The 218,867-nt window shown below is 32.9% G+C and overlaps 8 protein-coding genes and 1 pseudogene across 18 annotated transcripts; 1 reads left to right on the forward strand and 8 right to left on the reverse strand.

Annotated features, from left to right (window-relative positions):
- Positions 1-2,218: 2,218 nt before the first annotated feature.
- LOC128156444 (glycine receptor subunit alpha-2-like) lies at positions 2,219-15,918 on the reverse strand. Of its 2 annotated transcripts, XM_052818600.1 has the most exons (9): positions 14,869-15,918; positions 11,221-11,345; positions 10,847-10,917; positions 9,784-9,851; positions 8,867-9,093; positions 6,647-6,729; positions 5,215-5,373; positions 4,279-4,622; positions 2,219-4,004 (listed from the first exon to the last, which is right to left on the reverse strand). In XM_052818600.1, exons 1-9 carry the CDS (start codon positions 15,085-15,087, stop codon positions 3,807-3,809), a joined length of 1,494 nt encoding a protein of 497 aa, XP_052674560.1. In that variant the 5' UTR covers positions 15,088-15,918; the 3' UTR covers positions 2,219-3,806. The 2 variants fall into 2 exon arrangements, with proteins under 2 accessions (XP_052674560.1, XP_052674559.1); XM_052818599.1 differs by lacking the exon at positions 11,221-11,345 and having other exon boundaries at positions 14,869-15,892.
- A 7,862-nt stretch (positions 15,919-23,780) lies between these two features.
- Positions 23,781-25,400, forward strand: LOC128191439 (uncharacterized). The gene has a single exon (XM_052863496.1). The coding sequence runs from the start codon at positions 23,842-23,844 to the stop codon at positions 25,168-25,170; it is 1,329 nt and encodes a 442-aa protein (XP_052719456.1). The 5' UTR covers positions 23,781-23,841; the 3' UTR covers positions 25,171-25,400.
- Positions 25,401-27,093: 1,693 nt separating this feature from the next.
- On the reverse strand, positions 27,094-34,571 carry LOC128191437 (uncharacterized). The gene is made up of 5 exons (XM_052863495.1): positions 34,386-34,571; positions 30,865-31,991; positions 29,377-29,509; positions 28,366-28,505; positions 27,094-27,325 (listed from the first exon to the last, which is right to left on the reverse strand). The coding sequence occupies exons 1-5, from the start codon at positions 34,453-34,455 to the stop codon at positions 27,227-27,229; spliced, it is 1,569 nt and encodes a 522-aa protein (XP_052719455.1). The 5' UTR covers positions 34,456-34,571; the 3' UTR covers positions 27,094-27,226.
- Positions 34,572-52,749: 18,178 nt separating this feature from the next.
- Positions 52,750-60,509, reverse strand: LOC128156588 (glycine receptor subunit alpha-2-like). Its single transcript, XM_052818775.1, has 8 exons — positions 60,453-60,509; positions 59,648-59,718; positions 59,438-59,505; positions 58,634-58,860; positions 56,888-56,970; positions 55,214-55,363; positions 53,700-54,037; positions 52,750-53,283 (listed from the first exon to the last, which is right to left on the reverse strand). The coding sequence occupies exons 1-8, from the start codon at positions 60,461-60,463 to the stop codon at positions 53,122-53,124; spliced, it is 1,110 nt and encodes a 369-aa protein (XP_052674735.1). The 5' UTR covers positions 60,464-60,509; the 3' UTR covers positions 52,750-53,121.
- Positions 60,510-68,560: 8,051 nt separating this feature from the next.
- LOC128192811 (glycine receptor subunit alpha-2-like) lies at positions 68,561-82,593 on the reverse strand. 2 transcript variants are annotated; one of them, XM_052865795.1, is made up of 8 exons: positions 82,419-82,593; positions 78,995-79,065; positions 78,787-78,854; positions 77,666-77,862; positions 75,700-75,782; positions 73,610-73,759; positions 71,403-71,740; positions 68,561-71,037 (listed from the first exon to the last, which is right to left on the reverse strand). In XM_052865795.1, the coding sequence occupies exons 1-8, from the start codon at positions 82,490-82,492 to the stop codon at positions 70,876-70,878; spliced, it is 1,143 nt and encodes a 380-aa protein (XP_052721755.1). In that variant the 5' UTR covers positions 82,493-82,593; the 3' UTR covers positions 68,561-70,875. The 2 variants fall into 2 exon arrangements, with proteins under 2 accessions (XP_052721755.1, XP_052721754.1); XM_052865794.1 differs by having other exon boundaries at positions 77,666-77,892; positions 82,419-82,592.
- A 16,142-nt stretch (positions 82,594-98,735) lies between these two features.
- Positions 98,736-133,133, reverse strand: LOC128192810 (uncharacterized). Of its 2 annotated transcripts, XM_052865792.1 has the most exons (13): positions 132,769-133,132; positions 126,803-126,862; positions 126,583-126,651; positions 126,096-126,179; positions 125,681-125,764; positions 125,451-125,582; positions 125,242-125,325; positions 117,880-117,930; positions 117,544-117,705; positions 109,076-109,280; positions 100,396-100,491; positions 100,215-100,310; positions 98,737-100,122 (listed from the first exon to the last, which is right to left on the reverse strand). In XM_052865792.1, exons 1-13 carry the CDS (start codon positions 132,804-132,806, stop codon positions 99,523-99,525), a joined length of 1,761 nt encoding a protein of 586 aa, XP_052721752.1. In that variant the 5' UTR covers positions 132,807-133,132; the 3' UTR covers positions 98,737-99,522. The 2 variants fall into 2 exon arrangements, with proteins under 2 accessions (XP_052721753.1, XP_052721752.1); XM_052865793.1 differs by lacking the exon at positions 126,803-126,862 and having other exon boundaries at positions 98,736-100,122; positions 132,769-133,133.
- A 17,060-nt stretch (positions 133,134-150,193) lies between these two features.
- Positions 150,194-189,422, reverse strand: LOC128192812 (uncharacterized; annotated as a pseudogene).
- A 3,475-nt stretch (positions 189,423-192,897) lies between these two features.
- On the reverse strand, positions 192,898-208,563 carry LOC128157230 (uncharacterized). 8 transcript variants are annotated; one of them, XM_052819684.1, is made up of 15 exons: positions 208,546-208,563; positions 208,018-208,267; positions 207,591-207,634; positions 207,307-207,384; positions 206,065-206,142; positions 205,800-205,946; positions 204,250-204,419; positions 203,958-204,072; positions 202,290-202,373; positions 202,065-202,115; positions 198,853-199,023; positions 196,611-196,815; positions 196,242-196,337; positions 196,075-196,170; positions 192,898-195,980 (listed from the first exon to the last, which is right to left on the reverse strand). In XM_052819684.1, exons 3-15 carry the CDS (start codon positions 207,599-207,601, stop codon positions 195,357-195,359), a joined length of 1,926 nt encoding a protein of 641 aa, XP_052675644.1. In that variant the 5' UTR covers positions 207,602-207,634; positions 208,018-208,267; positions 208,546-208,563; the 3' UTR covers positions 192,898-195,356. The 8 variants fall into 8 exon arrangements, with proteins under 8 accessions (XP_052675644.1, XP_052675643.1, XP_052675642.1 ...); XM_052819683.1 differs by having other exon boundaries at positions 208,175-208,267; positions 208,546-208,560; XM_052819682.1 differs by having other exon boundaries at positions 207,591-208,267.
- A 1,169-nt stretch (positions 208,564-209,732) lies between these two features.
- Positions 209,733-217,226, reverse strand: LOC128155420 (uncharacterized). The gene is made up of 11 exons (XM_052817119.1): positions 217,156-217,226; positions 216,553-216,627; positions 216,163-216,240; positions 215,905-216,036; positions 214,726-214,809; positions 214,116-214,166; positions 213,782-213,943; positions 212,569-212,773; positions 211,480-211,575; positions 211,291-211,392; positions 209,733-211,204 (listed from the first exon to the last, which is right to left on the reverse strand). Exons 4-11 carry the CDS (start codon positions 215,994-215,996, stop codon positions 210,614-210,616), a joined length of 1,383 nt encoding a protein of 460 aa, XP_052673079.1. The 5' UTR covers positions 215,997-216,036; positions 216,163-216,240; positions 216,553-216,627; positions 217,156-217,226; the 3' UTR covers positions 209,733-210,613.
- Positions 217,227-218,867: the final 1,641 nt, after the last annotated feature.

Below are 218,867 nucleotides of genomic sequence, written 5' to 3' on the forward strand. Positions count from 1 at the left end.
ACAAATGAATATACCCGAATCACTTTAAAATTAGCGAATTATTAGGGCCAAATTTGACTAATATCATATATAGTTCTTTGAAATGTTGAATTGATATTAAACTTGTTAAAACTGATCATTTCACTAACTTTATGATCGATGCAACGACATTGTTTTCAAACGCAGTCTTTCCTTAGGGACGTGTTTTTATAAACACGTTCAGCCATAACGTAAAGAGATTAACTGACAACGGGTTTCTCCTCCCAATCATTACAATGAATACACTCCAGACAGGAAATACTTTTTTCCCAAACAATGTCCTCGAAGACCTCGAAGACCCAGGTGCGAGCTTACTTGGTACTGATTTAATTTGTTTACATGAATCATATTTACGTTGATTCAACTCTCATCATTATTTTCAGTCATCACGTGCTTGCTTCTCGTGTTGATAAGAAATATGATTTCTTTCGTTTGAGGGACGAATTAGACAGAAATCAATTTCTACTTGGTATAATAATGAATTAATTATCCGGATATATAAGAATTTCATTCGAATACCTGTTTGTGTCACCTGGTTCTTAAGAACCGGTTTATTAGCAAGGCTATATAAAGAATTGCCCAAGTGTTAAATACCAGTTTAGGACGACACGTACAGCGGAAAGTTTAAATTTTCAGAATTGTTTCATTAAATAGATAAATCATGTGATCCAACTTTATGCCATAATTATGTGTGTGTACATTTAATATGCCAACTATTAAATAGCTGCAGCGTGTCGTTGCTAATTCCACACAATGTGTTGTTATTTACTAGTATCATAGTTTTCAGCTTTCATTTGGAAAGTAATGAATGGATTTAAAGGAGAATGTGTTGGCGGCATTGCTGTTCCGCTCCTGATAGTTAGTTTTAAACTCCAAATTGTTTAAGAGTAAGAAGCAGTGGGGAAAATAGCAGTGTCTTGTAATTTTTGAATTCATCGGGTGGCAGTTAATACAAAATTTAAACATAACAGTTTCAACAAAGAAATCAACGCAAAAAAACATATATATATATGATATTAGTCAACTTTGGCCCACATAGTTTGCCTTTTTAAAAAAGTGTTTCAGGTACATCAATTTGTTGTGTTATATCTTGGAAGAGTTGACGAAAAATATGTTTTTACACCTATTTATTTTGATTTAATGAACTTACTGGCAGTATATGACGTAATAAGTGACACTATTTTTATAATTAAATCAAAATTTGAGTTGACAAAAATATGTTCTTCAATTTAATTTAATTAATTTATATGCACTTACTGGTAGTATATGACGTAATAAGTGACACTAGTTTACTTATCAAATAAAAATCAATCAAAAATTAATATTTTTTTTTTATCTTTTTGGGAAATATCGAGCGACTCTTTGAGCAAGGAAGGATTTTTTTTTTCACTTATAAGTACTCGATAGAATCATTTTGTTCAAACATTCGCTCAATGTTTACTTAAAGAAAATCTCTTTGAAAACAAGCCGTTTTATGCTAAAAATGCGAAAATTGCGGGTAAGGGTAAACTTAATTTATGTCATATTTTTAAATTGTGGGCACTCAAATCGAAATGAAAATTATGAAAAAATCTTCAAACGTACATCTGTACATATAAAACAAAGAATTACAATAAAATGATGTTGTTCATTTAATGGGGCCGTTTTAGGCCCAAACCATATATAGAAATAATTGCCGAAAAAATATTCATAGATACACTAACATTATTAACTAAGTTAATCAGGTGAATAAATTAACACACGTTGATTAAAAACGTTACCCAACATTAATATGTAACAAAGATTATAGCTGCTTGGGCCAATTTTATATCAAATTTTATGAAAGCATTTAAACGATAGTTATGCTAAGTATGTGGATAATAAAAAAATATTTCAGTATTTTTTTCAGATTTTTAAATCTTCAAAATAAGTCTGTTGCTGCGCAGTTCGACAGTCTGTTTTAAGTGATTGCATTGTCCTGTTATTATATGCATACTTTTCAAACAAAATGACATGTAGGACTTCGTATTTATTCCTTTTGTATCTTTTGGCAACAGTTTTGGCCGGTTTCGGGCAGAAACAAGCCAGTTCAAAAAATGTTTACATTCTTATCCTCAAAAATACGATATGGCCGCACATTCCCTTTAAATGAATTTCGAAATGCTGTTCTTGCATCCATCGAGGAGGTCTAGTGTAAAAGATGGTCTCAAGCCGACAAAAATATAATTAAAGTTATTTTATTTTCAATGCATTCAATAAATGTTGTACAATTAGAAAATCGTATAAATCTGAAAAATCTAAATACATAAACATATATATATATACATGTTATGTGAAAAGATCATTATGGCGGTAAAGAAGATGATAATGATTTTTATAACATACACATAAAGATAAGTACTTTTGAAGCAAATCAGTGAATTTTAATACCCTTTTCTATATCACATGTATCAGCCCTAGACTCCAATATCAGCCCGAGGGCCAAAGGATGATATTGGTCGAGGGCTGATACAGGCTGTGATATGGAAAAAGGAAAGGGCATCTATTATCATACTTACTTACATACTTAGTAAATAAATTAAAAAAAACCCCATCAACTTGAACAAATTGATTTTAAAAGTTAACTGCTCCAAAACATTTGATAGCATTTAGAGTTTTCAACTGAACTTAAAAATGTCAACTGTAACAGATGTTTATTTTTTGTCTGTAAACATGCACAAATGCCAACACGAAAAAAGAAGTCAGACGACTTCTGCAAGGGGTGTGATAGAGATCCGAGTTGCGTGTTGTTATCTGTCTTACATATGCCTAAAACTTGTATTTATTACTAAGTATGCAATAAAATACCCAACGCATGGTTGTACAAATGATGATATGAGGTGCACGTTTTCATTTATGAAGTTGGATTACTTCTCTTGTTATAACGACAAAGGAATGATTTGAGTATACCATAACGCATTCAATATGGAAGAAATACAGACATTCAACAATTGTACCAACCTGACCATTTAGAACTTCCTTCTGAAATGCCACCAACATTATATTAAATCAACTGTTTGTCATACTTGAAAAATCAAACACTTCCACACTTCAACATTACAATGGATCCGGACCTTTTTGATCCTGGATTTTGTATTATTGATGCAGCATTCTCATATATTTCGGAAAGGTTAACCTTACAGTAAATTAAACTTAACAATACCTATGCATAATTTGTTTGCAAAACAATGAATAGAAACAATCAGGAGGAAAACCGTTTGCATTATTAATACTAGCATGCGTTTTCCAACAAGCGATCAAGAGAACAATAAACGGTGAGCTGTGACGGATAAAATCTATAACTATAATGTAAGAATGAAGCAAAGAAGTGACTTTTGTCAATATCAAGAGTGAGACGGGGGGGGGGGGGGTGAAGTAGATTAGTGTAAGAATGCAATACGTTCTAGAATGCTGGCTTTACACAGAATCAACACAAAGTAATCATGGGAATCCAGTACATCATCCTTGACCTAAATTTTACATCTTTGTTTGATCGGCAAGCTTACACTATCCAAAATATTATATATTTTTTCTATTTCGCTTTATATTATTGTCTATAAATGGACATAGCGACATGTGTAAATGAACTAGATGCTAGTACTATACAAGATGTAAAAAAATTCAAAATACAATATATCCAGGTACATACAATAAATGTATATTAAGAATTCAGAAAATGGAAAAAGAGAGTTTAAATACATACTCTGGTATTTGGAAACTGTTTTGAAAGATCTGTGAGTTGACAACAAGTTTGTTTAAACAAATAAAAATTAATCCTTGCCTACTACATATCGCTGTACCAAGTAATATGTCCAGAAAACAACGTTGAATAACAGAAAACTGACCGGGAACCCGACACGAGCCACCTTGTCCACCTGCCGAGCTCTCTGTAGGAAGTCGATTTCTCTCCTGTCAGGTACCCCATTAGAGGGTAACATAGGACCCTTTTCTCGCATTGATGGTTGATTCTAGACAAAGATTGAAAATGTGTCTAATAAGGAAAAATAAATCTGAGGATTTCACAACTGAAAAAAAATCCTTTAATTACAACTTTTGAAATAAATATTATTCAAAAAGTAATAACGTATTATTCAAGGCAATGTTATTAAAATGTAAATGAAAGAGTATCACTAGTCTTGTATACCAGAACTGAATAAGCTAATCTACAAACATAAATGTTTGGAAATATTGGGTTGCAGGAGAGTGTGACATGATAGAGATTATTTGTTCAAAACAAAGTACCTTCATAGAGGTATATTTGACGTGTCTTCGTGTCTGCACGTTGATGTAAGCATATTCTAGTAAGGCAGCAAACACAAACACTAATCCCATTGACATCCACACATCTATAGCTTTGATGTATGAAACACGTGGTAGGGAATTTCTAATACCGGAACTCTGTGTTGTCATGGTGAGTACACACAAAACTCCTAACGAGATTCTCGCGGGAACTGCATCCACATGAATCCAAAAGGATATCCAAGAGAGTATGACTATGAGTATGCTTGGTACAAAAATCTGGGCCAAATAGTACCCTAAATTTCGTCGGAAGAAGAGTTTGGCTTGAAGACATGCAAATTCGTTGTCTGAAATACAATGTATAAATATGTTATGGAATAATAGAGATAAATGTATTAAATCTCTACCCTTATTCAATGGTTACAATTCCATATTTTGTATTTAAAAAGAATATTTCTCTGAAAATATTCATGAATTTGATCAATCATTTTTTTTCATCAGATGGAATCTTTTATTTCATATCGATATTTTCTGTGCATAGATGATACCGCTCAAAAACGGACAGGGAAAAAGAACAATAGACAGAAACAATTATTGAGTCAAAGAAACAACATCCTAGGGATGTAAACTAGAATAAAGAAACTACCCAGAATTTCACAACCATATCTAAAAATAGGGATATGTTAATACAGTTAGGAGTACTTTATGGACAAAGACTTAAGTCGGTAAAATGAAGGCAAAATATCTAGACTATCACCAGAGAACTTAAGATTATTATATTTCTTTTTTTTAATTTCATAACCAAAAGAGCCGCTGAATCAGAGCTTGATATCTAGAATTCTTTATGGTGATTTCCAAGACAAGGATGAAATAGCTACCACGTATCGATCCTGCTCTGGCAATATACCCAGCTGTTTGTGGCTGTAAAAAATAACTTACTTGGTCCAAACGAGGTGGTCTTTTCACAGGAACCCGTATGTATTTGTTTATAGAAGTAGAACTGAGGGGTCTCCTGTTCGTCGTTTTTGTCAGCGTTCATCAAAATCACCGGATCTCTCTTGTGCCAATGAAAGACCACATTCTCTATGCTGTACGCATCTGCAAAAATATTTCGTTGTGAGCATACGCCAAAAACTTAATCCTTTAAGTAGTGAAAGGAAAATAATGAAATTTTGTAGAGAGCTTCTTGGTTTTCAAATCAACAAGGGACCTTTTTCATGACCAATAAATTAATGCAAAAGGGCTTTTATTTTTATGAATCCTGCGGTTTATTATGAACTTGACAATCACGCCTTCTCATTGGGTTTCAGCACTTATGACCTGCCAACCCCAAAACCAATTACAGAGGGAAAGAATAGTATGTGGAAACCAAAATACTGCAAACAACTAGGCCACTTCTAGTACTAGTTCTCATTAAGAAATGTGGTAAAATCCCAGCAGAAACACCCAAACAATGCTGAGACGAATCCATTAGATGTACAATTCCAATGAAATTCGTATATACGGTTTGTAGGGCAAACTGTCTCTTTGTACACTTTGTTTGGCGCTTTGTAATAAAATAGAGCTGCCCTCAGGGACTAAACTGACTGCTAAAAATATCAATCAAAGTTGTCATTCTGTCGAAACCTTTTGCCTTTCGCCCTCATTGACAGTGATCAAGTTTACTTGCGCTTCCATGTAATGTTTAAACAGTGAAAGCTAATTTTCGTCGAAGCAATTATTCAGGATAAAAAAACCCACCAAAAATATGCCTGAAGAATTAATCTTTAATCTGAACAATTACAAAGTTGAATGTGTGATTTGCTTTGAGACCTAAATTATCATTGGTGCATACTTTCATTTACAACACAAAAAGTTGAATGGAAGGAGCTACTTTCTCCAATTAGCTTTGTTTTCGTTATGTATGTAAAGTGTTATTCTTTATTCGAAATTGCAGACCGATTCAAATATAACTGACATTTTTCAAATTGATATGCCCTGGGGAGATAACTCTTTTATTAAAACATGACTAATCTTTCGAATGCATATAATTTTAAAGATTTGGAATTAAAATCTTTTAATTTACATTAAGTCCTCCATTTCACGAGTGGTATTAATGAAATCAATTAACGAACAGATTTTACACACATTTCATTGTTTTGAGTCATAGTGCAGTTCAAAGTATTGTTACAACGTTTACAAGGCCCTTCCGAACAACAGGGAGATATAAATTATTTTTACTGTTCAAATCCTACCAAGAATCAATATCGAAAGGAATGACCATTTATCTAGGGAAACTGTCTTTGCTTCTTCTTTGGTGACTACTTAATGGTGGGATATAACACCTCTAAGGGGGTTTTCTCTTACGAATTTGTCGGCGATCAATACTCACAGCTCTCCAAGAAAATGGTGCACTCCTGGTCATCCAGCGGAAAGTTGTGAAGTTTCATCGTACATGTCAGAGTCATCGACAGCCTGGCCGAGAATATAGGAGAAGAGAAACGGGTTTAAAATTAAGTTACAGAGTTCACGTCAAGGGTTTATTCGTTCCTAATTAATGACAACTTGGTATAAATCTAATTTCTGCAGAGATTTACAGAGAATATATCCACTGTTCCCATGTAATGATCATTTTTCATTTCATTGGTGTTCTTTACTAAATTACCACTCAGTCTCTAGAAGATCAACATCATTTTTTATATTCAAGAGACAACTCTCGATCAATGGTTTGCATGAAGCCGAGTTTTCTTTTACAAATCATCATTATTTTAGTTTGAAACAATTTTCGTACTAGGTAATGTAAATCGATTCTCAGATTATCTAAAGGCACAATTATGTTGAAAAAAAACCTATCAAAATGTATGTATAAATATTTGATTTAAATTGTGTTTTAATGTGAAAATGTTACGAATTTCATCGAAATAAGGTGATGGAATTATGAAAATGCAAAAAATCATCACATTATAAACAAAGGTGGTAATTTAAAACTTTCCAAATTCCAATTATCTTGAGCATAAAAGCATGTTTGGTTTTTTTTTTTACCAAGACGGTTGTTAAGTAATGCAATATATGCATTGTACATTTTGTAAAATGCAGTTAGCTTTTGAATTGCAAATAACAAACTTGCAAAGGTGTTCTAAAAACCGAATGTCTAAAATATATGAAAAGGCCAGTTACGCTTAAAATGTAGTTAAAGAATATTTTAATTGATGCTGAGGGTATTTATTGCAAGAATCATTTTAATACCCTATGTGATTTGTTTAGCATTTTCAGTACCTGATGGCTTAATGTGAATTATCTAAAAATGCCTTTGCTAGAATATTGCATTTGAAATTTTTTGAATATGTAGACGTGCAGAAACCAACAATTATCGAATTAAATATCCTTTTATAAAGAGGTTGATATGTAAGTCATTACTGTTTTTTGACTTTTAACAAACAAATTGTTTCAAGAATGGATATTGTGTTGTTTTTATCCAACAATTGTGGATTGATAACCTTATTTTACCAGGCAATTTGTCTGTAATTACATCACTAAAGGATATAATGTCTCAATTTGAGAAAATGCACTTTTAAGAAACTGCACTTTCGAAAAATTGCTTTTAACTGTTTTGAAATTTGTCTAAATTTTTGAAACATTTTATTGAGTACCTCAAAACTGTATCAACTTTTTGGGCGAAATATATACAAGAAATATATATCTTAAAATATCTAATATCTTAAAATATATTTGTTTAAAATATGGAAATAAAAATAGCCATTATATTAGATTGCTCCTTCAATTTGCTTAAGATATGGTATGATTACAAGATAAGTAATATTATATACAGTTTGAATGTAAATAATATTTAACTATTTTGATGAAGAAATGTTTTATTACAACTACAACAAATATTAAAATATGTAGAAAGGAAATATTTTGGGAATAATAATTATTAAACTTGCGATAATTTTCACTATGAATATAAGGTTGTGTCTTCAGAACTATTAACAAAATATATAAATAGTATGTAAAAAAGTAACCTTATTGATGACCAAATTATTTAAATTTGATTTTTTTCTTTACGATTTCTTAGCTTCAAAATCGCATCTTGCTAACTTCATGAACCTTTAATAATATACTTTCAATTTCAGGTCATGATTGTGCTACGTAAAAAAGAGCTTCAAAACTCGATCCCTGCTTATCACTCACTGCAGTCTACAGCGAGGGGTTTTCACTTTATCAGTACCTGTGCTCATGAATTATTAATTATCTTTGTTCTTTAGCAAAACACTATTTGACTGGTCTATATCGACTTAATACTGTAGTGGAGTGCACTTGAACCCAATCAGCAAGAATCTGGATCCAGTGTCCCCAGAGAAAACAAACTTCAATTCATTTGCAAAAAAGTCTGATATTGATCGCCAACATGCAATGGATTTTATTTACATACGTTTAAAAGGGTTGATACTCGAGATAATATATTCAAATAAAGACAAATAAGATATATTCTACAACAGCTTTAGTATAAATACACACGTTGATAACACATCAATATAGACCTGTAGGGAGCCGCCTGGTTCTAGTACATGTGGATCAACACCTGTCTACACCTGATGACGTAACCACTCACCTTATACTGTAAAAGACGGTCCCGTTCTGGTAAATGTGGAGCAGTTTGTTGTTTACAGTGACTGTGTGGAAGGTCGCCTGCTTCTCGTTGGGGAAGTAAGTGTCTGGGACCCAGACGTTCTCTATCATCTTCTGGTCCAGCTCCAAGTTTGGAAAGTCGCTGTATTTCGTGTAATTCAGACGCGGATCCACCCATTGTTGGTAAAGAAAAAGATTCAGGGAAAAGTCCTTGGAAAAAATACAGTATATGTATTGTCTTTTTTATTTCACATACAATTTTTTAAAGGGGCATGGTCACGATTTTGGTCCAACTCATTTTTCTTTTTTATTGTTAAAAATTCTTTAGAAATGCATTTTTAATGATCAACCAAAATGTAAGTGTCCGTCGTAGAGTATTAAGCAAGATACAGAACTCACAATTATTCGTCGCGTAAACAAGACTTGTGTCCTGTATTTGTTTACAGTGATTCAATATACAGGTAAACGTTCCATATACTCTGATTTCTTTCGTTTCTAATTCGCTTCAAGCATAGACAAATACCTCCTACAGTTTATCACAATCAATTTAGGTCTAAAATTGAAATTTTCACTTTCACATTCAAAACATAAACAAAAATATGACAAACATAAAAATTTGATACATGAACTGAAATTCTAATTGAATATCAAATATTCATGAAGTATTCTAGACAATAAAAACTGGAAAAAATTGATCTAAATCGTGACATGCCCGTTTAAAACCTAGTAGAACAATGTTGTTCTAACAAGAAAACACTTCTAGAAACTATTCTAAAAATATATTCGATACAAATGGAATATGTCTTTGGCTAAGTGAATTTATTTGAATAAGTTATTTTTATATATATGGCCCTATCGCAAGGTCTTTATGGAAAAAAAGATTTGTATGTAAAGTTTTACCATTGAGATTTCATTGATGGAGTCGATACTTATAATTGATAAGTTAATGGTTACGTTGGTGGCTCTGTCTGTAAATGAATATAAAAGTCAGATATTAGTTTCAAGGAATGATATCACATCACTGATAACATATAACATAACAAAGCACAGCTGTAATTTTTTAAACACGAAATAATGTTGCAATGTTGACTACATCAAAATATTGTGACGATGTTATTGATCTTTTATAAATGTAGATATTTTCTCGAAAACATTTCATCGTGTAGCTAAAGTATGCTAATTGTATGAGTGTTTCATGATTGAGAGATGCCTTTTTAATTTGGCCTTTTTAGTAGTGTGACAATAAACTTGATTTAATACTTAGCCTAAATATTGCTAATGTAAGTCACATTTACTATTTTGCAACCCCTTGTAAATCCAACATAAAAGGTTTGATACAGATTTTTAATCTTGCATTTCGATTCAATCGTAACAGTTCTCATTCATTATTCTTCTCATGACATATATCTGAAATTAACGGTTCGATCGGAATAACCTAGCCGTGCGCGACTGAGACTCTCTTGTTTAGCGAGTTCCGTGTTGTGTGAAATGTATTCATCAATCACATAAGTTCTTATAGAAAAGCCAGATACCTTCTCGAAGCAGATTTCAATACTCTAGAGGGAATCATAAAGCACCACTAAAATACCATCTTACAATATCAATCCATTCTATTTTATTTCGCTGGTTGTTTACTACGATAAGCGCAAAATCAATGTCTGGGTTGTGCAATAAGGTTAAGACAGGTCCATGCGTCTTAAGATCATCAAATAAACTTATGCCTTCATTCTAATTAAAGATTTCAACATACAAATAAGGTTTATACCTAAAATTTCCAGTTTTAAGCCAGGAATTAATACGTAAATTGTATCATAAGAATACACAAAGTAAAATGTCAATGCACAAAGTACGCTTTATCCTTGCATGCGTATGTTTCGTAACTCAAACGACCTACGGTAGCATCCTATTGAAGTTTATATACACATCTTATGTCTTAATGTTGTTTGTCCCAAGGAACACCTACCTTCTTCATAATTAGGAGCTATTCGGTTGTCGTAGGAGTTGTTGTTTAGAAGAGTCTGCAAGACATCTCTTCTGCAATACAAACATAATTTCTTTTAGTGACTATTGTATCGACAAGAAACAACAGTTATATCGGTTTATAATCTAGAGGGTGTTTTTTGAAGACAATAGTACATTACAATAACATGCACGTGTGGGAGATTAAGTAATTAACCAGTACAGTAATGGCACCTGCGTACAGTTGCCTAATTGTCTTACAATACTGGCCCACATATGTGTCACATCAATTATACAAACAGATGTATTGGAGGGGAGCTGCATTTCATAAGCGTGGAAGTCCTGAATCTCCCGGGTAAAGGAATCACGCACAGTCACAAAGAATTAGGGAGTATCACAGTTAAAGTAGGAACTCGCCCCAAAGGTCCCGTGAGTTTACGCTGTACGGAGCTGTCTGGGTCGCGAGCGATGTAGATATAATTAAGATTACGTACAACAGGTCTCTGCAGAGAAAGTAAATGTCTAATTATAAGGCATGCAAAACATGTTTTGAAAATTTTTTGTTCAATTACCCGTACAAGTGCTTATTCAGATTAAATGCCAATGCTGAAATTTGAGAAACATTTTTGATCAACTGACTTGAATCTTCAAATGACTGTATAAATAAAATATGGCTACAAAATAAAAAAGAGTTATCATCAAAGATATACAGTATTAAAGAAACGTATCATTACACTATCATTGCAGGTACATGTATATATGCAGGATAAAAGTGCCATTTTTATTAAGGTGGCTCACTACACCGTAAAATATCATCTCAAATCAACAGATAATTACTTGATTATGATTGATATCATAATGGATAAGAAGTATTTAAGTCTAATAGGCCAAAAAATATGCAATTTTGAATGAAAAAATACATTTTTAAAAATTTAATTCAGTTAACATTTACAAACAGACGGATTAGAACTCATGATCTGCGGTGCAGAAGCCCAATATTTTAACAACTGAGTTCAACGATATACAACTAAATTGAACGTTATAAACAGTTTAAAAAAACATTTAAATCGCCGTCTTGTGACGTAGTGTCTTAAAAAGTATAAGTGTAGGTGGAGTAAGGTACCTTAAACCAATGAAATAAACTATTGACGAAAAATGCATGCCTTTCATGGAAAAAAATATTATCTATCATATCAAAGTTCAGCAACTGTCTGAGTACCAAAAATCAAAGTTCAGCAACTGTCTGAGTACCAATTAGTGTATTTTTACCCTTGTGCTATAGTGATACAAATTGATGATGACTGTTCCAATCGTTTTTGTTTGATTGGTTGAGCAGTATCTATAACGTTCAATGTTTAGTGAAGTACGTAGGATTTATGTATACAGAATTGTAATTGTTTGATAATTATTTGATTATGATAATTATTAGTGCTGTCGTTTACTTATTAACAATTTTTTGATTATCATGGACTAATTAAAATATGTGAATTAGTAATACTGATTTAATTTTAAGAACAAAGTTTCAAAATTTTAGTATGAAGTTTATCAGACCACTTTCAACGAACTTCAGAATATCAATATAAAAATTATTTCCCAAAATGAAATAACCTGAAAAGTGTTTTAGCGAAAATCAAGAATAAAATGTTATATTTGGTCATTATGGTTATATAATTTCATAAATGATCAGCCATTTTTGCAAACATCAGGCAAAGACCCGATACAATGCTAGCAGTGTGTCCACGAAACATTTATGTGTTATGCTGTGATGTTGTCGATGTTCTCCAAGTTGTGTTTGTTGACAAAATTGTCGATTTTGAATTGGCCATGTTTGCAAATGAAGGTATTATATCCAAGTAATACACCAAAAGATCAAAAACAAGGAAAATACCAACATCTTAGCTCCGAGTGCAAACAGATGCGAAATGATGCTTCGCTTACAATGTTTATAGTGTTTAATTGAATAGTATAATCAAAATGCATAAGGCATAAAAGAATATGATGATTGGTAGGCTACTGTCGATGAATACTAATGAATAATTTATCATCTGCATATATATTTGTTTGCAAATGGAAAATTTTGTGAAACTTGAATAATTCATTAAACATACTTTAAGTCAGATCTATCAGTAACATTTTATATTCTCTTTAACGTACTAAAATCATATTTTTACACTTAAAACTTAGCTTTTTAAATGTTCTAACTTGCAATGTTATAATAACCATCGCAGTTTAAAACACCCAAAAGGATAAATAACAAGTATCTTGGTTATTTGATTAGCAAGGAAAACGTATTTTAAGTCATTTTGACTAATTATATTCATTAATTTTTAAAGCCGATTGTACTTGTTTGATTGCGTTATAATAAATTAAACATTAGAATTGATTGTTAAGTTTATTCACGATATCAAACAAAACAAAACGCTACAAACAACGGCATCCGGTCACACCTGTCTGGATTTCAGATGGTCGTCCACCGGCAGAAAAAAAGTAATAGAACACAATCCAATCGTTTCCACTGACGAAAGTCTTTGTCGTATAAGAGTTGTCGCAGTCACTGTTTAGAAGCCGTAAAGCAAAGGCCGCTTAACGATATTGGGGGACACAAAACGGATAACAACTGTAAAATAAAAGTTATGGCAAATCAACGGTTTTAGAAGTCACATTTGTCCGGGGAAGCACGCTTAGAACGTCCTTATAATAGAACGGATTTCTCGAACCTCCCTAGACGTGACACGAAAAGGAGAAGAAAAACACAAAAGGAGAGGAACTGAGTGGAAACTCTGGAGTCTTTGTGGCGTCCATTAGCGTTATCCGATGAGATGTAACTAAGACCATAAAATGGCCGACTCTTGTATCAATCCTCACACGTCATTAAAAAAGTAACTTACTTGCTGAAACAACCGAAAAAACCTTCATTGCCCAACTTTAGTAGTGAGGCACATGTATAGAATCATTTCATTTGCAAACAGTAAACACTCTCACAACATTACCCTTTCTATGTAAACTTATCGCCAGTTTCCTCTTGGCCTTATGGATAAAAAATTTCTGTATTATAATGTCCTTACAAGGCTGTTCAGGACGCATTGATTTGCAAAAGCAATAATTGCGACTAACAGTGTGCCTCAAGTCGTGGTGTTTTGACTTTAAACAAAAGAATTTGGGTCTAAGACTGCTGAAGGATTTTGGTTTTATCACGTATTACTTTAGGTCAGTGTATAGAACATGTTTTAGTATCCCAAGATCCAGTTAAAGATTTTATTTAAAAAAAACTTGTTACGACTAAGTGATGTTTTTTTAATTCAATAGTCTATGATTTATCTTGCTGAATGCTGGTCTCGTGAGAAACGCTTAGAGATAAATGAAAGGGGGATATGGTGGGGTAAAATATTTTGAAAAACTGGTAACCAATAAGCGATGTTTTTTCGAATAGTCAGAATTTTGCTCCAATATTACTATCAAGAAATCGCTGAACCTAAAAGATGAACTCGCACCCGTTTCCAACTTATGTCTCATTGTTTATTGATCCTAAGATTTAATGTAATGATCGATATTTACTGGGTGCATCACAGGTAAACAGGAAACTCCTTACCACCCATAAATCCCAAGGGTACAACCCTGTAAAAATCCAAAGAGAGTCCATATTGTTCGTCCCCTACAACTCTCTATGTAGGAAATGTAATGTTTAAGCCCAATGGGATTGGAACGCTACTGTTAGTGGCATAATCTATTATCAACATGCATACTGTCAAAAAAGATAATTCAAAGTTTAGCTACTTATTCTACTTATTTTATCACATTGATAAACATATACAGACAACTTTGTGTTATCAATATTATTGATGCTGCTATAACTTTGGCACACATATTAACTATCCAAAACAAATAGAATATTTTTTTAAAAGCGATTTTAACACCTCACATCGATTTGATATTTCTATATATATATGCATCAATGAAAAAAAATAAACTCAGTTGATCTCAGAAATAAAATAATAACGCTTAGGATAAATATAAAAGAACACCTACCTCGCCATTTCGCAATAAACCTCTGGTACAGCGGTCAGACATATTAGGATAGTACAGACACTGGTCGTGCCCTGGGTGTACATTTTCTGGGGTACTGAGTACTACTGGCATCAGCCACAGCAGTAGCTCGCTGCCTGCTTCAATCCACCACTCGAGTATTAATGGAACGATGCCCTGTTGTTTCCGATCGACCGAACTGTCAAGTAGATTGTGTTGCATATATCACCGTGAATCCATTGTATTTCTGTGTAACCTACTGATGGTGCAACAGCGACAGAGGTATGTGTGAGAGCAAGTGGCAGTTAATAGACGGAAAAGTTCATTAAGACGGCTTTAACCTAATTGGATAATCAGTAATATGGGTTGTTTTTTAATTAAAGTCACACATGTAAATTACTTTCAAATTTAATTTAATTTAATGAAGATCCTTCAACGTTTATTTTGATCTGCTGTCTATTTGTTCGTCTGTCTTATGAATGTTAATCAAGTGACAGCGTGTACGGGAATTTGTGTCGATAGTTTGATGTCTATAGTGTGATGATAAACAGCTGATCAAAAATATAAGAGAATATGTAAATATTTGTGCAGTTTTATCTTATACATGATGGATTTTCTCGCACCATAAACTAGTCATTAAGTTCCGTTGAAGACTTAGCCGTTTGGTACGAAAATAAAACCATTACAGAAAACGTCTTCAGCAGCGAAATCGATGGAAATCATTCTCCAAACATCAGTGAAACTGATACCGATTAGAGCCGGTTTGTTGAATTATAATGCAGAGAAAGGAGAAAACGAATTTCATGATTACAGATGGAATTGTGTGCGAATAACAGTATTAAATTGGAACAGTAAGATCTCAAGTCTTCACGGAATACTTTGATGAATAACAATGAAGAATATCGTGCAGAAGTATTTTCTTATGAATGCGTATGCCATAGCAACCCAGCCAGCCAGACAAACACTGAATTTAATGCTAGAATAAGGAACGTCCATTATATAAAGAACATAAACATATGTTTTCGTCTTAATAAAAATATTACAGATACACAAAAGCAGATTTAAATAAAACCAACAAGGCATGTATATTTTACTGTTTATTGTTAAAGAAAGGTATTCTAATTTGAATTCTAAGTAGCATCTAATTTATAATATGTAATGATTTATTAACAATACATTATCATGTAAAAATAAAAAAAAATAAAAAAACCACTCACAGCCAACAGTGTCTACACTATAGATTGAAATGCATTGATAAATAGAGCAGAAATTGTTGTCATGTGGCCCCGTTGTCATGGTAACAGGGGAGAACAATGCACAAAATGACGATTTTAAGTTAAATTTCATAAAAAGGGTTGGAGAGGGAAAACATTTAGATAAAACGAAAAAAAATTGCAGAGGAAAAAAGTTTAATCTTTTAACTGGGGAGAAGAAAGATTATAAATATTTATGTTTTAAAAGCGAAACATCGGTACCCTTGAGGTCATCGTGATTATCGTTTGTTGCCCTTAAATATTTGTACATGGTTATCATAAAAAAAAAATTACCCCGTTGCGATGGTAAGAATATGTAAAACTAGGAAAATCTCTACATTTGGAGATACTTTGGAATGATTTTTATTTCCATTTAAGTACAGGGTCTTAAATTATTTATGAAAAAGTATTTTCAAAACTTTTACAGGTAGAACAAAATTTAATTTTGTCAATTAAAAAAACCCCAACGATATGTCAATTGTGAAAACATTATTAGGAATATAAGGATTGTATTTTTGGAAAAAATAACCTAATTTGACAATAAAAAACAAACTCTCATTTTGAAAATATACGCGGTTTCTATTTTGCTTTCTTTAGTTAACGATTTTCACCTTTCATCAACAAAATTTGAATATGAAAATTTGATTATCTTCTTAGTAAACTATAGATAATTTATTGCTTCGAGAAAATTTTGAAGGATAGAATTTTTCCTCCGAAATTGGAGGATGGATGCTTATCCAGACTGTATTCCTTAAAAAAACACCCAGTGTTTCTTCTTTTCATTTTGATACGGATTAAAGTGCTGATAAGTTGATTGTAATGAAATGAGCATTTATTGATTGTACCATATGGATTCTAAATTTTGATCTTACGTCTAAGTCAATATTTGAAAAGTCTATTACTACTAATTTACCACATGTATAAAAAAAAAGTCGGTATGCTTCAGGAAAAGTGTACCGGCACAAACACAAAATGTCGTTGGAATGTGCAATGAAAAAATTAAAATTTCACTGAGATTAAAAAAACAACTTTTTAGCACGAGCTTACAGTGCCCCAATGTAGCTACGCGACTGATCTAAATAGTATGGTGGCATAGATCTGCCACCACTTGTCAGATAATTATGTCGACTTGTCAGATGATTATGTCGACTTGTCAGATGATTATGTCGACTTGTCAGATATTTATGTCAACTTGTCAGATCTTTATGTTGACATGTCAGAAAATAACCATATTGACTAGAAACTCAATATTTTGATGTTAAAGCTTGTTAGTGCCACTAACTGCCATTTACTTGGCATCATAATATCTGACAGGTCGACATAAAGATCTGACAAGTTAACATAATTATTTGACAATTCGACATAAAGATCTGAAAAGTTAATATAATTACCTGACAGAAAAAATATTATGGACACTAGTTTAAAGAAAATTATCATTCATATTATTAGTCGACTTGTCAGATAATGATGTTGCCTTGTCAGATGTTATGTCGTATTGTCAAATAATTATGTCGACTTGTCAGATAAGTATGTCGAATTGTCAAATAATTATGTCGACTTAAAAGATGCTTATGTCGACTTGTCAGATCGTTATGTCGACTTGTCAGAAAATATTATTTCAACTTGATGGCACAAATTGGGCGTAGTAAGGTTGTAGTGTTAAATTCTTAAACACATGGATAAGTGACAAGTCCACTTAATTATCTGACAAGTCCACATAATTATCTGACAAGTCGACATCAAGATCTGACAAGTCAACATAATTATCTGACAAGTGGTGGCAGATCTATGCCACCATAAAATAGATTAATACAGAACATCCTTTGCTTATTTGTATGGTGGCATATCTCTGCCTCTTGTGTGCAAGTTATTTTTCTATCAAATATTCGACATGCAAGATAAATATGTTGACATGCAAGATAATTATGTCAACATGCAACATAATTATGTTGACATGCAAGAAAATTCCAATCAGATAAGAATTATACAAAATCTCAAAAAAACTCAAATATCACCCACCTGTTACATCGAAGATGCTAGATGCTACCTTTTTTATGTTGAAATGCAAAATATTTATGTTAACATGCAAGATGAATATGCTGACATGCAACTTATTTATGTCAACATGCAACTTATTTATGTCGACATGAAACTTATTTATCTCAACATATAACTTACTTATGTTGACATGCGATATGAATATGTTGGCCTGCAACTTAGTTATGTTTGCATGCGAGATAAATATGTTGACATGCAACTTATAAGTTTTTTAACAACATAAAAAAGTTGCATGTCGACTTAAATATGTTGCATGTCAACATATTTATCTTGCATGTTAACATAACTAAGTTGCATGTCGACATAAAGAAGTTGCATGTTAACATAAATAAGTTGCATGTTGCCATCAATAGGTAACGTATCTGGCATCTTGGATGTCACATGTTGGCGATATTTGAGATTTTTTTATAACTCTTATTTGATTGCAGTTTTCTTGCATGTCAACATAGTTATGTTGCATGTTGACATAACTATCTTGCATGTAGACATATGTATCTTGCATGTCGACATGATTAATAGAAAAATAACTTGCACACAAGGGGCAGAGATATGCCACCATATATTCGGGATAATGTTGAAATATATGAAATATATTATGAAAAGTATGATTTTTGCATTGAAAACTGCAAATGATTATAAGTGGAACACTAAAATATCATTTTAATGCTGTCTCTGAAATATCAAATGTTAGATATTGGTCTGCAGAAAGTTATTATTAGAACCGATTTGGTTGGATTTTTACGATCGCGTCGCGTGCAACTCTATCAGCTACGTCATGTATAAACAATACCCGCACCTTAACCACAAACTTTCTTATTGGTGGATTCTGCTTACCGCTGGTTAGCTGCTTGTTCAGACTAAATTATGCACGGACAGAACAACAACTTATCAGAGAGTGATAAAATAAACCGGGTTACTCGTGACCGTCGAACTGGGGTATTTTCGAAAAATACACTTGTGATAAAAACATACATACACGGTACATATATGAATAGCTGTAGCTCTACGTAGAAATTTTGGGTTAGTAAATATAAAGCTTCAGTGCATACAATACTTACATGTACAAAAAAACTTGCAATTCACGGCGCACAAAATGACGCCATTTTTGTAAAGACTTACATCATATTAATCCACAGTTTGTGCAAATAATTCATTTAAATAATTCTTCATTTAGTTTACTACTGTTCATAATTGTCGCTTTACTTGCCCCAAACGTTCTTCTATTAAACAACCTTTAGGCTTACTCGGAAAGCGAATCAGGAGCTGTCATTTTTGTATGTAAACAAATCAGTGAAACAAGGCGACTTTACATGTACATGTATGGAGCTGGTGATCAGTGGTTCAGAGACAAGTAAAATAAAGAAATCTTCAGTAAATTGTTTGGAGATACTTTAGTTTAATATATATTTACACCGAAAGTGATAGGGTAACAGAAGAGTAATCGAATCGGACATTTGCTTAATTAATGAACACACGCACTTGCACTTTCCACTTCCGTCTCGTTCTTTTTTATTATCGTTCAATTCGTTTATAGATTGTCGATTGCCGATCGAATAGCTGCAGGTCTGTATCTCCCGGTCTGAAAAATTCAGATGGACGACCTGGGAGCTACAGGGCCACCCATTGAAAAAATAGTATATTTATTGCGCAGAAAAACGTGCGCTAGTTTTGGACTAATTTACCTTACTTATACGCAAATTCTGTGAAAACAATTAGTACCATTAAATTCTTCATGCAATTTACTACTGATATCGCCTCTTTATTTGGAAAGGAGTAGAAAATGAGGAATTCATATCAATCACTTCAACTGGTGATATAGTAGGTAATACATGTGTATTATACATTTAAAGCTGAACACCGCTCGTAAATAGGCACCGTCACACAGATACCTGGTATATAAACCCTTCGATTTCGTTACACCCGATTGCACACCTGAACCTCGTGGCCGACATGTAGTATTCCTTTCGTGGTCTTTAGATTTAATGCATTTTTTTCTTATCTTATGTTCATTTTCTGTTCGTAAATAATGCACCGACCAATTTATTTGATGTTAGTATTCTCCTGGCTTCAAAAAGTGCGTAAAATTTGATAATTTCATCGCGACCGGGTAACACGGCGAGGCAAAATGTACGTCCACACAGGTGAGACCTCTACAGCGAAGTACTTTGAACTGTTTAGAGGTATGTCCCTTATATAAGGGTTGTAAGGACAGCAGTGATTAAAGAGAAAGATGGCGGACAGTGCCTATTTACGAGCGGTGTTCAGTTTTAAGGTGTATACATGAAATGAACGCTAAATAATAGCACATGCAACTTTTAAACATTATATTTTGTTTTAAAAGAGAGAGAGAGAGAGAGAGAGAGAGAGAGAGAGAGAGAGAGAGAGAGAGTTAGTTTTGCACAGAATTTAAACATAGGGGATAGTCGACAATGAGGGAAAACGAACTGTTCTGTATCTTCAAAACAGTAAATCGATTAAAAATTATTTGAAACCCAGGTTTGTTTTCTACAGATATACATGTATAGTAACGAATAAAAATTAGCGTACTTTTGTCATTGAAATTTTTTCCCCTTATGAGTTTAATAAAAGGCGTAAACGTTGTACATGTATATCAGTTGACCAATCTTCACAGTTAAAATATTAGAGAAAAGTATCCATCAAACATTAAGTGTGTTAAAGCCATATCATTTTATCCGTTCTGAATGAAGCTATGACCGTTTAGATTGACCATATATCGTTAATTTACTTAAGAGGGCTCGATGGTCGTGTCCATTTTTAGACTGTATTGACTCTCTTTTATAAGAAGAGTTCTACATATATATATACATACATAGAAATAAAATATAGGAAATTGACTAAATTCAAAAAGTAAAAATATGGATTGTTTTTTTACTAGCTAATTTAGTTTATAGCTTAACAAATAATATCTTAAAATTTTAGGTTGATCTAATGGTTGACCACCCAGCCTCATTACGTATTTTATTTAAATAAAATAATTTTTCTGTTAATTAATTGAAATAAAGAAGTACGATGAAGCGGAATGTTATGTCTTTGACTTAAAACATAATGTCAACTATGCAACATATTCAATAAAATCGAACATTTGTAAAGCGGCCAGAAAACACGCAACAGTTGTATATATCAAGAGTGTGAAATATAGAAATATCGATTTTTTCATACTGAAAACAACAATGTCTCAAGCGGTGTAGAGAAGGTTTGCTTTGTCCTACATTTATATTTCGCTATAACGCAAATACGATTCTATTTGGAATAAGCTACAATAGCAATTGTTTTATGGCAATCGTGTGTGTTCATATTTTTTTTTGACTCATTCAATTTACAAAACAGCAGGCGGCACAAAGCAGATCTCACCTGATCTGTCCCCTCTTCCCGTCAATTAAAAAAAATACCCATGTGGCACCAATTACATCTACCATAAATATTACCATAATACACGGGGGGTAAGACTAGATTCTATGGAACGCCTCAACTGCCTCATGTAGGTAATCTTCATAATATGATGATACTTCAACATTACATGATGGTACTTTAACATTACATGCTGATACTTCAACATTACATGCTGATACTTTAACATTACATGATGGTACTTTAACATTACGTGCTGATACTTCAACATTACATGCTGATACTTTAACATTACATGATGGTACTTTAACATTACATGCTGATACTTCAACATTACATGCTGATACTTTAACATTACATGCTGATACTTTAACATTACATGCTGATACTTCAACATTACATGCTGATAATTTAACATTACATGCTGATACTTCATTATATGATGGTACTTCACTATGCGGTAGTTCTAAAAATAGGGTTAGGGAAGCGTCGCCTAGGGAACGAAATACGCTAAAACTCAGAACACGTGGATGCCTGTAAAGTTTTTAACACTGGGATGTTTCTCTGTTTCAGAGATTGATCAGATTAGACTAAGGTCCACTAAAACTTGTTTAGATAGAGATACTCAACAAATGCTACTATTTGATTAAGTGGTGTCTTTTAAATGGGTCATTTTAAATTTTAAAGAATGGCTGCATTGTGAGTTCATTGGGGCTCAGCGCATAAAAATCAGGGGGTACCAAAAGTCGTTCAGGGAATTTTGGTCTAAAAATGTGCATTCAGAACCCAATCTTTTGGCGCTTAGTCAGAGCGAACAGCTATTTTTTTTTAAAAAAAGGCACCTAAACAAATACTTCTGTCATTCGTGTTACATGTAGATTGGACTTATGGGGATTAATGGGTTCTTCCTGGAGATCCACGTGAAAGAGTGGGCAATGAAAGCACTGATTTGTTCAACAGTACAGTTACTGCTAAAATCAGATTCAACAGCAATGCAATGCTTTATCCTTTGCATGATCTTATAAGTTGCATGTGTGGTTGTCGTTTGCCTAAATACATTGCACCAAAACAAATCGTATGTTTCGACAATATATATTTTTATTCAGTAGAGATCCTCTCTCATGAGCTGTAGTGTTTTGTGTACTTCTTCAGTTCCAGCTTTTTTTTTTCTTTTTTTTTTTGTTTACACATAAATCCACATACACACATATTTCAGACATATTTCATACATTTCAAGATTCTACATATTGTAATATCTTATTAATCTAAAGGAAATAGATTATCCGTGTAGTGTGAAAACGTGTTTTCTTGCAAAAAAAATATATAGATAAAAAAAAAAAGCAGTAAATGAAAAGAGAAAAAGGGAGATATAGAAGATAAAAAAAATACAATAGAAAAGGGGGTACATGTATCAAAATATTTGTTCACAAGTCAATATAATAAAAAAAAAGAGAATAGTTTAAGCAATCACATATGTCATAAAACTTGTTATAATTTCTCACAAATTGTTTGCCAGTGGTTTTCATAATTTGAGTATCTACAGTTTTTCAATAACATATATTTTCAAGCAGAATCCTGGGTTTTTTTTTATTATTTGTAGTTCCAGCTTTTTTTCATGATCCAAACTAGTCTCAGTGGACCTTAGTTATGGAACGCCTCAACTGCCTTATGTGAATAAACTTCATTATATGATTATACTTTACCATTACATGATGGTACTTTAACATTACATGATGGTACTTCAACATTACATGATGGTACTTTACCATTACATGATGGTACTTTAACATTACATGATGGTACTTCAACATTCAAGATGGTACTTCAACATTACATGCTGATACTTCAACATTACATGCTGGTACTTCAACATTACATGCTGGTACTTCAACATTACATGCTGGTACTTCAACTATACATGCTGATACTTCAACATTACATGATGGTACTTCAACATTACATGCTGATACTTCAACATTACATGCTGATACTTCAACATTACATGCTGATACTTCAACATTACATGATGATACTTCAACATTACATGCTGATACTTCAACATTACATGCTGATACTTCAACATTACATGATGGTACTTTAACATTACATGCTGATACTTTAACATTACATGCTGATACTTCAACATTACATGCTGATACTTCAACATTACATGATGATATTTCATAATATATTGATACTTTCTCTTAATATGATGGTGATTAACTGTGTTTTTGTCAGTTGATTTTCATTAAACATTTACACTGAAAGATCTTCAAACCTACTCCAGAGGCCTATAATGTTGCAAGTATTGGAAAAACTTGGATTGCAACATGCTTATGAACATTTTGAAAAAGAAAAAATAACGCCGGATATTGTTTGTAAGCTGTCTGTCCAAGAATTCGAAGCCGTTGGCATTTCAAATAGAGCGGAGATGATGAAAATCAGAATTGAGTGTGTAAAGTTTGGACGATTTCCACCGAATAGGATTCAGGGTAATGTAGGACCACCTATGTTTGACATTCCAAAATCAACAATAGAGAATTTGCTTGAAAATAACTTTGAAATTTCTGATATTGCAACACTGTTATTGGTATCCGAGAGGACTATTTATCGCAGAATGGCGCTCTTTGGATTGAGTAAAAGCGATTTTTCAGAAATTAATGAAAACGACCTCGATGAACAAGTTGGTAAAATATTAAACAAATTTCCTCTTTGTGGTGAAAATATGCTGAGACAAATGTTGCTTTCAAAAAATATTCGAATTCAGAGATGGAGACTCAGAGACTGTATTCATCGAATTGATAAAGAAGGAGTTCAATCAAGAAAAATAGGCCGACTTCATAGGCGCATTTATAATGTTCAAGGTCCAAACCACCTATGGCACATAGATTCAAACCATAAACTGGTACGTTGGAGGTTTGTTGTAATCGGTGGTATTGACGGTTTCAGTAGACTGGTTACGTATTTGAAGTGTGTTGACAACAACACATCTAGAACGGTATTAGATTGTTTTTTGCTCGGTGTGGACACTTATGGACTCCCTATGAGGGTCCGGTCAGACAAAGGACTGGAAAATGTATCAGTCGCAGACTACATGCTATTAGAACGGGGTGACGGAAGCATGATAACTGGAAAAAGTACGCATAATCAAAGAATAGAGAGACTTTGGAGGGACGTTTTCGAAGGCGTGTTATGTTTCTTTTATAATTTATTCTATTTTATGGAAGACCAAGGAATTCTAGATGCCTTGAATGTAAAAAATTTAGCTGCACTGCACTACATTTACATGGATGAAATAAACAGAAGACTTCAATTTTGGGCTCGGGCGTGGTCACGTCATAGAATCCGCACAGTGAAAGCTTCCCCAATTCAATTATGGATGAGTGGACAAATTCAAAATCCTGTTGGCATTCCCCTCGACAGGAATGATTTACAAGATTATGGTGTTGAAGGTTACGTTGATCACACTGATGTTGAATACGGTGACAGACCAGTATTTGAACCAGTTTCACAAATGCTTACTGAAGACTGTAGAGTTGCCTTAAATGTAGACTTAAGAAGAAATAACAGAAATTTCGGAATTGACGACTATTTAAAGTGTTTAGAAATTATAAATAGATTCTAGAAATTTCCCATTTTAATCATAATAAACCAAAAGGTGACAATCTACTCCATTTCTTTTTTATTCGAAAATACAGAGCAGGTTATCTTTAAACAATATAAAATGCTTTCTTTTGTGATTCATGCGGGATATGAGGGTGGCGACATTGCAGAAAAAATCATGTATCGCATTAGCAGATTATGTATTATTATATTTTTTTGCAATAATGGATGAAGTAGTTTGTGACCACAGAAATATAAAAGACCAACTCTTTTTTTCATTATACTACATTTCTTTAAAAAACAATAGTACTTGGATGTTGAAAGCACAACACTTTAGATATAAACCAACAGGTACATACCAAGATGCTCCTCTTTATCATAGAAGGAGGTATAAAGAAGTAAAACTGTCAAGACTTGCAACATTTATTATCAAATCATTTTTTTTCTACTAAAACTTGCAATTTTGATGCATGAATTATACAAAAAGAAAACAGTTTTTGATACCAGTAACTACTTAGCAGTTTTCAAAAATATTAAAAATATTACCTTTATTGATTCATACTAATTTTGACTTCTATAATCCTAATTTAAATATTTAATCAATTCTATTTTATACAATCAATCTGATTCAGAAAAAAATTATAATATATTTTAACAAAATTGTCTGAAATGTAAAACACACTGCCTCTGATTCTTTTAATCATGTTTCATATTGGCAAATTTTATCAGGAAATTCAACAAATCAAATTAAACAACATCTGTCCCAGTGAAAATTGTACCCTTGCAAGGCTGTTATATACATGTACTACTCTATAAACATGTTTTGTAAACAATGAATTTGCAATACAAATCACGGGACATTCCTTCTATGTATATTATGAACAATAGAGTTATAGACCCCTAATTGTAAATTTAAAAAAAAGATTTTCCATTACTTTACCTTTCAAAAATGACTCATCATGTAAAAAAACTACAATAAATCGTGAAAGTTGGAGCATCATACATCATAGGTGTGGATAAAAGTTAAAAAGGAGTAATTTACAAGTAATATTATCAAAATAATCTTCACAAAAATTGCAAGCCAAGAGGAGGAAAAACTACTGTACAACATCGTAAACCTGGGCCATAAAGCAGTCTTTTTGACTCTTTTGAATAAAAGATAGTTGAATAGAGTGTGCTGATGATTTTTTTTTCTCAGATCCAAAAAGAAAAGCATAAAAAACCATTTTGCTTTCTTAAAACTGAAAGTTTAAAAAACAAGGTACATGGTATGTCTTCCCCAAAATCTAATATCAACAGACCAACAGGTCCTAACAGTCACCTGAGTACCTCAGCTAATACACAACACCTGGCAGGAATTCTCATATCTCTCTCTCTCTCTCTGTGCAACCAATTAGCTTTATTCTGGAGTAAATATTATCTAAAACATGGTAATACCCCCCCTCTCCCTACCTGAAATCTTGCAAAAATGCCAATGAAGTTTACAATTTACCTTTCTCTTACCCCCCTTGAAAAAAATTGGCCACATAGTTTTCAAGAAGAAGTTAAAAATGTTCAATTCTTAATCCATGACAATGGACGAAAACCAATTGAGTCACTCAGGTGACTTAAAAGACTAAGACCAAAGTGAATCATCATATACAGGTACATGTATCTCTGTTAACTTGTGAGAAACACCAACTAAAAATCTTGCTTAAGAGTGTCCCATAGTGTATCTACCATACATAAAATAATTAAAAAGCAAAACTCAGAATACTGACAAATCCAAGATAATCCTTCTTCTTGACACAACAGGACCATACCTTAAATTTAGTATGGGGGTATACAACAATGTAACCCTTAATAAGTAACCCTTCATATCAACATCAAACTAACCTTTGAAGAAACAGAAACACACATTTACAAGGGAACTCAAATAAGCCCATAAAATGTATTTAAAAAGGCATAATCATACAGAGAAAATAGCTCTTCATCTGCCGGCAATTTGATTTCTAAGGTCCCTCGTGGTAACTTCAGAGAATTGATGCATGTATTTGCTGTTGGTATAAAGCGTGTGTCATCACGAGGTTTTACAAACTCTATGGAGGGAGGGTGGCAAAATCCAAGGATGGGCTCTTCAGATGCTCCTGTAACAAACTGGAGTATGTGCTGAAGTGAAACATCTCCTCTTCTTCCACCTATAAGTTTTAATATTTAAAAAAGATTGAATCAAACCTATAGAGTACAAAAGCTGATTTTAAAACTAGATATATCAATTTAGTACATACATGAACAATTCTAACAGAGCTGTCTTGTCAAATATGAGTTCATGAATTTACTTACTTGCTGCTGATCGCATATATCTTAAGAATGCTGAATATACACTATTTTCATACTTTCTGTCATTTGAACCCTCTTCTGAAAAATGGGGTTTTAGTAGCTGTGTAACAGCTTTCAATGTAAGACAAGTTGTGCTGGGATTAAGAAGGTGTACAAACATTGGTAAAATGCTTCCAACCTATGTGGATGACAAAAAAGAAACTGTTCTGAGTCAGAGTGTGTCTGAAATCAGTACAATGTACTAATAGTCATCAATTACAAATCAGTTTAATATCAAGGGAGGGGAGGGACTAAGGCCTGCTCCCCCTCCCCCGTACTTTTTCTCACAGAAAACATTTTTTTCTTACATCCACAAATAAAGAAGTAAATTGACAAGGAGTTACCCCCACCCGGAAAGGAAGGAAATAAACAGTGAAATTGATGAAATTGATGTTACCTACCCCCCCCCCCCCCCCCCCCCCCCATTTCAAAATTTTTTGGAAGAGTCGTACCCCTCACCTTTTCAAAAACAATGCTAAGTACCCAATTTTCACAATGTATTAACCTGCATAAATAGCAAACAAGAGGCCCATGTGCCACAATGCTCGCCTGAGCAACACTAGACATAAGCTTTATAAAGTCATATCCAAAATATTGTAACAATGCATGAGTAAAAAAGATCCTGTATTAAAAGATTTTCAAAATTTTATATTGATGTTCTTATATAAGCCCCTTTTATAAACTGATGATTTAATAGTTATATCATATATTGAGCTTTGCCATTTGAGCCTTCCTCTCAGGTGAGCTAAAAAAAAAAAACCAAATTTTTTTCTATTGCAATATGCATCTGTCTATGTAATAGTGAATGTTAATAGTAAAATGGTTCCTTCAATGATGTCAGAGCTGCTTTTATTTTTACCTTGACTACTCCCAAAACATCCAATCCAGTCCTTAGATTTTTTATGCACAATGAACTTGAATCTTTCCCAGAAAACAGGTCATTTCGAATATCCTCATTTAAAAAGCTTGGCATTGGTCCATTTTGCAGGATACTTAAAGCTAGAGAAAGAAACGAATTCTCACTTTGTACGTGTACTATTTTTGACAGACTGAGCAATCTTAAGGTAACCTCGTACCTATAATATCATGGGTTCAAAGTTAAAAACTTAACTTTTTTTTAACTTATTGGACTTGAATTTCATCAAAATATAAATAAAATATATATGTATCCGTACTATTTAAGATGTAAGGTAATAAAAACCAAAGGCTGAAATTATCATCTGAAAATCACACTTTTTTTGTTTAAAAATTAAATATAAGTGGATGGATACTTGTTTGTCTATTTAAATTTTATTGCTTACTATGCCAGAAAACTAAAATTAATTTAAAAAAAAGAAAATATTGTTTACATTAGAAAAATCTTAGCATTTAGATATATCACTTAGAGAAAAGTAGAAAAGAGTTATTTCCCTTTGTCATTGTTGAATTATGTCGAATATAAGGATGAAAAACGCTTATTAAATATCTCCAAGTAAACAATGATTTGAGTTTTTGATGTGCACCTATGATAACATAGAAATTACAAATCTACTTGCAAGAATTTTAATGAATTCATGGTTTATGTAAAATGTATGACGTCACAGGAGGGTGGATTTACTTTAAAGACACTTGCTTCATCTCACAAAAAGCCACTTTTGGATACTTTTTCTACTGATTCTGTTTTAAGGTAAAATTGGGATGTAATATGCTATTTGTTTCATAAGGAGAACATTTTTACAGAACAAAATTACAACAGAAAGCACAATCCACATCCCTGAATCTGGTAATCAGCAAACAACATTTAACCCAGCAAACTGTACTACAAGTAGTTAAAAATAAATCAACTCAGTTGCAGTGTAAATTCTACAGTCATAGCAATAGTTAAACTTACCCATAATTTTTCCAACCGTCACATAATCTTTTGCCAGGTGTTCTCGCAAACCTTTGTCAAAATACTTTTCCTTGACAGCACTGAGCACTAGACGAAAAAATTCTTTACGTGGCCCCCCTTGATCTGAAGCACACTGAAATAATTTTAAATCAAAGTACTGAAGAACTGACGGGAGTTGATTTTGTCGATGTTTATTTATTTTAAAATCAATGATATGTTATTTTGCATGACAAGTACATGTATACGTAGTTTCTAATTTGAATTACGCATATTTTTATAATATGAATTTTAGAACTTTTTCGACTAGAATGTCGAGAAACCTCCACATGAATCATGTTAAATAATATTTAAAGATAAAATTAATTCAATCAAACTATGTATCACTGGTAAAAATATTTCTTGAAAATTGTATGGATCCAAGCAATATTGAACTCTAGTCTCGTTCAACCAAACGCTCCGCTGACACCGTAAATCTCCGACAAGGGTTTACGGAGACAGCCGAGCGTCGAGTTGAACGAGACTATATTGAACTCTGGCGTAGGAATACATACGACTACAAAAAATATCTAAATTGTTCGTACCATTTAAAAAATCTATTTTTAAGGTATTTGTAAATAAGTTTCCTTGAAAAACAATGCTTTAACATACATTACATCGAATTCATCAATTATTTTCAAGAACTAAGTCTTGTCAGGAGCAATGATTTGTGCTGAGGTCCAAACACTGTTTCACTTTTGGTTTGTCCGAGTGACTGCATAGGAGAGTTGATTAAAAATCAACTCCCAAAAACCACAAATAAAACACTCAAATTACATATCATGTTGCATGATAACATAATTTCTATAAATTCATATCATATATATACAAGGAATTTATGGTAATCAGTTGAAATTCTGTAACCAGCTAGTGGTAAACTCTATTGACATGCATGTTAGATTATAAACAAGCCTTCTGAGAGTATTGCATAAGAAATACACCGTACAGGTCTCCTATCGGATTGTTTTATTTTATGAAAACTTTCAACCATACAACTATTTAAGAACTAAACGAGATGTTATTATACTGTAATTAGAGATAAAAGAACAAAAGAAATTCAAACTACATATTCTACTCTAGATTGAAAACAAACTAAATTTTACTCTAACTGCATGTAACATATTCTTTTGGATTTTCCACAGCTTAGTTTAATGATAATATTTGACATGTAAGAGATAAAAGAACAGAGGAAATTCAACTAAACACTCAAGATATCAAAATTATTCAAATTAAATATCAAAATTAGTGGGTAAAATAATTAATATTCTTTTTTTTATCTCATGTAAATTTGCCAAGTCCGTTATGTATTCACAGAGGAAAGCTATAGTCCCCACCAGTGAAACCAGTATGGGACTAATAACTGGTAAATAGGTAACATGCATGTACATGAAAGAGCAGACATTATCTTAAATGATTAATCCTTTAAATAAGAAGATAGGCTTTGGAAAATACCTCATTGTAGAAGTTAACTTCCAATGTTTTTCTAAGATCTTTGTCTGTTATGCTTTTAATTTCATCAAATGCTGTCTCCAAAATATTTCCTCGATCCACCATGATGAAAGAGGTGTCTCCTGAATCACAATTTAATAAATCGTCGAGTTCCAAACTTCTTCCAGTCACTATAACTTTTTGCATATGTCTTAGGATTTCCACTGGATCAGTAATGTTCTCAGTAAGGCAGTGATCAATTGCACTAGATATGACACTGTCTATCAAACATACAGTTTCTGCCTTTTGATACATAGTAGGAGAGACTGTAGCATTCTGTGTGGAACTTGTAGTGCTGTCAGAGCTGGAATTTATTTCTTCCCCAGTATGGACATAAACATTACTAGAAGAACTAGATGCATGTTCATTATAATTGCTATTCCCTTCAGTTTGGGATACTTCATCAATCACATCTGTAACTGAAGTTGAAGCATTTATTGGTACTGCATCACCAAGTGGATCTACTGCATCCACTGCTGCAGGCAAAAACTCTATATTTGCATCACTTAAAAAACTCCAAAGGCCATCATGATCATTTAAAGCAGGATCTGGTAGATCATCACTATCACTCTCACATACCTCTATTGTTTTTGGCTTGTCCTTGCAGGTTTTAACATGCTGTCTCAGATTTCTAATAGAAAAGCCCTTGTTGCAAAACTTGCAAATTTCTTCTGTCTTGATTTGAAAATTATTATCAATTGGTGTTGTACTGAGACTTGTTTGGACTGGTCGTATATAAATCTTGGTTTGACTCCCTAAATATGTTTTAAGTTGAGAAACCGACCACTCACAATCAATTAGAGAGAGTTCTCTGCTGTTTTGGGTGCATTTGAGCAGTTCAAACCCACCACAGTTATTAAGCTGAGGAAATCCAATAGTCTGACCATTTTCTGTTGATCTGTCTGAAGTTATAGTCTTTAAAACATCAGCCTCGGTGTCAGATGTTAAAAACTGTATTTTGCGGGTACCTAGGCCTGCTTTAAACAGAATTTCTTTCTCTGCAGATGATGGCACCCTTGAAGACTCTTTATCTGCCAAACAAACAACAGTCATTGTCCAAGTTCTTGTCACTTTACGGCGTTTTGGGATATCTGAAAAGTTAAGATTATCTACAGTATGAAACAATACAATTTATTTTATTTTTAGCACACACACACAAATTACTAAGACCAACATATGCAGAACACATTATTTTTATAACACACCAGTATAAAAGATGAGCGCTTTTTTTTTTTTAAAAGTCACATGAAAAGATAAGTGCTATTAAAGAGGTATAGCATCTTTTCCAATTATTTCTTCAACCCCTACACCCTTCAATGTTTGAACAAAAAGTGCTTGTTAGGGACCAGGCAAAATTTATCACAGTGATGGGACTGGTACAAAAAAAATATTCATTAAAAAGATTTACATGTCCCATGGCTTTCACTAAAAAAAAAATATATGTGTCCCATGCCTTTAGGCTTAACAAAAAGTTACTGTCCCACACTCCCGTGGATATACATCTTCATATTCATGAGATTGTTGCAACAAAAATTACAAAAAGTACAATGTAAACAATTATATATATATATATATATATATATATATATATATATATATATATATATATATATATATATATATATATGCATCAAAAGCAAAAATGTAGAAACACATGTAGAATTTGAATATTTTTTATGAAATTCTTATTCGTTTCCAGGTTTCCTGGTGTGTTTGAAGTTTAAAAAATGCTACAAATCATCCAATTTACCAAAAAAAGAGCAATTCTTAACATCGGTGATGATTATTTCAAATATGTGTGTCAGAGAAATGACTCAAGGAAATTAAAAAAAGTTTCATATGATAATACATGTATTAGGTAAAATATTTCAAACTAATGCTTTTTATGAAAATCAAAAGACAGGAGAAGAGTATACATGTAAGCGTATTTCTAAGTAATGTGATGCTTTTATCATGATATTATCATGTAGATGTATGTATAAGTATTGAATAATGTTCCTTATTAAAGGAGGCTAGACAACAAATGACCTCTTAAAGATTAAGTAAAGATGTTTTACTGAAGGAGAGTCCTATGGATCTGTGTTAAATAGAGAAAAATGGAAATGGTGGGTTCACTTAAATGGCAATACTTTTCTTAAACCTCAATGAAATTGGCAATATGAGGCATACTCTTTCTCAGAATTGCATAAGCTTTCTAATTTTAAGACAAGATATCTTTTCAGAGATGTTAGTAGTTAGAAGTAAGCTAAAGGTAGTAAGGGACAGTTTTGGATAACAAGGGGAATAAAATAAATGTTTCTCTTGAATTGAAAACTGTAACTCATTTTAAAAAAGAGTTTGTCCCATGGGCACTTACACTAAAAAAAGTTTTTGTCCCATCCTTTTTTTATTTTATGAAAAAGTCATTGTTCCATGCTTGTTTGTACCAGTCCCATCATTGTGATAAATTTTGCCTGGTCCCTTACTAAATATAGGTACTGATATTATATATAATGGTGTCTCTAACAACTGATTTGTAATAAATCTTGGAAACCTGCATCAAGATATATGAATATAAAGAACTGTGTGTATATTAAAAGTTAATATTCTGAGCATTGATAACTTCAAACAAAATAGCATGAATATAATTGAAAATAGAGTTCATTGCATAGTGTAATTGAAAATATCTGTTTATATTGGGTGTGCTCATACTCAGAATTAAAAAAGAGATTTTATTTAAAATTCCAGCAGAACACATGTAATTTAAAATCGCTGTTGTTCTCAATCAGCCAAAAGTGAAAAAAACCACTACATACAGTGTACATGTGATGTACTTGATGGAATCGATCCAGCAACAAAAAAATCGAAAAGACCTAATTAAGTGTATAACATTTTAAGCGAAGGTCTCTTCAACATGTTCAATATATGTCACTATAAACATGATAAATATGGTTGTATTAGAAAAGTCCCTAATTGAATAATTTGTCTAATTTTCAGTATAAACACCATGTCAAACCAAAACTAGACACCATTGTCATGGTGACCATTCACTATATCATGTCATTTTGAAAATTCTGAAAGGAGACTTTAGTTTAAAATCTACATGATCTAATAACTATATTCATGTTCTAAATTTATTTATGCTTTGTGATTCACAAAAACTTTTGCAACATATTTCTTTAGCCATGCATCTAAAAATACATGTCATTTTCCATTACCAACGTAAAGTTAAACATTGATAGATAAAGAGAGAGAGAGAGAGAGAGAGAGAGAGAGAGAGAGAGAGAGAGATTAAATTGGGTAGCAAAACCCAGACTGGTTCGTGGTTTTCAAAACTAAAAACCGAGTGTTTGCTGACTTTGTATGTATAAAATGCTAAATTGTTCTACACAAATTTTAATTACATCATATTTTGTATTTGCTGAGATTTTATTGTAGGCCTAAAACAAAACGTTTTTCATCAGTCCGGATTGTGCTACTCATTTGAGAAAACTCAAATTAGATACCTAATTTTTCGGGGTCATGATTTACGGGGAAACTGTGGCGTCTTTTGGACTTCTTGTTTCCAAAAAGCATTTTTCTTTGGTGAGACAAAATAGAGGCGATTGGATTTGAATCTGTTGCCACCAAATCGTCCGCGCTTTCCAGAACGGAACTTCTTGCGTTTCTTTTTACCCTCTCTGTAAGTCGGATTCTATCCCCGATCGTAATTATTCCTAAGTTGATTAATTGTAAATCTGTTACACTTAAAAAGTTATCTACATCGATTCTTTCCTCTTCAAATCGTTTAATTGCATTTCCCATTTTTAATTCTTCCAATATCTGTTACCAAAGTCAAGCTAGCACGCACTAACTTCAACGCACTAACTCCGTTCTAAATATGCTTATCGACTAGTTTTTCGATCCCGACGGGAAAATATCCCTCGGTAAATAGGCGCAGGGCGCCTAAACTAGGACTTGTGACAATTAGGTGACCCCGGATTCCTGAGGGTGGGGGTCCTGCCCGGGGGTGACCGGTCTCAGAACCTTCAATAATTATGCCGTTCTTGGCGCCACGGCCCCCTGAATAATCGTTATAATAACTATATTATCATATTATATAGGGACATAAACAAGGCGCAGGGCGCCTAAACTAGGACTTGTGACAATTAGGTGACCCCGGATTCCTGAGGGTGGGGGTCCTGCCCGGGGGTGACCGGTCTCAGAACCTTCAATAATTATGCCGTTCTTGGCGCCACGGCCCCCTGAATAATCGTTATAATTACTATATTATCATATTATATAGGGACATAAACAAGGCGCAGGGCGCCTAAACTAGGACTTGTGACAATTAGGTGACCCCGGATTCCTGAGGGTGGGGGTCCTGCCCGGGGGTGACCGCTCTCAGAACCTTCAATAATTATGCCGTTCTTGGCGCCACGGCCCCCTGAATAATCGTTATAATAACTATATTATCATATTATATAGGGACATAAACAAGGCGCAGGGCGCCTAAACTAGGACTTGTGACAATTAGGTGACCCCGGATTCCTGAGGGTGGGGGTCCTGCCCGGGGGTGACCGGTCTCAGAACCTTCAATAATTATGCCGTTCTTGGCGCCACGGCCCCCTGAATAATCGTTATAATTACTATATTATCATATTATATAGGGACATAAACAAGGCGCAGGGCGCCTAAACTAGGACTTGTGACAATTAGGTGACCCCGGATTCCTGAGGGTGGGGGTCCTGCCCGGGGGTGACCGGTCTCAGAACCTTCAATAATTATGCCGTTCTTGGCGCCACGGCCCCCTGAATAATCGTTATAATTACTATATTATCATATTATATAGGGACATAAACAAGGCGCAGGACGCCTAAACTAGGACTTGTGACAATTAGGTGACCCCGGATTCCTGAGGGTGGGGGTCCTGCCCGGTGGTGACCGCTCTCAGAACCTTCAATAACCTTCAATAATTATGCCGTTCTTGGCGCCACGGCCCCCTGAATAACATGGCTGACGAAAAATAATCCCAGAGTTATTCCATTTACATCGGGTTATTTGCCGATGGCAGGGACTGAATTTTTTATGAGATAAAACTCAACACGTTAGAAGTCTGAGAGTCTGATACATTCTTAGTTTTTAGAAAAAAAAATCAAGATCACTAGAGGACGGTGTGGGGGAGGGGGTGGTAGTGAAAAGGCCCTGACTTGATTTCAAATTTGAAGGTGTGTGTGTTTCTTGCTACCAATGTTTTATTTATACAATGTAATTTTATTTGATAAACTGTTTACGGGAATATTTCAAAAACTTTGTTTTGATTTTACATGCAAATAAAGTTTTAAATATTTGGTAAAATTTTATATTTCATGCACTACAATATTTAATATTGTAGTGCTACCTCCAATCAAACTGTTTTATCCTTAACACTTATGATGTCTGTATATGAGATCATAACTTAAGTTATTTTTCATCTTTATGACAGAATCGTTTGTTAATTAGATGGTCATTTTATTTTTGGAAAGATTGTAAGCGCATATATATTTTCCTTTTGTGTGGTGTGAAATGGCTCGTTATCAAACACTGGTTGTAGGGTCATTCGAGTAGTCAGAAGGATCAATTCCATTCAATTCTTTATGTCTTTAAGCATTACAGCTTATCAGAGCAATACATGTATATATAAATATATATATATATATATATATATATATATATATATATATATATATATATATATATATATATATATATATATATATATATATATGTCCAAATAAAATAAAGGACATACAGATTTTGTCAATGCATAAACATGATGACCTTTGCTCATCTCATTCCTCTCATTCACTTACACGCACACGTACACCCTCTCATGCATTAAAAATAAATGGTTAAGGTAAGGTTGTATATTAGAAAATAAAGGAAGACACATTAAAGAACATGTAGAACTGAGGGGGGGGGGGGTGTTATTAGTATACTCACAAAACAGACATCTTTGAATTGCATAACTTTTTTGTGGAGCTGTGTTAAAAATGCTTCCTTTTTTTTTACTAATAAAGAGACGTTAAATGTTAATCAATTTCTGGTATATTTAACTTGTTGTAAGAGCTACAAATTCACAGAAGAAAACAAATTGGCTTGTTGTAATGCATTGCTCTTCTACATGTAAGCTTTCAACAAGTTAAATCATACGGCAATCAGTTGCTTAAAATAGAAATATCCCTTTCAAAGTTTATATAAATTATTACGATTGAATCAGAATCCATTCGTTTATACATACAGTTGCAACTCCATACACCTAGGAAAAGTTCCTTTTTTTCCCCCAAATAATTTGCGTATGAAATACATTTATAAAAAACACGTGAAAAAGAGTTCATGGGAAATATAAAGAACATGTATGCACGTACATAAGTTTATACGTAAATCCGGCAATAACATCCGAGTATAAATCTGCAGGCAAAACTCATCAATGGCACTTAGCGGGATTCAAACCAGGGATGCACTCGGTCTGTTCAAAAGTCAAAACATGACCCACTCGGCCATTGAGAGAGATAACTGACGTTGCAAATTTTCGATATTGTTTCCTTTTGATAAAAATATTAACGAACTATAGCTTATGAAATACACGGAAAACCTGTAACACTTAATTTGTATCTTTAAAAAAAATATTTTTTTCTTTTCCAAATAGGCCCAAATAGGCCCCGTGGCACTGAACGTAGATATTCAAATAGGCCCAAATAGGCCCTGTGGCACATAAGTGGTTAAAATAAAAGAAATTAACAACACGATATATAAAACGTAAGCGCTTTCATTACATATACATATATATATATCCAAAATGTGCAGTCCTTGGTATAGGTAAATATAATTTAAATGAAAGTCGATGAAACCACGTTTTCAATCACTCTTTAACCACTTCTGTGCCACAGGGCCGATTTTGGGCCGATCACACAGTTGTCCAGAGTGCCACGGGGCCGATTTTAGGCCGATTTTAACTTTACACTTTTTCCATATGATTTATTAAATATACGTCAATAAATATAAAAGCATCGTATGTTATTATGAACAATAAAGTATCCAATTGTAATTTATTGACATATTAATTTATTATTTTGATTTTTAAAAGAAATTTATAGCGCTAGAATTAACGGATTTCTTGATACATAGCTACACAAACTAAGATCTTTTTATCTGCCATCAAAATTTGCATAATTATTATATCAATTGTGGAAATAAAAGTTAATGTTTTTTTTTTTATTGCTAAACATTACACTAAAACAGCATATGTTCATGTGCATTAATTTTATTAATTCATCGTAATTAACATATTGTTGCATAATTTTGTTCCGATTGTTTGTTTCTCAATAACTTCAAAAATTCAAGCAACAGATAATATTATTGCCCTAAATTATTTTTAAAATGTTTACGCAATGCATGCATGTATATTATTTTCGAAACATATAATTCTTAAAAATAATATCAACATTGAAAAGAATGACATAAATGACTTCCATAACGCGGTATTTTGTTATAACGTCATTTTACGTAAATGACGTCATAATAACACGTGCGTTCTGCCTTGCGCCGTACAAGATGGCTGGAGTGTGGTTCCGTGTATTGCCGCCTGAACCGGTGCAAAATAAGCCATTCACTGGGAACCCAGGGCCAAAGAACATGCCGGCGAGAAATGCATCTCCGTTGGAATATTTTCTTTTATTCTTCAACCTAAACCTAATACGAGAAGCTGTGCGTCAAACTGATAGGTATCGTATCCCATAATTTTTATAAATGATTTGGTATTGCATGATGTAAGACTGTACAGGTCATATACTTCGTGTACAAAATTGTATAGGGCGTATACTTTGTGTGCATAATTTCGTGTATACATTGGACCATATATAACCGATGATACATTGTGTATACTTAGTGTAAACGGTCTATACGCTTTGTACATTGGGTATACGTCGTGCAAACGGCCTGTACAGGGCGTATACTTTGTGTGCACCATTTTGTGTATACATTGGACCATATATAACCGATGATACATTGTGTATACTTGATGTACAAGGCCTGTACGCTTGGTACGTTGGGCATACGCCCTGTATAGGACGTATACTTCGTGCAAAACATTTGGTGTATACATTGGACCATATATAACCGATGATACATTGTGTATACTTGGTGTAAACGGTCTATTCGCTTTGTACATTGTGTATACTTGGTGTAAATGGTCTATACGCTTTGTACATTGTGTACACTTTGTGTAAACGGTCTATACGCTTTGTACATTGGGTATACGTGGTGTAATCGGCCTGTACAGGGCGTATACTTTGTGTGCACAATTTCGTGTATACATTGGACCATATATAACAGATGATACATTGTGTCATTGTGTATACTTGGTGTACACGACCTATACGCTTGGTATTAGGCATACGCCCTGTACAGGACGTATACTTCGTGCACAAAATTTGGTGTATACATTGGACCATATATAACCGATGATACATTGTGTATACTTGGTGTAAACGGTCTATACGCTTTGTACATTGGGTACACGTGGTGTAAACGGCCTGTACAGGTCATATACTTCGTGTACAAAATTGAATAGGGCGTATACTTTGTGTGCACAATTTGGTGTATACATTGGACCATATATAACCGATGATACATTGTGTATACTTAGTGTAAACGGTCTATACGCTTTGTACATTGGGTATACGTCGTGCAAACGGCCTGTACAGGGCGTATACTTTGTGTACAAAATTGTATAGGGCGTATACTTTGTATACCCAATGTACAAAGCGTATAGACCGTTTACACTAAGTATACACAATGTATCATCGGTTATATATGGTCCAATGTATACACCAAATTGTGCACACAAAGTATACGCCCTGTACAGGCCGTTTACACCAATGTACAAAGCGTATAGACCGATTACACCAAGTATACACAATGTATCATCGGTTATATATGGTCCAATGTATACACCAAATTGTGCACACAAAGTATACGCCCTGTACAGGCAGTTTACACCACGTATACCCAATGTACAAAGCGTATAGACCGTTTACACCAAGTGTACACAATGTAAAAAGCGTATAGACCATTTACACCAAGTATACACAATGTGTACATATATAACCGATGATACATTGTGTATACTTGGTGTACACGACCTATACGCTTGGTACATTAGGCATACGCCCTGTACAGGACGTATACTTAATGTAAAAAGCGTATAGACCATTTACACCAAGTATACACAATGTACAAAGCGTATAGACCGTTTACACCAAGTATACACAATGTATCATCGGTTATACATGGTCCAATGTATACACCAAATTGTGCACACAAAGTATACGCCCTGTACAGGCAGTTTACACCACGTATACCCAATGTACAAAGCGTATAGACCATTTACACCAAGTGTACACAATGTACAAAGCGTATAGACCGTTTACACCAAGTATACACAATGTACAAAGCGTATAGACAGTTTACACCAAGTATACACAATGTATCATCGGTTATATATGGTCCAATGTATACACCAAATTTGTGCACGAAGTATACGTCCTATACAGGGCGTATGCCCAACGTACCAAGCGTACAGGCCGTGTACATCAAGTATACACAATGTATCATCGGTTATATATGGTCCAATGTATACACGAAATTGCGCACACAACAAATTAGGTTGGGTTCTTACCGTTCCTTTCTCAGAGGGTTGCCTGCCTGCCGAGTCCTCGGAGGAGGAGGATGCTGCGGGGGGTTCGAGTTCAGGGCTATTGGCCATCTGCAAAAAAACATCTCCATTAGTCGAATGTTCAATAATCAAATATCCAAACACACTACTGATGATACACTGCGTTCTGGGCCGGTAAGGCCAACAAAAATAAATGTTGGTGTTATTAAAGGTTTCATAGCAACAAACAACCAAACAAATTAGGTTGAGTTCTTACCTTTCGTTTCTTCCTGGCCGAGTCCTTGGAGGAGGAGGCTGCGGGGGATTCCTTGGAGGCTGCGGCGGCTGCCTTGGAGGCTGCGGCGGCTGCCTTGGCTGCCTGCAAAAAAACACCTCCATTAGTCGAATGTTCTAACATTACAAGAATTATACATGAACATTACAAAAATTATACATGACCGAAGCTTGAAAAAATAGGACCAAGGGCCCAGCGCTTACCGGCAACCGGGCAAAGAATTTTTTTCCAAAACAGACATTTTAGACATACATTCTAAAACATTTCACCAATATATAGGTTTTGACGTACCCGAAAGGCGGTCTTCTTCCCACTTTTCCAAGACTTTGTTGCTGTACGGGGGAGTTCAGCCACAGTGCCCAGCTGGCACACTATTGTTTCTGATAGTGTCGGAAATAACCCCACCCGTACATGGCCATCAGGCATAATGGCGACGACCTGCAAATGAAATGAAAAATTTAACCAACGTACATCACCGGTGTAGATCTATTCATTTCCACATGTATCAGGGCTGTTTTACAGTATTTGCTCACAAGGTGTCTCACAGAGCCTCGAAAATGAAGTTATTTTTATGTCCATTTTGCATGTTGATATCATTACATCGACTATTACGCATCACAAAATCCGTTTCAATTTGGAAAAAGCCTTCATTTACCTAAAAATGGCACCTATCAAAGCAAGTGATATTGAAAATATATATAAAATATATGTAAAAATGTCAATACCATGAAAACTCTAATAAAAGTTTAATTGTTGGTGTATAATACCACTCAACATGCTCAAATTACTATACCCACGCATATCATAGAAGAAAAAACCTAAAATTCAGCATTATATTTAAAATTATGCAATTTTTTTTTTGTCTTTATACTGACATTTTTTTTTTCTGTTCAGCTGAAACTACATGTCTAAAATACCTAGCTATATAGATAAATGATCAGTTCTTTCAAGTCACAGAACCACATGTATGTCCTGTTTGCCATGCAGACTATTTTGTTCACTATTCATTCTACATAGGGGCTGTTTCAAAAAAAATGACCCCAACATTATTACCATACCCTATTACAAATCATGATGATAAATACTAAGTATTAGATAATTAAAAAATGTATCCCACCTGTGACTATAATCGTACAAATTTTCGTGATGATATCTTTGATAATAAAAAAATGCTGGCAAAAAATAGGGCCAAAAATGTCAGGAGTGTAACACTTTTAGTGTGACATTTTGAAAGAAGCAAGTGCTTCAAAGAGCTGTCTTTAAAAAAAATAATGATGTCTAATATAAAATGATGGGTTTGTTGAAAACCTGTGTATATGCACTAAATTTTCTCATATGAAGTAATACATATTTTGTAATTACAATGGTAAAATAAGGTCTGTCAAATTTCCTAATGAGGGAAAAAAATGAAAAGGAAAAAACTTAATTCTTAATTTTAAATGATGATAATTCAAAGTTCCGAAAGATTTTGGACATTTTAATATTTCTTATACTTTACCACAATATTCTAGATCAAATTAAAAGTATTTGTAGATATCTGTGACATGTTTCTGGTGCACTTGATCTCATAGAACCACACCTGCTGATGTAGGTCAGGAGTGTAACATTTAAGTTTGCAATGTCATATTTTTGAAACACTGTTAGTAATTGTCATAATTATTGTTTTAAATTGACCAGCAGGTGCAGCAGTTACTATGAGATGCAAACATGACTGCCTAAATTTGATTAGTCCTTTTTATGGCCTTGAAATAGGTGTCAGGAGTGTAACACTAAAATTCTGTGAAATGCTAGGTTTTCCACTTTTAGTTTCTGTCAACTTACAGGATAGGATCTGATCATTAGTGTTTATTTGAGGCATTGTAACACAATTCTGATACTTTCACAACAGTTTTATATAGTGTAATTGTTTTAAATGTCCTTTTAGTATTTATCGCACTTATTTTTAATATTCAAACACTGTATCAAAAGCAAATAATATATTCCAATCTTTAAATTTGACCTTATTGAAAATTTTTGAGCAAATTAAGTGTAAAAAATCTCTTCCAGTTAAGTTTAGAATTTTTTTAAACTAAATAAAAACTTTATCATTAAAGAATGGATAAATGTTACACTCCTGACATAATTTTCATTCATTATGCCATCACATGCCATCCTCCGCGTCAAAGTCTGCTATCACTTCAGATAAGGTCAGATTAATGGTTAAAGTTATTTTCATACAGAAAATTTTTATTTTGCCAATTTATCGTAATATATAGGGGGTTCTAATCCCGTATCACGTTAAGTTCTTTTGACAATTCCCATGTTAGGTGTACCAGTTCATGATTTCCCGCTTCCCAAATTTTGGTTCATTTTCTGTACATAAAAATTGCATGAGACATGTAACAATATGCACAAAGTTGATAATCTAAAAAAATACAAGTTTTTGAGACAATAATGATTGTTACATACGAAAGCTTGCTATCAAAATTTTAAGGAAAAAATATTTTTCAATTTCTTGCTTAAGAACATTAATATTTTCCCAAATTCCCAAATCAATTTTGAGTTATTCCCAAATCCTTGTCTAATAAATTTTTGTTTTCTCGACAAACAATTAGCGACATCCCAGATAAAAAAAACCCCACTCAATCCCATGTCCTGCTTAGATCCCATTGAGACCTACTATATATGTAATCACACCCCCCTTTTTCCCTTTTTTTTTAATAAGCAATTTACTCTGAGTGTGGTCATATTTCAATAGCTAATCCTTTATTGGATTGAAAAATAGCTGATACCAATCTTTAGTGAACTTCAAATCAATCCTTAACTCAGGTGATGAAAAGAAGTAGCTGGACATTTAAATCTAAGGGCTATCAGTTTTTTTTACCTATAGACAAATCTCAAGTAAAAAATAAAAGGCTACGCTGAGCGCAGCAGATACGACCGCAGCATGTCGACCACTGAAATTCGAACAAGTGTAATATGAAGTGAATGTGGACACAGTAAAGAGGTTGACACAATAATTAGATGGACACGATAAAGAACTTGACACAGAGGCACACAGAATCTGCTGACTCCCAACTAAAAGCTTGCATCTAGAGGAATACATAAGATGAATGTAAAGATACAAATCATGAATACTACTGAAGCGCAATTATATAAGCAACAAAATAAAAGAAACCCCATTAAAATTCAATAAAAAATAAACATTTGGCAACTATATTTGCGAAAAACACCCAAAGTGGCCCTTTTTGGTATTTTTTTCTGAAATGGGTGAGGCCATAAATTCCTTATTTCTTATACAGCTTCGTTTTATGCCATGGTACATTGTGTGAAAATTTCATGTTGATCCCTCCACTAAAACAAAAGTTATTCCACAAAAACGAATGTGCACGGACGACGACGACTGCGCCATACCATAATTTTTGCGGTCGTATAAAAATCAGTAGTCACCTGTACAGCTGGAGATTTAAATGTCCAAGTACTAATGAAGTTAGAGTTGACAACAGCTTTTATTAGGATAGATTCAGGCAACTTTTAAATTTGATAGTGGAAAAGGTTTTAAATCATAATGACCACAGTAGATCCACCTTAAGGTTCCTCCACACCCCGTGACTTTTCCAATTTCCTTTACAATTTTAACGAAAACCGGAAGTTTCGTTTTGGCTGCGAACTAAATAATATAGGGCTGAAAATATGGTACCAATTTATGCAAAATACAATTATCTATAAATGCATATCAAGGACGACCAAATAGACGTCCTAATTTTTTTGGAAAAAAATATTTATGAAAATGAAAAATAAAGAATTATAACGATTATTCAGGGCGCCGTGGCGCCAAGAACGGCATAATTATTGAAGGTTCTGAGAGCGGTCACCCCCGGGCAGGACCCCCACCCTCAGGAATCCGGGGTCACCTAATTGTCACAAGTCCTAGTTTAGGCGCCCTGCGCCTTGTTTATGTCCCTATATAATATGATAATATAGTAATTATAACGATTATTCAGGGGGCCGTGGCGCCAAGAACGGCATAATTATTGAAGGTTCTGAGAGCGGTCACCCCCGGGCAGGACCCCCACCCTCAGGAATCCGGGGTCACCTAATTGTCACAAGTCCTAGTTTAGGCGCCCTGCGCCTTGTTTATGTCCCTATATAATATGATAATATAGTTATTATAACGATTATTCAGGGGGCCGTGGCGCCAAGAACGGCATAATTATTGAAGGTTCTGAGACCGGTCACCCCCGGGCAGGACCCCCACCCTCAGGAATCCGGGGTCACCTAATTGTCACAAGTCCTAGTTTAGGCGCCCTGCGCCTTGTTTATGTCCCTAAATAATATGATAATATAGTTATTATAACGATTATTCAGGGGGCCGTGGCGCCAAGAACGGCATAATTATTGAAGGTTCTGAGACCGGTCACCCCCGGGCAGGACCCCCACCCTCAGGAATCCGGGGTCACCTAATTGTCACAAGTCCTAGTTTAGGCGCCCTGCGCCTTGTTTATGTCCCTATATAATATGATAATATAGTTATTATAACGATTATTCAGGGGGCCGTGGCGCCAAGAACGGCATAATTATTGAAGGTTCTGAGACCGGTCACCCCCGGGCAGGACCCCCACCCTCAGGAATCCGGGGTCACCTAATTGTCACAAGTCCTAGTTTAGGCGCCCTGCGCCTTGTTTATGTCCCTATATAATATGATAATATAGTAATTATAACGATTATTCAGGGGGCCGTGGCGCCAAGAACGGCATAATTATTGAAGGTTCTGAGAGCGGTCACCCCCGGGCAGGACCCCCACCCTCAGGAATCCGGGGTCACCTAATTGTCACAAGTCCTAGTTTAGGCGCCCTGCGCCTTGTTTATGTCCCTATATAATATGATAATATAGTAATTATAACGATTATTCAGGGGGCCGTGGCGCCAAGAACGGCATAATTATTGAAGGTTCTGAGAGCGGTCACCCCCGGGCAGGACCCCCACCCTCAGGAATCCGGGGTCACCTAATTGTCACAAGTCCTAGTTTAGGCGCCCTGCGCCTTGTTTATGTCCCTATATAATATGATAATATAGTAATTATAACGATTATTCAGGGGGCCGTGGCGCCAAGAACGGCAAAATTATTGAAGGTTCTGAGACCGGTCACCCCCGGGCAGGACCCCCACCCTCAGGAATCCGGGGTCACCTAATTGTCACAAGTCCTAGTTTAGGCGCCCTGCGCCTTGTTTATGTCCCTATATAATATGATAATATAGTTATTATAACGATTATTCAGGGGGCCGTGGCGCCAAGAACGGCATAATTATTGAAGGTTCTGAGACCGGTCACCCCCGGGCAGGACCCCCACCCTCAGGAATCCGGGGTCACCTAATTGTCACAAGTCCTAGTTTAGGCGCCCTGCGCCTTGTTTATGTCCCTAAATAATATGATAATATAGTTATTATAACGATTATTCAGGGGGCCGTGGCGCCAAGAACGGCATAATTATTGAAGGTTCTGAGACCGGTCACCCCCGGGCAGGACCCCCACCCTCAGGAATCCGGGGTCACCTAATTGTCACAAGTCCTAGTTTAGGCGCCCTGCGCCTTGTTTATGTCCCTATATAATATGATAATATAGTAATTATAACGATTATTCAGGGGGCCGTGGCGCCAAGAACGGCATAATTATTGAAGGTTCTGAGAGCGGTCACCCCCGGGCAGGACCCCCACCCTCAGGAATCCGGGGTCACCTAATTGTCACAAGTCCTAGTTTAGGCGCCCTGCGCCTTGTTTATGTCCCTATATAATATGATAATATAGTAATTATAACGATTATTCAGGGGGCCGTGGCGCCAAGAACGGCATAATTATTGAAGGTTCTGAGAGCGGTCACCCCCGGGCAGGACCCCCACCCTCAGGAATCCGGGGTCACCTAATTGTCACAAGTCCTAGTTTAGGCGCCCTGCGCCTTGTTTATGTCCCTATATAATATGATAATATAGTAATTATAACGATTATTCAGGGGGCCGTGGCGCCAAGAACGGCATAATTATTGAAGGTTCTGAGAGCGGTCACCCCCGGGCAGGACCCCCACCCTCAGGAATCCGGGGTCACCAAATTGTCACAAGTCCTAGTTTAGGCGCCCTGCGCCTTGTTTATGTCCCTATATAATATGATAATATAGTTATTATAACGATTATTCAGGGGGCCGTGGCGCCAAGAACGGCATAATTATTGAAGGTTCTGAGAGCGGTCATCCCCGGGCAGGACCCCCACCCTCAGGAATCCGGGGTCACCTAATTGTCACAAGTCCTAGTTTAGGCGCCCTGCGCCTTGTTTTTGTCCCTATATAATATGATAATATAGTAATTATAACGATTATTCAGGGGGCCGTGGCGCCAAGAACGGCAAAATTATTGAAGGTTCTGAGACCGGTCACCCCCGGGCAGGACCCCCACCCTCAGGAATCCGGGGTCACCTAATTGTCACAAGTCCTAGTTTAGGCGCCCTGCGCCTTGTTTATGTCCCTATATAATATGATAATATAGTTATTATAACGATTATTCAGGGGGCCGTGGCGCCAAGAACGGCATAATTATTGAAGGTTCTGAGACCGGTCACCCCCGGGCAGGACCCCCACCCTCAGGAATCCGGGGTCACCTAATTGTCACAAGTCCTAGTTTAGGCGCCCTGCGCCTTGTTTATGTCCCTAAATAATATGATAATATAGTTATTATAACGATTATTCAGGGGGCCGTGGCGCCAAGAACGGCATAATTATTGAAGGTTCTGAGACCGGTCACCCCCGGGCAGGACCCCCACCCTCAGGAATCCGGGGTCACCTAATTGTCACAAGTCCTAGTTTAGGCGCCCTGCGCCTTGTTTATGTCCCTATATAATATGATAATATAGTAATTATAACGATTATTCAGGGGGCCGTGGCGCCAAGAACGGCATAATTATTGAAGGTTCTGAGAGCGGTCACCCCCGGGCAGGACCCCCACCCTCAGGAATCCGGGGTCACCTAATTGTCACAAGTCCTAGTTTAGGCGCCCTGCGCCTTGTTTATGTCCCTATATAATATGATAATATAGTAATTATAACGATTATTCAGGGGGCCGTGGCGCCAAGAACGGCATAATTATTGAAGGTTCTGAGAGCGGTCACCCCCGGGCAGGACCCCCACCCTCAGGAATCCGGGGTCACCAAATTGTCACAAGTCCTAGTTTAGGCGCCCTGCGCCTTGTTTATGTCCCTATATAATATGATAATATAGTTATTATAACGATTATTCAGGGGGCCGTGGCGCCAAGAACGGCATAATTATTGAAGGTTCTGAGAGCGGTCATCCCCGGGCAGGACCCCCACCCTCAGGAATCCGGGGTCACCTAATTGTCACAAGTCCTAGTTTAGGCGCCCTGCGCCTTGTTTTTGTCCCTATATAATATGATAATATAGTAATTATAACGATTATTCAGGGGGCCGTGGCGCCAAGAACGGCAAAATTATTGAAGGTTCTGAGACCGGTCACCCCCGGGCAGGACCCCCACCCTCAGGAATCCGGGGTCACCTAATTGTCACAAGTCCTAGTTTAGGCGCCCTGCGCCTTGTTTATGTCCCTATATAATATGATAATATAGTTATTATAACGATTATTCAGGGGGCCGTGGCGCCAAGAACGGCATAATTATTGAAGGTTCTGAGACCAGTCACCCCCGGGCAGGACCCCCACCCTCAGGAATCCGGGGTCACCTAATTGTCACAAGTCCTAGTTTAGGCGCCTTGCGCCTATTTACCGAGGGATATTTTCCCGTCGGGATCGAAAAACTAGTCGATAAGCATATTTAGAACGGAGTTAGTGCGTTGAAGTTAGTGCGTGCTAGCTTGACTTTGGTATATCTGTTTCATCGACATCGTGGATGTTGGATCTGGGTTTCAGTACATTACGATCCCGATGTAGATCTATTTTTAGAACCACCACATAATGAAGAATCATCATATAATGTTGAAGTATCATCGTGTAATGTTGAAGTATCAGCATGTAATGTTGAAGTACCAGCATGTAATGTTGAAGTATCAGCATGTAATGTTGAAGTACCATCGTGTAATGTTAAAGTACCATCATGTAATGTTGAAGTACCATCATGTAATGTTAAAGTACCATCATGTAATGTTGAAGTACCATCATGTAATGTTAAAGTACCATCATGTAATGGTAAAGTATAATCATATAATGAAGTTTATTCACATAAGGCAGTTGAGGCGTTCCATACTTAGTCCTATATGATCAATCTCTGAAACAGAGAAACAGCCCAATGTTAAAACTTCCCTATTTTCAGAACCACCGCATAGTGTAGTATCATCATATAATGAATTATCAGCATGTAATGTTGAACTATCAGCACGTAATGTCAAAGTACCATCATGTAATGTTAAAGTATCAGCATGTAATGTTAAAGTATCAGCACGTAATGTTAAAGTACCATCACGTAATGTTAAAGTACCATCACGTAATGTTGAAGTATCAGCATGTAATGTTAAAGTACCATCATGTAATGTTGAAGTATCAGCACGTAATGTTAAAGTACCATCATGTAATGTTGAAGTATCATCATATTATGAAGATTACCTACATGAGGCAGTTGAGGCGTTCCATAAGATTCCATTAATCGCCTCATTCCTGTATGCTCGCATTCAATATCAGATCCCTGTTTTAGACGCAAGATAGAACAGTGACCTCAATCAATGGCTTTTTTCCAATTTTAATCTTGTAGTTAGAAACAAAAAATTTTGCGCAATTGTACAGTTTCGTCTTATGTATGATTATTTAGTTCCATTGCAAAACAAAAATCGTGTACGAAAAGTTTCATTTTTTAATGGGACAATTTTTTTCATTTTGATGGAACTTTAATCAAGTATTGAAATTCTGCAATCAATTTGATTGTCAGGACCTCCTTACAGAATTACTTGTGTATCATATTGAGCTCTGATGTACTTGGTTCTCTCTCTCTCTCTCTCTCTCTCTCTCTCTCTCTCTCTCTCTCTCTCTCTCTCTCTCTCCAAACGGTTAATGTTAGACAACTTTATTCAACACTTTCAGGAACAATGAATAAAAGTGAAATCAAATTGAGCCACTTGGTCGTAATAAAAAAATAGATAAATACACTGAGAGGACAAGAGCAAATGAAAAGAGACGATTGAGCTGACACCAGCGCCGAATCTGACAGCTCTGGTATCTTTATTTATACACTTGTATCTTATAAGAATAGACATATATATTATAAAGTCACAGGCATCTGGCGTTATAGATTGTTCCCATAATAAAACTAAATACCCTATATCTAATAATTCACAGGTATATGTACCCATCGCTGTCATCTTGCATTTATTTCACACTGTCACATCAGGTGAAATTTTGAGTTAAAATTCATTGATAATTTTTTTTTGCGATCCTTCGTCTTCTAATCTGTTTTTCAAAACTTTAGCTTACAACTGATTCAACCAAAACGGTGCATTACATCTGTTATTAATCAAAGTACTCAAAGTACTGAAAAGCGCTAAGCCAGCCTCAATGCTACTTTTTTCAAACCATTGTTAATATTTTAAAATCATAACTATACAGAAAGTAAAAGAAAAAACATTTTTATGAAAATGCATCATATGTATGAGATCCTGACCATACCATTTCAGTCATTTTGAAGAGAGGAGTTTGTAATGTATATTAACTGATTAGTCAGCCCACTTACAACTAAGTTGGGATGAAAATTCGATTGCGCTTTTGTACATTGGAATTCTGGGAATGAATGAGACAGTCCTCGTTTATGAAATTCGAAGTTATGAAACTGACTGTCCCTGGGTTCCGGAGTCTGCATATGTACATTTCTCGAATTTGAGAGTATATGTGGTGTAAAATTCAGAGAGCGATCTTTGCAATTTTAAAAGTCTATATAATTATAAATAACTATAAAGTTGGTGTGAAGTCATACATTGTACCGCTGCACGCCTGTCTCCTACCCTACAGTTATGAAAGTAAAGCGTGCAAACTCAATGTACACCCGCAGAATATTATTGTTCTGGTCATTATATATCTTGTATTTTTATAGGTTGTATATTCAATTTTGATCTAAAATTAATATTCCGCTGGCTGACTTTATTTCCTTTTTAAATGCTAACCTTGTTGATATATACAGTGTACGACAAGTTTTGAATACACTTGCTCAGTGAGTGAAAACAAGACTAACCGTACCTTTTCACCAATTGAGACCGTAAAATATGACTAAATGTCATTGAATTTTAAAATCGACAAATTACCCGAAAAAATCACGACATGAATCAAAAGATCAAAGTTACACAACAAATGTTTTTAAAAATATCACGTTGATAAATTTGTCGTCCTTTGAGGGTCTTAAATTTTTTTCTATGTAACTTTTGGTATAGCAACAAGACAAGGAAATATCTCTGATCGCATGCTTTGACACTCCGAGATCCGCACCACTTGCCATCCTTTGTTTACATCGCACAGCGGTCACCCAACATGCATCTAATAATAGCAGCATGGAATGTCGCGTGGCATGTGTAATCGCCAATGCACCCTAGACTTCACTGATATTTTAAAAGTTTGCCATTTGTTCGGATCTCGATTAAGTAAACCCACAACTCGACGTTCTTTTGCAAAACCTGGGATCTTGATAGAAACTTAAGGATACCACGATCTTGCTATTTTTAGAATTCGAGCGTCGCTCAGCATGATCACTAGGTAGCGCTTATAAAAAGATCATGAGATTTGGTGCATCCCTAATAAGTGCTAGCGCATGCGCTTAGCGCTTAATAAAAATCATTCCTCAATCTGCATCTACTGCTTTAGGTACTGTGGTTTCATTAATTTTCGTGGGTATCAATTTTCGTGGATTTTCTAAAAACCACAGTTTCAAGGATACGTAATTTCGTGGCCAATGATCCAATCATCACAAAATGTTAGTTGAAATTGAACTTCAATGAACATTTAATTTCGTGGATCAACTTAACAACGAAATCCACGAAAATTGGTATTCAACGAATATTAATGAAACCACAGTATACGACAAAACGCTAACGAGTGGACGGAAGTTGACGTTATTTCGTCAAACTTGTGGTAATTCCTTCCAAATATAGCACTGATACAAATATTCAAAAGACGTATATTTTAAATTCGAACAACATACAAGTTAAAATAAAGAAAAGGGATACTTCAAACTGTCAATTATAACTTTTATTTCACAAAGTTTACATAAACATATTTAAGAATGAATATATTTTGAAATAATGAAACAAACACCCGTTGCAGGGAAGCCTCATTTACATATAGGTGACAAATTCCGCCTACCCTTGACATGTATCGCAGTAGATACAGATTGAGTCTTCAGATCAACTGAGCTTATGTTATATTATATTTAATGTTATATTTTTATCTGTAATTGTTAATTATGTTCAATTTTATAAATGGAATCAAAACATTTTTAAAAGGGATAAATACATGGTATTTTACTGTAAAGTGCAAAAGCATGTGCAACGTAAACTTAAGTTGGCCACCAAAATTGTAACGTCAGGTAAAATAATGCAAGTTGACGTCGGTCTAATTGTGAAGTAAACAGCTTTTACGTTTCAAAGCATTCAAACAGTACTATCTTTTAAGAATAGATATTTCATTTAATTCACGTAAAATGCAGCTCATAAAAAGACAAGTTGTTACAATATTGATTTTAACTGATTAATAAAAATCCGTGGTGTGTGAGAAAAGAATGTTTTTACATAGCACTGTTATATTTTCTCGATATTTATAAGTATTTGTAATTAGCGTAGCTTCCATTTGACTTTTAAACACACCCAAAGCAAAGGCTTTAAAATGAAAACCTTTCATTGTTATTGAATTCAAAATATTATTCTTTATTACTTCTCAAAATCACATTATTCTTTATTACTTTTCAAAAATCACATAAACACTTGAAAACAAATATATAACACAAACACAGTTGATTTGATGTGAAACATATTAGAAAGTGCATGATATTAAATTGGATTTATAAATAAATAAGAGATACATTTCATCTCCACAGAGAGACACAAGAGCCAACCTTGTTTAGAAACTGAATTTAAGAATCACGTGCGAAAACTTGAAATTTACATGGTAAGAAGTGATGCAACTGATATCGTTCAGTGTAATAATGACAATAATGACGATGACAGTCCACAAATATGTATATGTAATGCAGTCGGGAATATTGAGCAATAAAACAAATGTCTTGATAGAGTATCACTGCGAAAACTAAAATCAATTATTTTGCAAGGTAGACAACCCAAAAAACAATATTGAATACAACATAGCAGAGAGGAAATACAATTCTTGACACTCTATCAACTCGTCGAGCTCGGTCCATGAAATCTTTCTTCGGTTGTGGTTCCGCAATCTGCATGCTTTTTCCATCTTTCTTATTGTCCTATAATAATTCAACAATCAGTTAATCTTTAATGAACAAGCAAACATATTTAACAAGGAATCTGTTCTTCTTGTTGTTGTATTTTTTTGAAAATGTGGTTTGACTTTATCTGGATTTTAAATTCTTTAAAAAACTCGATTTCTTTACTTTGATTTTCGTTTTTCCAAGTTTACTGTAAACGTATCTTTTATTTCACCTTGAATTTATTTCGGCAGTTTTTGAGCTGACTCAAAAAAAGTCATTGCTGAATGTCCTACAAAAACTATTTTACTTATATTAATTAATGCTATTAAATGGAAGAATCGGTTTATAATTTACTTGTTAAAGTCAATATCATAAAAGCCTATTATACGTTTAGGGTATTATCATGTTATGAGTTATCATTATAATAGTTTATTGGTATTAGAGTAAGGTACCTTAGCTTGTTTGCGATGTTTTCTTGTGTGAACGTTTATATAAGCGTATTCCAATAAAGCGGCAAATACAAACAAAAGTCCAACAGCCAACCAGATATCAATGGCCTTTATGTAAGACAAAACCGGAAGAGAGGACCGTATACCGGAACTCTGCGTTGTCATGGTGAGCACACAGATGACTCCTAGCGAAACCCTCGCGGGAACATGATCCAAGTGAATCCAAAACGAGAGCCAGGAAAGGATGACAATCAGCATGCTTGGAATAAACACGTGTGACATGTAGAATCCCAAATTTCTTTGAATGAACAGTTTGGCTTCGAGACAGGAAAACTCTATATCTGGAATTGAAGTATAACAATTTCTTGACCCATGTAATGATGAAAGAGCAAGGTATCCCCTTTTTTCTAGGATTAAATAAAGAGGCGTAAAATTTAAAATACCGAATACTCCAGACCAACCAACCTCACTTCCTTGTTAGTTTTTAAAACAGACTAATACATCATTCCCAACAAGAAACAGGGAACAAAATTAAACGCAGGAAAACAGCATTAAGTAGAATAATTCATATATGTTTAGAAGAGTTGAATGTTTACATTTGGTCAAAGCCAGTTTCATTAATGTGTTGACATACCAAAATGTCCCCCTGATTTTAGAACGGAAACAACAACATTGATAACTAACCAGACATATTAAAAAATTGATGCATCTAATAAAAATGAAGTAATTTTAAAACAAAAGTACATCTAATGTGTTTGTTAATTGAAATTGTTCCGGTTTTTTCTATAAAACTGTACGTTTGGATAAGTATATGATGTTACTTGTATCCAATCGGTTTAACAAACCCGAAAGAAAGTACATGTAGAATGAATGTGATTGTAATTATAAACTGTCAAAAATGACATCAACGGCAACCAAAAAGAAGGGAATTTCTGACTATTATGTGTATGATGGGCGGTCAACTTGTAATAGCTAGAAGATAAATTATCCTTTCCAGCTAAAAATCCTTAATTAGGTGTGCTTTACACAAATAGTAAATTTACATGACTAGTTCTATATTCATTATGAACTTTGTAAATGTATCATTGTAATTTTAGCTAATATACAGCACTGCTCTTTAGATTGTTTACTATTGATATGCTCTGGTGTGATATCAAAGAACGATAATCAATTCTATATCTATATTAAGCGTTTTGTTTTATCAAATTTTAACGAAGATCAAGTCAAATGACAAATATTTCAAATTGTTTTCTTTCTTATCTATTGTCATATAATTTTATGTCAAAAAACGAAACTCCTCAAATTTTAATTTATTTAGCAAATATTTATTTTTCGGTTGAAGTAATTGATACAGAATGATTTGATAGCTTTTTGATAGATCAAATGCTTTAATTAAATAGTACTGTACCTAAATACACAGTGAGTGTCGTGCCATTCTGTATTATGCTTATGACAAAAGACAAGCGTAATCTGAATAACACGTCACAACTGAACTAACACGACAACATAAGACTTACTAAACGAGTTGACGTTAGAACCGCCCTTGGTCTCCAGTGGTTTGTAGAAATAGAACTGAGGTAGCCTCTGTTCGTCGTTATCGTCAAGTTTAAAGATAACCGGTTCTTTGGGATTCCACCTCAAGGCAACGTTCTCTTTAGAGTAAGCATCTGCAACTCAAAAACTTGTACATCATCATTCTGTTCAATTCTTTTCATAAGTATAAACGTGTCAGCATAATTCATTTAATAATAATTTTAAATTATTATTACTTAAACTTGCGATCGTTATGCAGTTTTATTTTTCAAGCAAAATAAACTTTCTCTGTACTTATCAATTATTTTAAAATAAATACTTTTAGAACATTCTTATAAATTTTTTTTAGGAATTTTTATTGTTTAGCCTCTCCTAAATTCAGAAATGTTTATTTCATCGCAATAAATAAAAAGTGTTTACATGTTTTATCTTAAATTTTCTCCGTTCCATAAACGTAAAACAGCCATCGATGTCAAGCAAGATTAAACAGGTTCATGATTCGTCGTTGAGGAAACGTTCTCATTGTTAATTAGCAATTACTTACCTTTAAATAGCAAAAGCAATGCGTAATTAAAGATTTAGGTAATTTAATTTCTGATAAAACTTTTTCTTGTTCACATAGCTAATGGACTTATTGTGCCAAATGACACAGTCAGGGTTTGTTTCATATAATAAACCTACTGTGTTTCGAAAAAAAAAAAACCCAAAATGAAAAGAACAACAATCTCTTGTTTTCCCCGAAATCTTATTCAACAGCGTTTTGAAATGCTTAAACGCCATCTTTTGATCTGTATGACCGTTGTTGAAACAGTAAAAGTAGTGTATTGCTTGAAATTACTTTCCGAGAAACCACTGCATCAGAAATACCAATATTTATAACAAGGGTTATATTAATAGTAAAAAAAAAAAATCTAAATTGCTAAAATTCTGACATCCAGACCAATAATGAGTCCTCAAGAGGGGTTGAAAGTTCAATATAGATTTAATGCTACAATAAGTGATTCTACTATGCAATGATCACCTTCAAATAATATAGATTTTAAATTGTAAAAACCGTGACCATCGGACCAATTTTGGTACCAAAAGAGGGTTTGAAGTTTTACATGAAAACATTTAATTCTCACAATGTTATAATTTGTGGATTAACTTTGCACGTATTCTAATATAGGGTAGATTTTGAACTGTGCAAACTGTGATCCCTGTCCACAACGGTGGCACCAAAAATTTTCGGAGTTCAGATTAGAAATATATAGGGAAATTGTTAGAAAATACAATGTTACATTTGGGACTTTACGATGCGATGCAAGCGACTTAATATTCTCATAAAGTGCTCATATTAAGATCAAATCAAAAGTGACCATGTTTTACTTTTTATAATAATCATTATCAAATATTTAGCTTGATACGATCCATAAATATACTAAAAAATCAATATGTGCCATGCAATGTTTGTGGATAGCTCGGATCTGAACGATAATGTTTCACTACCCTGAACAATTTTATCTTTTTTCATTCTGAGCAGGTATTACACCACTATTAAAAACGACCTTACACGTTGTTGCTTTTATACAATTTCATCTTTATTCATTCTGAGCAGATATTAAACCACTATTAAACAGTATCTTACACGTTGTTGCTTTTTTGCTTTCAACACTTACAACTTTCCATGAAAATATAACAGGTCTGGTCGTCCATTGGAAAATATCGAAGATCCATCATACAAGACAGAGTTAATGATAATCTGTAAATAAGAATTACCAAAAAGTTTAATTGTTGAATAATTAAATCTAAAATAGTCTTTATATAAAAATGTTATTGTTTGCATTTATGATTTTTCTGTAAAGCAATCTTGTTGTTCAAAAGATATGGATATTTCAAATTATTAAGCAACATTCTCTCATTTTGAAAAAGGTGGTCGGTATAACCAAACTTTAACTCTAAATTATAAATGCACATACTATAAGAATAGTTGTAACAACAACAGAAAAGAAAACTATTGGTCATATTCTTGAGTAAAGTTATCAAAAATCTTCTGTTTCGATTATTAAACTTTATGAGGTACTTAGTATTTGATATTGTGTCCTTATAATGTTTGAAAGGTTTAGAACAATGCTTTGGCTTCAAGGTGTCTCATCTCGCCTGAACTGCAGGCTCGGTGATACAGACATGGCAGCAAAAGAGACGAAATCTCTTAAAAAAACATTCAACTCTAGACCAACACTTGTTATGGAATACTTGATAGTAATACACACTGTCTTACTTTAACTACACTCGAAAAATGTTGAATGCAATAATGTTACTACGAAGCGTGCATAAGCGCATTTTTAGTAATGTTATTCATCTTCTTTAACGTTTTCCAAATTTCTTTCATAATTTATCTATGATGTTTTAAATTTGATGTACAATGAATGCATTTACAGAATTGTAAGAAAAACAAAAGGCCCATAGGCCACATCGCTCACCTGAACAACAGTTCCTTGCAACATTCTATTTCGTAGCATATGCTATTTCTATTTTAATCTTGGAACCCCTTTCTGGGGCCCCAGTATTGGTCCGTGGATTATTGTTGGCTTTAACAATTTCGAATCTACACTATCTCAGGATGCTTGCACAGTAATCTCACAAACTGTAGCTTTGTAGTTCTCAAAAATAATTTTTTTAAACATTTTCCATAATATACATTTCTATGTTAAACTTTGAACCCGTCTCGGGGCCCCAATATTAGTCCGGTGGGCACAGAGTTGTTGATTTTAAAATCTTCATTATTTAAGGATGCTTACATAGTAATCTCCCAAATTGAAGCATTGTAGTTCTTTGAACCTCACCACGGACCCCATTTTTGTCTGGGGGCCACCATATTTTATTGTATATTTTCGCTTTTGGTTAAATAATGGCATTTCTGGTGCTGTGGTTCTCGAGAAGAATTTTTAAAAACTTTTCTCCCTACGTATTTCTATGTTAAACTTTGAACCTCGACTTGGGTCCAAGTTTTGGTCCGAGGGTCACGAGTTTTACAATTTAGAATTTACTATCAATACAATCTTTGGTGTAAATATTCGCATTTCGTATAGTTGTTCTTGAGAAGAAGATTTTTAAAAACACATACCCTATACTCACAGCTTCGTAATTATCTCCATCTTAAATTATTTTATTTAGAATCCCCATACTATAAGGATGCTTTCTATTAAGTTTGGTTAAATTTGGCCCAGTGGTTTTAGAGAAGAAATGAAAAATATGAAAAGTTTACAAACGGACGACGGACAACAGGTGATCAGAAAAGCTCATTTGAACCTTCACTTCAGGTGAGCTAATAACGCACATTAATTAACGGTAAAAATGGGAGTTGGGGTGGTTTTCACTTGGTGTTGAATTCAGTAAGGGTCATAGACAGAGGCATGTCCGACCTGATGCTGTAGATGACGGAACCGTTGTTGTAGATGTGGAGAAGTTTGTTTGGGACCGTGATGGTGTGGAAGCTGGCGCTTTTCTCATTCTTGAAGAAGAGGTCAGGGATCCACACGTCACCAATACGCCTCTGGTCTAGTTCTAGGACACTGATGTTGCTGATATGAGAGAAGTTGAGGCGAGAGTCTCTCCATGTCTGTCGCAAAAACACGTTCATTGAGTAATCCTGTAACAGAATGGTTGAAGAATCAGAAAGATGAATTGTGACATTAATTGTGTCGGTGTTAATCCTTATTATTTCTTAAATAACGTATATAGTGTGTACTATCTTTATGGGACTCAGACAATTGTTATAACAGATTTTACTTGTGATACATCTTTACACAATTGTGCCGTATTATATAAAAAAAAATCATTTTATAAACGTTTCAAATGGGGCAACCATAGCCTTAATCAACCTAAGAGCTTCAAGCAAAGTGTCATGCAGTATATATATATATATATATATATATATATATATATATATATATATATATATATATATATATATATATATATATATATATATATAAATATGCCATACTATTAAAGTAGAAATGACACGTTAATCGTCGTATTTGAATTGATAAATGCCACAACGCCTGCTTTGATGTTTTTGATAATAAAATAAAATAAAATGTTCCAAATAAAGATACAAAAAACAGGATCATACAGTTATTTCTCAAAAAAAGTATTTAGCTTATATTGGATATTAATTGCAAATTTTGTGTTAGTATAAAACCGAATTATTCACACTTTCATACCATGGATATGGCACTAATGGAGTCGATACTTGTTATTTCAAGCTGAACATCAACCTCCGTTGCCACATCTACAAACAATATAATAAAATCCTTGTTACATGATTGTACATATCAACCAATTAAAATTGGTTCTATATCGCAATTTAAAGGTTTTATCAAATGTTGACAAAGGGCCTTCTTTGACTAAAACACATCAATATATATAGCTACCTCTTTCGTAGTCAGGTGCAATTCCAGCGTCATATGTTGAGCTGTTCAGTAGATGATTCAAAATATCCCTTCTGAAATGTACCACAGTAATATTAAATGTTTTTGTATACAGCTTTATTATTGATATGGGACTCTAAACCTGCTTATCAAACAAATGTTTAATATATTATATCTTAAGCTTTGTTGAATAAAATGCAGCAGTGAACTCAGCCCTAAAGGTCTTCACGACATATGGCAATTCTAGGACAGGTCAAGGTTGACCCAGTTGTATTGTTAAATATGTATATGTAACAGTTCTACTAACGTGTAGATTGTCAACTAAGAGTAATTTATGTTAGGAGAGATATTATAAAGAGTTAGTTGAAAATGGGTTTGGGGCACCATATAGATGTAATTTTTTTGTCAACAACACAATTTAATTTGTCACAAAAAGGACACATATCAATAATAAATCAGGAGGTGAATGATTTCAAATAAATAGTCAATGCACTTTAGTTACAATCAATCATTAATCAATTAGCAATGTTTATTTGATATCGTAAAACCAGGACACGAAATTGACAATTTTGGAAAGCTAGGGGAGTAACAATGTAAGCCACGTCAGAAATATCTTTGGCAGACCAAGCTTGTTGCGTGTATTGCTGCGACAAAATAGTTGACCTTGGTCATAAAAAAAGATTTGTCCCGCATTGTTAAGTTGATGTAAACCTGCAGAATTTTAGTTTGTATTTTTGGTTATGAAACCTTGAGAAACCAAATCAACGTTGACTTTATGATAAAACAAAAAAAAAATAAGACTACTTACATCGATTTCATTAAGCACAGGATGAGTGCCCTCCATGCGATGCGAGAATACAAGATATATAAAACAGAAAGTACTACAAGAAGTTCGTCTGATGCTTGTACTCTTTCATCATTTCACGTACGTAATAAATGAAACGTTTACATAATTTATAAAAAAAAAAAAAAGATTCGAGACATGTTGTAAGGCGCATTTATAATCCATTCATTTTATTTTGCTTTATACGTGTAAAGAAAGGTTAACATAAATCCTATTCCTTTCATCTTTATTAAAAAAATGAAAATTGGTTTAATTTTTTCTGATAAAATCGTTTTTAACTGAGGTCGCATACAACAACCCATACATTTATACAAAGACATAACGTTATCCTTTTATTACTTTAGATTCATTGCTATCTATATCATGCATCAGTGGGAAAAGACTTTATAAAAGCTGGAATCAAGTAATCATACCTCTGCAGCTGCTGGGACCTGACCAGGCGACCCAGCAAAAGAACAATCCACAGACTGGTGAAGAGAGTGTTCATCCTTGTTGGTCAGATCGATGTCATTAGGAGTCAGCGCCTTATGTAACAGGATTTTAAAGAGTTTAACAAATTGCTCCAATGGTATGGAGGACACTGTCAGAGCTACAGCTACAGCGTGTGTTTTTATGTGTGAAGCAAACAAGGAAGCTTAAAAGGAACAACATGAATTTAGAATCTTTAGGAAACACATTAACGCACTTACATACAACCTTTTATGTTGAAATTATTGGTAAACCAACAAGTTAACCGACCCATTCTTCTGAAATATTCATTTTATTTCAAGTGTTTACAGTAGTTATGATTTTATAGACTATTTGGTGTTGAATGTTAAAGTAGAAAAACTTTGTTTTAAAGCGGATGGAGAATTCAGAATAAAGCTTGTGAGATAACAATTTTAAAACATTTAATGATCAAAGAAAGTACAGAAGAATCCCGTTGTTATTGTCGGATTATGGATGCCTATGGCCATAACAATACGTTTGCAGTGTATTCTCACAGTATACAGAAAATATTAAACATACACAGTGTCAATGGGCATATGTACAAATGAAATCTAAAACAATGAATATGAAAACCTGAAACCATTACCTGGATGCTACATAACAAATACAATTCAATTTCTGTTTAAACAAGAGGCTATAATGTATAATATCGTATGTTCAATTAATCATATTGCAATGCTGAAATGTTCTGAAATGTTTGTTGTTTCTTTGTAGCATTAAATCAGATCAGGTATTACAGGTGACACAAATCTATAGAAAACTATCAACGCACTTATAAAATTAGGATTTGTACATTCATTTTTTTTTTATAATAAAAGCTTTAATTAGATTGGTTTTCCCTATTCTGCGATCATGGTTTTCCTACATGTTGGAGGTATTTTTTCCCTCTTTCAACATGCCGATTTTTCATTTTTTCCGTGCGCCTGTTGCCTAATGAATATTAATTGCTTTTGACTAAAATTACCGTGTCTCCCTCTTAATACTTCATCATTTAGTTTATGGTGTAAGAGGGATACGGTCGTTTATACTAATTTTTGGACAGAAATATTTCCTTCTCTATCTCAAACTTTTTCTTGTTTTTGTGAATGTTCATAATTTTTTTCGACAAACATCAATTTAATTTTTGAACCTCTAAACTGAAAAACCTATTTAAAAGCGTTTATAGATATACATAAATAAAGTTTAAGTAATTTAGTTTAAGCAAAATGCTTGATTTCCTTCCAAAATAAACCCAAAATTATATCCTTTGCCTTTTTTGATGTGTGTAGTACATATCATTTAAACTGGCGCATTACTGAAACATCGGGAAAAAATATGATCATACGTAGGTGTATGCTGGTTAAGTAATCTTTATTACGCCCAAAGGAAGGTTAAGCCATAATCAATAACAATTCTCCGCAATTATGAGTTATTAAAGTAATAATCATTAAGCATGAGAACACTTCATCAATCCAATGTAAATCATGCCATGACAACTAGTACATGTATGGTGATTAATGAATTTTTAGATATCTTTCTTAATGATATTTTAGATATCTTTCTTAATGATATTTTAAATATCTTTCTTCATGTCTTAAAGGGGAACTCTGTATATTCAGCCGTTCGATAGAGGTGATTCAGTCTACTCTAGTTGAATTTGTAGAGCTCTATCCTCATCAGAAAAGAATAGCTATGTTGTTTCTAGTAAGGATTACATTGATAAGCCTAAAAAAGCCAAAAATACACAAAGTTTCTTTTAACTTGCTTACTTGCTGACTTCCTCTACATCTCTAGATCTTATTGTTGCGAATTCAAGCGAATACGATTTACTTCCCAGAATTTCTACCGGCTACATAACAAAGAAACCATGTAGTTTTCTATTAAGCTAATAAAAAAGTGTTTCAGATTAAATTGAAAGAAGTATCTATAAGAGAAAATCAAACGATTCATGAGGAGAAAAACAAAGCACAATATACCAAAAATATAGCGTATGTCAAGAGAGAGAGAGACAGCCTGATATAAGACGCACTATATAATGGAAATCAAAGCATGGGTTACCGGAAATATTCAGATACAGATGAAAATATCCACAGGAAATAAAACGTGCTTTCAAAAATGAGAAGTAGGGTGGCAGTAGGAAAAGAAATATCAAAAGAATATCTAACAAGATACGTTGTATAGAGGAAAGTCTATAATGAATGGTTTTGAATAGTTTCAATCATTCACAAAAATCATTACAACTTACATACCTAACACATATATATCAGACATGTTAACAAGGAGTTTCAACCATCGCTCCTTATACAGACACCATGACAAAGAATTTTTACATTTGCTAGTGGTTAGACACCATGACAAGGATTTTGACTATGATAACACTATGATAAGGGATTTAGCAACGGCTAGTAAATATATCAACTGTTATTTCTCGAAAAATATTAAAATGTTTTTTTTTTTAAATCTAAACTACATAAAAAATGATGCAATTCATGGTTTCAATACATAAGTTAAAGAAAATATAACAAACTATTCTGTTTAAGTAATTATCGTATACAAATTATCAGTTCATACTCAAAGACAATTAAATTCTATAAACAATTAACATTGATAAAAATGATTTGTCCTTGGTGTTTAAACGAAAGCTCGCTCTTAATTTTTCTTCAATACACTGTATTAGCACAAGAATCAGCGGATTAGATGCATATTAACTTTAAAGAACAGGGTACCTTTTGATGAACTCGTTTTGTTTATTGGTAACTGGGAATCAATAAACTAGAGTCAATGCCCACCTTGAATAAATGTGCATTTAAGCATTCGATCATTATTTTTGAAATATATAGTCTCAGCCGTGAAGCGATGTGTGTATACAAAATGAGTAACGCGCGTTAGTGTTAGCCGCTGCAGTTGTCAGGCCGAATTTTTCAAAAAGTAATGATTTAATGCTTATATTTACTTTTTTTTAACTTCTTGCTTTCATAACGGTCGGATTATCTCCCCCCAAAAGGTTTAGTTGTTTTAAACAATGATGATTTCCCTACTCATAAAGATGGCTTGTGTCATTCCTTTTGGTCCAGTTGTTCATGAGAAAAAAGTAAAACAAAATGTGAAAAGCTTACGGACAAACGGACGGATAGACGGACAGCTTCTTAGATAAGCTGACTTGAACTTTTGGTTCAGGGGAGCTAAAAAGAAAAAAACTCACATTTTTTGGTTGACTTTCCCAAAACTGATCCAAAAGGCTCACATAAACTTCAAAAAACTTGATCATCGCATAAAAATAAAAAAAAAGTCCACACTTGTTTTCAATACATGCAATTCTGTTTTTGTTGATTCCAATGATACAGTCATGATTATCCTGTGCTCAAAACGATATAAAAATTATTTTCTATTGTTTCTAAGTTTGTGAATGCTTTAAAATGCACTAAATACAGATGTCATATATATAACATATAAGATCTACATTTTGACTACTCTTTGCATATTATTGTATTATTTAACCATACGTTCTATTTGAAAAAGGTTTAAAGCATCGGACAATGTGTTTGGTTGAATGATATACGTTCAATTAGATAAGTTCATAATGACAGCCCCGTAAAAACACAGTCTATTTAAAACTTTAAATTAATATCTAGTATACGCTCGGTGTATATCTCCCGCTATGTTTGCATTGGAAATCTGTGACATTTAATTTTCAAAAACACACGGAATATTTGATCACGACATGTGAGCACAAGTAAACGTCAGCATGCGCTTTGAATATAATTATTATTGAAAGATTAAATAAAACATTCAAACTTACATAACCAATTGATATGTACAAGTACTTTTGAAATATAATCGTTGTCATATTTTTTGATCTCAAAAAAGAGTTTTGCCGGCATAGTTTCTGGCACTATATTTGAAGCCGCGGCAGCATTAAATACATATCAAAGTACTGAAAGTACTGTTAGACGGTGGCGTCGTTTGAAAGTGGCATATTACATGTAACAATGAGTGATGTATGATAATTATTTTTGTAGAAAACCGCGGCCAGTATCGCATTCATGTACTAATACTTAACGCTTACTCGCACAACTAGTCGTGAGTTTCCTACATGGATAACTCTGTGGAAATCGTAGCTGTGATCTCACTCTACACTTTACAAATGCTGTGTCTCTTGGTCGTCATCTTTTGGGAAAGACCCAAAGATTTATCACAGTAGTCTTTGTCGTATAGAAGTTTGTATCAATATGTTTGTATATATATCAGTTGACATTAAAACCCCGTTTGAATGGTTGCCACCACATATTGAATGAATAAATCAAATCCAAAGCGATTTCATCACAGTACGCCCAAATATTTGATTGTTTGAAGAAGGGGAATTTTGGTTTTTTCCTTTTTGACCTTTGGGTTGACCCCGCAAATGGGAACAACTTTTGAAAAGTGTGGATTGGACTATTGTGCTTTAAATATATTGTGGATTTCTCAAAGTAACGAGAACAAATAAAGCTTTGGTATGATAAAATACTTATTTTTACTAACTATTTGGGCATACATATAGTATGTTAATTGTCCCTCTCGACAGCATTTTCCCTCATTTTCTTCACGGGGAAAAAGTTGCAGTCTTGTGGATCATCACATTTGCTTTTTTTCCCCTCATAGTCAGTTAATACATTAAGGTGTAAAGAAAATGGAATGGGTTTACAAGAACCTGTCTGATAAAACTGGTATTGCTTTTGGAGTGCACGTCATCATGAAACAGAAGAGTAAATCAATATTTTATCTTCGACTTTAGGGGATTATTTCCATTTGCTCACAACGAAAGTGAATGAAAATTTAAAAAAATATCATACAGCATTCGGTCGCGGCAGTTTCATTAATCAACGTTTTAAACATTTGTTCTATTGTATTTAGCTATAGATTTATTCAAACCATTTGAATGAATTCGGGAAAGTCACATGTATATTTTATCGCTTCTCAGTACACTTTAACACGCATAAATTACTTGCTACATTAAACTTTTCTAGTAAACTTACAACAAATATTGATTAATTATACAAAATAAGTTTTTAAAAACACCAAACAAACAAAATTCAAGCTGAACGCACGTTTTTCTGACCGTATAGCTGTGTATATAAAGAAGATGGGGGGGGGGGGGGGGTAAGATGGCGCAACTGCCCTTTTGGTTTAGTTGTAAAATACAATTTCAAATTTAGCATTTTTTCAATTAAATATATTTGATATGTTATTATACAAGTTTACAAAATGGTAATTTCTAACTATATTCAGTTTGAAATATTTCAAAAAGATAAGAAAAAAATAATAGCTTTTTAAGTTTTGGTGGTATCGAACCCAAGTTCTATAAAGTTTCCTAATGGCTGGTGCTCTAACCACTGAGCCATTTCATTCACAACAAAGTGCGTTGTTTAAATGCTATATGAGACAATGACCACGAATTTTCGGACTTGTATTATATTTCTAAAACTTTCAATTGTTGAGCTACAAAATGACATTTTTGAACTGTAGTGGGTCATCTCTCCACATTTTTGTTGAGTCCAATCGGTTTATTAAATTCCATTAAACCACATTTAGACTGTAAAAAAAAAAATATTAGCTCAGACCCACTCTATGAAAGAAAATGAATTGAAGTTAATCTGATCTATCTAATCAGTCCTCATATGGTCATTTTACACGCCTTATTCGCCCATCTTCTTTGATTTTATTCTTTGCATGTACTAAACAATAGATCTAGGGTTCGCAAATCCCGGCAATATTTTCGGAAAGCTTTATTTCCGTAGCTCAGCAGAATTCTACAGTCATCTATGAAGCACATTTTTTTGCCTTCATGTTTCATTATTTATCGCAAATATAGCATGAATGTATACGCTACGGCCGATGTAGCATTGTGTTAAGTGATGACACTTTCTAACCGGTGTGTATTTCAATTGCGAGTCGCAACAAACTGGCGCATTTATATAGGCCCGCCTATTTGTAAATGCATGTTGACAAAATGCTGCTAACACTTGGAAACAAATGTCGAAGAAAGTTCATAATAGAGTTGTACTCGCGAATTAAGAATCATTTGAGAACAAACGGGGCGATGTTTACGTACATATGTAAATAATGTTATCTGTTAGTGAAAAAATGCCCCCAAACCAAAGAAAAGATGCTCTCTTACATTACCGTTCATTATGTACCATAAATGTATATGGAATATCGCATGTTTTTTCTCACAAAAAGGCTAGCGTTTGCTGCAAATTAGAGATACACGAGCTGACACGCCGTGAAATCCATAAGACGTTTTACAGCATATGTAAAAAAAAAAATATGAACTAAAAATCTTTGAAACATCGTAAAATGTAGTTTATTAACATTTAAAATGGCGACTCGATTTGCACGTGAATTTTACAATCCGACGTCGATTAGCGTGTTTGAGAGAAAGTCAGCAGAAAGTAAAGCGTCAACATCTGCAGTAAATATTGTCTAATGAATATTGAGGTGCCTGTAATAAAATTTATGTTTCTACAGACTGAGTGAGGTACAAAATAAGGTACATTGTAAATCACAGGTCAGTCGAAAATTTAATACATTTGTATCGTAAATTTAAAGTTTTTGTGTGTTTGAAAACACATGCACACTTGTAGAAGAAACTGTGCCATTGATCGGTTGAAGTTCAATAAAATGTAATTTATAAATATTCATTGTCAGTATCTGTTGTGAATTCTTTGGAATAAGCTACAACAACAAAAAATATACTGCTCAACTAAAACTAATGCGTTGAAAATGGCTGAATTTATCGATGAAGCATAATTGCTGAAATATGAAATGGCAAACCAGTTTAAATAGTGTGTTTCTGACAATTATTTATATCATAAAAAACAAGAAGCAATTATTGTGAGATCTCTTGACCAATTATCGCAGTGATATAGTTTATATGCAGTCCTGATACAGAGTTAAACGTCAAAACTGGCAGTTTGAGCGTTATATTATTAATACCGCGTAAGCAGATAGGGTAACGGCTCATTTAAAATAAAATACAATTTCATACATTATTTAAATGTATGTACAAAATAATTAGCAGCTATAATGCTTAAAATATTTGATAAGATTAAAATGAGTTCTCATACTGAAATCGACACGTAGATAAAACACTGCATACATGTACCTAACAGAGTTATCGTTCGTTATCCGCTAGGGTCCCCGTGAGAAATACCCTTCCGGTCAGGACCGTAGCAATAGACAGTGGCTATAAATAGCCACCGTCTAATAACATGTTTTATAGCTGTTCATTTTTTTAAAGAGACAGTATGGCGAATCTTAACAAAAAAAATCTTAAAAAGAATCCGATCGGGTTCAGTATTTTTGTACTACTCATAAGTGTATCAACTTTCAGATAGTTACAAATTTCTCAATAAAATAAATCTAATTATTTCATCAAAATGAAATGTTACGTATAATCCATACATGTTTACATCGCAACATGTTACGGGGTTAAGCCTTCTATACTATTACGCATGCGTATTTACAGTAAACGAAATGCATGCAGGGATCGCGAAGATTCTCCTGGACATGCTTGTTGATAGAAATATGTCTATATTCTACTACTCCCAGGTTGTAATTGTTCAACGTTTTAAAAATCACCACAATTATTATTTTGTAAGCATGTATTTTGCGTGTTTATCATAGAAGTTGCTACAACCTAAATTCATTTTTGTAAGTGAGGCCCCTTGAAGGGTTATTTGACATATCTATGTCCGTTCATTTTAAAATTGGTAAACAATTAATAATTTATTTATTCAGAAAGTGATGATGTGTTCCGTTAAGAGAGTTTCTTTACCTCGTATACCATAATGACCACAGTCAGGCGAAGGTCTTGTAGTTTTCAGCACGTGTCAATTACTGTCAATCAAAATCAACATGGTACAAATAAACGATATAAGATTATTCCAGTTTGTACGACCCCTTTAATTTTCGGAAGCTCATAATTACATTAATAATGTATGTGAAATGTATGTGTTTTCAGCTGTTCTGTCTCTTTAATCATATTCCTGACAAAATGTGCATATAATAGTTTCAAAGCGGTGATACAAAAATAGTTCATACATCAAAAAAATATGAATAAAAGTAAGAGTAATCTACATACATAAATTCAAAATGACCTGCGTAAAAAACCACATTAAAAGGGTGATAGTCATTGAAATATCCGCCATCTCACGAGTTTAATAAAAGGCGTGAACGTTGTTCGTCAGTTGATTAAATATTCAACGCCTGGCCGATCTTCACAGATGCGATCAAAGAGATGAATCTATCAAACGTTTCAAAGTTTAAAGTCATGCCATTTTGTATGTTCTATATGAAGCTATAAACGTTTCAATTGACCTGATTTCATTAACTTACTTAATCGGGCTCGATAGTCATGTCAATTTTAAGACTGTATCGAGGCTGTATTGATATACATTAAAATATAAAAAATATAGGAAATAACCAAAATGAGGTTATATATATATATCGATTTTTCTTATCTAGCTAAAATATTTTAGAGCTTAACAAATCATATCTTAAATTTAAGGTAAACATTATGGTTAATCTGTTGACAACTAAACATCCTTAAGTATTTTATTTATTATAGATAGAATTTTTTTTCTGTCAATTGTTTGAAAAATAAATGTTCAATGAAAGGGATTGATGTTTGATGTTACTGTCATATATCTGTCAAGTATACAACATATTCAATTAAAGAGTTTATTTGTAAAGACAAAAAGGTAGTGAGAAAACACTTAACAGTTGCATTTATGTAGAGTATGAAATATAGAAATATTGATTTTATTTTTATCAGAAAACAACAACGTCTCAAGCGATGTCTTTTGTAACCCTGAGATATTAAAAAATCGATTTGATTTGTTTAAACGAAACTTTGATTATATTTTGGTTAATTTGTATTGTCAATTATGATCGATAGGTGTTGTAGTTTCTAGAAATATCCCAAAGAAAAAGTTGCTTTGTTTGTACATATATATTTCCCTATGACGTAAATATAATTCTATTTGAAAGAAGCTACAACAGCAATTGTCTTATGGCAATCGAGTGTGTTCATATTGTTATGACTCATTCAATTTAAAAAAACAACAGGCGACACAAAGCAGATCTCACCTGATCTTCCCCTCTTCCCACCAATTATAAAAATTATCCATGTGGCACCAAATACATCTACCATAAATATTACTCGATTATCGCCTCATTTCTATATGCTCGCATTTTACGCGTCAATATCAGATCAGTGACCTCAGTCAATGGCTTTTCACTTTCAAAGTAGTAGCTAGAAACGAATTGTGCAAACTGTTTCGTCATATGCAAGTGAAATCTAGTTCGATTGCAGAAACAAATTACGTGTACAAGATGTTCCATTGTTCGAAGTGACAATTTGTTTGTTTTGATGGAACTTTAATCGAGTATTAAAATTCTGCAATTAACAATTAAGTTAGGGCATCCATAGGACACTGTACTATCTTGTTAGTATAGCGGTAACTTCTGATGCACATGATTCTTTCTCTGAAACGGTCAATCTTAGACAACTTCAATCAACATTATCAACATTCATTATAGCGCAAATTAAAACCACACAAATGCTTGGAAAGAAATATATATCACAAACACAGTTGATTCAATGCAAAACGTTTTAGGCGGTGTGTGAGCCAAAATTAGATTTATAAAGAAACCAAAGATACATTTCATCTCCACAGAAAGCCTAAATGACCAACTTAACACAATCACGTGCGCATTATTGAAAGTTTACAATGAAAGATATGCTGAAACTGATATCGATAAGTGTGAAATGTTAATAATGACAATAACAGTCAACATAGTATATGTAATCCAGTAAGAAATATCAAGCAATAAAAGAAACACATTGATACCGTTTCACTGGGAAAACTAAAATCAATTATTTTGAAAGATAAACAACCCAAAAAACAAGATTGAAGACAGCATAGCAGATAGGGAAGACAACTCTGGACAATCTATCAACACGTCGAGCTCGGTCCATGAAATCTGTCTTCGTTTGGGGTTCCATGATCTGCATGCTCTTCTTATCTCTCTCATTGTCCTATAATTATTCAGTAATCAAATAATCACTCAATGGACAAACAAAAATCCATTTTTTTTAAAACATGTGTTTTGACTTTTCCCGGATTTCTTTGCTATGTTTTTCATTTTTCAAAGTTTACAGTAAACGTATCGAACATTTCACTATGAATTCATCTCAGCATTGAGGTAACCAAAAACAAATAAATTGCTAAATGTCCTTCATAAACTTTATAAATTTATGCAATTACATTCATAAATCTGTTAATTGTGTACTTGTTGAAAAGTCAATTTTTGCCAAATATTGTATACGTTTGAAATACGTCTAGCGTAACATTGTGTTGTAAGTTATTATTATATTAATTCATTTTAATTAGAGGACATTACCTTTGTTTGTTTTCGATGTTTTCGTGTTTGTACGTTTATATAAGCATATTCAAGTAAAGCGGCAAACACAAACAAAAGTCCAACAGCCATCCAAATATCGATGGCCTTAATATAAGACACAACCGGAAGAGAGGACCGTATACCGGAACTCTGCGTTGTCATGGTGAGCACACAAATGACTCCGAGCGAAACTCTTGCGGGAACAGCATCCACGTGAATCCAAAACGAGATCCAGGAAAGGATGACAATCATCATGCTTGGAATAAACACTTGTGACATGTAGAATCCCAAATTTCTTTGAAAAAACAGTTTGGCTTCGAGACAGGAAAACTCCGTATCTGAAATTGGTACATAAGAATTTCTTGATTTCATGTGTTTAAGAAAGAGCAATATTGCCCCTCTTTCCTAGGAATAAATGAAGATGTGAAAGTTTAAAACATCGACGACTCCAGATTATGCTGTACGTCTTTTATCATTTGAATAACCTGTATATATAAAATGTTTATACATGTTATATTTTATGCATTCAACCAACTTCACTTTCTTGTATAGTTTTGAAACTTATCCAGAGCTGCGTTTCACAAAAGAACTTGCGACCTACGACCAATTTAATGAATGTATTTAAATAACAAACTAATTAAGATTTGAATTTAAAGAGGGCAAAATATAATTATAGAAAACAAAATTAAGGTTAATTGATGATGCGCCAACCAAATGTCATGAATACTAAATATGACCCTCATATTAAGGGTCTGAAAAAACGCATTCTTAAACACTGGAAGCTTCTGCAAAAAGACCCAATCTGCAAAGAAATTTTTAACATTGAACCAATAGTCGCCTGCAGTAAACACAAAAACATAAGCGAATTAATAACTCACTCTCGATTACAATAATGTGTGACCTATAAGGTGGACCCCTGATGAGGCGGACCAAAAGAGCAAAAACTCTATATTCTCTTTAAAACCCGCCGAAACACTCCACACTTCCATAATAACTTATTTAATAAAAACCCATTAAGTGGTCAGAGTGTCGGGTCCTTTTAAAATTTAAACAAACTTGGTTGATTGATGTACTTTTTTCAAACTTAATTTTGTTCGTCAAAGATGATGCATTCTACAAGACGGAAAATATTTACGACTTTGTCGTTAGTTCTTTCCCAGATCTTTGTATTTGAGAAAATGAATATGTCATTCAATCCATGGGTCTTAAAGCAGACTTAAAATCCCTCCAAGAAGAAGCAGGGAATAAAATCAAACGTAGCATTTAAGTAGAACAATTCATGAATGTTTACATTTGGTCAAAGCTAGTTTCATTAATGTGTTGACATACCGAAATGTTACCTTATGTTTAAAATAAAAACAACAATTGTGAACTAACCAGACAGATTTGGCAATAGATGCAATTGCTATAATTAACTAATTTAAAAACAAACAACATCTAATGATTTTGTTAACTGAAAAATTAACACGATTGCAGCAATCTGTTCCGATTTAATTTCTATGAAGCTGTACGTTTTGACAATGATAAGATATTGTTAGTATCTAATTGAGTTGACAAACTCAACAGGAAATTGAATAATTGTGATTGCAAATTGGGAATAATGACATCAACGGCAACCAAAAAGGGAGTCTCTGACTTATATGTCAGATTGGTGGAGGGGGCGGCTGCAAAAGCTACAAAATTAATTATCCTTTTCAACTAGAAATCCTTTTTTGTTGTCTTTAACCCAAATAGTTAAGAAACGTGACAAGTTCTATATTCATTATGAACTTTGGCAAATTATTAACTAATGTAAAATTGTTATCTTAGTTAAATGCATCACCAATTGTTCTGTAGAATGGTCACCATTAACATACCCCTGTGTACTATCAGGAAAACGAGAATCGATTCTATATCTTTATTGTGCTTCTTGTCTTCAAACAACAATTTTTTGGATATTGTTATATATTTTATATATAGTCATATTATATTATATTCTAAAATAAAAAATCCTCAGATTATTTTGTCAAATGTGTTTGTTAAGATAAACAAATCAGTAAAGTGGGTTGACTTGGTGGTTTTCTGATCGATCAAATGATTTCAGTAAAGGGTGTGCACCTGAAAACACCTTAAATATTGTGTCATTCCGTTTCATGTTTATGGTAAAAGACCATCGTAACCTAAGAAACACGTGATAGAGTGACAGAGACGTAAAAATAGAATCTCACTAAAAGAGTTGACTGTAGAGCAGCCCTTGGTTTCCAAAGGTTTGTAGAAATAGAACTGCGGTAGGGTTTGTTCGTCGTTATCGTCAAGCCCAAAGATAACCGGGTCATCGGGATTCCACTTCAAAGCAACATTTTCTATAGAGTAACCATCTGCAAGACAAAAACCAGTAAATCATAATTTCCTTCATTTATTTTTGTTCTCAGTCTACATTATGACGTCATGTTTCATACGTAAAACGTAAAAGTTGTGTCTTTGGAAACAACCGAAAAAGTACGTAATTACGATTTTTTGTTCTTCTTTCAATTCTTATCTATTTCATAAGTTGATAAATTTTCTATTTATACTTTATTCAGTAATAAATAAATGGTTCCGTAATGTGATTTTTAAAATTTTCTATCTAATGATTTGACAAGATATTTACTAATTTAAATATCACTTCTGCTAAACTAAGAAACTAACGATTGTTACAACTCATGCATACATGTAGTGCTCGCAGTGCATTTTTCATAAAACACAAATAAAACCTTACTTACATTTAAATACTTAAAAATAAATCATTTTTACAAATAATACATTAAAATTTATAAACTAAATTCAGAAACATTTAGATATATAAATGTGTACATGTTTCTACTTGGATTTTCTGTGCTGTTTAAACGTTTAAAACAAAACCAAAAATCTATAGAAATCTGCCTAGATTAAATGGGTTTGTATTTTGTCGAAGTGGAACAATTTTCCTTTGTTAACATGTATTACCTTACTTACAAAAATTAGAAGCACAAGGTAATTGAAGAACATTGTAATTTTCTGATTTAGAATGTTTAATTTCTGGTAGAGCATACTTTTTGTTCATCATTTTCTTGCAAACAAATTAAGCTAATGAGCTTCTGGGTCAAATTACACAGATTTCAAGATCTAAAAAAAAAGTCATATTGTATTAAAACCCCAAACAATTATCAACAATCAGTTTCCCTGCAATCTTGTCCAACAGCATTTTGTAATTGGTAAAACCATCAGATTTTGATCTGTAAGCTTTAAGTTGAAGGCCGTTAGGTTTTGCTCATCCGAACCTAATTGTCGATTGTCTGTCTGTCTGTTTGTTTGTCTGCCCGTCCGTCTGTCCATCAGTAAACTTTTTACATGTTTTACTTCTTCTCTAGAACAACTGAGCCAAATTTAACAAAAATTGGTATAAAGCATCTTTATGATAATGGAATTTAACGTTGTAAAATTAAATATTCTTTCTCTTTTCAAAGATAGCCGAAAAAATAACAAAAACAGTACAAAAAGATGTTTTTCGTAAAAAAAATTTTTTTCGAGAACCACTGCATCACAAATTCCAACGTATATAACAAAGCTTATATAGATAGTGACAATACTAAATTGCTAAAACTATGCATATGACCCCCAGATCAATAATGAGGCCTTCAGAGATAGCAAAAGTTCAACATATAAATATACAGGAAAAATGTTTTAAAATCTTTTCAAGAACTACAGTGCTACAATTTGTGATTCTACTATGCAAGCATCTTCAATCAGTTTAGATTCGGACCATTTCCGGGACCTGAAGAGGGGTTCAGAGTCTAATATCAAACTTAATAAATAGCCTAAAGGCGCATCACGATTTGGGTCAAAAAATGTTATCCGATTTTAATTTTTATGATGTATCAGTAAGGCATTTTTAATAGGCAATTGAATGTTGAAGTAAAAATTCCAGTTTGAGACCTCAAATAATATGTTGAACGTCAAGAACCGTTTATTTAGTTAAACATATGAAAACAAAAACAAAGCACGGGCCTTGTGTACATGACAAAGAGTTGAGAACCCTTTATCTTGTAAATAACTCTAACTCCCAAATTTCATTTGATCATTAGAAATGCATCCCAAAAGCATTGTATGTAATAAAAACAGAAAAAATAGAATTTTATCAAAATCATAACCACGTCCCTATTTACTATATATTCATTTTTTGTAGACAGCTCGAACCATAACGATAATATTCCACTTCAATTATCAAACTTATCTTAGCAAGGCAGAGAAACACAATGTTGCATCGTTGTTTGCTTTTTTTGTTGCTTTTAATACTTACAGCTTTCCATAAAAATAGAACAGGTCTGGTCGTCCATTGGAAAAAATCGTAAATCCATTATACAAGACAGAGTTAATGATAATCTGTAAATAAGAATCATCATTAAGTTGAATTATTAATAGTTTATTATATATTTAGTTCTCTAGATTTAGATACACTAGTCAAAATTTCTAACGCCCCATGCAAGTGTTTATTTTACACAGTTCCTAATTCAAATTATTTGACCATGACGATAGTTAAATATCAAACATAGAGAATAACAAAGCATTTTTTAAAAAACTCAATCAAAATTTATTTTAGTGTTTTTGAAAGAATGAAGGAGGCACAGTACCCTACAATATAAAAATTATTACTTTAAAACCATGTGATTTTTCCATTTTCATTGATAACAGCATCTCATAGAGACCCCACAATTGATTAAAAACCCTTTGTGGAAGGTTATTCCATCTGTTTATGTGGTCTAGTTTTGCAAAATTCGAATGCCGAGGAACGGTCTTTAAGGTTTCTCATCCCACCCAAACAGGCCATTTATGTGTTATAAAAGCGTGCTGTTGAGCGTTTTGTGCGGTGTTTATCTGAAATTGAGTTACCCAAATGTAGCCGTCATGTTGACGTGCCGTTACATGACGTTTATGCCATCAGGGTAGTTCTGCAACATTTCCGGTTGCATTGGATTTCCGGTCAAACCGTTAAATGAATTTGTGATGTCTTTAACGATTTGTGATGAAAATCAGGAATTAAGAATATCTTATTGTTTGGACCATAGTTTTAAAAGGTTAAAAATTAAAGTCAAGAAATCAAATATTGTGAAAAGAAAGAAACCTATCGTAAACCGCGCTCTGCTTGGATCACGTTCGCAGATTTTAACTGAATTGAATTTATGTTTTTTAAAGTAGTTAATGACTAGGAATCGATCGAATTGAGTCGTTTTGAAAAACACATCCGAAAAACATATCGAACACGCCCTCCACGCCTTTCAACAAATACGGTCATGGTTGAGTTATTTTAACTCGATTACAAATTTTTGACATGAACAGGTAATCATTTAGAAACAGTCGATAGTGGCAACAACTTATAAACTGGTGTTAACGTTTTTAAAATAATAAATATATACAACTAGGATGTTAGGAATTTTGACCAGTATATTATTGTTTGCATTTACGATATTTCTTTAAAGCAATCATGTTGTTCATAATAGAGATATAAATAGTTCAAATAGTCTTGTCTTAAAAGGTTGGTTGGTATAACCAAGCTTCACCACCGAATAGTTATACAATGATTATGTAATATCATCCTGGAACATATAAAACTATGAGCGTCGCTTGATATACGAAAGAGAGAAAACTATTGATTATACTCTTTTGAATTGCACTATTAAAGATCCGAATTATCACAACTTTTGTTTCAATTATTAAAGTTTACGAGGTATATTGGAGTGTATTCTGAAAGTAGGTAAAAGTTCTGCAGCAATATTTTGGCTTTTATGTGTCTGACCTAGCCTGAACTGCAGGCTCTGGGATTTAGAATTGGCAGCAACAGAGAAAAATGTGAGAATCATCGCGCCAAACACACAACTCTTCAGAGAAACATCCAAGGCTAGACTTGGCACTTGTATAGAATTCTAACACTTACAATGGAATTATACTTGGTAGTAACTGTCTCACTTTAACTTCTCTCTAGAAATGGTGCATGTAATAATGCTTCTTCAAAGCGTGAGATGCAGAGACACATTATATTGTATTGTTTATAAGCTTACTAGTATCTTAACGTTCTCTAAAAAATCTAATGCTATTCATCGTGTTGTAAATTTGCTTTATAGTAAATGCATCTATAGAATTGATAGAAATTTAAGACACAATAATTAACGAAAATAATGGGAGCGGTTGGGGGGGGGGGAGAGAATTATGCTCTTGGTTCTTGTTGAATTCAAGCCTACACAGAGGCCATACACAGAGACATGTCCGACCTGATGCTGTAGATAACGAATCCGTCGTTGTAGATGTGGAGAAGTTTGTTTGGGACTGTGACGGTGTGGACGCTGGCACTCTTCTCATTCTGGAAGTAGGTGTCTGGGACCCACACGTCATCGATACGTCTCTGGTCCAGTTCTAGGACACTGATGTTGCTGATATGAGAGAAGTTGAGGCGAGAGTCTCTCCATGTCTGTCGCAAAAAAACGTTCATTGAGTAATCCTGTAACAAAATGGTGTAGGTTGAGGAATCAGACGGATGAATTGTGACGTTGATTCCTTATCATTTCTTCAATCACAATATTTAGTGTATTATCTTTTTGTGACTCAAAAAGTTGTTAAAATATCAGTTTTTACATGTATAGACTAATACTTTTTTATAAGCGATAATTGTATCGCTTATATAAAAGAATTAATTTTTTGAACGTTTTAAATCGAGCATCTATAGCCTTGATCAACCTTACAACTTCAAGTAAACTGCATACCATTTTACCAATGTCTGAAATCGAACCATGGTCAATTTTGGCATACCAATGGTAAGTTATTAGATCTAACAGTTTAAGAATTACATTTTCATTGTATGGTTCTTAGAATGTGGCAATCGCATATTCATGATCTCTAGTGCTATTTTGATAACATTTGACTAAATACAATATTATATGCCTTTTATTATTTTTGCCTGAACCATGTAAAATACCCGATGAATCTACTTATACAACAGTTTTTGATATTAAAATTTTCGGGTTATGTTAGGATGGAGAGCATATTCTTAATTTTAATGAGCATGGTTTTTCTTTTACAATTCTGAACAATCATTAGCGTCTATTTAAACGAGTAACCCGATACCATTCTACTATTGTCGTTGTAAAGCTTACACCAATTGATAAACAGTCATTGCAATGATATATGAAATTCATGTTCTTTTATCAAGACTGGAAATGACACGGCAGTAGCGTTTATGAATTCACAATTGCCCCAACACCTAACTGATATAATCTTTCAAACAAAGACACGAAAGAGCATCTTTCAATGACTACTTAAGGGCGCATTGAGCGTATTTAAGTTAATAATTGCAAATTTTTGTAGATATATAACGGAATTATTTAAATTTTCATACCATGGATATAGCATTAATGGAGTCGATACTTGTAACAAAAAGCTGGACATCAACTTCTGTAGCAACATCTACGAATTACAAAATATATCCTTGTTACATGATTGTCTATTTCAAGTAAAAAAAATACCACAGCTATTTCACAATTTACGGTGTTATCAAATGTTGTCAAATAGCCACCTTTGACTAGCACACCATTGAATATAGCTACCTTTTTCGTAGTCAGGTGCAATTCGAGCGTCATACGCTGAGCTGTTCAGCAGATAATTCAAAATATCCCTTCTGAAATACATACAATTATATGAAATGTTTCAATACAGCTTTATTATTGATATGGGCGTACAAACTTGAATTAAAAAATTATATAATATATTTGATTATAAGAGTTGTTAAATAAAATGCAGCAACGAACGTAATTTCAAAGTTCTTTGTACATATTCTAGTATTTAACAAAACCATTTTGATCAACCTTGACCTAACCATGAAGTGGCTAGTTCATGTAACAGTTTTACTTAATTGAAGATAGTATCTGAACCAAGAACAGTATATGTTTGTATAGGTTGTAATAAATCCAAGAATCAGTCTGTTCAAAAATGGCTTTGAGGCACCATAATTGATAGATTGGGGTTTAAAATAATTCAAAATAGTCGATATACTTTAGTTACAATTAATTCATTGATTAATTAGTAGTTCCTGTCTGATATTCATCACCAGGGTATTGAAATTAATAATGTTGGCAAGCTAAGATTAACAACAAAAGAGAATATCATGGTGAGTGACGACATAAAATATTTAACAAATAAAGCTTGTTGCGTGTATATCAGCAGTGATAAAACAGTTGACCTTGGCCAAAAAGGGAATTTTGACACGCACAGAGACTTGCTAGGAATTAAACGAGTTTTAATATGTTGAAAAAAAACTTGTAAAATTTGACTTTAAGCTCTTGCTGATGAAACTACGAAAAATAATATCTACATTGACGTTATGACAAAACAAACAAGAGGCCCATGGGCCACATCATTCACCCGAGCAACATTGCTTTCAAATAATATTGTGCAATATGGTCCTTCGGAAGAATAACAAAAATTAATATCCAAATTTTACAAGTATTTTTGCATATACTTAATCTTTGACAAATGTACCTTCATTGAATACCATTTTACCAAAAATAAGATCCTATGCAAGATATATATCTTAATTTCGGGTAGGGGTACACTGTTAACTTCCCATTTCCTTTATTCTAGCCCCCCCCCCCCCCCACACACACACTTAATAAAGCGATCAAAATATATGAGGGCATATAGGTAAAGTTCTTTCTCAACTACTTACTGGTCATTGTATTTTATTAAAAAAATTCCTTTATGTGAAAGAAGAAAATTGTACTAAATTTCAAACATTTAAAAATTTAATTGGTCATCCTTATATCATTCTTTTAATTTTTCTGTACAGGTATTTAACGTTTTGTGAAACATTTTTAATGATCAACCAAAATTTCAGCGTCAATCGTAGAATTATAAGCGTGATACAAAGCTCACAATTCTGCTTTGCTAGAGTCATGTTTTTGTTCACATGAGTTTATTATATTCAACGTAAGATTTTCAAACCTGGTATTTCCTATTCAGCATTTAAAATGTTAAAGAACAAAAGCTCTGTGTGCAAACATAGAATCGTGAGCAAAGCTCTGTATCTTGCTTATAACTCGAAGCTTGACACTCTAATATAGTTGGAAATTGCAAACAATTAAAACAAATGAAAAATGCACCAAAACAAATATAGAGAAAATTTTTTTTTTTTTAAATGAATCATATATATATCTATATATTTCCATCAGCGAAATTTGTTTAGACTTAATAGAATCGAGAAAATGCTGAGCATCTTAATAAAACACGTTGCATTAATCAACAATTACGTAAATATCGTACAGAATGATTTATTTTAGTATGTTGTTTATGTTGTTAATGCATCAGATTTTTCTCACATTGCGCAGGTAAACAGCCAGCTGTCTGATTTACCAAAGTCTGTGTTTGATTTGATACATAAAAACCACGAAATACAGATGATAGTTCCTCAAGTAATTAATGAAACTAAAACGAAAATCAACAAGCTAAAACCACCGTCAAAAGTGAAATGTCAACACATTGGAATATTAAGGTGGAATAACACAACACCACAAAATGGCTGAAAACTGATCGAAACGATGTTTTGTTTAATTAAAAGGATTTCATCGATGGCACCATGTAACACGCTTTCATTACTTACTAAATTGAATATTTTAGATATTCATTTTTTATCTCCAAACTGCAATTTTTTTTTCCGCTTTTTTGACATATGTACAGTTTTTTTTATCATTATATCTTTCATAATCAAATACTTTCCTGTTAATTTGAGTGACTTTTTCCAGGTGTGTTAAACCTCAATTTACTTCACAAAATCGACAATAATATATCTTGCATGTTTCAAAGATTCCCTTTGTAAGACTTGAGATCCAAGAATAACCCCAGATATATATTAAAATATGTAATAAATGAAAAGAATGATGAAAACACAGAGTATGACAAAGATGATATATCCGACAGACGGACACACTTGGCTCCAACGACTTACGTTTATCACACGCGGCTTTCCTCAGCAGTTCCAAGAACCAGTCAAAAACTCACACGTGACCTCTGGTCACACTAAATACCCGATAACACAAATACACACTTACACCTTCGCACGCGAACTGTTGCAAATAAAACAAATTATCATTGTCATATTGACACGTTTTTCATACATTTAAGATGGCTGCTTCGAACATTGTTGTCGAAATATGGAATACCGAAAATTAGCTCTTAATTTTTGAAATTATTATTTTCTTTACTATAAGGATTATTTATGGTAAATTACGTTGAATTTTACTCAGTATCTTTTGAGAAGATTTTTAAAAATGCACCCCCTTTTTTGCAGTTTCGAGATTTTCTTAGCTTGGAATAAGCAATAGCATTTCATTTCTACAATTTATAATCAACTTTCTTTAGGGATGCTTTGTGTATAATTTGGTTGAAATTTCCTAATTTCCTAGAGAAGAAGTTCAAAATGTGAAAAGTTTACAGACGGACGGACGGACGGACTGATAGACAGGCGGACAGACGGACAAAATGTGATGAGTAAAGCTCTTTAGCTTTCAGCTCAGGTGAGCTAAAACCAACAGATTTTAACTAGAACTTGATGAGTTTTCTCTGTACACTGCAATGGGTTAATACAAGATATACAATGCAGAAAAGTACTACTAGACTCTTGGCTGATGCTCATTCTAGTTCATCATTTACGTACTTAATGAATGAAACGTTAACATAAATTAATTGATAAAAAAAAATATTCTTGTTATATTTTAAGACATATTTATAATCAAGTTTTAAAATTTTGCTTTGATAGATGTAAAGAAAGTTAACAATTTATACTTATTGAAATATATATATTATATTTCATCATCATTAACATAAACATCGGTTAAAGTTTTTCTGATAAAATCGTTTTAATCTAATTCACTTTAACATCCCCAACATTTTCATCCTACTTTTACCTAACATTTATTGTTATCTATTATATGCAGCGGGAAAGAGACTCTATAAAGGCTTGGATCAAGTTCATCTTACCTTTGCAGCTGTTGTAACCTGACCATGCGACCTAGCAAAAGAACAGTCCACAGACTGGTGAAGAGAATGTTCATCCCTGTAGTGGCTGCTTGTCGGATCGATGTGATAAGGAATCAGCGCCTAATGTTACAGGATTTTAAAGGGCTTGACAAATTGCTCCAACAGTACGGAGGACGCTGCCAGCTACATCTACAGTGTGTGTGGGGAGACGTAAACCAAACAGGGAAGCTTTAAAGGGAAGAATCTTTAGAAAAACACATAAATATTAATGATGAAAACTCTTAGCACGCCCGCACGCACTCATAGCCAAGCTCTCAAATTGAATTGATTGGTAAACCTTAAAGTTGATTGACCCAGACTTCTGAAATATTTACTATACTTTAAAATGCTCCGTGTAATCATAATTTTATAGATTAATTGGGGTAGATGGTAAAGACAGAAAAACGTTGTTTAATCATGTGATATTACAATATTGAACGCATTTAATGCTCGAAAATCGAAAGGAATAATTACGCTAATCTGTGGTCATGGTTTCATTATGGCAATGACAATCGTTTACACTGTATTTTTACAGTGTAGAGAACAATAATGTTAAACATACACAAAATGCGCATATGTACAAATGTATTTAAAGCAATAAATATTTATTTTAAAAAAACTCAGAAACAAATACTTAAAATACTGAAAACAAAAGCAAGTGATTTTTTGAAACCATGTTTGCAAGAAACTACCAAGAGACTACCATGTTACCTATTGTATGTTCAATTAATTATTCAATGAATTGTATTGCGTTTCTGAAAGGTACGGAAATATTTTGATGTTTCTTTGTAGTCTAAATTCAGATCGTGAACGACACCGGACACAAATCTATAGAAAAATAGCAATTACAATAGAAATTATAAAGCAAGATTTTATGTATTCACATTTTTGAATACATGTTTTATTAATATTAATTTTCCCTGTACATATATTATGGTTTCCCTATATCATTGCGGTAATATTTTTGTGTTTTAATTTGTTGAATTTTTTTTCAATGAGTTTGTTGCTTTCTGAAAATTGATTATTTTACTAAAAGAACCGTCCCTGTCTCTAAAATCTTTATAGTTTAAACATATTTTTATTGAATAAATTTAAAAAGGAATGAAATCCAAACTCTTTATCACTAAGTTTGTGATGTAACAGTGGAATGTTCGTTTGTACTATTTTCTGGTCAGCAATGTCTCTCAAACATTTTCTTCTTTTTGTGAAGGTTAAGATTTGTTTTTAGACTAATAGGATGTTTGAATCACTGAACTGAAAAATATAATACAAGAGGCCCATGGGCCACATCGCTCACCTGAACAACAACAATTCTTGTATCATTTTTTAAAAATATTTAAATATGAAACTTTTAAAAGTGTGAAAAACTCTCTTATATTCCAAAATTTGACCTAATATTAAACAGCATATAAAAAAAGCCTAGTTTTATGGACATCATATTATCAGATATCGAAGCTATCTTAAGATATCTAAGATTCATTGACCGGCCAATCTTATTATCCTACGCTTCAAGATGCTAAGATAACATAATTGTAAAATGAACTGTGCATAATTATAGAAAATGAAAGAAGGTCACTGTGACTTTGGTGTGAGGATAAGAAGATATGATAATGCGAATACATCTATTACTTAGTTACAGTAACTAAACGTAGCATTGTATTTCATGAGAAGAATATATACAAACCTATTTCCTATACTTCTATATTTTAAACTTTAAACCCCGTTAGGCCCTGTTAATGTCCTAGAGGTTATAGGTTAAACAATTTAGAATCAACACTAATTAAAGATGCTTGCATAGTAGTATCACAAATTACAGCATTGTATAGTTCTTAAGAAAAGCTTTTTAAACATTTCCCTATATATTTTTATCTTAAATTTGAACCCTTCTTGGGGCCCGGAAATGTCCTAGGAGTCATGGATTTAACAATTTAGAATATTCACTAATAGGGGACCCCAGTATTAGTCATTAGTATTTGTAATATTGTAGTTCTTGAAAAGAAGATTTTTAAACCCTTTCCCTATATATTTCTATGTTAATTTTGAACCCCTCTTAGGGCACAAGAAATGTCCTGGGGTCATGGTTTTAATAATTTAGGATATTCACTGATTGGGGATGGTTGCATAGTAATATCACAAATTGCAGCATTGTAGTTGTTGAGAAGAAGATTTTCTAACATTTTCCCTTAATATTTCTAAGCTATATTTAAACACCTTTTGGGGCCCAGTATTAGTCAGGGGTCTCGGCTTTAGCGTTTTAGAATTTACACTATCTTAAGATGCTTGTATATTAATCTCACTAATTGTAGTTCTTGACAAGAAGATTTAAAACCCTTTTCTATATATTTTTCAATTGGAAGCTTTGAACCTTCCTGGGACCCCAGTATTGGTCAAAGTTTTAACAATTTAGAATCTACACAACCTGAGGATGGTTGCATATTAATATCACAAATTGTAGCATTGTAGTTGTTGAGAAGAAGATTTCTAAACATTTTTTCTATCTATATCTATGTTTAACTTTGAACCCCTCTTTGGGCTCCATTATTGGCCCAAGGGTCACAATTTTAACAATTTAGAATCTATACTATATATGTATACCAGCTATGGTGTAAATAATGGCATTTCTGGTGCAGTGGTTCTTGAGAAGAAGATTTCACTGTTTCATAATTATCTCCCTTTAAAAAAGGGTTAGGTCATTTTTTCAATAATTTACAATCCCCTTCTTATTGAAATGCTTTGTACCAAGTCTGGTTAAATTTGGCCCATTGGTTCTAAAGATGTCGAAATGTGAAAAATTTACAGACAGACGGACTGACATACAGACGGATGGACTGGCGACAGACATCAGGCGATCAGAAAATCTCAATTGAACCTTTAGTTAAGGTGAGCTGAAAATGCGTTTAAAGATATACAAAAAAGGTTTTAATACATTCCGCTTGATCTCAACCACAAAATAAACCGAAATTTAAATCATTTGCCTCATTTGATGCCTTTGGTACACATCATTTAAACTGTAAACTCACTTAAATATCTGAAAAATATTGAAACATCTTAGGGTAGTTGCTGCTTTATATGAATAATCCTCATTTCGTCCAAACAAGATTAAGTCTCAATCAATAACAATATTAATTCTCCGAAATTATAAATGATTAAACACTGCATCAATCCAATGTAAATCATGCGATGACAACTAGTACAGGTGTGGTGATTAATGAATTTTTAAATATCTCTCTTAATGTCTTAAAGGGAAACTCCATATATACAGCTGTTCGATAGAGGTGATTCAGTCCACTTCTAATACAATAGCTAAAACGTTTCTTAAACCGATTATATCATATGACGCTAAGAGAGTAAAAAATGCACAAATTGTTTTTTAAACTTATTGAGTTCCTCTAATTGTGGCGAATTTAATCGCACGCGATTTACTTCCACAACTTCCACCCGCTTCAGAACGAGAAAACCTCGTATTTTTCAATGAAGCAAATAAAAAATTGTCTAAGATGAACTGGATGAACTGTCCTAAAGAAGAAATCGAACATTTTGTAAGGAGAAAAACAATGTCGAGCAATAAATATAAATGACAAATGTCAAGAGAGGAAGAAGGACTGATGAAAGGCGTTCTGAATGACGGAAATGAAAACACTGTATGGTATAACCGGAATTATTCAGACACTGGGTCTCAGGAAAATCTACAGAATCTGTGTCTTGCTCTTAAATATGAGAGATAGTATTGATAGAAACGTTTTGTAAGGACAACGATAGAAAAGGAAATTAATTTTATACTAGTATTAAACGGAAAAGTCGAACTACATTCCCTAATACATATTTAAAGAGTTCCCCTGTGGTAAAGAAACATTCCTTGGCGTGTTACTGAAGAAGCCTTTAGAAATTGTAGTGATGACATTTGTAATTTATACCAGCATATAAAAAAAGTTATTCTTATAAAACTTTCACAATTAGAGGATTGACTGTAGCAATGTTTAAAACATTTTTAAAAATAATTTTTTCTACACTAATTTTTACAATTATATAATATTGTTCTTGTTTGTAAACACTAGAGATTGAAGAAAAATTGGTGTAACTATGCAGACTTTTTTTTACAACCACTAGTGGATAAAGACATTATGACAAAGAACTTCGACATCCACTAGTGGATACAAACATAATGACAAAGAATTTAAAACAACCCTCCCTTGTGGATAGAGACACTGTGACAAGGAATTTCATCAATTGCGAGTGGATACCGTCATCGCTAGCAGAATAAATCACAAATGAGCATTTTAAAAGTTTATGAATATCTATTTGGAATAGTAAAGACTTGTCCTATTGTATTATCTACCCTGTGAAAATTATTTTGGCTATCCCTTCACTCCTCCTATCAGGAAACCAGATTTCTGTATTCATACTTCCTAGTATATTTTCAAGATTTTTTTTCCATTATCTTTGTCCTTAATGTAATATAAAGACAAATTCCCTTGGTATTTGTTATATGTTTATTATCTAGAAAAACAGTATTTTTCATATGATAATTATAATTTAAAAAAAATGATAGTATTATACCCTTTTTACGTACATGAAGAATCTTTCAAATTATTAGAAAGGTCCATAAGATGACTTTATAAGCGTGCTTCTCAAACACTAATATACAATACTAATGAGGTAAATACTACTTGTTTTGTTTTATTTGTTTGAATTTTTGTCAACTGAAAATATTTACAGAATCATATAAATGTTATTTCATATCAAATAAAAAATGATTTCAATAAATAAATTCCGTTCTTTCATATCTTGGCCAAGTAGTGGTAATTATCTTGAATTGCCTCAATAAATACTTGTAACTGACAGTAGTTCATAACTATTATTAAATATAACAAATTATTTTGTTGGTGTAATTATCATGAACATGTTATTGGTTCAGATTTAAACAAATAAAAGATTCTGTAAACAACATTGATTTAAGGTGGGTTGACCTTGGTGTTGAAACGAATGTTCGCTTTATCGATTTTTCATCAATATTCTGTATTATGCCAAGAATCACAGGATTACATGCATATTAACTTTGAAGAACAGGGTACCTTTTGATGAACTCGTTTTGTAAATACTCGTTTTGTTTATTGGTAACTGGGAATCAGACTGGAGTCAATGTCCACTTTGTGTTAATATGCATATTTAAATAGATGATTTGCAGATATAGATTTGATTGAGGATATTATTAAGAGTATGGGAGTTTTGAAATTGTGAATATGTAAAAAAAAAATCAGTTTACTGCACGTGACAGTGATTGAGTTTTATATCATAAAACATCTTTAAAAATCTGCTACATTACAGCATAAGCACAATTTTACGGTTTTTACACTTCGCAAGAGACTAATAAGTGGCCAAAACATACACTTACCGGCTTATAAATTCAAATACGTGTAACATTTTAAATATCATAAATAACAATTCATTCTGGCTGCGCGATGCCTTTGGTCAACAGGGGTCCATTTTCATGTAAATACATAACCGGCCATACAATGTAATCGATTACCGTCCCCGATTTCATATGCGCTTTAAATATATCATTGTTCATTTTCTTTTTTTCTGGAATACAGGCACTGAGATGTATCAGTGGTTGAGTTATGTGCATAAACCAACACAACTCTACTCAGTGCTCGGCAAAGTGACTCGTTTTTGGAAATCTGGTTTTAGGACCTGTCGACTCTGTTTGGCTATTTTTGAGAGCTTAAAGCATTCTCTGCAAGTCATCTCTTCTCAGAAAAAAATCCTTGTTTTGAATACGCTTTGGATCGTGGTCGTAAATTGTCATCTTTTGCGAACTGTGACAACTTATTCTTAATTTTACTAAATTCTGTGTGTCTTAACAAAGTAACCGGTTCCTCTTTGGAACCCTTTTTTGCATTGTAAATGTCCTTGATGGGCATGACGGTTGAAAAGCCACTCCAAAGGCCCAAACATTTGGTTGCTTTAACATCGCTTTCGTCTAGTTCCCATGGGTTCGTATTAGATTTGTCAGACACAAACGGACGGAATTTCTCTTTCCTAATTATATCACGTATAATACTCTTGAGCATAACATGAAATTTCTGAAAATATAATCCTAAAAGTAATTTTATTTCTTCGAAAGCAAAAATACAACACTCGTCTTTAATAAATGCAAGTCTAAAAATAATTGTTTTAAATGATTTGAATGATAAAATTATTGTTATCAAGTTGAATACTTTTTTAAATAACACTGTTTCATTCAACCAAACTCAAAGAAAAAAGCTTTAGGAAATAGGGCAATGCGTCTTGTTGAAAGAGGCAATTTCATGATTTAGACCAGCAGAAACACATGGCTACTTGAAACGTCAAACTATATAACTAGGGTTGATGAGATATCATTAATTACCTGTTCACTTCTTTTTCTTTTCCTTTTAATTGTTTTGGAGTCGGTGAACATTGGACATTTTTACAATGATTTCTCAAAACAAAATTGTCAAAGGTTTCATCATCAGTATCACTTGGAAATATGATTTGCGTTCCTTTCCGACTTGATCTATGGATGAAACACAGAAATTTATAAAAACAATTAACCAATCACGTTACGATCTTGCCGAAAAATATACATTATTTTCCATATATTTCGATTTTTTTTTCAAAATCAACGAAAAATACTTTGTGAGTGTATCCAAAAATAATTCCACATGCAGGTCATAAGCTCTTAGTAGAGATTGAAACCAGTCAATATCTTTTCTGAAACAAAAAAGCATAAAGTGTTTGATCATTAAAAGTAATCTTTCGCACTCTTTTCAGATAGGTTTATCAACATTTCATGATAAAAAAGAATACTAGTCCTTTGAAGTTATGATATCAGAATGTTTCATGTGTTTTTTCCTTTTTATGTATGCATTGTTAAAGTTTGAATATGATATTTAGCTCATTTTCATGCTGCCATTTGCAGATGAGTATTTGACACTATTTCGCAAGTTAGATACTCGTAATAAAAATAAGAAATAACCTTTTTACGAAGAGTTTACTCATTGAAAACACATACAATGCACAATTTTGAAAATGCATTTTTTCTGTTGGTAGTAAGCCTTTAATAGATACATCATTGATGAACAATTATAGTTTATTCATTCCTCTGCTCGATATTTGATGTCCTTAAAAAATAAACTGCTTTAAAACTAGTCATTTAAATTTGGCGAAGAATAAAATGCTTTAAATCTAGTAATTTATTTAAAATTGGCGAAGAAAAGTAAATTCAGGATGTCATATTTATGTAATGTATTACTTTAATAATTAAAGATAAATTTCTTCCTGCTTAGTAGAGTTATTTAATATATGCCTCCTACAGACAATTTCATAAATAAATGTGAATTTAATTCATTGATTGTCTTCAAACTCATAAGTGTAGGACCTCTGATACAAAATCAAAATGTACATACGTTGCACAACATTTTTAGTTGTAAAGTATCAATGCCAGCCTCAGACTGTTATAATTAAATTATATTCTAAAAGTCATATATAGGGTTGCAATTAAATATAGCATGACAAGATTTCTTATAAATGGGAAAAATATTTTAAGATTTGATAGTGTATTCAAATCGTTAGATTCACGGAAGCAGTTTTGCGTATTTAGCACTTTAACATGTACATTTACATTTGTACAGTACAATACTTTCACTTAATTTTATATAAAAACTTGATCGACCCTAAATTACACATTCCTCTTTTTAATTTGAGAATCACGACCTACATGAAATGAAAGAAAATGAGTTATTTTACGCAGGTCGTAATTATGAAGAAGAAAAAAGTGCTTTTAAGCAGTTATTCTCAGTTCAATTATTCATTTTATTAAATTATTTATAATTCAGTTATCCATGAAATTTGCAAAACAAAGACAAATTACCTTGAAACTGAAGATGTGTAGTGTCTTCATTGTTTCGGTAAAGAAAACACCCACTCATTGTAAGTACGATAATCGGTTCTAAGAAGGATAAGAAACAGTTTTAAAAGGTCAAACAACATGGACTGAATTTTAACAAAAGAAATAATTTGTAATTTGGCATCTGTTAATTACAACAATTGTTATATCGAAACATAAATTTCACTTGTAAACGTGCTCCTCTACAGATACGCTTAATACATTGTAACAGAGACACTTATTGCCTCTGCTGGGGTTTGAACCCAGGTCCTCTGGCACGCCAGTCCAGCACTCTACCGATCGAGCTAAAGGGTTAACCCGCTAGCCAGAGCTAGTAGGAATGCCATATACCTGACTCTACCACATTGTCCCCCTCCAAGGAAAGAGGCGTCCCGACTCTCCTGGAGTGCCAATGCCTGTGGGGCAAAGTTCTGGAAACAATCTCTCTCACCCGCCAGAGAATACCCAGGTCCCAACGTGGGCGCCAAATGTAACAGAGACACTTATTGCCTCTGCTGGGGTTTGAACCCAGGTCCTCTGGCACGCCAGTCCAGCACTCTACCGATCGAGCTAAAGGGTTAACCCGCTAGCCAGAGCTAGTAGGAATGCCATATACCTGACTCTACCACAACATTATATACAGACATTCTGTTCGGGATTACCTCAACACAACCCCGCTGCTGAAATCTTGGTTGGTAGTTTTTTTCAGAGACAAATCGAAACACCTCGATGCAAAGTGCGCATACTATCGAGGAGACTGTCAAAGGCTGTTCAAGTTTTTCTGGGTTTATATTAGTATCCATGAACAAATGAGTGATCAAATGGAGTGAAGTTATATTGATCCAAGAATTAAACTTGTAAAAGGTGAATCCTAAATTTTCAACATGGTTGAATCAAATCATATTCATGATGTTTAAAGGTTAGTTTTGATAATATTATTACATCTGGAATACCATGGTAAAGAGAAGAGCATGAACAAAGCTGTTTCATTAAGATTGTTTAATATCATCGATGACAACTATAATGTATCCTGCAACTACGGTTACAAAACGTTAAACGCCTTTTTCTCCCATAAAACAATAATAAGTAATAATGAAAAAAAAATACAAGACAAAAGTTAACAAAAAATTTGTCATTCAATTTTTTCATTAAAAAACAATTTTGATGATTACCTCGACGCCATAGTAGTGTTTTATTTCATAGTCTTCACCACCAAAAAGCTAAAGATGAAATAAGGTTGAGACCAAGACTAGAGAGAGATACAGCAGAGAAAATCTTAGAAATCATTAAGAGTGTTTTTGCAAGTACAGAAACTCTCGGAGCGCTGCAACAACAATTCTATCAACGAGATCAAAAACACGGCGAGTCGCTGCAAAATTATTCGTTAGCCTTAAAGAAACTTCTTGATAAGATCGTGGCAAAAGATGAAAACGCGGTTACCGATTTTGATGAAATGTTGAAAGAACGGTTTGTTGGGGGCATTAGAGATTCATCTCTCCGAAGAGAGATACGACGGTTCTCATTCGAAAAGAAGGCTATGTCATTTGGTGAGTTTAGACAAAAAGTCTTACAATGGTCTGAAGACTATAAAAATGAACCACTTAGCAAATCATTTTCTGCACATGAAATCACTTCACAGGAAAGTGTTAAATCAAAGGTTGTTAAAGATCAGAGTGAAGATCAATTGTCAGAAATTTTAAAAATATTGAAACTTCAGCAAACGCAAATTGATGAAAATCAGAAAGAATTGAAAAAATTGTCTGAAGCCATGAAAACAAGTAAACCACAGTATGAAAATAAGTATTTGCAAGGTAGACAATTTCCAAATGTTAGACAGTCCCATTTAACATGTTTTCGTTGTGGTGGGAAGGGGCATAAAGAGCAAGACTGTAGTACTCAGTTAGACACTAGTAGTTTTTCGCGCAAAGGTAAGTCACAGGGGGCATCGTTCTCTAATCTTCCTTTAAACGAGAAGCGTCTGTTGTAGAGAGTCGCCCAGCGGACGAGAGAGCAGAGACGAAAGACTCAATTGATCAGAGAATCATAGATAGAGCTATAGGACAATGTACTGTCGTAACGGTACAGATTGAAGGTAAGCCAATTTCGTGTCTAACTGACACTGGTTCACAGGTATCTACAATAACCGAGTCTTACTTTCGAGATCTGTTAAAATCTGAACCCAAATTGATTGACGTAACAAAATGGATGAAAGTGTCTGGCGCCAATCACTTGCCTATACCATACATTGGAATATTGAGGTAGTGATAGACACTGCGCATGGTTCTGTGCCAAATGTTGGTGTACTGGTTGTCAATGATGCCACAGACCAATACGGTAAGCAGAAAAAGTTGCAAGTTCCCGGAGTACTCGGAAGTAATTTCTTCCGTATTTTAAAGGAACAGGTTGAGCAAAATTTATATTCAGTCACTGAACATAACGATCAGTTGTTGAATACGTTGTCGATATTTGAAATGAGTACGTCAATTTCAGGTTCCAAAAAGTTGAGTTTTGTCAAAGTTGCAGGTCAAGATCCTATAAAAATACCAGCCAATTCAATGAAAGTTGTTATAGGTACTACACGTCAGAATTCTAGAAACTTTAGTGGTTTGGTACAAGCAGTACACGGTAATTATGGCACTCTTCCTAAAAGCACCTTATTGATTGATACCTACGAAGATGTAGAGAACGGCAAGATCCCAGTCAGAGTCGTTAACATAGGAGACGAAGATGTTTGGTTGAATCCGAAATCCAGGCTTGGTATACTTCATGATGTAGAGGTTGAGTTTGCTAGCCAGCCGAACTGTCATGCAGAAATAGAGGTAAGGAATCAAGAGATCAATGTGTCTATAGAAAGTATTCAAAAAGGGAAAGATCATGATGTCAAAGCAGTTGTCAGTACAAAGAATGCGATTCAGATTCATGGTGTAGAAGTAGATGTTGGAGAAAATTTATCAGTTGAGGAGAAAGAAAGATTAATTTCAATTCTAAATACTCACCAAGATGTTTTTTCTAAGAACAGTGACGATTTAGGGTTTACTGATACTGTCAAACATAAGGTTCTTACATCAGATGAAGTCCCTATCAAACTATCATATAGACGCATCCCTCCTAATCAGATCGAGGAAGTGAAGTCGCACATCCAGACTCTCCTGAAGCAAGGCATAATCCGACCAAGCACAAGTCCCTATGGTGCTGCCGTTGTCCTGGTGCGCAAGAAAGACGGAAGTTTACGACTTTGCGTTGACTATTGACGACTCAATCTTAAGACGATAAAAGATGCGTTTCCTATCCCAAGGATTGAAGAAGCATTGGATGCACTTCATGGAGCAAAGTTCTTTTCTACTTTAGATCTGGCACAGGGTTTCTATCAGGTACAGATGGATGAGCATGACTGTCACAAAACAGCTTTTAGAGTTGGTCCTTTGGGTTTGTATGAGTTTTTTCGCATGCCTTTTGGTCTTTGCAATAGTCCAAGTACGTTCCAAAGTTTAATGGAAGCTTGTTTGGGTGACAAGAATTTTGAAATTCTTCTTTTGAACCTCGATGATATTCTCATTTTTTCTCAGTCTTTCGATGAACATTTAGAACGGCTTGTATTTGTGTTTGACAGGTTAAGAGCTCACAATCTAAAAATCAAACCGTCAAAGTGTCATTTTTTTCACAAGGAGGTGAATTATTTAGGTCATGTTGTCAGTGAAGATGGTGTCAAAGTTAACCCTGATAAAATTGCTGTTATAAAAGACTGGAAAACACCTCAGACAGAAAAAGATCTTCGTTCATTTTTAGGGTTAGCCGGGTACTATCGGAAATTTATTAAGGGGTTTAGTCAGATTGCTGCTCCGCTTCATTCTGTTTTATCTAAGCAGGAGAAGAAGGTCACAGGTACGAAAATGGTAACAAAAGAAATTCCGTTCAAACAAAAATGGAATGCAGATTGTGACAATGCATTTGAAAAGCTTAAATCATGTTTAACGAGCACTCCAGTTTTAGGCTTTCCAAACTTTAGCTCTCCATTTATTGTTGAAACCGATGCGAGTTATGATGGATTGGGCGCAGTTCTGAGTCAGCAACAGGAGTCCGGAAAAGTAGTCATCTCTTACGCATCTAGAAGTCTCAGACCAGGTGAGAGAAACATGTCGAATTATAGCTCAATGAAATTAGAGTTACTTGCACCCAAATGGGCGATAACCGAAAAGTTTCGAGACTATTTACTGGGTAGCAGTTTTATTGTATACACAGACAACAACCCTCTTAGCTACCTTAAGACATCAAAATTAGCTGCTAGTGAGTTAAGATGGGCATCTGAGCTGGCACAGTTTAATTTTGATATCAGATATAGATCGGGAAAAGCGAACAAAAATGCAGATAGTCTTAGCAGAATGTACCGCGAAAGTAATTCAGAAGAGATTTTAGCAGATTTCTCACAATCTACTTCTTTAAGAGAAATTATTACAGATTATCAGAGACTTGAAACGGACAAAAATCTTGAAATCATTGAAAGAAAGGAATTAACCCCCATTTTACCAGGATATACAAATGAGGAACTCAGAAAACTTCAAACGGACGATCCAGATATCAACAGAATTTTCCAATGGTTGGAAACTGGTCACAAACCAACTTCCAGACAAATTTCAAGAGAAAGGAGAGAGGTGAGGAAATTTCTTCAAAAGTTTCATTTGTTACAACTGAAAAATGGTGTGTTGTACATGACCAGTAAAGGCTTGGACGGTGAGTATTTGCAATTAGCTATACCAGAATGGCTTAGACCACAGATAATGGAGTCTTTGCATGATAGTTCCGGACACCAAGGTCGTGAGAGAACAATGGCACTTATAAAGAAAAGATGCTACTGGCCAGGAATGATAGCGGATGTTGTAAGATGGATTGAAAGATGTGAAAGATGCATGATCGCTAAGACACCGATCCCTACCATCAGACCATCACTAGGTAATTTATTAGCAAAGAGACCTTTAGAGATTTTGGCAATGGATTTTACTCTGTTAGAGAAAACTTCAGATGGGTTTGAAAACGTTTTGGTTCTTACAGACGTGTTTACAAAATACACAATGGCTATTCCTACAAAAAATCAGAAAGCTTCAACAGTTGCTAAACACTTGGTCAATGAATGGTTTCATAAGATTGGTATCCCTAGTCGATTGCACAGTGATCAAGGTAGGAATTTTGAAGGTGAGGTCGTGAAGGAGCTATGTAAAATATATGGTATTAAGAAGTCACGTAGCACGCCATATCATCCTGAGGGAAATTCGCAATGCGAAAGATTTAACAGGACACTGCACGACAGGTTGAGAACTCTCGACGCAGATCAAAAGAGAAAGTGGACAATGTATTTACCAGAACTTGTTTATGTGTATAATGTTACTCCTCATTCTTCTACAGGTTTTTCCCCTTATTATCTCCTTTATGGAAGAGAACCGAAATTACCCGTAGATTTCTTACTAGGGATCAACAATGACAGCGAGTCCTTCGAGGTAGATGAATGGTTACATACACACAGAGAACGCCTTCGATACGCATGGGCTGCTGCTGAGAAAAACACAGAAAAAAGTGCAGAAAAACGACGCGAGTTCCATGAGAGGAAATCTACTCCTTGCTCTATTGATGTCGGAACAAAGGTTCTGGTTAAAATTATACGTGGTATTTGCGCGAATCGCGTACCGTATATTTTACCTGTGTTTATTCTATTTATAGAGTTTCTGTTCAGCGCAAATTCTTTTTTTAGAGATCATGTTTCTTTAAACTTATTAAAAATATCTTTTGAACATTTATCTAGTTGTTTTCGATTCTATTATGATAATCAGCAAAGTGAGACTAATTTGTGAAATTATTTATTTACTTATTATAATATTTGAGATTTAAACTAGTTTAACAAGTTTATACGGAGTCTCACTTCGCTGACGCCCTTGAGAGTGTTCAGGTGTGAAACGGGTGAAACGTGTGAGTGATACTAGTATCTTACATTATTTACGGTAAGAGAGTTATTTTCATGTTTGGAATAACTATTCATTTGTATTATATTCCATACACAGTAATTTAAATATCATTTATGTGAGAATAATAAAATTGTTTTACATGCAGACTGTTTAGAGAAATGTATAGCGATTTGAGATAATTTCTAATAAGACTGTAGTATTTTTAGATTTAAGCATAAATATATATGGTGGTTTTTTATTATATACAGTCATACCTGTTGCAAGTGAGTGCGCTAGTCTACTAATTGACTGTGTGTGGCACCGCCGCCATATATTGGAGGTTCGTTGATGTCATATTTTGAAGTAAATGCAAATTGTGTATTATTAATTTTTTAGTGTTTCTGTGTGTGTCTATTTGTAATATGAGTTATTTTGTTTATATAGTAGCTCATTGCCAATAAATTTAATATTTAATTGAAATAAAGAACTTGAACAGAATAAGCGATTTTATTCTATTACATATATATAAAATCGCCGCTTTTATTGATTGATAAAGATACACATAGTTACTAGTATATCAAATACATACATGTAGAATCAAGTTAACCCTCTATATATAGTATCCAGTCATAGATTTTTTTTTCATTTCTCCAGTATCGGTCATTCAAAGGAATAAAATCATTTAATGATATTTGTGCCATAAGATTTTAAAGAACTTATTACAAATGTTTTAAAAAATGTTATACTTAGCTGTGTCAAGTAATCCTACTTTGTACTCGTTCGTTTCAGTTCTTCCCAGTTTAAATAGACTGGCGATGTCTGTCTGATATGCGCGATATCTTTCGTAAATAAAAACAGAGGACAAGTCTTCAGTTTAAATAGGCAGAATAAATATTACTTCTTCTATCCACAATACATTTTGGAATAGATTCGTTGTATGGTAGTTTGTATCATTTGTGTTGGATTTTATGATTACAGGTTCATTTAAAATTTCCGCATTAAATAACAATGATAATAAAACTCCTTGAAGACAAATTTATAAAAACATGGAAATAACCATTACATGGAAATTTATTACTAACTTACAATCTGAATCAAATTAATGTTTCAGCTCACCTGAGCTCTAATGAACTTTTGTTATCACGTTTTGTCCGGTGTCTGTGTGTATATATCCGTTCATTCGCCCGTTCGTCAGTCCCTCTACCAGAAAATTTTTCATATTTTAGACTTCTTCTCAAACGCTCAGGCCAATTTAAACCAAACTTGGTATAAAGCATACTTAAGTAAAGTGAATTCAAGATTGTTAAAGGTCACATCCTCTTTCAAGGCGAGAGTGAATTTAGAATTAATAATAATTTGTAGTTATTAAAAAAGTCTTCTCAAAATCCAATTGGCCAAAAAAGCGGCAAGTAGAGTGGAAGCACTCTCGGGTATCGTAGATTCGTTTGTTCAAATCATGATTCCTGGGTGTAATGTGGGTCCAATATTTGGAATTGAATTTTTACATAGGAATAAATAAAGAATAATTATGATCCTTAAAATTTTCTTTCCAATAGCAATTTGGCAAGAACATCTTTAACTCGTGTGTAAACATCCTCAGGGAGGGAAGATAGATTTTCGTTCAATTTTTCATCCCTGGGGTAGAGTGGGGCTTGCATTTTAACATAAGAATAAAAATGGGGAAATATTGTTAAACAATTGACAAAAAAAGCTACAACTTATGTGGAAAGGTTAATATTCTCAAATAGTTAAGAATCTCCTTTGTAAAATCATTAACGCAGATAATGAGATGCGGCCTTAATGGGGGTTGCATCAGAATTATCAGAGAAATATCTTCAAAAACCTTAATTTTATAGACCATTTAGCTTAAAAAGATGAAGTTTGTGTGAAAGCACCCTATAGGAGCGTAGGTTTAAGTTTGTTAAAATTATGATCTCTAGGGTAGGGTGGTATCCTAATGGGGCCCTTTGACATAAACACAATCAGTAAAAATCTTTGAAAATCTTCTGCCCAAAAATTTAAAAAATGTGGCTAAGCGATTAACATGGAATTATGATAACAAAAACTTTAAAAATTATTTTTAAAACAATATATACGTATACTCTATTTAATTTACAGGATACTGTATGCTGTAAATATCCAACCCTGTTTTATTTTCGCCTCTTTTACTTCGTTGTCAGCAGGCAATTTTATGATTGGGCGAATTTTTCTCTCTTTAAACACAACTTTAACCGTACAAATTCAAGAAGGGACGAAATTGTTTGCGATTGTAGAAGAGTGAAAAATACACAAGGTTAAATACTATATACAGTAGATTTTTGTTTTTGATTAAATATAGCTGATTATATTTCCATGGATTTCCTATACGTATGCTGATAAATCATTCAAGTATTTCATGGATTTTATTATAGCAACAACAAAGGTTTGTAAATATTTATTAGATTAAAAAAAGTAATCCATTTCAAGGTAAGTCAAATTTCAATATCTAACAGCGTAAAATTTATCTACACAATATTATATTTACATAAACTTTATCACATAGCAAACATTAAAAAATACTGTACAGTCAAGTATCAAATGTACCTTTTTAATAATTTTAAAATTCATTCGGTTAAAGAAACTAACCTATATACGGAAAGCACTGCAAGGCAATCTAAACTAGTTTAATTCTTTATATGGATTATTGAATCAATATTAAAACGTGAATTAAGCAGTTTACAAGATTAGAAATTAAGATTTTGTAGAGTTTTCTAAAACTTTTCAACTGTGACTTTTTTTTAGTAACTAAACAATGACTTAGACCTTTTTTCTATCTTTTCTTCAAATTAATAATTAAAAGGATTTCAATGAAATGCATCTTATTGTCATTTATTGTAACACATGTAAAGTTAAAAGAATAATAATATTTTGACTTAAAAGTTCTTATTCCAGGTTGGTATCGCAAATTGTTAAAATCTACTTTAAATGATGACTACCGGAAATGCTAATTCAAAGGTAACTGTAAACCATTCTATCAACAGAAGGGCCTATAGAAAGCATTCTGATACGATAACTTCTTCAATTATTATTTCTTACAAATTAAGGATGTCATTTTATTAGAATACCTATTGATAATAAAAAAGACGTTATGCATTGATATATTTTTCTCAACTTGGTGATGAGTGTTGTTCTTATATATAAAACAATTGTTTAACATTAAAAAATGAATGTATGTTTTTCTGTTATCAATTCACTTCGGTTGGGCAATACCTTTATTTAACACAGGTCCGTTTTCATACAAATACATAACTGGCCACACAATGTAATCGACCTCCGTCCCCGATTTCATGTACGCGCTAAGTATATCATTGTTCATCCTCCCATCGTCCGGAATATGAGCACTGAGATGTATCGGTGGCCGAGTTGTCTGCATAAACCAACATAACTCCACACAGCGCTCGGCAAAGTGAGTCGTTTTGGCAAACTGGGGAGATGAACTTGTCTGAATGACAGTAAAAACATCCAACTGTCCCCAAAAATGTTTTTTCACCATTATACATTTTTTTCGAGAACATTGTTCATGATATGGTTGTAAAGAGGCAGCACTTTTATATTGTGCTACTTTTTTTCGAGGCTTTTTCGATTTTTTAGTCGATTTTGAATAATCAGCAATTCCTCGGCTTTGTAAATGTGCTGTTCTAATGTTATGTAAACAATAGTCTGAGGGTTTGTTTATTCCTGCTTCTTCTTTGACTAGCCCAAATTTATTCATATTTCGTTCGTTTGAAATATGATTCTCCTCTCTCTTAGTCATATCAATTATGAGGCCATTAAGGATATCAGCAAATTCCTAAAATTAAAAATTTGAAAATCATTTTCTTCCTTTCAAAGAACGTTTAAACACATATTTTTAAATCTCACTTTAAAGGAACTACTTAAAACCTTTTGCAGAGTCAGACTTAATTCTTTCGATCGTAAACAATTTTTTGTTGCCTGTTGAATGTCCGGTGTAATCGCATCTGGAAGTTTGGTAAAAGCCTTAAAACAATAACATAACTCATTATTTTCCAGAAAATGAAAGAATAATTCTCAGAGAATTATAATATGTTTAATATAAGCTTACTTTCATTGAGCTGGTATCTTCACAAAGCATAATGGTTTGACAATCCGTTAGGTCAAGAAACAGGGAACGAGGACCAGAGCAAAACTGGTAGGCTGTCTGTAATGCAAGATTTAAATAAGATTGTTTTTGTTTTCCAGTGTCTGTGCGGTGCATTTATACTGGTTTGATCAAATTTATTAAAAACATTATCCTTGCAATACAAGCTTGTTTCAAGATTCAATCTAAAAATTAAATATGATGTTTACTTATTCACATGTATATTTTTTGTTTCATTCCGGGAGAGTCTTTATCAATTATATGGTATTAACATTTTATTTTCCAAGTCAATATCGTTTTTCTATTTAATCAATTTAAACACTCATTATTGTCAGTAAAGAATAATGGTTGTACCAACTGACGGATAATCAAATCAACTTATATTCAACTTTAGGCCAAAACATGTGTGTTAATTTCATGAAATAACGCGTAACTTTTACAACAAGTGGTTCAATATATTCCAATAAAAAAATCGACCACACCATCGTGGCCCCATCCTAGGCCTACTCCCCGAAGATCACGATTTGAAAAAAAAAATGAATTTACGTATTACTTGAGTATACTTCCACACACTGTCCAGTTCAGTTGGATTTTGAAAATACTAAATGCTGTCATTAGACTGTAATACCCGCACCAAGTGTTTGCCCCTAAATTACACTGTTTTGTACCAGTTTATTAAAAAATGAACGCAAAATGCAAGTTCCGGTAATACATTAAATTTTTTTTAGAATTTTCATAACTGAAGGATGAGATCCCTTCCAATGCGATAATACACATAAGCAACACTTTATGTACAATATGGGGTTGAACTGTTTGCATGTGCCTTTAAGTTAATCAATTTTAACTACTATATTAAAATAATAGACTCGAATTTTTAGGCTTGAATACTGAGATATTGAAAGAGTACTGTATTTTGTTTTATATATTTTAAACATCATTGGTACTTGAAGATTACCAATTTGTTTTTATATTTTCTCAATCAAGCTTCGCTATTAAATAATTAACAAAAATTCCTTTACAAAATCCGGAAATCATCTGGATTTTTTGGATTTTACAATCTTGCGCATGCGCATTGCATTCACGCTAAATCACAGGAGGCTCTTTAGTTTATGTTTTCCACAATATTGAATTTGCATGGATGAACTCAGAAACCATATTACAAATACGTGTAAATTTTACACGTATTTTCTGTTCATCAAAGAAAATACGGAAGATGACTTAACTCTAATAAGAAGCAAGAAAAAAAACTTTGGTGAAAAAGTGTTGAATTTTTCATAAATATGAATTAAATATTTTAATGAAAGGTATTAACAGCCTCAAAACTAGTTGTTTTGAATAATTTTCTGTTATTTTTAATGCAACTTCATTAATTTTCTCAAAAATCGTTTCGGAGCGATTCTGCAATTTTTGGCAACATTACGGGTATATGGGAGGCAATTTAACTGGGTGAAGGTCTGTCCTGAGACACAGTTAGATTATTCTACCTAAGCAGAGTGTAGTGAAATTAATAGCTTTAGTGTAGGCTTAAATCCTAGTTATGTAATTTTCAACTATACGATGTGTCTATTTCGTAAATGTCCTATATCAAATGCAATGTTAACCCGTGCACGCACGGGTCAAAGTCTAGTAATCTTAACATTTCATGTCATAGAAAGTATAATGGTCTATATAATTAAAACAAACAAAATTAAATTATGCCCCCTCACTGCAGCGGTTGCCGGTTATAGATTTCCTTCTGTGTGCCTACATGTACATCATCGTGTGCACGGATTTAGAGAAGGGGTGGGAGTGAGGGGTCCAGACCCTCTCCCCCCCCCCCCCCCCGAAAATTCATTTATATCAATAGTAAAATTACCAAAAATACACCTTTGACCCCAATGCTCTTACAGACAATGCTCTAAATGCTCTAACACATTGCGCTTCACTATTAGGTAACATTATTTTGGTTTAAAATATTATATTTATACTTTATTGTTTATTTCAACAGAAATATAGTACATCACAATATACAGGTGTCCCGCACCACCTTAAAGCTGTTACTTACCTAACATAATAGTGCAAGTGGTTTTGAAGAATAGGTTATAAAAATACATGCATGTTACAAATTACTGACCTTTGTCTAAAGTTATGTACAAAACACAGGTCTGCAGGTCTTATTAGCGGGTACTAGTTTTACCCAGCTCTTCGGTTAGATGGGTTTCACGTGGTGTATACATGAATGTGTTTTCCATATGCAGAAACGTATTACTTAACATGCATAAACGTTTCTTTTGTGATAATTAGCTCAAGGGATTCATTATTGTGCTCTTATTGGATTATCATTATGATGTTGACCAATAAAGGTAAGCATACTACAAGTATTACTCTCACTTTGTAAATTAGTGATCTCCCTTTGCCAGCATACTATATCGTCATCTTTTGATATTTAAATAAGCTTTTCATCGTTACCTATCCTATCGCATTTGTAAAGATTCTGTCATTTTAATTGCAAAAGTTAGTTTTAGACGGGGTCACGTGACCCCGTCTATTGGTTTACTGTCAGCTGAAGTCTCAAACCGGAAGGCACGAGTAGAACACATGAATTGAGTCTACGCGTAAGAAAATGGTGCAGAAGGTTTTCATGCATTTCAGTAAATATGTATTTAAAAACATGCATTGAATCTTTTTAAGTCCTCTGTGTATAAACAAAATTCTATTTAGAAAATAAACAAATAGTTTTATTGATCAAAATATTCTTGCTCGGGTTTAAATGTGGAATGAGTTACGTAAGTGAATGCACAGCGCCGTTGACGATTCCGGTAGTGTGCGAGCTCATTAATCAATAGAAGAGGTTGATAGTGGAATCGAAATTAAAGCTGACATGAATTCATAAACACGTATTACTTCCCTTTTATCTCCGACTACCGCCATATTAGTTGTCGATTTCTATTGTTCTGCTCATCGCGACACCCCCCTTTATAAGGCCGAGAGCCCTCGTCATGCTTCATCGCATTCAGGAATTTTATACACCCAAACAAGTTACCTTGGACGAAAAGACTAGTAAAACGCGTTTTGAACAAAAATAATATGACAACCACTTCTCCAATAAACGACGAAACAAGACAGACTGAAATCCAGGCGCAGATACTTCAGAAATTCCTCAATAATTGTAGACCGTTTTCCTGTGTATGTTATAACATCGCACATGCGCAAACCACACACTGTGGCAGATCGAGCAATGTCAATTATCGCATGGATTTTATAAACGGGGAGTTTTTGTAGGAACGGATAGAAACGTTGTTACTTTCTTTGATTTACTATCCTTTAGCTTCTGTTTTTGATGTAGTGTCGCCAGGGTTTTCAAGAAGATGCAGACGTTATGCACTCTGTATGAACGACACACGTGTTCGATGTGCATGCGAAGTAAGGCAGCACTGTCTGTGCAAAATAATACAGATACCTTGGACATCCTTTCAATGAATAGATATATTTTGTATTTGATTGATTGTTGTTTTCTTTATTACTACATTTTACTACATGTACAATGTGTAATTCATGCATTTAGAAGTCCGTGCAACGTGAATGCCTTGATCGGAAAGCAACCGACATTAACATTCTCAACCGGTATATATACCCCAGTGGCAGTAGAGGAGCGATCGAAACTAATATGGCGACCGAATGCTTTTATGAATTCATGTCAGCTTTAAAGTTCCGAAACGCAATGTGCCATTTTTGAAAAAATGTGAATTTTTTTTGACAATCTTTCAGCTTAATACTATCAAACTTCATGTGCAAGCCGAAGTTAAAATCGGGTCGGGTTATACACAGATGTTAGGTGTTTTATTGGCTTCCAGTCTACTTGCGGTATGACTACTGTTCGTCTCGAAAGGAATTTTGTATAAAGAAAATAAAAACAAGTCTGAATTTGCCTTCTCGTTCGTTGGCTTTTTAGTTGATTAAACTGAATTTAACTTTTAAACAATGCATTGTAAACAAAATCTATGATAGATTATACATTTTGGAAGACTTATACATCATATAATATATACAATCTTAACGATTGAAGAACCAAGTTAAATGTTAATGTTCATATTTTCCGGCTTAGTTGGAATCAGGCTTGGGGTGAATTACATTGTAAAATAATGCATTACATTACCATTACTTCATGAATTAGGGCATTAAATTACTGTTACCATTACTTAATTTTCTTGAAGTAATGCATTACATTATTATTACATGAGTAAAGAAATGCATTACCATTACTTTGTGAAAAGTCAATAAGTTTTAAAAAAGTAATTTAAAAACTAAATAAAGAGGTTTTGTAAAATATTTTATAAATAAAACATGCTTAAAATATTTACAGGTTCATGTTCATGTTTACTATCATGTTCAAATTTAATGACTTATATAAGATTGCTGTTGCACTTGTAGTTCTCAAAGTAAGGTTGGTCCCGTTACATTTACACGCTAATGTCGGAGTTGACAATCTCTATTATTTATGTCTCTGATTTTCGGAGTATGATTTTTTATGAAAGGAACGGTTGCATCGTCATTCGTGTGGGTGATGCACGAGTTTACACAAAAAGCAGTAAGTGGGGAACGGATTTATTTTTACCTATTAATTTTGCAGGTATCGGAAATGAAGAAAATCGTGTCAGAAAAGTCGGTCTTAAAAATCAAAATGGCGACCGTGACAAATCTTTTTATTGTCAAAGTTCTTGGAATCTTATTGAAAAAAAATATTTCTAACGTCAGGTGCCTGTGTTTGTTATCGGTATACAAATGTTTACTTTGTTAATTCAGCAGTTTTAGAGTTTTCGGGGTTTTTAAAAAACTTTTGTTACGGATACCGTCCGACTTGTGGATTTTCCCTTTGATCACAAAATTAAATAAATCTAATGATTAAAATTATCTACTTTGATATAGTTGTTTGATTTTCCCGGTTAGTAGTAATTTTTAAAATTTTTCCTTGGGGTCTTATTTTACATAATATACCGTTGTGCAATTTTCTACAATTATGAAGGCCGGGATTGAATAAAATTTTACACAAAGTATCAAACAATTGCAAAAAAGCCGAATGAACATACATGTAGATTGTAACAACTAATTCAAACTCATAAATTTTGGAAGCATATTCGAGGAAATACAGCAGAATTACAAATTCAAACTTTCAAGACCGATTCCATTTGTCAGACCCACACTATTAATTGAGTTGACCCCATAATGACCATGTATAAACGAATTCGTTTTCAATTTGTGTATTACATGTAAGTAATTAGTGTAGAGACTTATCATTTTTATATGAGTTATAATAGGAAGGAAGGGCTCTTTCTCTCTTAATGTATTATAATGTATCAAATACAAAGTATGTCATGACCCTATGGAACAGGAAAATGCAAAATATCTTATATCGTGTTTTATCTATACGGGTAATTCCTAGCCTAATGATAACACTGTTTTGTTTAGGAGAATTTACAATTGCCCCAAATAGGTGAATACACATGCATATAACATTTTGTTTATAAATCTTAAAAATTAAATTAAGCAATTTCCAAAATGTTAATGTGTATTAGGAGAGAAAAAGCAATCGAGAAATGATTAAAATTTGCTACTGTACACAGGTAAGAATATAAGAAGACTGAATCTTTATAACCAGGTTTCATTGGGGGGGGGGGGGGGGGCAGAATGTTGAGTATAAACATTTTTAATTTGAATCATTTATTGTTATTAATTTTAATGTGTCAATGAATATTAGTTATCGATCCCAAGGTAGAAATATGACTTCTGATCATATCTCAATAGATCATTTGTCAATTATGCAAGGTGCAAGGTATGACTTTTTTAAAAATGAGATTTTTTTTACCAGTTTATAAAACTTTTTAGACCCCAAATTATATGTTGATTTTATAAAATAAATCATTTAACAATTAATAAAAGTGTAAATGTAAGGTTATTTTCATTTTAAGCATAATTAAAGGATTTTTTTTTTAAATTTCATTTTAATTATTATTTGAGGACATTTTATTTATAATTTGAGGAGGAATTCATGCTCGGATCCAGAAAAGTTTCCAAGGGGGGGGGCAGTTTATATTTGAGTTTGTTTGGGGTGGGGGTTCTAAGTCATATATTTGACCATATTTTAATGTAATTTAAAAATAAACTAATCCATACTGTCTACAGTTATGAACATTAAAGGTATAGAACAAAACAAAAACTAATACATTTATATATACACAAGAAGTATTACAAAACATAGATGATAGATCTATATCTAGGTTCTAAAGTTGAATAATATATCATGTACATATATTATTGTTTTTTGTTTAAGGCATCTAAGATGGTATGTAGGTAATGATCCCAAGTGCGCTTCCTGAAATTATCAAATATCTTAAAAACCACTGAGATCCCCACCATAATCCAAAGATAAATATATTCCTTCTTTGGTCATGGCGCATCCGATCATTATGGTATGTAAGTAATGACCCTAAGGGGTCATCCTGACCCCCTTAAAATAAGAAATTGTCAATTATCTTTAAATTATTGTTCTTTAATAGTCCTATTTCTATTTAATCTTTATCATGAAGTCTCCCATATGAAATTTAGAGACTTATTGTTTTTGTACGTTTCTTTTTACATGTATTCTTCTGCTTCGTCTTTTTCTTCTTTCCTGCTCTAAACTTGTTTCTCAGAGATGGCTGAACAGAATTGTACAAAACTCTAAGATATGATAGGCCTGCATATCTAGATGTGCATCCTGGTTTGATTTTTTATTTGGGAATAGAAAACCACTTTTCGGGACCCCCCTCGAACAGAAAGTGCACAAATATCTCGAAAACAGTTGAAGTCATGGGTCCCGGGGTTAAATTTAATTTTTGAAAACCTTAATGCACATCTATAAAATTGTCTATAGTCCATCATATCCAAAGAAATGATGTGTCTATCCATCAAATCATAAGAGGAGTTCTGGGATCAATGTTTATTTTGGACTGATAAACGTCAATTTTCTGCTACTATTTGACTCTCAGGATGGAATTTAACTTTTTTAAAAAAAAACTTAATGCACATCTATAGAATAGTCCATATCATATCCCAAGATATGATGTGACTATCCATTAAATCATAAGAGGAGTTCTTGGATCTATGTTTTTTTAATTTATAAAAATCAATTTTCTGCTACTCTTTGACTCCCTGGATGAATTTAAATTTTTAAAACCTTTTTGCACATCTATAGGACAGCCCCAATAATATCCAAAGAGATGACGTAGCTACTCCAAAAGTTGTAAGAGGATTTCTGGGAACCATACTTTTTTGCCAAAAAACACGTCATTTTTTGTTCTCACTGATCCTCTTAAAAGATAAAATTCTGGAACCTGATCACACCTTAAAATGACACCCACAATTATATTCTAGAATATCATTTGGCTACTGTAAAAAAAAATGACGTTTTTGAAAAACAAACAAACAAAAAACGCCATTTTCAGCCATGAAATGACCCCCAGGACATAATTAAAATTTTCGAAACATACATGTATTCCAAGAGATGATTTGTCTATTGTTGAAAATGGAGGAGTTCGAGGAAGAAGGTTTTTTGTGAAATCGTCATTTTTTTTTTTTACCAATTATTTGATCCCCAGGCCTACCAGATAATTTTTGAAACCTTTTTACAAAACAACATGACACCCAAAATCAAACTCCAAGAGTTCAGTTTGCTGGTTTATAAGATGTAAGAGCAGTTTGAGAAAGTATAACGTGACAGACGGACGGACGGGCAGACGGACGGACGGACGGAACGGCGTAACAACAATATACCCGAACTTTCTTTAGAAAGTGCGGTTATAATTATTCTTTATTTTATTTCTTTAAGGAGGGCGTGACCCTTCATTTTAACAAACTTGAATTCAGTTTACCTAATGTTACTCTAAGCCAAGTTTGATTGAAAAAAAAAATAGAAAAGTTTACAAAGACGACGCCAACTATACACAAAAACCTTAAAAGCCAATAATTAAAAAAACACCAGAAAATAAAAAGCAGCTCAACTTTTGCGATATTTAAATGGATACAAAATTGATTTTCTACAATATGTACATGTATTGTAGTTTAATAATGTTACAATCGAATTTCATCGTTAAGAGACAACCTAGTTACTTTTTTACAAAAGTCATTACGATGAATTTTGCTTATTATAAATGTAGTTGTTTTGAAAAATTCTTTTTTGTTCATTTATTTGGGCATTTCCGCGTTTCTTTGTTTTCCGTTTTCCTTGATATTAATAATGTGTACGAGCCTGGTTTGGCCATTCCTCCTTATTAACCTTCAACCAAAGATGCTACAATGAATGATGAATAGCATCGCCACTGAGTCGTAAAGATTGAACTTGGTGAGTACATGTACCAAATCATACGGTATCACCAAAAGTTATTGTTTTTGAGGTGTGAAATATGCACTAATGAAACATACGCAATAAAATATTTGATTAGAAAGCCTACATTTTCCGCGGTTAACTTAAAAAGGGCGCTTGATAAAAACTTTGAAACGTTATCATATATACTATGTTAATGAAAATGATGATGATAGTAATAGTTGTACATGTATAGTCGTATAAAACAATGTATGTGGATATGAAACTATGTACAAGTGATGTCAAAGGCAAAAAAGTGAATAATACCATGACGATACGCAGTAAGAAGCTTATCGCCTCTCGGTCGTTTAGCCTCGTTTCTACTCCTGTCAACTCCTCCATAGAATCTGTCCATGCGTCGTCATACAACTGACCGAATTTTTCTGCCAGCTTGGTCGGTCGGTTATCATCGTTCAAATCAGCAATATCAGGGTTTTTTGAGGTCATTTTTGGTCCAGCTAATTTGCTTAGCCTTAAGTGGAATTAAACAAAATATATAACTCAAGATCATATGTACGGAAGCCCATTTAGGACCTATCAAAAAATATTTTTGAATTTGATATAACGAATTCTTGAATTTGTTAAAACGAATCTAAATCGTTATAACTAATTGTTGAATCCGTTATAATGAATTATAACGAATAAAATTTGTTATAACAAATTTTAGGAATTCGTGATAACGAATTTAATCTATTATAACAAATTCGATGAATTCGTTATTTCAAATTTTGAAATCTGTTTTAACAAATCAAATTTAAAAAGTTTTTATTCGTAATTTCGGTTTTTTAAAATCGGTTATATCATATTTTCATCCAAAACAAATTTGATGTTTTGGAGAACAGATTAAACGGGGCGAAATGGTAAATGAAGTAAACTGGCACAAAAACAAATGGGAGGAACATACTATCACAGCTGTTGCTGTAACCATGGTAACAGATGTAACAATTCCAAAAGACACCTTACATTATCGGCTTTGCTAAAATTCCTACTTAGAAAGAAACAAAATATTTAAGAACTGCTATATATGCAGCAACGCATTTTCATACAAGAATACCATGCAGGATATACAGATTTGTTCCGACGGGTTTCTGCGCAAAATTCCCAAACATTGTTTAGTCAGTGCTTTTAATCAATGAGATGCTGTTTTATTAAAGGGTACCTGCATGCAGCCAAGCCAATGTTGAACCTATGTCATAGAATTTATTTACCAAAATTAAATGCAAAAACCGCATCGAAATCGATGTAAAAATAATTGAGTTTCGCCTCTTCAAAGTGTCTATTTTTACCTGCTTTTAGAAATCTAATGAAGACAAAATGAAATTAGGCGATACCGAGGCTTCAGTGACGTCACGAGGTCAACACGAGGGAAATATCCTTACAAAGCTATACAAAAAAAATTCGATTTTACAGCAAAAATGATTGATATAGGTCTGATGTTTGATGTCGTAGATTTAGAAAGTTGTATCCGTAATTATTCGTTACAGTCAGATTTCTTTTTAAACGATTTTAAAAATTTGCTATTCTAATAGTCTTTTACCGATGAATACGATATCTTTAAACGCTTGCATAGGCAGATTTATGCTCATTATTCATATCTATTTTGACCGGTGCGTGTTCAAATCCAATAAAGCTTAAAGAGCTTTATGATAGATTTGATATGAACGCTCCTACCGAAATTATCACCTCATAATATTCAAAGAATTATGTCTTTTTGCTTATATTTATATTATTTTCAATTTCTACACTTAAAATCAACATTTTAAAACCACTGGGGTTTTTTTCATGCATAGCACGTGTAATGTATTGTTGCAGCAAATACCGTTTCTCGATTATGCTGTAGGACACACCCATTTTGTGTCGCTCATTTTTAATGAAATTATTGGGCTATAGTTTTCAAAACTGATTTGTAATGTTTATCACAGTAAAGGACACTTAAAAAATATAGATATGATATTTTATGACATAGCCATCCATTAAAACCAGGATGTGCGCATGCGAAAACCAACTTTTCATCGGGATTGGTAAACGTTTGGGAGGAAATTCGATAGCTTCTCGGAGGAACTTCGAACTGATGATTTATAGGTGCCAAAAAAAAAACCCACCAAAAAACAAACAAAATCGCAATTTGTATATCATATAGTCATTAAAAGTGATAGGCATGTTATGTACCTTTGGTTTACACTAAATTAAAGTTAATTAAATATTTGCGAGAACAATAAAGGCAATGTTACAGGAAAACAATAGACACGTAGCTTCAAACGGGTGGGTGGGTAAGGGTGGCAGGAAGGGACCTGTCCCCATGCAGTTGCCCTCCCCCTTTCCTAGCATTTTCGGAGCATGTAAAAATTAAAATTGACTGGGAGGGAATAAACAGTGATATTTAAGTTTGAGGTAAACTTAGCTTTTCTATAGCTACCCCCACAGTGTTCAATTTTCGAATTGTTGAAAAACATTCTTTTTTTTGGAAGTCAAAAATTGAGATTTACTGGGAGGAAATAAACAGTGAAATTGAAGTTTGAGGCAAATTTAGCTTTTCTATAGCTACCCCCACAGTGTTCAATTTTCAAATTGTTGAAAAACATTCTTTTTTTGCAAGTCAAGAATTGTTGGCGATTCTCCCACTGCACCCCTCTTTTCTTTTTTTTACGATGCCACCTGTCTTAACAAAATATCACGGTTTCCTTACATTAACATGTACCAGTAAAAAAGATTTGGGTTTATATATAAACCAATATTACTGTATCTCATACAAACACCTACGCTTAGATTTAATATGAAAAATCCAAGGTTAGGAGGACAGGGATAATTTATTTTGTTTTTTTTTCTTTTCAGGGGTTATTGGGGAGGGTAGGGGTGGTCAAAACACCGACTCCATGTAGCTCTTTCCATGCCCCTCACCAAGGTCGATCTGTGTGCCCATCAGCAGGGTATGTATACCCATCACAAGGGTCAGAGTACGTATTACCAGAGTCGGTGTACGTATCACCAGCGTCTGTATACACATAACAGGATGAAGTATACCCATCACCAGGACACCAGGGTATCAATACTTTTCCTGAGGGTTAATGTGTTTTTGTGCTCATCACCAGGGTCTGTTTACCCATAGCCAGAAATTAAATCAACGTAACCATCACCAGGGTCTCAATGCCTATCACCAGGGTCAGTGTACGTTTCACCAGGGTCCATATGCCTATCACCGGGGTCTGTGTACTAGTATTTATTAAAAGGGTCAGAGTGCACATCACTAGCGTCTGTATAACCATATCCAGAATCAGTTTACCCATCACCAGGGTCAGTTTACCTATAACCAATGCTAGTGTACCCAATTACAAGTGTCTGCACATGTATACGCGTAACCAAAGTCAGTATTTTCCTTCGAACACTGACCCTGGTGATACATACACTGACCCTGATGATACGTACACTGACCCAGGTTATTTGTATGCAGACCCAAGTGATGGGCACACAGACACTGGTGATACGTACACTGACCCTGTTAATAGATACAGACATATTTATAATCATAATACTAACCCAGGTTATAGGTAATGGGCAGACCCTGGTGATACGAACACTGACCTTGGTGATACATACACTCTGCTATTAAAACATTTAAAAATCCTAATCCGTTGGGGTAGGGGGTTTGGTGAACCTTTAACTTCAATTTTACAATTTATTTCCTTCCTTTCATTTCAGTTTTTACCTGGCCCCAAAAACATTGGGGGGACCTCTTTCTTTATTCACCTTTTATATGTCAATTTAAGAAAAATGTGTGGTGAGGGGGGGGGGGGTAGTGTCGTTCCCCTGCCCCTGCTCCACTCCACCCCCTCCCCCACTCCAATGCTAAGTGCCTGTTGTTTTCCTGTAACATTGCTCTTTTTTGTTCTCTGAAATACTAATATTTATTGAACATTTGGTGTAAATCTAACTTTTATGAACATTTATAATGTAAAAATAGAATTTCTCTATCCTTTTTAAAATTGCGCAAATATCAGTTCGAAGTTCCTCTAAACAGCTTTCGAATTTTCTCCCAAACGTTTACCAAAAAAAAATTGGTACGAGCATGCGCACATCCTGGTTATATTGCCTGGTTATATGTATCCCCGAGTACCAAAACTCCGTCATCATAAGCAGAAAACATTCCGCGACTCTCTGTAAATTAATTTTTCCGGTTTTTATCATTTTCAATCACTAAATATAACCTGAAAAGTTATAATTTATAAAATTTTTAACAAAAATATTTTTATTATTTTTCAAAAAAGCCCTCTGATATACGACGTTTATCACACGTGCTATCATAACTAATGAACTCCGTCACCCACATGATCTATGATACGCCAGGTATAGAAGACACATTAACAATTTAATTTAAACTCAACTTGTATCTAGGACAAGTTATAATAAGTTACATCTGTGTATACTATTTAAATTGTATTTAATTTCATCAAAGTGAAATGATCGACAGAATAAAAAATGGTCATTGTAACAACAATCACAATGAGCTTTTTAGAGTGTATGGATGCCGTTTAATTTATGTCCTTACATATTTTAAATATATCTTATCAAATAATGAATATATTAATGATTATATTATTCATTTATTGCATTTTTAATAAATGTGGCATGTTCTATATACCGACACACCTTACTGTATATCTGTAACCCTATATAAGGCAAAAATTACGACATGATCGATTTGACGTTATCATCAAGTGTAGTGCATAAACGCTATCGCGGACTGGAAAAAATGTATTACAACCTTAATAAAAAATTAATTACATGTGAAATGTTTCATCTTGACCTCTCTGAAAATGACTGACCATAATTAAATGGGCCTGCATGTCAGAAATATCGTTATTTTAGTGCACCCGTGAAAAAGTGTTAGCTGATTTTACGCAATTATTGTTGCATAAAACGAACAAGGTGTACTTTTGTTAAGTTTGAACACATTCTTAAATTTAACCGTTGTAAATTGTCATCATTTGATTGAAGATTTTTGACATGCAAAAAATGACGTCATAATCGCACTTGATTTCAAAAGGCGAGGAATTTCCCGAAAGTGACGGAGTTAGAGGGCTATGCGATATAAAAAATAACCTATTCTATGCATCGTTCTGATGGAAAGGTGGTTCACGCATACGCACGTCCTGGTTATAATGCCTGGCTACGTCATATAAAATGTTATGTTTATATTTTTAAGTGTCCTTTACAGCGTAACAAAAAAAACCAGTATTGGCTGCGCTGCGTAATAATACATAGCATGTGTTATGCATTAAAAAAAATGGTTTGAGAATGTTGTTTTAAAGTGTAGAAATTTGAAATAGTATAAATATTAGTATTGAAGTCATAAGGAATCATTCTTTGAATATTATGAGTTGATAATTTTGGTCAGAGCGTGTCCAAATCTATCATAAAACCATTCGAGCTGTATTGGATTTGAACACGCCCCGGCAAAAATCACCTGAGACTAGTAATAGTAAAAGAATGATTCACTATGGTGTAATCTCACGGTTTCACAGGATGAATGACCATCTTTAAGTCCTCCTTAAAGATAGCTTAAAGGTGTTTAAAGGTAGCTTAAAGACGATCTTTAAGCCACCTTTAAGCTACCTTTAAGCTATAAGTATTGCTTAAAGGTGGCTTAAAGAAAGCGTAAAGATGGCTTAAAGGCAGCTTAAAGACTATCTTTAAGCCACCTTTAAGCCACCTTTAAGGACAACTTATAGGTCCTTAATGTCCAAACTTCTTTAAGCCACCTTTAAGCCACCTTTAAGCTACCTTTAAGCCACCTTTAAGCCATTAAAAAAAATTAATTCAATATTGTGCTTAATTTCCAACAAAATGTATTAACTTTATGAAAGAAAAGGTATTAACACGGTTTTTGTTCTAGAAAGAAAAATGGAAAAAAAAAACACAAATAAAACCGGCCACGGCGAGAATTGAACCCGGGACCCTTAGTTTACTAGCATCACCACACATCCTCTGCGCCACGGCAACTTACATATATATGGGCGTTTTTATATCCTATATATCAGTGGATATTGAATCACTGTATTGAATGTGTTTACTTGAAAAGATTTTGATAAACCATTCAGTTTGTAACAATCAATTATATCTAATTTATAAATTACATGCATGCATGTATTTAGAATGAAATACGGAACTTGGTCTTCAGTGAACAAAAATATATTATACCTAAATGGAAACCGTTAGGTTCACTATAGTAGGCTTTCTTAGTTAATAAATTTAAACCGAGTAGATATACGTTCATCTAATTTATAGCTATAAAAATGTAAGAAAGAAAATGAAATCATTTCTTTTATTAAATGCATTGATACTATTAGGGTATTTGTTTAATTTCCCGCAATTTTCCGGTTTTCATGATCGCGGCGCCGTTCCAATATGTTTAAATATTTACATGTAATTGTATGTTCATGTACATGATTTTTAAACTATCAATTCTATAACAAACAAAATTACCAATTACCGGTGATGTATTTACTGCATGTGGCAATTGCAAATGACTTGTACATACAATTGTATGATGTGCCAGGCCGGGTATATTTGACACATTTACCCTTCTACATATATTTAAATAATCAACCCCTATTTATGATCACCGGTACATTAATTAATTAGCCTCAAGATTTTACTCTTACATACATGTATGTATCGTTAATTTGTAGACATAACATCTTTGAAACCCAGAGCTAGGAAATAATACTTTGAAAATGAATTACAAATGTAAATTAACTTTTATTCACTAGACTTATCGTATACTCGTACATACTAAGATTCAACGCCTTTAGAAACCCTGACGTGCACCTGGGCACACGACACACCTGTTGTGTATATCTTGTATATTCTGTGTTAGTTCCAGGGGTTTTCTTAAGTTGGACAAACAATAGACTTTAATTAGATATACACAAACATGCACCTGGGCACACGACACAACTGCTGTGTATATCTTGTATATTCTGTGTTAGTTCCAGGGGTTTTCTTAAGTTGGACAAACAAAAGACTCTAATTAGATATACACAAACGAACAATACTATGTCTAGACAAACAAAGCAGTAATATCCTGCCCGATATAACAAAGGCAGTTGAGAGTCTTTTCATCTTTAACATGTATCTAGCAGATCTAGAGTTAGAAATAATGAAAATTGAAAAAAAAATACAAACCTTCAACCGATTAACAAATTAAATCATGCATTTTTGGTTCATTATCTTTATTTTGTTTAATAACCGGATGAACTGAGAGAGAGAGAGAGAGAGAGAGAGAGAGAGAGAGAGAGAGAGAGAGAGAGAGATTTTTTTCACGGATTAATTTATAATAGGAAACAAACATACTTTATTTAGTTTTATGCACATATTAAGATACAGAGACTGCGCTCATACCTACAATAATTTTGAAACCCCCAAAAAATTATAAAGAATTTTATAACGGCAATCTGTGTCCATCAGAGCGGTGCTGATGATAGCGATCTGTGTTTAATGGAGCGACGATTAAAACCGCCTGGAACACCCGCCCCCCCCCTCCTTGGAAATTATATTATCACTCGGATGACCCCCTCCCATCTCTATAAAAGAGCTTTTGCATTTAATATATGTTTTTATTGTTCAGCTTGATCAATATTGACTTAAAGGCCACTTAAAGACAGTGTAAAGGCAGTGTAAAGAGAGCGTAAATGCCACTTAAAGATGCTTAAAGGTGGCCTAAAGGTGGCTTAAAGATAGCTTAAAGAAGTTTGGACATTAAGGACCTATAAGCACTTGCTTAAAGGTGACTTAAAGGCGGCTTAAAGGTTGTATAGCCTTTAAGCTCCTTTAAGTCACCTTTAAGCCACCTTTAAGGACTTGCTTAAAGATGGTTTTTCGCCCTGTGTTTGGTGATGAAATGAGATGCAAATGCAGATATATGTTAATAAATCAGCATGCTCATGGATTGATAGCATTAATTAAACAAATTTTTGAAATTTTGCGCAGAAACCCGTCGAAACAAGTCTGTATATATTGTGTTTTTGGTTAAATTGCATAGCTACATATATAACAGTTCTTAAATATTTTGTTTCTATCTATGAAGGAATTCTAGAAAAGCCGATCAAGTAAGGTGTCTTTTGGAATTGTTACATCTGTTACCATGGTTACAGCAACAGCTGTGACAATATATTCCTCCACTTTTGTTTTTACGCCAGTTTGCTTCATTTACCACTTCGCCGTTTAACGCCGATCAATTGATCGGCACATTTCGTCATTCTGATATGGGACAAATGAAGTCCGCCTCGTTTAATTTGTTTCCCAAAACATGAAATTTGTTACCACAAATTGGATGAAAATATGTTATAACCGATTTTTTAAAAAACGAAATTACGAATTAAAACTTTGAAATGACGAATTCAAGAATTCGTTATTTCAAATTTAATTTGTTAAAATAGATTTCAAAATTTGAAATAACGAATTCAGCGAATTTGTTATAATAGATTAAATTCGTTATATTCCTAAATTCATAAAATTTGTTATAACAAATTTAATTCTTTATAACGGATTCAACAATTCGTTATAACGATTTAAATTCGTTTTAACAAATTCAAGAATTCATTAAATCAAATTCAAAAATATTTTTGATAGGTCCTAAATGGGCTTACGTACATATGTTCATATCTGTGTCAATATCTTGTAATTGAAGTTTAATATATTACATTTATATCTTATACTAAATTTTTTTGCAAATATACCGAGTTAAGAGGTTCTCTTTCTCTTCTTTCATAGGTCGGAGTTGCTGCTGGAGGTATCGGACTTTTTCTCTTTCTTGTTCTATCTCATCATTAACGCGTTTCAAATCTTTAATACTAATTTTCTTTTGACGTTTAGTGTCTTCTTGTTCCTTTGCCCGCAATCTTAAAAAGCAAAACAAATAGTTCATTAACCAAATACGTAAAATAGAGGCACTAACTCGAAACTGTTAGTTAGGTTAGGTTAGTTTAAGCAAGAGTAATAATAAGTGAATAGGTATTTATATGAGAGTTAAAGAAAATTAGGAGGAAAAAATTGTAAAATTAATTTCTCATTACGTTTGGAGTTCTATATTTTTTTCTGTAAGATTCTGCACCTCCAATTTCAATCTGCAAATGAAATATGAAGAACAATGACTATATTTGTAGTGGTCTAAGGAATAAGACATATTTTGTTTCTGGCAAAATATTTGTAGCATATTCGAATGGATGTCCATTCTTTTGAGAATATGAGGAATTTAAACTAAAATATTTGCTCTTTCCTACTGAGGATTTTAAAATTTAATATGTTTTCTTTCCTTCTAATAGTTGTACATTTTGGCATTGAAATAGCTAACAGAATTTATTGTCTAACATAGAAGTTTGTTTTTCGCAAAATAATGGTGTTGAAAAAATACAAGTGATCGTTGATCAAATGCATTGTACAACAACAATTTAATTCATGTTGTTTAATCAATAAAAGCCATACAGGATTTTTCATTAGTTAAGGATACAAAAAATTACATCTACAAGAGATTTCTTGAATTCGTTATAACAAATTAAATTTGAAATAACTTGAATTCGTTATTTCAAAGTTTTAATTCGTAATATCGGTTTTTTAAACTCGGTCATAACATATTTTCAGCCAATTCGTGGTAACAAATTTCATGTTTTAGGGAACAAATTAAACGGGGCAGACTTCATTTGTCCCATTTCGGCGTACGACGAAATGCGCCGATCAATTGATCGGCGTTAAACGGCGAAATGGTATTAAATAAAGTAAATGTAACCATGGTAACAGATGTAACAATTCCAAAAGACACCTTACTATATCAGCTTTGCTAGAATTCCTACATAAAATAGAAACAAAATATTTAAGAACTATATGTAGCAATGCAGTTTCACCCAAAATACAATATATACAGATTTGTTTCGACGGGTTTCTGTGCAAAATTCCAAACATTTGTTTAGTTAATGCTATCAATCAATGAGCATGCTGATTTATTAACATATATCTGCATCTTATTTCATCACCAAACCGTGAGATTACGCCATACTTAAAAAAATACCGGTCTGGAATAAAATTGATATAAGAATAAGGAATCATTCTTTTACTATTACTAGTCTCAGGTGATTTTGGCCGGGACGTGTTCAAATCAAATAAAGCTCGACGGGATTTATGATAGATCTGACCGAAATTATCAACTCATAATATTCAAAGAATGATTCCTTATTACTTTAATACTTATATTTATATTATTTCCAATTTCTACACTTTAAAACAACATTCTAAAACCACTGGGTTTTTTTAAAGAATAACACATGCTATGTATTATTACGCAGCGCAGCCAATACTGTTTTTCGGTTACATGTATGTTGTATGACACACCCATTTTGTGTCGCTCGTTTTTTATGAAATTATTGGGCTGGGTTATATGGTGGCATAGTTCTGCCACCACTTGTCAGATAATTACGTCGACTTGTCAGATCTTGATGTCGACTTGTCAGAAAATTATGTTCACTTGTCAGTTCTTTAAGTCGACTTGTCACTTATTCACGTGTTTAAGAATTATGTCGACTTGTCAGATGATTATGTCGACTTGTCAGATATTAATGTCAACTTCTCATATCTTTATGTTGACATGTTAGAAAATAACCATATTGACTAGAAAATCAATATTTTGATGTTAAAGCTTGTAAGTGCCACTAACTGCCATTTACTTGGCATCATAATATCTGACAAGTCGACATAAAGATCTGACAAGTTAACATAATTATTTGACAAGCCGACATAAAGATCTGACAAGTTAACATAATTATCTGACAGAAAAAAATATTATGGCCACTAGTTTAAAGAAAATTATCATTCATATTATAAGTCGACTAGTCAGATAATGATGTTGACTTGTCAGATGTTATGTCGTATTGTCAAATAATTATGTGGACTTGTCAGATAATTATGTCGAATTGTCAAATAATTATGTCGACTTAAAAGATCCTTATGTCGACTTGTCAGAAATTATTATTACAACTTGATGGCACAAATTGGGCGTGGAAAGGTTGTAGTGTTAAATTTTTAAACACGTGGATAAGTGACAAGTCGACTTAAAGAACTGACAAGTTCACATAATTATCTGAGAAGTCGACATTAAGATCTGACAAGTCAACATAATTATCTGACAAGTGGTGGCAGATGTATGCCACCATACCTTTCCATACCCAATTTGTGCCATCCATTTGAAAAAATATTTTCTGACAAGTCGACATAAGGATCTGACAAGTCGACATAATCATGTTTAAGTCGACATAATTATCTGACAAGTCAACATAATTATTTGACAGGACGACAAAACATCTGACAAGACAACATCACTATCTGACAAGTCGACTTACACTATGAATGATAATTTTCTTTAAACTAGTGGCCATATTATTTTTGTCTGTCAGATAATTATGTTAACTTGTCAGATCTTTATGTCGACTTGTCAGATGATTATGTAAACTTTTGAGATATTTATGTCGACTTATATGATATTTTGATGACAACTATAGGCAGTTTGTGGCACTAACAGGCTTTGACAACAAAATATTGAGTTTCTAGTCACTATGGTTATTTTCTGACAAGTCAATATAAAGATCTGACAAGTTGACATAAATATCTGACAAGTCGACATTACATGTATCATATAAGAAGTTAATATAATTGTCTGACAAGCGGAGGCAGATCTATGCCACCATAGGGTTATCACAGTAAAGGACACTTAAAAATATAAATATAATATTTTATATGATGTAGCTAGGCATTATAACCAGGATGTGCGCATGCGTGAACCAACCTTCCACCAGAACGATGTATAGAATAGGCTATTTTTGGGAGTTGGTTTTAATCAACTCTCCTACATGTATGCAGTTACTCAGGCAAACCGAAAGTGAAACAGTGTTTGGATCTAAGTACAAATCAACATTGCTGACAACATTTAGTTCTAATCGATAAATACGATGTAACGAGCTCGAGTTCTTAAGCATTGTTTTCAAGGAAACTTATTTATAGATACCATGTAGATAGTTATATTTTTAATGGTACGAACAATTTAGATAATTTTTGAAGTCGTACATTTTATATATTCCTACGCCAGAGCTCGTTCAACCAGACGCTCGGCTGTCTCCGTAAATCTCCGACAAGCAGAGAGTCTCTCTTGCTTGTCGGTGATTAACGGATACAGCTGAGAGTCTGGTTGAACGAGACTGGAGATCAGTTTTGCTTGGATCCATACAATTTCTCATAACTATTCCGATTACTGATACGTAGTTTGGTAGAATAGATCTTTGAATATTATACAACATGATTCATATTGGGTTTTCACGAAATTCCTGTGAAAGAATTATATTATTAAAAATGTGCATAATTCAAATACATATAGGAAAGTACTTTCCATGCAAAATAACATATCATTGATTTTAAAATAAATAATAATCGATAAAATCAACTCCCATCAGTTCTTAGATTTTATATAGTACAACCAGGCACTATAACCATGATGTACGCATGCGTGTACCGAATTTTCGGTAAACGTTTGGGAGGGAATTCGAAAGTTCTTTGGAGGAACTTTGAACTGATATTTGCGCAATTTAAAAACGTAAAGGAAAATTTGAAATTAACATTATAAATGTTCATTAAAAGAGATAGGAATGTTGTGTAGATTAGATTTACACCAAAATGTTGTATAAATATTAGTATTTGAGAGAACAAAAAAGAACAATGTTACAGGAAAACAACAGGGGAGGGGGATTGGAGTGGAGTAGGGGCAGGGGGACGAGCTAAACTACCCCCTTCAGCACAAGCTTTCTCGCAGCAAACATTTTTCTTAAATTAACATATAAAAGGTGAATTAACAAGGAGTCCCCCCTAATGTTTTTTGGACCAGGTAAAAACTGAAATGAAAGGGAGCAAATAAACTGTAGAAATGAAGTTAAAGGTACGCCTTTCCCGATACCCCCACCGATTAGGATTTTTAAATGTTTTAATAGCATAGTGTATGTATCACTAGGGTCTGTGTTCGTATCACCAGGGTCTGTATACCCATAACCTGGGTCAGTATTACGATTATCAGGATGTCTATATCTATTACCAGGGTCAGTGTACCTATCACCAGGGTCTGCGTGCCCATCATCTGGGTCTGCATACAAAAAGCCTGAGTCAGTGTACGTATCATCAGGGTCAGTGTATGTATCACTAGGGTCAGTGTTCGTATCACCAGGGTCTGTATACCCATAACCTGGGTCAATATTACGATTATCAGGATGTCTATATCTATTACCAGGGTCAGTGTGCCCATCACCAAGTCATTAGAACCCATCATCAGGGTCTTAATGCATATCACCAAGGTCAGTGTTCGTATCACCAGGGTCTGCCCATTACCAGGGTCTCAAAACCTATATTGTTATAGGTATTGAAACCCAGGTGATGGGTATACTGGCTCTGGTTACGCGTATACATGTACACACTCTTGTAATTGGGTACAATAACCTTGGTTATAGGTAAACTGGGTATACTTATTCTTGATATGGGTATACAGACGCTAGTGACGTGCACTCTGGCCCTATAATCCTAGTATACACACCCTGGTGATAGGCATTGAGACCCTGGTGATGGTACGTGGATTTCTGGCTATGGGTAATCAGACCCTTGTGATGATCACAAAGATACATTGACCCTTGGGATAAGTATTGAGACCCTGGTGTACTGGTGATGGGTATACTGAATCTGGTTACATGTATGCGTATACAGACCCTGTTGATACGTACACCGACTCTGGTAGTACTTACTCTGACCCTGGTAATATGTACTCTGACCCTGGTGATGGGTATACAGACCCTGGTGATGGACACACATACCTTGGTGAGGGGTTATGGATAGAGCTACATGGAGTCGGTGTTCTGACCACCCCTAACCCTCCCCAATAACACCCCCCTTGAAAAAAAAGAAAGAAAAACAAATTATCCCTCTCCTCCTAACCTTGAATTTTTTTATATTGAATTTAAGCATAAGTGTTTATAAAACCTGGTGAATGGTATATTGTATGAGATACAGTAAAATTGGTTTATATATAAACTCAATTCTTTTTTACTAGTACATTGTATATGTAAGGAAACCGTGATATTTTGTTCAGGCAGGTGCCATCGTAACAAGTGAAAAGAGGGGGGTGGGATGGGAGAATCGCCAAACAATTCTTGACATGCAAAAAAAAAGTCTTTAAAAAATTCGAAATTCGTACACCTTGGGGTAGCTATAGAAATGCTAAGTTTACCTCAAACTTAAACTTCACTGTTAATTTTTCCCAGTCACTTTCAGTTTTTTACATGCTCCGAAAAAGCTAGGAAAGGGGGGGGGGGACTGCATGGGGACAGGCCTCTCCCTGCCTCCCCCACCTACCCACTCGTTTGAAGCTACGTGTCTATTGTTTTCCTGTAACATTGCCTTTATTGTCCTCGCAAATATTTAATTAACTTTTTTTAGTGTAAACCAAAGATACATAACATTCATATCACTTTTAATGACTATATGATATAATAGTTGCGGTTTTTTTGTTTTTTGGCACCTATCATCAGTTCGAAGTTTCACCAAGAAGCTATCGAATTTCCTCCCAAACGTTTACCAATCCCGATGGAAAGTTGGTTCACGCATGCGCACTCTCTGGTTATAATGCCTGGCTATGTCATATAAAATATCATATTTATATTTTTCAAGTGTCCTTTACTGTGATAACATTACAAATCAATTTTGAAACCTATGGCCCTATTATTTCATAAAGAATGAGCGACACAAAATAAGCGTGTCCTACAGCATAACCGAAAAACGGTATTTGCTGCAATAATACATAACATGTGCTATGCATGAAAAAAAAACCCAGTGGTTTTGAAATGTTGTTTTGAAGTGTAGAAATTGGAAATAATATAATTAAAAGCAAAAAAGCACCATTCTTTGAATATTATGAGGTGATAATTTCGGTCGGAGCGTGCATATCAAATCTATCATAACTCCCTTCAAGCTTTATTGGATTTGAACACGCTCCGACCAAAACAAATATGAATAATGAACATAAATCTGCCCATGCAAGCGTTTAAAGATATCCTATTCATCGGTAAAAGGCAATTAGAATAGAAAATTTTAAAATTGTTTAAAAAGAAATCTGACTGTAACAAAATAATTACGGATACAACTTTCTAAATTTACAATACTTAAAATAACTAGATACGTCAAAACATCAGACCTATATCAATCATTTTTGCTGTAAAATTGAATATATTTTGTAAAGCTTTGTAAGGAAATTTCCCTAGTGTTGACCTTGTGACGTCACTGAAGCCTTGTTATCGCCTAATTTCATTTTCTCTTGGTTAGATTTCTAAAAGAGGTAAAAATATGCACTTTGAAGAGGCGTAACTCCATTATTTTTGCATCGATTTCGATGCGGTTTTTGCATTAAATTCTGGTAAATAAATGCTATGACATAGGTTCGACATTGGCTGGACTGCATTTACCCTTTTATAAATTTACCATGCTCAATAATTCATAGCATTGACTAAACAATTTTTTGGAATTTTGCGCAGAAACCCATATATCTGTATATACTGCACAATATTTTTGGTGAAAATGCGTTGCTTCATATATAGCAGTTCTTAAATATTTTGTTTCTATCTATGTAGGAAATCTAGCAAAGCCGATAAAGTAAGGTGTCTTTTGGAATTGTTACATCTTTAACCATAGTTACAGCAACAGCTGTGACAATATGTTCCTCTACTTTTGTTCTTACGCCAGTTTACTTCATTTACCACTTCGCCGTTTCGTCGTACACCGATATGGTACAAATGAAGTCCGCCCCGTTTATTTTGTTCCCGAAAACATGAAATTTGTTATTACAAATTGGGTGAATATATGTTATAACCGATTTAAAAAAAACGAAATTACGAATTAAAACTTGAAATAACGAATTCAAGAATTCGTTATTTCAAATTTAATTTGTTAAAACAGATTTAAAAATTTGAAATAACAAATTCAGCGAATTTGTTATGACAGATTAAATTCGTTATAACGAATTCCTAAAATTGGTTAAAACAAATTTAATTCGTTATAACGGATTCAACAATTCGTTATAACGATTTAAATTCGTTTTAACAAATTCAAGAATTTGTTATATCAAATTCAAAAATATTTTTTGATAGGTCCTAAATGGGCTTCGTGTTACTGTATAAAAACTAAATTGTCAAATTTAACTCTTTGGTAATATCGTATATTTGATTGAGTTAAATAAACTAAATACTTCATGACACAAATTATAAGAGTCATTATATACACAGTAAGTCACTTTACATACTTTGATATGAAATCTTATTAGTTTCAGAATGGGTTTTGGCGTCTTGATAGAAAACACTGTAAAACATTACCTGTTGTGTTCCTCAAGAACAGGGCCCAGTTTTATCAAAGTCCATTTCTTTTCTAGACACATTTTAATATAACCATGCAGATTTCTACAAGTTTAGTGATAAAATATATTACAATACATCAACACCTATAATGTATGGATGTTTCGGTATATATGAATAAATATATATGTTTAAGTTTCCATGATATGCTGAATATCTAATAAGCATACTGTTTCATTGTGATTTTATTCCAGGAAGATGGTATCTCGAAGGTTGTTTCTGTACATTCTCTTGCAAAATCATCGAAGGCTTTGTCATCCATATCATCTGGACAACGAGGTGTTTCTTCTTCAAAGTTTGATCTATATGAAAATATATGCATAAAAATACCAAAATTTATCGACGATTTGAATTTTTTTTTATTAAATGAACTACTGATTAAGAATAGTTTAATCTATACTTAGAGAGAAATTCCAGAATATGATGTTTTTGCTGCTTATAAGCTGCAAGGAGGTTGGAGAACCATTTTAGATCATCTCTCAAACTGAAAGCATAAGTAACACAAAACGTCGATATAAATCAGCAATTTCTTGACTGTTTAATATCATTTTACAACTTAATGTCAATATTAATGCATCATGCACGAGATATCAATTATTTCAACATCAGTGAATATGTACAAGAAGCTTGTCACGATATAGCTTAAAAGAACAAAAGCAGTCTGACACATTTTTTTCGGTTCCCAAAAACGTTTAATAATTTTCATAAAGTCGATATTAAGAGACTAAAGTTAAATGATATATGAAATCTTCTCGATACCTGTCAGACCCGGAGGGGTGTAAGAAGAAGGAGGGGGTTACGTAGACTGTATATACCTGAAAGGTTCCTCTCCTGCGTGATGTTTCCAGTGCTGCGGTAACTTATCAACATTTACGTGACTCACTCCTTCGCTCGTTAAACTATAATGCGCAAGTTTTATAATGATTGTAAAAATCATTTAAATGCAAACATAAATGCAATTAAACAAAAACCTAGAATAATAAAATTTAAATGAGCCCTACATGACTAAATTTTGTTTTTCATTTAAGTTTGTGTGCCCAGATAGTGTACCGTATTCTGATTATTCAGTAATGAGATAATGGTTAAACTATTATAAATAGAACGATAATGCTCGTTCAGGACGTATCCCCCCCCCCCCCTCGACCAAAATTTTCACCTCATGATACTCAAAGAATGATTCCTTATTCCTTAAATGAAATTGCGTCAAGACATGAAATTGATCAAAAATTGAAGGAATTATAAAATGTTTTGTTCAAAGTATATTTCAAAATAAACACTCTTTTACGATAAAGCATAAATTACCTCAACTGTTCCTTCGGTTTGACTTTCATCCGTTTTTGTTGCTGCTGGTTTATGTCATTTTTTTTATTGCTATGATGAAAACGAATTTGATACAAGTTATCAATATTTTGGTAAATTATAGTTTTAATGCTTACACAAAGTAGAGGGCAAACTAGAAAAAAGATACATGTTTATCTTTATTACCCTTTAAAAACTTTTAAAAGCACTTATACGGTAATACCTTGCAATTCCGTCTAATACGTCTTGCCTCAAGAACTGTGGTTGCTGATCTGTGTATTTGCTATTCAAACATATGTTTAGTTAATGAGTTGCATCCATCAATTCATCAGAAGCAAATAAAATCTCGACAAAGCTTCAAAACAATTGTTTACTTATTTAAAAACAAAGTAATATAACATCTAAGTCCCTGAAATAATAAACTTTTAACAAATTCAATTTAATCTTAGCCATCTTACAGACCCATATTTTTATTCAAGGATGCAACTGACATTTCAGTGTTCATGCCATACCCTTGTGTAATGTGGCTTTAAAATGTATTTATCTATAAAACATATACATAACGATAAAAAACTAATCCTATCGTTTCTTCTTTCACACACGTTATTTTCTTTACCAGTTTTTTCTGTATGTAAAACAGGAACTAGCCGTCAAACGGAACACCTAGTGTAAAGGGTTAAACGGGGAATAATTGCTATTTTAATAATTAGAAATAAGGAAAATAGTTTGCACTCGCGATTTTATATTCTCGCGATTTGATACAAAACAGCGGGATCGCAGAATTAAGTACTTGCGTAATATAAGGAATTTACAGTATGCAATAGTTTGAAAAATACTGAAGAAATTTAAATCTAATGTTACTCCTTAGCCTTTTTTGTTTTCCCCTCACCTCACAGTTTGACAATTAACTTAAAAATCAAAATTCCAGAAGAAAATGACATTCAGTGGAGAAACATTTTTCATCAAGATGAATTGAAGTTTTTACCGAAACAAAACTATTTCCTATAGAAATTTTAATTCCGACTGGTTTTGACGAAAAATGCATAATGGTTTTTTAAATCCGCTCAAAAAATTAAGGTTTTCACAATGATATAAGACCTTAAAGAACTGTATTCTATTTTCAGGAAATATTAAAATATCAGTCTTTTCCCAGATAACCCCTTATTTTTCAATTAAAGTTAAATTACGGTGTATAGCTACAGAATGTTATCAATCCCAAACAAAACAGCGCATCAAACGGATGTCAGACATGTTGTGACGATTTAGCGATCAACTTTTAATATTTATGTCTCATAGCAAACTAGATTCCAATATGAATTTTGGAAATTCCTACAGGATTATTTTCCCTTTAGCAAATACACAATCTTGCCATAATATACTCTAAACTTGCCGGTAGACAATTTTAGGATTCATAGTTATATTTTGATCATCAGTGATCCTTAGTTTTAGGAAAATATCCTTATGAAGTTATGCTTATGATTTCACGTAGAATATTTCATTCAAGCAGTTTTGACTGAATGATTTCCCTTTGGTCATGGTTGGAAATTGTTATAGTAATAGCTTATTGATAAATCATGATAACGCATTTTTAAGTAATCTGAACCAGCCAACCTGATAATATCATCCAAAAAAAAATGTAGTTTCTTAATGTTACAGTCGGACAAATACTGGGGCCTCATGAGGAGTTCAAATTTTCACACACACACACACACACACACACACACACACACACACACACACACACACACACACACACACACACATATATATATATATATATATATATATATATATATATATATATATATATATATATATATATATATATATATATATATATATATTGTAAAACGAGAAAATATGGTGCACTACAAATTTTAGCGCCTTTGGCGCCACTGCCTCTGAGCGCTAAAATTAATAGTGCGCTAACAATTTTCCATATGTATTAAATTTCTTCAAGTTGCAAAACAATAACGTCAGTCCATTTTTTAAGGCTCTATAGAAGTGTTCATTTAAATATCAGATGATGTCGGTTCTGTTTGTTTAAACAATTACACAGGTAAACGGTATGGGTTATCGGGTGTAAGTGCCTAAACATGGATTAATTATTTCAGTTTTAATTGCTTTTTAATATCTCTCGTTAGCACCTTGAAAATTGGGCTTCTCCCCATGCCACTTCCATTTAGCGCCTCGAGGTGAAAATGTGATTAAGCGTGGCGATCGTTAACGCTGAGAATACATGATTGATCATAATTTCTTTGATCTCTGATTAGTGGATACAAAGATAGCAAGACCCTACCTATGTTTGTGTTTTTTTAATGTAAAATTACTGTGAAAAAGATTCTCTCATGGTGACCGAAACTCATGGTAAATGTAGCATTCGATTTCACTTTTAGTTTCGGGACTCTTCTAGTGTTATCCACGTTAAATTCAAAGTCCGATAACTCAAATTTGTTAACCAACAAAAATTACACATCATCGCCAATAAATGAAGTTTTCATATCTATCTACTGACGATTTACACAAAAGTAAGTGTATTGTTCTCAATACAGTTTACCGTGCATGCGAGATAGAAATCAAAGTCGTTGTGTTCACGTGCTTGAGTGAACACAGAACTAAATTTTGGGCGTGATCGTTTATCAAACAACAACATTTTTTGTATTTTTTTTAAAGAAAAGATGCATGCGCTAAAATATAATTGCGCTAATAAACTGGCATTTGCGTTTGCGCTAAAATACGTATGCGCCAAATTTTCTCGTTTTACAGTAAATATATATATATATATATATATATATATATATATATATATATATATATATAGATATATATATATATATATATATATATATATATATATATATATATATATATATATATATATATATATATATATATATATATATATATATATATATATATATATATATATATATATAATAAGCACTGAATAGAATCAACAACACTAGGCATCTTTAAAGTGTCGGATCTAATATAAAGATACTGAGCCAGTAAACTGAGTATATAAAGCACTAAAAATGGGACACGAACAATAGAAATTGTCAAATTTTCGGGACAACCAGTCACTTCTTCAGGACCAAAAAATAAATTATATGAGTAAAAAACAAAGAAAACAAAATCTAAAGCTACTACTAAACTACTTAAAAAACTATAAAAAAAAAACCCAGCTACATTATAAACATCATTTGTTCACATTCTTAAAGAAGGTGTTGATACTGTCGCCGATCGCTCTAAAGTAATCAATCGACTGCAACTTCACGCCTGATTAAGTTAATTAGCTAATTAAAATTGACGTCCGAGTTAATAAATGAAAAATTGAACCCTGGTTGTTAACTGGGCCTGGGCACTTATGATATAGACTCGAAATATTATTATTAAAGAGAGATAAAATTAAATGAAAATAAATAAATAAATAAATAAAATTAAGAAAAAAATGATTTACAGATAAAAGGTAGTAAAAGAACTAATAAATGAAAGAGGCGCAGTTGACAGATTTGTTGAAATTACTATGTGGGTGTCAGGTGATGTATGGCTATGAGACGTTCATTTTAGTGAAGTTCATTTGTTTGTTCATGCCATCAGGTCTGAATGAATTGAGCCTGTGCATCCAGAATTTTTCCTTGCTTTTCCTCTCCGCGTCTGTCCAATGAAGATTATGGTCAATAACCAAAACTAATACTGTCATGTCTTCTCATTTGTGGCCACTTGTATTAAAATGTTCCCCGGCGGACTCCTTGACTTTTTTGGTCTTTATTGTAGAGCAGTGGCTATTGATCCTTCTGCAGAGGTCACCCGTTTCACCAGCGTATTGCATAGAGCAGACTTTGCAACTGATGAGATAAATGCAATTGTCTGTGCGGCAAGAAGTGTTGCCAAATATATTGTAGATGGGACCCGCGATGGGGCTTTTAAAACTGTCCGCGTTTGTGCTGTATTTGCACAAAAGACGTCTGGCATCGGAACATGTTTTAAAACCACCGTTTGGCAACGATTTGTCTAATCTCGCCCTCACTACCATGTCCTTTAAGTTCCTCTGGCGTTTAAACGCAGCCATTGGCGGATCCTTGAAAAGATCAGCCATTCTTTCGTTAGTGTAAAGAATGGGCAGATTATTTTTAAGGATGCTGTTGATGTTCTTAAGGGCGGGGTGATAAGTAGTGACAAGTGGAACCCTGCTTTTGTCTGTTTTTTCTTTGTATTGCAAAAGGGCTTTCCTGTCTTGTGTAATAATTTCATCAATTACAGATTCCACACACGGGATTTGAATATTCTGCTCTGTACTTCAAAGATTTCATTAAAAGAACAGATTCGTCTGATTCTGGATGTTTATCCTTTATGAATTCCTCTAAAAGTATGGGGAGGGTGGTAACTCGATGGCTTGAGATAAGAGTGAGAATCAGAGGGTTTGGTATGTAGACTGAATTTTATTGCACCATCTTCAAAGGCTGATATAGTATCCAAAAATACATTTCTGGAACTAGATATGTTCACTGTGAATTTAATCAGATTGTGGAAGGAGTTTGCAAAGGTAATGAAGTCATTTAGGCAGTCTCGGTTTTCGACCCATTTCATCTAATTATCGTCAACGAACCGCAACCAGCTCAAAGGTTTAAAAGGAGCTTTAAGAAGCAGGTTGCGTTCCAATCTTCCCATAAACATATTGGCGTAAGAGGGAGCCATTTTAGTGCCCATAGCTGTATTATGTTTTTTCAGAAGTTTAAAGGTATTGTTATGTTTAAAAGCCATGAAAATAAATTTAATTTCAATAAAAACTAAATTGCCAAAATATGTATAATTTATATGAAAGTGGTAATATTTGTCACAGAACATGGAAAGTGATAGGTTGTACCAGAAATGAGACTGTGTTATATCAAATTTAGAAAGAATAAACTAGAAATCACAAACATAGAAAATGGGGGGGGGGGTGCTAGAAAAGTTCCAATAAGTAAAAGTGAGGAAAAATCAAAATTAAACAATAAAAGTGAAGAGAAGTTTAAAGCTATGTACACGGAACTAATTAAAACCCTACCATGATAGGAGGAGACTCTGTACCGATAAAGGATGCTCGTGGATCTAAAGATACAGTTGATCAAGCCTATAAATATCACTGAATAGAATCATCAACACTAGGCATCTTTAAAGTGTCTGATCTAATATATAGATACCAAGCCAGTAAAGTGATGATATAGAGCACTAAAAATGGCTAACGACACACCAATAGATATTGTCAAATTTTCGCCAGTCCCTTCCTCAGGACAACAGAAATGAATTACATGAGTAAAAAGCAAAAAAAAAAAAACAAAATATCTAAAGCTACTACTTAACTACTCAAGAAACTATAAAAAAAACCCAGCTACATTATAAACATGTGTAGTTCACATTCAGAAAGAATGTCTTAATACTGCCGCCGATCGCTCTAAAGTAATCAATCGACTGCCAACTTCACGCCTGATTAATAAGTTAATTAGCTAATTAAAATTGACGTCCGCGTTAACTTCTTTGCTTTTTAGTCATGTAATTTATTTCTTTTGTCCTGAAGAAGGGACCGGTTGTCCCGAAAATTTGACAATATCTATTGTTTGTGTCATTAGCCATTTTTAGCGAATTCTAAATTGGTAAAATTGTAACCCCTGGAATGATACTTGGGTCCCAAGAGCTGCTTAAAGTTTAACATAGAGATATGTTGGTAAAATGTTAAAAAAAATAATATACTAAGGGAATGATTCAAAGAATTACTGTTGTTCAGGTCAGCGATGTGGCCCATTCTCTTGTTGTTATTTATTAGAAGATGAATTTAAAGCCTTTTCTATTTTTTTTAAAAATATAAACAAACCATGGCCCTTATTTCAATACTTTTGAATCATTTGATAAGCTTTCTCCGCATTGTCAATTGTTACATCAATTTGTACAGTGCGAGACATCAACGTGATTTTTCTTCTCTTTTACACGGTGTATAAGAATGCCGCTGCTAATACATGATGTTAGATATTACTGCAAACTATTGACAACGCAGATACGATGTTGCACACGAATGATTTGGTTTGAGCCAAATTGGCTCAAAAAGAAACAAAACATGCTGGATAGGTGACTACACACGTACGGTAAAACTGGTATTTATATATAGCACTTACAGAGCCAGCACTAATATAATGCTGACTGAGATAAGTTTACCTTGGTTTCCTTGCTTCGGTTTTGAATGTGTTTCCCATTCTACTTATTATCAATGTTTGTACATGTAGTTAATATCAATCCAATTCATGCTCGAAACTATTCACACAATTTAACTCCTTGGATACATGGATACCATCATAAACATATCTGCCCTTCCTATCAATGTTCTATTTAAAATATTCTTTCGTAGATAATTCCATTTTCATTAAAATAAAAGAACGTTTGTTAAAAATCCATTCATATTACTTAGCGGTGCGAATAAATCCTTTTTTGTTTCTCACATTCTAAATATTTCTTAATTTGTTGTTCTTAACTAGTTTTGTTATTAAATGGGAATTACTTCCTTGATCGTTGGTAGGGGTTTAAATTGATTCCTAACTGTACACCTGAATGCTTATAATCGGTCTGTTGATCTGTGAACTTGAATAACTGAGGTTAAATGTCGTCAAGTTGCAGAGAGATTGTAATTTGATATTCATAATACTAATACATCACTTGTATAGTTTTGTTGTATGATGACAAATGGCTTGTAGAAAACGTCTATGAACATGTATATTCCTTCCTTTTGGTGTGAGTTGTGATAATGACGTTGTCGTACTATTGTGCAAGAAAATGGGGGGAAAAAATTACGAAATAAATTTTATAAGTTCATGGTCACAATTTTAGTCAAATTTTGATTTTTCTATTTTTTTGTTTACAATGCTTAAGTTAGGCATTTCTAATGAATTTAAGTGTCAGTTGTAGAGTGATAAGCAAGATACAGAGCTCAAAGTTCTTGATCATGTAATCAACGATCGAGCCTTGTTTTGTTTACATTGGTTCAATACATATTTAAAGTTCTTCTTCAAACTGATTATTTCTATCTGCTGATTAGTTTTTAACATAAATTGTTAGTTCCTTGCATTTACTAGTATTGCGTTCATTTTAGGCATTAACATAGAAAATAAAAATGTAAGCAAAAGCATGACCAGCTGAGTTTTATTTACTTAAAAACAATTGGGATTTCTGTATCTCACTTATAACTTGACAACTGACGCTCAAAGTATGCCTGACTATTTAAAAATGCTTTACTGAAGGAATATAAACAACAAAAACAAAAAATGATTTTTGAACAAAATTGTGACCATGCCCTTTATAGGGGCATGGTCACGATTTTGGTCAAATTCTATTTTTTTTTTTTATTGTCAGTGCTTTAGGAATGCATTTCTAATGATCAAATGAAATTTGAGAGCCAGTCGTTGAGTTATTAGCAAGATACAGGACTCACAATTCTTTGTCATGTAAATAATTTTTTGTCAGGGTTTGTGCCCTGTTTTTGTTTACAGAGGCTCAATATACCAATAAAAATCTTTTTCAAGCTGTTTTGTCTATCTTCTTATTCATCTTAGATAAATAAACATTAAGTAACGTTTTACACATTCCTTTTATTTCAAAAACTAGAATTTTTCCTTGAACAATCAAAATGTAAACAAAAGCTTTGTTTACATCACAAAGAGTTGTTAGCTCTGTAACTTGCTTATTACTCAATAAATGACACTACAATTTTGGTTTCTTATGAAAGATGCCTTACTGAAACATCGTAAATATTAAAATCACTAAAAAAAATTGACCAAAATCGTGACCGTGCCCCTTCAAAGCTGCTTGGTCCGATTTTATAACAACTTTTTTGCACTCCTTTAAACGATAGTTGGTTTTCCCGGTTCATTAAGCCTTATTTTAATGAAAATTTATGTTCAAAATTTATTTACAAAACAAGCGACAACAAAGGGTATCGCGTTCTTTTGCCTCATTTTAAATTTGCCCCTAACGTCGTGGCGGGTTTGACTGTATTACGACTTTGACATTGCTATAAATAAAGATCACGATGCTTTGGATCAAAACTAAACCTGTATACATTTCGTTTCTAATATTTCTGAAGTTTGCTGTGTTTACAATCGATGCATTTCATGTGGGTTGAATAAACCCAATCATTTTGGGGACGAAACCAAACAATTTCCATTTTAAACATTCTCATGATGCCTCCGGTAATTGGTTTGTACGAAAAATTATTCAAAACATTGCACCTTGCAGTTCTAACTTTAGGGGGGGGGGTCATAAAAATCTATATATTTATGATATGATACAATTTTCCATACCAAAATTTCTTACATTATTTAGTTTATAGGTTTTGATTTACACAAAGAAAAATAATTGTTTTATGTTCTGTAAGTATCGAAATCTTAAATTCTCAGTGCTATAACCACTGAACCATTTTAGTCACAAAAATACGTTATTCGAATACTATTTGCGACTTTTGCCACCAATTATGAACTTGTACTATTTTTCTACTAAGTCCAATTTTAGGAATACTAAAGAAAATTTTATCTTGTCTATTATCTTTCCGACTTTTTGTTGAAATCAGTTCATTTTCTTGGAGCGCAGTCCGACTGTAAAACTAAAAGACAGTGAAATTCTAAAATATGGCACTGTATAAAGGGACTAAGGCACGATCTGAGCTCATTTTTTTCTAAATTTATTTTCTAATTATCAATGTCTTGAATGATCAATATGGATGTTTTTAATGTATTGTCAAAATTTGAAAGTCAAATATCAAGTTACAAGTGAGTTACAGAGGTTAAAATTTCGAGTCCTGTTATTGTTTACATATGTTTTGTATAAGTAAATGTTTTAATTTAGTTTGTTTACATAACAACGACTTCTTTTATCTGTATCTCGCTTGTAAAATGAGAGAGAGAGAGAGAGAGAGAGAGAGAGAGAGAGAGAGAGAGAGAGAGAGAGAGAGAGAGGGAGTTATGCATTAATATTTTTAAATTTTAAAACATTTAAAAATGTTGATGTGGAGTGCGGTATTTTAAATTTACTGAGCAGAATACATTTATTGCATGATGATGAGGGAAATATGAAGATTTATTCCCCTAAGAAAAATCACATTAATTTTTTTTATTGATTTTTCGGGGGGAATAAATCTTCATATTTCCCAATTATGCAAGCATTAAAGGTTTATTATACCGAACAACATATGATTATACAAATTACGTCGATTTATAATCATTTTTGGACTAGTCAAAAGCAATAACATCGTGATCGGGTTTTTTCCTCGTTATTGTCCCTCGTTTCTATCATGAATCAAATTGAGAAAGATTGGTTTTTTGTAAAAAAAGAGAGAATTTAATTGATTGATATTTTTCATTTCATCATATTTGTCAAAATTGTATGCACATATTGGCTTTTTTTATATTTTTGGAATGAAAAATTCTAAGATTTCCAAAGAGGTGAGACACAATATTTATTACCCAAGATACACGACGTTTTGTTTCCCCTGTCACGTATCTCTCCAGATCAATCAGATAACGCGTTATATAGAAAATTAATATCGGGGTATACTAGTCATAATACATTATACTGTTGCGCCACCCCTTTGGACAACAGGGGCCATGTTTATGAAAACCATCATAGGCCACACAACATAATCAACTAGAGCCGAGCTCGTTGCAAAGCAACGAGTAGGTCTTCCGTCGCAACTTCGTGTCGCGAAAGGATTGTCCATCAGTCTGATTAAAACACCTCCTTCTCCTGACACTTGTCAGAGCCTGACAGATCCCGTATTGATAAAATGTCATCTTTACACGACCATTTCTTCTTTCCAATTAGAGCTTTAAAAAATTGATTGGAACTCTTCAAACGGAGACCAAAAAATTAATTCATGCCTGTTTTCTATGTAACCTCTAGATTGAGTATTTCACCACACCACCACAACAGATAAAGGCATATCTTTGCTAAGTAGGTGTTTATTTAGATTGTATGCAAATGTGGAGGTCAAGTGGAGATTGGTGGATCTGTTATTGATACAGGTATTTCAGAACCTGGCGAGTGTAAGGAGAAAGGAAATGGTTTTTAATGATACTGGATTATCAATATGAGAATAGTAAGTTCAAGAAATCAAGAAAGTAGTATTTTCATACCAGGCAAGTTCTTCGTTTAACTTACTTCAAGTTTAGGATAACTTTAAAAAGTACATCATTTATGTACATGTATATAATTAATTTAATTATAATAAAAGTGTGGATGTGGCGGTGGGGGAAATGACCCAAAAATCAATTTTCTAAGCGTTAACTTAAGGGAAATATTGGTTGAGAGAAAGGGGGCATTGCTCCCACTGGACCATCTAAAAGGTACTGTTAGCAAGCTCACAAATGATATCCCCGCTAAGAAAGAAGTCATTACTCACGTATTTCTCTATTAGAGAATAATGGATGGCTCTTTTTCTTTAGTGAGGCAGACAAGGCAGGGTATATTTACAGGTCACAAGTAATCTTTATGTCAAAATCTAGCTTTTACTCATTTCCATTAATACAAGATATGACACATGTTTAATATGACTTTGAACTTGCGCAACTGACCCTGGGTCAAGTTCATGACACATCATCGGTCATCAGGAATCTTTACATGAAATAGAAACACTTGCAGTCGACACTTGCAGTACTCTGAGGATTTAATGTCGATCGACCGACTTTATTGCTTAATGTAGTCGTATATCATTACTTCTAATCCTAAGTACAAATTTTATTTAATCTTTGACTTAAAACTGTTAACTTATAAAACCAGAGACATAAATAACTTATTAAGTTATTTATGTCTCTGATAATATATATTTTATTCTGTTCATAACTATAGAAGTTTAGCGTGTTCAACAGGTTATTTTTTTAGCCACATTCTCAGATTACGATATCGCACCTTTAATGTGAGGTTGATTGACATCGAATATTTAGACACTTATTGTTTAACAATTGACCGCTGCAGTGAAAGCATCCGTCCAAATGTTACTCAATCATTTATCAATTGCTGATCTGCAGCCCGGGGGCAATATTCTGAGCTATGTGGGCAGACGCGACACGAGATTTTCGGTCGCACGTGGAGCGGATTGACTTAGCATAGACTGACCGAATAAACACACGGGTGGGAAAGTGACATACATTGAGGAGAAAAATGTACACATGTTAAGTAGTCGCCAAAAATAGGTCTTCGCCACATTTTGAAAAATAATAAAGCCCTTGCACTGTGATCATGAAACCGATAAAATCTAAACAAATCTTGTTTAAAAACTCATGTGAACATTTTAAAAATAATCACTAAATCCCTCAATTCTGGACAATTCTTTTATCGTGTCAGCCTCTACCGCCAATCGAAACTTCTCGGGCCTTTCCGACAAGCTCGGAAAAACACTTCGAATGTATTACCTAGGCGTCCATGACACCCCCCTTTTTATAAAACTTGATATAATTACAACACATTTTATGATCTGTTGAGATGTGAGCTATACTTCATTATAGGTATCAATATAAATATAACACAGAAACGACATACAAGACTTCTTGCCGATACTTATTTCAATGGGAAGCGACTCCATTTTTTATAAAATTCGAACATCCGGTGATGTTAATACATTCGAGGTGTTTTTCCAAACTTGCCGGAAAGGCCAGAGAAGTTGCAATTGCCTCTACCGCATGTGTTAATTTGATTTTTGATTTTTTTTTATCCTGCCTTGAACGCTCGGGGACTGTTTCATTTACTAAATTCGGCTAAATAATGCTTCCAATTTTGAGCACTCTCTCTCTCTCTCTCTCTCTCTCTCTCTCTCTCTCTCTCTCTCTCTCTCTCTCTCATTTTATGTGCAACCTTATGAAGACGTCAACTACTTTCTATGATATCTAAAAAACCTCTCAGCAGTATTTAGCGGAAATATTCGTGGGTAAATAAATAAATCTTAAATTGAAACACAAGTCAATCTTACATGTACCGGTCAAAATCTCGAATAAACAAATAGTTGGAATCATACAAAATATCAATAAACATGCACGTGTGATAAAGTACATGTAGAAGAACACAATGCTACCGCGGATCACTTGTCCACTCGCGCGGGAACTCCTTGGCTATGTTCTAGGGGTGATTATCGTTTTAAGGTTTAATCTTTGTGGTTTTGCGTTGTTTATCTATAACATTATTAGTACATGTATAGTTTTTAGTGCATTTACAAATTCACTATTGATTTATGTCTGATGATGTTTCTGATTTGGAATAATATCGCTTTTATCAATTTTTAGAGGGGCTTCTCAATTCACATTCTAATGTTTAATTAAATAAATTGAAGGTGAAGAAACTTCAAGAACATAAAATTGAAACAGTTCTTGTATATATATCTTGTTATTAGATAACCGCTGACCTCTAGGTAGTGCAGCCGATTTCCTCGGCCGCGGATGAGGGATCGGATAAATTACGTAAAGGTAAAACACACATAGAGAGCTCAGAACCCAGGAAGATTTACAATGTTTCCAGTATAATGACTAAACTCTACTTAATATAAGTTTTTCCCCCTTTAATCCCACAGTTGATCTATCTGTCTGATACTGCTTCAGTTCGAGAATGGCATTGCTTTTATGATTAAACAGAACGATTTCTTATTGACAATCTATCGTTTAATTCAAATTAAGAAGAGTAAGCTTTAATGTCATTGTGTACGATTCTTGTGTTTGCGGCTAAATAAAATCACATATGACAGACGCGATTCTTGTGTATTAGATAACCGCTGACCGCTAGGTAGTCCAGCCGCGACCTTGGCGATCGATTTTCTCGGCCGCGGGCGAGATGGGTTATGTAATGACGCACACAGCTAAGAATTTAGGTCGATTTGAAATGACTCAAATCTATTTTATGGAAGTTTTTTTTTTTAAATGTAGTTTATGTATCTCACTAGATAAGAAAAAGAACGTTTATATTTTCTCGTTTTTGTTTTTCTAAACGGTTGTCCACTATAGGACCTAAACAGAGGTGGCTCAAAAAAAGGCTGTAAGAAAAACATGTACACGTATACTTTTTAGACACTTTTTCAAATGAATCAAAGCATCCCGTATATACTGGTACACTTTCAGCTGTTAATTTATGTACGTTATGCGCACGAAGACGATTCGCTTACTTGCCAAATGACATACAGGTACATGTTAACAAGACAAGCTTTTTACACTCATATTACGCATTACCGGTACAAAATAATTTTGTAACGACATTGATAACACAATAATGAACAACTTTTTTATCGACAGCTATTGCGAAATATTAACCATTTTTGAGTAATAAAGCGAAGACTTTTAAGGGCTCTAGACCCCTAATTTAAGGGGCCAACCCTTTTTCAATGGTGTCAAGTGAAAGCCCTTGATATTTTGCACATATTTTGTTCTATATGTGTTTAGAGAAAATTTTAAACTAAAGAGCTACATAACAAAAACACAACCAAAAATCAGCATTTTTTGAAACACAAATTCAAATTAATTTTTTGAAACTTTAAAGGAGGAAAATTGTAAAAACAAAACTCGGAGGACAACGTTCAAACTCTCTATTTTTAAGATTTGTGACTTTGTAATACATGCTATGAGCGGTTTCAGAGCCTTTGCGTGCACAAGAATGCCTATATTTTTGGGAAAAAGGGGAATAACTCGCTACCGGAAGTGTCGATTTCAACGATTTTCCTTATATATTGAGAAATAGTAACTACCAATAAGCTCTGAAAATTTGAACTTTATAAGACAACAAACAAGCAAGATATTTGAGTTTTAAAAAACGTCTAGAAGAAAAAAAAAGAATAAAAAGAATTACCAACAGAATCAGTACAAGGTCTTCCGTTGAAAACGGAAGACCTTAATAATCTAGCCGAATTTTGTGTATGCTTTGTACAACTCCGAACTGAATCTCCTATCTACTGGAAAACTGAAGTCTAGGTGAACTTGAGATTGAGTACACCGCATCCACCCGCAAACTTCAACGAAATCTCTCGCAAAATTCAAAACATTAGAAAACTTGTCATTGTCAAGAGTTATTTCACTTGGCTTGATCACGTGACAGTCTTTGATAAGCTAAGCAAAATCAGCCCTAGCGGATTTTGCTTTTAATTGGAGATATTTTCTTTTCCTAGTGCATTGCTAAGGTTAAGGGAGTTGGAACCTGTGGTTAACTTTTGCCTTGTTGGTGTATTATGATACTCGGCATTGGTTTCTGGAGGGTTTTCTGCTTTTTGTATACTGCTTTTCCAAAGTCCCCTTTTTGTACATGTGTTTCACCCAGCTTATTCCTGCCTCCCTTATACACGTCACAATCGCTTTTACACAACTGTATTCTGCGTTGGATCAATTCAGAAACAATGGGATTAAACTTCTGATAGTGCAAAAATTATATTTTTTTAAAATTAACTTCATTTTCTATTGATCAAAGTGAGTAAATATGTATATGCAGCTTGCAAAAGTATTATACAGATACGATGGTAGCTACCTCTTGACTAGCCTGACTAATTATTATCCGTGTATTATCTTCAATGTGCCAGGAGACCTGCGTAGCTCTGTTCTTTCCTCCTCGGTTAGTCTATTATCCAACGCATGTAGCTAATGAATAAAATAACACAACTGCATCAAATTCATTTCATTTTTTCATAAATTTGCTAACCAGTTAGTTGAACGGACAGCTAGTTCGATTTTATCTGTATATATTTTCAACTATGTTAGTAAAAAAACCGCTGCACTTTGCCGGAAGAAACGTACTATTGAAAATATTAAACAAAAAAACATTTTCTTTCAAGTGTTATATTAATCTATGACATACATGGTATATATTTAGAAAAAAAAACTTAAAAAAAAAAACTATTAGGTAAATATACATTCTTATGATTAAGTTAAACCTTTTTGACGAACTCCTAACCTTTCATATAAATAAACTTATTTAATCTCAATAAGTTATAATTACTTCCCGCAATACTTAATTATCACACCTCTTGATCAATCATTTTATACAGCCAGAAGCCCTACATAGCTGGGCATTAAAACACAGATAGCGTATGGTATGGTACATATAACTCTGAAGGTTCTAGGGTACCAGCTTTCTTTCAGGAGGACCACTCTCCTGGACAAATTCTAGCAGTTGACACTCTTTTAACCATAACAGCAAAAGATGGGAGTCCTTGCAGAGACTAAAGGCTTCCTATAGACAGAAAATAAATAGTTATACACACTACAGCTACAGTGCGTCTTAAGATAAACTGTGGACGATGTGGTATACCTTGTCATGGACCAACCTTAACTATCTGCAGCAGGAGGGTGACGGCCACCTTGTCCTGGATACCCCCGGAGCTGAGATCCTCCATGGCGTCCGTCCATTTGTCGTCGTACATTTCACGAACATGTCGTTCAGCTTCAGGGGCCGGAACTCGTCACTCAGGTCCGTGATTCCAGGGTTGTTGGACGTTAACCTCGTCCCTGCAATCTCACTTAATCTGTTGAGGATTTTTTTGTTTTTGACATAAAATATTGTTCTTCTTTCCACTAAGCAATTGCAACAACTAAATCTATGGACAATTGAACTTAAAATTTTCACAATTTTAATTAGCTTTGGTGGTAGTAAGAAGACTAATTTAGAAAATGTTTTGTATTGATTAGAACCATCATTACAAAAAATCCATACAATCAGGATATTTAACTTAAATCTAGTTACTTTCATAGCTGACGATTTAATGTAACAGTAAGGATTTAGTAACTAGTAACAGGCTATTTTTTCTTGAAATAAACATTTTAGAAGCAATTTTCCTTTGAAACGGGGTTGGGGGGGGGGATGGGGCTGTTGAGGAAGGGCTACCATTTATTTGAAAAAGCCTTTTGCTAAAGGATGTTTTGTTTTATCTTGTTGGTTGGAATATGTTATCTCGGTCTGCAGCATAGTTCTAAATTTGAAAAATGGGATATTACATACCTTCAATAAGAGACCGTGGGCACATCCAACATATGAAATTAGAATGCAAAACTAAACACATTTGAAAAAAAATATGTAAACCAGGAAAAAAAAAATAAAAGACAAATAACAACACGGTAGAAAACAAAAAAGTATACATGTATGTGTTTAATGTTTACACTTTTGATAAAATTAAACAAATAGCATCTTACAGATTGATCAATTAGGGAACGGTTTTGCGGGGAAGCAAGTCTATGTATTTTGTACTTAGAAATGTTATATAAATCTCTCTCTCTCTCTCTCTCTCTCTCTCTCTCTCTCTCTCTCTCTCAGTTGATAACTGTCAAAATATCACTTAGTTGACAATGCGCTCGCCACAACGGTAGCACCGTAATACATATTAACATCTTTGTTACATGATTGTCTATATCAAGTAATTAAATACACTTCTATATTGCAATTTAAGGTTTTATCAATTGTTGTCAAAGGACTTCCTTTGACTAACACACACCATTGTATAGAGGTACCTTTTTCTTTGTCAGGTGCAATTCTCGAGACATACGTTGAGCTGTACAGTAGATAATATATATTTACTGGCTATGAGGACGATAGCAAGTTTATTGTTCCTCAAGACAGCAATTATCTCACGAGGCGAAGTCTATGGAAATAGTTTCTGTCGATGGGGGACAATAAACTTGCTATTGTCCGAATAGTCAGTAAAAAGGTATTTTATTTATACCACAGAAAAATGTTTTGTCTGCGAAGCAAAATTTTTTATATGATAAAAATCAAATTAAATTTATCAACCTTTGAAATTAATGTATTGTTCGGATGGCGTCTGAGGTGTTCCGAGTTTTAAAAGAATGGAAATCGAAAGCCTCCGGTGACTAGTTATTATGACTATTCACCATGGGCATATAGCACAGAAACTATTTCACAGTTAGATAGAAAAGCATGTTTATTTATTGTAATTTACATAGAAAATATTCACAGAGGTATAATAATTCAAAATATTCCTTCTGAAATGCACAACAAAAATATGAAATGTTTTTGTAAACAGCTTCATAATTGATATGGGCCTCTAAACCTGCTTATCAAACAAATATTTTTAATGTATTTAATTTTATCTTGAGCGATGTTTAATAAAATGCAACAATGAACACAATCGTAAAGTTTTTTTTTTTCTACGACATAAAACAGTTCTAGGATAGGTCAAGGTTGACTCAATTGTATTGTTTTATATGTATATGTTGCAGTTATACTATAGTGTAGATTCTCAACTAAGAATTAAGTATGTAGTAGGGTATTATAAGTTAAATGTCAGTTAGTTGAAAATGGGTTTGGCGGCAACATATATAATTATGTAATTTTTTGTCAACAACTCAATTTAATTTGTTACGAAAAAAGACACATTAATGATCGATCAGGGTTTAACGAATTCAAATAAATAGTCATACACTTTAGTTACAATCATTGATCAATTAGCAATTTTTATGTCATATCCATCACCCGGAACATAAAATTTAATTTTTGAAAGCTAGGGTAAACAAAGAGATTAACAAGATAAGCTACGATAAACAACCTTTGGCAGACAAAGCCTGTTGCTTGTAAAGCAGCGATTAAATAAAAATTGAATAAAAAAGTTAAAATTGGTCATAAAAAGGGTTGGTCACGCAAGGACGGCATAGTTAATCCACAGGTATTAAGCCAGTTCAAATATGTTGATGTAAACTTGCAGAGTGTTAGTTGTATTCTTGCTTATGAAACTTTGAGAAACTAAACAAAGTTTAGATTATAACAAAACAAAATATTAAGATTAGATACATCAATTTTATTAAGCACTGGGTGAGTTTCCTCCAGGCGATACGAGAATACAAGGTTTATAGAGAAGAACGTACTACAAGAAGCTCTCTGATGCTCGTACTAGGTCATCGGTCATTTTACGTACGTAATGAATGGAACGTTTACATAATAAATAGAAATTAAGGCGTTATTATAATCGTTTTCAATTGAATTCACACACCAAAAAAACTCATTTACACATAATGTTATCCTGTTGTTACTTTAAATTCATTGTTATCTATATCATGCATCAGGGAAAAAAGACTTTATAAAAGCTGGAATCAAGTAATCATACCTCTGCAGCTGCTGGGACCTGACCAGGCGACCCAGCAAAAGAACAGTCCACAGACTGGTGAAGAGAGTGTTCATCCTTGTAGTGGTCAGATCGATGTCATTAGGAGTCAGCGACTTATGTAACAGGATTTTAAAGAGTTTAACAAAGTGCTCCAATGGTACGGAGGACACTGTCAGAGCTACAGGTACAGCGTGTGTTTTTATGAGTGAAGCAAACAAGGAAGCTTAAAAGGGAACAAAATGAATTTAGAATCTTTAGGAAACACATTAATAATAATAAAGAAAACCTTTAGCACGCACTTACATACGATCTCTTATGTTGAAAGTATTGGTAAAACAACAAGTTAACCGACCCATTCTTCTGAAATATTCATTTTATTTCAAGTGTTTACAGTAATTAAAATTTTATAGACTATTTGGTGTTGAATGTAAAAGTAGAAAAACTTTGTTCTAAAGCGGATGGAGAATTCAGAATAAAGATTGTGAGATAACAGTTTTAAAACATTTAATTATTAAAGAAAGAACAGAAGAATCCAGTTGTTATTGTCTGATTATGGATGCCTATGGCCATAACAATACGTTTGCAGTGTATTCTCACAGTATACAGAAAATATTAAACATACACAGGGTCAATGGGCATATTTACAAATGAATTCTAAAACAATGAATATGAAAACCTGAAACCATTACCTGGATGCTACATAACAAATACAATTCAATTTCTGTTTAAACAAGAGGTATAATGTATAATATTGTATGTTCAATTAATCATATTGCAAATCTGAAATGTTCTGAAATGTTAGTTGTTTCTTTGTAGCATTAAATCAGATCATGAATTACAGGTGACACAAATATATAGAAAACTATCAACGCACTTATAAAATTACCGTGTCTCCCTCTTAATACTTCATCACTTAGTTTATGGTTTAAGAGTGATACGGTCGTTTATACTAATTTTTGGACAGAAATATTTCCTTCTCTATCTCAAACTTTTTTGTTGTTTTTGTGAACGTTAATAATTATTTTCGACAAACATCAATTTAATTTTTGAACCTCTAAACTGAAAAACCTATTTAAATGCGTTTATAGATATACATAAATAAAGTTTAAGTAATTTAGTTAAAGCAAAATGCTTGATTTCCTTCCAAAATAAACCCAAAATTATATCCTTTGCCTTTTTTGATGTGTGTAGTACATATCCTTTAAACTGGCGCATTACTGAAACATCGGAAAAAATATGAAACATACGTAGGTGTATGCTGGTTAAATAAAGTAATCTTTATTTCGCCCAAAGGAAGGTTAAGCCATAATCAATAACAATTCTCCGCAATTATGAATTATTAAAGTAATAATCATTTAGCATGAGAACACTTCATCAATCCAATTTAAATCATGCCATGACAACTAGTACATGTATGGTGATTAATGAATTTTTAGATATCTTTCTTAATGATATTTTAAATATCTTTCTTCATGTCTTAAAGGGGAACTCTGTATATTCAGCCGTTCGATAGAGGTGATTCAGTCTACTCTAGTTGAATTTGTAGAGCTATATCCTCATATCAGAAAAGAATAGCTAAGTTGTTTCTAGTAAGGATTACTTTGATAAGCCTTAAAAAGCCAAAAATACACAAAGTTTCTTTTAACTTGCTTACTTGCTGACCTCCTCTAGATATAATTGTTGTGAAGTCATGCAAACGTGATTTACTTCCCAAAATTTCTTCCCGCTACATAACAAAAAAACCATGTAGTTTTCTATCAAGCAAATGAAAAAGTGTTTCAGATTAAACTGAAAGAAGTGTCTATAAGAGAAAATCAAACGATTCATGAGGAGAAAAACAAATCACAATATACAAAAAATATAGCGTATGTCAAGAGAGGAAGACAGCCTGATATAAGACGCACCATATAAGGGAAATCAAAGCATGGAGGACCGGAAATATTCAGACACAGATGAAAAAATCCACAGGAAATAAAACGTGCTTTCAAAAATGAGAAGTAGTTCTTGTTTTCTTAGGGTGGCAGTAGAAAAAAAAAATATCAATGGGAAAAGTCGAAATACATTTCAATCTATCTAAACAAGGAAGAGTTTTCCGGTAATAAGAAAATATTGCTCGGTTTGTTTCTAAAGAAACCTACTAAAATAATCGTAATGGTATTTTGTTTTTTACACCACGATAAAAAAAGTAATTCTGAACAAGATATTTTGTGAGGGGAAAGTCTATAATGAACGGTTTTGAATAGTTTCAATCAGCTACAAAAATCTTTACAAGTTACATACCTACCACGTATATATCAGCCATTTTAACAAGGAATGTCAACCATCGCTCCTTACAGACACCATGACAATAAATATTTACCTTTGCTAGTGGATTGGACACCATGACAAGGAATTTCAGCCATTGCTAGTGGATACAAACACTATGACATGGAATTTAACAACGGCTAGTAAATATGTTAACTGTTTATGCCTCGACAAACATAAAAATGTGTTGGTTTTTTTTATAGCTATACTACATAAAAATGATGCAATTCATGGTTTCAATACATGAGTAAAAGAAAATATAACAGAATATTCTGTTTATGTAATTATCGTATACAAATTATCAGCTCATACTCAAAGAGACTTAAATTCTGTAAACAACATTGATTAAAATGATTTGTCCCTGGTGTTTGAACGAAAGATCGCGCTTTCAATTTTTCTTTAATACACTGTATTTGCACAAGAATCAGCGGATTACATGCATATTAACTTTGAAGAACAGGGTACCTTTTAATGAACTCGTTTTTTAAATGCTTGTTTTATTTATGGTAACTGGGAATCAGACTAAAGTCAATGCCCACCTTGAATAAATGTGCATTTACGCATTCGATCATTATTTTTGAAAGATATAGTCTCAACCTTAAAGCGGTGTGTGTAAACAAATTGAGTAACGCGCGTAAGTGTTAGGCGCTGCAGTTACAGGCCGTATTTTTCAAAAAGTAATGATTTAATACTTATATTTACATTTTTTCAACTTCTTGCTTTCATAATGGTCGGATTATCTCCCCCAAAAAGGTTTAGTTCTTATAAACAATGATGATTTCCCTACTCATAAAGATGGTTTGTGTCATTCCTTTTGGTCCAGTTGTTCTTGAGAAAAGGAAAAAAAATGTGAAAAGCTTACGGACAAACGGACGGAGAGACGGACAGCTTCTTAGATGAGCTGACTTGAACTTTTGGTTCAGTGGAGCTACAAAGAAAAAAACTCACATTTTTTGGGTCAACTTTCCCAAAACTGATATAAAAGGCTCATGTAAACTTCCACGTAAACTTAAAAAAAACTTGGTCATCCCATTACAATTGAAAAAATTCCACACTTGTTTTCAATACATGCAATTCTGTTTTTGTTGATTCCAATGATACAATCATGATTATCCTGTACTTAAAACGATACAACAAATATTTTCTATTTTTCTGAGTTTTTGAAAGGTGCTTTAAAATACACAAAATACAAATGTCATTTATATAAAATATAAGATCTACATTTCGACTACTTTTTGTATATTATTGTATTATTCAACCATACGTTCTCTTTGAAAAAGCTTTAAAGCAGTGGACAATGCGTTTGGTTGAATGATATAAGTTCAAAATAACAGCCTTCAATTAATATATATACGGTCGGTGTATATCTCCCCTTATGTTTGCATTGGAAATCTGTGACATTTAATTTTCAATGACACACGGGATATTTGATCACAAGCAAACGTCATCATGCATTTTGAATATATACTAGCGGAAAAAAGAAACTGCATTATAAAATTTAGTATAATTTTTCTATAACTATTGTTTGTATTTATAAAATTTAAACAATCGATAATGGTATTGTTTTTGACAATATCGGATGGTAACCGTCCGGGTGCACGGACTTTTTCATGGTCAGTGAGCACTTGTTGTTTATTGAAGAATTTGTACGCACGAGTTTTACGGACCAATACTGTTTGGAATAAGAATTGCAAAGGATTTGTTTAAACTTTTATTGTTAAGGAAATCACTTTAGTTTCAACAAAATTTACCCCTATGTCATGCCACGACTCAACAAAAATCAACGTAATCATGCAGTTGGGATGCTGCAAGCTGGAATGGCACAAAATACTGTAGAAAGACACTTTGGAGTTCATCGGAACACCATTCAGTCCATATAGAGACGTTTTCAACAATCTGACAACACCAAGGATCGACAGCGCTCTGGGAGACCTCGTGTGGCGTCACGTCAATAGGACAACCACATTATACTTGTGCATCTGAGAAATCGTTTCCAGACAGCAAGTTTGACTGCCCCCTCTACAAATTGTCAATGGAAATCTCACCAGCGTATGCTATCGAGATGAAATTATTCAGCGTCATGTGATACCCTTCATACAGAGACATCAAAATCACATCACTCTGCAGAAAGACAACGCAAGTTCACACGTTGCACGTGTAGTCAGGGACTTGTTTGTTCAACAGAATGTCGATGTCTTGCCTTGTCCACCTGTTTCCGCCTATTTGTCGCCGATTGAGCACGTCTGGGATGAAATGGAAAGACGTTTACGCCGTTTACCAAATCAGCCAGTGACATTGGCTGATTTAGGGCAGGCTTTAACCAACATCTGGAACAACATCTATTAAGCATTTCTGAACACTTTAGTTGCATCAATGAGGCGTCGCTGTGAAGCACGCGTGAACGCAAATGGTGGGCACACGCGTTATTAATTTTGTTAATTCAATTTCAAATAACAGTGACTTTCGAGTGTGCTGAATTTGACGTTATTCGACGTTGACGTTATTGTACTATGAGATGTTGTTACGAATACATGTGTTAACAGTATTACAAAAAATAGAATTTGTTCATTGTAATTTTAATTTTTTTTTTCATATATTATATAAAGCACAGTTTCTTTTTTCCGCTAATATAATTATTATTGGAAGATCAAATAAAACATTCTAACTTCCATAACCAATTTGATATTTACATGTACTTTTGAAATATAATCGTTATTATATTTTTATATTTTTTCGATCTCAAAAAAGAGTTTTCCAATTTTAAGCCGCGGAAGCACTAAATACATATAACATGTTTTATGGCTGTTCCATTTATTAAAGAAACAGTATGGTGCATGTTAACAAAAACAACTTGAAAAAAAATCCTTTCGGGTTCGGTATTTTTGTACTACTTATAAATGTATCAACTTTCAGAAAATTTCAAATTTCTCAATGAGAAAAATCTAACTATTTCATCAAAGTTAAATGTTACGTATAACACATACATATTTTACATCGCAACATGTTACGGGGTTAAGCCTTCTTTATGCCTACCTCTTTCATCATGAAACAAAACAGAAATTTAAACTGCATCTAGTTATTTGACCAAATCAGAAATTGTAAAAGAAAACATAACACCAAATTATATTGCGAAAAAAAATTTTACTCAAAATTTGGTAAAAATTTTTAAAGGTAAAAACATGTAAAACATACATGTAAATAAAAATACTAATGTATGATTACATAATGACAAAGGTAACAAAAATGTAAAACATACATGTAAACAAATTCTATACTATTACGCATGCGTATTTACAGTAAACAAAATACATGCAGGGCTCGCGAAGATTCTCCTGAACATGCTTGTTGATAGAAATATGTCTTTTCTACTTCCCCCCGGTTGTAATTGTTTGAAGTCTTTAAAATAACCACAATTATTATTTTGTAAGCATGTATATTGCGTGTTAGAAGTTGCTACAACCTAAATCTATTTTTGTAAGTGAGTCCCCTTGAAGGGTTATTTGACATATTTATATTCGTTCATTTTAAAATGCACCAAAATTAGTAAACAATAATTCATTTATTTAGAAAGTGATGATATGTTCCGTTAAGAGAGTTTCTTTACCTCGTATATCATGATGACCATAGTCGTGCGAAGATCTTGTAGTTTTTAGCAAGTGTCAATTACTGTCAATCAAAATCAACGTGGTACAAATAAACGATATAAGATTATTCCAGTTTGTACGATCCTTAAATTTCCGGAAGATCATAATTACATTAATAATGTATATGAAGAGATTTTTATGTATTTCAACTGTTATAATCAACGTTATTTCTTATTTCTTAAGGAGACAATGGGTAAATATGAAGTTATTCACAAATGTGTTTTCAGCTGTTCTATCTCTTTAATCATATTCCTGACAAAAAATGTATATAAAAGTTTCAAAGCGGCGATACAAAAATAGTTCATACATCAAAATAAATTTGAATACAAGCAAGAGTAATCTACATATATAAATTCAAAATGACCTGCGAAAAATACATCCTAAAAAGGTTGATAGTCATTGAAATATCCGCCATCTCACGAGTTAAATAAAAGTTGTTCGTCAGTTGATAAAATATTTGACGCCTGGCCGATCTTCACAGATGCGATCAAAAAGATGAATCTATCAAACGTTTTAAAGTATAAAAAGTCATGCCATTTTGTTTGTTCTGTATGAAGCTATGACCGTTTCGATTGATCCTTATTCCATTAATTTACTTAAGAGGACTCAATGGTCGTGTCCATTTTGAGACTGTATTTAGACTGTATAATTATACATTAATATATATAAAAATATAGGAAATAACCAAAATGAGGGTATATATATACCGATTTTTCTTAACTAGCTAAAATATTTTATAGCTTAACAAATCATATCTTAAATTTAAGGTCGACATTATGGTTAATCTGTTGACAACTAAACCTCCTTAAGTATTTTATTTAAATAGAATATTTTTTCTGTCAATTGTTTGAAAAATAAATGTACAATAAACGGGATTGATATTTTACTTACTGTCATACAATTTTAGTAAATTTGAAAAGACAATAAAGCAATGAGAAAACACTTAACAGTTGTATGTATGTAGAGTATGAAATATAGAAACATTGATTTCTTTTACCAGAAATCAACAACGTCTCAAGCGATGTCTTTTGTAACCCTGAGATGTTAAAAATCGATTTGATTTGTTAAAAACGAAACTTTGATTACATTTAGTTAATTCGTATTGTTAATTATGATCGATAGGTGTTGTAGTTTCTAGAAATATCTCAAAGAAAAAGTTGCTTTGTTTTTACATATATATTTCCCTATGACGCAAATACAATTCTATTTGGAAGAAGCTACAAGAGCAATTGTCTTATGGCAATTGAGTGTTTTCTTATTTTCTAATAACTCATTCAATTTACAAAACAGCAGGCGACACAAAGCAGATCTCACCTGATCTTTCCCCTCTTCCCGCCAATTAAAAAAATATCTATGTGGCACCAATTACATCTACCATAAATATCACGGGAGGTAAGACTCGATTCCATTTATCGCCTCATTTCTGCATGCTCGCACTTTACGCGTCAATATCAGATCAGTGACCTTAATCACTTTCAATCTAGTAGCTAGAAACGAATTGTGAAAACTGTTTCGTCATATGCAATTGAAATGAAATCTAGTTCGATTGCAGAAACAAATTACGTGTACAAGATGTTCCATTGTTCGAAGTGACAATTTGTTTGTTTTGATGGAACTTTAATCAAGTATTAACATTCTGCAATCAACAATCAAGTTAGGGCATACATAGGACACTGTACTATCTTGTTAGTTTAGCTGTAACCTCTGATGTACATGATTCTTTCTCTGAAACGGTCAATCTTAGACAACTTCAATCAACATTATCAACATTCATTATAGCGCAAATTAAAACCACACAAACGCTTGGAAAGAAATAGATATCACAAACACAGTTGATTCAATTTAAAACTTATTAGGCTGTGTATGAGCCAAAATTGGATTTATAAAGAAACCAAAGATACATTTCAGCACCACAGAAAGCCTAAATGACCAACTTAACACAATCACGTGCGCATTCTTTAAAGTTTACACGAAAAGATGTGCTGAAACTGATCTCGATAATTGTGAAAATGTTAATAATGACAATGACAGTCAACATAGTATATGTTATCCAGTAAGACATATCCATCAATAAAAGGAACGCCTTGATAGCGTTTCACTGGGAAAACTAAAATCAATTATTTTGAAAGATAAACAACCCAAAAAACAAGATTGAAAACAGCATAGCAGATAGGGAAGACAACTCTGGACAATCTATCAACACGTCGAGCTCGGTCCATGAAATCTGTCTTCGTTTGGGTTTCCATGATCTGCATGCTCTTCTCATCTTTCTCATTGTCCTATAATTATTTAGTAATCAAACAATCATTCAATGGACAAAAACAAAAATTCATTTTTTTTAAAACATGTGTTTTGACTTTTCCCTTATTTCTTTGCTATGTTTTTCATTTTTCAAAGTTTACTTTAATCGTTTCGAACATTTCACTATGAATTCATCTCAGCATTAATTGAGGTAACCAAAAACAAATAAATTGCTAAATGTTATTCATAAACTTTATAAATTTATGCAATTACATTCATAAATCTGTTTAATATTGCTTACTTGTTGAAAAGTAAATTTTTGCCAAATATCGTATACATTTGAAATACGTCTAGTGTAATATTGTGTTGGAAGTTATTATTATATTAATTCATTGTAATTAGAGGACATTACCTTTGTTTGTTTTCGATGTTTTCGTGTTTGTACGTTTATATAAGCGTATTCAAGTAAAGCGGCAAACACAAACAAAAGTCCAACAGCCATCCAAATATCGATGGCTTTAATATAAGACACAACCGGAAGAGAGGACCGTATACCGGAACTCTGTGTTGTCATGGTGAGCACACAAATGACTCCGAGCGAAACTCTTGCAGGAACAGCATCCACGTGAATCCAAAACGAGATCCAGGAAAGGATGACAATCATCATGCTTGGAATAAACACTTGTGACATGTAGAATCCCAAATTTCTTTGAAAAAACAGTTTGGCTTCGAGACAGGAAAACTCCGTATCTGAAATTGGTATATAAGAATTTCTTGATTTCATGGGATAAAGAAAGAGCAATATTGCCCCTCTTTCGTAGGAATAAATGAAGAGGTGAAAGTTTAAAACATCTCCGACTCCAGATTATGCTGTACGTCTTCTATCATTTGAATAACCTGTATATATAAAATGTTTATACATGTTATATTTAATGCATTCAACCAACTTCACTTTCTTGTAAAGTTTTGAAACTTATCCAGAGCTGCGTTTTACAAAAGAACTTGCGACCTACGACCAAAATAATGAATGTATTTAAATCACAAACTAATTAAGATTTGAATTTAAAGAGGGCAAAATATAATTATCGAAAACAAAATAAAGGTTTATTGATGATGCGCCAACCAAATGTCATGATTACTAAATATAACCCCCATATTAAGGGTCTGGAAAAAAAACCGCATTCTAAAACACTGGAAGCTTCTACAAGACGGAAAATATTTACGACTTTGTCGTTAGTTCTTTCCCAGATCTTTGTATTTGAGAAAATGAATGTCATATTCAATCCGTGGGTCTTAAAGCAGACTTAAAATCCCTCCCAACAAGAAGCAGGGAATAAAATCAAACGTAGGAAGATGGCATTTAAGTAGAACAATAATTCATGAATGTTTACATTTGGTCAAAGCTACTTTCATTAATGTGTTGACATACCGAAATGTTCCCTTAATTTTAAAATAAAAACAACAACATTCTGAACTAACCAGACAGATTTGACAATAGATGCAATTGATATAATTAAACTAATATGGAAAAAAACAACATCTAATGATTTTGTTAACTGAAAAATTAACACGATTGCAGCAATCTGTTCCGATTTAATTTCTTTGAAGCTGTACGTTCTGACAATGATAAGGTATTGCTAGTATCTAATTGAGTTGACAAACCCAACAGATATTTGAATAATTGTGATTGCAAATTGGGGAAAATGACATCAACGGCAACCAAAAAAAGGAGTCTCTGACTTATATGTCAGATGGGTGGAGGGGGGGGGCGGCTGCAAAAGCTACAAAATTAATTATCCTTTCCAAGTAGAAATCCTTTTTAGGTGTCTTTAACCCAAATAGTTAAGAAACGTTACAAGTTCTATATTCATTATGAACTTTGGAAAATTATTAACTAATGTAAAATTGTAATCTTAGATAAAATGCATCACTAATTGTTCTGTAGAATGGTCACCATTAATATACCCCTGTGTACTATCAGGAAAACGAGGATCGATTCTATATCTCTATTGTGCTTCTTGTCTTCGAACAACAATTTTTTTAATATTGTTATATATTTTATATATAGTCATATTATATTATATTTTAGAATAAAAAATCCTCAGATTATTTTGTCAAATGTGTTTGTCACGATAAATAAATCAGTACAGAATGTTGACTTGGTGGTTTTCTGATCGATCAAATGATTTCAGTAAAGGGTATGCACCTGAAAACACCTTAAATATTGTGTCATTCCGTTTCATGTTTATGGTTAAAGACCATCGTAACCTAAGAAACACGTGATAGAGTGACAGAGACGTAAAAATAGAATCTCACTAAAAGAGTTAACTGTAGAGCAGCCCTTGGCTTCCAAAGGTTTGTAGAAATAGAACTGCGGTAGGGTTTGTTCGTCGTTATCGTCAAGCCCAAAGATAACCGGGTCATCGGGATTCCACTTCAAAGCAACATTTTCTATAGAGTAACCATCTGCAAGACAAAAACCAGTAAATCATAATTTCCTTCATTTATTTTTGTTCTCAGTCTACATTATGACGTCATGTTTCATACGTAAAACGTAATAGTTGTGTCTTTGGAAACAACCGAAAAAGTACGTAATTACGATTTTTTTATTTTTTCTTATCTATATCATAAGTTGATAAATTTTCTATTTATACTTTATTCAGTATCTAAATAATTGGTTCCGTAATGTGATTTTTAAAATTTTCCATCTAATGATTTGACAAGATATTTACTAATTTAAATATCACTTCTACTAAACTAAGAAACTAGCGATTGTTACAACTCATGCATACATGTAGTGCTCGCAGTGCATTTTTCATAAAACTCAAATAAAATCTTACTTACTTTTAAATGCTTAAAAATAAATAATTTTTACAAATAATACATTAAAATTTATAAACCTTCTAAATTCAGAAACATTTAAATATATAAATGTGTACATGTTTCTACTTTGATTTTCTCTGCTGTTTAAACGTTTAAAACGAAACCAAAAATCTATAGAAATCTGCTTAGATTAAATGGGTTTGTATTTTGTGGAAAAGTGGAAAAATTTTCCTTTGTTAACATGTGTTACCTTACTTACAAAAATGAGAAGCACATGGTAATTGGAGAACAGCGTAATTTTTTTTATTTAGAATGTTTAATTTCTGGTAGAGCATACTTTTTGTTCATCATTTTCTTGCAAACAAATTAAGCTAATGAGCTTCTGGGTCAAATGACACAGATTGCAAGATTTTTTTAAAAAAAGTCATTTTGTATTAAAACCCCAAACAATTATCAACAATCAGTTTCCCTGCAATCTTGTCCAACAGCATTTTGTAATTGGTAAAACCATCAGATTTTGATCTGTAAGCTTTAAGTTGAAGGCCGTTAAGATTTGCTCACCCGAACCTAATTGTCGATTGTCTGTCTGTCTGTTTGTTTGTCTGCCCGTCCGTCTGTCCATCAGTAAACTTTTTACATGTTTTACTTCTTCTCTAGAACAACTGAGCCAAATTTAACAAAAATTGGTATAAAGCATATTTATGATTATGGAATTTAACGTTGTAAAATTAAATATTCTTTCTCTTTTCAAAGAGAGCCGCAAAAATAACCAAACCAGTAGAAAAAGGTGTTTTTCGTAAAAAAAAAAAATCTTTTCGAGAACCACTGCATCACAAATGCCAACGTATATAACAAAGCCTATATAGATAGTGACAATAAATTGCTAAAACTATGCATATGACTCCCAGATCAATAATGAGGCCTTTAGAGGTAGCAAAGGTTCAACATATAAATATACAGGAAAAATGTTTTAAAATGTTTTCAAGAACTACAGTGCTACAATTTGTGATTCTACTATGCAAGCATCTTCAATCAGTTTAGATTCGGACCAATTCCGGGACCTGAAGAGGGGTTCAGAGTCTAATATCAAACTTAATAAATAACCTAAAGGGGCATGGTCACGATTTGGGTCAAAAATTGTTTTTCCGATTTTAATTTTTATGATGTATCAGTAAGGCATTTTTAATAGGCAATTGAATGTTAAAGTAAAAACTCCAGTTTTAGACCTTAAATAATATGTTGAACGTCAAGAACCGTTTATTCATTTAAACATATGTAAACAAAAACAAAGCACGGGCCTTGTGTACATGACAAAGAGTTGAGAACCCTTTATCTTGTAAATAACTCTACGACTAACTCCCAAATTCCATTTGATAATTAGAAATGCATCCCAAAAGCATTGTATGTAATAAAAACAGAAAAAAATAGAATTTTATCAAAATCGTAACCACGTCCCTATATACTATATATTCATTTTTTGTCTAATGTTTGTAGACAGCTCGAACCATAACGATAATATTCCACTTCAATTATCAAACGTATCTTAGCAAGGCAGAGAAACACAATGTTGCATCGTTGTTTTTTTTTTTTGCTTTTAATACTTACAGCTTTCCATAAAAATAGAACAGGTCTGGTCGTCCATTGGAAAAAATCGTAAATCCATTATACAAGACAGAGTTAATGATAATCTGTAAATAAGAATCATCATTAAGTTCAATTATTAATAGTTTATTATATATTTAGTTCTCTAGATTTAGATACACTAGTCAAAATTTCTAACGCCCCATGCAAGTGTTTATTTTACACAGTTCCTAATTCTAATTATTTGACCATGACGATGGTTAGATATCAAACATAGAGAATAACAAAGCATTTTTTAAAAAACTCAATCAAAATTTATTTTAGTGTTTTTGAGAGAATCAAGAAGGCACAGTACCCTAAAATATAAAAATTATTACTTTAAAACCACGTGATTTTCCCATTTCCATTGATAACAGCATCTCATAGAGACCCCACAATTGATTAAAAACCCTTTGTGGAAGGTTATTCCATCTGTTTATGTGGTCTAGTTTTGCAAAATTCGAATGCCGAGGAACGGTCTCAGTCTTTGAGGTTTCTCATCCCACCCAAACAGGCCATTTATGTGTTATAAAAGATGGCGTGCTGTTGAGCGTGTTGTGCGGTGTCTATCTGAAATTTGAGTTACCCAAATGCCGTCATGTTGACGTGCCGTTACATGACGTTTAGGTCATCATGGTAGGTCTTCAACATTTCCGGTGCATTGGATTTCCGGTCAAACCTTTAAATGATTTTGTGATGTCTTTAACGATTTGTGATGAAAATCAGGAATTAAGAATATCTTATTGTTTAGACCATAGTTTTAAAAGGTTAAAAATTAAAGTCAAGAAATCAAATATTGTGAAAAGAAAGAAACCTATCGTAAACCGCGCTCTGCTTGGATCACGTTCGCCGATTTTAACTGAATTGAATTTATGTTTTTTATAAGTAGTTAAAGGCTAGGAATCGATCGAATCGAGTCGTTTTGAAAAACACATCCGAAAAACATATCGAACACGCCCTCCACGCCTTTCAACAAATACGGTAATGGTTGAGTTATTTTAACTCGATTACAAATTTTTGACATGAACAGGTAATCATTTAGAAACAGTCGATAGTGGCAACAACTTAAAAACTGGTGTTAACGTTTTTAAAATAATAAATAGATACAACTAGGATGTTAGGAATTTTGACCAGTATATTATTGTTTGCATTTACGATATTTCTTTAAAGCAATCATGTTGTTCATAAAAGAGATATAAATAGTTCAAATAGTCTTGTTTTAAAAGGTTGGTTGGTATAACCAAGCTTCAACACCGAATAGTTATACAATGATTATGTAATATCATCCTGGAACATATAAAACTATGAGCGTCGCTTGATATACGAAAGAGAGAAAACTATTGATTATACTCTTTTGAATTGCACTATCAAAGATCCGAATTATCACATTTTTTGTTTCAATTATTAAAGTTTACGATGTATATTGGAGTGTATTCTGAAAGTAGGTAAAAGTTCTCCAGCAACGTTTTGGCTTTTATGTGTCTGACCTAGCCTGAACTGCAGGCTCTGGGATGTAGAATTGGCAGCAACAGAGAAAAATGTGAGAATCGTCGCGTCTAACACACAACTCTTCAGAGAAACATCCAAGGCTAGACTTGGCACTTGTATAGAATTCTAACACTTACAATGGAATTATACTTGGTAGTAACTGTCTCACTTTAACTTCTCTCTAGAAATGGTGCATGTAATAATGCTTCTTCAAAGCGTGAGATGCAGAGACACATTATATTGTAATGTTTATAAGCTTATCTTAACGTTCTCTAACAAATCTAATGTTATTCATGGTGTTTTAAATTTGCCTTATAGTAAATGCATCTATAGAACTGTTATAAATTTAAGACACAATAATTAACGAAAATAATGGGAGCGGTTGGGGGGGGGGGAGGAGGATTATGCTCTTGGTTCTTGTTGTTGAATTCAAGAACGGCCTACACATAGGTCATACACAGATACATGTCCGACCTGATGCTGTAGATAACGAAACCGTCGTTGTAGATGTGGAGAAGTTTGTTTGGGACTGTGACGGTGTGAAAGCTGGCGCTCTTCTCATTCTGGAAGTAAGTGTCTGGGACCCACACGTCATCGATACGTCTCTGGTCCAGTTCTAGGACACTGATGTTGCTGATATGAGAGAAGTTGAGGCGAGAGTCTCTCCATGTCTGTCGCAAAAAAACGTTCATTGAGTAATCCTGTAACAAAATGGTGTAGGTTGAGGAATCAGACGGATGAATTGTGACGTTGATTGCATTGGTGTAAATCCGTATCATTTCTTCAATCACAATATTTAGTGTATTATCTTTATGTGACTCAAAAAGTTGTTACAATATCAGTTTTTACATGCATTGACTAATGCATTTTTTTAATAATTGTATCGCTTATGTAAAAGAATTAATTTTTTGAACGTTTTAAATCGAGCATCTATAGCCTTGAACAACCTTACAACTTCAAGCAAACTGCATACCATTTTACCAATGTCTGAAATCGAACCATGATCAATTTTTACATACCAATGGTAAGTTATTAGATCTAACAGTTTAAAAATTACAGTTTCGAATTCAATGTATGGTTCTTAGAATATGGCAATCGCATATTCATGACCTCTAGTGCTATTTTGAGAACATTTGACTAAATACAATATTATATGCCTTTTATTATTTTTGCCTGAACCATGTAAAATACCCGATGAATCTACTTATACAACAGTTTTTGATATTAAAATTTTCGGGTTATGTTAGGATGGAGAGCATATTCTTAATTTTAATGAGCATGGTTTTCCTTTTACAATCCGGACAATCATTAGCGTCTATTAAAACGAGTAACCCGATACCATTCTACTATTGTCGTTGTAAAGCGTACACCAATTGATAAACAGTCATTGCAATGATATATGAAATTCATGTTCTTTTATCAAGACTGGAAATGACACGGCAGTAGCGTTTATGAATTCACAATTGCCCCAACACCTAACTGATATAATCTTTCAAACAAAGACACGAAAGAGCATCTTTCAATGACTACTTAAGGGCGCATTGAGCGTATTTAAGATAATAATTGCAAATTTTTGTAGGTATATAACGGAATTATTTAAATTTTCATACCATGGATATAGCATTAATGGAGTCGATACTTGTAACAAAAAGCTGGACATCAACTTCTGTAGCAACATCTACGAATTACAAAATATATCCTTGTTACATGATTGTCTATTTCAAGTAAAAAAAATACCACAGCTATTTCACAATTTACGGTGTTATCAAATGTTTGATAACCTTTGACTAGCACACCATTGAATATAGCTACCTTTTTCGTAGTCAGGTGCAATTCGAGCGTCATACGCTGAGCTGTTCAGCAGATAATTCAAAATATCCCTTCTGAAATACATACAATTATATGAAATGTTTCAATACAGCTTTATTATTGATATGGGCGTACAAACTTGAATTCAAAAAATTATTAAATATATTTGATTATAAGAGTTGTTAAATAAAATGCAGCACCGAACGTAATTTTAAAGTTCTTTGTACATATTCTAGTATTTAACAAAACCATTTTGATCAACCTTGACCTAACCATGAAGTGGCTAGTTCATGTAACAGTTTTACTTAATTGTAGATAGTATCTGAACCAAGAACAGTATATGTTTGTATAGGTTGTAATAAAGCCAAGAATCAGTCTGTTCAAAAATGGCTTTGGGGCACCATAATAGATAGATTGGGGTTTAAAATAATTCAAAATAGTCGATATACTTTAGTTACAATTAATTCATTGATTAATTAGTAATTCCTGTCTGATATTCATCACCAGGGTCTTGAAATTAATAATGTTGGCAAGCTAAGATTAACGACAACAAAGAAGAACATGTTAAGTTACGACATAAAATATTTATCAAATAAAGCTTGTTGCGTGTATATCAGCAGTGATAAAATAGTTGACCTTGGCCAAAAAGGGAATTTTGACACGCACAGAGGAGACTTGCTAGGGATTAAACGAGTTTTAATATGTTGATAAAAACTTGTAAAATTTTACTTTGAGCTCTTGCTGATGAAACTACGAAAAATAATATCTACATTGACGTTATGACAAAACAAACAAAAGGCCCACGGGCCACGTCATTCACCCTAGCAACATGGCTTTCAAATAATTTTGTGCAATATGGTACCTCGGAAGAATAACAGAAATTAATATCCAAATTTTACAAGTATTTTTGCATATACTTAATCTTTGACAAATGTATCTTCGTTGAATACCATTTTACCAAAAATGAGATCCTATGCAAGATATATATCTTAATTTTTGGTAGGGGTACACTGTTGACTTCCCATTTCCTTTATTCTAGCCCCCCCCCCCCACTTTATAAAGCGATCAAAATATATGAGGGCATATAGGTAAAGTTCTTTCTTAACTACTTACTGGTCATTGTATTTTATTAAAAAAATTCCTTTATGTGAAAGAAGAAAATTGTACCAAATTTCAAACATTTAAAAATTTAATTGGTAATCCTTATATCATTCTTTCAATTTTTCTGTACAGGTATTTAACGTTTTGTGAAACATTTTTAATGATCAACCAAAATTTCAGCGTCAATCGTAGAATTATAAGCATGATACAAAGCTCACAATTCTGCTTTGTTTGAGTCATGTTTTTGTTCACATGAGTTTATTACATTCAACGTAAGATTTTCAAACCTGGTATTTCCTATTCAGCATTTAAAATGTTAGAGAACAAAAGCTCTGTGTGCAAACATAGAATCGTGAGCAAAGCTCTGTATCTTGCTTTTAACTCGAAGCTTGACACTCAAATATAGTTGGAAAAATGCAAACAATTAAAACAAATGAAAAATGCACCAAAACAAATATAGAGCACAGTTTATTTTTTTAAATGAATCATATATATATTTATATATATCTATATATTTCCATCAGCGAAATTTGTTTAGACTTAATAGAATCGAGAAAATGCTGAGCATCTTAATAAAACACGTTGCATTAATCAACCATTGCGTAAATATCGTACAGAATGATTTATTTTAGTATGTTGGTTATGTTGTAAATGCATCATTTTTCTCACATTGCGCAGGTAAACAGCCAGCTGTCTGATTTACCAAAGTCTATGGTTGATTTGATACATAAAAACCACAAAATACAGATGATAGTTCCCAAAGTAATTAATGAAACTAAAACGAAAATCAACAAGCTAAAACCACCGTCAAAAGAGAAATGTCAACACATTGGAATATTAAGGTGGAATAACACATCACCACAAAATGGCTGAAAACTGTTTTGTTTAATTAAAAGGATTTCAACGCTGGCACCATGTAACATGCTTTTGTTACTTACTGAATTGAATATTTTAGATATTCATTTTTTATCTCCAAACTGCATTTTTTTCGCTTTTTTGACATACGTACAGTTTATCATTATATCTTTCATAATCAAATACTTTCCTGTTAATTTGAGTGACTTTTTCCTCAATTTACTTCACAAAATCGACAACAATATATCTTGCATGTTTCAAAGATTCCCTTCGCACGCGAACTGTTGCAAATAAAAACAAATTATCATTGTCAGATTGACACGTTTATCATACGTTTAAGATGGCTGCTTCGAACATTTTTGTCGAAATATGGAATACTGAAAATTAGCTCTTAATTTTTGAAATTGATATTTTCCTTACTATAAGGATTATTTAGGGTAATTTACGTTGAATTTGACCCAGTATCTTTTGAGAGATTTTTAAAAATGCACCACCTTTTTGCAGGTTCGAGATTTTCTCAGCTTCGAATAAACACTAGCATTTCATTTTTGCAATTTATAATCAACTTTCTTTAGGGATGCTTTGTGCATAATTTGGTTGAAATTTCCTAAGTGGTTTTAGAGAAGAAGTTCAAAATATGAAAAGTTTACAGACGGACGGACGGACTGATAGACGGACGGACAGACGGACAAATGTGATCAGTAAAACTCTTTAGTTTTTTGCTCAGGTGAGCTTAATACCAACAGATTTTAACTAGAACTTGATGAGTTTTCTCTGTGTACACTGCGATGGGTTAATACAAGATATACAATGCAGTAAAGTACTACTAGAATCTTGGCTGAGGCTCATTCTAGTTCATAATTTACGTACTTAATGAATGAAACGTTAACATAATTGATAAAAAAATATTCTAGTTATATTTTAAGACATATTTATAATCAAGTTTTAAAATTTTGCTTTGATAGTGTAAAGAAAGTTAAACATTTATTCTTATTTAAAAAATATATTATATTTCATCATCGTTTACATAAACATCGGTTAAAGTTTTTCTCATAAAATCGTTTTAATCTAATTCACTTAAACACCCCCCACATTTTCATCCTACTTTTACCTAACATTTATTGTTATCTATTATATGCAGCGGGAAAGAGACTCTATAAAAGCTTGGATCAAGTTCATCTTACCTTTGCAGCTGTTGTGACCTGACCATGCGACCAAGCAAAAGAACAGTCCACAGACTGGTGAAGAGAATGTTCATCCCTGTAGTGGCTGCTTGTCGGATCGATGTGATAAGGAGTCAGCGCCTAATGTTACAGGATTTTAAAGGGCTTGACAAATTGCTCCAACAGTACGGAGGACGCTGCCAGCTACATCTACAGTGTGTGTGGGGAGACGTTAACCAAACAGGGAAGCTTTAAAGGGAAGAATCTTTAGAAAAACACATAAATATTAATGATGAAAACTCTTAGCACGCACGCACTCATAGACAAGCTCTCAAATTAAATTGATTGGTAAACCTTAAAGTTGATTGACCCAGACTTCTGAAATATTTACTGCTCCGTGTAATCATAATTTTATAGAGTAATTGGGGTAGATGGTAAAGACAGAAAACAGTTGTGTAATCATGTGATATTACAATATTGAACGCATTTAATGCTCGAAAATCGAAAGAAATAATTACGCTACTCTGTGGTCATGGTTTCATTATGGCAATGACAATCGTTTACACTGTATTTTTACAGTGTAGAGAACAATAATGTTAAACATACACAAAATGCGCATATGTACAAATGTATTTAAAGCAATAAATATTTATTTTAAAAAAACTCAGAAACAAATACTTAAAATACTGAAAACAAAAGCAAGTGATTTTTTGAAACCATGTTTGCAAGAAACTACCAAGAGACTACCATGTTACCTATTGTATGTTCAATTAATTATTCAATGAATTGTATTGCGTTTCTGAAAGGTACGGAAATATTTTGATGTTTCTTTGTAGTCTAAATTCAGATCGTGAACGACACCGGACACAAATCTATAGAAAAATAGCAATTACAATAGAAATTATAAAGCAAGATTTTATGCATTCACATTTTTGAATACATGTTTTATTAATATTAATTTTCCATGTACATATATTATGGTTTCCCTATATGATTGCGGTAATATTTTTGTGTTTTAATTTGTTGAATTTTTTTTTCAATGAGTGTGTTGCTTTCTGAAAATTGATTATTTTACTAAAAGAACCGTCCCTGTCTCTAAAATCTTTATAGTTTAAACATATTTTTATTGAATAAATTTAAAGAGGAATGAAATCCAAACTCTTTATCACTAAGTTTGTGATGTAACAGTGGAATGTTCGTTTGTACTATTTTCTGTTCAGCAATGTCTCTCAAACATTTTCTTCTTTTTGTGAAGGTTAAGATTTATTTTTAGACTAATAGGATGTTTGAATCACTGAACTGAAAAATATAATACAAGAGGCCCATGGGCCACATCGCTCACCTGAACAACAACTATTCTTGTATCATTTTTAAAAAATATTTAAATATGAATCTTTTAAAAGTGTGAAAAACTCTCTTATATTCCAAAATTTGACCTAATATTAAACAGCATATAAAAAAGAAGCCTAGTTTTATGGACATCATATTATCAGATATCGAAGCTATCTTAAGATATCTAAGATTCATTGACCAGCCAATCTTATTATCCTACGCTTCAAGATGTTAAGATAACATAATTGTAAAATGAACTGTGCATAATTATAGAAAATGAAAGAAGGTCACTGTGACTTTGGTGTGAGGATAAGAAGATATGATAATGCGAATACATCTATTACTTAGTTACAGTAACTAAACGTAGCATTGTATTTCATTAGAAGAATATATACAAACATATTTCCTATACTTCTATATTTTAAACTTTAAACCCCGTTAGGCCCTGTTAATGTCCTGGAGGTCATAGGTTAAACAATTTAGAATCAACACTAATTAAAGATGCTTGCATAGTAGTATCACAAATTACAGCATTGTATAGTTCTTAAGAAAAGCTTTTTAAACATTTCCCTATATATTTTTATCTTAAATTTGAACCCCTCTTGGGGCCCGGAAATGTCCTAGGAGTCATGGATTTAACAATTTAGAATATTCACTAATAGGGGACCCCAGTATTAGTCATTAGTATTTGTAATATTGTAGTTCTTGAAAAGAAGATTTTTAAACCCTTTCCCTATATATTTCTATGTTAATTTTGAACCCCTCTTAGGGCACAAGAAATGTCCTGGGGTCATGGTTTTAATAATTTAGAATATTCACTGATTGGGGATGGTTGCATAGTAATATCACAAATTGCAGCATTGTAGTTGTTGAGAAGAAGATTTTCTAACATTTTCCCTTAATATTTCTAAGCTATATTTAAACACCTTTTGGGGTCCAGTAATAGTCAGGGGTCTCAGCTTTAGCGTTTTAGAATTTACACTATCTTAAGATGCTTGTATATTAATCTCACTAATTGTAGTTCACAAGAAGATTTAAAACCCTTTTCCATATATTTTTCAATTGGAAGCTTTGAACCTTCCTGGGACCCCAGTATTGGTCAAAGTTTTAACAATTTAGAATCTACACAACCTGAGGATGGTTGCATATTAATATCACAAATTGTAGCATTGTAGTTGTTGAGAAGAAGATTTCTAAACATTTTTTCTATTTATATATATGTTTAACTTTGAACCCCTCTTTGGGCTCCATTATTGGCCCAAGGGTCACAATTTTAACAATTTAGAATCTATACTATATATGTATACCAGCTATGGTGTAAATAATGGCATTTCTGGTGCAGTGGTTCTTGAGAAGAAGATTTCACTGTTTCATAATTATCTCCCTTTAAAAAAGGGTTAGGTCATTTTTTCAATAATTTACAATCCCCTTCTTATTGAAATGCTTTGTACCAAGTCTGGTTAAATTTGGCCCATTGGTTCTAAAGATGTCGAAATGTGAAAAATTTACAGACAGACGGACTGACATACAGACGGATGGACTGGCGACAGACATCAGGCGATCAGAAAATCTCAATTGAACCTTTAGTTCAGGTGAGCTGAAAATGCGTTTAAAGATATACAAAAAAGGTTTTAATACATTCCACTTGATCTCAACCACAAAATAACCCGAAATTTAAATCCTTTGCCTCATTTGATGCTTTTGGTACACATCATTTAAACTGTAAACTCACTTAAATATCTGAAAAATATTGAAACATCTTAGGGTAGTTGCTGCTTTATATGAATAATCCTCATTTCGTCCAAACAAGATTAAGTCTCAATCAATAACAATATTAATTCTCCGAAATTATAAATGATTAAACACTGCATCAATCCAATGTAAATCATGCGATGACAACTAGTACAGGTGTGGTGATTAATGAATTTTTAAATATCTCTCTTAATGTCTTAAAGGAAAACTCCATATATACAGCTGTTCGATAGAGGTGATTCAGTCCACTTCTAATACAATAGCTAAAACTTTTCTTTTACCGATTATATCATATGACGCTAAGAGAGTAAAAAATGCACAAATTGTTTTTTAACTTATTGAGTTCCTCTAATTGTGGCGAATTTAATCGCACGCGATTTACTTCCACAACTTCCACCCGCTTCAGAACGAGAAAACCTCGTATTTTTCAATGAAGCAAATAAAAAATTGTCTAAGATGAATTGGATGAACTGTCCTAAAGAAGAAATCGAACATTTTGTAAGGCGAAAAACAATGTCGAGTAATAAATATAAATGACAAATGTCAAGAGAGGAAGAAGGACTGATGAAAGGCGTTCTGAATGACGGAAATGAAAACACTGTATGGTATAACCGGAATTATTCAGACACTGGGTCTCAGGAAAATCTACAGAATCTGTGTCTTGCTCTTAAATATGAGAGATAGTATTGATAGAAACGTTTTGTAAGGACAACGATAGAAAAGGAAATTAATTTTATACTAGTATTAAACGGAAAAGTCGAACTACATTCCCTAATACATATTTAAAGAGTTCCCCTGTGGTAAAGAAACATTCCTTGGCGTGTTACTGAAGAAGCCTTTAGAAATTGTAGTGATGACATTTGTAATTTATACCAGCATATAAAAAAAGTTATTCTTATAAAACTTTCACAATTAGAGGATTGACTGTAGCAATGTTTAAAACATTTTTAAAAATAATTTTTTCTACACTAATTTTTACAATTATATAATATTGTTCTTGTTTGTAAACACTAGAGATTGAAGAAAAATTGGTGTAACTATGCAGACTTTTTTTTACAACCACTAGTGGATAAAGACATTATGACAAAGAACTTCGACATCCACTAGTGGATACAAACATTATGACAAAGAATTTAAAACAACCCTCCCTTGTGGATAGAGACACTGTGACAAGGAATTTCATCAATTGCGAGTGGATACCGTCATCGCTAGCAGAATAATTCACAAATGAGCATTTTAAAAGTTTATGAATATCTATTTGGAATAGTAAAGACTTGTCCTATTGTATTATCTACCCTGTGAAAATTATTTTGGCTATCCCTTCACTCCTCCTATCAGGAAACCAGATTTCTGTATTCATACTTCCTAGTATATTTTCAAGATTTTTTTTCCATTATCTTTGCCCTTAATGTAATATAAAGACAAATTCCCTTGGTATTTGTTATATGTTTATTAACTAGAAGAACAGTATTTTTCATATGATAATTACATTTAAGAAAAATGATAGTATTATACCATTTTTACGTACATGAAGAATCTTTCAAATTATTAGAAAGGTCCATAAGATGACTTTTTAAGCGTGCTTCTCAAACACTAATATACAATACTAATGAGGTAAATACTAGTTGTTTTGTTTTATTTGTTTGAATTTTTTGTCAACTGAAAATATTTACAGAATCATATAAATGTTATTTCATATCAAATAAAAAATGATTTCAATAAATAAATTCCGTTCTTTCATATCTTGGCCAAGTAGTGGTAATTATCTTGAATTGCCTCAATAAATACTTGTAACTGACAGTAGTTCATAACTATTATTAAATATAACAAATTATTTTGTTGGTGTAATTATCATGAACATGTTATTGGTTCAGATTTAAACAAATAAAATTCTGTAAACAACATTGATTTAAGGTGGGTTGACCTTTGTGTTGAAACGAATGTTCGCTTTATCGATTTTTCATCAATATTCTGTATTATGCCAAGAATCACAGGATTACATGCATATTTACTCTGAAGAACAGGGTACCTTTTGATGAACTCGTTTTGTAAATACTCGTTTTGTTTATTGGTAACTGGGAATCAGACTGGAGTCAATGTCCACTTTGTGTTAATGTGCATATTTAAAAAGATGATTTGCAGATATAGATTTGATTGAGGATATTATTAAGAGTATGGGAGTTTTGAAATTGTGAATATGTAAAAAAAAAATCAGTTTACTGCACGTGACAGTGATTGAGTTTTATATCATAAAACATCTTTAAAAATCTGCTACATTACAGCATAAGCACAATTTTACGGCTTTAACACTTCGCAAGAGACTAGTAAAACATACACTTACCGGCTTATAAATTCAAATACGTGTAACATTTTAAATATCATAAATAACAATTCATTCTGGCTGCGCGATGCCTTTGGTCAACAGGGGTCCATTTTCATGTAAATACATAACCGGCCATACAATGTAATCGATTACCGTCCCCGATTTCATATACGCTTTAATTATATCATTGTTCATTTTCTTTTTTTCTGGAATACAGGCACTGAGATGTATCGGTGGTTGAGTTATGTGCATAAACCAACACAACTCTACACAGCGCTCGGCAAAGTGAGTCGTTTTTGGAAATCTGGTTTTAGGACCTGTCGACTCTGTTTGGCTATTTTTGAGAGCTGAAAGCATTCTCTGCAAGTCATCTCTTCTCAGAAAAAATCCTTGTTTTGAATACGCTTGGGATCGTGGTCGTAAATTGTCATCTTTTGCGAACTCTGACAACCTATTCTTCTTAATTTTACTAAATTCTGTGTGTCTTAACAAAGTAACCGGCTCCTCTTTGGAACCCTTTGGTGAATTGTAAATGTCCTTGATGTGCATGACTGTTGAAAAGCCACTCCAAAGGCCCAAACATTTGGTTGCTTTTACGTCGCTTTCGTCTAGTTCCCATGGGTTCGTTTTAGATGTGTCAGACACAGACGGACGGAATTTCTCTTTCCTAATTATATCACGTATAATGCTCTTGAGGATAACATGAAATTTCTGAAAATATAATCCTAAAAGTAATTCTATTTCTTTGTAAGCTGATAAAAAATAGTTACACATTAAAAAGTTCTAAAATGTTGATACTTTTTGCATCTCAGAAACAGTTTCTTTAGCGTGTAGACTCATTTGCGTTCTTGGCTTTATGTCCACTTTTGATGATTCCGGTAATTTGGTAAGAACCTTAAAATAAAAGCTAGCATATAACCCTCTTCATCGGAGATCGTGGTTGATTGAAACAAAAAAAAAAGACTTACTTTAATGTCCTTTGAATTTTTACAAGTTACAACCGTTTGACAGTCTGTGAGGTCAAGGAGCATGGAGCGGGAACCACGACAGAACTGGTACGCTGTCTGCAATGTTATCCAACGACACATTCATACATTTAAGGATTTATATCATTGCACGCCTTTTTAATAGAGGTCAATATTTGAAACATTATCTCCTGCAGTTTAGCAGAGATCAAACATAACCCTCAATAAATGTAACCTTAACGAAAAAAAAAATTAACTGGCATGTCAAACCTTGCAATACTCGATCTTTCAATTTGTATTGTATAATTCTCTATTTGTATTCACTAACTTTCGTTTGAATTCTATAACGTTTTATTTGCATTGTATACCTTTCATATGTATTCTATAAGTTTCCATTTTCATCGTCAAAAACCCAAAGCCGGTCTCGCTTCTCCTACCTTCACGGTCTGTCTTGCTTCTCTTACTTTCCGGAGGAAAGACAGGCGAGAACGAACGTGAGTTTCCGACGATGATTATGTGCTGAAAATTTCCTTCGAAAAAATAAATACGACCTATGACCTCCTGAAAAACATCTTAGTATTTGATTAAACAGTAAAAAAAAACCGCGAAGCAAGATTCCAGACACATTAGCATTTATCAAGTTTGATTAAGTATAATATTAAAATCATAAAATTCTTCGATACTAACCAAAATAAACGCTCCTGAAGATACACCACAAATGAAAAAAATAAAGCAATACAAACGAATTCATTTACAATTAAAATGAAATATGTACTGAGTTAAATAAGTTTAGCTAATGCTTTTGTATAGATAGAATTTATAAAACCTTTTCTTGAATTGTTTATCTTGTATTTCATTCGAGTCAAGAGAATTATAGGATTCAAAAGACAATGTTTTTTAAAAGGCTCGAAACGTTAAATCCATGATGTCCAGCGTTAGGACAATATAACAATACAAAAGGTTATGCTTGAATCATCCCGGTCCGGGAAGAGTTTACTATCCAGATACATTGTCAAGCATGTGTTTAAAAGAAAACTTGTGAAAACGTCAAATGGGGGAAACGACGAGAACTCTCTGAAAATGAACGTCAAACAGTTATAGGGATGCCTACTGCTGGTTTCTCGCTAAAAGATGTTGCTCAGGAATATAATGTGCATCCGTCTTCCATACGCCAACTTATAAACCAAGTTCGGACAAATGGAAACGTCAATGATCGACAGCGTTCAGACCGTTCACGTAAAACAACTGTCAGACAAGATCGTTTCATTGTAAATTATGCAATGTAAAATTAGGTTATAGAATGCAATTAGAAAATTAAATTAATAAAAATAGAAATTTGTACAACACAAATGGAAAGAATCGAATATTGCAATTTTTGACATGCCATAGACAGAAATTATACCATTACAATGCGCAGCAGAAAGCTTATCGCCACGGTGTCTTCCAATTTTGTTTCCACTTCCGTTAACTCCTCCAGAGAATCTGTCCATGCATCATCATATAACTGACCGAATTTTTCCGCCAGTTTGGTCGGTCGGTTGTCGTCACTTAGGTCCGCTATATGAGGGTTGTTGTTCGTCAACTTAGCTCCAGCTATTCTGCTTAACCTTTGATATAAACTAGATATTTTAAGGAAACTCGAACGAAACGTTACTGTTTGTTGTTCAGATATTACTTTGGCACTGGTCATATTGATATACAATTCTTAGTTACTAGTACATGTATTTGTCATGTGGATCAAATTTCCAGTAAGGGTTTAGGATTATTTCATAACCCTAAAAAGGAGTGCATTTAAATGCCATTGCCCTACTTGCCTCTGAATATCTTTTAAACTCCCTCATCAATCCTGTAAAGTGATATATTGTGGTTTGTTTACATAACAATATGGTCATCCGGGGTGTTAATAAAAACAACGTTCGTGGAAAAACGTCTAAGTTAAATAAGTCTAAAACCGTACACAACTTCTTGTGCGCAATAAATATACAGTTTTTCGTCTGCCTAGAATTGAAGCTCAATGGGCAGTCAACACGAATTTTTGCGGAGCTACATTTCTGCAGCTACACCAGGCACTGGTAAATAATTTTTTGGCTGCTAAGATGCATTTAATATTTTGCTGAAAGGTAATTAGGCATTTTGCCCACCCCTTACATTATAATTAGTTAAATACTTGTCAACAGTTAAAAGTTTTTTCCTAAACAATACGTGATTTGTACACTGTAAATAGGCATAAAATATTTTGTTAAGTAACTCTTTTTGTTTTAATTGGTCAAAATATTGAATGTGATCAAGATGCATATCCCATAACTATAGATATTTTTGCTGCATGTCAAGATGAACTGATTATAACGCTCGAAAAGCGTTATCAATTAATAGTGGCCATTAGCGGGTCAAATATTTCATCTGAATTTACATTTGTAAGCGCGGATCCAAAGTAAAAGGCCGTCCCTTTAAAAAAAAAATCTCAAAATTAATCGTAGCTTTTTAAGAGGTTATATAAAAACATAGCTAACTTAACTTTTATGCATATATTTACTAACCGTCTAGGTCCATGCTTTCAAGGGGATCAGATAGATTTTTAACGTACCAATAAAAGTTAATTACTTACATCTTAGATCTGTGCATGGTATAAAATGACATCCTCATATCTCAATGGATAAAACTGAATTTGATATTATCAACAAAATGCCAGAAATCAAGCATTTGTGAACAATAAATGTGAATGTAGCTTGCAGTGTGTTTACATACCGAATAAGAAGATCTTCCTTTTCTTCAGCAATCTGTTTCAGTTGGCGTGACATTTTACTTTCACTTTGATGATGTGCTTTTTTAAGCTCCTCTTCACGTCTTTTTAATCGTGAAGATTCTTCTCGTTCGAGTTTCAGAGATCTTAAAAGCAATATCGATTGTGAATTCCTTGACATTTCTTACTTTTACAATTTTAATTAAGAAGAACAGCCCAGCTACTTCTTACTAGTGTACAAGGTCTATAATGATGAAATTAAATGCAAGGCAAAATATTAAATGATACTTACTTATTAACTTCAATATTTTTTTGACAAAGCTCTTCAAAGTAACTGTTCCCACTGAGAAGGAAACAGACTGTATAGACAATACGATTTATGACTATTCAATATATTTCTGCATACAGTCGTTAAACATTGTAAATAGATAAGACAATAAATACAAATTTTTTTTCATTCTGCAGTCTTTTTGTTCCTATTTGATATTAACTCCGATAAAAACAAACTGAAAATGCAATACAAGTAGCTCGATACAATCATAAACAACAAACGTACAAGGTCATTTAAAAGTACCTACGTTGAGCTTCGTTTACTATAAACCATATTTGATACTTTGCAATCAATATCCACAGGACGGGGAAGAATTGTAACTTTGTTTTTTGTCGTTTATATGAATTTGTAAAAGATTCCTTTTATATCCCGAATGTATCGCTCCCAATCTTATCAACACTTTTTTTAATCACTTGACAGTTCGATTTTACTGCATGTCAAGATAAATTGATTAATACGCTTGATAAGCGCTACCAGCTTATAGTGGCCAATAATGGTTCAGATATTTCATACAAAGAACTATATGTGATTTGAGTTAAATTTGGCCCCCCATAATTTTTAAAAGTGTTTCGGGTACAATAGTTGTTATGCATTTTTTTTTTTACAAGAGTTGATATAAAAATATTTAACCTATTTATATGGTTTTTTTCTTTTCACTGACAGTATATGACGTCCGAAGTGACGCTATTTCAAATCAGTCAAGAATTGACATTTTTCTTACCTTTTTACGAATGGGGAATATAAAGCGCATGCTTGAAAAAGGAAAAAAAACCTGTAACTGATTAGTCTTGGCTAGATATATCTCTGATTAAAATCGTTTGTTTGTTCAAGCATGTGCTTTTTGTTATCTGAACAAAATCTGCATAAAAACAAGCTTTTTTATGCTAAAAATGCAAAAATGGCGAAAAGAGGTTGTCTTTACGATGTCATATTTCTAAATTGTGAGCACTTAATTAAATCAAAATGAATATTATGTAGAAACATCACATATATATATATGTACAAAGAAAACACAGATTTACATTAAAATGATGATGTTTATTTAAGGGGGGCATTTTAGGCCCATATCATATATAGTCCTTTAAGAGGGGATCCACGATAATAGGCTTTCCATTGAAAATATTCTAGATCAATGCTATAAGCTAAAATCGTAGGCTTTGATGTAAAAGTTGACTTTTATACATATAATTACTAATTGTTTGGGTCATGTTTTCAAGAGGATCTGATAGATTTTTAACGTACCAATAAAAGTTAACTACTTACATCTTAGATCTGTGCATAACATTAAATGGAACCCTCATAATTCAATGGATAAAAATGAATTTGATATTATCAACAAGATGCCAAGAATCAAGCTTTTGTAAAAAACTTGCGTTGAATGTAGCTTGCGGTGTGTTTACATACCGAATTAGAAGATCTTCCTTTTCTTTAGCAATCTGTTTCAGTTGGCGTGACAATTTATTTTCACTTTCATAATGTGCTTTTTTAAGCTCCTCTACATGTCTTTTTAATCTTGAAGTTTCTTCTCGTTCGAGTTCCAGCAATCTTAAATTCGAAATATTATACCATACAAAAAATGAACAATGATAGTTAATTTCTAGATATATTTCAATTTATCTCTTGTAATTAAAAATAATAGTGAAAACTTACAATAACTCCAAAGCTAGTAGAAATATATATAAATACATATAATGCTACCTACTGTTGTGCTATGATATATTTGTGATTTAGTTCCTCTACGTCTTTTTTCCAGCTAAAAAGAAAAGATGTTTTATTAATATATAGGTTATTATTGCATTCATATGGAACATTTCAATGTAGTTGCTGTAGCTTGATTTGACACTCTTTACATTTGATAATATGCTACCAGAAAAAAGAAACTGTGCATTATAAAATTTAGCATAAATTTTCTATATCTATTGTTTGTATTTATAAAATTTAAACAATCAATAATGGTAATGTTTTTGACAATATCGGATGGTAACCGTCCGGGTGCACGGACTTTTTCATTGTTAGTGAGCACTTGTTGTTTATAGAAGAATTTGTATGCGCGAGTTTTACGGGCCAATACTGTTTGGAATAAGGACTGTAAAGGATTTGTTTAAACTTTTTTTGTTAAGGAAATCACTTTAGTTTCAACAACATTTACCCTTATGTCATGCCACGACTCAACAAAAACCAACGTTATCGTGCTGTTTGGATACTGCAAGCTGGAATGGCACAAAATACTGTAGCAAGACACTTTGGAGTTCATCGGAACACCATCCAGTCATTATGGAGACGTTTTCAACAACCTGGCAAAACTCAGGATCGACCGCGCTCTGGGCGACCTCGTGTGACGTCATGTCAACAGAACAACCACATTAGACTTGTGCATCTGAGAAATCGTTTCCAGACAGCAAGTTTGACTGCCCGTAGCATTCCAGGGCTTCTACCAATTAGTCCAAGAACTGTGCGTAATCGTCTGCGCGAGCAAAACATCAGACCAAGACATCCAGTAGTGCGCCCAGTACTGCTTCAACGTCATCGTATCGCCAGACTAGCGTGTGCACACGACATCTGCGATTCAGAATACAGGACTGGGCCAATATTCTATTCACTGATGAATCCAGATTTCATTTGGATAGCAGTGACAACCGTTGTAGGGTGTATCGTCGAGTTGGGGAGCGTTACCAGGACGCTTGTGTTGTGCAACGTCGACAATTTGGTGGAGGTAGCGTTATGGTGTGGGGTGGAATATCAGCACGTGGAAGGACACCTCTACAAGTTGTCAATGGAAATCTCACCGGCGTACGCTATCGAGATGAAATTATTCAGCGTCATGTGATCCCCTTCATACAGAGACATCAAAATCACATCACTCTGCAGCAAGACAACGCAAGGCCACACGTTGCACGTGTAGTCAGGGACTTGTTTGTTCAACAGAATGTCGATGTATTGCCTTGCCCAGCTGTTTCCCTCGATTTGTCGCCGATTGAGCACGTCTATGATGAAATGGAAAGACGTTTACGCCGTTTACCAAATCAGCCAGTGACATTGGCTGATTTAGGCCAGGCTTTAACCAACATCTAGAACAACATCCCTCAAGCATTTCTGAACACTGTAGTGACATCAATGATGCGTCGCTGTGAAGCATGCGTGAACGCAAATGGTGGTCACACGCGTTATTAATTTTGTTGATTCAATTTCAAATAACAGTGACTTTCGAATATGCTGAAATTGACGTTATTCGACGTTGACATTAATGTGTTATGAGATGTTGTTACGAATACATGTGTTAACAGTATTACAAAAAATAAAATTTGTTCATTGTAATTTTTAAATGTTTTTTTTATATATTAAATAATGCACAGTTTCTTTTTTCCGCTAGTATATTTTTATTTTGTAGTCAAATTTCAGTATGATGTAATAACTAGCTATTAAAAATAAAATGTAAAGACAAAACTAAGCGCCAAATACAAACTTCCCCAACTGGTATACAAACTCATTAACATAATTACGGTATTTTCCATTTACTATAAACAACATATGATATTTGACAAAATTTTCCACAGAAAGTTTAAGATTTTTTACGCTATTCTGGTTAGTTTATTAAATTTTACGTTACCTCTTATATCCTGAAAGTATATCGCCGAGTTTTTTCAAACTCCTTTTCTTTTCTATACATTTTCCAATGCTATCACTCCGCATGCTACAATATTCAATGTAAGAAACATTAGAAACATATAGCACAATTTGATATACAGTATATATATATATATATATATATATATATATAAAGCACAGAGAAATTCACTTTTGTTGGAGCTCCACCATCTGCCCCGACCGAGGCTTGAACTCACAACCTCTGGAACCCATTCTCCTAGCAGTGAGCGGCCACCGCGCTCCCCACTCGGCTATCTAGGCAAGACAAAAGTCTTGCTTTCGATAACGAACGGAACCTAGCGCGCTGGCCGCGCACTACACAGTCGCTTGAGATACAGGTGGAATACAGTTAAACGACAATCTGAGAGGATCGGAACGATACATATTGCATAGATACAAACATATATAACAAGCACAAACATTGCAATAACTCTCAAATTGACATATACCTGCCCATAGTGAATGATAAAGATATATATAAAGCACAGAGAAATTCACTTTTGTTGGAGCTCCACCATCTGCCCCGACCGAGGCTTGAACTCACGACCTCTGGAACCCATTCTCCTAGCAGTGAGCGGCCACCGCGCTCCCCACTCGGCTATCTAGGCAAGACAAAAGTCTTGCTTTCGATAACGAACGGAACCTAGCGCGCTGGCCGCGCACTACACAGTCGCTTGAGATACAGGTGGAATACAGTTAAACGACAATCTGAGAGGATCGGAACGATACATATTGCATAGATACAAACATATATAACAAGCACATATATATATATATATATATATATATATATATATATATATATATATATATATATATATATATATATATATATATATATAGACAGACAGAATAACCTATTTAAAAAACTTTCAATATTGAATACAGTTTGTAAAACTACTGTCTTAATCTCTCTCTAGTAGTGTTTGCTGGAATGGTTTGTAATTCTCCAGGAGAATACGATTTTAAAACGAAATTGTCAAAGACTTCATCCTCAATATTTCTTGGATAAGAAATGAGCTCTCCATTCCAGCTTGATCTACAAAAAGAGAATATAAATATGTGCAAATCCGGAGCAATCATTTAATCTACAAATTTTAAAATTTTTGGACTATTTTAATATAAACACAACCCTACTCTGAAATTGTCTTCAGAAATACTTGTGTATAAACATCATAAGCGTTGAGGAGAGAACAAAACCATTGCAAGTCGTTTCTGAAAAAATAAATAAAAACAAGAATTTAAGAAAATCAATACTGCATATAATACAGCTCCTTGTTACAGCGTTGCAAATTCACAAAACATTCACTTAGAAAATCGTTCACTTACCATATTATAGAAATAAAATTACCAAATATGTGGTGAAATGAATTTTGATAATTATTGAATGTTTATTCTTGAATAAACAATTGAATGATTAATTATTAATATTAAGGTATCTCACTTGACAAGTTTTTATTTCATTGCGCACATGATCAATATATTTAAAAAGAGTAGAATTTTCTGTCCAATCATCACAGAAAGATTTATTTTCATTACAACACAAGATGCATAAAAAAAACCCATTTGAATTCAATAAATAATCAGGTTTGATGGGGGAAATGTTTTTTTGCGGAGGTTTTTAAAAGACAAAATGGCAAAAACAAGCAATTTTATTATATTCAATGAACCTTTTTATAAGACACTTTATCATGACTTGCATTTTTAACATTTGTTAGGTTAAGATCACATTCTATACGTTTTTAGTGTACAGAAGTGTGGTAGACCTTTAGCACAGAACTCTTAATGCCAAAATTTGGAAGCTCTCTACCTTATATTTGACATTACTAATTCCCATATTTTATTATGCCACAATAATACTTAATACATATCTAGACAAACTTAATTAATTGTATAAAATTCTTGATACTCAAAAAGCTTTTATTTCAAATCAAATTGAAATATTAAAGACAATTGTCTAAATGCAAAAGGCTCACAAAAGAAGGATTGTACTGGACATTTAAAAATTGTGACAAAATAAATTTAAAAAATGGGGACATATTTTAATTAAAGGAATTACTAATGTCTAAACTGCAACTTTATTACATTAATTTTTCAAAGTCTTCAAATTTCTTGAAAGATTGCTTGATTGTTTTCATGTTGAGAGGAATGCAAACATTAATATTTTATTTTTGGGCACTATGGAGTTACAATACAAGTTTCACTATTAAAGTTTAAAACTTAAAATTTTGATCGTAAAGCTGTAGTTAACCTGGTAGGATGCATTTTGGCTTTCTATTGAAATGCTAGCAAACATTCTCGAACACACATGTATCTTGTATTTGAAAAAAATATGAAAAAAAATTGATTCATATTGTTAATTGTAATGTAAATATTCTTAAAAGAATTTGATGAATTTAGGGATAAGCCTTATTTGTTATCTTCGCTCAAGTAAATACTTCATAAAAACTAAAAAAAAACGAATGAAAAAAAATATTAAAAATTGTATTTTGAATACGGTACATGGTATTCCAATGTAAACCAAGCCTCGGGGTTCCGATATAACAACTTGATAACATGCAGAAGCTCAATCACGGACAGTCCGATGCAGTCTTGTTCAGATAATCGATACCAAAGTACAAAAACCCAACACAGATCGAAATCACACACATCAGTTTTTGGACAGCCATTGCTTTTTTTATACCAATAAGTTGACACGTAATAACATTGCTATTCACGTATACTGTATGCAATAATCGCCGCCTTTTTCTTTTCGCCCTCGTTGTCAGTGGGCGAATTTATGACTGCGCAAATTCCAATAATTCAAGTAAATCTGTATCTTGGCGAAATCAAAACTGGGCAAACCTGTTTGCAAGTGTAGAAGTGCGAAATTAACACGGGGCGAAAATAATCCATTTGCTGTTAAGATAAGGTCAAATATATGGTTAAGAAATTATATAATTTGCCGAAAGATTAAGGTAAGAAAATTTCTGATTTATAGACTAGGTTCGGTAGATTTTTTTCCCTTGAAATCGTTTTGATTTTTTTACACAAATCACTACGCACTTTTATCTTACTACTCATAGCTTGTGCATTCTAAATCAAAAATCTAGTTTGGAAATACTTAAAACGTAACACAAGCCATTGAAAAGAAATAAAATGTTTGTGTAAGACAAGTCAATAAACCCACATTCTCGGAATATTATTGCATTTCTTAAAACTTACTTGAAATTATAACAAATTAAAACATTAATTGTCTAATATTTATACTTTGTTACGATGTACATATATGACTTTTTTGTACAAGTCGAATAAAAGAATACATATGATATAAATCATATCAGATTTCACGTCAGTTTACAAGAAACCGATTGCAGGTCGGTTATCTAAAAGATAGATAGCGGGAATTCAATCATCTTGCAAGTAAACAAATATTGTAAAGCTTAACTAAGAAGGTCACGTGTTAATAAACACCATTAATCGCATTAATTTTCATAAAAATGTAGAAAGGTGACGGTACTGTCTACAACCTGCAACCTGCAATCACACGTTTGTTTATTTGATAATTTAAGAAGTTAGATATAGGATTTTTACTATACATCATATTTTCATCACAAAATCGCCGCGATACTTTCATAACGAACTTTATGTAAATCCATATAGAGAATCAGTAGACAATTTCATTTTAGTACATGATGTACAAAAAATCACCTTCGTCGATATGTTTTTTCTTTCAAAGTTATGATCCAGTACATGATTTATTTGTTGTCATTTAATGTGTCGTTTTATTACTCAACTAAAAAATCAGTAAAACGCTTGCTGCATCAAACAATACAGCCGCTGAATTAGTTAAAATAGAGATAAGCTGTTATTTTTGTTCAAAAGGATGCACTTTACAAACTAGTCCAGCATTTAGTTTGGTGTATAGATACATTTAACCGCTTAAATATTAGCAATTTTCTTATTCTTGCTGTTTCTGTTGATGACTTAGTGATTCTATTGGTGCACATATGTGGTCCAAATTAATACACGTTAGTTCTATTAAAAATTATTTCAGCATCTTGAGATTCTGTTTAATATCATTATACTGTTTTCGGGGATGACTTTAATTTATTTGTTAATAAAAAGTAAAAATACAAAAGCCTGAATAACCCCAAATAGAGACAAGAAGTATTAAGAAAAATTGAAATTTTTAACCTGAAAGTCATTTTTTTGTGAAAACAATCCAAATTTGAAAAAGTTCACATGAAGAAGACAAAACCAGTAAAACAAGCCAGGCTTGATTTTTTCCAAAGTAATAATCAATATTATTTTTTATCTTGATATCTTGCTATAACAACATTACATTTATTAATCTAATCAAGAAAGTTTGTTTAAAAGAAGATTTGAGAATTTACAAAGTATAAAACAGAATGGTGTTATATTTGGAAGGGATATTCATTCACCAATGCCTTAAATGCTTCCAGCACTACAATACCTGGAAATTGGTGATGATGTGTGTTGTTTCCAGTGTTTTGGCAGCCAACATTGATAACTCTGTTCATCAGCGCTAAAAGAAACCTTCATTACTTGAATTATTGAACAGCCACATTGTTCATATGATTATCACTTCATGTGTCTCTTTCAAGTTTTTTTAAATATGAATATCTTGTTATAAAACTCGAAAAAATTCTCAAATCATCAATTGAAACCTGCTTATGAATATATCCTACATCAACGGACCAATCTTATTCTACGCTACAACGTATCAGAGATCACAACAAAATTGAAAACAAACAATGATAAAATGTGAAAAATATGTTACTGTGCGGTACTTTTGAATGAAGATATAATAAAGTTGTAAAATATTTTTATATTAAAATTTGAACCAATGCTCCTGGAAACCCAATTTTTGCCTAAGGGTCATGGTTAAAACATATTATAATCTACAATATCTAAAATACATAGTATAGTATTATAATTGCATAGTAATATAAAAAATGTAAGCATTGAAATTCTTAATAAGATTATTGAACGATGCCCCCTTTATATTTCTTGAAACCCTCCAAGCAGCGTAGTAGAAGTCGGGAGGCACGGTGTGAACAATTTAGAATCTACACAAAATATAGAAGCGTTGAAGTAAGTATTGGCAATTCTGGTGCAGTGATATTTGAGAGGATACATGAATAAATTGTTAAGACACGCATCCTATTTTCATTGTTTCATGGTTATTTTTTGAAAAGGGTTTCGCCTTTTATTTTAACAATTTTGAATCCCCTTCCCACAAAGATGTTTAAATTCGGTGGTTCTAGAAAAGAGATGAAACTTATGAAAAGTTACCGACAGACGAACGAACGATGGACAACAGGTGATCAAAAAAGCTTATTCATTGGTACATTAAAGGGGCATGGTCAGATTTTTGGTCAAATTTTATTTTTCTTATTTTATTATTTACAAAACTTTAGGAATGCATTTCTAATAATCAAATAAAATTGAGAGTTATCAGCAAGATACACGGCTCACAAGTCTTTATTATGTAAATAAGGCATGTGCCCTGTTTTTGTTTACATATGTTCAACATACCTGTAAAAAAATCTTTTTCAAGCTGATTTGTCTATGTTCTTATTCATTTTAAGCATGACAAGACAGTTTTAAACGTTTTACACATACATTTTAGATCTAAAACTGGAATTATCACCTCAACATTCAAAATGTAAACAAAAGCTTTGTTTTCATAGCAAAGAATAGTAACCTTTGTAACTCCCTTACAACTCATCGAATGACACTCAAATTTTGATTGTTTATTAACAATGCATTACTGAAGCATCGTAAACATTAAAATTGGAAAAATCATTTTTGACCAAAATCGTTACCATACCCCTTTAAGTTAAAAGTAGTTTAAGTTATCAACTGAAGTACAATTATTTACCAAGACTTCACAGCAGCGGCTTTGTCCCCCATTTTTTAAACTTTGACCTCTACAATAAAAATAGGTTCATGTGCAAAATCATCGATGCTTATAGTTAAGTTGAATTTATACTGTGTACATGTTAAAATGATTTTAATACTAGCGAAAAACGTTTACCATTATGTTTATAGTTTTTTTTCCATAGTGAGTCATCAAAGATTATTTACAAAATCAGATTTAGATTGAAATTTATGTAAATTTTCAATGAATAATCAAATCATGTACCATATTATAATATGTTTTGTAACTTCGAAATGTTCAATGATTTTTATACTTAATTAAAGAATGGCACGATCGCATTTGTACTTTTGCTATTATTGTAAAAATCTCTTAAAAAGTTTTTTTCAGTATTTTTATAAATCATTAATCTCAGGCAGGTACTTTTAAATTGTTATAAATATACAAAGGAACATAAAGCTTAGATAAATGAAGACATCTGGAAGTCTGAAGATGCACAACAATTGTTTTCAATTCAGTTTGTCAGTTTGATCATCTAATATTTATGGTATCTTTAAAAGATATTGTTCATACTTTTAAAAGAACATCGTTTTAACCATGAAGCATTTACAAATATCGAGTAATCAATCAAAATGTGAATCAATGATATCTTGAGACAGAGTATAGCTGTGAGAGTAAATTTGCTTGCATCTTGCTTACTTTAAGTACTTTGTAAAAGGGGGTATGTATTAGGTTTGAATTCAACTGTCTTGGTAAAGAGAACGATCATTCATAAAAAATTACTACCGCCAACAGGCATCTGCCGTTATATATTTTTCTCATATAAAAAATTTATACTTTTTACTAGATACCGTATATCAGGTTTTTTCCGCGTGTATGCAAGTTCTGCTTTGTTCGCGACGATTGCTGAATCGCGGAAAAAATGAGCGTAAAATTTGATACAAAGTTTTGTTCTTGTAATAGAGTTTTTTCTTTCCTTATAAAGTAAACAGGTAATTTACAGTACGGTGAACTGTGTTTAGTTAGTTTAGTTAGAGGTAAATATTGCGGGATCAGATGGCATAACAGGCATGTGAGCATCATTGTTGATTTAATAATCCATTGACAAGCTAATTAAAACGGTCACTTTCCGTGCGTTAACCAATGTCTAATTATATCTGAGCAACTGGTATATGTAACGGTACATGATCTATTGATCTATGACTGTTTGCGTCTCTGAACATAATTATCGGTAATTATTTTACATTAAGAAAACCGTGTCATGGTTTTATTGGTGTAATGGTTTTATTGTCCGAATTTTTCATAAATTAAGAGTGACAATTTAGATACCTTTTTTCCTCTTACTTCTCAGGGTTAAACTTGAATTATATTTTCACTATGACTCTAAAAAAGTGAAAATTTGCTTCGCGAAAATATTATATACCGTTCTAGGTTCTGATTCGCGGAAAAAACATGACGCAGAAAAAAACCTGATATACGGTAATACACAAGATACACATCGCTGCATTTTTTGTTTTTATTTAGAACTGTCACATCAGCTGGAAGTTTCACTTGGAACATATATTGGTAAAATTAGTTTGTGATCCTCGCAGTCTCCCTATTCCTGTATGCCGTTCAACATGTAAGCTCACAACCAATTATAACAAAACGGTTTATTACGTTTGTCATTAATAAAAGTCATCCCTCAATTTGCATCTTTTGTCTTATACATGCATTAGATGGTTAAGGGAGCACGGACCTTTGCATCTTACATTGGGCAATTCTTCCTAATTATTCACTGGTGTGCGTATAAAGGCGTTGATGTTAACTTCGATCCACATGCAAGTTAAGGTGGCTCTATACACCAGTTTTTGATGACGGAGTACGCAAAAAAATAAATCTGGAAGCATGCAATTCCGGTACTGGCTGATTTAATCTTAGGCGAATTGTATGGGGATCGCTCTTAAATCTAAAAAATGTTAAATAAATAGATTTAATTTGATAATTGGAAAATTCATTATTTACATGTAAGGTGGTATTATTTATCGAAATAATCAATAAAATCAAGTATAATTTTATAAATACTTTCTTTCCCATCATTTTCATCTAACATGGTAGTGCAGTGGGTAAAATTCTAAACTGGTGAAAGTATTTCAATTCTAATTTACTTTAATTCACACTAACTTCGACAGATGTTCCGTATCACCTTAAGGGGATGGGAGGGTGGCTTTGAATTTCTCTCAGGTTGGGATACATAAATCGTATAAGTTAATTTTCCCCTTTATAAATTTGACTTCGTTTTGCATTAACGAGAATATATTCAGTTATATATGCCTAAAATGAAATATGTATGTATTTATCATTTCAACACAATATTAAGGTAGCTCCATACTCGTAAAATTCTCTGAGGAAAGTTGAAAAACCGAACTGATTTCGACTTAATAGACTTAAATGTCATCAATTGTTAGAAAAAATATACATGTCATCACACTTTTTGAGATGCCAGATAAACATAAACTAAAGCATATTTTAGCATTAGAAAATGTATTTTTTTTCTGTTAAAAGTAAAATCTTGTAGGCAGAAATTTGTTTTTCTTGTTTAATTTTAAAGTCAACTTTATCAGAAAACTAAAATTACAAAAATATTTTAAAATTAATCGTTGGAATAAGAAAAACTATGGCATTTAGACATACAACTGAGAGAAAAGTCAGAAAAAGAGTTATTTCCCCTTTGCATAGATAAAATATATAAAAATTTGGAAATTTCGTATAAAATTAAGTGCGAAAATATCTTTAACCTACCAATAATTCTAATTACATCCATGTGATTATATTCACATAAAATAAATAAAACTATCTTGCACAATTTTTAAAGAATTCAAAGTTTTTCAAAAAAGTGTGACGTCACAGAACACTGGATCTACTTTAAGGAAAAAAAAATCAACTCAGAAATTGAAAAGTCCCCAAGGTGTTTGGGCCCTGGGTCTTAAGAACGACAACTTCTACCTGAGGAACTTTCATACCAAATAAAAAAAAAAAAATTGATGTTAATTTGCAATGATTTTCATTCAATTTTTTATGTCACATTTATTTAAATACATTTTCTTATAACATCAGATAGATTTTTTAGATTATTTGTCAACAGAGTCAGAATATATGAAAAATTATGTTTGGGGGAAATACTAAAAAAAACTGCAATAAAAAAAAGTTTTGAATGATATGAAGTGTTATATTTTTTTATGTGTCTAAAGGAAATATCCTTCAAATGACAAAATGATTTCTCTCTATTTGTTAATAGTTAACTACAAAAAAATTCTTTAACAGAAACACAAAAAATCATTAAAAAATTCTTTTAAAATACCTATGGTATCACTGTCATCTTTTTTGTATTGGATTAGTATATGTTTTGTTGTCTTCTATTGAAAATTGTAATAAAATGTGGATGTATAGAGGCACCTTAAAATGATGGAAGTGGATAAAATTTGCTGTCAAGTATTATACCTTTTATTGCACAAAGTTTACATAAACATGTTCATCAATGCATATATTTAAATTTTCAACAGTCTTTGTCTGTGATAACATTTCGAATCAATTTTGAGCCATAAAACCCAACAACTTCATAAAACATGAGTGACAAAAAATGGGCGTGTCTTATAGCATAACCGAAACACGGTATTGGCTGCGCCGCGTAGTAATACATAGCACGTGATACTTAAAAAATAGTGGTTTTAAAAAAATGTTGTTTAAAAGAGAACAAATTGAAAATTATATAAATATAAGTAATAAGGAGTCAATCTTTAAATTATAAGGTTATAACTTCGGTTGAAGCGTGGTCAAATCTATCATAGAGTCCATCGGGCTTTTTTAGATTTGACCACGCCCCGACCGAAATTATCAATTTATAATACTCAAAGAATGATTCCTTACTCCTTAAATATCTTAAGGTGGATCTCTACACCAAATAAGTGTAGGAGATTTTTGTTGCATGCATTTGTTACCAATACTAGGCACAGTATTCAACAATAATAGACCTCAAAATACAATACACTATGTTCTAGAGAATTTTTAAAATATCAGTCTGGTTCCAGATAACCCTTTATTTATCAAATTTTTAAACATTTCTGTTTTAAAATTCTTATGAAAGTGAAATGTTATTAAGTTTAGAAATGAAAAACAAAAAAATCATGAATGAAGTTTGTATGATTTTTATTGGAATCCACATAAATCTGAAACTAAAATATAAAAAAATTCTTTTAAGGCAAACTGCTGGACAAAATCCCACAAAAACCTGAAAATATAAACAATATTCGTTGGTGAATGGGATGAAGAAAAGAAATTGAATGAAATTGAAAAAGTAAAGGAAATACTTAATTATTGCAAAAATCTTGGTATAAAAGATCCTGTTTAAGAGTTGTCTTTCTTTATTTTACATGGTCTCAAATATCTTGGGATCAATTTTTTAATCAATAAAAATCTCGAAGAAAAATTAAAAAAGGAACAAGTATATGCTAAATAGGTTAATATAAGATAAGTAGTGCTTATGATAATGTTTGAAGCTGAAAAATTATATTATTGATGAATGCATTATATATATTTAACTCTTCAGAACAAAATATTAGTAGTTTAAAATTATATTATAAATTGCCTTTTACTTTTTTATATACAATAGCAATTATAAACAACAACCATATGCATATTAATACATACATTAGATGTCCATAGTGATACACATGCATGTGTGGAAATGAAAAACATGCTCCTTTTCAGAATTCTGTCTTTCCCTCATTTGGCTTGCAAATCCGGGCTTCCACTGCTATTGCTACCTAGCTGTATCTATTTTAATCGAAATACATTAGTTTAATGTCAAAGTTTCAGTGAAAGTCTTTTACTGCAAATGTTTTTTTTAATTTGGGAAGTTAATTAGGATCAATTCAAGAGATCGTACTACGGTACTTCCGTTTTATATTCATCATACATATAAAGTTTAAATGAAAATTTGACATCTGCTTACCTATATCGATAATCCGCCACATATGTATGATCGTCTGTTGCAGATGACATGACAAAAATGTATTGCCAATAGCAGCAGAGCAGGGAAACGGTATATTATTTAGATTCCACGTTTTCCGTACAAAACAGCTGATAATCAATGTTAGTTAAAAGCTTTAAACAGAAAGAAAATTGACATATTTTCTAAGCGTTTTGGTGATTCATTCCTATCTCATCTCCTTAGTTAGAAGAGTTCAATTAATCGGTGTATAGCTATTTTGTACCACGACATAATGTTATCAATCCGGAACACAATGGCGTTTCGAACGGAAGTCAGACATGTTGTGACGATGTAGCCTTCCACCTTAAACGATTTACACAAACACACGTAGAAGGAAATATCATTTACACTTAGCTGTAAACTTACGTCCTTCCTTGAGACATTTATTGCATATCTAAGGCAATAGATAAAGATTGTAGGTGATTTTCATACATAACAGGTGCAATGCACCGTTTTGCTTTAATCGATTGTAAGATTAATCGTTAAAGGACCAATTGGATGATGGTAAGGATCGCAAAAAGTAACAAAGTGTTTTTGACAAAAATCGCAGCTGAAGTAACGGTTTAAAGCTGCTTGGTCCGATTTTTTTGTAATTACAGTATCAACATTTTTTCCATACAAATCATTTATCTTAGAAAGTTATGGACTTTCTCCTATTTACACCAGCAGAATCAGTCTCCTTTCAAAGTAAGAAATATTCAAAGTAAATAAAAATAATTTCTCTTTGGGCAAACGAAAAAACAAACCAAAATGCATCACGGGAATGTTTAGAAAAGGAAACCGCTTGGTTTCGTCCCCCGAATGATTGGGGTTATTCAACCCGCATGCTATGCATCGATTGTAAAGAAAGCAGACTTTGGAAATAGCGAACAAAACGTACACATGTTTATTTGTAATTTGTCTGATCTGTTCGACCTTTATTTAAAGCGATGTCAAAGTCGTAATACAACCATACCCGTCTCGTCATCAGGGGTGAAATTTAACATGAGGCGATATAACGCGATACCTTTCAATGTCGTTTGTTTTGTTAGCAAATTTTGTACGTATTTTTCTTCATTAAAATTTGGCATAATTGACGGGTAAAACTACTGCAATGTCTATTATTATACATATACTAAGCATAGCCATCGTTTAAAAGCGTGCATAAAATTTGATATAAAATCGGACCAAGCAGCTTTAAATAAATCCAAGATGGCGACGATGTGTACTTTGTATATTAATAAGTAGAGACTATACAGTTTGTATTGTGATAGAAATATATACTGTAAGATGCCTGTGTTTCTGGCAACTTTAAGATAACAATATAATGGTTTACATAAATTGTGTGAATTCCAGCTGAGGCTGGTTTGAAGTTCATTTACATGGCTGTTAAACCGAATTTTTATCAACTTTTCATCTTTCATTGTATCTTCTTTAACAGTAAGAGACACCCATGTTTAATTTATCCGTCTTTATTCATATCATTTTAACTAACACCAGCCAGAAAATCATACAAAAATCAACTTTTTTTCATTTTGTACACAGCTCATAAAATTTTTTATCATATTTAATTTTCAATATTTAGTATTTTATGAATCCCGTCCACGGAATATTATTGATCGGAATCGGTTATATATTATATTCTATACCTACCTTTTGTAATTAATCCAAATTTGAGCTATTTCTTTTTAGTTTCTCTTCGTGGTCAGCTTTCGTTTTAAAATTCCCAGGTATTTTACTTCCCTTTTCAAATGTTATCAGTGTGTTGAGCGGCGGCTACGGTATTTAGTTTCCTTTGTAATGTAAGGAGCACAATATAAAAGGTGTTACTCAATCATTATTACAATTAAGTCTATGTTGGCCGACACAGGTAAAACATTGATAAAAGTTACAAAACAAGAGGCCCACGGGCATCTCAAGACAATTGTTTAGTTTTGCGACTTTAAACAAAGACAATGCAAATTGTTATTCGTCCAAACAAATAATATTTGTCCGAACAAATAGCTAATTTGTCCGAACAAATCCTAATTCGTTCGAACAAATCTTAATTTGTCCGAAGAACTAACTAATTCGTACAAACAAATGAGGTGGCACGGGACAGTTTTTTTTATACAATTCATTATAGCCAGGGAATGCGTGTCATCGGAACTCTGTAACTAGAATTTCCTAAGTTCCCATTCAGCACAAATACCTTTAATTTACTCTTATAATGCCAATCACTAATTTCTTAAGAAAATTACTAGTCAAAACCTGTTAAATTCTGTACATACTGGATTTTACGAGATTTTGACCTTTTTATATTTTCCTAATTTTTCATGATTTGTTTTAGCTTTTTAGACCTCCCCCAGCTAATTCCCTGCAAAGGGTTGACCTTCCGTACCCTGTGTATATTGCACCGTCACATTTCAGAAACTTACCGATGTTTAGTTTACAATGTCCTATCCACCTACTTTTGGTGTTATTTTACCTCCCGTCTTTAACTTGCAATTTCACTTTGTAAAGTCAACACAACAGTCATAGCCGCAGGTTTTGCATTTTACTTCTGATTCTCATGTACATAACATATGGGGCCTACATATTGCATATCAATTTCAACAAGAGACACCCCTCTAACTAATGATATTCATTAAAAATGATTTCATGAATTTTAGCGACACTCATAAGCCTTCAAGTACAGCAACTCTCAATTTTACAAAAATATTGACGGGTACTTTATCCGAAACTGTCCTTTGCTACCTTTAACTTACACTAACATTCTCTGAAAAGTCATCTTGTCTTAAAATTAAAAGTTTATGCTATTCTGAGAAAAAGTACACCACATTTTGCCAAGTCCATTGAGGTTTAAGAAAAATATGGCCATTTAAGTGAACCCACCATTTACACTTACCTCTATTTAACACAGATCCATAGGGCTCTCCATAAATAAAGCATCTTTACCCAATCTTTTAGAGGTCAATTGCTGTTCAACCTCCTTGAATAAGAAACCTTATTCAATACTACATACATCTTCTTGATATTATCATGATAAAAGCATATCCTTCCCCCTATCTTTTGATTTTCACAAGAAACATTAGTTTGAACACTTTAACCCAATATTATGACAATTTCCTTGAGTCATTTCTCACACATATTTGAAAACAACCAACACTGATATTTAAAATTGATCTTTTCTGGTAAATGGAAGATTTGTAGCATTTTTATTCACAAAAAGACATGCCGTCCTACACGTGATTTCTTGTTTTCATGAAAAAGTAAGCCTATAATCATATTTAGTGGATATCTTATATACTCTGGCTTCTAGTCTCCTCTTAACTTTCCTAAAATAGTAAGACCTACAAGTGTGATGTCTGCCTTTAATTAAAATAAAATTCAAACACACCCGGGTACCTGGGAACGGATGAGAATATCATGAAAAATGTTCATATCTTACATGTTTTATTACATTTTTGATGCATATATACAAAAAAACGGTAAAAAAAATTTTTTTTGTTCATTTCAAAAGTATTATCATAGCAGATGTTATTTCAAGGTCAAATGTACATTTACATATCCTACATGTAATGGTAATGGAGTCAATTGGAAAGAGGGGGTGGCTTTTTCAATTCTGTAAATACATCTAAAATATCATTTTTGGATAGGAAGGAGCAAAAACTTGAGTTTTTTGACATATTGTATACTTTGATAACTGCATTTGTCTACAAGTAAAGTTCATTTGAAATGAAAATATGCTGTTTTAAAAAAAATTGGATCATATAAGTCAGGTGGCTTAATGCTATTTCATAAAATCAGACAGCAAAATGGCTGCAAATTCATAAATTTAATGATTAAATTGATCAAAACTGTTTTAAAGTATTTATTCTTATCTCAGTTATTAACTTAAACCTATTAATTGTTATCAGGATAGGAAATACCTACTCTCTAAGCCAATTTACTCTAGTGGTGGTCATTCTACACATTTAAGATGGAGTTACTCCCCTTGAATATTTTTTTCTAATAAATCATGACTGTAATGACATCTATAGCAAAAAAAATCACCCATTTTCACAAAATATATTACTTATGGTACAAAATCCACTCAAAATTACACTTACATGAGAAATCTGAAAATACCATGTAGTCTTGAAGGTGGCACGCGACAGTTTTTATTTATATAATTCATTGTAGCCAGGGAACTCTGTAACTAGAATTTCCTCAGTTCCCATTCAGCAGAAATACCTTTAATTCTATCTTTATAATGCCAATCACCAATTTCTTAAGAAAATTACCAGTCAAAACCTGTAAAATTCTGTACGTACTGGTTTTTATGTGAGATTTTGACCATTTCATATTTTCCTAATTTTTCAGCTTTTTAGACCCCCCCCCCCCCTAGCTAATTCCCTGCAAAGGGTTGACCTTCCGTACCCTGTGTATATTGCACCGTCACATTTCAGAAACTTACCGATGTATAGTTTATAATGTCCTATCCACCTACTTTTGGTGTTATTTTACCTCCCGTCTTTAACTTGCAATTTCACTGTGTAAAGTCAACACAACAGTCATAGCCGCAGGTTTTGTAATTTACTTCTGATTCTCATGTACATAACATATGGGGCCTACATATTGCATATCAATTTCAACAAGAGACACCCCTCTAACTAATGATATTCATTAAAAATCATTTCATGAATTTAAGCAACACTCATAAGTCTTCAAGTACAGCAACTCTCAAGTGAGCTATTCTGATCACAATTTAGAACATCTTAAAACTTTTCACATTTTTAATTTTCTTTTCTAAAACAACTGAACTAATTTTAACCAAGTTTAGCACAAAACATCCCTATGGTCAGGTGAATATAAATTGCAGAAATGAAAAGCCAGATAGTCATTTTAATGATTTACCGATATGGTATGATCTTTGCGTAATGGTCTATTAATGCAATGTGTTTTTGTTAGATGATCAGTATTTGCTCAAGTCTAATTAGTCTAAACAGAGATTAATTTCGCTGATGGAAATATCATATATGTACATGTAGCAGAGACATAAATAATTGTTATTTATGTCTTTGTATGTAGGAACATAAAGATGTGCTCTTTGTTTTAGTGCATTTTTATTCTGTTTTAATGGTTTACAATGTTCTATTTACTAACCATATTTGAGTCTCAAGCTTTGAGTTATAAGCAAGATACAGAGCTTTGCAAACAATTCTACATGTATGTTTGCACACAGCTGAGGCCTTGCTTTTTAACTGCTTTGTTCGTTTACACTTTAAATGCTGAAAAAGAAAGTCCAAGTTTAAAAATCTTTATTTGAATGTAAAACTCATGTGTACAAAACATGACTCAAACTTAGCAGAATTGTGAGCTCTGTATCTTGCCTATAATTATATGATTGAGGCTGAAATTAATATCAAATCCTTGTACAGAAAAATTGATAGGATGATATGCTGTGACTACATTTTGCATCCCTTTCTTATTATAAATTGTATGCTTTCTACACCAATTTTGATAGTTTTTCAGACATAATGTGAATAAAAACGATGTCTTTTAATCATAAATCATTTAATATTTATTCGTTTGATGAGATATCGGCGCTTCTGATTGGTCGAAAAATTTCTTTGATACCTGCATCAATAAAATTTTTGCCGGATCCACTTTTCTCAACTGTTCTGATTTAACACTATTTATAGAACAGAAATTCCCAAAATAAACACTGTCAACGAAATGTAAAATTGTGTCTGTTTAATTGTCAGCAAACAAAATACAACTTCATAAACATAAAAAATTGAAAGTTTAACCTTCAAAAATAAACAATACACATTATTTAGTTCACGAAATAGGAAATTAAGCGTCTTTTTACGATTTCGTCTGCTTATCAATATTTACGGCGAGGCTTGCTATTCCAATACCAGGAATAATTATAACGAACATATAGGCCTCTACACTTTCACGGTAACACTGCTGTTCAAATTTGGTAACGATGAGTTTTAAATTAACACACATGAACAGATATCAGAATAAGTATCGTAAAGCAAAGCTAAGAGAAGTGCATCAACTCCTTCGGCATATTCCAAGCGGTATATCATTTAGTACCTCACTAACTATCTTGTGCTTTGTGTCATTATTTTTTTGTGCTTAACAATACAAACAAATGTATACGATAAAAATACAGTTTATATTATTTTTTTCTTGGTTTTCTCTAATTTGTTTGAGTTGTTGATAATATATTAAAACAAACATTAAAACGTATTTCAATATCAAACCGCATGAAACAATCCATCCAATCCATCCAATTCATGGTAACAAAATAAAACTGGTAGCGATTCATTAATATTACAAAATATAACAAAATGATTTTGTTTGTGTAATTATCAAATATTATAAGTTCAAATTCAAATTCTGTTGACAACATTTAATAATCAAAGTACTGAAGTACTGACAGGAGTAAATTTTTTGGAATTAGTATTTATTTTAAAATCAACGATACCTAATTTCGCATAGCAAGTACATGTAGTTTCTTAACTGTATTTGAATAAATACGCACATTTTTTCTAATATGGATTATTAGGCTTTTCCCGACAAGAATTTTTTCGAACTATAAACGAAAAAAAAAAATGTTGTGTAGTATTTAAAGAGAAAATGGTTTTTTTTTTATTATTTAGAGAGAGAAATTAATCAAACTCTACGATGAATTATATGTGTTAGTAATCGAAATATTTTTAAATAATTGTATGCAAATAATACTGAACTCTGGCGTAGGAATACACAAGACTACAAAGTATATCTAAATTGTTCGTACCATTTAAAATCGGACTCATTTCAACGTAACTATAGATAAGATAGATCTATAGATGGATTATAGATAAGTTTCCTTTGAAAACAATGCCTCTGAATATATAACATCGATTTTATCGATTATTTTCAAGTACTATGTCTTGTCAGAGATGACAGTTTGTGCTTAGCTCCGAACACTGTTTCACTTCCGGTTCGCCAAAGTAACTGCTTAGAAGAGTTGATTAAAATCAATCCCCACAAATGGTTTGTTCTTAGTGTTTTAACTAAGGTTTGCACTATCGGGTTTACTTCAATATTCTGTATTATCACAACAACCACGTGATACATGTATATTATTTTTAAAATGCAGGATAAGTTTTGATAAATTCGTTTTCTTAAATGCTCTTATTATTTATGAGTAACTGGTAATCAGACGAGAGTCAATATCAACCTTATTTTAATGTGACTACTTAAATAAGTGACTTGCAGATATGATTTTGAATGAATATATTATTGAATAGGTTTTTGAAGAAGTGCAGTTGGAATGGGAATTTCGAAATAATATATTTATCTTAAATGATTTGACAAGTTGTGACTTTGTATCATAAGAACAACATTAAGTTAAATTTACTTTTATAAATATGCTTATGAGAAGAGTTATATCAAATCGGTTAATTTACAGAAGTTGGTGTATAGATTTACAGTGCGGTAGTTTAGCAAATTGGCATTGCGTACACCTAACGGCTTATGAATTCAAATACATAAAACAAATCAGATATTAATAACAATTTCATAACAAAACATTTCAATTTTTAAAGATTAACAAAGTTTAAGCTTTGAAATTAACAAGATAATCACAGATATTTTAAAGTTACAGATAACCAAACATATCTCCTGTGAAACGCATCAATTCATTTTGGCTGAGCGATACCTTTGGACAACAGAGGTCCATTTTCATGCAAATACATGGCAGGCCATACAATGTAATCTACTTCCGTTCCCGATTTCATGTACGCTCTAAATATATCATTGTTCATCCTCCCATCGTTCGGAATACGAGCACTGAGATGTATCGGTGGCTGAGTTGTCTGCATAAACCAACATAACTCCACACAGCGCTCGGCAAAGTGAGTCGTTTTTGGAAATCTGGTTTTAGGACCTGCCGACTCTGCTTTACTTTTAAAAGGAAATGTAAGCATTGTCTGCATTTCTTCTTTCTTCAGTGCAAATCCGTCTTGGGGGTTAGTTTTGCATCGTGGTTGCAAAAAGTCACCTTTTGCGGAGTTTGATAACTTTTTACATATACTAAATTCTGTGTGTCTTAACATATTAGCTGGTTCTTCTTTAGAACGCTGCAATACATTGATAACGTCCTTTTTATACACGTTTGTTGTAAAATGATTGTCCAAAGGATTGGTTTCTTTAACCTCGTCCACTTCCCATGAATTTGTGTTTAATTCGTCAGATACGGACGGACGAAATTTGTTCGTCCTTTTTATATCATTGAAAATACCTTTGAGGATACCAAAAAAATTCTGGAAAAAAATAATGCTGAAGTTGCATCAGTTCTTTAAAAGCTTAAAAATACATTGTTATATAATTTTAAAAAAAACTCAATCATTTTTAGACCTTTTGCATCTCAGAAACAGTTTCCTTAGCGTGTAGACTCATTTTCATCCTCGGTTGTATGTCCACTTTTGACGATTCTGTGATTTTAATGAGGACCTTAAAAAAGAAATAAAATATTTAGCCTTCGTTCATGTGCAGTAAGATGTATCTAAAGAATAAAAACTTACTTTCATGTCTTTCAAGTTTGCACATGTCATAATTGTTTGACAGTCCGTGAGGTCAAGAAACATGGAGCGGGGACTACGACAGAACTGGTACGCTGCCTGCAATGTTTTCCACTATCACTTTTATGTAACAAATTAATTATACATTTCACGCCTTTTTTCATAAACAGAAGTTTAGGCTGTTTTCTTTTACAAATCTAAACGCCATTAAAAGCGATGTGAAAATATGAAAAAATGAATAAACACAAATATTTTCAATCTCAATTACGAAGACATTAGAACAATTGCCAGAAGACACGAACTTCAAATTGAACTTTAGATAAGTATTACCTAACGAATGAATTATAACATTTACACATATTATGTACGTACCAGGATGATTTGGAGCAGGAAGCCTATCGCCACTCCTTCATCCAGCTTCGTTTCCACATCCGTTAACTCCTCCAAAGAATCTGTCCACGCGTCATCATATAACTGACCAAATTTTTCCGCAAGTTTGGTCGGTCGGTTGTCGTCACTCAGGTCCGCTATATCAGGGTTGTTCGACGTCAATTTAGATCCAGCTATCTTGCTTAACCTAAAAACAGGGGTTTTAACTTTTATTTTTGAGAGCACCTGCTAAAAAGTAACATTACTTTTTTAGATGTATTTTTACATGTTTCTTAAGTGTATCATGTGATAAAGTTTTGATATTACGCACCATATGACGTCATAATTAAACATTACATAGGTTCAGGCGTTTCATAAAGGAAGATTGAAAAGTAGAGAAAAAATATCCGTTTAAAATTTTGCATTTAATGCTGTTTATTTTCTTTCCATAAATTAATAGAAATAATTTTGAAAATGTAATGTTGATCTTGATCTTCTTTTATCTACAACTCTATCTATATAAATAACTTCATGAAGTATGTTATAAACACTTTTTTAAATAAAGTTCCTATTATGTCCACAAAATTTTTCTTTTCTATCAAATACTATGCGAAACATAGAAATACGTTAAATCTCATTGAAGGAAGGAGTCTTCTCGATATTAGATATGCTTCTTATATTAAGAAATTTATGAAAAGTTAACACGGTCAAAAAGACCATATAACCAAATGATTGTAACACTTTAATCAAATTTGACCTTTCCTCGTCAAGGTCACGCCAAGGTCACTACCTTTTTCAACTTAAAGAATTATATAAATAAACGTAGTTATCTGCAGTTATATAGACAGCTTTTCAAGACATGAAGTTTCTATTCTTCAATGAAATGATATAATATCAGAATGTCTATCGGCTTAACTACTAAATCAAAATAAATATTGAAACTAACATTTATATTGCTAAGCCCGCATTTCCTCTAATTTTCTTAAATTTTGAAGATATTTTAATTAATATATTATACTCCCAATACTTAAATAGTATATTGATCATTTCACAAGAGAGAAAATCCAATTTAGGTGATTTTTTACACAAATCTTTTTATAGAATGAGTGCTTCAAATAGCTTGATAAAATGTAATTTGATAAGCAAATCATGTTTTGAAATCATATTTTGAGACCAAAGTCTTGCATTAATATTACGATAATGTTATTGTTTTAAAAATGCTAAATTAAATAAACTTATGAATCTACAGCAATTCTGAATAGCAAAAATTTCCAATATTTTTCGCCAAAAATAAAATCCTTGTTAGATTCTAAACTTGTATCCCTATTGTTATGCCTAGTTGCATAAACGTAAAATTTAAAAAAATATGATATTTGGGTTTCCTTTCATCACGATTTTAATTAATATTTTATCCCATTTACTTTTGACAAGTCGAAAACGAGAGAAGACTCCTTCCCCATGGAATACATTTAATTTTTATCTATGATATACGATATAACATGCACGATATAGCATATACGATGGAACACTTTACACGTAGAAAACGTAAACTGAGAATAATGACCGAGGACGAAGTCCGAGGTTGATATCCTCTCATCTAGTCTATAAAACCACGTAAAGACCGATATGAAAAACATATCATTGTTTTATTATAATAAATGAGAAACTTATTCTCTTCAAGTTTATTACAGTATAAAATATATGGTTCATAATGTATTAGCCTCGATTTCGCTATTGTGATATTACAATGTCGCATATGCTAATGCCTGTATTTTGTCATTAAAATCTATTTTTAGTATATTGAGGTTTATAAATTTTCTATTGTTAATAAAGTATGATTTATAACATAATTTATTGCACGATCACGTGACAGCAAATAATCATTCAGATGCTACAGAAAAATACGATATCATAAAGATTATGTTAATGTAAAACTGAATTGATTTTAACAACAAATTTGCACCTACTTGCTAAATCTTAAGGATACTGACACATTTTTTCATTTAAAACTTTTAGATATACATCTACATGGTGCAATAATGCAACTTTGACATTTTCTTATTATCTGCAATGCAATGATTTGTTATTAAATTGGTCACAAAATTATGAAGTTTCCTATGTGTCGAACTATGTACGAAATACTTCAATGAAGCGTGCGTTTGTGTGCATATGTGTTGCAAAAAATCAAGATCGTTTATTGATAGCGGTTTCTGAGGAATAAACAGTAAAATGCTTAAAAATATACCGTATCAAGAGATCTTCTTTATCTTTAGTTATTTCTTGCAATTTAAGTGACATTTTCGATGATCGTTCCCTTTCTTGTGTTATTTCCATCTTAATGTCTCTAACTATTTTAGTTAGTTTCTCCACTTGGTCTTTAAAGCGCAAAGTTTCCACTTTGTTGTCTTCCAGCAATCTACGTAAACGTACGTACACCAAAACAAATGCAATGTCATAAGGCATTCATAGTTGGAGTTCTATTCGCTTTTCGCTATTCACTATTCGAATAGCGAATAGAATTCTCTGGTCGGTTTGCTATTCAAAATACCGTAAACATGCTAATAAACGTAAATTCAATTTTTCGTATAAACTTCCTTTTTTAATTGAAAAAACAGTTTTATAGTAAAAATCATCTCTTGCTGACCTCACCTGAACATTGACATAATGAACACGACAAGTCAGAGGCCTAGTTAGCCTGGCGAAAATAGGAAATTTTGTATAATACTTAATAATGGGATATCTTTCAAGGGGTTGGCTAACACCCTGTATCCCATATCTGAGCCTTTATATTTGGTGAGGATGGGGCCCCGGGACAGCCAAGTCGACCCTCAAAAGGAATTGGGTTTACACGATCATTAACAGGCTTAACTTTTCAAGGGGCTGGCTAACACCCTGTATCCCATATCTGGGCATTCATATTTGGTGGGGATGGGGCCCCAGGATAGCCCAGTCGACCCTCAAAAGGAATTAAGTTTACAAGGCCATTAACAGGCTTAACTAGCCTGGCAAAAATTATAAAAGTCTTCAAAGGTATAACATATCATAAAAATTCCACAATTCTTTAAAGCTGTAAATTTCAATTCAAATTCTTTATTGATCATTAAGGGTCCTCAAAGGGGTAGCAGGAATATTGTATAATAAACATTCACAATGTTCAATTAACACAACCAAAAGATATATGATTGAAAGGTTACAGATATAAACATTAGCATTCATGTACATCTATAAGCTTAATACATGTATGTTTATTTACATTTACATGTATTTAACGCCCATAAAACATACAAAATTAAATGATTTATCACACGGTCACAAATTTATCACTGACTCAGAAATACAAATTGATCTTGAGACAATGTCCATTAAATGCATTTTATGCGAAGGAAAAGCTTAGGTCTTGGCAACTACCAGGTTTAATTTCACACTCGTACAAATTTCGTTTCTTAAGCCTTATTCTTTTTATAGCTAATTAGTAAATAGTAATTTTCAACTCGGAAAGAAATATATTAGTTACAGATTTATGGTATCTAAAACAAAAGAAAGTATTTCCCGATTCAGCGATATGAAAGAACAATCAAACCATTATATGTTCTGTTAAGAGATGAGCAAGCTTGTTGGAAGTACATGTATTTGCATTATAAAAAATAATTTCATTCTTTCTCCAACCAATGTAAATATTTTTTTCCTGATTACCGTGGAAATATTCAGATGAAATTCATTAACTCCCTCTGAACTCCTGGGCTCCATCCTCACCAAATATGAAGGCCCAGATGCGGGATACAGGGCGTTAGCCAGCCCCTTGAAAAATATCCCATTTTAATTGTACTGTGGTTTCATCAATATTCGTTGAATACCAATTTTCGTAGATTTCGTTATTGAGTTGATCCACGAAATTAAATGTTCATTGAAGTGCAATTTCTATTAACATTTTGTATTGATAGGGTCATTGGCCACGAATAAACGTATCCTTCAAATTGTTATTTTCACTTTATCCACGAAAATTGATACCCTTGAATATTAATGAAACCACAGTATTATACGAAATTTCCTATTTTCGCCAGGCTAGCTAAGCCTGTTAATGGTCGTGTATACCCAATTCCTTGAATATTAATGAAACCACAGTATTATACGAAATTTCCTATTTTCGCCAGGCTAGCTAAGCCTGTTAATGGTCGTGTTAACCCAATTTCTTTTGAGGATCGACCTGGCTGTCCCGGGGCCCCATCCCCACCAAATATGAATGCCCAGATATGGGATACAGGGTGTTAGCCAGCCCCTTGAAAGATATCCCATTATAATTGTATTATACGAAATTTCCTATTTTCTTCAGGCTAGAGGGTCGACTTGGCTGTCCCGGGGCCCCATCCCCACCAAATATGAAGGCCCAGATATGGGATACAAGGTGTTAGCCAGCCCCTTAAAAGATATCCCATTATAATTGTATTGTACGAAATTTTCCTATTTTCGCCAGGCTAGCTTAACCTGTTAATGGCCGTGAAGGGTCGACTGGGCTGACCCGAGGAGCCATCCCCACCAAATATGAAGGCCCAGATATGTGATACAGGGTGTTAGCCAGCCCCTTGAAGGAAATCCCATTATAACTGTATTATACGAAATGTCGCATTTTTGCCAGGCTAGCTAAGCCTCTTACTGGTCGTGTAAACCCAATTCCTTTTGAGGGTCGACTGGTCTGTCCCGGGGCCCCATCCTCACCAAATATGAAGGCCGAAATATGGGATACAGGGTGTTAGCCAGCCCCTTGAAAGAAATCCCATTATAACTGTGTTATACGGAATGTCGCATTTTCTCCAGGCTAGCTAAGCCTCTTACTGATCGTAATCATTATGTTCAGGGTAGGTCAGCAAGGAATAATTTTTACTATAAAACAATTTTTTCAATTAAAAAGAGAAGTTTATATGAAATTTTGAATTTATGATTATTAGCATGTTTACGGTAATTTGAATAGCGAACTGACCACATTCGCTGTTCGAATAGTGAATAGCAAAAAGCAAATAGATCGAAAAAAAACAGCAATAATTGTATAATGTACACTATGTAAGGATACTTGCATAATAATCTTATAAACTAAACTAAAGCATTGAAGTATTATAAACAGTTCCCCTATATATTTCTATATTAAACTTCTGTTGCAGTGGTTCTTATGAGGAATATTTTTATGACACACACCCTATTTTCATTTTGTTGCAATTATCCCTCTTTAATAAAGGGATTCATCTTTTATTTAAGATACCGTAAGGATGCTTTGTATCAAGTTTGGTTAAAATTTGCCCAAAGTTTTAAGAAAAAAAGTCTATATTTAAAAAGGTTTACAGACAGTTAGACAGACGGACGACAGACAACAGATGATCAGAATAGCTCACGTGAACCTCCGCTGCAGGGGATATTATAATTTTTAAAATAAAATTCATAAATAAGTCTTTGGAAAGATTTGCTTACTTTTGCGCTTCAAGTTTTTCAGCAATAGCCGTCTGCATATCAGACTGCCAGCTATAAATAAAAACTATTATATAAAACTTTTACATTTATTTTGATATTTGTCATGCCACTACTTTTAGACTTGTAAATCTATGTTAATTTTTATTTGCAAATAATCGTGTGACACCACTTTGGTCATAGGTAATACGATTATTTTGGCACATAACTAAAATAAATGTAATTTACCTCTTGTTTTCTAAAGACATTTGGCCCAGTTTTATCAAAACCATTTTCTTTTCCAGGCACTTTGCAATGCAATCACACAGCTCTCTACAAAATGTCAATATAATAAAATATAAGAAAACCTTTGTGTGTGTATATATATATATATATATATATATATATATATATATATATATATATATATATATATATATATATATATATATATAATCCAAAATGAGTGAAAGGTGATATCACACAGTATATTTAATCGAAAAATAAAAATAAAAGGAACAGTTCCAAAGTTTCTATTCACTAGCGCTTTCTGAAAACAATTTCATAACTTATGTACGTTCACCTGAAGAAGGATGTAAATCCAGGAAGCTCTAGTGAATAGAAACTGGAACTGGAACTGTTCATTTTCTTTTTTGAATATATATATATATATATATATATATATATATATATATATATATATATATATATAAATATATATATATACACACACAATAAGGCGCGGATTTTTGTTTAAAACGATAAAGATGGTTTTTAAAGTGTGGCGCGAGTATTGATCCAGGGTTACGTTTTCAAGTTAAATTCTACAGAATAACTAAAATGCTTGCAAGTAACATCACAAATTATAACGGCGAAGTTCTTGTTAAGAAGATTTTAAAAGACCTACCCAAATTAACTTATCTGATGAATTTCGAATCCCTTCTTGGGCTCAAGTACTAGTGTGGGGTTAAACATTTTAAATTTCATCATGATACTTGTAAAGTATTATTATACAATAAATCACCCTTCATGAGGTCAACATGGTAAAATGATGACCCGAGACCTGACCCACAAGGTGACATCGGTCAGGTCAGGTCATCGAGTGGGTCAGGGCAAGGGGCATTATTTTACCAAGTTGACCTCATGATGGGTGATCAATTGTTTTATTATACCGACAACAATAACAATAGTTTTTTTCACACATAAATAACATTTTATTTCAACAGAATAATGCATATTCTGAATATATCTGTTTAAGCGTTTAGCAACAATAACATTGACTTTGAATGTTCAATTAAAATCCTTAGAACCATTTGTAGAATCCAATAAAGAACTTTACAGTATCTTCTTTACTTTTGTCGTTCTTTTCCCATGTAATAGTGAATGTGCACTTGACTGACATTTTTGAGTAATGGGCCACAAGAGTTTTGAGGCGTTTGATCAATTTTTACATTTTCCGATTCATCTGGAACATTTGCAAACAAATTCGAACCATTTTCATCGTGTATGACTTCAGATAGCAATTGTTTGGTACAGACAGTCTCAAATTCACAGTTATCACTGTTATCTAAATTCAAGAGGTGACTTTCTGAAGAATTGGTACAAGCATTTGTTGACACATCAACTGGGTCTTCTGGCCCTAGCTTTGGTGGTGGGTAAACAACACATGATAAATCATCAAATATTTCTTGTTTTTTTTGTTTTACTTACACATCTTGAATAGCTTTTCATTGACTTTTAGGACTTTTGTCCACTGACAGACATGATGTGTCGAGCCTCTATCCAACACTTGCCCAAACTAGTAATACACGTAGCACGTATGCAGTGGTTTGTATACAGAGTCGAGAGTTAAGCTTTCATAGATATTGTTTTCATAAATTTCCCAAAGTATTATGGCCAACTGGAGAATTATCATACAAAACAGCATCTGAATCGTTAGTATTGCGCTTCAGTCTCTGCCAAAAACTTTCACAGTGTGGATTCAGCTTTCCGAGGTATTTCTCGAGACTAGACACGGGACTCTTCTCATCACCTACATCAACAAATTAATTTGAAAATTGTAAATTAGTGGAATCCATGAAAAAGTATGTCACAGAGTCAAATATACACAATAAAGGATATAAATCTGTAAAATTAGTCAATACTTAAGTTATACTTAAGTTAAAATTATTTTTATTTTACATTTATTTTAAGAAGTACAGTATATTACCTGGTATCTCATATATTCTTGCTGAAGATGCATTAAAGGCATTTACATCACTTCCTCTGTGATGTTTGGTTTCATACTGAGCGACTTTTAGATAGTATCTCCTTCCTTGGCCATCTGTCCTCAAAACAAAATCTGTTTTCTTCATATTTCCCAGATTTTCTCTTCCTCTTCTACGTGTATAAAATCACATGTCATACATCACACATCATACGTATCACATCAAGAAAGTATTTGTATTGCAATCCCTAAGGATTGTATCTGTTTAAGATGCCGCTGCTATACAAAGTTTTCATGTCAGCATCGTTAATTACGTCCTTGTGTTGAGTGGTACCCTTTCCAGTGTTTTTTTAAGTTTGTCGAAACTGCCTTGAACATTTCGTTGGATAAACGAAAATCTGGGTCATTGATAATGTCATACTTAATTTTATGGAAAATCTCTGCAAAACAAACCTGATGCTAATCATGGGGGGTTTACTGTACAATTCACCATCTTTTCTTCTGAGTTCAGCGTAAAAGTTTATCAGAATTTCAGCAATTTCACCTTTTGTTTTTGCACTATGTTGTCCACAATCAATCCTTTTTCAGTGCAGTATGTAATAAACACTCGTTTCGCTGATTCTGTGCATTGTTTTGTATTGGAACTATTGCAGTTTTCTAGGATTGCTTATAGTTCCTCACTTGTCAGTGTTGCAAACCTCGTCTCGCCATTCATCATTTGTAGACAAACGACAAATAACACATGGGAAAGGACGTAGTACACAAATTTATAGTCTATATCCTAATTCTATATTTAGAGGTCGCGTCATCAAGCTGATGCGAGGACGTGACCTGGGGTAGCTTTATCCTATATCATTTGTTCCGCCATTTTTATTTTCTGCACAGGTCAGGTTTAGTGGTCAATAATATTGATGACTGGTCAATACCTCAAACACATGCAACAATTCAGTCATTTATGACCACGTGACACAAAAACGGGTCATAAGCTAATCTTAATATTTTCTTATAAACCAATCAGATTCTTTTATTCTAATTGGAGGTATAATAACACAACTTAAAGCATTGGGGTTCTTTAAAATAAAAATAATGTTGTTACTATATAATATAAATATTTAAGCGAGAATGTTTTGAAGTACCGCCAATTAAATAAATTGGTCCGTTTTATAATTCTGATTGTCCTGCTCATTACGTTGATTTGTGTTTAAAACTGGTTAAGTTTGGTTCAGTGGTTCTTTCAATAGAGTGAAAAATATAAAAATATTGAACTGACGGAGGACAAAATAAACCCGCAAAAACACAACACTCGTCTTTAATAAATGCAAGTCTAAAAATAATTGTTTTAAATGATTTGAATGAAACAATAATGGTTATCAAGTTGAATATTGTTTTAAATAACACTGTTTCATTCAACCAAACTCATTGAAAAAAGCTTTAGGGAAGTAGGCAATGCGTCTTGTTGAAGGAGACAATTTCATCAAATAGACCAGCAGAAACACATGGCTACTTGAAACGTCATACTATATAACTAGGGTTGATGAGATATCATTAATTACCTGTTCACTTCTTTTTCTTTTCCTTTTAATTGTTTTGGAGTTGGTGAACATTGGAAATTTTTACAATGTTTTCTCAAAACAAAATTGTCAAAGGTTTCATCATCAGTATCACTTGGAAATATGATTTGCGTTCTTTCCCGACTTGATCTATGGATGAAACACAGAAATTTATAATAACACTTAACCAATCATGTTACGATCTTGCCGAAAAATATTCATCATTTTCCATATATTTCGATTTTTTTTCAAAATCAACGAAAAATACTTTGTGAGTGTATCCAAAAATAGTTCCACATGCAGGTCATAAGCTCTCAGTAGAGATTGAAACCAGTCAATATCTTTTCTGAAACAAAAAGCATAAACTGGTTGATCATTAAAAGTAATTTTTCGCTCTCTTTTCAGAAAGGTTTATCAACATTTCATGATAAAAAAGAATACTAGTCCTTTGAAGTTATGATATCAGAATGTTTCGTGTGTTTTTTCCTAGTTATGTTTGCATTGTTTAAGTTTTGAATATGATATTTAGCTCATTTTCATGCTGTCATTTGCAGATGAGTATTCGACACTATTTTGCAAATTATATAATCAAAATGAAAAATATCCTTTTTACGAAGAGTTAACTCATTGAAAACACATACAATGCACAATTTTGAAAATGCATTTTTTCTGTTGGTAGTAAGCCATTAATAGATACATCATTGATGAACAATTATAGTTTATTCATTCCTCTGCTCGATATTTGATGTCCTTAAAAAATAAACTGCTTTAAAACTAGTCATTTAAATTTGGCGAAGAATAAAATGCTTTAAATCTAGTAGTTTATTTAAAATTGGCGAACAAAAGTAAATTCATGATGTCATATTTATGTAATGTATTACCTTAATAATTAAAGATAAATATCTTCCCTTTTAGTAAAGTTAATTAATATCCCCCTTCTTCAGACAATTTCATAACTGAATGTGAATTTAATTCATTGATTGTCTTCAAACTCATAACTGTAGGACCTCTGATACAAAATCTAAATGTACATACTTAATAGACGTTGCACAACATTTTTAGTGGTACAGTATCAATGCCAGTCTCAGACTGTTATAATAAAATTATATTCTAAAAGTCATATACAGGGATGTAATTAAATTTAGCATGACAAGATTTCTTATAAATGGGAAAAAATATCTTAAAATTTGATAGTGTATTCAAATTGTTAAATACACGGAAGCAGTTTTGCGTATTTAGCACTTTAACATGTACATTTACATTTGTACAGTACATTACTTTCACTTAATTTTATATAAAAACTTAATCGACCCTAAATTACACATTCCTCTTTTTGATTTGAGAATCTACGACCTACATTAAGTGAAAGAAAATGAGTTATTTTACGCAGGTCGTAATTTTGAAGAAGAAAAAAGTGCTTTTAAGCAGTTATTCTTAGTTCAATTATTCATATTATTAATTTATTTATAATTCAGTTGTGCATGAAATTCGCAAAACAAAGACAAATTACCTTAAAACTGAAGATGTGTATTGTCTCCATTGTTTCGGTAAAGAAAACACCCACTCATTGTAAGTACGATAATCGGTTCTAGGAAGAAACAGTTTCAAAAGGTCAAACAACATGGACTGAATTTTAACAGGAGAAATAATTTGTAATTTATACGCCTTTTTCTCCCATAAAACAATAATAAGGAAATATGAAAAAAAAATAAAAAAAAATAAAAAAAAGACAAAAGTTAAAAGAAAAAAATCTGTCATTCAATTTTTTCGTTAAAAAACAATTTTGATGATTACCTCGACGCCATAGTTTTATTCCATAGTCTTCATCACCAATACTTCTACATACAAAAAATACAACAATTTATTCAATAAAGATTTAATTCTATTTTTTTCAAGAAATAGACTTCCTTTCAAGTAGAATTGGACTTCAGTAGGGACCCCTAGTCTGATATCATGAAAACAAGGCAGGAGTGTTGATCAATGAGTGTTATAAAACATATACTTTTCAGGTCGACTTCAATCCATTTCATTCACTAAAACACCTGAGTGTTACATTATATTTTTAAAGTTCAATACAACACAGAAGGTACACAAGAAGTAAACATAAAACAAAATAGACCATAAAAAGATAAACTCAATGGAGAACATTATTTATAGATAAAATCGCTGCTTATATTGATTAATAAAGATACACATAGAAAGTAGTTTATCAAATACATACATGTAGAATCAAGTTAACCTTCTATATATAGTATCCAGTCATAGGTTTTTTATTCATTTCTCCAGTATCGGTCATTCAAAGGATTAAAATCATTTAATGATATTTGTGCAATAAGATTTTAAAGAACTTATTACAAATGTTTTAAAAAATGTTATACTTAGCTGTGTCAAGTAATCCTACTTTGTACTCGTTCGTTTCAGTTCTTCCCAGTTTAAATAGACTGGCAATGTCTGTCTGATATGCGCGATATCTTTTGTACAATAAAAACAGAGGACAAGTCTACAGTTAAAATAGGGAGAATTGATATTACTTCCTCTATCCACAATAAATTTAGGAATAGGTGCGTTGTATGGTAGTTTGTTTCATTTGTGTTGGATTATATGATTACAGGTTCATTTAGAATTTTCGCATTAAATAACAATGATAATAAAATTCCTTGAAGACAAGTTTATAAAAACATGGAAATAACCACTACAAGGAAATTAATTTTTAACGTACAATCTAAATCAAATTAACGTTTCAACTCACCTGAGCTGAAAGATCAAATGAACTTTTTTTATCACGTTTTTTCCGGTGTCTGTGTGTGTATATATCAGTCCATTCGTCCGTCCGTCTACCAGTCATTTTTTCATATTTTAGATTTCTTCTCAAACTCTCAGGCCAATTTAAACCAAACTTGGTATAAAGCATACTTAAGTAAAGTGAATTCAAGATTGTTAAAGGCCACATCCTCTTTCAAGGCGAGAGTGAATTTAGAATTGATAATAATTTGTATGTATTTAAAATGTCTTCTCAACAACCAATTGGCCAAAAAAGCTGCAAGTAGAGTGGAAGCACTCTCGGGTAGCATAGATTCAAGTTTGTTCAAATCATGATTCCTGGGTGTAATGTGGGTCCAATATTTGGAATTGAATTTTTACATAGGAAATAATAAAAAATAGTTATGATGCTTAAAATTTTCTTTCCAATAGCAATTTGGCCAGAAATCTTAAACTCGTGTGAAAACATCCTCAGAGAGTGAAGATAGATTTTCGTTCAATTTTTCATCCCTGGGGTAGAGTGGGGCTTACATTTTAACATTAGAATAAAAATGGGGAAATATTGTGAAACAATTGACAAAAAAGCTACAACGTATGTGGAAACATTCTCAAATAGTTAAGAATCTCCTTTGTAAAATCATTAACGCAGATAGTGAGCTGGGGCCTTAATGGGGGTTGATTTTTTTTGTATCAGAATTAACAGAGAAATATCTTCAAAAACCTTATTTTTATAGACCATTCTGCCCAAAATTCAAAATAAAATGTGGCTAAACGATAAACATGGGATTATGATAACAAAAACTTTAAAAATTATTTTTAAAACAATATATACTCTATTTAATTTTCAAGATACTGTATGCAGTAAATATGCAACCCTGTTTTATTTTCGCCTCTTTTACTTCGTTTTCAGCAGGCAAGTTTATGACTGGGCGAATTATTCTCTCTTTAAACACAGCTATAATTGTACAAATTCAAGAAGGGACGAAATTGCTTGCGATTTTGAAGAGTGGAAAATACATGGGATAAAATACTGTATACAGCAGATTTTTTTAATTGATTATATAAAGCTGATTTGATCAGAGTAAAGCCTGTTGTTGCTTAGGAGACTGGTTTGGCATCTGTGCCTCCTGTTGTTATGAAAAAAAACTCAAGATTATATTTTCCATGGATTTTTTTATACGTATGCTGATAAATCATTCAAGTATTTAATGGATTTTATTATAGCAACAACGAAGGTTTCTGAATGTTTATTAGAAAAAAAATAATCTATTTAAAGATAAATCAAATTTCAATATCTAACAACGTAAAATTTATCTACACAATATTATATTTACATCAACTTCATCACATTGCAAACATTTAAAAATACTGTACAGTCAAGTGTCAAATGTACCTTTTTAATAATTTTAAAATTCATTTGGTTAAAGAAACTAACCTACACATGGAAAGCACTGCAAAGCAATCTAAACTAGTTTATTCCAAAATTAAATGGATTATTGAATCAGTATTAAAACGTGAGTTTAGTAGTTTACAAAATTAGAAAGTAACACTTTTCAATTGTGACGTTTTTTAAGTAACTAAACAATGACAAACCTTTTTTTCTATCTTTATTTTTCACATTAATAATTCAGAGCGTTTCAGAAAAAAATGGAATGCATCTAGATCTTATTGTCATTTATTGTAACATACATGTATGTAAAGTTAAAGGAATAATAATGTTCTGACTTTAAAGTTCTTAGTCCAGGTTGGTATCGCAAATTGCTAAAAACTAATTTAAATGATGACTACCGGAATTGCTAATTCAAAACTAAGTGTAAACTATTTCTATCAACAGAAGGGTCTGTAGAAACTATTCTGTTACGATAACCATTTTTTTTTTTTTTGCTTTTTTTTTTTTACAAATTATGGATGTCATTTTATTAGATTACATGAATATTAACGAAAAAGACGTTATGCATTTATAACCTTTTTCTCAATTTAGTGATGAGTGGTGTTCTTATATGTTAAACAATTGTTTAACATGAAAAAAATCATGCATGCTTTTTTCTGTTATCAATTCACTTCGGTTGCGCAATACCTTTATTTAACACAGGTCCGTTTTCATACAAATACATAACAGGCCATACAATGTAATCCACTTCCTTCCCTGATTTCATGTACGCTCTAAATATATCATTGTTTTTCATTCCGTCGGCCGGAAAACGGGTACTTAGATGTATTGGTGGCTGTGTTATCTGCATGAACCAACACAACTCCACACAGCGCTCGGCAAAGTGAGTCGTTTTTGTAAACTGGGACGATGAAATTGTCTGAAAGAAAGAAGGGGCACCCATCTGTCCACAAAATTGTTTTTTCGTCAGCGAACATCTGTCTCCAGAATACTGTTCATTACATGGTTGTGAGGAATCAGCATTTTCTGAGTAGGCTACTTTTTTTCGTCTCTTTTTTGATTTTTTAGTCGTTTGTAAATTATCTTCATTTCCTTTGCTTTGCAAATGTGCTGTACTAACGTCATGCAAACAATAGTCTGGGGGGTTGTTTCTTCTGACATTGTCTTCGAATGGATTCATAGTATGTTCGTGTGATACTGAACTCTTCACTCTAGTAGTTATATCACTTAAGATACCGTGTAAGGTGTCAGCAAATTTCTAAAAGCATAAATATGAAAGTCATTTTATTTTCTTCTAAGATTCTTTTAAAAAATAATTCTCAATAAGAAAGAACTACTTAAAACCTCTTGCATCTCAGAAATCAAAGTTGTTTCTTTAGCGCGTAAACACGTTTTAAGTGCCTGTTGGATGTCCGGCACCATCGCTTCGGGAAGTTTGGTTACAACCTTAAAAAGATAACATAACTGATTTACATATATTTAGAGGTAAAAGTAGGAATTTAAAGATAATTTATATTATAAATAAAAGTTTACTTTCATTTCTCCAGTGTCTTTACAGGTCATTATGGTTTGACAATCTGTTAGGTCAAGAAACATGGAACGAGAGCCAGAACAAAAGTTGTAGGCTGTCTGTAATGTATGAAGAAGAATATTTATTTTCTTATATCAAGGACTTACATCCATCATGGAATTTATTTTATCTACTATCCTTGCATTAGAAGGTTGATTTAAGTTAAATCTAAGAATTCAATATGAATTTTACTCACTCAAATGTATATTTTTTTAATATCCCAGTCAATTGGAAGAGTGTCTTTATCACAAGGATGATATTCACATTTAGTTTTCCAATACATAAACATTATTGAATTAAAATACTTCAAGTTTATAATCAAAATAAGACATCAAATAAACGCATATCCCACCTTTGGCAAAAACTTTGGCTACAGCACTAACCTCATCAACAATAGCAAAAAAAAATTAAATGAAGTGATATAAAAATTATCTGGATAACGTAGCAATTTATCTTCTTTATATAATAATTCATATCCCCCAAATCCACCCGCCGAGATATTCTTAAGTTAAACAATGATCCACTTTGGTAACAGGGTGATTTCAAAAGCATGTCATATATTAAGCATTGCAGTTTTCCAAAAGATCTTAAACAATTGTCATTTCTATACAGAAACCAATATCAAACTTTAAAAATCGTACATCTTGTTGGACCCAAGAGTTGTCCAAGGTCCACAGTCTAAACAGATGAGAATCTGCGCATGTTAAGATCTTTCTATATAAGTAATACCATACATAAAACATTTGAGTGTTCAAAAATTATTTTTAAAATTTCTCAAGTAAAGATGTTGTCCCACCTTACCTCCAAAGACAAACTTGAAACTACACAATATAAAGACGCATGTATTTAAGTTATAGCTGCTTTTTATTGCATATGGCTTTAGAAGAAACTTTTCTATATATATTCATATGTAAAATTTCGATTCAAATTATGCCCCCCCCCCTTGTTTTGAACAAACTTAAACCTAAATTACATAAACTGTGAATTCTTTCAAGTATATGAATATGAAATTACATACATGTCATTTCAAAGACAGAAGAAGTAAGTTATACCATGACAATGCGCAGTAAAAAGCCAATTGCAGCTCTGTCATCCAGCCTTAATTCCCCTCCCGTCAACTCCTCCACAGAATCTGTCCATGCGTCGTCAAACAACAGACCGAATTTTTCTGCCAGCTTGGTCGGTCGGTTATCATCATTCAAGTCAGCAATATCAGGGTTGTAAGAGGTCAATTTGGATCCAGCTATTTTGGTAAGCCTTAATTGGAAGAAATACACTCAACAAAATTGCTAACGCACCATTTAAAATAAAATAATATTTACATCCTAAATTTTTTTAAAGATGTATTAAATGTTTAAATAGGTGATCTTAATTAAAAGTAAGACATTTAAATGCCCAAACGGATAAATGGATGCAATGTTAACCGGAGCGTAGCTGTTCTTTAGAAATGCTCAAATCGTGCTCACGCTTTTCTTGGAAAAATAAAACTTTACTTTCTTTTTTGTGTTCTTATTATTGATGCATGTTTTACTAAAAACTCACAAAAAACCCTACGGGGTATGCCGCGTTTGACCACAGAAGAACGAGGCAGGGCTGTTGGTATGGTCTCTGCAGGGTGCTCCTTTCGAGAGGTTAGACAAAATGTTAATAGTTTAACGATTAGCGGTGATATTGGCCATAAAACATGATGCAACATGCTTATCTACTAAAAACAATGTCATTTTTAAGTAGCCACGGTGTTTAGTAGGCACCACGCGTCAATTGCAAGGTTGTACCGAAAATTTGTACAAACCGGAAGTGTGAGGGACCGAGCAAGAATTCCAAAGCGCTTCGTAAATACTAGGCGACAAGAAAGACACATCTCATTTATCTGAGCAAATGGAGGCTACACCCGATGTTGATATGTGAATCACATAATGGGGAGAGGGGGTACCAATGTTTCATAAACAGTACTCATAAATCTTATGACAGCTTTGTGATACGGGCCATTGTTCGATAAGTTTGCAACAAATGATGTTTCATTTTCTGTATTATAATAAACTATTAGAAAAAATATATATATCAATCTTTGTTGCGTTTAGATCTAAAACAATAAAAGAAATAATAAGTGGTGCGTTAGCAATTGTGCCTAGTGTAAACACAATCATCCAATCATCACACAATATAGTATAATGAAACCTATGTAAATGTCGTGTAGTTGAAGTTTATTTTTCTATAAATAAAAAATCATTTTTATCTTATGCTTATCTTGTATTGGAAACATACCGAGTTAAGAGATGCTCTTTCTCTTTCCCGATCTGTGTGAGCTGACACTCGAGGTCTTTGACCTTTTCTCTTTCTTGTTCTACCTCATCACAAACGCGTTTCAAATCTTTTTTACTCATTTTCTTTTGAAGTTTAGTGCGTTCTTGTTCTTTTGCCCGCAATCTTTAAAAGTAAAACGCCATTATATCTCATTAATGAAATACGTACAAAAAAGAGGCACGAACTAGAAACTGTTTTCCTTTATAGGCAATAGTAATAATTAGTTAATAGATATTTATATGAGGCTAAAAGATGAAGAAAAAAATGAATTGATGAATTGGTTTTCTTTTATTACTTTTGAAGTTTTAAATTTTTTTCTTTAAGATTCTGCACCTCCAATTTCAATCTGTAAATGAAATATGAAGAATTATTAAGACTGTCTATATTTTAGTGGTCTAAGAAATAAGACATTTTTTTTTCTGGAAAATACATGTATTTGTAACACATTCGAATGATTGTCCGTTATTTGGAGGATATGAGGAATTTAAAATATATTTCTTTTCCTTCAAACAGTTGTACATCTTGGCATAGAAATAGTGAAAAAAGTTAATTGTCTTACATGGACTTTTGTCTTTCGCAAAACAATGGTGTCGGAAAAAATGCAAATGATCGATGATCAAATGCATTGTACAATAACAATTTTAATTCATATTGTTTGATTAATAAATGTCATACATGATTTATCATTAAAAAAGGATACAATGTAAATAATTACATTCATAAGCTTTAAGGGTCTGAAAATGTACGTAATGTTATGATTATATCGTCTATTTGTTTGTGCAAAAAATTTATGAATATATTATTACTTATTGACACAGCAAGTCACTTGCAATATTCTGATATGAATTTTCATGACGTTCGGAATGAGTAGTAGCTTCTCGTTAGAAAATGTTTTTAAACATTACCTATTGTGTTCCTTAAGAACAGGACCCATCTTTACCAAAGTCCATTTCTTTTTTATACACTTTTTAACACAGTCATACAGCTTTCTACAAGTTAAGTGATAAAACAAATTACAACACCTCAACACCTTTCATGGATGGATGTTTCTGTATTTATGTCTAATATACGCGGGTGTGATAAGGCAACTCTCAGTGATCGATTAAGTAAAAATTTCACAATAAGCAGCATTGTGTCATATTTTACTCAGAAACATGTCAATTTCAACTTTATCTCTGATTTAAATTCTAATTGTTACAGACGTAAAAAAGTCAGTAGAAACTCTTCTAACTGAATATATATTCGATTTTTATGTATTACGTATAATTGTCATTGATGACGTCACAAGCATGTTTAATAAAGAAGATCAATGTCGGTAGACACATCATCGGAAGGCAGTGTAAACAATGCCAAAATAACACTTATTCAATACAGATATCAAAGACTTAGATGAATGCCAGTTAGGATATAATAAGGATAATACAGACATGGGTATATTGTTTTATCATCGAGTGTTATAAGGTAAGCAGATAGCCATTTATATGGCTTTGACCGGCCTTTCCTCTATCATTTTGTACAAAAAGGCAAAAGAGTAACACTATTCCGAATATTATAAAAGATAATTTTGGTAAATATCAGAAGTACATGACCTTAGATACTTGAAAAGTGCTACTGGAATCCTTGGCTTTGTTGTTGTAAATGACAATTACGTACTATTTTCAAAAAAATTGAAGAAGTTGAGTGAGTTTCCGATAAATAATGACATTATTTATTTTATGCGATTAACAATAGGATTCTAGCAGTAATGCTATTAAACGTGAACTAATTGCCAATCGAATTATCGTATCAAACATACAAATGAACTTCGGGGTAGTGTTATACTTTTTCATTTTTGGTCAAGGTAAAAAACTGTCACGTGATACCATGGCACGGCAGCTTCAAAGATCGAGTCGATTCCGAAGTAAAAAATAATAATATCTTGGAGAAGACATACACTTGGTATTAATATTCAGCACTGTTTTCATAAAAATAAACAGTTTTTAAATTGATCATAATTTTGAGGGTCATTAAACTCAAGTTGCCTTAACCTACCCGCGTATGTCTAAGTGTCAATGATACGTATTTTTCCAATCTAATACTGATACTGTTTTATTGTGGTTTCAGTCCAGGAAGATGGGATCTCGAAGGTTGTTTCTAAACATTCTCTTGCAAAATCATCAAAGTCTGTATCATCCATACTATCTGGACAACGTATCGTTTCTTCTTCAAAATTTGATCTAAAATATATCAAAATATACGCATAGAAATCCCCTAAAGTATAGTTTTAAAATTATTATTGATAATTTTGATGACTTTTTTATATCATTTTATGAACTAATGAATAAAAACAATTAAATCAATACTTTGAAAGAAACTCCAGAATATTATGCTTTTGCTGGTTATAAGCTGCCAAGAGGTTGAAGAACCATTTTACATCATTTCTGAAAATGAAAGCATAAGTAACACAAAATGATGATATAAATTTACAAAGTTCTCGGCTGATACTATTATGTATGCATGTTGCAACAACAGATCAACTATTTTAAAATCAGTGGATATTATCGTGAAACGTAGACATGATTTAGTTTAAAAGAACAAAAGTATTCTCACAATGTTTGCTTTTCGTACCTAAAACAAATTAAAAAAAATAAAAGCATTAATATAAAGTCGATATTAAAAGATTAAAGGTAGAATAATTGATATATGACCTCTTTTTGATACCAGTCAGAGGTGGTTAAGTAGACTACCTTTACCTTAAAGGTTCCTCCCATGCGTGATGTTTCCAGTGCAGCGGTAACTTGTCTATATCTACGTTATTCAGTCCTTCGCTAGTTAAACAAAAATGCACAAGATTTATAATTATTTTAAAAATCGTTTAACTCCAGGCATTATACCAATAAATATCCCTCCCTGGCATAATGATAATAGCTAATTTAAATGAGCTTTAGATAATTAAATTTTGTGTTGATATAACTTGAGATTTTCCAGATAGTGTATTCTAATCTGATTAATCAGTTTTAAGAGGGGAAATGGTCAAATCGCAATCAGCGTTACGTAAAATTGCCTTTTACTCTTGAAAGCTAAATATACTGTTATAACCTTCCTAGCTGATCTCTGGCCATATTCTCATTTCTATTTAAGAAAATAGTGTATAATGTAAAGATATTTTATCAAAAGCATTTACCATCTCGACAAAAGCAAGAGTTATTACTATGCTAATTCTTTAACATAAACTTAATTCTTTAAAAAGAAAGAAGAAAAGTATGCATTTAGTGTCATAAAGGAAACACTCAGAATACTCAGAATATGACGTTTTTATCATGTACTGATCTTAAAGTTAACCAGACTATCTTTACCTTAAAGGTTCCTCTCCTGCGTGATGTTTCCAGTGCAGCGCTAACTTATCGATATCTACGTTAGTCAGTCCTTCGCTAGTTAAACAAAAAAAAGTTTTATAATGATTTTAAAACTGCAATTCAATTCAATTTAAAAAACTCCTTCCTGGAATAATAATAATAATAATAGCTAATTTAAATGAGCTGTAGATAATTGAATGTTGTCTTAGCATAACTTGAGATTTTCCAGATAGTGAATTGTAATCTGACTATTCAGTTTTAAGAGGGAAAATGGTTAAACCGGAATCAGAGTTACGTGAAATTGACTTTTACTCTTGAAAGCTAAAATCACTGTTATAAACTTTCACGTCCCTCTTGTACGTCTCGCTTTAACTTTTGTGGTAGCTGATCTCTGTTCATATTCTCTTTTTTACTTTAAAAAAAAGTGCATGATTTAAACATGCTAAGCATTTAACATCTCGACAAAAGCAAAAGATATCACTATGCTAGGTCTTTGGCCAAGTGGGAGTCATATTCCCTTTTCACAATTCAACATTCTGTGGTCCCTTCAATATTCAAATCATCGTTAGAATCCGATTAAACGTAAACCTAATTTCAATCTTTACTTACTTTTTAATATGACACAGTGATATATTAAAGGGGCATGGTCACGATTTTGGTCATTTTTTATTTTTCTGTATTTATCATTTACAATGCTTTAGTAATGCATTTCTAATGATCAAATGAAATTTGGATGCTAGTCGATGAGTTTTAAGTAAGATACAGGGCTCGCAATTTTTCGCCATGTAAACAAGGCTCGTGCCCTGTTTTTGTATACACAGGTTCAATATACCAGTAGAAATCTTTTTCAAGCTGATTTGTCTATCTTTTATTCATTTTAGGCATAAATTAAACAGTTACTAACGACTAACACATTCATTTGAGGTCTAAAACTGTACATTTCACTTCAACATTCAAAATGTAAACAAAAGCTTTGTTTACATAGCGAAGAATTGTAAGCCCTGTAACTCGCTTATAACTCAACAAATGACAGCCAAATTTTGGTTGCCTATTAAAAATGCCTTACTGAAGCATTTTAAACATTAAAATCGAAAAAATAATTTTTGACCAAAATCGTGACCATGCTCCTTTGAAAATTGTCACTTCCTGAAATGACCTGAGATCTGCCAATTGGCTTTCCTGGCTAAGAGGTATGAAATACATCATATACACTATATAATTCTCCATAGAATTCTTCCTGTTAAATATTTTCTTAAGAAAATCAAAATTAAATACCCTTCATTGCTCTACTTTTTGCTATGCTATGTCTGAAACAATACAAGATGTTTTTGCAACATACAAGAAGATACGTGTACAACCTCTATGGAATGCATCTGATATACTTATATATGAGAAATGCTACAAAAATGTTAATTTTGATGTTTGTAATGTTTTGTTTGGTGTTTATCCCCTTAACGGGGAGAATATAATTTTAAACTTTGAAACCTTAATACAAAACAATATATATGTTCATGTTTAAAACAAAATAAGACACTAATATTTTAGGATTGTTACACTATTTAAATCAACGATTTAAATCAACAAGTTTTTTTTATTATCATGATGAGTTTTATTTACACATACAATATATACATGTAAGCATATCTAGCACAACTGACAATTGATTGTTAGTGTGCATCCAAAACACGATATTTACTTTGCATAATAGATTA

Source organism: Crassostrea angulata, chromosome 7, assembly GCF_025612915.1.
Source record: "Crassostrea angulata isolate pt1a10 chromosome 7, ASM2561291v2, whole genome shotgun sequence".
NCBI lineage: Eukaryota > Metazoa > Mollusca > Bivalvia > Ostreida > Ostreidae > Magallana > Magallana angulata.

Coding starts and splice junctions, on each gene's coding strand:
- LOC128191437 (XM_052863495.1), bottom strand. CDS start 34,455: ATGCTTTTTGGAAACAAGAAGTCCAAAAGACGCCACAGTTTCCCCGTA. Junction 31,992..34,385: donor TCATGACCCCGAAAAATTAG/GTATCTAATTTG, acceptor TTAACTTTTCAG/ATATCCCAAAACGCCGTAAA. Junction 29,510..30,864: donor AAGTTAACTTCTACAATGAG/GTATTTTCCAAA, acceptor AAATTATTTCAG/TGTGCTTCAGATCAAGGGGG.
- LOC128192811 (XM_052865794.1), bottom strand. CDS start 82,492: ATGAACATTCTCTTCACCAGTCTGTGGACTGTTCTTTTGCTAGGTCGC. Junction 71,741..73,609: donor CTCTACAGTCAACTCTTTTA/GTGAGATTCTAT, acceptor TACCAATTTCAG/ATACGGAGTTTTCCTGTCTC. Junction 71,038..71,402: donor AACATCGAAAACAAACAAAG/GTAATGTCCTCT, acceptor GAATAATTATAG/GACAATGAGAGAGATAAGAA.
- LOC128157230 (XM_052819684.1), bottom strand. Junction 205,947..206,064: donor TTTTTGGATACACTCACAAA/GTATTTTTCGTT, acceptor TTTCATCCATAG/ATCAAGTCGGGAAAGAACGC. Junction 204,073..204,249: donor AAGAATATATGAGATACCAG/GTAATATACTGT, acceptor TTGTTGATGTAG/GTGATGAGAAGAGTCCCGTG.
- LOC128191439 (XM_052863496.1), top strand. CDS start 23,842: ATGTTGCAAGTATTGGAAAAACTTGGATTGCAACATGCTTATGAACAT.
- LOC128192810 (XM_052865792.1), bottom strand. CDS start 132,806: ATGGGAAACACATTCAAAACCGAAGCAAGGAAACCAAG. Junction 126,652..126,802: donor GTATTAGACGGAATTGCAAG/GTATTACCGTAT, acceptor TTTTCATCATAG/CAATAAAAAAAATGACATAA. Junction 100,311..100,395: donor AAGATACCAGCTCAATGAAA/GTAAGCTTATAT, acceptor TATTGTTTTAAG/GCTTTTACCAAACTTCCAGA.
- LOC128156444 (XM_052818600.1), bottom strand. CDS start 15,087: ATGCAACACAATCTACTTGACAGTTCGGTCGATCGGAAACAACAGGGC. Junction 6,730..8,866: donor ACCGTCTTTTACAGTATAAG/GTGAGTGGTTAC, acceptor ATTCTCGGCCAG/GCTGTCGATGACTCTGACAT. Junction 5,374..6,646: donor CACCATTTTCTTGGAGAGCT/GTGAGTATTGAT, acceptor ATATTTTTGCAG/ATGCGTACAGCATAGAGAAT.
- LOC128156588 (XM_052818775.1), bottom strand. Junction 58,861..59,437: donor CCATTAGTGCCATATCCATG/GTATGAAAGTGT, acceptor ATTCTGTTACAG/GATTACTCAATGAACGTGTT. Junction 53,284..53,699: donor AACATCGCAAACAAGCTAAG/GTACCTTACTCT, acceptor GAATTATTATAG/GACAATAAGAAAGATGGAAA.
- LOC128155420 (XM_052817119.1), bottom strand. CDS start 215,996: ATGGATGATACAGACTTTGATGATTTTGCAAGAGAATGTTTAGAAACA. Junction 214,810..215,904: donor ACTGAAACCACAATAAAACA/GTATCAGTATTA, acceptor CTTAACTTGTAG/AAAGCTGTATGACTGTGTTA. Junction 213,944..214,115: donor AAAAATTTAAAACTTCAAAA/GTAATAAAAGAA, acceptor TTACTTTTAAAG/ATTGCGGGCAAAAGAACAAG.